The 230,932-nt window shown below is 44.8% G+C and overlaps 3 protein-coding genes, 1 long non-coding RNA gene and 1 pseudogene across 14 annotated transcripts in view; 3 read left to right on the forward strand and 2 right to left on the reverse strand.

The window, feature by feature from the left end:
• The window catches only part of ZNF596 (zinc finger protein 596), a 13,624-nt gene extending 2,291 nt beyond the window's left edge, over positions 1-11,333 (forward strand). Inside the window, exons 2-7 of one of the 2 annotated variants that reach the window (XM_069540287.1) lie at positions 3,880-4,112; positions 5,651-5,733; positions 7,288-7,414; positions 8,131-8,226; positions 9,103-9,194; positions 9,669-11,333. In XM_069540287.1, coding sequence (XP_069396388.1) covers positions 5,722-5,733; positions 7,288-7,414; positions 8,131-8,226; positions 9,103-9,194; positions 9,669-10,934 — 1,593 coding nt within the window. In that variant the 5' untranslated portion in view covers positions 3,880-4,112; positions 5,651-5,721 and the 3' untranslated portion in view covers positions 10,935-11,333. The remainder of the gene's footprint in view (positions 1-3,879; positions 4,113-5,650; positions 5,734-7,287; positions 7,415-8,130; positions 8,227-9,102; positions 9,195-9,668) is intronic. The other variant, XM_060001107.1, reaches the window with a different exon arrangement.
• Positions 11,334-42,722: 31,389 nt separating this feature from the next.
• On the forward strand, positions 42,723-116,325 carry LOC132417573 (uncharacterized). The gene is made up of 8 exons (XR_009517876.1): positions 42,723-42,758; positions 45,263-45,383; positions 60,728-60,934; positions 94,250-94,475; positions 95,304-95,742; positions 110,288-110,412; positions 114,535-115,192; positions 115,322-116,325. It is a non-coding gene; the product is annotated as an uncharacterized lncRNA (long non-coding RNA).
• LOC132417533 (ubiquitin carboxyl-terminal hydrolase 17-like protein 6) lies at positions 54,689-56,057 on the reverse strand (annotated as a pseudogene).
• A 939-nt stretch (positions 116,326-117,264) lies between the features above and the next one.
• FBXO25 (F-box protein 25) lies at positions 117,265-215,660 on the forward strand. 9 transcript variants are annotated; one of them, XM_060001537.1, is made up of 12 exons: positions 117,265-117,379; positions 123,667-123,807; positions 141,033-141,136; positions 142,064-142,113; positions 144,699-144,791; positions 157,985-158,078; positions 159,331-159,515; positions 160,575-160,757; positions 161,990-162,133; positions 165,521-165,547; positions 166,143-167,658; positions 215,368-215,483. In XM_060001537.1, exons 2-11 carry the CDS (start codon positions 123,674-123,676, stop codon positions 166,230-166,232), a joined length of 1,104 nt encoding a protein of 367 aa, XP_059857520.1. In that variant the 5' UTR covers positions 117,265-117,379; positions 123,667-123,673; the 3' UTR covers positions 166,233-167,658; positions 215,368-215,483. The 9 variants fall into 9 exon arrangements, with proteins under 9 accessions (XP_059857520.1, XP_059857519.1, XP_059857523.1 ...); XM_060001536.1 differs by lacking the exon at positions 215,368-215,483 and adding an exon at positions 172,119-172,512; XM_060001540.1 differs by lacking the exons at positions 165,521-165,547; positions 215,368-215,483 and adding an exon at positions 172,119-172,512.
• TDRP (testis development related protein) lies at positions 177,304-230,603 on the reverse strand. Of its 2 annotated transcripts, XM_060001544.1 has the most exons (4): positions 230,381-230,603; positions 182,039-182,142; positions 179,955-180,331; positions 177,304-179,784 (listed from the first exon to the last, which is right to left on the reverse strand). In XM_060001544.1, exons 1-3 carry the CDS (start codon positions 230,510-230,512, stop codon positions 179,986-179,988), a joined length of 582 nt encoding a protein of 193 aa, XP_059857527.1. In that variant the 5' UTR covers positions 230,513-230,603; the 3' UTR covers positions 177,304-179,784; positions 179,955-179,985. The 2 variants fall into 2 exon arrangements, with proteins under 2 accessions (XP_059857527.1, XP_059857526.1); XM_060001543.1 differs by having other exon boundaries at positions 177,304-180,331.
• Between the last annotated feature and the right edge of the window lie 329 nt (positions 230,604-230,932).

Genomic DNA, 230,932 nt, shown 5'->3' on the forward strand with positions numbered 1-230,932 from the left:
TTAGAAACGTAGCCATGACAAATTAAGGTGGCATTTCATCCACATAATGTAGTATATTTTATTCCGTAATTGTTTAAAAATAGAATCAACCCAAATGTTTAACAGTAAGAGAATTTTAACACTGTTCACATCACATCCGTCCCAGGGAGACTTTGGTGTTCATGGATTTGTAAAGAATTGACTTTTCTACAGATATTTGAGGGTTCCTCCTCTTTGGGTATTTGGGGTTTCATTGCTGGCCAAGAGATGGTACGTTTTATTTTGTAATAGATTCTGGCACGATTCCCTGTACACACATAATACACAACAAGAAATCCTCATCCATCATCAACTCCTGAGGTTAACCAGGAGTTAACCAGGATTCATTTTAAATGTATTTATTTATTAATTTTTTAATTATTTTTGGCTGCGTTGGGTCTTCATTGCTGTGTGCGGGCTTTCTCTAGTTGCGGCGAGCGGGGGCTACTCTTTGTTGCACTGCGCGGGCTTCTCATTGCGGTGGCTTCTCTCTTTGCGGAGCACAGGCTCTGGGAGCACGGGCTTCAGTAGTTGTGGCTTATGGGCTCTAGACGCAGGCTCAGTAGTTGTAGTGCACGGGATTAGTTGCTCCGCGGCATGTGGGATCTTCCCGGACCAGGGCTCAAACCCGTGTCCCCTGCATTGGCAGGCGGATTCTTAACCACTGTGCCACCAGGGAAGCTCCTCATTTTACATATATATATATATATATACATTTTTTTAATATACATATATATATGGTTATAGATTTGGATAAAATGACAACTCTTTTTAATTTCCATTTTACTAATTACTTAAGAGACTGAATGATTGTTGCTTTTTATAGACATGTATATGTAAAATGAATTTTTCTACATATTTTCTGCTTATATTTTATAGTTCAATTATACACACACACATGTGTGCACGCTCTGGTCTGATAACATTGATGAAGTGAAACCAAAATCCTTCCTTCATGTCCTTTGCTTTTTTTTCTTTCCTTTGCAAGGTGTCACCTATTTCATAGCATAAAATATTATGTTCATTTAGTCATAATATATTGTTTGTTTCAACTATTTAATTTAAATTATTTTAAAGTTTCACATAATATAGGTTCAGATGTAATTTGACCTGTCTCTATTTTTTTTTCCCTTTTCACAATTATTTTGGCTGTATCCTCATCCCTAATCAAAATTGAGACAAAATTGACTTTTAGGATAATTCTCATTTTTTATGTGAAATATCACATATGACTTTGGGGGTGGTGTATACTTGATTTACAATGTTGTGTTTCAGATGTATAGCAAAGTGGTTTAGTTATACATATACATATATACATTCTTTTTTAGATTCTGCATATGACTTTTCAATTTGAGTTGCACCAAATTTCTGCAGTTATTTAGACTTTTTTTGTCACCATGTCCTCTAGTCTAAGAATTTGGTTTGGCAGGCTTTATTCATGTCGTATTTATGTCCTCAAAAAGTTTTAAAATTTCTTTACATGGGTTTGCAAATTTATTTCAAGTGAGAGTCATAATATTTTGCTGTTGTACATAGAGACTGGTTTTTGTGTGTTTACTTAGTTTTTAAATTATTGTTACTAAACAGGAAATATTGATTTCAGTATATTAAGATTGGATTTGTTCTCTTTAAAAAATATTAGGTATGATAGTTAAAATGGATTCCCCAATTCCTTTTTTTGTTTAAAATCATATCTTCTGAGAATCAATACAGTTTCAGCTCTTTGATGCTATTTTTGAATTTCCTCTCCTTTCCTCTCTTTTCTTGGCTCTGATTCAAGCACCCAGTGCACTGATTTCTAGGATACTTCCTACTTCTATTTCCTTCTGATAATAAGTTTAGTTCTCTGGTAACCTGTCTTTAGGTTTATATAGAAACACCATATTGTAACTTAATATTTATGTTTATTAAATAGTAAATGCATTAAGTGGAGGCAATAATCATGTCATTGTTTTGCTTTACTGTATGCCCAGCCCGTAGCACTAAGTCTGACTTGTAATTGGTGCCCAACAGTATCTGAGAAACAACAAAAAATTGTTTTGTTTATGTTTCCTTTTCTTTTTCTCTCATATCCTTCCACCTCTCCCACCATAATTTCACTACCCACACCCTGTGCCAGACAAACATCATCCAGTTCTTAAAACTCATTAAACCTTTCTGAATTACTTAACTCCATTCCTCAACAAAAGGCTCATTTACAAACACAAGTCTTCCTGTCACTTTCGTGCTTTCAGTTCTCCAGTGAATTCCCATTAGCTTTAGAAGAAGGACCAATCCAATTACAGTGGCCTTTGGGCCCTGAAATCTACTTGCCTGACACCCTCTCCAGGTCTTCCTGTCACTCACCTGCCTTCCAATGTGTTCTCATTTCCTGGGGTACAGCACATTCTATGATGTGTCCATGATTTTATACTTGTTCCTAAATCAGAAAGAAAAAACAAACTTCTGAACCTATTTCCATTTCTGCAAAACTGCCTCAAACTTTTTGCCCAACTGAATTTTTAAGGTGTCATAAATAATGTGTGCATTTCTAGAGAGCTTCCCCACCTCCACAAATGAAACACTTTAGTATATGTTCACAGAGTATCCTTGTCATTATTTCTTTTTTTCCCCTTATTTCTTTAATCTGTTCTAAGCTAGTATGTTAACTCCATAAGGACAAGTGATCTCTCTGCTTTATTCATCAGTATGATTTCACTCCCTGCTATGGTCTTGGCTCTGAGTTGACATGAAACATTCATTTGTGGCAAAGGGAGATCATCACTTACCTCAAATATGTTGCAGTAAATGGGCTGAAAAGACATAGACCATTTCAGAAATACATGAAAATCAAATAGTTGATAAAAAGTAATACATACTAAATCTTTTTTTTACTGTCACAAGAGTATAATTTTAAAAAAGAAAATTACGAAGAATTTCTTATGGGATCAAGTATTTCTTATGCCTATATCTAAAATGAAAATATATTGCTTGATTTTCCTTCAGAAGTAATATCCTTCTATAAAGTAATGTCTTAAGATTTTTAAGTGTTTAATTTCCTTTTTAATATCAGTTTTTTAAAATATGCTACTTAGATGAGAATTCCCTGGTGGTCTAGTGGTTAGAATTCAGGCTCTCACGGGGAACTGAGATCCTGCAAGTCCCACAGCACAGCCCCACCCCCCAAAACAAATCCTATTTAGAGACAGAAAGTAGAATGGTGGTTTCCAGGCATTGGGAGGAGGGGGGAATAGGGAGTAGTTGTTTAATGGGTACAGAGTTTCCGTTTTACAAGATGAAGAGAGTGTTGGAGATGGATGGCAGTGATGGTTGCACAATATTATGAATGTATTTAACACCACTGAACTATACACTTAAAAATGACTAAGATGGTAAATGTTATGTGTATTTTACCACAATAAAAATAATTAAATTCTGTTTACAATAAAATCAGTCCTGAAACTGATCATTTATTCTGGAAATCCTTAATATTATGAGGATTGTAGGGTTTTGCAGTTTTTAGGACATGAGCTAGATCTGACTTGAAGAGACCTAACACTGGATGAGCTTTTTCTCACTTGGTAGTAAAAACGAAAGATATTTTCCTTCGGTAGATATTTATTCAGCACAAACACTTACACTTCTGTAGAGTCACACTTATGTCCACAGCCTGAGAAAATGATGGTAGATTACAAATCCTCCTACAAATAAAAATAAAGAGCAGGAAGGGGTCTCTTGGCTGCAGATTCTTAGTACTGCCCAGAACAACCAAAATCCATAAAACCCTGAAGTCTCTGAGAAAAGGCATGAAGTTTGCTTTTGAGACTTTTAGAAGAAGCAGAATTAAAGGATATAATTTGTTGTTCTTAATTTCATCTGCAGGGTTTATCTAAAGAGGCATTTCTTGATACATTTATCTTGATTGGGACCCAAGTTAATCAGATTTGTCCTTTGGATTACAACACTGATGAGGTTGCCAACTGCATTAAAAGAGAGTTCACCATCAAAATGATGCATTTTCTAGAAAGAGAAAGAAGCTCTGAACTCTGGAATGTTGTGTCAGCATCCTCGATAAATATTTGGTTTCACTGGATTTTCCATCTGTTTGGGTTCTGGTGAGTACTGGAGATCATTTTCACTAGGAGAGATAGTCCTCCTTTATTTTGTAAATGATTTTTTGTGAAGAGAAGTGTTCATTTTGGTAAGAATTCAGTGACAGGATCTCTGAGGAATTGACATTCAAACAGATTGAAGGAAATAAATATGGGGTAGGAAATTGTGTTTGTGGATCTGAGTAGAAATGAAGGATAATAGTGAACAGTGTAGAAGTAGTAGCAATGCTAAATTGTATTTGTGATGTTCTGAGAGAGCATATAAAATGTCAACCCAGGCTTCCCCAGTGGCGCAGGGCTTCCCTGGTGGCGCAGTGGTTGAGAGTCCGCCTGCCGATGCAGGGGACACAGGTTCGTGCCTCAGTCTGGGAAGATTCCACATGCCGCGGAGCGGCTGGGCCTGTGAGCCATGGCCGCTGAGCCTATGCGTCCGGAGCCTGTGCTCCACAACAGGAGAGGCCACAACAGTAAGAGGCCCACGTACCGCAAAAAAAAAAAAAAAAAAAAAGTCAACCCTTGGATGTCTGGTGGAGACATTGAAAAGTTTAGAGACTAGATAAAGAGTAATTTTTGGGGAAAGTGGGAGATAATGTCCTGAGATCTATTTCCTTTCTAGTGTATGTTAGTTTCAAAAAAAAAAAGCAAACTCAGAAATGGAATTCAGATATGAGTTTTGTCACTTTCAATTTAGAAAAAGTAATGGAAGAAATTGAAGCAATTGAATAAATATGTGGGCATACCTGGGCAGTGTACATAAGTAGAGAAGGATGAAGGAGTAGGATGGAGTCTTGAGGTCTTTCAACAATATTGTTTGAGAAGTTCTTGGCAAGTGATAAGGAGTTAGAATGACAAGATTCCTTTGAAGACTGTAGACTGAGATGTTAGAGAAGCCTAGGAAAAAGTATATTCCCAAAAAGAGGTCATGTTATACTTTTTATTAAGCTCTAGGTAAAAGCCTGAGGCACATACGTTGGATTTATTTATGCAGATATTATCGGTACGATAAGTCAAGTGGTGACTGGGATGTGAGGATTCGGCAACTGCATCTTCATCTTTTAGTTTGATTGTAAAGGCAAGAAGGGAAAAGTAGGGATGGATTGAGGCACCAGAGGGCTGGAACGGAGCTGGAGAAACTGCTAGTGCACAGAGTAAGAATGATTCAACCTAAGAAGTTCCACAGTGGTTACTAGAGGTGGGGACACATGTGACATGAATCAGGGATCCCTATGGTTCGGAATTCGGAGGGGATTGGACAGTTCTGAACACCAGGGTTTAATTAGCATACAAAACTCAATGGTTTTTCACATTCTGCCCTCTAAATTGAAGGTATTTATATCTTCTTTACTAGCAACAGTAGTCATAGCCTTCTTGCGTTTGATCCTGGTAGAGGAGAGCTCTAGCCCTATTTCTCTTAGAGCACATTGCATGTTTCTTGTGGTTGTCCAGGGGGCTACTTCCAGGTGAAGCACTGGGGCTTCATGATAAGTGAATATGGAGGTTGTGAACAGCTAGAGTCTAATGACTTTTTTCTTCTTCCTCAGCCTTGCCTCGTGTTGCTTGGACTGTGTGTAAGTGAAAACCCAGAAGTCAGCTGGCAGCTGAGCTAGTTACGATGGAATCACAGGTAAGTAGGAAATTACTCTTTCTACTGAAATTGCATCTCTATTTTCGGTATATGGACATATTTCTCCTACAGGCACACATGTTCTAAGCACACTCAAGAGATTTTTCAAGGATCTGAGCTTCAGTTAAGTTTCCCCAGAATTCTGGAATGGTCATGTTGGATCAAGGACTCATCAAGTGGTAACTCCTTCCCAACATCACACTAAGATATTCCAGTCTCTACTAATGCTATGTATTCATAGAAGAGATGAGAGAGGTTTTCTTTTTCTCATCAAGACCATGCCTTGGCAAAAAAACCCAAAAATTAGTCATTAACCACTTTATTAACTGTAATGAACTTAGGATTGAAGTGAATACTGGTGATGAAGATGAGTGAGGAGGAAAACATTACAAACCAATAGAGAGTCAGATGTTTCCACAGGTGAGGTCAGTCAATCCAGTGTTACAGGTGCTGGGGGTAGTCTCAGAGCCTGTGGCTTGAGCTGCTGAATCAGTTATCCTTTATAATGAACACCTAAGTTTTGTAGAGATAAAAGCCTACACCTGCTGATCCCAAGACCTGTATGAATTCTAGTCAGTTGTGCAGGATCCTGGATGTTGCTTCAGTATTCTCTGCCATTCCATGAATAATAAACCTAAAAGTTATATTTAAGAAATATTTGCTAGATAGTTAGTACTTTACACATTAGCTCATTAGATCTTTCAGAACTCATGAAGATTATTAAACCATTTCACTGATGAAGAAACTGAGACCATAAAGGGGAATAATCTAACCATAGCCATGCTTTTTTTTTTTTTAATATATTTTTGGCTGTGTTGGATCTTCATTGCTGCACATGGGCTTTCTCTAGTTGCAGCGAGCAGGGGCCACTCTTCATTGCGGTGCGCAGCCTTCTCATTGCAGTGGCTACTCTTGTTGTAGAGCATGGGTTCTAGGTGCACAGGCTTCAGTAGTTGTGGCATGCAGGCTCAGTAGTTGTGGCACACGGGCTCTAGAGCACAGGCTCAGTAGTTGTGGCGCACGGGCTGGGTTGCTCCACAGCATGTGGGATCTTCCCAGACCAGGAATCAAACCTGTGTCCCCTGCATTGGCAAGCAGATTCTTAACTACTGCGCCACCAGGGAAATCCCACCATAGTTGTGCTTTAAAAGTGGCATATCGTAGATACTTCATCCCTTGTGAGAAGCCTTTAAAAGATTTACTTGAAATTGGTTGAGAAGACTGTTTTTGATATAAGGTTTCAAGTGGAAATGTTATAATCATGATCTGGAAGCCGTAATCACAAATTTATTGGGAAATCTCCAGGGTATATTACACCACACATCATGTGTTATCTCTTTATAATGAAGTTTTATGTATCTAGAGTGTGTATGTATCTGTAGGTATATCCGAAAGTCAGATGTTCATGTCAACACTGAGAATGATGTGATTGGACCCCAAAATACCGTTTGAGATTTCTGTACACTCAACCCCCACCTCCTTAGTGCTTGACACCTGTACCATCCTCTCCTGGCAGAGATGGCCCTATCTGAAACAATGTCCACAATATTTTAGGAATCAGTGACCTTCAAGGATGTAGCTGTAGACTTCACCCAGGAAGAGTGGGCCCTACTGGACACATCCCAGAGGAAACTATTCAGAGATGTGATGCTAGAGAACATCAGTCATCTGGTCTCAATTGGTGAGTCTCTTACTCTTTATTATGTATGTATTCATTCATTCAACAAGTATGCAGGAAAACTTTCCCATTTCTTACGCTAAACTCTGTCTTGATCCTTTCATAACTCGCACAACTACCTTATCACAGTTTTCTTTACTTCTTACTTACATTTAGTTTGTCAGTCCCACTACAGTATAATCTTCCTAACATAATTTTGTGTCTTTCTTGCTACTCAATCTCTGATGCTCAAACAGTGGTGGGAATTATTTTTGTATGGGTGAGTAAATGTATTGATTTTTTAAAATGTATTTCACAGCAAGGACTGGTTTGATCAGATCACAGTGTTAAAAATAACATATATTGTTTTCCACACAGAACTTAGATTTTTGTGGTGTATTTATTGGAAGTTGTATTTATTGGATTGTTTTTGGAGGCTGTATTTTTTTAATTCTTTTTGGATATAATATTAAAACACCGTAGAATGAAAATATTGCAGATTCCACAATCTGTCCTTGAACTTGGGCATGGGCATTAGCTGTGATAGGTCCTTAATGTCCTTGGGAACAAGTTCAAGAGCTATCATTTTGCTGGTCAAAGAGTATACATGTTGTTTTCAACGTACTCTTCTCTGTGCTGACCCTCAGAGGTTATTGTATTCTTCCTCATTAGTCTGCCCTGTACTGATGCACTGTTAATGAGCACAGAACTCAAAATCCACATCTTTCTCCTACAAACAGGCAATCAGCTCTACAAATCAGATGTGATTTCCCATTTGGAGCAAGGAGAGCAACTTTCAAGAGAAGAGTTAGGTTTTCTGCAAGGCCAGAGTCCAGGTGAGATCCAAGAAGCTGTGCTTCAATAGGAGGAGGAGCCTGGTCAGTGAGTGAATAGGCCCTAAGAAGTATCACATGAAGATACCTAAGTTTAGTGATATTTTTAAAATTTAGACAATATCATAGAAAAATTTTTCAGATGATGTCATACCTTGCAGGTATCAATTTTCTATTCACGTGTTTTTCTGCCTTTGCCTTTGGCTTTAGGCAAGGTGAAATTTATATACTCACTGGAGCTAATAAACATTCACAGAAAGTCCCTTTTCATGGTCCTGTTTTATGAATAGGATCTTCTCTTTTCCTCCTCAGCTTGCCATCTTCTTTTTTTTCCTTCCTCTTAAGTGTTTGTTTGTTTATTTATTGGCTGCCCTGGGTCTTCGTTGTGGCACATGAGCTCTTCATTGTGGTGTGTGGGCTTCTCTAGCTGTGGCACGTGGGCTCAGTAGTTGTGGCTCCCAGGCTCTCTAGTTGTGGTGTGGGCTCTAGAGTGCGTGGGCTCAGTAGTTGCAGCACACAGGATTAGTTGCCCTGTGGCATGTGAGATCTTAGTTCCCCAACCAGGGATCAAACCTGCATCCCCTGCGTTGGAAGGCAGATTCTTAACCACTGGACCACGAGGGAAGTCCCCACCATCTTCATTTTATTTTTCTCATATTTCAGTCCTGAGAATGACAATTGTTATAGTCCTATAATGTGTTTCTTGTCTTTAGAATATTCCTTAATTTGATGTGCTTTCGTTTTTTTCTTTTCAGACTATTCCTTAATTTGACATTCTTTGCCATCTACGTGTCAGTATTTGAAACATACACAAATGGGCATTGGGTCTCTTCACCATTTTAATTCCTAATACCACTATAGAGATTTATTTTTTTCCAGTCATTTCAGGTAGAGAAGATGATCTGAGAAAACAGGAAATGATATCCATGCAACATATCTACAAGAAAGACACATCTGTAATCAGTGCAATGGTAAGCTTCACGGGTGTAAACATGTTCTTCCAAATGAAGACCTAGGAATTGAATAAGTTGGGAATTTGGCACACTTACCTGATTTAATTAAAGTTGGGATCATGGGCTCCCACAGGAGAAAATTTTAGTTAGTTTGGTTTTAGGGAAGAAACATTAACCTGTAGTCAAAACCATAACTTGAGGTCTTATATAAACAGACAATTATATAATCATGGCTTATATTCCTAATCACTGAAACATAATAATGTCTTTAACATCTGTATAAACAGATGTCTCTGCAGTTGGGTTACTACAAAAGATAAAATCTATGCTTGCAAGAGAGTAATATCCCATGTTTATGTAAATAACATAGGGACAATTTTAACTGGAGTCTGTCACTGAATGATTACTCTAGAATTTATATGTAGAGGAATGAATGAAGGAATGAATAAATGTGGGCAAACCTGTAACAGTCTCTCATTTCCTTTCAAAAAGCAGAGATCTCACAGTCAAGAGGATCTTTTGGAATGCAATGATTTCAGAGAAAAATTTACTGAAATCTTAACATTGACTCAATATGTGATACCTCAAGTGGGAAAGAAACCCTTTTTCAGCCAAGATTTTGGAAAAGCCATCAGTTACTTGTCATCCTTTAATATACATAAGCAAATTCATGCTAGAAGTAAATCATATGAATGTCATCAACGTACGAATGCCTTTATTCAAAGTTCTGCCCTTAGGCAGCACGATAATACTCAAACTGGAGAGAAAACATTTGAATGTCATGTATGTAGGAAAGCCTTCAGTAAAAGTTCTAACCTTAGACGACATGAGATGATTCATACTGGAGTGAAACCACATGGATGTCATCTGTGTGGGAAATCCTTTACTCATTGTTCTGACCTTAGAAAACATGAAAGAATTCACACTGGAGAGAAATTATATGGCTGTCATCTGTGTGGGAAAGCCTTCAGTAAAAGTTATAATCTTAGGCGACATGAGATGATTCACACTAGAGAGAAACCAAATGAATGTCATCTGTGTGGGAAAGCCTTCACTCATTGCTCTGACCTTAGAAAACATGAGAGAACTCACTTTGGAGAGAAACCATATGGATGCCATCTATGTGGGAAGACATTCAGTAAAACTTCTTACCTTAGACAACATGAGAGAACTCACAATGGAGAGAAACCATATGAATGTCATCTATGTGGGAAGGCCTTCACTCATTGTTCTCACCTCAGAAAACATGAGAGAACTCACACTGGAGAGAAACCATATGAATGTCATCTATGTGGAAAAGCCTTCACTGAGTCTTCTGTCCTTAGACGACATGAGAGAACTCACACTGGAGAGAAACCATATGAATGTCATCTGTGTTGGAAAGCCTTCACTGATTCCTCTGTCCTTAAGCGACATGAGAGAACTCACACTGGAGAAAAACCATATGAATGTCACCTATGTGGGAAAGCCTTCAATCACTCTTCTGTCCTTAGACGACATGAAAGAACTCACACTGGTGAGAAGCCGTATGAATGCAATATATGTGGTAAAGCCTTCAATAGAAGTTATAACTTTAGATTGCATAAGAGAATTCACACTGGAGAGAAACCGCATAAATGTTATCTATGTGGGAAAGCCTTCAGTAAATATTTTAACCTTAGACAACACGAGAGAACTCATGCTGTAAAGGTAGTAAATGTGGAAGATTCACCACCCATAGCTTCAAAGTATAAACACTATTGTGGACTCGCACAGTGAAGAGCCTTTATTCGTCCTTATTACTCCACTCAAAGTTAATACAAAGTGGAGAGAATCCATATGTATGTTACTTATGTAACAAAGCATTTAGCAGTGGACTCAGGTGGGAGAACTGAAACTGCAAATGGAATGAATTTGGGAGAATCTTCATCCTCAGCTGTAACTGTTAAACTAAATGGATAAATCACATGTCAGAGAAATTCTATGTCTGTAATCAGTGTGGAAATGCCTTGAGTTATAAATTATCCTCTAAATAAATAAGTAAACTGCACAAGAGAGAAATTCTAGACCTGTAATCACTGTGCACTCTCGTTTAACTTAGCACCACCCTTAGCATTCATGAGAAGATTCAGTGTCGGGTAACTGCTAAGAAAAGAAGTAAGTGGAAATAAATTAGTACATGAAGAAGATTGAAGACATTTGGAATATCCCACTTCTGGAATGCCAATATGTTTACACTTATTGATGTAATGACAAAGTACTGCTCCTCCTAGTGATTCATAAAACACCCAGAAAGCTGGGAGAGCAGAAAGAAGCCAAGATAATCTGATCTTGCCCATATTCCCCTGTCACAACAGCCATGAATCCACAAATCACCAACTGGGAATGATACCCATGAGTCCCAGCCCCTCCCATATACAAATACAGAAGGCTAAGAGAGAAAAAGTTGGAGCTTCTCTGCTGCCAGGGTAACAGAAGGGCTGGTTCTTGGTACTCATTTGAACATGACTAATATCCGTGTTTCACAGGTGGCAAAACTGAGAACACAGATGCTTATAATTCATTTATCCCATGTTTTTCTGGGGGATACATATGGACTCAAAGTGAAGGGATGGGAAAACATATTCCACATAAATGGAAATCATAAAAGCAGAGCTAGCTACACTTTTATCAGACAGAATGGACTAATTCAAAAACTGAGTTCATGAAGAGAATGTAACATTTGTAAATATGTTATACAATATAATACCAAGACTAAGTGCACAAAATATTTTATAACGATGGAATAGAGGAGGTCTTCCAAAATAAAAGGAGACAACATGAAGGAAAGATTTATATTTATCATATAAAAATTATAACTAAAATGGATCAAAGTGCAGGCATGTGTACATGTATAAGTCTGTGTGTGCACAATAAAACTACAGAATATAAAAAAGTATGTAAAATTACATGAAAAATTGGCCAAGTAAGAAATTTAACTTACATGTACATATCTATGAAATAAAATGCATTGATAAATTTTATTCAGTAACCAGTGATGTGGAAAGAGACAAACAATACTCATTTTTCCACATACATAAAAAAATAATGTAGTATCAAGTCCTATTTAAAGCTGAGTGAAAAGCCCACATTCTGGTTGTGGGTGAGGATATTGCAGCTTTAGGTAGGGGGTAGCTTGCCAAAATCTGTCAAAATATGCATGCACAATAACTTGAACCAGCAACCAAACTCCAACTTGCCCAAATCAGGGAACACTCTGACATCTGCAGATAAGTCATTATGCTCAGAAACAGCCACAAAAAATTCTTTACAAATCAAGGAACATCAAGGTCTCCTTAGGATAGATGTAGTGTGAGCTATTTTAGACATTTAGGTTGATTGAATTTTTAAAAAGCAGGGAATAAAACCCACCCCATCATGTGGATAAAATGCACTCTTAATTTTCACTGTTACCAGTTTCTGAATTCTCCATTTTATTCTAAACAATATTTTGTGGCCAAATTCACACTGATTCACGTTGTTAAGGGTGGGCTGTGTTATAAATTTATGTAGATCAAGTTTTCCATTATCAATCTTGTTTTCCAGCTATTCCTGCAGATTAATAAAAAGTTTGCAGTTCCTTTAATACCTTATCCATAGAGAATTGACAGTGCATCCAGATGTGACCCCTGCTGTGCTATCTCATTTAAACTATAGTGCTCATTCCCCATTCAGGTCACATCTGAGTGTGAAGTCCTTCCTATGATTATTCCCCAAATGGAGCCAGTTCACAAGTCATGGTAAGAATCTATCCTGAGATGGAAGAGGGCTCAGGGAAGGCCATGAGTGACTGTGAGCAAATGTGTTGGTAAGATACATGAGAGAGATTAGCAGGTCCTGGAGAAAAGAAAAAAAGTGTTTTAGGAAGAGAAGTTAACAACCAACAGAGAGGATGATTCCTAAGAAGCATTCCTGACTCCTCATTTCAAACGAGCTTTCTAAGGCAAGATCTAAGTCACTCCTGGGTGTTTGAAAATATGCCTTTCAGCATACCCCCTTCCTGTGACACAACCATACAGATAAGGAGGAATTCACTTGTGGATATGACACGTCGTCTGCTGTCCGCTAAAACACTGGGAATTCAGGGTCAGTAAACTCTGTGGAGCCTGCAGTTTGGTTTTCCCATCCTTCAGAAAGTCCTCCTATCCTGATGAAACCCACATATTTCTTGGCAGCAGTGGGTGTGTGGGAGGGACTGACCTACCCTTGAAGTTGGAGACATCAAAGACACTTCTAGTACCTGATGACCATAGGATTTTCAGGAAAGGATGGGCAAAGATTTTCATTTATCCTAATTCTAAGCTTCCCAGTGTCCCACTCATCCCTAGCTCCTTCATCCCCTATAGCATTCTTTTCATTCTCCAAGCTCAGTTCACATAGCCACGTGTCCCTTCCAAATGGGAGAGGTATTTATGTTCTATGCTTAGTTTTAAAAGTCTTGGTCCTCCCCTACCCAACTGACCAGGAACTCTGTGCATGTGTTGGACAGGCAAGCAAGTCAGTGGGAGAAGCCAGTAGAATGTAGAAACCACTAGTCTCAGAGGAATAATGTAGCCTGAACGGAATAGGGCAAGGTTTACTTTATCACTCCTACATCTAATGATTATAGACCATATTTCATACTCTCAAACAAGAGTAACTTCTTTTCTATGGTTTTAATCATAATTATCTCAAGTATTTAACATCTCTTTTCTAGAACATTACATTAAACTATCAGAAAATATACAATTAAGAACAAACTACCATCATTGGAAATCAAGAAGGAAAGCCAGCTATGTAAACACCTCTATGCAGTGTATTCATCCTGAACAGATGGGCGTTGTTGGAACAAAATTCAGGTACAATTCAGTCAGTCTTTGAACATTTACAAAGAAAGGATAAAGGGCGCTTACAGACTTAGTGGGAAACTTTAGTTTACAGACCACTAAGTTAAAAGATCGCATAAGGGAATTGATGAAAATTATTATTAGACAAATTGGTTAAACAAGATTTTGACTGTTAATACAAAAAAAGTTTTGTCGATATGCTTACCAAGTGCATATTGAAATAGAATAATATTTAGTAAGCTCAAAAGAATATTTTCAGCATACAATAAAGAGTGGAAAATGATTGACATAATCTGAAAGTGACACAATAAATTTAAGAGAAATAATTTTTAAAACACTGTAATGAATTTGAGATCTATCATTCTTTTACTCTCTTCCTATTCTGTCTTACTCCATCTCTCTGCTGATACCCTTTTTGTCTGTTTTCATTTAACACACTGCTTCTTGCCCAGGTCACCGTCTGACTCTTCTCATATCTAGAAAGTCCATCGGACCAACCTGTTCCTCCATCTTCTATGTTACCCTCTCATTTTCTCCCTCCCTGACTCACTGTCTCCCTGGTTCTCCATTTGTCTCTCTTCCCCCTTCCCCCTCCCCTGCCCTTCACCTCCACATTCACAAGGATGGAATAAAGATGCCACCTGTGCAGGAAGAGTTCACATCAGGAATGTAAACATACCCTGGCAGGCACCGCCAGTGAGATAGGATCTGGGACAGAGGACACGGGTGTCACAGGACAGGGCCAGTCACCTTTCCTAGCCAGGGCTCAGGAGTGCCAACTAAAAATCGGCACATGTCATCTGCCTCTATAAGGACTAAGTCACAGACCTCTACAGCTGCTGACCTTCAACACCCCCTGAAAGGAGATCAGGATGGAGATGAGGAAGAAGGCACTCTGTTCTGGGGAAAACTGGCAGAACAGGTCTTCAGATAGCTGTTCTGCTCCTCGTGATGAGCAGCGAGCCGCTGCCAGAAGGTGTGCTTGACTGCACATACCGCCTTCACTGCAATCCTTTATAACACTGACCTTCCCCTACTTCTCTGGAGCAGTTTCTCACAGCTATCTGAAGTGCTGTCTCCCGGGCTATTGTCCTAATTTTGCCCCAAATAACACAGCTCACAACTCTCACCTTGTGCATTTTTTTTCAGTCGACAGGGGCTACCCAGAGGCAGTGACCGCGAAAGGGAGACCTGTGGAGGTACAGGGCCCAGCTCCATGAAGACAAGGAGGATGAGGTTAGTCCTCTCCCAAGGACTGAGGTCTGCAGAATCCCAGGGCCAGGGAGGGCGTGGCATCCTGGGGCTGCGTTGAGGGCCAGGATGGGTGATGGGAGGTGAAGGGTGAGAGTCCACGTCCTGAGTGGGGACCTGGCACAGCACGAGGCAGGAGACGGTAAAGAGACCAAATGCGGAAAGGTTGGCAGGGACCTTTGAGTGCTTTTAAGCAGGAAAGGAAATGACCCAAACTCTGCTGCCTGGCCTCCGGGCGTTTCAGGATGAGGCATTCTCCCTGAGGGTAGGACAAGGGGGTGCAGTGCCTGTGACAACTGCAGGGACCCACAGACCCAGGGGTTAGACACTTCAGACACGCCTCTTGTCATAGGAGTCAAGCAGTATACTTCTGCCTCTACAAATTGTCCATTCCCCCAACCCGCCTGCCATGTCAAAGCTCCTGTGTTCATGTTTACATGCAGTGGGTGTCTGAGTGACGACAGTGTCTCCCCACCACATCTCTGAGACTCTTATTTCCTTATGTGGGAATTAAGTCCAATGAAAGCTGAAGGGTAAAAGGAAGTGACAGTGCTTTGAAGTATAATTTAATTGGTTTTCTTTACTGTTACTAGAATTAAATTTTTTTTCCAGGTATTCCTTTGCAAAGCCCCCTCATTAAAGAACTACTCCTTTGTAGGGAGAGATTCAGCCATACCTAACACATCTTGGTGAGAGTCAGTCGGATGGCCTGAAAAAGGTATGGCCTCCCTAAAACATAATTCAGTGCACACAAGGGAACCTATTTCCACATTCCTGGGGTGGCGGGGGAACTTTCCTCCTCAAGGTACCCCTGGTCCTAGTACATGTGACCATCAAGTGACCTAAGGGTACTCACATGTTAGGGACCCTCAGCTTGAGATGTTTGCTGTGAGTTAAAGTACAGAACCCTGGTGAAATGAAGCAGTTCATATGTTTGGTTTAGACAGATACAATAAGGGAGATTCCAATTCCCCTTCATGGGGACATGAGCATATTAGGGGAGTTAGTGAATAGGGTGTTTCCCAGTGTTGAAAATGTTTGCAAGGCTTTTGTCCTACTGAGATTCTGCTGAGATCATCAGGATGCTTATGCAGCAACTCTTGTCTCATTTTTTTCATGATGAATTGTATGTTTATTTTAATATTCTAACGATGCCATGTTGGAAGTGAAGAAAACACAGCCATCCAGGAGTGGAAAGTGGGGAATGAAGAACATAAACACAATGAGTGTTGGCTGATAACCTTCACACCCAGCCTCAGATACACACTTTAGAGGTCCCAGAGCTCCCATCATAGGGAATCCCAAGTCATTTCCAAAGACAGACCTTCATGAACAGGGCAACACAGAAATACCCACATACCCCATATTGCTGTGGTTCTCCACCACCACATCTGTCCAGGGGTCTCTGAGAAAGGATCAGAATGTCTAGTTCTTTGTGAGGGAAGTTCACAGTCAATATTTGAAGTTGGCTCCTTCATACTCAATCAGGAGCCCTTTCCTTCTACTATTCATAGAGGAAGAATGAGTTTTCCAGATGAAGGAAAGAATGGTGGATGGCTTTTGAGTCATCTTAAGTGTCATAATTCCAAAAAGCATGTACTGGGTTCTGAGTCTTTCCTGTTGTGGATGTTAGGCCACTGTTTCTCATAAGATGCCTTCCTGTCAGAATGAGTACTGAGGACTAAGGGCAGCTGGGGGTGTGGGGATCAGCAGGCCCTGAGAGCCGAGTCTTTAGTAACCTCACCTTTACTCAAGGTCCCTGCAGCGCCCACTCCTGTGCACAGGGTACCAACTTGCCTCCACAGAACCAGACACTACCCCAGAGACAGGCTCCCCACAGCACCTGTCTGACTGCGGTTCCTGCTCAACAGGCTGCACACGTGAGGAGGATCTCCAATTAGCACTCTCCCCTCACAGGTTCAGTATCTGCAGCAGCAACCTGGTTCTTTCCCTGACTCTAGACTCTAGACCCCTGGACCAGTGACAAGGTCTCAGAACACAGCAGAATTTGTAGCACAGTATCATTCTTCCACCAACTCTGAAATTTCCCCTAGATGTCCTTGCTTGCCTTCCACCCCCCATTTCCACTTCTTCCTTCCTTGCATGCAATGAATATTACTAACTGCCAGAATGTTGAGGATTAAATTACATAATGTATTGAGGTCCCCAGCACAGTGCCTTGTACACATTGGAGCCTAACAAACCTGAGAGCAGACAGGAGATGCTCAGTAAAGCTTGTTTTAGTGAATTGATGCATGTTGTTTCTCAAATACTGTCTTGCTCAGACACTGCTGATTTCTCTATTCTTCTCTCAATTTGATAAGGTCAACAAATAATATAATTTGGGGGAGGGGGAGGTAATGGGTGATATTGCTGGAACCAAATCTATTTGTGCTTAGAAATGATGTTGTGACCCAGCATTTCCATTTTTAAGTTAAAAATAAAATTTTGGGGGCTTCCCTGGTGGCGCAGTGGTTAAGAATCCGCCTGCCAATGCAGGGGACACGGGTTCGAGCCCAGGTCCGGGAAGATCCCACATGCCGCAGAGCAACCAAGCCCATGTGCCAGAACTACTGAGCCTGCGCTCTAGAGCCCACCAGCCACAACCGCTGAGCCTGCGTGCCACAACTACTTAAACCCGCGCACCTAGAGCCCGTGCTCCGCGACAAGAGAAGCCACTGCAATGAGAAGCCAGCACCGCAACAAAGAGTAGCCCCCGCGCGCCACAACTAGAGAAAGCCCTCATGCAGCAACGAAGACCCAACGCAGCCAAAAATAAATAAATAAATTTATAAAATAAAATAAAATTTCATCAGTCCCTCCCAAACTTCCTGAATCATAATTTCCTAATGTTGAACCCCTGATCGCCAAGAGATTTGCATGTATATTACAGCTTAAAAAGCAATATTTACTTAAATCATTCTCAACACTGCTTTCCCATTGGGAAACCTTAGGTAATTGTAAGAAATACCATCACTCCAGAAATTATTTCAGTTGTTCTGAGGATGAGCCTCGCATCAATACTATTTTAACAAAACCTTCATGACCCCTTTATTTGCAGATCAAAGAACATTTATTAACCCTCAGGTGATTCAAATATCAGGTTGCTATCTATATTAGATCTTAAAATTCTTTGACTCTTGTGGTCATCAGAGGATTCCAGAAAGGAGAAGTTTTTCTGTGCTTCTCTAGACTTTCAATTGCCAGAAATTAAGACCCACGACACTCTGTTTCTGTTGTTGTTGTTGTTTCAAAATTCATGACACAGTGACGAGGCAGGAGTACCACTATCGCCACTGCTGGAAATGAAGATGCAAAAAGGTTGTCTTAGGCTGCTCTGAGCCCCTGACTCTAAGCTAAATCCCCAAGGATGTCCTGGAAAAGGTGGTGCTAGAATGGAAAGCAGGAAGACAGCAACACACCAGCAGGAACAAACGTAAAATTTTCTCAACACACCAGCAGGAACAAACGTAAAATTTTCTAAGTCCTCCAGGAAGCCCTGCAAGGTTCGTGTAGGCATGTGTTACCCTCTGCTGGCTTGGGCACATTGAAAATGGGATCTACCAACAGCCCCTCTGAGATATGAAAACCAAGATGTCAGACCTCAAAGGAGCTGATCAGAGCAGAAGGTAGAAGGGCACCCAGATGGCAAGGGCTGAGACTGTGCTGGACATATAAGGTATGTTGTAGGTGAGGCTTCTCCTTGCTGGGTACGGATCTGGTTCCTGTATTTGTAGGGGTTGGTGTAACTCCAGTGTCCAGGGATGGGCAAACCCTGGACCAAGGCCTCTTTTCCTCTCTCTGGTAGTTCTCTTCTCCTAAGTGTCTCACAAATTCCCAAGTTCTCCCATGCTCTCCTCAGGTTGGTTTTCTTTTCCCTCCTGATGTTCATCTTTGCCTTGCAGAGCAAGTTTCCTAGCACAAACCTAGAACTAAGACTTCGAAATACCCAATGGGCCCAATGTCATTATCTTGTTATTCAGTTAGAGATGTCTGTATTCTTTTATCTCCTTAGGTGTATTATTATTATACTTCCTCATATTAATGTCATAAGGATAATAATCACTATAGTTATTATTATTAAGTTTCTTATTATGGATTTTCGTGTGTGGTTATAGCTACACAGCATTGACTAGTGATTCTCTACTTAAGAAAAATGTCTGATTTTCAGAAGATGATTGCCAAGGGTTCTCAAACAGACACACATTCACAGTCTCCCATGCTCCTTGCCATACCACTTAGTATCTTTTCAATAAGCAAAACCCTTATTTTTCAATTCCAGCTCCAGAAGCAGGGACAAACCTGTGAGTAGGTGAGTTCCAGATGAGGATTCCATTGATCTTAGTGAGGCCCTGCTCACTTTACAACAGCTCTTCAGGGACCAGGAATCTCTTTTTCCATCTGAAGAGACCCAGGGAAGTATTCCTTGACCTGCTAGAGAAACCACAAAGATTTGTAAGTCAACTCAGGGATGCAGAAACCATTCTTATCTTCCTGAAAATGTTGTAGAAGGTATCTCAACCTGACAGAGCATTGTCAGAATTTTCTGTCACTTCAGGAGGTCCAAAGTACCATTGCTGAAAACTGAAGAGCACAGAGGATGAGCCACACCTGCCAGAGCCTCTGCAAATATTCTAAGTCCTCTTGGGTGCCCAGAAAAGCCAGGGGCTGAAATGGAAGGCAGGGAGGGTGAAACACACCAGAATAATCAATTGAAGAACTTTATAAGTTCTGTGTGGCTACAAGGAACCTCTAGTGCCTGCTCGTGTCACACCTTGCCAGCTGGGAACTCCAATAGTAACATCCTCCAAGAGCCCCAGAATGATATATATGAACACAGATGTCTGGACCTCAAGGGGCCTGGGTTGATCAGATGGCAGAAAGAAAGCTAGACACTGAGAACTGAGATAGCACTGGGAGCTTAATGTATGTTACTGGTGGGGTTACTGTATCCTGGATGTAAATCTGGGGTCAAGTTTTGTCAGCCCATTGACCTGAATCCTGATATCTGGTGGGAATACTTTTCTTTAAAGTATTTATTTATTTATATATTTGGCTGTGCTAGGTCTTAGTTGCAGCACGTGGGATCCTTGTTGCGACATGCGGGATCTTTTAGTTGCAGCATGCAGGATCTTTCGTTGCAGCATGCAGACACTTAGTTGCAGCATGTGGGATCTAGTTCCCTGACCAGGGATCGAACCCGGGCCCCCTGCATTGGGAGTGTGGAGTTTTAGCCCATGGACCACCAGGGAAGTCCCTCTGGTGGGAATCCTATGACTGGTAGGCTCCAGACCTGCGTCCTCCACCTCTGCTGGGGAGATCCCTCTTCCCAGGGTTGGTACAGGAGATCCCTCATTGGCCCATATTCCCCTCCTTTGGTTGTTACTTCCCTCCTGTTCTCATCCATGACTTTCAAAACACATTTTATTGTGCAGACCTAGGGTTCAAACTCCAAAATATTCCATGATGTCCAATAACAGTATCTGGTCACTTAGGTAGGAGAGTCTGTATTCTAGTCTACAATCTCCCTCGGTTTCTAATTATTATCATTTTTATAGTTACTACTTTTATTATAATTAGGATGATCATCATTATCAATGTTGTTACTCATTATGATTTTTATTATTATGTTTTTTTATTATGCATTATTTTTGTGGTGGTAGTTATACAGCACTGAGCAGAGTTTCTCTTTTCACCTAGGTGTCAGGTTGACTGAAGGTAAGGGAAGGTCCCTCAACATACCTACATACCTACACATTCACAGTTCTCCCAGGTTCCTGCAGTAGCCTCTTTTTTTTTTAAGTGAAACACCTTCATCAGTTTTTTTTTAATAGTATTTTTAAATTAATTATTTCTGGTTGCATTGGGTCTTCATTGCTGTGCATGGGCTCTCTCTAGTTGCGCTGAGTGGGGGCTACTCTTCGTCACGGTACACGGGCCTCTCACTGCGGTGGCTTCTCTTGTTGCAGAGCAGGGGCTCCAGGTGCACGGGCTTCAGTAGTTGTGGCACACGGGCTCAGTAGTTGTGGCTCACGGGCTCCAAAGCACAGGCTCAGTGCACGGGCTTAGTTGTTCCACGGCATGTGGGATCTCCCTGGACCGGGATTGAACACATGTCCCCTGCATTGGCAGGTGGACTCCCAACCACTGTGCAGGCAGAGAAGTCCCCCTGCAGTAGCCCTTGAGGCCTGTCTGTCAGATGAGCCTTTTGAAATATTAGAAGTCTCCTTCCAGAGGCAAACCCCGCCTGGACATCTGGAAAAATTTTACAAGTCTTATTGAGGGCCCCCGAACTGTTTTGCTGGCCTTAAGGACCCAGAAGGCTGTCTTAGACTAGCCAGAGCCTTCACATAATTTTCTAAGACAATTCAAAGGCACAGGAGGTGCTGTTACCTTCCTGGAAAAGCTGCAGAGAGCATCCTTGCCCACATGAGCCTCCTCAGAATTCTAAAAGTCAGCACAGAGGCTGGAAATCTGGCTTTAAAAACAATTGAGGCTCAAGGAAGGCATCCTAGGCCCCCCTGAATCTCTGGGAATGTTCTGCATCCCCTTCAGTGTCCAAGAAAGGCTGGTGCTGGACTGGATGGCAAGGAGGGGACAACCTGTCATGTGACCTACCATCAAATTTTCTAAATTACTCAGTGAACTCAGTAACAGCTCAGGCTGCTACTGTCGCCCCTGCTGGTTGAGGAGCACTGGCTGAGACATGTGAACTGAAATTTCTGGACCTGAAAAAGCTAGGTAAAGAACAAGAAAGGCAACCAGGCCATCATGAGGACTTAAAGTACCTAGTAGAGGGGGCCTTTGAGCAGCAGGTGGATCTGGGCCCTGCCTTCTTTGCAGGGACCCAGGCCATCAGAAAATTGGCTCAACCCCTGAAATTCCATGAGGTTCCTGTGGCTGGTTGGTTCTAAAACAGGGTCTCTCTATGTCTGCCCTATAGGGATCTCTTCCTGGGGTTGGCATGGGAGTTCCCAAGATTACCCATGTCCTGAATATTATTACAATAATTCCTTATCATTATTGTTGTTGTTGTTATAAAACATTGAATAAAGTTTCTTGATCCGTGAAGAACTGTCTCATTTCCTGAAGATGACAGAGGGTTCCCAAAGCACACACCGCTGCTCTCTGGCTCCCAGGTTAGCTCCACAGTCACTTCCCCCAGGGAACTTCCAGAAACTTTCCAAATACACTGCCAGATGCCTGGACTGGCCTTTTTTTTTTTTTTTCCCCTCAGGAGAAACTCAGGGAGGGCATCTTGCCTGTCTGAGCCCCTGGAAAATATTCTAAGTCACCGTAGGTCCAGCTTTGAAGTGGTTGCCTATTTGAAGTGGATGCCTCAACAATCAAAGCTTAACTCAGGCACTTGTATTACAAAAAAGAAAAACCAACTGTCACAATATACATTACAGACATTTAAATGAACAAAAATAAGAGTTGTCTCGAATGACAGATTGTTTTCCAGATGAATATTTATGCCCTATCTTGCTTTTACTTATTTCAAAACCAGCATTTCAGAATAATGACTACATATAAACAACAGTGCATTTCATTTTTTAAATAAGAAAAATTAATATTGTTACTATGACTTAGTTGGATTACACAAGAAATCAACATGACTAGCTAGTCTAAAACATCATTCTTGAAATAAGCAATATTTACAATAAACAAAAAATACACCATTGGCAAACCATTAATTTAATTTAATTTAAACCTCAATTAACAAATATCTACATTAAATTTGATAGTTTCCTTACGTTATTTCTCCTTTTTGACAGAAACTATTAGCTCAATGAAAGTGGGTTCTGCTGCCCCCCAGTGATCTCTTTCTGTCATAGAACTTCCAGATGTAGCATGGGCCTACTTACACCTTGGTTTTGATGTAGCATAAGTGATTTAGGACTTCCGGGTACAGAGTTGTAAGAGACTAATTTTGTGTTACTTTAAGTCACTTAGCCTGTGGTAATTTTAGAGTAACAGTAGGACATTATCCATGGAAGAATATCAATACAATCAACATTTAGATGGAATACAGTATGACCATGAGCAAGGTGCCTTGCTTTAAAACGGGTTAGGGAGCTACAAGCAGAATTGGGAAGAGCATAAACAAATAAATCAAATCACATACATTGCTATCTTTATTTGTTTCTGATTGTTACAGATTATGGTTTTTGATAAGAATAAATAAAGTAGTCCTTTAATAACTTGGTTCTATTTTAAAAAGTGTATTGATGCAGACATCTTCTATCAGAATTACTGTATGTTATATTGTGTACAAGTTCACAGAAAATGAATTTGTCAAAACTCAGTTTACCAAATATAGCAAATTTCCCACTCACCAACCTCACTGATTTACCGAAACGTAATTTGTGTCAAACATAAATACATTTTAAGGAGATTTCTATTTGGAAGGGATGATTTTTTAACACAATTTAAGGTCAGCTAGGTATTTCATTTGACCAGTTACCACTGGATTTAATAGATCCAGTAAAATGAATTTGTTGAGTTTCAATGTGGTTTAGTCTTCTAATGAGTTAACATTCATTTAGAGATGTCTACATTAAGATGTTGTGTACATGTATACATACATTCACAATATTATTCAGCCTTTCAAAAGAAGGAAATATTGCCATTTCAACAATGTGGATGAACATAGCTGATGTTATGCTGAATGAAATAAGCCAGACACAGAAAAACAAATACTGCATAATATCACTTACATGTGGAATTTAAGAAAGTGGAACTTACAAAGACACAGAGTAAAATGATGGTTTTCGTGGGCTTGAGGTGGAGGAAATGTGGGGCTTTTTTAGTTGTAAGATGAATAACTTTTGGAGGTCTAATGTAGAGCATAGTGATTATAGTTTAAAATACTGTATACATGAAATTTGCTAAATGAGTAGATCTCAACACACACAAAACAGTAAATCTGTGAGGTGATGGATAGGTTAATTAGCTTGATTGAGGGAATCATTTCACAATGTGTATGTATATCAGAACATCACGTTGTACACTTTTAGTATATACAGTGTTTGTCAATCACACCTCAATAAAGGTGGAACAAATAGTTTGAAAAAAGGAAAAAAGGAAATAGAGAACAGTATGGATCCTCTTGCTGCAGATTCTGTGCTGTAGTAATAATAACAATGAAAAACCTCGAAAACAGTGAAACCTCTGGGAAAGAACAGGAAGTTTTCTTCTGAGACCTTTAGAAGACGTGCAGAAGTAAAGGACTTGGTCAGTTTTTAAAAGTTGTATCTACATGATTTACCTAAGCAGGGGGATATATTTTGTTACTGGGAATGCTTGATTGGATTTATCTTGACAGACACTCAAGTTATTTAGGGTGTGTCCTTTGGGTTACATGGTGAGAGAGGTTAGATGGTTGATGGGATTATAGTTTATGAGGTTATATGATTGATGAGGTTATCAACTGCATAAAAAGAGAACTCACATCAGAGCAGTGTTTTGTGTAGAGAAGTTCTGAGCTCTGGAGTGTGGTGACAGCAACCTCAGGAAAGACCTGGCTTCATTGGATTTTCCATCCATTTGATTTCTGGTAAATAATGAAGATAATTTTCACAAGAAGCGACAAATGTCATTTATTTTAAAAATGAATTTTAATTGAAAAATGATCACATAATCTGTCTACAAGAATTTGGGGTAGGCCCCTTGAGGGTTGGTTCGGTTGTTATGGACATGGAAGTTTTCTAGATTAATCATTTCTACGTCGTGGTCACAGGGAATTGTACCTAGCCTTAGAATTCAGGTAATATTTTTTTGCAGTTATACCAGTGGAGAGCACAGTAAATAAATAAACAAGTTGCCTAAATGAATAGTAGAATTATATTTAACACAAAGGGGAGGGAAAGAGGAAGGCTAACTGCGGCTGAGATTTAGAAAAGGGATCCTTGGGGAGTTAACATTTAAACCAAGACCGAAAGAAACTGTGTATGGTGTGAGGGTGTATGTGTGGATGAAGAATGCTAATAGGTCTCCGTGTAGGGATGAGAGCAATACCTAATTGTATTTGTGTGGTTCTCTGAGGGCATGTAAAAGATCAACCCCTTGGGCTTCCCTGGTGGTGCAGTGGTTGAGAGTCCGCCTGCCGATGCAGGGGACACGGGTTCGTGCCCTGGTCCGGGAAAATCCCACATGCCACGGAGCGGCTGGGCCCGTGAGCCATGGCCGCTGAGCCTGCGCGTCCGGAGCCTGTGCTCCGCAACGGGAGAGGCCACAACAGTGAGAGGCCCGCGTAAAAAAAAAAAAAGATAAACCCCTAAATGTCTGGTAGAACCATTAATTAACAATGCCAAATAGAGGAGTCTGATTTACATCTTCGTTTTGGTAGGGGAGGTAATGTCCTAAGACATATTTAATTTTAGTAGCACATGACTATGCAATTAGAGTTGGTAGGTCAGGATTCCATAATCCCTGGATCAGTGTCTTGATCAGCAGAGATAGTAAAAGTTCAGACAGACATGAGAATCCCTGGTCTTTCTACTGAATTGAGTAAATGTGGATTAAACAGGCAGGTATAGCGAGGAAGGTGGGGCTGAATACAAAGTGGATAGGTGAACGGCAGGTTCCCAGGTGGTAGGAGAACCTAGGTGGGGAGTGATTCTGTGAGATGAGCTGAAAGGGGAGAGGCTGGGATTCCAGGGTGGGGCCTCTGAGTCCTTCCCTGAGAGGTGATGATTCCTGGTGAAACCTAGGTATGGCATGTACCCCTCACGACAATCCTGCTGAGAAATTTGAGTTTGGAAACAGACCAAAATTGTAAGGCCAGATGACCCATTTCCAAGCCGTGCAATTTTGTCACGTTACTAAAGCTCTGTAAACCCCTGTTCACAACACTGGTTCCCTCAGGAAAGGATTCAAAATCAGCAGGGTTATCGTGAGGCTCAATGAAGCCTCTCTATGGAACTCTGCAAGCAGGGATCTCATTTAATAAAACTTTTCTTTTTCTTTTTCTCTAGACCTAGGAACAAGGAGGTGTGTTGAAACTCCTGCAGAGAGGACCATGAGAAGGGTGCACAGATCTCACACCCAGGCCTGAAAGATGGGGAACTGCCTCAAATCCAGCATCTTGGATGACAGCTCTGTTCCTGAGTCTCCATCCCGCTGGGTGGGCCCAGGCGGGAGGAGACGCTGGGATCAGGAACCACATCCGGAACAAGTTCCAAATCCCATCCATCTTCCAACACCCAGCTCGCTTCACCAAGCAGCACAGCTGATGGAAGAGGAACAAGTGAGGTTAGCTCAAAGAATCAGCCTTAAAGAGCACCTGCCTCAAGGAGTGTACAGAACAGATGGATTTGAAGAAAAGATCCAGGAGGAGTGTGTGATTTGTTGGTTGGAGTTTGTGCGTGGGGACTCCATCAGATTTCTGCCCTGCGCACACTTCTATCACCTGAACTGCATCAATGAGTGGTTGACCAGGTCCTTCACCTGCCCCTACTGTCGCAGGCCCATGGATGTCACACAGCCTTCATCCCAGGACTTTAATTGAGCCAGGATCCCTTGTTTGATTTCAAGTGTCCCATCATTTTTAGTGATTTTGATATTTTGTCATCGTGTCTAAGTAGCCAGGGATTAGGAATTAAAATCATGCACAAAGATTTCCTAAAAATTCCTGTCATGTTGCAGATGATGGCAAACAATTTATAATGTTTTAGAAACTTAGGGAGATAATAGCATGTAAAGCCTTGACCAAGTGTTCAGAAGTGTAATTATATCTTAGCATTTTTCCAGTACATGGGATGTGTACCATGTTGCAGCAGCTATACATGTTGTATTGTGTCTGTTGAAGATTAGGGAAAAGAAAGTGGTTACTTTTCCTAAGTGATATAACTTTCTTCTCCCCAATCCAAACTGGCATTTGGACCAAGGTTTTATGAAAAACTACAATTTATACAACTGAACTAAAATGAAATCCAATTATATACGAGTGAATAAATGAAGAATCTTATTTTCAAATAACCCTCCTAAATGGTCTTATCTTTTTTTTCTCCATCATTTTGAGACATTTAACTTTTTGTCTTGTAAGTCCAACCAAGGGGAACAGTGCCCCAGGGAAGAACAGTCGTGAGTAGGTTTATTAGCTGTGTAATTACGGTGCGTTCATGTAATTTAGCTGTGTTTGTGTAAAGGGATAATAAAGTAGTTTTCCATCTAAAAGTCAGAGTTGAGGGAGTGATATTGCTGGAGACCCCAGGTGGAGGAGGGCGTTAGAATGATTCAGGATGAGTGTATGCAGAGGTTTGACTTGGATTTGCAATCATGATTTGGAATCATGGAGTGAACTGAACTTCTGATCACTGTGGGCTAATAAGCATACACACCTCCGTGTTTTCCACATTTTTATCTCTCAAATGGAGGTGTTCATATATTATTAATTAGCAATAATAGTCATAGTTGTCTTCCTTGTGACCATAGGCAAGAGAAGCCCTCCCCTTCTTTCTCTTAGAGCATACTGCATGTTCCCAGTGATTAGGGCCACATCCTTATGAAGGACTGATGTTTATGAGATGTGGGTCTGGAAATTGGAAAACTGGGGTCCCATGGCTTCTTTGTCCTTCCTCAGCTTTGCCTTCTTGATGCTTGTACTGGCGACCCCTCCCCTTTCACCCTCTCTCCTAGTTCAGAAGAACTTGTGAGTCCCACCCAAACCACCCAGACCCAGGGTAAATGCCTGCCACAGCTCTCAGTGCTCCATCTTGTGCAAACTGGTCCCCTCAATTCTCTTCCTCCTCTCTCTTGGACCCCGACCCTGTGGAAGCAGAGGGAGGTTAGGTGACTAGACACCCACTGGGCACACAGAATCCTCTAGTCCACCCTGAGCCATATATGTGGGACATTCTCTCCACTGAGGCTGTCCAACCAGTGCTGAGAGTGAACAAGAGGAATCTGGCTCCAGGGGATAATTGCACGACTTTCTCAGACCTCCTAGGACTATAAGCCGTTTGTGATCTCCTGTTCCAAATACACCCAGACAAAGGCACTTTAGGTTTGATTTCCCATAGCAATCCTCCCAGGATCGGCACAAACATTACAACTCCCTATCCAATCTTTGGGGATAAATCTCTGATGACTGTGTACGGAGTGTCTTCTCTTTTCTCTTCTTTAAAATTTCTTTTTTCTTAATTTAACTATACTTGATTTACAATATTGTGTTAGTTTCAGACGTACAGCTTCACATTCTTTTCCATTATAGGTCATTACAAGATATTGAATATAGTTCCCTGTGCTATACAGTAAATCCTTGTTGTTTATCTATTTTACATATACTGTAGTGGTGTGGGTCCTCTACTCCTAATTTTATCCCATACTCCTAATTTATCACTCCCCCTCCCCTTTCCCCTTTGGTAACCATAAGTTTGTTTTCTATGTCTGAGGTTGTTTCTGTTTTGTAAATAAATTGATCTGTATTATTTTTTAGATTCCACATATAAGTGATATCATATAATATTTGTCTTTTTCTACCTGACTTAATTCACTTAGTATGATAATCTCTAGGTCCATCCATGTAGCTGCAAACTTCACTATTTCATTCTTTTTTATGGCTGAATTTTATTCCTTTGCATATATGTACCACATCTTATTTATCCATTCATCTGTTGATGGACACTGAGGTTGCTTCCATATCTTGGCTATTGTAAATAGTGCTGCTATGAATATTAGTGTGCATGTATCTTTTCAAATTAGTGGTTTGGGGTTTTTTGGACATATACACTAGAGTGGAATTGCCGGGTCATATGGTAGTCGTTAGTTTTTTGAGAAACTGCCATACTGTTTTCCACAGTGGCTGCACAAATTTACATTCCTACCAACAGTGTACTAGGGTTCCCTTTTCTCCACATCCTCGCCAACATTTGTTATTTGTGTTCCTTTAGATGAAAACCATTTTGATAGGTGTGAGGTGACATCTCATCGTGGGTTTGATTTGCATTTCCCTGATGATTAGCGATGTTGAGTAGCTTTTCTTGTGCCTGATGGCTATCTGTATGTCTTCTTTGGAAAAATGTCTATTCAGGTCTTCTGCCCACTTTTTAATCAAGTTGGGTATTTTTTTTGATGTTGAGTTCCATGAGCTGTTCATATATGTTGAATATTAACCCCTTATCAGACATATTATTTGCAAATGATTTTTCTCACTCAGTAGGTTGTCTTTCATTTTGTCGATGGTTTCCTTTCCTTGCAAAAGCTTTTAAGTTTACTTAGATCCCATTTGTTTACTTTTGCTTTTGTTTCCTTTGTTTTAGGAGGTATGATATGATATCAAAAACTGTAATTGTGAGGGGAGGAAAGTATATATGAAGGATTTTTTTTTAAAGTCATAATGCTCATTTATTAAAGGATTATGATGTCAGGTTCTGTACAAGAATAGAAAGATAGACATAAAGCCCCAAATCTTAGTGGTTTAATACGATAGAAATTCATTTCTCACTCATGTGAAGTTTCCAGCAGTTATTCCCAGTTGGTTGGTAATCCTCCCATGATTATCCACAGAACTGGGCTTCTTGTGTCTCATAGCTCTGTTCTCTGAGTCCTCAGACGTCTCTGTATTGAGCCAACAGATGGAGAAAGAGTATGGAGGATCTCCAATGGGGAATCTGAAAAGGCCAGGCCTGGAAAGAGTACACATCATTTCTACTTACAGTTCATTGGCTAGAACTCAGTCATGTGGCAACATTTAACTTCAGCTCTCTGCCCAGGGAGAAGAGAAAATGGGTTTTGGTGAACAGATAGCAGTCAAATATATAGAGCTACCTTTGGGAAGAGTGTGTGTGTGTGTGTGTATACCTGTCTGCCTTCCTATCTATCTACCTACCTATTTTTCTATCATCTATCGATCTATCTATCTAAGTGGATTTTATTATTCTCATTTTACAGGTAAGAAAACTGGAACCTGGGAAGATTAAGTCACTTGCTGGGGTAAGTGCAGGTGCTTGAATGTGACCCACGATTGTCTGGGTTTACAGCTACCACACTATATTTGCTTATTAACCTGATTTATTCTACTATTACATTGTTCTCTACTTCCCCTGTCACCATTCTTTTTTTTTTTTTTCATTTTAACATCTTTATTGGAGTATATTTGCTTTACAATGGTATGTTAGTTTCAGCTTCACAACAAAATGAATCATATATGAAGGATTTTAAAAATGCATTTGGAATTAAGAGATCAGCAACTTAAAATAATCACGAATATATATAGACTGATATCATATACCTATTATTTATTATCAGTATTATAATTATTTATATTTATACCATTCTGATTATTGTCAAGTAAAATCAAATCCAGAGTTCTATAGGGAGAGACTTTAAATAGAAAGAAAGGTTATTGCAGGAATTCCCTGGTGGTCCAGTGGTTAGGACCCTTCACTTTCACTGCCATGGCTCCTCAGGTTCAATCCCTGGTTGGGGAACTAAGATCTCACAAGCTGTGCTGCACGGCCCAAAAAAGGGAAGAAAGAAAGAAAAGCTATTGCAATAGGGAGAACTATCTGATTGCAGAGATCAGCAAGCATCTCAAAGTCAAACCAAAAAAAGATTTTCTTTCACACGGTAAAGGGGGTAAGTGGTAAGGGGAAGTTGGGCACTAGGCTGAGCTTAAGCCAACTGCGTGACCAGTGTGGTGTGGAGGGAAATATGTCTTGCCATAGCCCATCTATCCAGGCTTCCCATGTCTCCAACCCCCTCTGCTTGCTTTCCATGTCTGTCCTCAAGTATCTCTACCCACTGCGCCGTAGTTTGGTTATAAGTTTGCCTACTGAAGGGCATCTTGGCTCCTCATTGATTTTGGTCATTGTGCATAACGCTGCTGAATATATTGCACGCTGTTTATTCTGTGGACACAAATTTTCAAACCAGTTGGGCAAATATACAGGGACACAAATGATGCATCGTATGCTGAGACCATGCTTACGTTTCTAGGAACCTACCAAAATGTCTTTCAAAGTGGCTGTACATTATGCATTCCCACCAGCAATGAATCAAATTTCCTGGTGTTCCCCATCCTCCTTTGTGACTCACATTATCAGTTTTTTCAGTGTTAGCTATTGTAGTAAGTGTGCAGGGTATCTTGTTGCTCTTTTAATTGGCTGTTTCCTAACGACAAGTAATATTGAGCATGATTTTGTATGTTTGTTTCCTATCTGTATATCTTGCATGATGACCTTTCTGTTCAGATACTCAACCATTTTTTAATTGGGTAGTTTGTTTTCTCTATGTTGAGTTTTACAAGTTCCTTGTATATTTTCGGTACAAGTCCTAAACATTTATGTTTTGCAAATATTTTCTCCCAGTCTGGGACTTGTGTTTTCATTGCTTGAATTGTTTCTTTTGTAGAATGAAAAATTTTAACTTAATAAGGTCCATATTATCAATTTTTTTCTCATAGATTGTTTTGATTTTGTACATTAAGCTAATTAATGTATATTAAAATTCATGTATATTTTCTGTTTTCTTATGTCACTTTTTGTTTTAAATTTTACGTTTAAGTATATGAACTATTTTGAGTGAACATACATATAAGTTTTGTGTCTTTGTTCATTTCATTGCATATGGTCATCCACTTGTGCCATCATCTTTTGTTGAGAGACTGTATTTCCCATTGAGTTGCCTTTTCTTCTTTTACTATGATCATTTGACTGTATTTTCCTGGGTCTGTTTGTACACTCTCTGTTCTGTTCTTTTTATCTATCTGTCTATTATTTCTCCAATGTCAGGCACTCTTGTTTACTGAAGATTTATAATAAAGTTTGGATTAGGAAGTATGGTTCATCAACTTTGTTCTTCAATATTACCTAGTCTACTCCAAGTTTTAATAGAGTTAGCTGATAGCTTCAAAATAGCTTGATTTGTACTGGGATTGCACCGAATTTATAGGTCAAGTTGGGAATAATTAACATCATAACAATATTGTGTCTTTCAATCATGATCAAGGGATACCTCTCCCCTGATTTACAGTTTCTTTGTGTTTTTTTTTCAACAATTTTTTTTTCTACACACAGACTTGTACATATTTTGTTGGAGTTATACTTGAGGATTATTTGGGGGGATGCATTGAAAATTGCATTGTTTTTCTTTCCAATTCCAATCATTAAGTGTTAGTGTATGGGAATGCAGTTGACATACTTTTCTTCTTGTTATCTCCGTCCATTCCAATCAAAGCACGGTGTGGTAGACTCCATTTGGTGTTAACTTTCAAAATCGTGGCCTTGAATAATCCAACACTGGATTTCAGTTACTCAGACAGAGACTAGGAGAGGGCGCCAGGAAGCACCGAACAGCGAGCTCCGCGCGTCTTCTACTGCCCCACGGCCCCTCAGACTGCAGGCGGCGCGAACCCTCCTGCGGGGACCCTCCTGGCGCGCGTGCGCATTCCGCCTGCTGACGTCACGGCGTCTTCGGTGAGGAAAGCTTTTCCTTCTCCGATGACTCACCAGAGCGCGCCGCCAACTTTCGGACGACATGGGACCGCGTCGCCGTGAGGAGAACGCTCCCTGTCCACGCCAAGGGCTAAAGGGGCTGTGGGCGCGTCTCCCCGACGACCTCCTTAAACTGCAGCAGAGCCCCTTGATTTCCTGGACGGTCCTGCGTGGTTTATTCTCTACTTTCGCAGGTAGTATTTCAGCAGCACTGACTCTTCAAAAACAAAACCCAAGAACAACCGTCGTTGAGAGTTTGGATGGATAATCACAGAATGCTGTGGTGTTTGCTATGGATTCAGGCTTGTTTTGAGGCAGGAGCCCCTACACAGATTCGGAGAGAGGGAAACACGTGGACACTCGTGACGGGAATACGCGAACTGTCGGGCCCTTCTGGGGGGACGAGGGTGCGGGCAGTGCGGGTCTGGCCGTGAGAGAAAGGGAAGTGGGGCGTCCACCCCCGGGCTTCTGTTAATTTTCAGTGGTTAGTTCCCCCACAACTGTAACGTACTTGAACAATATCAGACGGTTGCAGAGTGTATGTCTTCTAACGCTCACGTTATTTTAAGTCCATACGTTATTTATACCAAAACCATAACTTATCACACTTTGAAATGAGACTACTGTCAGCTGTCTTTCTCCCAGGTCTTTATGAGATGACGTAATTTGATACAAAGAGTGGAAATTTCGGGAGAAATCTTTTAAAATGGATCAGAAAGGGGTAGTGCTTTGTGACAGCGGGAATTAGAATACGCATACCCCTCTCGTATGATTCGAGGCTTTCTGAAAGTTGGGCCCTCTTCACATCTGCGGTGATCTTTCACCTCATTCTCTGAGGGAGCTCTGCATTTTGTGGCAAAGGCCAGTGGGAGAAGATTTTTAATATGACCCTTTGCCTGACCCACGATTCTGGGGTTGTTTACTCTCCAGGTAACCAAAACCTTCAGGACTGACCACATCATTTTAATATTAAGATACAGTGAACTTTAATTTGATTTTAAGTTTTGAGAGCAATAATGGCAATTTTTTTTTCTTCCTTACTAGATCTTTTTTTTTTTTTAACATCTTTATTGGAGTATAATTGCTTTACAATGGTGTGTTAGTTTCTGCTTTACAACAAAATGAATCAGTTATATATATACATATGTTCCCATATCTCTTCCCTCTTGTGTCTCCCTCCCTCCCACCCTCCCTATCCCACCCCTCCAGGCGGTCACAAAGCACCGAGCTGATCTCCCTGTGCTGTGCGGCTGCTTCCCACTAGCTATCTGCCTTAGGTGACCGGGGGTGTCAGGTCCCCTGCGGGGCCCTTAGCATATGCAGGCCTCACATCTCCCTAGAGTTAAAACTAAGGAGCAGACTTCAGAGGATGCTGCCACAACTTTACTTTTTGTTTTTCGTTGAGGTATAACTAACATAGAACACGATATTAGTTTCAGGTGTACAACATAATGGTTCAGTGTTTGTATATTTTGTGAACTGATCACTATAAATCTAGTTAACATCCATCACCACACACAGTTACACAGATTTGTTTCTTGTGATGAGAACTTGTAAGACTTACTCTCTTAGCAACTTTCAAAGATGCAGCACAGTTTTAATAACTATAGTCACCATGCTGTGCATGACATCCCCGTGACTTATTTACTTTATAACAGACAGTTTGTAGCTTTTGAACCCCGTCACCCATTTTGTGCACCCCACACTCCCCACCTCTGGCAACTGCAGCTATTCTTGGTTATCTGTGAGCTAAATTTATTTATTTATTTATTTATTTTTGGCTGCGTTGGGTCTTCGTTGCTGCACACAGGCTTTCTCTAGTTGCGGCGAGCGGGGGCTACTCTTCCTTGCGGTGCACGGGCTTCTCATTGCGGTGGCTTCTCGTTGCAGAGTAAGGGCTCTAGGTGCACGAGCTTCAGTAGTTGTGGCACTCGGGCTCAGTAGTTGTGGCTCGAGGGCTGTAGAGCACAGGCTCATTAGTTGTGGCACACGGGCTTAGTTGCTCCGTGGCATGTGGGATCCTCCCGGACCAGGGCTTGAACCCACGTCCCCTGCATTGGCAGGCAGATTCCCAACCACTGCACCACGAGGGAAGTCCCTATGAGCTAAATTTTTAAAAGATTCCTCATGTAAGTGAGATCTTCCTCTGTCTGACTTATTTCACTTAGAATAATGCACTAAAGGACCATCCATGTGGTCACAAATGGTGAGGCTTCCTTCTTTCTTATGGCTGAATTAAAGCAAGGAAACAGTTGGTCAGGAAACGCAGAACATTTTTACCGTGTTGCTTACTTGAATTGGCTCCAAAAATGTTTGACTTTTTCCCTTAATGAAACAATCATAATAGGTAGGACTTAACTCTCTCTGTATTTTGATCCATAGTGTCCCCTAAAATAAATTGGAAACATAAAATCATATATGTTGCTGACGAGTTAGTATGTAAACACATGGCTCTAAATTTACCATGAGCTGAAAAGGACTGGGTGTCATTGGGTCCACCTGGGCCCATGTCCACGTGGACACCCACACCAGGGCAGCCTTTCTGGGCCTGAAATACTGCTGGGCAGAACCAGGAGACCAGGGAGAAACAGAAGAGGAAGATGGGAGGAGGCTGAGGGAAGAATCAGCTCCTCAACCCCTGTTCCAGGTGCCTGAGGAGTGAGTCCTGTGCAAGGTAGGATGTCCTTGGGCACTGCAGGGCATCGTGAGGGATGGAAGGGTGGAAGTCCTGTGGTCCTGGGCAGTTGTCAGCACTCCTCCAAGTCACCTGCAGACCGTCCGTTGTTATGAAGGCCTGTGAGACAGGCATGCACAGCCCCCTCCAGACACAGACTTCCTACTGGAAAGTGCTTGTGGCTCAACTAAGTCTGCATTTTATGGCCTTTTCCTCTTCGTGGCCTGCTACTAGTTGCACAATTTAACCTTCATATAGTGTTCTAAACGGAAAACGACAAACTCACAGAAGCAGAGATAGAATGGTGGTTGCCGGGGGATGGGGTGGGAAAATGGAGAAAAGGTACAAACTTCTAGTTCCAAGTTCCAAGCCTCCAGCTTAAGATTACTATGGCTATTCAGGATCTTCTGTGCTTCCATACAAATTTTAGGATTGTTTGTTCTGTTTCTGTTTTTATAAAGAAAGCCATTGGGGTTTTGATAGGAATCAATTGAATTTGCATATTACTTTGGGTTGTATGGACATTTTTGAACAATATTCTCTCAATCCCTGAGCACAGAATAATTTCCATTTATTTGTTTTCAATTTCTTTCATCAATGTCTTAGTTTTTCATTGTCTAGGTCCTTTACCACCTTGGTTAAATTTATTTCTAGACATTCTTTTTGATTCAGTTGTAAATGGGATTATTTTTTATTGTTTGTTAATGTGTAGAAATGGAACAGATATTTGTATATGGATTTTTGTATCCTGCAACTTTACTGAATATATTTATTCTAACAGTTTTTTTGAGTCCTCAGGGTTTTCTATATATAATATGTCATCTGCAAATAGTGACATTTGACTTCTTTTCCATGTTGGATGCCTTTTTTCTTGCTTAATTGTTCTGGCTAGGACTTCCAATACTACACTGAATAAAAGTGGTGAGAGTGGGCACTCTTGTCTGTTCCTGATCTTAAAAGCTTTCAGCTTTTCACCATTGAGTATGATATTAACTGTGGGCTTGTTATATATGGCCTTTATTATGTTGAGGTGTGTTCTTTCTGTACCCATATTGAGTTTTTATCATAAATTGGTGTTCAATCTTGTTAAATGCTTTTCTGCATCTACTAATCATATGGGTTTTGTTCTTCAGTTTGTTAATGTGGCCTATCACATTGATTTTGTGGATGTTGAAACATCCTTGCATCCCTGGAATAAATCCCACTTGATCATGGTGTATGTCTTTTTAATGTATTGATGAAATTGACTTGCTAATATTTTGTTGAAGATTTTTGCATCTATATTAATCAGTACTTGTCTGGTTTTTGCTAGCAGGGTAGCGCTAGATGGTAAAATGAGTTTAGAAGTGTTCCCTCCTATTCTATTTTTTTGTAGAGTTTGAGGATTGGTATTAATTCTCCTTTAAATGTGTTGTAGACTTCATTAGGACCTTCTGGTCCTGGACTTTTGTTTGTTGGGAGGTTTTTGATTACTGATTCAATCTCCTTACTAGTAATCAATCCGTTCAGATTTTGTTTCTTCGAGTCAGTGATGGTAGGTTGTATGTTGCTAGAAATTTGTCCATTTCTTCTAGGGTGTCCAATTTGATGGAGTATAATTGTTCAAAGCAATCTCATGGTCTTTTCTGTGGTATCAACTGAGACCTCGTTTTTTCTTGGTGAATCTAGCTACAGGTTTGTCAATACTATTTATATTATTATACTATTTATATTATTCAAAGAACCAGCTCTTGGTTTCATTGATCTTTTCTATTGTCTTTTTAGTCTCTATTTCATTTATTTTCCCTCTGATGTTTATCTCTTTTCTTCTACTAACCTTGGGTTTCATTTGTTCTTTTCCTAATTCCTTTCTAGTTTGTATTGCTATAAACTTCCCTCTTACTGTAGCTTTTGCTGCATTGCATAGATTTTAATATGTCATATTTTCATTTTTGTCTTCCAGTAATTTTTGATTTCTCCTTTGGTTTCTTCATTGACCCAGTAGCTGTTCAGTATCATATTGTTCAGTTTCCACACATTTGTGACTTTTCCAGCTTTCTTCTGGTAGTTTATTTCTAGTTTCATACCATTGTGATTGAAATTATAACAAGCATCTTTTCCAGTCTTCTTAAATTTATTGAAACTTGTGTACCAAAATATGGTTTATTCTTGAGAAAGTTCCACATGCCCTTTAGAAGAATGTGTATTCTGTTGCATTTGGATGAAATGTTCTGTACAAGTCTATCAAATCCACCTGGCCTAATGTTTCATTTAAGGCCACGATTTTCTTTTTGACTCTGTCTACACGTTTTATCCATTGATGAAAGTGGGGCATTAAAGTCGGCTACTGTTATTATATTGATGTGTATTTCACTCTTTAGGTCTCTTAATATTTGCTTTATTTTACTGAGGTGCTCCTGTGTTGGGTGCATAAATATGTACAGCCATTCTATCCTCTTTTTGAATTGACCCCTTTATCATAATGTTATGCCTTTCTTTGTCTCAATAACGGTATTTTTAAAAGAAATGTTATGCACCAGCAGACTTCATTCACAAATTATCTATTTATTGACCTTTAATTCATCATTGTGATGTATGTATATATTAACAGTATAGTAATAACACATCATCCTGTGTTCTACATTTTCCAGTTAATATTCAAAGTTACTTTCTGGTTGAATGTATTCATCATGATTATGATTATTGCTGCATGAAAAGTTGAAACTGACCAACATGGTAGTTTTTTCAGCAACAACTTTGATTCATTAAAAAAATTATTGCTTATTGTTACAAAATTCTGCATTCGGAATTCCCAGATGATGTCACAATCCTGGATATTTATCCTAAATTTTTGTAATAATAGGCCATTGGGCAATATTATAAATTAATGTCTAAATTGTATGGCAAAAATATTGATAGGTGTTTTTCCCAGTCAGGGATTTCTGATGCAAACTCCAATCTTTTGTTTGATTCTTAGCACTGGTATATACAGTGTTTGAAATTGAATGTCAACTAAGGAATTAAAAATCATTGAAGACATCCTTTAATTCATTACAGTGAAAGTGTTTTGTACATAGTGTGGAATCTTACATCTACAATAGTATCTCTTCAAGTAAAAGTTTCTTCCAGGCATATTACACTGAATATGTTCTCCAGCACTAATTTTCTGTTATTACCCTAGCATGCACTCCTCCGGGTAAAGAGTTTCCTGTCTAATTTCCCATTTTAGGGAAATTAGAATATTATTCATAGTGAGTTTTGTGCACCCCACAACTAGAAATCAGCTTAAGTCTCTTCCACCTTGATTATAAATATAGGGCTCCTCCAAGTGGATTTCACTCATGTTGTTTAAGGATAAATTATAAATGAAGGTATTTCCATAATGAATATAGTCTTAGAATTTCTTCCATGTAGCGTTCTGATTTGTTTCAGTTTAGAGCTGTGGCTGAAGACTCATCAACCTTCATAACATTTACAGAGTGAGTTTTCTCATGTCTTCTAAAGCAAGAGCTTGTAACAAAGGCTTTCTCATACAAATGACATCCAAATGATTTTTCTCCAGTATGAGTTCTCTCATATTCTCTAAGACAACAGCTTTGAATAAAGACTTTCCCACAGAGATGGCATCCAAATGGCTTCTCTCTAGAGTGAGTTCTCTCATGTCGCCTAAGGCAAGTGCTCTGAACAAAAGTTTTCCCACATAGATGATATTCATATGGCTTCTCTCCAGTATGAATTCTCCTATATCTATTTAAAGATGAAGAATGACTGAAGGCCCTTCCACACTGATTACAGACATATGGATTCTCTCCTGTGTGAGTTATTTTGTGGAAATGAAGATGAGAGTTTTGGCTAAAGTGTTTCCCACATTCATTCTTAATTCATTCTTCAGCATGAATTAAGACATCTTGGGTCAGTGTGCATCTGTGAGTGAAAACTTCATTGTTCCTTTTTTCTTACAATGACACCAATCCCTTCGTGGGAGACCCACTCTCATGACCTCATCTAAACCTAATTACCTCCTATAGGCCCCACCTCCAAATACCATTATATGGGGGATTAGGGCTTCAACATATGAATTTGCTTGGGGGAGGGTGGGGGGGGACACAGATGTTCAGTCGATAATAGTAAATAAACCAAAATCAGCAGGGTTTTTATGAGGATTAATTAAGCAAATATGTTTAAATCTCTTAAGCAGAAAGTAATGTTTAATACAATTTCTGTTTTCCTTATTTTCTGAACTTTAGGTACAAGGAGGTGTGTTAAATCTACTTTTTTGTGATATATCATTTTTCCATGAAACACATTTAATTTTGGTGAAAATTTCAAGTTCACCAATACTTTCAAATATTGGGTTGGCCAAAAAGTTTGTTTGGGATTTTCCGTAATGGACCGCAGCTCTTTCTTTCTACCATATCAAGACACAGTGAGAAGGCAGCCTTCTGCAAACCAAGAACAGGTCCATCACCAGGAACCAAATCTGCTGACACCTTGACCTTGTACTTTTCAGCCTCCAGAACTATGAGAAATAAATGTGTGTTGTTTAAGCTACCAAGTCTGTGGTATTTTGTTATAGCAGCCCGGGATGACCAAGACATTTACCTATCTAACAAATGACATAAACATGGTTTCAGAAAGCTCGAGACACATCTGTTAGATGGGAATAACATGAATGGTGCCAGCAAGATAAATTTATTGGGTTATCGTTGGTGATTTTAGTAAGTCAAAGCATGAGGAAATGTAAGGAAATGGTAACAACACTTTCAGCTTTCAGTTTGATTGGGAAGGAACAGCAGAGCAGAAACTAGAGAGAAGATAGGTTCAGATGAAGATTTTATTCCAAAGTGGAAGACTCTTAATAGGTTAATATTGAGTAGAGAGATCAAGGAGAATAGGACATATGTCTGGTAAAGTAGATTTAGTATAGAAGCAATAGCATAAAGTTCCTAAGATAGCAAGAAAGACAAGGACTTAATTGGAGAAATTGGAATGTCCCAGGGTAGAGAGGACACTTCAATTTACAGGAGAGCAGTAGTAATGGATGGGTATGAATGCAGGGATAACTGTAGACTTCCAGGCAGTCATCTGAGGTATGACTTACAGTTTCTCAAACGATCTAATTTATCAGTGTAGTAGAGGGCAATCCCTTCTGTGGAGACTAGTAAAAGTGTGTGCATGTACGTCTGAGTGTGTGTGTGTGATGAATAAGGTTTGAAGTGCTTATGGAGCTGGAAGGATACTTTTGTTGGCAGGATTTCCAGATATATATGAAAGTTTCTGGGAGTTGGCTGTATTTAAACCAGTATCAATATCCTAGTCATGTGTTTGTCAGATGCAGCCACTGAGTAGTGAGGAATTTGGAGTCACCAGGATTGGTGTGTTGATTAACAAATGTAGTAGAAGTTCCAATAGACATAACTGTTTTGGAAAATTATATTTAAAGCCTAAATAAATTACTATTAAATTATCAACTGCGTTAGTATATGAAATATACCTTAAAGTATAAGTTACTAGATGATACTTTATATTTTGGTGAGGATGGCATAGAAAAGCCTGTCTGAGGAAGAATTACCTAAAAATTACCAGATTGATGAAGAGTAGGAATTAGCCTGGAAACCGGTGCTGGGTAATAGAGGAGGGAGACAGAGAACGTTCTCCATAGAAGGAACAACCCTTATTGGTAAGTTGGTTAGACTGATGATTATCAGGGGGAGAGGAAGAAGTCTGTGCCATGCATGCTCCAAGGCTGCTTTTCTGATGCCTGAGTCCTACCCCCATAGATACATATTTTGGTGAGGTTGGCATAAGGCTTAACACTCTCCAGATAATGTGCAGAAAAGTTTGAGGACCATTGGAGGTGGTGGGCAAAAATAATGTATCACTCATACAATCTTTTAGGTGATGTTCAAAGATTCACCCACAAAAACAGCCCATGTACAAATAAAAATTCACATGATTATGTTGAAATAGTGTATAAACTCGAGGAGAGTAGTTTAGGAATAATCTCCATTAAAATAAACACTGCTTACATAGGACTATATTTCCTCCTGAAAAAAGGGACTAGTTCTTTAGTGAGGTGGTTTTTCTAAGGAATCCCTGGAAACTCTTCTTTAAATAGTAATAATGACAATGAAAACATAAACTGAAGAAATTATTCTTCAGTGCAATGTCACTTCTTTTAACTTCTCAGCTTTCATTAGATCTAATCCCCAGCCAAGGAAACAGAGACTCAGATATGTGGTGTAAAGACTGGTTTACGCATAAGGTACCCATCTCATGGACTCAGCTTCTCCTAGGGAGATATGTATCCCATATGGACCCAAGAGGAATCACTACAGTCGATATGGAGACTCCCAAGCACATATTATGTCTAAACCTAAATGCAGAAGACTTGGTGGAGAAGGTGATTGGGAGGCTGAATGAGTTACACATGCAGATATATATCACTTGACTCTTTTGTAAGCCTCATCCTAACTTGACATAAAACATTGAGAAATAGAAAACAAAGAAATTAAAATATCTCACATTTTTTAAATTAAAAACTTTCAGATAGCTCTGTGATATAGAAAAAGAAAAATGTGAAATTACAATATATTTAGAAATGAATAAGCATCCACGCTTGTCCCAAAGGTCTTGCATTCATAAATCACCTCAAGATGAGTGAAACTGAACAAGTGAAATGTAAGGAGAAAAGAATTTACATCTACACACGCAGTACATTTTATTCTTGTAAAGCAATGCCTCAGCCCCTCAGCCTCGCAGCCCAGGTCCTAGCCCCATGAAGTCCCCGATACTGAGCCCAGGGCTGCGTCTCTGGTGAACCGGCAGCAGAAATGGAAATCATGGTCGCTCTGGTTTCCATCGCCAGCACAGACAATTCCAGCCCTTGCTAAACTGAATAACCCATTCCAAGCGCAGGAACCACAGACGTTGTTCGGGATCCCACCACGGCCCACTTGGACCCAGCGAGGTCCCCGCCCGAGGCCGAGTCGCGCCCCGAGCACTCGCAGGACACGAGTCTCCAGGCGCGAAAGGGGATTTCGACCTAAACCGTTTGCAACATGTTAACAGGGAAACATCCCAGCATTTACCACGAAAGGGCTCACAGCTCTAAGCTCGTACCTAGAGTTGTCCGAAACACTTAACTTGAAGCCCCGAGGAAGCAGCCCGGCTCCCCGGACACCAGCCGAATCAAACGCACCCAAACGCTGAGGCTGGAGGTGTGTCCGGCCGGGGTAGGGGCTGACCCGGAAACGGCCGGGAGCTGGGCGGGAAGGCTCAGGCCTCGCCCACGCCCACGCTGCTCCGCCCCGCCTCTCCCCGACTAAGGCCCCGCCCTGATTGCGTAATTTCCTGCCGACGCGGAAGCGGATTTCGGGAGCGAAGGTCCCCTCGGGTGAGTGAGCCCCTCGGCTCTGAGAGTCAGAGCCGCGCTCCACAGCCCCCTCCCGACCGCATCCTTCACACGCAGGTTCTGGGGGTCCCCGTTCTCGCCCCTCCGGCCCGCGTCACCCTGAGACTCGGGATGCCGGGCGCTCGGCTGCCGGGTCCGAGTCCGCGTCCGTTTCCGGTAAAAATCGCTCCGAGGCCGTCCCCGTCAGGCCTTTCTGCCTTCGGTCTCTTCACCTTCTCCCGGCCCGACCCGCGCCGTGTCAGGTCCCCACTCGCGACGTGGACTCTCGCCCTTCGCGCCCCGCATCGCCCCTCTCGGCCCCTCGGGGCAGCCCGGGACGCCGCGCCCTCCCGCGGCCCTGGGACTCCACCGACCCCAGTGTTCTCCTGAGACCACCTGCCCATCCTGGGCCTCCTGCGGCCTGGCCGTGCCGCTCTTTGCCCTTTGCGGTCACCGCCTCAGAAAGGCCCTAGAGCCCCGGGCTGGGGGCAGGGGATCAGTCCTGTGAAGTGACACCCCGTGTCTTTCTGTCCCAAATCCTATCCGCTGGCGATACCGACCAACGTGTGTCCACATTCCCGATGTCTCACGGGAAAGTGTGCTCTTCTGGGCAGAGCATCTTTGTTCCACCCCTGTGGGTGTCGAGTGGGCGGGGGATTGAGGAAAAAGGGACAAAGAGGGAGAGCCAGGGAGACAGCTCGCAAGGGAGAGTGAGGAAAAAGACTGCAAAGTAGAGGATGGAGAGTGGGTGGATCCTGTGGACTTGGCAAAACAGTAAGAGTGGGAGAGAGTGAGCTAAGCAAGAAGCAGTGCGATCAATGAAAATAGACAACAGTGGAATCAGAGAGATGGAGGAGGGCAGAGTAGGAGGAGAGGGCCCTGATCAATAGCAATAGTAGGGGCAACAGGAGGGTGGATCCCATCCCATTCATTAGATGGCTTTCTAGTTTCCACATTATTTTCCTTTTGAAATGTATGGTCTCAGGTTTGGTTAGCGGCCTCAATGCTTTTCCAGTCTTTATTACATATTGAAAATATTATTTGGTACTTTACACTATTTTAACCTGTCCTTGGTAAGGATGTTGGTAATGTTTTTATTAACAGTCAAACCTAGTTAATCATTGTAGTATATAACAGCTTCCTTTCTTGCTTATATGATCTTTTGACTTAGTTGGTCTTGAGCTAAGGTTTCCAACTAAGTGAATGTTCTCTTCAAGTTCCTTTTGTCTTTCCTCTACAAATGTTCAAGGATCCAGTCATCCTTGCCGCTCCTAGCCACCAAGGGGGACAGGTACAAGTCTTTCCCTGGGTCCCCTGAGAACTTAAAGAATTTGTCATTTCTCAGTGTGTGCCCCCCTTAGTGCCTTCCAGTTCAGCACCAGCCTTTCCTGGGTATCTGAGGGGACTTAGAACATTTCCAAGCAGGCCTAGAATGCTTTCCATGGGACTGCATTTGGGTAGTAGCATTTCCCAGGCTCCTGAACTGACCTAGAAAATTCTGCAGCAAGGTTAACTGGCATAGGCACCCTCTCCATTCTTTCCAGGCAGACACTAGTGGCTCTTGGGTCCTCAGGGCCACTTAGAAAATCTTAAGAGTGCCAGGCAGGAGATAGATGAAGTTCACTGATGTTCCGTGTTAACAAAAGCAGTTCCTGGCTTGACAAACTTTTTTTTTTCCGGTGGCTCTTGTGGGCCAAAATGCCCTGCCTGTTGTTTTTACTTTTCCCATGTCCCACTGGAAAAAGAGGTTTAAATAGAGGAGGGAGGTGGTCTGATGCACTTGGAAAGACAGAGTGAAAGAGAGTGAGTAAATACCGTAGTTTGGTGTTTAATTTTTGCTAGAGATATGCAGTGTCCATTTTTCCTCTTCAAATGTTTTTCATATGGTACAGTTTCACTGAGCTTGTTTCGATATTTTTAGAATGAAAATTAAAATGTGAAATTTATAAGGCTTCTCTTCAAGAAATGGTATCTATGAATTGCATAATATTTTGTTTGAAATTACAAAAGAGCAACAGTTGGCCTAAAGAATCTAAGTTCATGCTGTGTAAGGAGTCCTGCACACCTTGTTAGACAGTAGTCATACCTTATTTGGCAGCAGCCTTAGAAAGAGATGCATTTAGGGGCAGCAGGAACTCACTTTCATAGAGCTCATGGTTTTTGTCAACTAGGCCAAGTGATACATGGAAACTATCAAATTAAATGTAGAAAACTACTTGTATGGATTTTATTTAATTGCGATATGGTTTCCAAATGGTACGTTATATATTTATTATAAGTTTTGCTTATATGAAGGATGTTCTAGAATAGATGGTCATATTGATTTTTTTGTGTAATCCAACTCATAGGAGCAATACTCATTTTTCTTCTTTCTTTTAAAAAAATACTGAAATAGAAATTAGCAAAAATTATAGGGCATGAAAATTCTTTTGGAAAACAATTTGTCATTCAGAAACAACTCTTATTTTTGGTTCATTTAAATATGTTTGTGTGTATGTTTCCTCCAGGGAAGCTGGACTCAGGATCCATCTTTACTTCCCTCCAAAGCTCCACCTACACCAGATATTAAGGCCGCAGCACTCTCTCATTGCTGACCGCCTTGCTGCACTTTCTGCTGGCCACCTTCAGGTCAGACATTTGGACTTGTACTTTTTGTTTAGAGCTGTTCATGGGCCATCGGATTGTTCCCTCGGCATCCTCAGAGTTTCCTGGCTGTGAGGCTGTGACCTGGTGTGGCATTAATGGTTCCCTGGTTCTAGGGTGTACTTAGAAATTTCTGCACAGGTGAGGACTTCTCTCAAGACTTCTGAACTTGCCTTGGTGGTTTGTTGGCCCTGAGAGGTCTCAGGAAATTTGAAGTGACTCTTGTGACCCAAAGATGGCCTCCAAGTAACTTCGGGCAGCCGTGGGCCCTTGCTGGACCCCAGATAACTTAGAATATTTTCCAGGGGCTCAGGCAGGACAGGATGCCCTTTTCAAGCTTCCCCTGTAGAAATGGCAGGTCTGAGCACCTGGAAGGGGACTTGAAAATTTCCAGGCACTCGTTGGGGAAAATGCCATCAGGAGGTACTGTGGTAGAGCAGGAAACCTGTGTGTGTGTGTGTGTATATGTTGGAAATAGTCATCCTAGCCGGTAAATCAGACCGTGACTGGATAGAGAAATGTTATTTAATGTCTTATAACAACAACAGCGACAATGATAAATAATACTGTCAGGAAATGGGAGAATAGAGTATAGACTACCCTGAATGAGTGACAGAGCGCCCAAATCAGTACTTATGGGGTGGTTTGAGTCGCAGTCGTACGTAGTTCTGTACCTTGAAACGTGTTCCTTGCAGGTGGAAGACCACGCCAGAAGGGAAAAGCAAACCATCAGAAGTCAGGCAGAGGTGTAATTGGGGGATTCCTGGGGGACACTAGGGGGGGTGATAGACACTCACCCACTGCCCTAAACCCACCTGCTTTCTGGAGAGCAGCCAGCTAGCTGATGGGGCGCAGCTCCCTGCCAGGAAGGCAGGACTCCTGAGCCACTCCCACATTCCTGCAGTGTAGCAGCCCTGCCTATGTGAACATTAAGCCCCCAGCAGCATGTGATCCTCACCACCACACTGCCCTCTGCCCTCTGCTCTTGCTAGGCCCAGGAGGTCCAGACATCTCTGTGTGCAAATCCCCAAGCCCTGGGCCATTGGAGGGCTTTGATCTCAGTGATCCAAAGCCAGCAGGTGAGACATGGGCTGGTCTTTGTCTGTTGGCAAACTCTGGACTTCATGTCTTCCTACGCCATCACTTAACCACCCTCATATATCTGTACCCCATTCACCTTTCATCAGCTCTTCCTAGAGAAATCGTTACTTTCTGTCTCTGAGACCTTTCTAGTAAGTGATTGAGCTCTACTGGATAAAATAACACCACATATTGTATTATGATACCATAAGCTTGAAACTAGTAACGTAACTACTACTAATGGTCATCCCCCAAACTGCATAGAAATCATTCACTAATTCCACATAAACATGCTAAGTGTCTTCTTTGTTTTTTGTTTGTTTGTTTAATTTATTTATTTTATTTGGCTGCGTTGGGTCTTCGTTGCTGTGCGTAGGCTTTCTCTAGTTGCAGTGAGCGGGGGCTACTGTTCAGTGCGGTGCGCAGGCTTCTCTTTGTTGTGGAGCACGGGCTCTAGGCACGTGGGCTTCAGTAGTTGTGGCATGTGGGCTCAGTAGTTGTGGCTTGTGGGCTCTAGAGCACAGGCTCAGTAGTTGTGGCATGCGGGCTTAGTTGCTCCGCGGCACGTGGGATCTTCCTGGACCAGGGCTCAAACCCATGTCCCCTGCATTGGCAGGCGGATTCTTAACAACCGTGCCACCAGGGAAGCCCTAAGTGTCTTCTTTGTACTGTTAGAATACATCAGTGTGAAAAATAGAGTTCCTTGCTTTTTGGAGCTAACACCCAGATCTTTTCTGTAGTCAAACTTTTTCTATAAGTGGTCAGATATTAAATATTTTATGCTTTGCAGGTGTCTTTGTGACAAGGTCTCGGTTTTTCCATAGCTGTACAAAAGCAGCCATCAACCAGACATAAACAAATGAGTATGGTTGTATTCCAGTGGACAAGGACATGGGAAAAGGATTAGAATTTCATATATAATTTTTACACATGAATGTTCTTCTTTTGGTATTTTTCAAAATCGAAGAACCTGAAGACACCTCTTAACCTAGAACTGTTACGGTGCAGCAAGTAAGATTCGCACATGGTCTGTAGTTCTAGGACCCCTGACTTGCATCATTGTTTGCATATCCAACTCTTTCATCCCGAACAACGTTATTTCAAATATTCTCCACTTCACCCACCTTCTGACCTAACTCACTCAATAGATGTGCTGGACCCCACTTCATAAAGAAATTAAAGTCCATCTCTTTGGAAGTTTTCGTCACCAAATCTTAAAAAAAAAAAAATCCCTTGTGGTACATCTATTCAATGGAATATTTACTCAGCCATAAAAAGAATGAAATAATGTCATTTGCAGCAACATGGATGGACCTAGAGATTGTCATTACTGAGTGAAGTCAGACAGAGAAAGACAAATACCATATGATATTGCCTATGTGTGGAATCTAAAAATGGTACAAATGAATTTATCTACAAAACAGAAATAGAGTCACAGATATAGAAAACAAACTTCTGGTTACCAGCGGGTAAGGGGAGGGAGGGATAAATTGGGAGACTGGGATTGACATATACACACTACTATATATTAAAATAGGTAACTAATAAGGCCCTACTGTATAGCACAGGGAACTCAATACTCTAATGGCTTATATGGAAAAAGAGTCTAAAAAAGAGTGGATGTATGTATCTGTATAACTGATTCACTTTGCTGTACACCTGAAACTAACACAACATTGTAAATCAACTATGCTCCAGTAAAATTTTTTTTAAATAAATATTATAAATAAGTACAGGTTTTTGGTTTTATGCTAGTAGCACGTTATTGAGGTATAATTTAAATACAGTAAAATACACTAATTGTTGCAAAAAGAACAAAACAAAAAAACCTTTGTGTTCCTAACTTCCTTTACTCCTTCCATCATGTTATAATAAAAAATATACCCTTACAAGAGTCTTCCTTGACCATTCCAAGCTGAGAAAGTTGCTTTTACTTGCCCAGACTTTTCACCTGGGTATGTCTTGGTTTAACATTCCATCTAAGGACATGTCCATCTCTCACTTGGAATCTCCCTTTCTTCCCCTTCTACTTCCATCCAGAGAAAGCTTCTTTTTTTTTTTAAATTAATTAATTTTATTTATGGCTGTGTTGGGTCTTTGTTGCTGCACGTGGGCTTTCTCTAGTTGCAGTGCACGGGCTTCTCATTGCGGTGGCTTCTCTTGTTGTGGAGCACGGGCTCTAGGTGCACAGGCTTCAGTAGTTGTGGCTCGCAGGCTCTAGAGCACAAGCTCAGTAGTTGTGGCGCACAGGCTTGGTTGGTCCGCGGCATGTGGGTTCTTCCCGGACCAGGGCTCGAACCCGTGTCCCCTGCATTGGCAGGTGGATTCTTAACCACTGCACCACCAGGGAAGCCCAGAGAAAGCTGCTTTTAAGGGTTCTTGTAATTAGATTAGATCTAACTGCATAATCTTTCAAGTTCAACCGATAGTGACCTTAATCACATCTGCCAGATCTCTTTTGCCTTGTAACATACCATAATCATGAGAGTAACATGAGGGGTGGTATCCTGGGGGCAGTTTTGGCCTAAAGCAACTTCTTGAAAATATTCAGACTGCTGGTATCCACCCCAGACCAGAGGGGAGTGACTGCTGGGTGATATTTCTCATTTCCACATTTCCCAAGGATTCCTAACCTGTGGGGATTACGGTTGGTGTGAGTCAAGAGCCCCGAAGTCTGGGGCTAGTGTTGGGATCTTCTTGTCTCCCTTCCGATTGTGTTCTGGCTACTTTAATTGTGCCCAAGAGATTGTAGCATGGAATTCTCAGCACATTTTTTGTAAAATGTAAGGCAATTTTTTATTTGCTTTGCTTTCTTTATCTTAACAGTTTGGTGTTATTTTCTGACACAGCTTCTCTAGGTGATACATCTAGTCAGGCAACTTAAGACAGGTTCAAATGGAGAGACCCACCCCCACAGAAGGCAACAGGGGTAACAAAATGGTCTTAGGGATCTGTGGAGATGGGTTCACCTTGAACTCTTGCCCTTCTGCTCACTTATCACCTGCAAACTGCCCTTGTCACCCCATATGTAAATAAGAACAGCCATGACTCATAATCTTCCAGGTTTCAGCACTTTACACTCACGAAACCATTTCCACCCCTTAACCCTGTGAGGACAAGGGCCATCTCCATTTGTGCATCGCCCAGCATGTGGGGATCCTGGCTGGAATCCAGGCAGGCTGAGTCCAGACTCTGGGCCCTTGACTCCTGAGCCATCTGGGTTCAGTATTCTTCTGGCCTTGGGGCCCCCTGCCCTCCAGGATGATGGTGGTCACATGAATGATGAAGATGCCCATGGAGGTTGTGTGGATGCAGTAGGAAGAACAACTGCCGACACTGGTTGAGCACTTGTTATGAGACAGCTCAGGCAGGCATGTTTCAGATGAAATCATTTCCAAGCCTGGGGAAGTGGTGCCTGGTCATGTGAGCTCTTCTGGACGTCCCAGACCCAGCACAATCTGGAGCGACGGAGAGAGAGGGCCTGCGCCTCAGATGTCATTCCTGAAGGATAACTGTTCCTTGACCCTCTGGTCCCTATACCCCAGAAGAGGTTCAGAATTGCTCACAATTGAGAGATGAACAGGAATAGGGACGAGGAATGGAGAAGGGGCTGCGCTGTGGCATGTAGTCGGCGGGGTGCAGGAGGGTGCGTTGACTCTGTGCAGAGCAGGCACGCTGTGCTTTCTTAGTGTGCTGTGCATTGGGCGTAAAGATGGCCATGAAGCCCTCTCCAAGCCACCCCTTGGTTTCCTCTGTTTAGCAGTCGGAGAATCCCGTAACCAGCGTCCTGGCTGAAGAGAAGTGTGTTTCGCCTCAGTGAATTCTGGGGTACACTGTATGGTGGGAATAGGGGCTGCTTGACTGTCATCAGCTCCAGATCCCCATAAAAGCCTGGAGAGATTAAGGTTTGGAAATGCAAGCTACAAGGTACAGGCTTGGAATTTCCCTGTCTAGGCTTCTAGGAGGACCGGAAGGTGGATGGTATGTTGGGTGAGTGGAGTACATGTCCAGGCTCAGAGGAGAGGAGGCTGTGAGGCCCACAGAAGGAGGTAGGTCTCCTTCCCTCCACCCCAGAGTCCTCCAGTCCCAGTCAGCACGCGGGAGCCCCATGTGTATCCAGGACCTTTTCCTGGTAGTTTTCTTTTCCATCCTCCTACTTGTTCTTGTCCTCAGGGAACATGCCTCACCGTACAGACCTTGGTGTGGCTCCACTCCACCCCATGAGTGCTGATAATGGTCACGTGGTCAGCGACTCTTAGAAGTCTTTATCTTTTCTACCATCTCCTTGGGCTTATTATCATCCTCAACCTCATTGTCATTGTTCTTGTTAATCATCAGTATTGAAGTTATTACCACTGTTATTATTTATCATTCTTGTTATAAAACATTGCATGAAATTCTCTGCCCCCAGAGAGCTTCTGATTTACTAAAGAGGCTGACAGAGGGTCCCCACAGTACCTCCCAGTAACTTCTAGGGAAGAGCATGTGGGAATTGTCAGAGGCTGGAAACAGTCCACGTGAGCAGGGATGGCGGTGGGAGGACATGCTCGTTCTGCCTGAGACCCTGAACATGTCCTAAGTGAGGAACAGCAACTGCTCGTGCCTGGCAAGAAAGGCTGGAGGGGTAGCCCCTGAACCCCAGAGCCTCTGTAATTTTCTGAATCCATGTGGAGGTGTTAATTAGATGTGTGTACATCTACCAAAATGTGGGTTCATACACTGTAACAGTTTAAACTGCACAATTTACATTGTAAACCATGTAAATGTGGGAGGTCTCACATTTCTTTGTAAAACTTTTTTTTTCTTAAGATCCCACCCAGGTAAGAGATGACTAAATTATGCCACAATATAGACGAACATTCAGTTTCTCTTGCTTCAGGGAGTGTTTTCTTCACAAGCATGGTATTTATGCACAGCACTAGCCTGGATTGTGGAAATCCACATTTAACCTGAAATCCTGTTCATGGCTTAAGGGGCCAGTATTCAGAGACCAAGTTTCAAAACAGGCAGGCTCTGAAGTAACATTTTTGAAGGAAGCTGGAAATTATTTTATACTTGATGTTATTTTTATTCCATATTAGAGAAAGAGGCATGTTGGTAGCACTGCAATTTGTAGTGAATGAGGTTCCTGGAAGCACATAAAGTTTAGGAAGGAAAGACTTAAAATCTCTGTCCGTCGTGCTGAACACACAGAGGCCAAAAAATACATTCACATTCTCCATGCCTTAGTCACTGACTGTGCTTCTGAGGCGTTTCACCATTCACCTGCAACGGAGGCTGAAATGACGTCTGTCATGGGTTGAATCTGTGACCCCAAAAAGATAAGCCCAAGTCATAACCCCAGGGATCTGTGCATGTGAACTTATTTGGAAATAGAGTGTCTGCAGATACAGTTAAAGATCTCAAGTTGAACAATGCGGTATCACCTCACACCAGTCAGAATGGCCATCATCAAAAAATCTACAAACAATAGATGCTGGAGAGAGAGTGGAGAAAAGGGAACCCTTTTGCACCGTTAGTGGGAGTGTAAATTGATACAGCCACTATGGAGAACAGTATGGACGTTCCTTAAAAACTAAAAATAGAATTACCATATGACCCAGCAATCCCACTACTGGGCATATACTCAGAGAAAACCATAATTCAAAGAGTCATGTACCAAAATGTTCATTGCAGCTCTGTTTACAATAGCCAGGACATGGAAGCAACCTAAGTGTCCATCGACAGATGAATGGATAAAGAAGATGTGGCACATATATACAATGGAATATTACTCAGCCATAAAAAGAAATGAAATTGAGTTATTTGTAGTGAGGTGGATGGACCTAGAGTCTGTCCTACGGAGTGAAGTAAGTCAGAAAGAGAAAAAAAAAATACTGTATGCTAACACATATATATGGAATCTAAAAAAAAAAAAAAAAAGGTTATGAAGAACCTAGGGGCAGGACAGGAATAAAGACGCAGATGCAGAGAATGGACTTGAGGACACGGGGAGGGGGAAGGGTAAGCTGGGACGAAGTGAGAGAGTGGCATGGACATATATACACTACCAAATGTAAAATAGATGGCTAGTGGGAAGCAGCCGCATAGCACAGGGAGATCAGCCTGGTGCTTTGTGACCACCTAGAGGGGTAGGATAGGGAGGGTGGGAGGGAGACACAAGAGGGAGGGGATATGGAGATATATGTATACGTATAGCTGATTCACTTTGTTATACAGCAGAAACTAACACAACCTTGTAAAGCAATTATACTCCAATAAAGATTTTAAAAAAAGATCTCAAGTTGTTTCCTTAATTTATTGTGGACCCTAAGTCCAGTGAGTGGTATCTTTGTCAGAGATGAGAGGGAGTGTGAGCCGCAGGGAGAGAGGCCATGTGGTGACGGAGACTGAGATGAGCCAGCAGAGGCCAGGAGCTGCCAGAAGCTGGAGGGCGGGGGGCTGGGGGGGCTCCCCAGAGTCTGTGGAGGGGATGTGGCCCTGCCAGCACATTTTTGGGGGCTTTGAGAGAATAAATTACTCTTGTTTTAAGCTCCCAAGTTTGTGGTAATTTGTTATGGGAACCCTAGGAAACTAATATAGTGTCCTTTGTGACATCTTCCATTTTTTCAAAATGCTTTCTCAAAATGACATCACTTTTATTGTTTATTTGATACTCTCAGATAAGATGCAAGTAATGCGTACAAGTATGAACCATAAGAAAAAAGCCACTGTACATCCAACAAATACGGTCCCCATGTGGAAGTTTACTATCTGACCCTTGGCTCCCATCCCACATGCACACTAACGCACACGTCCAGGCCTGTGTGTTTAGGAGGGTTTTTTTGGGAAGATGCTGCCTTTCAGTGACAGCGGGCTTATCTTTATAAAGTCAGTTTCCACAAACACTGGGGAACAGGCTCAGAATTTGTGTTTTTTAGTGTCATTGTCTTGGAATTATTCATATAATTGAAAGTAATTCCCATATCTGCTTTGTCCATAATTATTTGCCCCTTTTTTCATCTGTGTTTTGTTTGTTTCTAGTATTACTCTTTTACATGATGTGCCCCATGTGAATTCAGGTTATAAATCTTTTCAAGAACAGCTTCTGTGACATCCTCTTTTTTGTTCTATATATACCGCTTGTATGCTTGTAATTTTTACTGTTCCTTTTTGCTCTTTTGGATGTTTGTTGCTGTTTTTCCAATACCCCATTGTTTTAAATACTCAGTTTTCCCAAGCCAACATGTTCTAACATGTAAGTGTATCTGTTAGGAAATGTTGAAAACTGGTGACATTGTCATTTTGTGCTGTAAATGTTTCTGAATTCCTCTGTACCCCACTATATATAAAAAAATTAATTGAGTTTTCAGGAAGTTCTTATATAACTTCTATTTTAATGAACTGAAGCAAGTAAACATAGCATATAGCATTTAGTTAGTTTTCCCTGTATTTATATCTTTATGGATTTGGACATTTGCTGTTTATAATTTAGTTTCAGTTTCATACGAGCTTTCTATTTATTGCGTGGAAAGATCATTGTTTTAGGGAAAGAGGATACATAACTTTTTTTTTTTTTTTTTTTTTTTTGCGGTACGCGAACCTCTCACTGTTGCGGCCTCTCCCATTGCAGAGCACAGGCTCCGGACGCGCAGGCCCAGTGGCCATGGCTCACGGGCCCAGCCGCTCTGTGGCATGTGGGATCTTCCCGGACCAGGGCATGAACCCATGTCCCCTGCATCGGCAGGCGGACTCTCAACCACTGCGCCACCAGGGAAGCCCGAGGATACATAACTTTTAAAGATAGAGGTGGCAACCAGGAGAACTCTGTAAGATATTAATACTATGCAGGAAAATACAGGGAAAAAAACTATTCCTAGAGCATTTACATGTCTCCATAAAAAGCTCCACCATTAAGGCAAAGTGCCTTCTACCCCCATTTTCAAATAAAACTTTCCCTGCTGTCTCTATAACCCCAAAAGTTTATGAATCTTCACATATAGAACGCCAACACACATTCCCCACATCTCTGAATTTTACAAAACATAAGCTCAAATACAAAATCCCATATCTGACCAAGGCAAGGTGATATGCAAAAAATACCTCTGTTCTCATACTTAGCTCTCATACACTAGCAGGTAGTTTTCCTCCTCTGGAGATTCTTCTCATCCCACCTCTTTATTTTGACTGCTGAATCACAACTGCACTGCAGCGCCCCGGGGTGAATTCTGTTTTCCTGAGGTTGAATTCAGGCTTTGGTCAGTTTTGTTCTTGGAGAAATTTCCCCTGGTCTAAGGTGACTCCTTTGGTGTTTCTTCCAAATTCTCCTGTGACTCAGGAACTTGGATGTAGGCATCTCCTTCAGGGCTTCCTAAATCTGCTCCCATGGCTGTGTCATCAGCCCAAGGGCTGTTGATTCCCTACCTATTGCCAGACTCCCACTCTTTCTTTCCAGTTCGCTCTTCTGAGTGTTAAAGAGGACATAGGCAGTTTGGCTCAGGAAAGAAGTCATGTCACAGGTGGCTACCTTAGATCATCCATCATCCCACTCTTTTTTTCTCCCAGTTTTTACATATCAGAAGTAATGTCCATTGAGACAACTCAAAGCGGCATAGACCAGCACAGCCTAGAGTAAATAGACAAGTTGTCCTGCGTTCTGCTGAGACAGGAAGATTTGCACGTCAAGACACTCAGGATATGGTTACTCAGCAATTTTGTCACCTGTGAACTGTTTCAGTACAAGGATGAGGACCTTAGAGGGAGTGTGCAAAGTAAACATTGGCAGTAGGCACCTTCTTTAGACAAACACTACAATGACAGGAGTTTTCGTGGTCCAGCTCTTTGGGCTTCATCGACTATCCTGAAGCTTGGCTCTCACTCTCAGCTACCTTGATATCCAGCTTAATGTCCAGGTAAGGGTCAAAGGTGTTTAAAATGCCCTTGCAATGGAGACACTTGATTTAAGGTCTCCAGCACCCTCCAAATATTGGTCATGTTAGGGTGGTGCCCTTGAAGTGACACTGTAACTACTTGTCACCTTGCAAACGTGCCTTCTGCATGGCTTTGACAGTGAACATCAGAAATTCATGGACATCTTCCTGCTTGTGTGTATGGAAGCCAGCAACTCACGGGTGTGATGGCTTGATAACATCACAATGATGATGGCTTGCCTAGTACATAGGATGCAGAATCCTTAATGCCGACAAATCTGAGAGTACCCCTGAGTCGGTGTAGAGTTGCCAAGGGATGGCGTATATGTCAGATTTTGCAGTGCTGCATTCATGTAGCAGGCGGTCCCCATATTCCAGAGTCCCATAAAGTCTCTTTTAAGTCAGACAAGTTTCTCTGAAGGAGTGAGCACTGTTGCCACAGAAGCAAAACCATCATGCAGGTTATGGTGTCTGTGGTAATTGTGATGGTTTTTCTGCTAGAGTGAGACCCCAGTGGACTTCAGCACCAGCTGTGGGTGCCTGAGCAGGTTTGCGTTTTGGAAAGATAATGAACTGAGCCTCACCTCCCCAGTGGAGAAAAGTAGCTTCAGTGTCTCAAACTGGCTGTATCATTTTACATTCCCGGCAGGAGTGAGCGAGAGCACCTGTTGTCCCATATCCTTGTTTACATTTGGTGTTGTCAGTGTTCTGTGTTTTAGCCATGCTAACAGGTCTTTTAATTTGCAGTTCCCTTATGACATGTTGGATCTTTGCCATCTGTATGTCTTTAGTCAGGTGTCTGCTCAGATAGTTTGTGCATTTTTAATTGGGTTGAACTTTTAAAATTTCTTTTAAGATTTATTATTATTTATTTTTGGCTACGTCAGGTCTTAGTTGCGGCATGCGGGATCTTTGTTGAGGTGTGCAGGATCTTTTGTTGCGGCATGCGGGCTCTTCGTTGTGGTGCATGGGCTTCTCTCTAGTTGTGGCGTGCGGGTTTTCTCTTCTCTAGTTGTGGCGTGCAAGCTCCAGGGCGTGTGGGCTGTGTAGTTGACAGCACACAGGCCCGCTAGTTGAGGCACGCAAGCTCAGTAGTTGTGGCCCGAGGGGCTTAGTTGTGGCATGTGGGATCTTAGTTCCCTGACCAGGGATCGAACCTGGGTCCCCTGAATTGTAAGGTGGATTCTTTACCACTGGACTACCAGGGAGGTACCTTAAATTTTAATGAAGTCCAATTTATCAATTTTTTTCTGACATGAATCATGGCTTTGGCACTGCACCTAAAATGTCATCTCCAAACCCAGAGTCATCTAGACTTTCTCTTATGTTTTCTTCTAGGAGTTTTATATTTTACATTTAAGTCTATGATGCAGTTTCAGTTGATTTTTATGAAAGGTGTAATATCTGCATCTAAATTCATTATTTTGCTTGTGGCTGTCCAGTTGTTCCAACACCATTTGTTCAAAAGACTGTTGTTTCCTCATTGAATTGCCTGTGTGCCTTTGTCAGAGATCAGTCCAGTATATTTGTATGACTCTCTTTCTGTGCTTTCTATTCTGTTCTATTAAACTGTTTGTCTATTCTTTTGTTAATACCACAGTGTCTTGATCACTGTAGCTTTATGGTAACTTTAAGTATTAAAGTTGGGTGGTGTCAGTGTTCCAACTTTGTTTTTCTCCTTCAATGTTAGGTTAGTTTTTGGTCTTCTGTCTTTTCATATAAACTTTAAAATCAATTTTTTGATACCCCCAAAATAATTTGCTGGGATTTTGACTGCCATTCTATTGAATGTGCAGGTCAAAATCAGGAAGATCTGATAACGTGACAGAATTGTGTCTTCCTCACCATGTACATGGACTAGCTTTACTTTTATTTACATATTTATTGATTTCACTGAGTTTTGTACTTTTCTTCATATAAGTCTTATATATCTTTTATTAGATTTATGCCTAAGGATTTCATTTTTTGGGTGCTAATATAAATAATTTATTTCAAATTCCAGTTGTTCATTGCTAACATATAAGAAAGTGGATAGCAGGGAAGCCTGTAGTCTGTTGTAAGGTACTTGCAAGTGGCATGGTGTCACTTTAAAGTAGACTTAGATTAGTTGTAAATGCATATTGCAAACTCAAGGACAGTGACAAACATTTTCTAGAAGTATGATTGATTAATTGATACAGTAAGAACAAAGAATGGCATTATATAAATTATATAAAATGCTCAGTTAAAACCAGATAAGGGAGAAAAAATTGGAAGACAAAAAAAAATAATAAAGAACAAGGGCAATGAATAGAAAACATTTACAAATAGGATAGATACCAATCCAATAGTAACAGTAACCACTTTAAACATCAGACGTTTAAATACATCAATTAAAAGAAAGACTGGGAATTCCCTGGCAGTCCAGTGGTTAGGACTGTGCGCTCTCACTGCCGAGGGCCTGGTGCAATCCCTGGTCAGGGAGCTAAGATCCCACAAGCCTGTGGGGCACAGCCAAAAAAAAAGACTGTCAGAGGGGATTTTTAAAAAAAGAAAAAAAGACTCAACTATACGTTATGTAAAAGAAACCCACATTAAATATAAAGATACAGATATATTAGAAGTAAAAGGATGGAGAAGGTACATTTGTTAAAAATAAGCAAAGAAAGCTGGACTATAGCTATGCAGAGTATAGTTAACACTCATATTCTACATATTTCCGTTAACACAGAAATTTATTTTCTAATTGACCCCAGTCATCTTAATTATATTTAGAGCTATGTAAAAAAACTGGAAAGTGACCAACATAATAACTTTTCAGCTGCAACTTTTTTTTTTTTTTTTTTTACTTTATTTATTTTTTTTTTTTTTAACATCTTTATTGGGGTATAATTACTTTACAATGGTGTGTTAGTTTCTGCTTTATAACAAAGTGAATCAGTTATACATATACATATGTTCCCATATCTCTTCCCTCTTGCGTCTCCCTCCCTCCCACCCTCCCTATCCCACCCCTCCAGGCTGTCACAGAGCACCGCAGCTGCAACTTTTAATCTATATATTTATATATTACATTTTAAAATGTAATGTAATAATTTTCACAAAATTCTGCACTCAACATTCCCAAATTGTTCCATGTTCCTACATTTTATTTTATTTTATATTCAATAATAAGTCATTAGGCAGAAGTTTGAATTTATGGATGAATTGTGTTGTAAAACATTTATGATGGAGTTTTTTCCAATTCTGAGACTTCTAACATGAATTTCCGCTGAAGGCTTTTTCACTTTGATTTTAGGATTGGTATCTCCTCAGTATGGGAACTTTAATATTACCTAAGGGGTTGGAAATCACTGAAGGCTTTCCTTAATTCATTACACTGAGTGTTTTATACAGTGTGCAGTCTCACATATTCTATAAGTAAAGGGCTTTTTACATTTCTTTCATTTAATAACTTCTCCAGCATGAGTTATGTGTTATTTCATTTCCAACTTGCTTCTCCTGGTAAAGACTTGTCTACTTTTCTAAAGATTTTCCTGTTTTTATAGTTTTTCCTACCCTGAATTTTCTTGTGCACACTAACGCTGAAGCTTAGATGAAGTCCCTGCTGCAGTGGGAACAGAGAGAGGCTTCCTCCCAAATGGAGGTCACTCGTGTTGTTTAAGGATAAGTTACGGGGGCTTCCCTGGTGGCGCAGTGGTTACGAATCCGCCTGCCAATACATGGATTCGAGCCCTGGTCCAGTAAGATCCCACATGCAGTGGAGCAACTAAGCCCGTGCACTACAACTACTGAGCCCATGTGCCACAACTACTGCAGCCCACGTGCCTAGAGCCCGTGCTCCGCAACAAGAGAAGCCACCGCAGTGAGAAGCCCACGCACCACAACAAAAGAGTAGTCCCCGCTCGCCGCAACTAGAGAAAGCCCGCGCAGAGCAACGAAGACCCAACACAGCCAAAAATAAATACATAAAATTTTTAAAAAAGAAAACTTAGGGGTTACAGAGACGTTGATTTTCACCCTGTGTGCGCTCTCTGGTATGTTAGGTTACAGCTGTGGTGAAGACTCTTCCACACTCATCGTATTTATAATTCGGGCACTCATATATCATCCAGAGTGAGAGCTTTGACAGAGGCGACCCTGGATGCACAGATGGCATCCATATGGTCTTCCTCCAGGGTGAATTCTCTCATGTCATCCAAGGACAGAAAGTTGGAGATGGTGACCTTCATAGACCTCCCAGGAGAAATCCCTTCCCACTGACTTCATACCAGGAAGAGCAACAAATTCCCTGGATAATGGTTAGTTTTACCTCCTGCACGTTGACTAAACCATGGCTGAGGATGCCTCCCTTTTGGCAGATCATTCTAGGAAGGTGGGAACCAAATCTGCAGCAAACTCATTCATCTGTGTCATCGTCTCCATTGAAGCATCATTCCTTTCCTTGGTTAATTAGTGCCCACCTTTTTTTCTTCCTTCATCTTAATTACAATTCAGTCTGCTTTATTCTGTTTTTTGGGTGACTACCCAAGTTCCTTATGGTAGGTAGGTCAAGAAGCAGAGAGAGAGAGTTCTCCCCCCACCCCCAGGCAGACTAAAGACCGAGGATCTGGTGCAGGATGTCCCTTCTTCAATGCCTTGACTGGGGTCAACACATATCAAGGTTAGGGCAGTGGACTTGGCCCTCCTGCCCAGGCTCACAGGTCTGCTCCCTCCCCCAGCCCCTGAGGCCTGTGACTACAGCATCCTCGAAGCTTTAAACAGCTTCTCGGTGCTCATGGGAACTCAGGGAAAACAGGATCTGCAGACCAGGAAGCGGGTCCTCACCCAACCCCAGGTCCCCAGCACCTTGACCTTGGACTCCAGCCTCCAACCTTGAGGAACAGATGTCTGGTTTCACGCTCATCTGCAGTACTTCAGCAGCCAAAGGGACTCAGAAGTTGAGCATCTACTCTGCCAGGTGGCTGAGGAGCTTCACAGATACAAATGAAGTGCAAAACCCTGTCTTAGAAAACCTTTGACCCTGGTGGGAACAATACCAGCCAGTAAGTACTGGAGGCTCAATTTACAGGGTAGTTGAGACTCTTCCACTTTTCAGAAAGGAGACACCAGACTCTGGCAGGCCACCACTGGTCCAAGATGACAGAGGCTCCTGGACCTGGAAATCGGCCGGTCTGCACCAAGAGGTGCGGTCGGTGTGAAATTCACACTGGAACCCAGATGTGCTGGGGAGGAAGAAAAGTGTAAAATAACCTCACTAGTAATGTTTAGATTGAGTACATGGTTAAAGAATCATATTTTGGATCCGTTGGGTTAAATAAAATGTTATGAAAATTAATTTCTTTTTACTTTTTCCTGTAGCTACCAGCACACTTAACATTTCACGTGATTCTGTTGGACAGCGTGAGTCCAGAGCCGAGTCAGTTCCTGCTTTGGGAGCAGAGGGTCCTGACCTTGGGCAGCATCTCCAGCGTCGTCCACCAGATGGCAGTAGCTCCCCTCTCTCCAACACGACTTTGCCAGAGTCCCCAAGGGCTTGGAGTAACCCCATCTGTCCATATGCTGCAGGTAAGCTTGCTGCCGCCTCTTCCTGCCCCGAAGGGCGTGGGCCATCCTTGCTCCTGAGGACAGGCTGGCCTGCGTGTCTTGTTTGCGGGCAGGATGTGGGGTGGAGCCCCGTGTGGTGAGAAGGGAGCTTGGGGGGGTGGGTGCCCTCGCTCCTGCTGTGAGTCCGTATGTGACTGGGCACCACAGTCCTTCCTGCAGATGGTGGGGGCAGGCCGTGAGGCAGGGTCCCAGCACCCCACCTCTCTCACGAGTGCCGTGCCTGATGCCCTCCCAGGAGGGAGGAGGGCCTTTCCTCCACAGCACAGATCAGTGTATAATGCACAAATAAGGCAGAGGGTGGAAGTGCCAATGTGAGCAGCTGCTGCCCGGCCAGGCTGGGTGTACCCTCACCTCCTTGTCCGAGGGAGGAAGCCAGCATCGTCCTGCACCTCTGTGTGGGAACTGAGTATGTCTTCCCAAAGGCCCTGAGTGACAGAGGCAGGATCAAACCCAGACCCTCTTTCACCCAAACCTATGTTCCTTCCACAACCCTGACATCCCTTTACTCTGCCCCACGGAGCCCAGGGACTGGATCCTGAAGATGCGGTGGGGGTCCCTTGATCAGACACGTCACCTTGGGCTGTGCCTGGCGTTCCCCAGAGCATGTGTCCAGGGGTTCGTCCTTACACTCCCTCCCCATGGTTGGGCCTGTGTCCAGGGGCTGAGGGCAGGACTCTGCTGGGCAGAGAAGAGGGGGCATGGGGCGGCCGTGGCAGCCCCCAGCTCCTCAGGTCCAGTTAGGTGCATGACCCCGAAGCCCCCCTTGAACTGGTGTAATCCAAACAAGCGAGACAGGTTCTCAGAAAGGATTAGAGGGTTTAGATGTACTCAGTCCCTGGAGGACGTGGACGTTTGTGTTCAGTTCCCTTGCAGAGCCTGGTGCTTCCTATCTGTTAGCCGGGGTCCCAGAGACAAGGCCACCTGGTTACTAAGGACTGAATTCACTTTTCACGCCGGCTCGAGGTTCCCCAATATGCAAGTAGTTCACAGCCTGCAGACACGACCAGAGGACGGGTTTGAAGAGACACTGTCAGCCCAGACAGGGACGTCAGGCCAGCAAAGGAGGCCAGTGTGCTGCTTGTTTGCACGGAAGATTACATTTTCAAATAACATATCATAACGGATTAAAGCTGAAAAAATCATTTTTTCCAGGCCACTGAGCACTTTATAGGATTATTCAGTCCAAAGGGGCTCCTGGCTGTCATCCTCTCAAGGTCAGGAGAACAAAGTTTCTGCCAGTGGCCTCGGTCCCAATCTGAGCTGAGATGCAGCTGGCCGTGCCAGGGAGCTGGTCCATAGCTGCCTCTTCCCAGAGAGACAGCCAGTCCTTGTCAAAACAAATAGCAGACACCTGAACCAGTGAGCACTTTGTTTTTAATTAACTTGGAGCGACTGGAAGGGGTAACTGAAGGCCCCTTTGGGGGTCTGGTGTTTCTGTAGGAGGAGAGCTTGATTCCTGCAGCTGCTGAGCCTGGTCAACAAACGGAAACCCATCAACGACAAACACGTTCCCGAGTGAGGCTCCCTTGGGGTCCAGCATCCAGGGATCTAGGAGAGACAGGAGTCGGGACCGCTCATGATTCCTGAGGGGACAGCAGGGTCGGGGGCGGAGATGGGAATGAAATGACCCCTGGGAACCTGGGCATCTGCTCCTCAGAGCCATGGGGCCTCATCTCTGGTCTGACTTCATCCCCCACGGCCCACCCTGCCCCTTCCAGACAGAGGACCCAGCGCTCAGGGAAGGTGCCTGGCCCCAGGTGCAGCTCCAACGGCAGCATCTGCAGGAAGTCCCTGCAAGGGAGCTGACCTTGGTTTAGGGAGGATCTGCACCCTTTTCCTTCCAAGAAAATGGAAAAACGCATTGGGAGGGGAACTAACAAAACTTGCTCTGGGGAGACAGCAGGAGTGGAGTGGAGACCAAGGGGCAGAAATTCCTTCACTGAGCACTCAGTCTGGGCCCAGCACTGCGGCAGGACCCAGAGGTGGAGGGTGAGCAGGGCCAGCAAGACGGGGCTGTTCCCAGGTAACGTGCACCCGCCGGGGAGCAAGAGGCTTGGCTAAAACACAGTCAAGAAAACACAGAGGCTTAGGTCCGTGATCAAATCAGCGGGATAAAGATCACCTGGAAGCCATGTCAGTTCACCAGATCCGAATCACAGCTGCACAGACAGATGTGAAGATTAGCACACGGGACAGTGAGAGTGAGGGTCCTACGAGGGGAATGGAACTCTCCCCTTGCAGCTCAGAGAGAAGCCCACGGGGGCTGGAGCCACGAGATCGAGGGGCCGGCTCGGGACCTGAGTTTGGAGAGAAAAGGCAGGGCTGGATTTGCAGAGCCTCACAGGCTGAGGACAAGTTTGGAGTTTTTTGAGCATGTACGTAACCACATGATTCACCCCCAGAGGACCAGCCTGTCTTCACACGGAGGGTGTCGAGTGGCGGGCAGCTGGGGAGCCCCATCAGGAGGCCCTGGCAGACAGCACAGGTGCCCACTAACCACGGGACATGCTCTGGGACTGGAGATTCGGGAAAGAGAAAAAGGAAGTTGCAGAGGCGAGTGGAGCCAGCTTTGTGGGAGGAGCACGGCGCCTGCCAGCCCTCCCCTCTGTGCGGGGCTCCAGGGGCCGATGTGGGCAGAGGCCTGCAGTGCACGTACCGGGAGCAGGTGGGGCTGTGAGGAGGGTGCGAGGCTCCCTTGGGGTAAACGTGAAGCTCAGAGGGAAGAGGAAGCCCTGGGCAAGAACGTTAGGGCAGCTCTCTGGGGCACCTGCTCGCAGGGCCGTGTGACCCGTGCACCTCAACTCCAGTTTGGTTACGGTACCACCTACTTCTAGGACTGCAGAGGAGAACGAGGAACAGCCGCGGCCTTCGAGGGTGCCACTCATACCAGAAGCAACGGGAAGGCGGCATTTAGCAGAAGTGCACTTTCACAGCTCTTCAGCATTTAAATTTTTAAAATTTAAATAAGAATTAAAAATTTTTAGGGTGCCCAGCATGCTGGTTTGAAACACACACAGTGAAACAGTTACTACAGTCAAGCTAATTAGCACGTCTGGCTCACGTAGTGACCACTGTGTGTGGTCAGAGCACCTGAGGTCTACTCCCTGAGCGAATTTCCAGGACCTGACCCAGCGTTATCACCTGCAGTCACCGTGCTGGACAGTAGTTTCGGGACTGCTCACCCTGCGTCCCTGCAGCTTTGTCTCTGTGACCAGCTCCTGCCCACCTCCCCTACCTCCCGGCCCCTGGTCACCCCCATCTACCCTTTGCTTAAAATTTAAATCAACAAAGCTGACATCACAGCTCCTTGCATAAGAATGGATCAGGGAGATCTCTTTTTGGTGAGAGTTTGGGTACAACTTAAAATGCTCTTAATGCTGCAAAACTGCTCAGGAGGTGCCGTAGAACAAAAACGTCTCCCGGTTCTAATTTCCACCCTCAGTGGCTCCACAAGCCCTGTAGGACCAAATCCATTCAGGTTCTCATCTAAATGAGTATGTGTGGCTTTGTGCATGTTTGTCTTGTTTTTTTTCTTATTGTGAAAATTTGTCAGTAGAGAGAATAAGTTATACAGCTGAGCGATCTGGTTCCATCTTTGCCCTGCCTACCACTCTCCCCCAGGGGCGTTGGGGCAATTCCAGATATGGTACTGTTGCATCCACCCTAAGGATCTCTGAAAGATGGGAGGTAATTGCATTTCTATCATTAAGCAAAAAGTTGACAATAATTGCTTAGCAAAACAAAACACCCAGCATGGTATCTGTTAATCTGTGGCCTCATTTAGCTGGGAGAATGCAGAGCTGTGGAAGGGTGAGTGTTTTGGGGCCGGCTGGAGGCCTCCGGGCACCAAAGCAGATCCCATCACGGGAAACCCGGTGCCTGGCTGTCTCTCTTGGTGATGTTACCAGCCTTTGAAAATGGTTGCCTAGATTTACTCAGGTATGCTGAGTTGTGAAACAGTGACATTTTAATTCCAAGCTTCTATTTTAAAAAAACAAAAAACACTTTCCCTCATCAACTACTTGTACCTTGAGGTTCAATTTAGATTTTGCGCTTTTTGTTTTAGTTTGTTTTAATGTCTGTTAACTCGTGGATTTAAACATTAGATGTGTTTCACTGCGGTAATTCTCACATCTTCAGTCGGTGGGGGCCTCTTCAGTGAATCCTTTTGACGTGGACCTGGAGACCTTTGGTGGCTTTCTTGTTTTCCGGTGGACACGATGTTTTAGATGTTGCATTTCCCGACTCAGACATGAAATCTTCCATTTCTCCCAGAAGCCACGGATGGTTTTAGTGAGAAATCTACTCACTGGGGGTGACTACTGATCGGGTTTGGTCACTGTTTTCAGTCCTTTTCTGTACAAAGCTAGTCATTTCATATCCGTAATTCCCATTCGAATTTAGGAATACAGTGTTTTTACTTAACCTCATCCATTGCATGACCGTCTCCTTTCACTCACACTATTTTGATTCTCAGTGATATCAAAGTAATGACTCAATCTGACCTCAATGTAAAAACGTTAATCTCAGAATAACAATGCCCATGCCCGCTCCCGCTTTTAACTTAGTGGTTTCCTTCTGTTATTGTTATAGTTATTGCTATTATGGGTGTGTTTCAGTAGCAGGAAGCCCTGTATTTTCCTGGCTCGCCTTTATTGTTGGCAGGGAATTGACAATGCTCGGGGAGATTTTCCTGTGATTGTTCATGCTGCTTATTTTTAAAAATAAAACAAAACAAAGACTTTTCCTGAATCGCCAGGAGATAGCAATGGGCTGGCATAGCTTTTTAACTTTGAAGCCCTGGTGCTTCCTCTTTTGTTGTTTTCACAAAGCGATGAGCAATTTAGCCTGGGCGGTTCAGAAATCAACCCGCTTGTCTCCCCTCCCCGACCACCTGCGAGGTGTCTTCTCCTCTGCCCCTACTGTGCGTCCTGATCAATTTGGCCAGATTCAGTCCTCAGGAGTTTCTCCTGAGGGAGGGAATCTGGGTGCTGGGGGAGCTCTGTTAGTTTTGAGTTGATAGGGTTCAGACTGTTCCAGAACTGTGGGATCCGTGGGTATTGGGTTCTTAGTTTTGCTTTCAGATCTAGTATGTCTGTTTCTGGGAGAATTTTGGGAAAATACAAAAACACTAAATTGCCACCATCTTCCCAGACTCCTTAAATGGGCTTTCAACTTTCTAATGAGACTTAGAACAGGGTCAGTTGTAGAAAAGAATACAGTACATCACTGTTATTGTGGACAATATAATCATTCACTAAAATTCAAAGTCAGTGTGCTTCCTGGTACCCAGGATTCTCTAGAAGGCTGTCTCCAAAGGTTCTGGTCTGTACTCTTCTCTTGAGGTTACGAAATAATTTTCCTGGCCACCAAGCAAATCTGACCGATATTCCCCTGCCCTCTCACAGAGTAGTATATGCAGTTCTGATCACCACACACCATGAAGTCAGTAAGAAAACTGGAGAGTGAAAACAAGGAAATGGTGATGAATTAGGGTTCCCATTGCTGCTGTAGAACATTTCCAAAAATTCACTGGCTTAGAACAGCACATATTTATGATCTTACAGTTGTAGAGACAGAAGCCTGAAGTGAATGCACAGGCAGTTCCTTCTGGAGGCTTCTGGGGGAACCTCTTCCCTGTCTTCTTGCAGCTCCTCGAGGCTCCTGCCCCCTCCTCCACCTTCAAGGCCTCCGGGCAACTTCTTCTCACATCTTCTTCCTCTGACTCTGACCCTCCTGCCTTCTCCTCAGCCACCAGCAGGGAGTTTATGGGTGAAATTCAGACCTGAAGAAAGGGCCTGGGCAGAGGAAGGAGGTGTGGAGCTTCTGGCCACGGTGGGGGCTCTGGTGCAGGAGGAGGGTGGGGAAAAGGAGCCCCGGGGTCAGCACATGCCAGCTGCTCCCGAGCCCGCACCCCTGCGTCGGCCACTCGCACTCCTCCAGTGAGTTCTGAGTCTAGGGCCCAGGACCTGAGTGTGACATTATTTGAAAGATCCATCACTGAGAGACAGAGAATGAAACCACTGTTTCCATCGAAGCGCTGGCAGCTGAGGTGTGTTCACACTCAGGTGGGGGCAGACTTAGCCTGGGGGGACGAGGGGCGCCCGGTCCTGGTGGGGCCGTGGCGTGCTGGGGCCGCTCTGCGAGGGGTGAGCGTCCCTCTGAGCCCCTCCCATGGGCTGAGTGTTCAGGAGAGGGCTCTGGGTGGCAAGCTCCTGCTCGGGACATGGGGCCAGCAGCTCCCAGCACCTGGTCCCTGGGGTCCTCCTGCTGAGGGGTGGTCTGAGTGCCGTGGCCCTCAGAATGGAAGTTGCCCCTGGGGTCATTTCTGGGTAATCCTGCTTGTTACGTTTCAACCACACTGTCTTCCACTTGTCGAAAAGTTTTACAGAAAATGTTGGTCTGGGGCTTCCCTGGTGGCACAGTGGTTAAGAATCAGCCTGCCAGTGCAGGGGACACGGGTTCGAGCCCTGGTCCGGGAAGATCCCACATGCCGCAGAGCAACTAAGCTCGTGCGCCACAACTACTGAGCCTGCGCTCTAGAGCCCACTAGCCACAACTACTGAGCCTGCGTGCCGCAACTACTGAAGCCTGCGTGCCTAGAGCCCATGCTCCGCAACAAGAGAAGCCACCGCAATGAGAAGCCCACGCACCACAACAAAGAGTGGGCCCCGCTCGCCGCAACTAGAGAAAGCCCACGTGCAGCAACGAAGACCCAATGCAGCCAAAATAAATTAATTTTTTTAAAAAAGAAAATGTTGGTCTATCGGGTAAATTCACCCCCACGACCCCAGTCCATACGTGCAATGATGCATTAACTTTAACTTTCCAGAATCTCCCGCTTGTAGAGATTCACAGGTAGCCCTTGGCTGGTTTGTTGTTCTACAAGAGACATGACCCAGCTCCCTGGCGGTGGCCAGGGGAACAGAAGAACCAGCCTGTGGGCTGCCCTTAGCAGGAAGCCGCCAGCTTCTGGGCTGGGCTGATTAGAAATTGGGTCTTATGTTGGGTTTGACCCCAAGAATTGAACCCACGGAGGCAACTCTGCAGACTGTTTTCCACTGTGAATTCTGGAGATGAGCTGGAGATTAGAAAATTGGAAAATTCCTGATACTCTGCCCCATTCAGAAGGGCAGAGTTTAGATGCCCCTAGAAACAGAGCGGCTTGGAAAGATTGTCCCTTGAACAAAGAGCTTCCTTCCAGGACTGCAGGATTTTCTCCTCAGCTGCCCTTTTGCATCGCCTCAGAGATTGTTGGGACTTGACATTCTAATATCCCACTGTCTGGACAGGCCAAGTTTATTTATCCACTCACCTGCTGAAGGACATCTCGTTTGCTTCCAGGTTTTGGCAGTTACGGATAAAGCTGCTATAGACATTTGTGTGGGCATAAGTTTTCAGTCCCTTTGAGTAAATACCAAGGAGCATGATCGCCGGATCACATTGTAAGGGTATGTTTAGTTTTATAAGTAATCACCAGACTGTCTTCCAAAGTGTCTGTACCCTTTTGCGTTCCCACTGGCAGTGACGAGAGTTCCTGTTGCTCCACGTCCTTGTCGGCATTTGGTGTCAGTGCTCTGGAGTTTGGCCGTTCTAATATGTGTGTGGTGGGATCTCATTGTTTTAATTTTTATTTCCCTAATGACATACGACGTGGAGCATCTTTTCATATGCTCATCTGCCATCTTGATGAATTTTAATATAATTTCTAAAATTCATAGAGGGAAAAAAAGGTGATTTTGGTTAAAGTTTTCTGGCAAATGGACGAAGTAACATATGGCAAGTGGTTTTACCTCTGAAACATTGATACAAAAACTCCACAAACGTCTGCAGAAGGAGTTTCCATAAGGAGATGCAGCACATTAAGCTTCAAGTATTCTGACTTTGGCTAACAGTGAGAGGCTCCTTTAGTGTAAAGAAATAGAGTGCAGTTGTTTTAACCTCATGCAAAAGGAGACTTTCTCTAAGATCTGTCCACAACGGACCTGGAGTATTGAATAAAATGTTCTCTGTCTTTAACCGATCATCTCTTGACAAGTAGAAATATATATAGATATAGATATTTAAATTATAAATATATCTATATATAAAATATCTATATCTGTATATATATACATATATATATATGTGTGTGTGTGTGTATATATATATATATATATATATATATATATATATATATAAGCACAGACACCACTGCTCCAGATTTGTTCAAACTGGTTCAATGCTGCATTTCAATTCTTGTGTCAAATGCTGGTTTAGAAGGATTTTTGGTGACATGTGTAATCTATGGTCTAATGATCCAGGCTGATTGAATGTTGAGTCAGTAAGAATTTCTCATTTCTTCTTAATATGATCACTTTTTTGAAAGCAGATTTTTTTTAATAGAGAAAGAAGGTAAATGTCACACATTTCAATTTAAAATGTGAAATGAAGTATATTTTCTTGCTAATGGACACAAAAACGTGGGTTTTTTTCTTTTCCCAGTCAACAGATTTTATAGAGCAGACCCATTGTTTCTGTTGAATCCCCACTAAGCCTACGGACTGGACACACGGTGAGTCCTAGGACCTCAGCACCCGTATGCCTTCACAGCCTCTGCCGCGCCCCCTGCAGCCCAGGCTCTGTGGCCCATTGCTGGGTGCCCTCCATTTATTAGTCTCAACTTACTTCGCACGATTTCTCTTCCAACTTCTCTGATGCTATAAAACTCCTCTCTTTTAAATTCCATCAACACATTTTGTCTATTTCTGCCTCTGCGCATCTGTTTTTGCTGCTCCAACATGAATGCCAACCTCTTTCTCTCCCAACAATTAAAATGGGGCCTGTGCCTCAAGGTCGCTACAAGGTTACCTGCCCGATGTGCGCACAGCTTCTACACTGCTTTGTCATCAGACCACTTACTAAAACTGCTTACATTACTTAACCCATCCCAGCTTCAATTTACCATAATTCACGCACAGAATGTCCTTAGCACCCACTGCTGCCTCAGATGCCTGGATGAAGGGCAAGAAGTCGGCACCAGCCGAGGCCCCGAGCTCACGGCACCTGCAGCTCCTTTGGTCAGAAGACGGAGTTGGATCAGACACGCGGCCCCTCAGGCCGTGAGGACTCCCAGGAGGGCAAGGGGATGAAGTAACAGGGTGGGCTCAGGGTCACCAGAGCTCCAGTATCCACGGCCTTCGAGTGGACGACTGAAGTGAGCCTGGAGAAGAGCATACGCCAGCTTGGAATATTCGTCCCGGGGGGAAAGGCTGACGACTGGGCAAACAGCGCCAGGAGAAGGCAGGAAGGACGGAGTTGGGCCTGTTGGGCACAGTGGGGCCTCTGAGCTCGGCCACACGGGTTACTGGAGGGTGAACGCTGGCTGCTGTGCGGGGCCGGGTGCAGGGAACGGGACTCCAGGCTCCCAGAGGCACGTGGAGGCTCGGACCCTGGGAATTGGCCAGACTCGGGACTTGCTAATGGACTGGGCTTGCGACGTAAGGAGACTGGGTTTATAGAAAGTTCCTGAGCCTGGGGCCCGAGCCGCTGCTGGTCTCTGCCATGCTGAGCAGAGCAGGGCAGGGCAGGCAGGGGTCCTGCGCTGAACCTTTCCGTGTGAGCTGCCAGCCAGAGATCCAGGTGAGACGTCCAGGCAGAGGCTGGGTATGTGAGCCCGGAGAGCAGGGCTGAGCATCTAAATGTGGGAACCTGTCAGCATTGTGGTCGTGCTTAAACTCTTGGGATAGGGTGCGACACCCTGAGTACGGAGACAGACAAAAGGATTTCCATTATTTCTAGGAAGAGAAGAGGATCCAGCCTTGTGGCCAAGGGCACAGCAGAAAAACTGCAAGTTCCCAGAAAAATCACTTCAAAACCTGGTTTCTCAAAGGTCAGCAAAAGTGACCAAATACTGTTGCAAGGACCAGGCAGATGAGGCTGACATCTGCCAACAGGAAGTTGACAGGAACTTTGTCAAGAGCATTTCAGAGGCGCCGCCGCCACCCCTGGGCTGGAAGCCTGGTCAGCAGAGTGGGGGCAGGGGAAGCCATGCAGTAACGGAAGACAGAGAAGTGAAGTGGAATCCGGAGACTGACGTGTGCTCGTCAGCGGGGGTTCTGCTTGATTTTTGTTTTGCTTTTAGATGAAGACCAGCATGTTTGCATATTGATGAGTTAACTCAAGGAGGGAAAGAAAAAAACAAGCCCCAGGTACGAAGGGCCGCCTGGATGTGCGTGGAGATTCTCATGGGAATGGGCAGGCCCCACCTTCACTCGGGGCTTCCTGTCTGGTTCACTCCTCGTTTGATCTGTTGTGGGAACCATCGTCTATGGTTTGTTTTTCTCAGATGGGTCCCTGTGCCTCTCTGCTTGGTCCAAATGCGGGACACAGGAGCTGTGCTATAGGGGCAGCCACCCCACGTGCTGGGCACTTTGCTAGCACAGGGCTGCATGGTTGTGAACCCAGACCGAAGGGTCCTTCAGAGGAAAATGTACGATCCCAAAATTGGCCGTGTCAGGTGGCATTCAGAATGAATGCCAGAAATAGCCTGTATTTTTGGTGCAATCAGCCACCTCATCCCTTTTTTCTTAAAGCTTAAAGGAAACAGAAAGGCACACACAGCCTCAACATTTCTTTGGTCCAAGGTGTTTGTGTCTGAGACCCAGACCACGCAGGAGGGAAGTGTTCTAGAAAAGTGAGGTGTTCTTATGTTTTCAGCTGTATCACTGGGCTCCCTGTATTGTGCAGTCAACGAGGAAACTGATCTTGAGATCCCAGAATGAGCATCTAGGAGACGGGCATCTCACCTGGGTACAATGCACCAACCCTTCAGCTTGCAGAACTATCCTCCCACTTCAACAACCTTGGCCGAGGGAGGCCCGTCCTTGGTTTCTGGCCACTGTGAGCCACATGTGCCCTGGGCATGAGTAGAAGAGGGGGGTCCTGCTCGCCCCCATGTGACACATTGGCCAACCCACTTTACAGGACCGTGGACATGACCTGGGGTCCCCGTCCCCACCGCAGGGAGAGCCTGCTGCTCCTGGACTTTCAATCTGCGTAAAGTGTCTGAAAAGGGACTGTGTTCAGAGGAATTGGCTTCTGTCCATCTTCCCAGACAGACCAGCTACGTCTAAGTCAGTGTGGCTTTTAATGCCATAAGCTTTGGGCGCTGTGCCAAAGTCCAGCCGCATACCCACCGAAAATGCAGCACACGCTGCAAAGAGAGGGAGTGACTTTGCCTTAATAGTGCTTCACGGGAACCTGTGTTTGTGGGCTGATTCCCATGTATGGTTCCTCACTTTCTGTGGGATGAGGCCGAGACTCTTTCACATCATCCATCATCTGGTCCTGTTTTTCCACCTTCAGCTCTCTCCTCTCCCTACATCCCTGCCAAACACTTCCTATGTTCTAAGTTAGTATTTTTTAACTTATTCACAAAGATTGCTCTGCACTAACAGCAAAGCCTATGCTTACAGTATTCTTGTTTGCAGAAGGTTTTGTTTCTGTGACAGAGTCACTTACAACTCTGCACCCTCTCATATTTTGTTTCCCTCTGCATACAACGTCTGAATACCTCATTACTGTCTGGTGAGCTCCTATTCATACTTCAAAGCCCAGTTCAAATGTTGTCAGCTCTGAAACCTTCAACCATTCCACCCCGAACCAGGATTGTTGCTCCACAGCCTTTTGCTGTAGAACTGATTACATTTGTGTATAACTTTAGGCGTTTTTGTTAACATCTTTGCCTTCAACATTATGTAGTGAGCACCTCAGTAGAGGGATTAGCTATGATATGCCTCGGTGTTGCATATCACAGTGCTAGCACAAAGTGGGGTTACTAAATATGCTCTTCTTTGTCCAAGGCAAGAAGGATGAGGGAGGCACAGCGCTAATGAGTGCCATGTTCTTAGTAGGTCATGTTTTAGTAAAAGCCAGCACAACTGTTCTGGTGAACTGGCTGATGGTCCCCTGCCCTGCTTCCTAATTAGAATTGACAACTGTAGGGGCACCTGCTCTGCTTGTCTGTCCAGCACCCTCTTTCTCTTCATAAGGGCACCCTGTTTTCCTTTGGGGACTCACTCCTTTCCAAGGCATGTAACTTGGGTGACACTCTTGAGAGTGTGACTGGGTGGGGCTGCCCCACCTTGTGTCTCTAGGGGAGGCCCCCAAGCTAGGCCTCTCCTGGGAGGGTCTTCCATCCCTGACTGCTGAGATGGGTTCAAGGTGGGCACCTGACTCTAGCAAGACCAATACATATTATACCCATGTCTGCTGGGATTATTGAAGGAAAGCCCCCCTTTTTCTGATGACTAGACGCAAAGCACATGAAAGCCCCAAGCTTTGGGAGTCATTGTTGCTGCCACATGGAGAAACCAAGCCAGCAATGAAGCCTACTCAGAAGGAGCGACCAAAGATGGGGACAAATTTCCAATATGACCACCTGGATCCAGCCATGCCTGATGATCACACCTGGGCCTTGGGCTACATACCCTAAGCCATTTTGAATTGGACTTCAGTCCATTGCAATATACGATGTCCTGGCCATTCCCTGATGACTCTCCCTGTCAGAGAAGAACCGACTCAGTGGCAATGTAGTGATGGCAGATGCTATGCAGGGAGGAGAAGGGGAATTCCTGCCGAGGGTCACTGTAAGCTTCCCGAAGGCTGTGGCCCTATAACCCAGGCAGGGGCATGTTCGCACGCAGCAGTGGTCAGAGCGTTCCAGGCCAGCCACGGCTGGGAGAACAACACCCAGTATCAGACACAGGAGAACACTTGCCGAGCCCCTGCCTGCACCCATGCCGGGCAGAGGACCCCGGGCCCCAGGGTGCTGCTCCTTTTCTGCTTTTGCCTCACAGACTGACTGGCTCTTCAACTTGAACTTGCTGGAAGGTGCAGTTTCCAGAACAGCGACCACTCCCAGGCCAGCGTGTTTGTCTTCTGCTGCCAGGTTACAATATTGCTGAGAGCTGGATCACACACATGCGTATGTGTACATGTATACATGTTTGTGTAATACATAGCCTGCGTCTCTGACTCTGCCTCTCAAAAGGCAATTTCCTGTCTCACGATCTCCTCCTGGCTAGGGGCTCGGCTGCCCACGTGGCTGCTTGGCGACCTCAACACAGGTCTGCTGGCCCCTCTGCCTGATTCTTGCCACGTTTTAATGGGATGTGACAGAGAGAAAACCGCTATTTGCTCTAATGAATTTTCCTTGGCAAATGAGAGATTACTTTAAAATCAAAGCAGCCAGGGCTGATACCCCAAGTGGAAATAATTAAATTTCATGCTAGAGAAAGATTAGAAGCCCTTATAGAGGGATGAGAAAAAAGACTAAAAATCCAAGTTCAAGAGTGTTCTAAAGAATATGGAAGTGAGCTTATGCTGCAGAGATGGTTTCTGGTTGCGTGTTTAGGGTTTGGTACATCCCACACGGGCAAGGGCACCAGTTCCTTCCAACTAGACTGTATAGTCAGCACTGCTGAGGGGAGGGAACTGACCACAAACACAACAAAGTGGGGACGGATGTCGGTGGAAATCTGGGCTCAGGGAGTGAGAAGTAGGCACTACATCTGAAGTGCATATGTCACCATGAAGTGTCAGCAGGAAGGGCCTCTGGCTGGGTGAGTGGAGAGATGGTGGGAGGGGAATTAGGGAGTTGGGGGAGAGTTAGATAGGCGGCCCGGGCTGGGACAGGGCAGGTGGGCACGTCCTCAGGGCCCACTGCCCTTTTCCTGACTCAGCATCCAGTGAAAAGGAGATGATGAGGGCTCTGAGCACGCTTCCCCAGCTCCTTCAGATTCCTGGTTCTAGCCTCATGGGGGATGCTGTAGGCAGGAATGCATCTTCCCAGACTCTGAATCCTCTGTAGTAAACAATGCCCAGGAAATCAGCCTGAGCTGGAGGGAGTCAGAGCCCAAGTCATTATAATGACAAAAGATTTCAGAAGGCTCAGAGGAGCACAGCTCTTCTCCACGTGAAGGAGCCTTTCTGATTGTCATGGACGACTAACTAGCTCCGTGTTTCTCTCCAAAGCCCTGTAATCCTAGAAATCAGAACTGATTAGAAAACTAAGGCAATTGCTAGGTAGTTTCAAAGACTTGAGGAGGCATGTCCAATAAACCAAGGATGCAGTTTCACGGGAGAACACAGACATATGTGGAAGCTGTGGACCACAGGGTATTGCAGATACCATGCAGTGGGAGGTGACTGATAGCCACTTTGTGGAGATCAACTTGTCAGTCAAGATGTGTGTTGACTTTTTGACCTAGAAATTTTAGTTTTTAGGAAACTAGGCTAAGAAAATAATTGGAAATACAAATATTCACATCTGAAGATGTTCATAACTGTTACTTCATAGAAAAATTATTGAAGGTATCTGAGTTCAAAATGAAGAACTGGTTAAATATAAATGCAATGAAATGTTATTAGTCATTAAAATTGTTCTGAATTTTTTTTATCTATGGTGAAATGTTTGTAAAGAACTTTAAAAATGCATATTTATTTATTTATTTTTGGCTGCATCGGGTCTTAGTTGCGGTGCGCGGGCTTTCTAGTTGAGGCGCATGGGCTAAGTTGCCCCGAGGCATGTAGGATCTTAGTCTCCCCACCAGGGATTGAACCCACGTCCCCTGCTTTGGCAGGTGGATTCTTAACCACTGGACCACCAGGAAAGTCCTGTAAAGAACTTTTTTTTTTTTTAATTTTACTTATTTGTGGCTTCGTTGGGTCTTCGTTGCTGTGCGCAGGCTTTCTCTAGTTGGAGCGAGCAGGGGCTACTCTTCGTTGTGGTGTGTGGGCTTCTCGTTGCAGTGGCTTCTCTTGTTGTGGAGCACGGACTCTAGGTGCATGGGCTTCAGTAGTTGTGGTTCGCGGGCTCTAGAGCACAGGCTCAGTAGTTGTGGCCCACGGGCCCAGTTGCTCCATGGCATGTGGGATCTTCCCAGACCAGGGCTCGAACCCGTGTTCCCTGCATCAGCAGGCAGATCCTTAACCACTGCGCCACCAGGGAAGCCCCCTGTAAAGGACTTTTAAGTGAAAGGGGAATATGGGACTCCCCATAAAATATTTTAGCTATTGCAAATGAGAGTAGTTGCTTTCTCTAGATGTACATGAATATTGCAGAGAGGAAAAAAATCAGAAAAGAATCCATCAAAACACCAACTATATATATATCTAAGTTACATATATCTTACCATATATCTTATCCTTGATACACAAGTTTCGAAAAACAGCTGGGGTTTTAAAATTAAACTTGCCTTCGTTTTTATGCATAGTTTGGCACAAGTCTGGCACTCACAGTCACAACTAAAATCGGGTGGCATGAGGCGGAGGGAGATAGGGCTTCAAAAGCGCCAGCCGTCCCACCCTGTCTGCGCGCCGGTCCCAGCAGGACTGTGTACTAGAGTGCCGTCCTCCTGTGGTTAAACTCCTCGAAACTTGCAAACCGCTGACGTGCCGATTAATCTTTGCTTCATGGCTCTTATCCTGGTAGTTATTCTCATCAGCCCACAAATGATTCTATTTATTACCTCCCTGTTCTTTAAGGTTTTTTCCCCTTTTGCTCCGTCTTCCTCGTAATGAGAGACCACAGCTGCGGCCCCTGGGCTCCTAGGATTTCCTTTGCGTCTGAGGAAAGTATGCAGAGTTCTAAGCCCTTGTTCCTGATTTTCATTGAATAGGTCGTATTTTCTGAGCCTCATAACTTCGGCACCTCCTGTAATCAGCTTTTACGTTACAAGTGCCTACTTGGGATATTGTGACTGTTGGGTAGAGCTGATCAGGAAAGAAGTTTATTGTTGCAGAAGTGAGAAGAAATTATTAGGCTAACTCATATGTGAGGGAGATGTACCTGGAAGAAAGTCTGTAATAGGGCATGTATGTTCGGGGGTATTTTTAAGTTGTATTGACAGACATGAAATCTATTGAACCTGAATCAAGCAAATATGACTTTGGTCAGTTCAAAGAAACCTCTCGCTCAGCAGGAATGAGGCCCTGAGGAAGGAACCGCCCCTGGGCTGTAACGCTTTTGGAGCGCAGGGCTCCAGATCAGACTCCAGGGCAGTGGCTGGAGGAGGAGGAAGGGCCTGCGGGAAGAACAGGAGTGGAGTCTCTGCGCTCAGGACGCGTGCACGCAGCCCGCTTGTTCCTCCTGAACACGGGGGTCAGGAGCCCCCACCACCCGCCTCGGCGACGGGTTGCACCCTTGACCTTTGACCAGTCCCGCCAGTAAAAGCTTGAGTCCACCCAAGAGGATTGGGAAACGCTGTCAGCTGTTGTGTCCCTGCGTAGACGCCCCTCAAAGGGGCAGGACCGGAACAGACTGGAACAGGATGGGAGAAGCCCACGGCAGGAATCCAGCGAGTGGCTCCACCAGGTGCTGGGAGGAGCCTGGCAGATCTGCCCCGAGGCTGGAGCCTACCCTGCGCTCACTGTTCCGTCTGGATCCTGGTTCTCTCGCGATATCTGTCCCTGTGGCAGCTTAGCGGCCTCCACCTGCCCTCATAATACCATCGCTTGCACACAACACACGTACACATGCATAACGTGCGCACAATCACACACACATGTGCAAAATACATACGCATGTATACACGTGTACGTCCATGCCGAGGACACGTGTGCACACAAAGCAACACCCACAGAGGAAGCACACAGTACACACGTGCATACGTATATACACAACATACACCCACACATACTTAAATACACACTACACATGTGCACACACATGCACCCACACTATGCACATACACATACGGAAACATACACACAAACGCACGCACACAGGTGCTGGAGTTGGCCTCTAGTCTGACGCGTCCTCACCCACCAAATTCCCCTGAGGGTTGGCACAGCTAAGGGGATGGAGAGTGCTGCCCGAGACAATGAGTCCACAGCCAACTTACCTCAACAAGGCTTGCTGAGCTCCACGGCAGCCACCACGCCCACGGCCCATGCTGACCCGCGGTGCCGGCTGGCACTGCCCCGTCTTGGTTCTGACAGCACAGCCCAGGAGGCTGGGGGCCTGCGTGTGCAGGAAGCTTCGAGGTCGAAGCATGGAGCCGCAGGGCCAAATCACACACCCCCGGGCTTTGCACATGTGCAGATTGTGAATGGGTTTTGTAGATGAAGGTGAAATCCTGTCTTTCTATGCAGTCTGCCCGCTTAATGTTGAATATGGGCCTTACACAATATTTTTGGTTCATTAAATTGTAACTTTTCAATAAGCTGGCTGGTCCCACACATTAAACATTTTCAAGAATGCTGGGGAGGGGAACATGCACCAAACCACTGAATTACGTGAAAGTCGGGCTTCAAGGATCAGTGAGCTCTGGACGAGCAAACGGGGAATTGACCACCACCCATGTTTTATTTTCCAGGTTACAGCCCGTTTCCTCTGCCACCTCATTTCCCAGTTCCTGTGCTTTTCTCTGTGCTGTTGATTCTCAATATATTCCTGGTTCCAGTCAGGTCATCCTGTGCACACATCTTGATTTCCAGACTAGGTTAAAATCACCTTCTGTCTCTTTTAACACCTATAGTACCTAGCAGAGGGTTTAAATATTTATTGCTTGTTAATGCATGATTGATTAGCAGGGAACAGAACTATTTTTTAAATTGGTTGCCAGTTGAAAAAATTAAACAAGATATCCCAGTGCTTAACCATAGACATGTGACGACCTGACTCCTGTGATCACCTGGTTAAAGCTTACAGTTAACTGCCCTTGGTTATCCACATCTCCTGATTACACCTTCTGTTTCTAAGAAATCTCTCCGTAGACAATCTTGTTGGATACTTTACAAGACCCCACAGCCCTTCTCCAGTGTGTGTCCCCCAGAGTGGGCACCCCAAGACCCACACCAGCCCTTCTCAACATTCTTCTCTTTCAGTGCATTTTAATGAACAGTTTTGAAGTCTGTGGAAATGTGGGTGTGTTTCTTGTGGCTAATCTTTTCAAATAGAGAGCAGACCTTTCGTATTTGAGGATGTTTCATCTTTTGGAGCTGATAAAGAGTCTTTAAAAACAAGGGAAATAGAAACCAGAGGGAAAGTACGATGAGTGAACACCGTACTTTTTCTCACGCCCCAAGTGGGAAAATGTGCGTCTTAAATAAAGGAATACATAGTTCTAGATGGCTTTAAACTAGCGTGTCATGGAATCAACGCGTCCCTCTTAAGACGACCTATTAAATAGAGAAAACCTGTACTACACATTTACCAGCTGACCCGTCTGTTCAGAGGCTCCCTGTGCAGTGCTAGGGTTGCAAGCATGATCTCCCCTCTCATCCCATTTGTGTTGAGCCACCACTGACCTGCAGAGCTGGGTGAGATTCACCAAAACCACTGGACACCTTTGCTTCGGAATGAGACCACGCTCACCGTGCAGTATAGTGCATCCCAGGACTTATAACTGGAAATTTGTAGCTTTGGACCCGCACCCATTTCACCCACCCCTAATCCTTCCTCTGGTAACCACCAATCTGTTTTCTGTAACCGTGAGGTCAGTTTTTGTTATGTGTTGTTTTTTTTTAAATTCCGCATATGAGATCATACGGTGTTTGTCTTTCTCTGACTTATTTTACTTGGCATAATACCCTCTAGGTCCATCCATGTTGTCACAGATGGCAAGATTTCCTTTTCTATGGCTGACTAGTATTTGTGTGTGTGTGTGCGTGTGCGTGTGTGTTACATTTTTCTTTATTGATTCATCCATCAATGGACACTCAGTTTGCTTCCATATCTTGGCTATTTAAATGCTGCTGTAAACATGGGGGTGCATATATCTTTCCATGTTAGTGTTTTCATTTTCCTCAGAAGTGGAATTGCTGGATCATATCATAGTTTAATTTTTTAAATATTTATTTATTTATTTGGCTGCGCCAGGTCTTAGTTGCGGCACGTGGGATCTTTAGTTGCGGCATGCAGAATATAGTTCCCTGACCAGGAATGGAACCCAGGCCCCCTGCATTGGGAGCACAGAGTCTTAACCACTGACCTCCCAGGAAGTCCCTAATTTTTAACTTTTTTTTCATTTATTTATTTATTTATTTATTTATTTATTTTTGGCTGTGTTGGGTCTTCGTTTCTGTGCGAGGGCTTTCTCTAGTTGTGGCGAGCAGGGTCCACTCTTCATCGCAGTGCGCGGGCCTCTCACTATCGCGGCCTCTTTTGTTGCGGAGCACAGGCTCCAGACGCGCAGGCTCAGTGGCCATGGCTCACAGGCCCAGTTGCTCTGCGGCATGTGGGATCTTCCCAGACCAGGGCTCGAACCCGTGTCCCCTGCATTGGCAGGCAGATTCTCAACCACTGCACCACCAGGGAAGCCCCCTAATTTTTAACTTTTTGAGGAACCTCCAGACTGTTCTCCATAGTGGCTGTACCAATTTACATTCCTACCAACAATGCACAAGGGTTCCCTTTTCTTCACATCTTTGCCAACATTTGTTATTTCTTGTCTTTTTAATGATGGCCATTCTGACAGTGTCAGGTGACATCTCATTGTGGCTTTGATTTGTATTTTCCTGGTGATGAGTGATGTTGAGCATCTTTTCATGTACCTGTTGGCATTTGTATGTCTTCTTTAGAGAAACATCTCTTCAGATCTTCTGCTCATTTTTTAAATAAGATTGGGTTTTTTTTTCCTATTGAGTTGTTTGAGTTTATTATATTTTGGATATTAACCCCTTGTTAGACGTTTTCTCCCATTTGATAGGTTGCCTTCTCATTTTGTTGATGGATTCCTTTGCTGTGCAGAAGCATCTTAGTTTGATGTAGTCCCTCTTGTTTGTTGTTTATGCTTTTGTTGCCTTTGTTTTTGGTGTCACATCCAAAAAAATCATCAGCAGGACCCATTCGCAGAACTTACTGCCTATGTTTTCTTCTAGAAATTTTATGGTTTTAGGTTTTATGTTCAAGTCTTCAATCCATTTTGAGTTAACTTTTGTGTACTGGGTGCCATTTTGAAATATCCACAAGACAAGGAGAACAAGGATGAAATCACTGTCCTCCTTCTGATTTTCAAGACAGTGGATAGGTATTTTTCTAAAGCTCCTGAGACTCCACTAGGACCCGGTGGCCACAGGCAGCTTCCACGCTGGGTCAGCTGTCAGAGGTGCCTGTGCTGCGACTGTCCAGATCCTGAGCTTCTGGGAGGGAAGCAGAGCCTTTGGAGAGAGACTTGGGAAGGGGGTGGGCTGTGAGGGGCGGGTGAGAAAGAAAAAGGCAGATCTCCGGGCTGTTCAGATGAACCTCAGAAGAGCAGCGCAGGCAGGACCAGCACTGGTCACCAAGCCACAGCAGCCCTCCTTCCACAGGCTCTCCAAGTGGGGAGAAACCTGCCGTTTTCCGTCTGGGACTGTCTCTGTGGTTTTTCAACCAGATTTAATCTTTTAAAAATGTGATAACCATGGGCTTCCCTGGTGGCGCAGCGGTTGGTAGTCCACCTGCCGATGCAGGGGACGCGCGTTCATGCCCCGGTCCGGGAAGATCCCACATGCCGCGGAGCGGCTGGGCCCGTGAGCCATGGCCGCTGAGCCTGCGCACCCGGAGCCTGCGCGTCTGGAGCCTGTGCTCCGCAACAGGAGAGGCTGCAACAGTGAGAGGCCCGCGTACCGCAAAAAAAAAAAATGTGATAACCAAAATAAAGGGATTAATTTTTCCCTTCCTTGGCCAGATCCTGGTTTTAATGGGAGTTTCCAGAGTGTTGAACCCAATGCTCCTCAAAAAGAATTTTTGCTCTTGTTGACTCCTTGATTTGGGGTTTGCTTGAAGGTCTGTTTTAACAAGTTTCTGAATCAAAGTCCGGTCTGTTCCAGTCTGTTTCAGGCAGAGAGGCTGGGAAATGAAAATAGCAGTCTGGGTAGTGGAGCCAGAACACCCAACCTGCCATAGCACGGTCCCGGCAGGAGGCGCCTGGCCTGCTGCGGGGGTGAGGGGGGGTATTGCCCAGGCGAAGGAGGGAAGGCAGCCGTGTGAGAACTGCCTTTGGGGGAATCCTCCCATTGAGGTTGTTGATGCCAACAACGCCCCGGCTCTGTGGGGGGTTCTTCTACCTCGGAGACAAACGGTGTTCAGCTGAGTCCAGGCCTTCCATTCTTGGCTTCAGTCTTCAGTCATTTGCTTCCGTTAAATGTACCAAATTCCAAAATCATCTCCAATGATGACCAGTACTTTTAGACAGAGCAGGACTCTTTTTTTTTTTTTTTAGTGTTTGTTTATTTTTACTTGTTGACAGTTTGCTTTATTTATTAATTTATTTATGGCTGTGTTGGGTCTTCATTTCTGTGCGAGGGCTTTCTCTAGTTGTGGCGAGCGGGGGCCACTCTTCATCGCGGTGCGTGGGCCTCTCTCTATCGCGGCGTCTCTTGTTGCAGAGCACAGGCTCCAGACGCGCAGGCTCAGTAGCTGTGGCTCACGGGCCTAGTTGCTCCGCAGCATGTGGGATCTTCCCAGACCAGGGCTCAAACCCATGTCCCCTGCATTGGCAGGCAGATTCTCAACCACCTCACATCTTGTTTTCTGAAGAGCACTTAGAGGAACTTCAAATAAGGTCCTGCACTTACCCCTGAGAAACAGAGTTGCCCGTTTCCTTCCAGAAAGGTACCAGTAAGTCAGATTTTGCTCTCCTTTTTAAAATCTTATGTAGATTACAACAACAGTATCTTTTATCCATGCGCACCTTTTGGAAATCCTGGATTGGTCAGGCTGCCCTTCCTCAGACAGAACCGACGCTGCCTTTCACCAGGGGTTTGCTTTTCTGAAACCTTCAGTAATTCTACCCTTTAGAAGCAACCACTTAATAAGTTTCTTGAATATGTAACTCCCTACAATCTCTTAGGAAAGTTTCAATACCCTATGGTTTATTCCAGGCTTTCCCAGGGATGTAACAGTGTCTGTCCTTGGTAATCCTGTGCAGCACTTTGCTCCACCGCTGTTTCCCTGTGATGCCCTAATTTCCTTGAAGGCAGGAATCATGTTTTACTCATCTTGTCCGCACAGGTGTCTCAGAGCAGTTGGCAAATGTGTGAACGATGAATCAGTGGGTACCCTGTATCCTCACCTGGACAGCTCTGCCTCAAGTCCCTCTTGACCATATTAATCAGGACTGACCAAGCCCTGCCATGGTAACAGACAACCTCAGAAAACCTCTGTGGGTTAAAAAAGCAAAGCTTCACTACTTGCCCAGGTTCATCCCTCACAAGCTAACAGAGGCGCTGCTTCGTCAATTCACCAGCTCAATCAGTTTCACCCTCAGTCCCATGGAGAAAGAATCTCCCACATCTGCAGCGTTGCCAGCCTCATGGCAGAGGGAAAGATGCTGGGACATTGCACCAGCTCTTAGAAGTGTAGTCGATTTACAATATTATGTTAGCTTCAGGTGTACAGCATGGTGATTCAGTATTTTTGCAGATTATACTCCATTATAGGTTATTACAAGATAATATTTATAAGTCCCTGTGCTCTACAATAAATCCTTGTTGCTTATCTATTTTATGTATAGTAGTTTGTATCTGTTGATCCCATACCCCTAATTTGTCCCTCCCCCTTTCCCTCTCCCCTTTGGTAACCACAGGTTTGTTTTCTATGTGGAAGTCTATTGCTGTTTTGTAAATAGATTCATTCGTATTATTTTTTAGATTCCACATGTAAATGATATCATACAATATTTATCTTTCTCTGACTTACTTCACTAAATATAATATTCTCCATCCACGTCGCTGCAAATGACATTATTTCATTCTTCTTTATGGCTGAGTAATATTCCATTGTGTGTGTGTGTGTGTGTGTGTGTGTGTGTGTGTGTGTGTGTGTATCTTAATCCAGTCATCTGTTGATGGGCACTTGGGTTGCTTCAATGTCTTAGCTATTATAAATAGTGGTGCTATGAACATTGGGGTGCATGTATCTTTTTGAATTAGTGTTTTCATTTTTTTCCAGATACATACCCAGGAGTAGAATTGCTGGATCATATGGTAGCTCTATTTTTAGTTTTTTGAGGAACCTCCATTGTTTTCCATAGTGGCTGCACCAATTTACATTCCCACCAACAGTGTAGGAAGGTTCCCTTTTCTCCACATCCTCACCAGTATTGGTTATTTGTAGACTTTTTGATGATCGCCATTCTGACTGGTGTGAGGTGATATCTCATTGCAGTTTTGATTTGCTTTTCTCTAATAATTAACAATGTTGAGCATCTTTTCATGTGCCAGTTGGTCACCTGTATGTCTTCTTTGTAGAAATGTCTAGTCAGGTCTTCTGCCCATTTTTTGAATGAGTTGTTTGTCTTTTCAACATTGAGTTGTATAAGCTGTTTGTATATTTTGGAGATTAACCCTTGTCGGTCACATCATTAGCAAATATGTTCTCCCACTCTGTAGGTTGTTTTCTCGTTTTGTCAATGGTTTCCTTTGCTATGCAAAAGCTTTTCAGTTTAATTTGGTTCCATTTGTTCATTTTTGCTTTTATTCCTTTTGCCTTAGGAGACTGATCCAAGAAAATATTTTGTTTTAAATAGTTCCAGTTAAGAAATTGAATTGGAGGGACTTCCCTGGCAGTCTAGTGGTTAAGACTCTGCACTCTCAATGCAGTGGGCACGGGTCCGATCCCTGGTCAGGGAACCAAAATCCTGCATGCCACACAGAGTGACCTAAAAAACAAAAAAAAAAAAGAAAGAAAGAAAGAAAGAAAGAAATTGAATTAGAACTATCGTCTCCTGATAAACTCCGAATTGTCTTTCTCATTTTTCCCTCATTATTACTTAGCCCAGGGCCTGTTCTGTTGAATGGAATTAAGTAAATATTTAAAATCTCTAGGTCAAGAATTAGCAAATTATAATTTATAATTAGCAAATTATAAATTTCCACAGGCCAAATTCAGTGATCATCTGCTTTTGTAAATAAAGTTTTAATGAAACGCAGCCACAGATGCTCATCTAAGAATTATCCGCTCTCCTGCTGTAACAATTGAGCTGAGTCATGGGCACAGCTGTGTGGCCCACAAAGGGAAACATCCACAAACCCCTGCCCACTCCATCCATGTAAGATCAGTCGCGCCAGGAACTAAAGCTTGAAGAACACACTAAATTCTCTTGTTACTTTTCCTCACACAAATTTCATGAAACTGGATTTTTACAACAAAAACAGGCCATGCTAAGCCATTCTTCAATGTCTTAATTATAGAAATTGTAATTTACTATATGCCAGTGAATGGGAATCAGCAGCCCAAAATGTACATACTGACTTACACACTTTATGTACCTTCTCAGAGCTGAGAAATATCTATTGGAAAAATGTACTGTCGGAGCTCCCCATTCTGAGAGGGGAAAAAAAAAGAGTGCTTTTCAAGGTTAGCAGCTTACTGCTGCAAGGTCAATTTTGCGGGTTAATTTTGCTTGAAACTAAGCATATTACAAACATTTAACATGTCTTCCTGACCTGGAACCAATCAGGGGCCAAGCTTTGAAAACTCTAAGGAATGGCATCCAGTTTCAAAGTGTAATTACGGGCTTTGTAATTAATTGCCCATTACCACTGAGTCACAAGAAGTACAGTCCAGACCAGACAGGTCCTTATATTAATACACAGAAAATACTCAGCCTCAGTTTGAGCCCTCACAAAGCATATCTTCTGGCTGAACAAGGTCACCAGCTGCACCCCCAGGAAGTGGGAAACACCAGAGAACGGCACCTGCTCTTTGCATCACGGGATTCGAGCTGGATGGTCCAGGAGGAAGGAAGCTTCAAATCTCAGCCTCGACTGGAGAGCTGGCGAAAAGGGGATGATTCGAAAGGGAGCAGAGGATCGAAGAGGACGAACAGAAACATCTGGATGGTCCAAGTGCCAGGAGAGGAAGGAGGCCCCGGCGCCAGCAAGCCCTGCCCAGCTGCAGACAGTTTACCGATGCCGAGGTTCGGGTTGCCGGCAGGCTCACCCCGCTGGGCTCCCCCACCGCCTCCTGGGACCTCTGCTTTCCTGAGACAAGTGCAGGTTCTCGTCTCCAGGGTCGCTTCCTGGTCGTGGGTCTTCCAGGCCTGGGGAGCTTGCACCCTCGATGCATCGCTTCCGGGAGGGAGAGGAGCACGGCTCGGCTCAGGATGAGCGAGAAAGGAAAGAGCGTGAGTGCAAGCGGAGCAGGCCTGACCCTAGATCTTAGCAACGCAGAACCCAGGTTTTAGTTTCTTCTGGAAACGGACTCTAACCCTCAGATGCTCTGAGATCCTGGGGCGCTGCCAGCTTCCCAGCTGTCTGAACCTCACCACCTGGAGTATCATTACCAAGACTAAGGCGCCCTCACCCCACTTTCTAACTGTGCAAACTCCCAAAACACGCCTGACTAGGAGGGGTGAGTAACGGTCAGCCTGGGCCTTGGCGCCGGAGGCTTGGGAAGCAGCCGCCTGGAGTGCAAGTGACCGCAGCCCAAGATGCTCACGGGTTCTCACGAGCTGCTGAAACGCATACAAAGGACAAACAGGCAAATTTCACAAGAAATCGGTGTTAATTCTTGGAATGAGAGATGGGGGCATGAGTCACAACAGGCTAGACTAAGCTGGCTGGAAAGAGGAATCACTGTTTCCTAGTCTCCCCACAGCCTCGTCTTGTTTGAACTGCAGGGCTCCACTGAGGGCCAGTGAGGGGCTGGGACTCCGGACTACCAGGGGTCTCAGTCGTTTGCAGAGCTGGACACACACCAAGGCAGGAGTCCAGATCCACCAGCTGCCCACGGGACAGCGGGATGTCAGGTCTCCAAGGGAGCCGTAGCGAAACCTGGGGTCTGTCCCAGAGGACACAGTGTGTTTTGGTTTATAAAGAGCAACCGTGTGTGAGATTCTCTGTCATTTTATTTGCCAATTTGCTGAGCCTTTCGAGATTACATGTTCCCCAGCGACCTTTCACACCTGCTAATGAATTCAGTAAAGCACTTACTGGTGACTTCATATGGCCTAATTGTGATAATAACTTTACATGATTAAATGTAATCAAATGCCATATCATTGATGAAGCCATGTGTTTTCTTTTCTTTTTTAGTTTTATTTTTTAGTCTTTTTTTTAACATCTTTATTACAGTATAATTGCTTTACAATGGTGTGTCAGTTTCTGCTTTATAACAAAGTAAATCAGTCATACATATACATATGTCCCCATATCTCTTCCCTCTTGCGTCTCCCTCCCACCCTCCCTATCCCCCCCTCTAGGTGGTCACAAAGCACCGAGCTGATCTCCCTGTGCTATGCGGCTGCTTCCCACTAGCTATCCATTTTACGTTTGGTAGTGTATATATGTCCATGCCACTCTCTCACTTCGTCCCAGCTTACTCTTCCCCCTCCCCGTATCCTCAAGTCCATTCTCTAGTAGGTCTGCATGTTTATTCCCATCTTGCCCATAGATTCTTCTGATGATTTTCTTTCTTTTTTTTTTTATATTCCATATATATGTGTTAGCATATGGTATTTGTTTTTCTCTTTCTGACTTACTTCACTCTGTATGACAGCCTCTAGGTCCATCCACCTCACTACATATAACTCAGTTTCATTCCTTGTTATGGCTGAGTAATATTCCATTGTATATATGTGCCATATCTTCTTTATCCATTCATCTGTTAATGGACACTTAGGTTGCTTCCATGTCCTGGCTATTGTAAATTGAGCGGCAATGAACATTTTGGTACATGACTCTTTTTGAATTACGGTTTTCTCAGGGTATATGCCCAGGAGTGGGGTTGCTGGGTCATATGGTAGTTCTATTTTCAGTTTTTTAAGGAACCTTCATACTGTTCTTCATAGTGGCTGTATCAATTTACGTTCCCACCAACAGTGCAAGAAGGTTCCGTTTTCTCCACACCCTCTCCAGCATTTATTGTTTGTAGAGTTTTTGATGATGGCCATACTGCCCAGTGTGAGATGATATCTCATTGTAGTTTTGATTTGCATTTCTCTAATGATTAATGATGTTGAGCATTCTTTCATGTGTTTGTGGCAATCTCTATATCTTCTTTGGAGAAATCTCTATTTAGGTCTTCTGCACATTTTTGGATTGGGTTGTTTGTTTTTCTTGATATTGAGCTGCATGAGTTGCTTGTATGTTTTGGAGATTAATCCTTTGTCAGTTGCTTCATTTGCAAATATTTTCTCCCATTCTGAGGATCGTCTTTTCGTCTTGTTTATGGTTTCCTTTGCTGTGCAAAAGCTTTTAAGTTTCATTAGGTCCCATTTGTTTATTTTTGTTTTTATTTCCGTTTCTCTAGGAGGTGGGTCAAAAAGGATCTTTCTGTGATTTATGTCATAGAGTGTTCTGCCTATGTTTTCCTCTAAGAGTTTGATGGTGTCTGGCCTTACATTTAGGTTTTAATCCATTTTGAGTTTATTTTTGTGTATGGTGTTAGGGAGTGTTCTAATTTCATTCTTTTATATGTAGCTGTCCAGTTTTCCCAGCACCACTTATTGAAGAGGCTGTCTTTTCTCCACTGTATATTCTTGCCTCCTTTATCAAAGATAAGGTGACCATATGTGCGTGGGTTTATCTCTGGGCTTTCTATCCTGTTCCATTGATCTATATTTCTATTTTTGTGCCAGTACCATACTGTCTTGATTACTGTAGCTTTGTAATATAGTCTGAAGTCAGGGAGCCTGATTCCTCCAGCTCCGTTTTTCTTTCTCAAGATTGCTTTGGCTATTCGGGGTCTTTTTTGTCTCCATACAAATTGTGAAATTTTTTGTTCTAGTTCTGTGAAAAATGCCAGTGGTAGTTTGATAGGGATTGCATTGAATCTGTAGATTGCTTTGGGTAGTAGAGTCATTTTCACAATGTTGATGTTTCCAATCCAAGAACATGGTATATCTCTCCATCTATTTGTATCATCTTTAATTTCCTTCATCAGTGTCTTATAATTTTCTGCATACAGGTCTTTTGTCTCCTTAGGTAGGTTTATTCCTAGGTATTTTATTCTTTTTGTTGCAATGGTAAATGGGAGTGTTTTCTTAATTTCACTTTCAGATTTTTCATCATTAGTGTATAGGAATGCAAGAGATTTCTCTGCATTAATTTTGTATCCTGCTACTTTACCAAATTCATTGATTAGTTCTAGTAGTTTTCTGGTAGCATCCTTAGGATTCTCTATGTATAGTATCACGTCATCTGCAAACAGTGACAGCTTTACTTCTTCTTTTCCGATTTGGATTCCTTTTACTTCTTTTTCTTCTCTGATTACTGTGGCTAAAACTTCCAAAACTATTTTGAATAATAGTGGTGAGAGTAGGCAACCTTGTCTTGGTTCCTGATCTTAGTGGAAATGGTTTCAGTTTTTCACCATTGAGGACAATGTTGGCTGTGGGTTTGTCATATATGGCCTTTATTATGTTGAGGAAAGTTCCCTCTATGCCTACTTTCTGGAGGGTTTTTTATTATAAATGGGTGTTGAATTTTGTTGAAAGCTTTTTCTGCATCGATTGAGATGATCATATGGTTTTTCTCCTTCAGTTTGTTAATATGCTGTATCACGTTGATTGATTTGCATATATTGAAGAATCCTTGCATTCCTGGGATAAACCCCACTTGATCATAGTGTATGATCCTTTTAATGTGCTGTTGGATTTTGTTTGCTAGTATTTTGTTGAGGATTTTTGCATCTATGTTCATCAGTGATATTGGCCTGTAGTTTTCTTTCTTTGTGACATCTTTGTCTGGTTTTGGTATCAGAGTGATGGTGGCCTCGTAGAATGAATCTGGGAGTGTTCCTCCTTCTGCTATAGTTTGAGAAGGATAGGTGTTAGCTCTTCTCTAAATGTTTCATAGAATTTGCCTGTGAAACCATCTGGTCCTGGGCTTTTCTTTGTTGGAAGATTTTTAATCACAGTTTCAATTTCAGTGCTTGTGATTGGTCTGTTCATATTTTCTATTTCTTCCTGGTTCAGTCTTGGAAGGTTGTGCGTTTCCAAGAATTTGTCCATTTCTTCCAGGTTGTTGATTTTATTGGCATAGAGTCTCTTGTAGTAATCTCTCATGATCCTTTGTATTTCTGCAGTGTCAGTTGTTACTTCTCCTTTTTCATTTCTAATTCTATTGATTTGAGTCTTCTCCCTTTTTTTCTTGATAAGTCTGGCTAATGGTTTATCAATTTTGTTTATCTTCTCAGAGAACCAGCTTTTAGTTTTATTGATCTTTGCTATCGTTTCCTTCATTTCTTTTTCATTTATTTCTGATCTGATCTTTATGATTTCTTTCCTTCTGCTAACTTTGGGGTTTTTTGTTCTTCTTTCTCTAATTGCTTCAGGTATAAGGTTAGGTTGTTTATTTGAGATGTTTCTTGTTTCTTAAGGTAGGCTTGTATAGCTATAAACTTCCCTCTTAGAACTGCTTTTGCTGCATCCCATAGGTTTTGGGTAGTTGTGTTTTCATGGTCATCTGTTTCTAGGTATTTTTTGATTTCCTCTTTGATTTCTTCAGTGATCTCTTGGTTATTAAGTAGGGTGTTGTTTAGCCTCCATGTGTTTGTAGTTCTTACAGATTTTTTCCTGTAATTGATACCTAGTCTCATAGCATTGTGGTCGGAAAAGATACTGATACAATTTCAATTTCCTTAAATTTACCAAAGCTTGATTTGTGACCCAAGATATGATCTATCCTGGAGAATATTCCATGAGCACTTGAGAAAAATGTGTATTCTGTTGTTTTTGGATGGAATGTCCTATAAATATCAATTAAGTCCATCTTGTTTAATGAATCATTTAAAGCTTGTGTTTCCTTATTTATTTTCATTTTGGATGATCTATCCATTGGTGAAAGTGGGGTGTTAAAGTCCCCTACTATGATTGTGTTACTGTCGATTTCCCCTTTTATGGCTGTTAGTATTTGCCTTATGTATTGAGGTGTTCCTATGTTGGGCGCATAAATATTTACAATTGTTATATCTTCTTCTTGGATTGATCCCTTGATCATTATGTAGTGTCCTTCATAGTCTCTTGTAATAGTCTTTGTTTTAAAGTCTACTCTGTCTGATATGAGAATTGCTACTCCAGCTTTCTTTTGATTTCCATTTGCATGGAATATCTTTTTCCATCCCCTCACTTTCAGTCTGTATGTGTCCCTAGGTCTGAAGTGGGTCTCTTGTAGATAGCATATATACGGTCTTGTTTTTGTATCCATTCAGCCAGCCTATGTCTTTTGGTTGAGGCATTTAATCCATTTACATTTAAGGTAATTATTGATATGTATGTTCCTATTACCATTTTCTTAATTGTTTTGGGTTTATTATTGGAGGTCTTTTCCTTCTCTTGTGTTTCCTGCCTAGAGAAGTTCCTTTAGCATTTGTTGTAAAGGTGGTTTGGTGGTGCTGAATTCTCTTAGCTTTTGCTTGTCTGTAAAGCTTTTAATTTCTCCATCAAATCTGAATGAGATCCTTGCTGGGTAGCGTAATCTTGGTTGTAGGTTTTTCTCTTTCATCACTTTAAATATGTCCTGCCACTCCCTTCTGGCTTGCAGAGTTTCTGCTGAAAGATCAGCTGTTAACCTTATGGGGATTCCCTTATGTGTTACTTGTTGTTTTTCCCTTGCTGCTTTTAATATTTGTTCTTTGTATTTAATTTTTGATAGTTTGATTAATATGTGTCTTGGCGTGTTTCTCCTTGGATTTATCCTGTATGGGACTCTCTGTGCTTCCTGGACTTGATTAACTATTTCCTTTCCCATATTAGGGAAGTTTTCAACTATAATCTCTTCAAATATTTTCTCAGTCCCTTTCTTTTTCTCTTCTTCTTCTGGGACCCCTATAATTCAAGTGTTGGTGTGTTTAATACTGTCCCAGAGGTCTCTGAGACTGTCCTCAATTCTTTCCATTCTTTTTTCTTTATTATGCTCTGCAGTAGTTATTTCCACTATTTTATCTTCCAGGTCACTTATCCGTTCTTCTGCCTCAGTTATTCTGCTACTGATCCCTTCTAGAGAATTTTAAATTTCATTTATTGTGTTGTTCATCTCTGTTTGTTTGCCCTTTAGTTCTTCTAGGTCCTTGTTAAACGTTTCTTGTATTTTCTCCATTCTATTTCCAAGATTTTGTATCATCTTTACTATCATTATTCTGAATTCTTTTTCAGATAGACTGCCTATTTCCTCCTCATTTGTTAGGTCTGGTGGGTTTTTACCTTGCTCCTTCATCTGCTGTGTGTTTCTCTGTCTTCTCATTCTGTTTAACTTACTGTGTTTGGGGTCTCCTTTTCATAGGCTGCAGGTTCATATTTTCCGTTGTTTTTGGTGTCTGTCCCCAGTGGCTAAGGTTGGTTCAGTGGGTTGTGTAGGCTTCCTGGTGGAGGGGACTAGTGCCTGTGTTCTGGTGGATGAGGCTGGATCTTGTCTTTCTGGTGGGCAGGTCCACATCTGGTGGTGTGTTTTGGAGTTTCTGTGGTCTTATTATGATTTTAGGCAGCCTCTGTGCTAATGGATGGGGTTGTGTTCCTGACTTGCTAGTTGTTTGGCATAGGGTGTCCAGCATTGTAGCTTGCTGGTCGTTGAGTGGAGCTGGGTCTTGGCGTTGAGATGGAGATCTCTGGGAGATTTTCACCGTTTGGTATTACGTGGTGCTGGGAGGTCTCTTGTGGACCAGTGTCCTGAACTTGGTTCTCCCACCTCAGTGGCCCAGCCCTGACACATGGCTGGAGCACCAAGAGCCTGTCCTCCACATGGCTCAGAATAAAAGGGAGAAAAAAAAGAAAGAAAGAAAGAAAGAAAGAAGAAGATAAAATAAAATAAAGTAGAATAAAATAAAGTTATTAAAATAAAAAAAATTATTATGAAAAAAAATTTTTTTATGTAATAGAAAAAAAAAGGACAGACAGAACCCTGGAACAAATGGTAAAAGCAAAGCTATACAGACAAAATCACGCACAGAAGCATACACATACACACTCACAGAAAGAGAAAAAGGGAAATATATATATATATATCATTGCTTCCAATGTACACCTCCTCAATTTGGGGTGATTCGTTGTCTTTTCAGGTATTCCACAGATGCAGGTACATCAAGTTGATGGTGGAGATTTAATCCACTGCTCCCGAGGCTGCTGGGAGAGATTTCCCTTTCTCTTCTTTGTTCGCACAGCTCCTGGGGTTCAGCTTTGGATATGGCCCCGCCTCTGCGTGTAGGTCGCCCGAGGGCGTCTGTACTTCGCTCAGACAGGATGGGGTTAAAGGAGCAGCTGCTTCGGGGGCTCTGGCTCACTCAGGCCGCGGCGGGGGGGGGGGGGGGGGGGGGAGGGAGGGGCACGGAGTACAGGGCGAGCCTGCGGCGGCAGAGGCCAGCATGACGTTGCACCAGCCTGAGGCGCGCCGTGCGTTCTCCCGGGGAAGTCGTCCCTGGATCGCGGGACCCTGCCAGTGGCGGGCTGCACAGGCTCCCTGGAGGGGCGGCGTGGAGAGTGACCTGTGCTTGCACACAGGCTTCTTGGTGGCGGCAGCAGCAGCCTTAGCGTCTCATGCCCATCTCTGGGATCCGCGCTGATAGGCGCAGCTCGCGCCCGTGTCTGGAGCTCCTTTAAGCGGTGCTCTGAATCCCGTCTCCTCGCGCACCAGGAAACAAAGAGGGAAGAAAAAGTCTCTTGCCTCTTCGGCAGGTCCAGGCTTTTCCCTGGACTCCCTGCCGGCCAGCCGTGGCGCACTAACCCCCTGTAGGCTGTTTTCACGCTGCCAACCCCAGTTCTCTCCCTGGGATCCGACCGAAGCCCGAGCCTCAACTCCCAGACCCGCCTGCCCCGGCGGGTGAGCAGACAAGCCTCTCGGACTGGTGAGTGCCGGTTGGCACTTATCCTCTGTGCAGGAATCCCCCCGCTTTCCCCTCCGCCCCCCTGTTGCTGTGCTCTCCTCCGCGGCTGCGAAGCTCCCCGCCTCCGCCACCCACAGTCTCCGCCCGCGAAGGGGCTTCCTAGTGTGTGGAAACCTCTCCTCCTTCACAGCTCCCTCCCACTGGTGCAGGTGCCGTCCCTATCCTTTTGTCTCTGTTTATTCTTTTTTCTTTTGCCCTACCCAGGTACGTGGGGAGTTTCTTGCCTTTTGGGAGGTCTGAGGTCTTCTGCCAGCGTTCAGTAGGTGTTCTGTAGGAGTTGTTCCACGCGTAGATGTATTTCTGATGTATTTGTGGGGAGGAAGATGATCTCCGCGTCTTACTCTTCAGCCATCTTGAAGCTCCCAAGCCATGTGTTTTCTGCTGATGAAATTCATAGATGAGATGTCACAGCCCATATGTTCACTTCAACTGACTTTCCAGGGTCTTCTGCGTTTCCACAAAGTTACATAATCGGAAAATTAATCTTCCAGCAGCTTCCAGCCGGTCGTCACACTGGGGTCTGAAAGGCGGAGCAGCCACCAGACTGTCAGCCCAGGAGCTCCACTGGGTGAAGGTGAGGAGGGCTGAGGCTGCCTCCTCACGTCTCCTTGCCTATGATGAGCTGACTCTCCCTGCATCTTATCCTCCTGGACCCAGCACCTCCTTTGGAGTCCCACGCCCACTGCTCCAACTCAAGTCCACGTTCTAGAACACCATGTAGGTAACAGAGCCAAAGACATATCCGATCGATATGACCAAACAAGAACTGACACTGGTGATAAGGGGCGGGGGGGAGGTTACAGCACACGCCGAGGCTGCTGGAAAAGAAGGGAATTCTTAATATGCAGTGGAATGGATGAACCTGGAGGACATACGCCCAGGGAAATGAGCCATCACAGGACAAGCACACATGATCCCACTCACATGGGGCATCTGAAAGGGTCACATTCGTGGGATCAGGGACTGGAACGGTGGGCATCAGGGCTGGGGAGGTGGAAGTGGGGAGGGACGTTAGTCAGAGAGGCAGGAGCCGAACCGTACATGGTGCCCGGAGTCGACAACACTGGAGTGGGGAGCCCGGCACCCGGCTGAGGCTGGCTGCTCCCACCTCAGACCAGATGCTCTCAGGTGCCTGGCAGGGCAACTGTGTTGACTCTGTTAGGAAATCCATGGGCTTCCTTACAGGAGGTTACCTGTGAAGGTCTGTTTTTAGCTTCCCCCGTACCGTTTGCATAATTCTGGCACTTCCTGGCATTCTCTCCCCTTGGGGTGCTGGCTTCTCCCTGTTCTGCCCACGGAGATGTTAGGCCTGCAACTGGCTTCCCCTTCAAAGGTCTCATTAAATACACCTGTCCCCCTTCACCGCGCAGCCCCAAGGGATTGTGTTTGTCTTGTTTCCCTAATTGGCAGGTTGCGTTCCTGCTGGGGAGATGCAGCGTTTAGAAGGATTAAGCAGGATTGGTTTTCAGTCCCTTTGGTACATTGTCCCAAGGCATCTTTGCGTTTACTTTCGATTTCACAAGCTGCTTCTTGCTGTTTAAACAGATGATTGTCCAGTAGGAAGTTTCAGCTGCAGCTGCTTCCTGCTTTGAATCCCAGCCTCACAGAGTTTATTTAAGTAAGATTTTTCTCAACCTGTGAAGCACAATTCCGAAGGCACAGAGGAGAAGCAATGTCTGCACCTCATCTGCACAATGTGGTCGAGTGCCAAGTGCCACAGAATGTCCCACAGAGGCCACGGGGGAGTGACCCCTGGGGAAACGGTGCTCCAAGCTTGATGTACTGTAACGTCGTAGGAAAGAGAAAGAAGTGCCACAAATGAGGTCTTGTCATGGATGGAGCTAGTGTAACCCTGGGAGACAGGAGGCTGCGGAAGAGCCTCCTGGGGAGGGGTCGAAGATACTGAGACGGCTGAAGAATAGAAGGAAGAAGATACAGACGCAGAAATGCTCTCTGGCCGAGTCAGCAAGGAGGGCACCGCCAGGTGAGCCGCTGACATTGTTCTCAGTTATGCATGCGTATGACATGCGTTATATATTTTAGGTTATCATATGTATAGTTATGTATGTATATGTATATATATGTATAGTTATGTATGTATGTATACTTCTGTAGCAGATTATGTAACAATTTGTATTATCTAGTATTTAGTATGTAATTATATATTACATATGGTATATGACATATAGAATGTATTAAATATTCCATATATTCTATATAATATGTAGAATACTATATATACAATATAATGTATACTATATTGTATATAAAGTATATTGAATATAAAATATTTAGTATATATAGCATAATAGTATATAGTATTATAGTTACATATGTTATAACCATAATATATAGCTATACTATATATAGTATATAGTATTCTATATAGTTCTATATTATATATTTTCTATGATATATAATCTATGTGTAAATATATGGATATAAAATATTTTTTAAATACATTATTTTAAAAAATAAATGGAGAAAACTACAAATATTATACATTTGATCTTTCCAACAAAGAGCAGCAGATTAAGAATCCAATAAAAGCTAGAAGGAGTTCTGGCTCTCTTTAATCAGCTGTGGAGTATTGGAAAAATCAGTTAAGCTCCCTGGTCCAGTCTTGTCAGTAATTGAAAGATTAGCTGGTGCCCCTTAGGGGCCCTTCCTGAGCTTTCCTACGGAGTTTGGTCCAATGCAGGGCATTCAGACCCATGATTAAGCATTCGAGAAGCTGCCTTCGGCTGGTTCCTTGGGTGTGGATCACCTCTGTCCCTGCCCAAGGCCCACAAGGACCCCGCCCTCTTGTGTGAGCCAGCCAGCGGCTATGACAGACCCCCTCCCTCTGCCTGGCACCCGCAGGCCCCTCCCCTGGCTCTGGTTTCTGGACCTCTTCCTGCCTTTGATACTTTTCCTTCTAGAAACCAGGGGTCTTTCTCTCTCCTTGAAGTTGAGCTATTTAATCAAGGTATTTTATATCCATCTTCTTGTATCACTTTTGTTTCGTGGAACATAAGGCCAAAAGATAAAAATTTTTCATTTTTTAAAGTTACCTTTATGCGCTCATATCTTTAATTTTTTTCTCTTCTGGTTTCTTTCTTTAGGAGCACGAGTTATACACACGTTATTTTCCCATCATCTCCACATCATTCCCTGGCCCCCGAGTCACTTAACCGCTTTGCACTGTGCGTGCTCAGCACCCTGAGTGACTTCAGGTTTGCTCCCTGTGTCCAGGACAGCGTTTCCCACCTGCTTCTCCTACTTCTGATGGCGTCTGTAGGAGCTTTTCACCTCCTGGCTTCTTCCTCCTCCGTCTGCTCCTGATCCTCTGTCCTTGTCCTGCAGTCTCTCCTTGGAGCCCTTACAGCTCTTCCTTCTGCTTTTTTCCTGGGAGAGCTTGTCTTGACTCTAAGTTTGTTTAGTGATGTTATTTCTTTGAGTGATTTCTTATTTCTTTGTCTTTTTGCATTTTTGAAAAAAAATTAAAGATACAGGAAAAGTATAAAGAATTTTTACAAAACACATTGTTTCCATAACGCAAATTTAACTATATATTTTGTCATACTTGTTTCTAATCCTTTTAAAAGAAAAAATACATAATAGATATAGCTTAGGAATCCTTTACGAACAACACAGAGGCCTGTCCTCACTCACCCAGTGGTAAACAGTTTGGTGGTTTGTATTTTTATATTCCTTTTTTAAAAATTTACATATGTACATGTGTCCATTATACAAACTTATTTTTGAAAGTGTTACTTTACATTAAGTGGCACCATGCTGTATTAATTATTCTGCCCCTTTCTCTTTTCACACTATGTTCGTGATCACAAAATCCTATATTACCTATATTTCATCCTACTAGTTTTTGGTTGGTCACATTTAGGCTTTAATTTGTCGTATTCATAAAGCAGGATTCTTGTTTAACAGGTTTTCCTGATAAAGAGACCCAGTCTCCCCACATTATATATTGAATGTCCGTGTTTCCTACTGACCTGTGACGTCACCACCATCAGATTACCAAATTCCCAAATACACACAAGACTGCTTCTGAGCGCTTCTTTTCCCTTGGTCTATTTTTCTACTGCTGTACTGTTGTCACAATCTTTATGACTGTACCTTTGATATATTCACTTTCTTGTAAATTCTCCCAATTTGGCTTTTTCTCAAAAAAAGAGTTTTTGGTATTTTTGCTTCTCAAATTTTTTTAACTTTATATTATAGAAAATTTTAAACATACAAAAATAGACCCAATAGGATAGCCCAATTCCAGCTGCAGTGATAATCAATTCATGCCCGATCTGTTTTCATCTACGCCTCCCCCTTGGTCCCCCCCACCCCTGCCCCATATTCTTTTGAAGCCAATTACAGGTAGTGTATCATTCCAAGCATTTCTTTTTTTTTTTTAATTTTATTTATTTATTTATTTTTGGATGCATTGGGCCTTTGTTGTGGTGTGCGGGCTTCTCATTGTGGTGCCTTCTCTTGTTGCAGAGCATGGACTCTAGGCGTGCAGGCTTCAGTAGTTGTGGCATGCAGGCTCAGTAGCTGTGGCTCTCGGGCTCAGTAGTTGTGGCTCGTGGGCTTAGTTGCTCCACGGCATGTGGGATCTTCCCGGACCAGGGCTCGAACCCATGTCCCCTGCATTGGCAGGCAGATCCTTAACCACTGCACCACCAGGGAAGCCCCCAGGGAAGCCCCCAAGCATTTCTTAAGCTATTTCTTTACACATATTCTCTAAAATCAGTTTTTTAAGTTCCCCATATATTTTGATGGAGTTTTGATTGAATTTTCATTGAATTTAAAGATTTTGGAGAATTCACTTACAAAATTGAATCTTTCTATCCACGAAATTGGGTAAAATTTCTAACCGTGAAATTTTTCCCCATTTATTAAATTCTTCCTTTATATTTTTTAATAACACGCTTGTTGTTTTCTCTGTGAAGATCTTGCACGTTTGTTAGATTTTGCCGCAACTATGAATGCCATAGATTTTGCTGTGGCTATGAATGATGCAGTTTAAATTATAATTCCCACTTGGTTATTGCTACTGTAAAGAAATGATATGAATTTTGTGCATTGCTCTTGTCCTCTGCAAATCTTGCTAAACTTTTATTTTTTTACTTTATTTTTTAATAAATTTATTTATTTTTGGCTGCGTTGGGTCTTCGTTGCTGCACACGAGCTTTCTCTAGTTGCGGCGAGCGGGGGCTACTCTTTGTTGCGGTGCGTGGGCTTCTCATTGCGGTGGCTTCTCTTGTTGCGGAGCACAGGCTCTAGGCATGCGGGCTTCAGTAGTTGTGGCACACGGGCTCAGTAGTTGTGGCTCACGGGCTCTAGAGTGCAGGCTCAGTAGCTGTGGCGCACAGGCTTAGTTGCTCCGTGGCTCGTGGGATCTTCCTGGACCAGGGCTCGAAGCCGTGTCCCCTGCATTGGCAGGCAGATTCTTAACCACTACACCACTAGGGAAGCCCTAAACTTTTATTAATCTGAGTAGTTTATTCATAGATTCTCTTGGATTTTATAGATAGACAATCGTATCATCTGCAAGAAAATGATAGCTTTGCTTTCTCTCATCCCTTATAACTCATGGTTTTAATTTTTTATTTTACTGCAAAGGCTTGTTCTCCAGTGCACTGTTGAGAAGAGTAGTGATAACTGGCTGTCGTGCTTGTCCCTCACGTTCATGACTCTTGTACGTTCCCCATCTGCCTAACATCTTCTCCCTACCCAGCTGGGCAGCATGTCTCCACCTGGCCCCGAGCTGACTCTGGGCAGTCAGCATTCATCTTTGAGGGAAGTGGGTCTGCTGAGCCAGGCTGGTCCTGAAGGCCCGTGGGGGCAGGGACAGGGCTGAGCTGCAGAGAGACCACGACACCACCTGGGTTTGCTGTCGTCCCCTGCAGGATCCCCTAATTCACACAGGGTGACGGTGGCCACACCCTCCCCGCCCACCTCCCCTTGGCCGACTCTTAGCTAAAAGGCTGGGTCATAGGCCAAAGAACTAGCACGCAGACTGGCCTTCAGTTTTACCTCCCGCCATGTGAGAGGGGTCTCAGCTCCCCCTTCTCAGGCCCATCAGCCCAGGGAAGCCCTACCTACCTCTGGGACAGAGCCAGGGTCCATGACCAGTTCAAACAGGGGTAGGCATCGCCAGCCGAGCGGTGCATGGATTTGCCCAGGCCCTCATCCCTGATGCGTGACGGGTCCCCGAGACGCCACCGCTTTCTCTCCCCTGCCCTGCTCCTTGCCTTCGGTGTGTGGCAGGGACAGGACGCTCAGATGGGGTGAGGGGCAGGCGACCCTGGGGTGCGGGAGACCCTGGGCGTTCATGCTTCCTTAGCTCCTTCCCCTCCTGCCCCTGATTCCCAGAGTTGTAAAACTCTGGGTTGTAAAACGTGGGTTCCATTTCCCAGCTTCCTGTACAGTGATGTTGAGAGGGCCCAGGAGTCTGCTTTTTCATATTCTCACCTCAAGACATTTGAACAGTTAATACTTTAGCAGCAGAAGATAAGCCACCACATAAGCAGTAAGTTTCTTGGTTAGAAAACAAGCCATCAGAGAAAAAATATTTTTTGCGGAGAAGGAGAAATAGTGGGTGGGCTGAGTTTTTATCTTTTGTATGGTAGATAAGATATGTCTGCACAGCGGCAGCTAACATTTTCAAATAGGAAGGCATATGATTAAATCTCTTTTGATGTTATCTGCAAATTGTTTCTCTGAGCTCCGCTTCCAAAGGGTAGCTCTCCAGTTAGAGTCAGAGATGATTATTGTGAAGTTAGCCCTCACTGTCTACTGCTTAGACAGGTGACTTCCTCTTTAAAGCGCTAATTAGCCCTACATGCAGTATCTTGTATCGTATGGGACCTTCAGCATTTTGTTCTTTTCTAATTAGAATCATCTCTCCTCATGCTTCTCCAATAAAATGGAGAAACTGTTGGGAGTTCTTTGCTGCTCCCTCCCAAGGCCCCTGTGATCTGCCACGAGGCGTGGACAGTCCTGCCGCTGCGGCTCCCCTGCCCCCGGGCAGTTCATTCCATCCCCAGGGCTGATGATTTAGTAAGTTCATTTCCACTCAGCAAATTTACTAACACCTCTCTTGAAGTAATAGATTGTTCACTCTTGACGACTTGTTATTATTATTGAAATGGACCTTAAATTAGGGTCAGGGATCCCTAAACCTCTAATGGTCACTAGTGAGCAAAACGAAGGTTAAGGAGTGAGGACATGTTAGGTACGATGTCCTCACACCTTCGTTTTGCTCACTAGTGACCCTTAGAGATCAGTTTAGAGACTCTTGATGTTAGGTCCTTTTTTTGAAGGGTTAATTAAATGACATTATATAAACCACCTTGACGTGCTTTAAAAAACATTTCCATCCCTCTTTTCCGAGTGAACTCCAGTTCCTGGCCGATCCACGGGTGACGGCTGTGCTGTGGCTTTGGCGTGGGGACTTCTGACAGCTGTGCTGACGAGGACAGTGTGTGGCTCTCGGGGACGCTCACAGTGCACCGGGCTCTGCCCAAGTCCGAAGAAGACTGATCACCGTGCACTCAGCCATCACTACACTGCTGGGGGGGAGGGGAGGGTGGGGCAGGTACCACTACCGTGTTTTGCAAAGGAGAAAACGAGGAGGCACAGGGATTTAAGGGTCTGCCGTGGGCGGGTGAGCTGGGGCTGAGCCTGTCGGTCTGGCCCCTTCACCACCGTCTTATGAACAGTTTCCACTGATGAAAACAGAGGCACTGTTGGGTAGATCCTGCATCCTGATAACCCGTCAGCTTCAGTCATCTAACCCGTGTCACCAGCTGTTCACCGTCGTCTGTAAACCTCCTCCCATCTCATTTTCATTCAGTGGGAGGCTCGTTCCTTCAGCAAACATCCCCAGAGCACCATCTAAGTGCAGGTTCTTAGAACTGTGTCACAGCTCCAATGGGGAACAGAACAGAACTGCAGTCCCCCACGGAGATTACAGTCCGACTGGGAGAGGCGCACCTGAAGTCACTTGGTAATAAATTAAAGGTTGTAACTGCGACAGTGGCTCAGAGGGACAGAGGGGCTGGACTGAGAGTTCCGAGGGTCGAGGGGCACAAGCAGGAAATGCCTGCGCGAGCTGAGTAGATGGTGGACAGACAGTGGGGATGCAGGGGTCCTCTTGGTGGGAGCCTTGAGCACCACTGGGGTGGAATTCACAGATGGCGCAAGTCGGGACAGTCCTGCTTCCAGTGGGAGGCATTGGTGGCTCAGTGGCAACGCTTGTGCCTTTGTCCCCATACTGGACAAAGACACAGGATCATCTGCCTGTTCAGGACCATTGTTCTGTGAAGACCAGTAACCCATCTGTGGGCAGCAGGGTAAGGCCCCAAAGATGTCCAAGTCTTAATCCCCAGAAACAATGACTACCTTAGGCTAAGCGGTAAACGTTGCTTATCAGCTGACCGTGAGGTGGGTGGTCAGCCGGGATCACCCAGGTGGGCCCAGTGTCATCAGGGTCCTTATGAGTGAGTGGAGGATCCAGGGAGAGGGGGGCGGGAAAGTCTTGGTGGTCAGGGCTGGCTTTGAAGGGGGAGGGTCCCGGGAGCCGAGGAAGGTGGGCAACCTCCAGAAGCAAGAAAAGGCAAGAAATGGGTTTTCTGTGGGACACGGCTCTGCCAACACCTTGATTTTAGCTCAGAGAGACCCCTTTCCGTTTCTGAGCTCCAGAACCACAAAGTGATAAATTTGCGTGTTTTAAACCATTAAGTTTGTGGTAATTTGTTCTAGCAGCAGTAGGAAACTAATACTAATACTATGATGTTTCTTCCTGAATATCTTGTTTACCACACTGACTTGAGTGTGAAACAATAGGTTTGACTGTGAAAATGCAGCTAAGATTGACCTAACCTTCGGCCAGTCCGGCCCAAGCACGTTTATGAATAATGCCCAACTTGGTGTTTACACCCTCCAGTTTAAAAAAGTGATTATAATAGAAATATTTAAAAATGTATTTTTGCTTTTCTCTTGGGTTTTGGATAAAGATATGTAGGTTTTAGCATCTCTTATTTCATGTTTCTCCTTTTTATTCAAGATGAAATATTCCCAGAAATGTCAAAATGACACAGACATGTTCAGCGTTTGCTGTTTCCAGGTCATGGGGTGGGCAGAACTCCTGGCACCTGTGTTAGTATAAAAACTGGAGACCCAGGACCAGCACTGGGGTCTGTACTGGTTTGGATGTTGTCAGATTATATGATCTAAGAATGACAGTTTATAATCACTTCTTTACTATGGCTTATTGTTTTTTTCCCCTCCAATTTTTTTTTAATGAAGTTGTGCTTATATAAATTACTAGTTTTATAAAAGTACAAAAGGGCTTTCACCTAGTTTCTGAAGAATAATAAGATCAGTGTTGTAGGGGAATAAACTGTGGCTACTTAAGAAAGGCCGAGGACCACCCTTGTACTCAGAATTTTTGTGTATTGGGAAAGGGCATAATGACGAAAAGGTACTATTCAGTAACATTTCAGAAATGTGTGTTTTATTATCACAAATACATCTAGGTACATGCGTAGACAAGGGGCACACGTGAAAGACATTTGATTTTGGGACCACGCTGAGTAGAGTGTCCTTACGACACATGCCTCCAAAATGTGGTTCACGGCTGAGCCTGGTGTGCAAGCTCTCAGCTTCGAGCGCCCTTCAGAACGAGAACTCTATTTATTTATGTATTTTTTATTTAAGTATAGTTGATTTATAATACCGTGTTAGTTTCAGTTGTACAGCACAGTGATTCAGTTACATGTATATAACTGAATATATATTCCTTTTAGATTCTTTTCTGTCGCGGTCCAAACGCAGGTTGGAAAACAATTTCCAGACACAAGGCACAATGCAGAGGATGGAATTTATTAGCGGGAATGGTTGCTGCCAGAACAGCGGGCCGACTTCCTAGTAGTCTGGGATAGCCAACCCTGAACATGCGCTATTAGTCGGTTTTTATAGCCAGAGAACAAAAGAATGGTCCGAGGTGAAAATTTCTTTTCTCAATTGGTCGAGGCACATATATATACCTTCCTTCTATAGGGTGGGAGTGGGACAAGGCAGATGCCTTTCCTTATTTGGGACGAAAGAGGAACAGTCCCGTTGACCAGGTGGGCTCAGGAATTTCGTTCCCATCGCAACATGGCGCGGAGGGCGAGAGAGTCTGGTGGGGTCCGTAACACAGCTTTTTCAGGCTGGGCTGTCCTTTGTCCTTGAAGCACCATTGTCCTTGGAGCACACATTTTCCCTTATAGGTTATTACAGAATATTGAGTAGTTCCCTGTGCTACACAGTAGGTCCTTGTTGGTTATCTATTTTATATGTAGTAGTGTGTATCTGTTAATCCCAACCACAAGAGCTGTATTTAAAGCCATGCTGCGCCCTCCCGAGCATTCCAGCCTGAACTCCACCCCAGCCCCTACCCACGCCCTCGGCCATTGTGCTGCTAAATACAATCGCTTACTGTGTTTTAAATAGAGCGGATGCCTCACTGTCATTTATTGTAGTCATGTACGTGGGCCTTTGCTTTCAGTAATATTTAAAGCTGTGCCTAATTAGATTTAACACCATTTGCTTGAAGACTTCTTAAGAATCCTTTGCAGGGTGGGTTTAGTGCTCCAAACTCATGTGAAGTCTGGATTTTTATGTATCCGCATATTTTAAAGGATGGAATGCCTACCTCACACTTTTAGGTTTTATCCCCCTCTTCCCACTGGAGATTGGAAGGAAGACTAGCAGGAGTCTACGGTAAAAGAACTGTTGCCCCAGCCTTGTGCTCTCTGCGGGGGTGTCTTAACCTCATCTCAGGGCCGAGGGGGATTGTTCAAAGCCCAAAAGCTGCCTCTGGAGGCCGGTGAACCAACCTATGAAGCTGCTGCTGACAGCCCTCAGGGTGGTCTTTTTTCTTTTTAAAAAATCTGCTTTTGCTTTGTTTCCATTGGATTTGTTTTTCTTCCCTAGGAGACGTTGCAGCGATGGCCCATAGGGGAGGGTGAATAACTACCTGGGTGAACAGAGAGGCACACAGCATGCTGGCGGGCGTGCGGGCAGGTGGCCCAGGAGGGGCTCTGTCCCTGACGGAAGGTCTGGCTGATGCCAAGGGCTTGAGCGGCCAAGGGCCTCTGCTGAGAAGTCTGCTGCCTCAGAAGGGGGCCGATGGCCCAACCCAGAGCCCAGGAAGCCACGAGCCCCAGGGGCCACGGGTGGGCTGGCTGCAGGTGGGAGCTGCCCGCAGGGAGAGCATTTGCCCAGCTTCCTCCTCTCCCACCCGGTCCCCCCCACACCCCATCATCAACTTCCTTTATCTTACAGCTCCGGAGGTCAGGGTCCTACTAGGTGTTGGCAGGGGAGGGTTCCTTCTGGCGCCCAGAGGAGAATCCACGTCTTTGTTTTTTCCTAGCTCTAGAGGCTGTCTGCGCGCCCAACAGGCAGGACCCACAGCAGGCAGCCAGTAGGGGGAGCAGGGTGGGGCCCCAGGACTGTGCAGGGCCGGACCTGCGGCCGGAAGGAGGACGCAAATCTACAGCCTTCCAGAGTCGCCAGGCCCGGAGGTGAGTCACGCCTGAGCTCAGGGCGTGGCCTGCCAGTCTCCAGGGTCCAGGCTAGCAGGTAAGCAGCCTGGATGGTGCCACCCCTGTGGTTTTACAAGTAAAAAGTGAACAAATTGAAAATCAACAGTGCTTCTCTGAGGGGTATCCTCAGAGAACTGAGATCACAGGGCAAACCCAAGGTCTCACCTGAGGTGGGGAGAAAACAGAACTGAGAGGCTCTTGTGAAGGTCACGGTCCCAGTCGCTGGCACCCTCAAACCTGAGATGTAATCACACTCCCCCCGATGCCCACATCCCCGCCCCCTGTCCTCCACACCTGCATCGCTGCTCCCCAGGCCTCTGCCCACCAAACCCACGTGCCTGCCCCCATGCACCCTCGTCCCTTGGACTGGGCTCCTAGGCACAGGGGATTCCAGTGGAAAACACTGCACGTCTTGATCTCAGGTGGCCTCGGCCTGAAGCAGCCTGAGGCAGGATTTCGGCTCCCGGCCAGAGATTGAAGTCGGGCCATGGCAGTGAGGGCGCTGAATCCTGGCCACTAGACCAGCAGCCAGTGACAAGGCCCTGGCCCTGCGGCTTTGTAGAAATGAATTTCCACAGAGACGGAAAGCAGTGAAACAAGTAAAGTATTTATTAGGAGGAAAAAGAGTACATGTGGATAGACACATGGATGGACTCAGAGAGTGGCGCCCTCGTGGTAGTTTGAATCACTTATATTCGGCAGTTCTTCCGGGTTTCCTCTGGCCAATCATCTTGCTCTGTCTGGCTCTGAGTCTGTATTTGGTTTATCTCAAGGTCCTGCCCTGTGTGTGCGTGCATCTCTTAGCCAAGATGGATTAGCACAGAGGCCTATGGGTAGGTTGACATCACCTACTATGGGGTGGCGCCCCCTCCTGTTGACCCCCAGGAGCCTTTCTGCACGTGTGTAATCGGGAAGGAATATGAGGTCTCGTTATCTCTTATCTGGGCTGGGCTCAGGTCCTGCTCCCCCCTGCTGCTGTCTTCGTCTTGGAGTATCTGTTCAGGGGGACAGACTCCAGCTGCTCAGCCTGGGGCCATCTAACTCCTGCCTCACCAGCTCGCCCCACATCCACGTCCTATCGACAGGGCTCCGACGAACAGGGGATTCCAGCGGAAAACACTGCACGTCTGAGACCTTGTTTAAGGGGAACTGCCTCTCCTATGCCTCACTTCTAAACGGTAAATTGTTTAAGTTATACATTTAACAAACCACCTTGTGAGAGCCGTAAAAAGAATGGAAGTTCACATGCAAATCCACTATAAACAGCATTGTGGCATCTACTCATCAGCAATAACGAAACGTTACTATGTTTCCATAACCATAAACCGCTTTTCCTGGGTTATCAGGAGGTCTTCCCTGTCACCAGGAATGGATGTGTAGCTCAGGCGGTCCCACCTCTGCGGCCTTATTCCCTGGCATTGACTCTGCTCATCCAGGGTGAACACAGGACTGGCGCTCGCATTCCCCAGCCCCAGGGACTACGCCGTCCCTCCTGGGTTTCCTAAACCCTGTCCACACCGGTGTACATAGTCCCTTTATTAAATCCTCCTTCAACTACCCCAGTTTGAACATTCCATCCTTCCCTAAGGGGATCCCGCCACATCTGAGGAGGTAGAGAGGGATCTAGTGTGTAATACAGACCTCTTTCCACTGGCTTTGCCAAGATAAATGCCTGTAGTTGCTAGAAAAAGCATGTGGTTTTCTGTATCTTAACCCGGATGGTATGAATGCGTGAAAGTTCATTGAGCCATCTCACCTCTTCTGGGGAGACTGGCGGGCAGAAGGAATGCCAAAGCACAGGTTAAATTAAACCCCAGGAAGCCGGAAGAGCCGGAGAATTCTGATTTGCTGCACTTTTGGCAAGGCCCTGCTGTAGAACGCTATTTTCTTTTTCTTTTTGCTCTTCTCTTAACCAAAATACCGTCTGAAATACTTTTACCATTTTCCTGTTGCCACTGTGAAAAGCACTGTTGGGGAACTGACACCGGGTCAAGCGGGCAAGGGTAATTTAACATTTAGTTTTCTTTTAGAAATTGCGGTCCTGTTCTCTTGACGCCATTCCCTGGAAGAGCCCTTGTTTGCGCTCAGAGACCAGCATTGTACAGGACGTCGAGCAAATGTTTTCCACGTGCACACAGTGTTTACAGAGCCGGAGCAATTGCGTTTTGATTCTGTCCTCTTGTGTCACATTTGGCGCTGACACTGGACTGAGTTCCAGACACAGTGGACGTCTGTGTGAACTGGGCCTTGCCCCTCTTAGACCTCGCCCCTCTTAGACCTCAGCTGTTCTGTGAAAGTTCGTGGGTTGGTTATGAGATGCCAGCCTCTCTGCTGTGTCCCCTGTGGAGCGTCAAACACATGACAACTGCAGACCACAGAGGTCGGGCCCTGTGCGCCGTCACCCGCGGGGTCTCCCCCACCCAGCAGCGGTGTTTAGGCTGCAGGATGGGGAGACCTCTGGGCACCGCGGGGGGCACAAGTTTTGCCCAGATTTCTCTGATTCAAACAGTAATTGCTTTCGCTTGTTTTACACATTAATTGAAAGCCCGGTCATTGGAACAAAGAGTTTGAGGGCTTAACAAAAATAGGAAACAACTGATCTAAAGCAGGGGCTTCCAAATCTGGCTGCAGAGAATCAACCGGAAGGTCTTTGGGTAACAGAAGTATGCGGGTTTTACCATGATCAAAGCGAAGAGAATCTCATGGGGGTGGGACGGCAGCTTTCACAAGCTCGTTGGGTGATCCTCGCGCACACATCGTGGCGAGCTTGGGAAACGTTCGTTTGGACCAGCAGTTGAAACCGTACTGTGCCTTAGAATCTCCTGAGTAGCTTGTAGATTAGCCGCTGCCCAGACCTCAGCCCCAGAAATTCTGACTGAGAAGCCACAGGTGTGCCTGGGATGCTGCAGCTAAGTAAACGCACCAGATGATTCTAATGTAAGTAGTTTGAGGGCCCGTGCAGAGAAACACGTGAACACAGTTAACCGCACGTGTGCCCCACGGTGGACCTTCCCTCTTCCAAAGGTGAACGTTTCCTGCATAGCTATCTGAGGCTTCAAAACAGGGCTTCTTTTAAAAACAACAGTGGTTGTTTCCGAGTGGTGGAATTATGGATGGTTTGTAGATATTTATTCTTTACGCTTGTCTGTATTTTCTAGTTTTCATTAAGCGTATAGTATATTCCATCTACTGTATTGTTTCAGTAATAAAATACTAGTGATCAATAATTTTAAAATATGATAAAGAGGAATACAACTGAAAAATCTGTCTCCTTTCTAAGCAACAAGTTTAGAAAGACATTCTTGCCCATTTTTTAGAGCTTCGTTCTTGGTCTCCTTTTCCATAGTACTCCTGTCATGTGTGTGACATAAATTTCCCAAGGTAGCTCATTACAGCCTATTTAACCAACAGTGGCTGACACGGGTGTTTGATCTTTTCACGTGTGCTGTGTCTGCTTTATAAACCGCAAGCTGTGTTGTCCTGCTCCACCTTTTTGTCTTCTATTGTCTTTTGATTTTCTTCTGCCTCTTATTGTTTGTGTTCATATTTCCCTCATTCCTCATCCTCTCCCGCCATCCCCACCTTGAATCTCTAGTTAATACAGGAAAAGCTTCAGGCAAAGCACAGACAATGCTAGCTTTACAAGGCACTAATCCCATTCATGAGAGCTCGACCTTTGGGGTTCAAGAACCTCCCAAAGGCCCCACCTTCTAATGCCATCTCATCAGGCATTAGGATTTCAACTTGTGGATTTTGAGGGGACAAACTTTCAGGCCATAGTAACATCAAACTTTATCAAGTAAATAAGCAACATAATCTGGAAATATCTCCATTTACCAACCCTCCTGGTATATTCCTTCAATTCTGTTGTGAGATCAATAGAATCTTCTGGTCTAGAACATGAACATGCATATTTAACATTTTTTATATGAAGGATGTGTTTCATTGATTTGTTCATTCATTTATTTATTCAGCAAGTATCTAAGTGTCTAGTATGTACCAGGCACTGTCCTGGGAGCCAGGATGCATTGGTGAACAAAAGAGAAAAAAGAAAATTCTGCCCTGGTGAAGCTTACATCCTGGGGTAATTAATAAATTAATAAATTTATTAATACATTAATAAGGGTGAAAAATAGACCAGTGTGAGGGGGTTTCTGAGTGTCTGGGGAACGTTGCAATTTTAACTGAAATACTAAAGGTAGGTCTAATGAGAAGGCAACCTGTGAGCGGAGGCTTGATAAGTTAGGAAGCCATCATATGTAAACGTATGATACTTGCAAGTCACCTGAAGACCCAGCTTTCACAAGATCTTGTGCAGACACTGTCTACAGGGCAATTTTCCTTCCATGCCAGGAGAAGACAAGGCAGAGCAAGCGGGCATTTCACTTGTAACAGCAGGAATCACAGCAAGTCTGTGTTTCCTTCTTATAAATGCCCTTTTAACGTTTTATAGCTCTAACAACTATTGTAGACAGCACAATTGTCCTTCAGTCAAAGGAGAAACATCTATATAAAGTAGCTTATTTATTTTCCTCTCAAGATTTTTCTTTAAAATACATGCAATTTCCATGGACCTATGAGGCTCTCTGGCTTAGAACGCTGGCTGAATATTTTCCAACAGTACACTTTTCCTCCCGGTAGGGAAGGATAATATCTTGAAACATGAATCTCCCTGACTTCCATTTATCTACTCCCTTGTATGTGACTTTGCACTAGTTAGAACATCCATGTTACCTTGAAAAGAAGTAGGAGTTTTAGAGCTGGAATGAGAAGCAGAAGAAAGGGTAAATGTTTGATGTATTTTGCTGCAACAAGTCAACATGAGGCAGTGGAACCAAGAAACAGAAACTAAGCTCCTGTCTCTAGACTTTGCTGCATCACCGGGGCAACTGGACAGGGTCACTTAAGCAGCACACTAATCCTTGGGATTTCCGTCGGCAGCTGCCTACCATCAGACCCATGGGTCACAGAGACGAGAGAGCCCAGCTGTGCACGAAACCTCACCAAGTCCCAGCCAAGTAGCTACACTGGGGACCCTCCACTGCCCTCCACAGCTCTGGACACGTGTAAGTTCCCTCCTCGGTTTGGTTGTGCCTCAAGGTTTCCCCACTGTATCTCTAAAATATGCACCTGGGATTGGGCTCCCTGCCTAAGCATGGTCCTAGCTTTGGCATTTGCTTTTCTTTACTTCTGCCCACTCAGACATAGTAGAGAAGTTCTTCTCGGAAGAATGACTTCAGCAGAGAAGTTGCGGGCGGTTATGTGCCATTCCTTAGGTACTCCTCAAACGTTAGGCTTTCAGTGACGCTACACCCACCCGTGGCTCAGGTCACTTACGTTGCTCTGGGTTTCATGTTGCAGTAAAAGCAAAGAGCATTTGTAGAAAGACTGAGCAAAATTGTTGGTATTTTTGCTGTTCTTTGCTTCCCCTGTTCGTGGAGGTGGATTGAGACACCTGGAATGAGGCTCTGTGGGCCAGCAGATAGAAAAAAGGTGAGCCGTCACAGGGCCAGGAAGTGGCTCCTCTGTTTAGACATCTCTATGAGTGTGGGTCCTGGTGTGCACAGAAACAAATTCTGGCCCTCGTACACACCTACTCTCCTGGCTGTGGCTGCCTTTATCAACTCGGTCCCGCAGATGCAGACTCCCTAACGGTGCGAATTCATCCTCTTTCTCTCCTGCCATCCTCAGCATTTCAGATGAAGCTGAGGTTTTCATGCGAACAGAGAAGCTAAATTTCTGTGTTCTGGTTATATAGTTCCACGTGTGCATTAGACACTATTTTCCAACAGATGAGAATCATTTCTGTTGACATTTTCAACCATTCAATTCCACTTGCTTTTCTAAATTAGATTTGCTTTAACTTCATTTTCTCCCAGACATTATTGGAAGAATGATTATGGAGCCCATTAACCATTTCATCATTTTATTGCTGATAGCCAAACCAGAATTAATTTTCCAAAATTATGTAGCACATTACCATAATGATTTACTAAAATCCAGGTGTATTTAAAATACTGCCTTTCTATTGTTTCTGTTTCTTTTCTTTTTCTTTTTAAAAATTTTTTATTTTATTTTATTTATTTATTTTGGCTGCGTTGGGTCTTTGTTCCTGCATGTGGGCTTTCTCCAGTTGCGGCCAGCAGGGGCTACTTTTCGTTGCTGTGCGTGGGCCTCTCATCGTGGCGGCCTCTCTTGCTGCGGCTCTAGGTACGTGGGCTTCAGTAGTTATGGCACGCGGGCTCAGTAGTTGTGGCGCATGGGCCCAGCTGCTCCGTGGCATGTGGCATCTTCCTGGACCAGGGCTGGAACCCGTGTCCCCTGTACTGGCAGGCGGACTCTTAACCACTGCGCCACCAGGGAAGCCCCTGTTTATTTTCAATTCTATCAAAAAGCAGTAAACTTCTGCTGACAAAATTGCTTGGAAAAACCCAGTTGTTCATCAGGCAATGTTGCTGTTTTCCATTTATTAGGTTTTTACTGTAGCCCTGGTGATGGGGCATCTGTGGCACATTGCCTTCATTTGTACGACTAGTGACCCTAAGCAGAAACTCGGAAAATTCTCATGGCTGGACGTGAGAGGATCTTCTCATGCCTCTCCTTTCGAAGAAGGGTCCCCTTAATAGACTTTGCTCATCTCACCCAGAGGCTGCACCTCTGTGCTTCCTCCCAGGAGGGTATGGTCCGTCGTCCCCCATTCAGCAGAGGGACAGAGTCATGATGGGCAGGAGACCAGGGTGACCTAAGGTGACTGGAAGTCTGGGCCAGTCAGAGAGCAGCCCAGCAATGCTGTTGATAAAAGGCTACAGACACCTTAGCGACCACGCCCAGCCCATGGTGGTCTCGCATTTGGTGGACGTGGGGAGAGGGATCTGGGACTCCCAGGCTCAGAGGACAGCAGACACAGAGACCATCTGCTGTGTTAGGGGAAGAAAACCATGTTTGGCATGGGAGGCTCGGCCCCAGCTCTGCCGTTCCTCCCCCAGCTGAGTCTTGAAGGTGTGGCCTTATCTACAAGGACAGATTAGGCTCCACGCAGAGTTCTCTCTTGGTTCTAACAATCTATCGAAGTTTATGCCATTGCTTGGATCTCACAGAAAGCGATATAGAACCAAGAGAAGCACATGCCAGCTTGGAAATAACCATGCAGAGGACGAGCCAACTTCAATACCACATCTGAGGTGACTCTGAAGGGGATTTGTTCCCAATGTTCCAGCCGTGGTCGTGTTGTGTAGATCAAACGATGTTGGCTGGATGGGCAGCCAGCCTCTCCTTCCCCTCTCCACCGAGAACTCTACTTTCAGGGCTCTGTAAAGTGTCAGACCCTAGTCCCTGCCTTCAGAGAGCTCATGGTCTTCACGCAAAGCTGAGATGTTTCTGTAAGTCGAGGGCAGGGCGAGCTGGGATATAATTAACTGAAAGAAGTTACAGGAAACTGTGGTTGGCTAATGACTGGTAAAGATTCAAGCACTGGAGGGCTGGGGGAAAGAGGATCACCTGAAACAGGCATCTCAGGGGGGCGCCCTCCAGGGAGGTGGACATGCAGTGATGGTGTCAGACAAGCCAAGTCACATCCTGGATCCACGTCTGCCTACTTGTGGGGTCCCAGCAAGGTTACTGAGCTTTCTCGAAGCCTCGGGGCCTCATCTTCAAGACACAGTAATAACAGGATTGACCTTTTAGGGTTATTTGGAGCATAAGGCAAGCAGAGTGCTTGAGCACAGCCTGGTGTGCAGTGAACAGTAAGTAAAATTTAGCCATTTACACCATCACTGTCATTATCAAAGCTGTCATTGTTATCAGCATATAAAGAGAGGGTTAGTCTGAGCCTTGAGGAGTGGGGTCATGTGGGCAGGCTGAGAATAACTCGGGACTTCATGGAGATGCTCCCTTGAATTCGTGGGTGGAATTTCAAGACACCAGAAGTGGGAGAGACTTACAGATTTACCGTTTTTGTTTCTAGATTGAAGTGCCTGCTTTCTGAGATTTACGTTAGAGGAAAGGGAGCATGGCTCTAAGATGTTACCGAAAACATCTGCCCTGTTAGAGTCCATATTAAGTTATGAAACTATGTTTTTCCCCCTCACCTGCCAAAGTGAATTTTAGTATCTTCTTATGACTGCTCAGGCTAAGGTGATCTCCCTGCACCTGTGACCCCCATCAAAGTTCACGTGTGCGAATGACCTGGCCCTTCCTTGGGGTCTTTTGAATTTTCGTTTAAATGTTTGATTGCTAACACTTCTTACATGTATTTCCTGCCTCAATCACAGAGCCCAAGCTCCTAGCGGACAGGGAAGGTTTCTACATTTCTGCAGTTCCCACAACTCTTAATATGATTCTGGGTGTGGGGTAAGCCCTCAACATATTTGCTGGTTGTTTGATTTTTTTAATTCAATATGTTGCATAAAATTTGGCCAGGAATATGTCAGATAGAAATGTTCCTCCCAAAGAAAAAATATGTATTGGCTTAGCGAGGTTTAACATACTTGCAGTGAAATGCTCAATGATATTGAACACAGGCATAGTCTCATCCCAAACTACACCAGACACTCTCATCACCCCAGAAGGCTGCCCTGTCCCTACCCTGGCCCCTCAAAGCCACCACGGGCGTGGTTCTATCGCATTTCACACGAATGGAGTCACACGGCATATACTTCCGTGTCTGCGTTCCTTCACTAAGATACTATTCTTGACAAGCGTCCACGTTGTCGCACGTATCAGCGGCTCATTCTCTTTCCACGGCTTGAATATTCCAGTCTGTTAGTCCACTTCCTTGCAAACAGATATCTAGGTTGTTCCAAGGAATAAACTGCTACGAACATTATTGTACACGCTCCTCGTGGCCCTGTTTTCATTTATCTTTGATAAATACCTAGGGTGGAATGTGCTGGGGCATCTGTATTAATGTAAACATGTCCATGAGTGGAGTTTGAGACAGCCTTGATACAGAGCAGGGCCCAGTGGGGTTCCTGGGCACAAAATCCTTCCTGTGTCCCCATTTCTTTGATTATAGGAAACAGGCTTCAGTCAGCCTCCATGACCTTCCATGAGTTCCATGGGGCAGATTCAAGCAGTTTTTAATTAGGGAAGGGAGGGAGACTCAAGAGAAACAATAGAGCAGCCTTGGGGCAGGGTCCTGGTTCCCCATCAAGGAATACACAGAACAACGTCTTTGAGCTGTTTTGCAGGTACTGAGACCCCCACCAGGTGGGAGAAGTTAACGGTTAATGGCATGCTGCCCACAGAGGCCGGATTCGGCTTCAGCTCTGCGCCAGGTGAACAGAGAGGGTTTGGAGCTGGGTGAGGAGTTGTGGGCTTGCAAACTGGCTGCTCTCAGGATGAAGCCTGATGACGACATGTCTTGTCAGGCAAGTACAGAGTTTCAAAAGTGGAGGGATGAGGTGCCTGCAGGTGGCTGTGCAGTCAGCCTTCCCATCCCTCTGTCCCACGCTTACCACGTGCTCCTGGCCACCTCTTAGTTCAGGATCCTAAGATTCTATTCCGATTCCTATTTGAAAGATAAGGAGGCCCAAGACCGAGAGGAGATCTGAAACAAGCCAGCAAACACAAGCTATCTCCTCTTCTGCCCTGGCCATAGATGCCTGCTGGCCTGGAGGCATCTGTCAGAGAGGTGCTTTTGCCCCAGGCCTCTCCATATTTTGTACGTCTTTATAGCCATCACCCCATTTTCTCACTGTGTATTTGCCATCCTATATCTGCCTCGAACAGTGAGCTCCTGAAAATCAGGGATTTCAACTTCACATCCTCACCGCCTGCCATGGTACCCAGCATGTGGTCTGTGTGGTCACCCTAATGTACCTACTGCCCTACCAAGTCTGCACCAAGGTGACAGGGTTTTGTTTGGGTGGTTTGGTTTGGTTTTTATTTTGCACCCCAGTATTATCATTGCATAGAAAATAGAATTAGTCTTCATGTGTTGTATAAAGATGCCATTAAACATCTTATGTGTTCCAGACAGGGTGGAGCATGGAAAAAGAGACAATTCTCTGAGCCTGGATGGAGCAAAGCTGAGCTTGTCTCCAGAGGATCAGGGACACACTCCCCAGCGGTGTAGCAGCCTTCAGGACGCATGGGGGCCTCGTGCTGGCTGCACCCCAAGCCCCCGGTGAGGCATGGAGGCACCAGCACGCCTGTGACCAGTGACTGCCCCAGCTCACTGCTACAGCGGACCCCAGCTTTGGGGAGGGGCTGCAACAATGTGTTTAAGTGTCCCCAAATCCTTGGATCGAATCACAATTGGATTATTTTTAGGAAAATAAAGAACTCGAAATTCTCCATCATCCCAGTTGATAGACTTGTTAGGTGAAGGGACGCTGGCACAGTCTGGTATGTAGGCCCCTCCTTCTGGGTCACTGCTCCTGAGGCTGCGCCCGCCCCATGGCAACTCCCCCCTCACCTCCAAGCTCCCTCCCAGGGGCTCTCCCCTCACTCCCGGGGCTCCACAGCGCCCAGCCACACCCTGTCTTTGCGGAGCATCTTCCTGCCCCTCTGCTGCTTTCTCCTCCTCCACTGGTGAAGTTTCTAGAGGCCCGTGAACATGCTCCTCTTTACAAGCAGAAAGCTAAGTGCGCTCTCAGAGATATTTGCTGGACGGAATTGACCTGAACCACTTGGGGGGCCCCTGCGTTTCTCTGCGGATGGCTGTCACTTTGCTTCCTCTCAATCCAGCCAGTGGGACTCCTTCACAAGGAGCTATGTGGACGTTGGCCAATTAGTCTAGACTTCATACTCCTCTAAGCCCCGTGGGGTGCCGGCGGGGCTCTCGCCCTGGCAATGTCGACCACAACTCCACTTGCACTTGTCTTTGGCCCAACAATTCCAATGATGGTAATTTACTCGCAAACACACCACCCCAGAAATTTAAAAAATAAACCAAAACCACCCACGCATACAGCTACTCATTTATTACTCATTTATTTTTAACGGCAAAATATTGGAAAGAACCGAACGCTCATCCATGGACGATACCTAAAACTAGGAAAAGAAGGGGGCGGTTCTTACATTGAGGATATGCAAGCAACACTGCTGACCTCTGTCCATCATCACTTTCCCATAATTTTAAAAGCATGTAGTCAAAGAACACTATTATAATAAGCACATGAGGAATAATTTACAAAATTATTTTTCTAAAACATGAATACCTACTATATTTTACACATTTTACAAAAAGAAAAATACTAAGATCAAATACTTATGTCCTGCTCACCATACCCCAGGTACTGTTTTGAATGTTTGACCATGTTAATTCAATTTTCATAAAGATCCTGTGAGGTAAGCCCCGCTGCCGGCTCCATTTTACTTGCGGGGAAAGTGAGACACAGAGAGGTTCAGGCCTTAGTTAACGCCCACGCCTCTCGGTCCTGCTCCGACCCAGCCGAGAGCTCGCACTGGCCAGAACCGGGGTCCCTGCTCCTACCCTGCCCTCCGGAACCCCACATTCTTGTCTCCTAACTGGGAAAACCCCGCTAAATCGTTTATAAATACAAAGTACTTGGGCCTTAAAACTCAGTATACAAGGTAATGAGGTGCACAGGGGGATTGGGGGCAAATCGAAGCTGCATTCCCGAAATTCAGGTTGAGTTGGAAAGCTGAGCAGCCTGGGTTGAGCGGATTCGAGTGTCTGTCTGCAGTCGGCCCCGCAGTCACGACCTAGGTGACCTACGCCTTCTCTGCTCCCTCAGCACCTGGGGCTTCTCAGCGCCCGGACGACGCCCCCGCCTCCCCCACGAGCCCCACGGGCCACACCCACTGCGCACGCGCGGGCAGCGGCACGGGGGGGGCCAGGAGCGACGCCCACTGCGCACGCGCGCGCCGCCGACTCGGGGATCAGGGTAGCAACACGGCCGCGCGGAGCCGCGCTGGCCAATCAGCGCGGCTGGGGGCGGGGCTTCCCCGCGGCGCTCCCGGGTAGGCGGTGGGCGATTTCCGGCAATAAATCCCGACGGGCCGCCGTCAGGTGCCGGCTGGGGGTTGTCAGTGCGCCAGGTGGGGCCCGGACTGTCGGCGCGCCAGGTAAGGACTGGGACGCCGCGCACGCTAGGTGGGGACTATGGGCGTCCGCGCATCAGGTGGGCACGGAGGCAGTCTGCCTGCCACACGGCGCGGCCCACCCGTCCTCAACCCCACGCCCACCCTCCGCGTCCCGCAGCCCAGCTCCCCTGCCGCCCCCGCCTAAACCCGCTCCCACCGGGTCGGCCCCCTCCTCCCCCGGCCCGGGGCCTCCCGGACCACCCTTCCCAGGCCCGGCGTCTCCGGCGTCTGCCCTCCGGCCTCGTCCTCCCCAGCCCCTCCCGCGCGGGCACCTGCCCGGGCCTGCCCTAGTCCTCCCGGCGTCCGTCCTCTGCCCCCGTTCTGCTCCGGCTCCGGCCCCTCTTCGGTTGCCTTTCTTATTTTTCTTGAGCGGACGCGTTTCAATTTTGCGTCCTTCTCTTCGCGGTAAGCTCCGTTTGGACCCTTCTCCCAGCCCTGGCCCTGCTCGGACTCATCTTGAAGGAGTGTGGGGAAATGTGCCTTTTCCTGCGGAGCCCTCCTTTCTTACGTCTTCCAAATCCTTACCTCCAGCCCTAATCACAGAAGACACGTTTTACCTTATTCTTTCGTGTTCCACTTTCCCCTCTTACGGGAAGGTTTTGCATTTCCGTGAGGCATCTGTGATTATCTCTCAGGCCTTCTTGCAGTAAACCCCATTTCTGATTCTCAACCCTCGGTTTACCATTTCTTGATGGTCTTTCTGGATCAGATTCTTCCACATTTATAAGCCTTATTCATGTTTGACCCTCAATTATTTGGAAATCTTGTAAGGAAGAGAAAGCAATAGAAAAAGCCAAATGCTTATCAAATTGAGAATCAGTCATTCTTATCTCAGAACAATGCAAATTATTTTCTCAAAATTTATGATGAAATTTCCAGTATAAGAAATACTGGAAGAGAAACTCCTTTGCCAGCTTTTTTCTCTGAATATGAAAGTGCCTTTTATTTTCACTGTAACTTGTTTGTTTCTTATCTGTTTGTAATGTGTATAGCCATAGCTCTTGCTCTACAGGTATAGGCTTTATTGTTCTGAAAATCAGTTTAGTAATTGAGGAGAGTAAGTACTGTTATACATGTAACCTTTTCAGATTTTTAGAGCTGTTTCCTGTCATGTTTTCCTTGTCTTAGTGTTTTTATATTTAGATCAATCATTACTTTAGATCATATCTGGTGATGTATGACATATAAGCTAAAAAATGTAAGAAAAAAACCCCTGCAGTTTTATGACATCTGTTTCTAATAGGGTGTTCAGGAATTGCTGTTTTAAAAATATAGTGGTAGAGCATGGATTGTGAATTGAGATTCCATGACTGTAAATCCCAGCTCCACCAAACTTTTTGCCTCAGTTTCTTCATCTATAAAATAGAGATTTAAAACTTTTAAATGCGGATTGCAACATTTCCTACCTTATACGGTAGTGTGAGGACTCAATGAGGTAATAGAGGTAAACTGCCTAGGGTGATGCCTAACCCATACTGAGATCTAGAAAATATTTGCTGCTGTTATCATTAGTTAACGGAAAGTGTACTTGTTGAAGGAAAGACATTTCTTGTCTTGTGCAGGAGTTTCCACTGGCAAATGAACTTCATGAAGCCCTGTTCTCCTGCAGTGCTTCACCCCCATGTCCTGCCATATAAAATAGAGATTGAGGGAAGATCTACAGCAGATGGCCCCATATGCTCTCTGACATTAGTTGGCATGAAATGTGCACAAAATTGCAGATTGTACCAGCTATTTTACGAGAGTAGCCACTTTTGAGTAGTTGCTCTTACACATTTAATAATTTTCAGGAGTAATTTCTAGTTCTTATTTTTGTATTTGGAAATTATCAAAACAAAGGTGATTTTAATTAAATTTATAACATGATAGCAATTCAGATCTTTTAGCAGAACAGATAAATAAATACATTTCCATAAAAAATGATGGGTTGTCATCATTCCAAAAGTTTAACAGTATTTTTCAATTTGCAGACTTGTTAGAGGCTTCAGACTGGGACTATTTTTGAAAATTTGAGACCCAAGCCTTTCACATTGCAACTCGTGTGTTTTTTCTTTCTGTTTTTTTTCTTTTCCCTGATGGCTTTTTTGTTATTGTTTGTAATATCTGTGCTTCCAGAATCTCTGCTTTAGTTCATGAACTAAAGCATAAAGTATAAAGATTACATATAAGTACTATATAAGATTATATATTATAATAACCTATGATGGGAAAGAATATGAAAAAAAATGTACATAATTGAATCACTTTGCTGTATACCTGAAGCTCACACAACATTGTAAATCAACTATACTTCAATTTAAAAAAAAGTTATATGCAAGTGTAAAGCATAAGTATAAAGATTATACACCTATATGGAATGGAATACACACATTTATTTTGAAACAAATCTTTTCCTCTGTGTTGAAAATAAAACTCTTGGAAATGTACTATTTTTATTTCCGTGGTCCATTTAGCTGCATTTCACTCCTTCCAAGCCATGGAAATATAAACACTTAGCAGCTGAAAAATTCAGGCTAACTATGTTTGTTTCTCACAGAGTTGTTAAAGTCAATATGAATGATCTGTAGGGTTTTGGTAGTTGTAAAGGAATCAATTATCTTACAGGAAACCCCTAGCTGACTCTTAACTTTACTGCAGAAACTTAGTGTAAATGTTACAGGGATTGCTTGTGAGGCCTGAATATAAGTGCATTAAGTGGTGAGTGGGCATGGTGTCTAAATAGGCAAGTACAGTGTGTGTCATCAAGTCTTAAAATATCTTGTTATCTGAGGTGTTGGTAAGAAGTTTCTGTTAAGTAGTTGTTCTTTCTGCCTCTGTTCTCCCCTTCAGTCTGTCCTTCACACCCTGGCAAATTATTGTGAAAATAGCACTGCTCACATTGCTGGATTGCTCAAAAACTAAATTATTTAGAGAATAAAGTCCAAACAATTTTGATATTCTGCGTTCTCCTAGTCCCCTTTCCAATCTGTTCTCTATTTCAGCCAGCCTATTCCGCTTATTCTCAAACATGTCACATGTATTCCTGTCTTCATTTTTTTCACCCACCATTTCTGTGATTGGTATTTTTTTCCTTTCTTCATTCACTTAAGATCTAACCGTGCTTTAAGGCCAAGCTCATGTCCTAGTTTCTCTTCAGAGGTTTCCCAGGTGGTTTGCTTTTTACTCTGAGTTTCTTTTAGTTATTCTCTCTTTACCACTCATTTAGTACTCATATTACAAGATTGCATGTATGCACATTTATATACATATGTATATATTTAATGAGAAACCAATTTTATTAATTTAAATATATGAAGACTTCTAAATTCTACAAGAAAGGAAAAAACTAAAATAATAAATTTGTAAAATCTGTGAGCATACAGATCACAAAAGAAAAAAGGAAACATACTGGGGACAATTCTTCAACTGCATCAGGAATCAAATAATATAGGTTAACAATGTCACCATTTCTGCCTTTCAGATCAGCAAGTCGTGTTCTGTAAAAATTGTCACGTGGGTAATACATTTTCATCTAATAAAAGAAATATTAAAAATAAAAATGCCTCAAAAAGTAATGTAAAATCACTTGAAATTCAAACATGCAGAGATATTCACTGTTTACATTTTGCTATATCTGCTTTCAGATTTTTTTCTGTACACACATGTATAAATTTGTGCCTGCATGTAGAAATACACAGAAGTATCACATATATTTTCCTAAAACTTGCTTTGCTTTCACTTAATATACTGTGAATATCTTTTCATGTTAACATATATTTGCACAATTATTGTTAATAGCCATTTACAATCCCAGTGTAATAAAAAATATATATAACAAAACCTCTTTTAGATATTTTATAGTTGTTACAGTTTGTTCCTGTTACAGAGAATTCTTCAAGGGACAGTTTTCTACGTAACATCCCCCCTGCCCCAGTTTTATTGAGATATAACTGACATATAGCACTATGTAAGTTTAAGGTGTACAACTTGATGATTTGACTTGCATACATCATGAAATGATTACCACAATAGGTTTAGTGAACATCTATCATCTCCTATAGATACAACATTAAAGAAAAAGAAAAAATATTTTTCCTCATGATGCGAACTCTTAAGATTTACTGTTTTAATAACTTTCAAATATAATGTGCAGCAGTGTTAATTATCGTGTTGTACATTACATCCTTAGTGCTTATTTATTTTATGACTGTTGGTTTGTACATTTTGACTGCACATATGCATATATTTTAATATATTTTAAATATACTTACATATATTGTGTGTGGAGGGGGTTTTCATTTGTTCTTTTAGTTCCTCAAGGGTTTACTGGTATACCCTTCGGGAAGGGACACATAAGATAATGACACATTTAGTCTGTGTTTATATGTTTGTCATTGAAGTAATACTGTATTTGACCTATTAGCAATATTCTGCACAGTTGCCACTTGATTTTTTTTAAACGCAGTTTAAATATGATATTGAGAGATACTTTGGCAATTGTCAGAGGTGGTCCTCAAAGACATTCTTCTCTTGTTCGTGTTTTATGAGACTAAATTTGTCGTTTAAGCATCATCTACTACATCATGGTACTTGCCTTCTTTCGTAAAAGTATTCTCTGGCTTCTGTCTGAAGCTTCATGAAAAAGTATCAGACACCTGCTATTGGAGACAACCTTAAATAATCTGGATGGACTAGACATGGGTGGTGGCTTTTGCATTTTAGGGTGATCAGTAGTTGTGAAACAAGAGTGGGAGATGAGGCTTATCAAAATAGTTTTGAAATTTAAGGAATTATTTTTAATTATCTTCTAAAGAAAGAATTTCAGTTAAACAATATATGACTGAAAAAGATGTGTTCTGATTATTACTTAGTTTAGCAAGGTTTTGAGATCCTCTTGGTACAAAGGAAAATTACTTCATACGTTTCATGTTGAGCACTTGTAGTTGACACAGGAATATTGTTGAAGAGTTATAATTTTCCTCTGAAATTTTTTTGTCTCTTCTAAGCCAGTATAAATGCCTATTTAATGGCCTATTTTTTGTTAGTTACATTAAATATATTTGGGAGATGGTATTTGAACACTTTCATCTCTTGTGTACTCTGTGATATGATGTGATATGATACTTCCACATTAGTGAAATATCCCAAATCTACGTCGTCGGACATGAGATTAATATAACACATTACTCTATGGAAACTTTTTGTTGAGTCATCAACTACCTTTTTGTAGCTAAACACGATGTATACTTTTAAATTCTTACCGAAATGGCTTCTTTATAACACTGTCCTCTCTGTTGATCATTTCTTTCTTAAACCCATTCTTCTCTTGCCTTCCCACTTCCCCTACGTCCGTGGCTCTTCCTGTTCGGTGTCCTTTCTCGCGGCTCGTCTTCACCTGCTTGTCCCTTCAATGTCAGCGACCCTTGAAGCTGGCCCCTTGGCTTTCTTCTGTCCCCACGCCGTCTGGTCTCTGTCTGTACAGTCTGGATGCTGGCGGTTTTCCTGCCTTGCTCTCCAGCCTTACCCTCCCCTCTGAGCCATTCATTCAGTGATTGTTGAGCTACCCTTGTGCGCCGGGCATCGTTCCAAGTGTTGGGATACAGAGTTGAACAAGACATCGCGTTTTCTTGAGGAAGGCAGACTGTAGCCATGTAAGTAATTTCAGACAGCATTTATTACTAGGAAGGCACTAGGCGCTGGCAGAGACCGAGTAGCCCTGAGGTCTTTGTGAAGCTCAGGTCTGGTTGAACTGTCTCCCTGCGGAGTGGAGCTTCCTTTCTCGGCCGCTTGGTGTCCTCAGAATGCAGTCCCGCTCCTTTGACTTTGTTTGCCCCCAGTGGCCTCTCCATTCTCACTTCCAGCCACTCCCCACTCCCCCTTACATGGTCAACCTCAGGCAGACTGGACTGTGTACAGGGCTGAGCATCAGTGTTTCATGTTCTGTTGCTTCTAATTTCTGGCATGAGTTTTCTGTTCGGTGTCATATTCCTTTTCTTCCTCACTCCCTGACTGCTTGTTCTTCAGGCATGAGCTGAGATGCCACCTCTGGGAAACCTTTCATGACACGTGCAGGGCTGGGCTAATAAATCCACCAGTCCCCATCCATCTTATTTTAGTACAACTGAAGTCCTGTGTTACCTTCAGTGTTTCACCTCAGTGTCTAGCTGGCATGTAAGGCACGTGCGGACATTTAAATATTAAGAATTGTATTCATTAAAGTTAACGAATAAATGTTCTAAATGAAAAGAAACTTACATCAATTACACATACATTTTTAACCTAAATTATAGGAGAGCTATGCCATTTTTGGGCCAGGACTGGAGATCTCCTGGATGGAGCTGGATTAAAACAGAAGACGGCTGGAAAAGATGTGAACCCTGGAGTGAGGGACTTGAAGGAGAGAATGACCGGTGTGGCGCCAGCCACGGCACGTGAGTCGCAGCTCAGCAGAGCCACACCGTCCCCGCCTGACTCTTACGGCTTCACCTGTTGGAGCCCATGACTTACTGCTTGGCTGGGAGTCCCCCCCGCACCTGCACAAGGCTGGTGTAAGGAAACAAGTTACTAGCCAAAGTCTGAGCCTGGTAGATCGCCTAGTGCCTACGCACAGATGCTGCCGTCTTCTTTTTCATTTGAGACGTTTAACCCTTACAGTAGTCTGAGAGATAGGTATTATTCTTATTAACCTCCCATTACAGCTGAGGAACCTGAAGGAATTAAAAGATGTAGTTTTGGCGGCCTGCGTCAGAGGCCCATGGTGACAGTGGCTTGCGCGAGACAGGAGTATAGTCTTCTCTGTCAGAGGCCTGAGTTGGTGAGGTGGCCTTTAGCTCTGCCATCCCCAGAGGGTAGCCTCGTCGGCGGGGTTCAGGGTGGAGTTCTGCCCCCACCTCCGCATTGTGCTTGGCAAGGTAGAGGAAGAGGGTACCTGTGCCAAACCTCACCGGCTGGAGTGGGAGCTGCAGGGCAGGCTGGGGGTTGTGGTCTTTCTCCAGATGAAAGTGAGAGATTGCATGGATGCAGGAGCCGGCCCGCGTGGCCGTGGTGTGCTCACCCGCGATCCCCGTCATAAGTGTATTTGAGCATTTGGAGGACTGGGGAGGTCTGCAGACCTCTTCCTCCAAAGTGTGACGGGTCTAGTCATCCATTTTACTGCATGTGTTTATCTCACATTTGCATAACTATCAATTGTGTATTTCGAACTGACAGGTCATCTGTTTTTCTGTTAGGAATTTGGTACCTTTAGACTGGAGATTGGGGTTTGCGGTATTTAAAGCAGAAATTAATTTTATATTTAAGATTATAGGAAGGATAACACACAGTGTTCGTTGAATTTATATTGTGGCATTTCTCTGCCATTCTGAATTCTAAAATGTCAGTTTAAAAAAAGCTGTAATGCATGAAATAGAATGTTACTGCTACTTCTACACTAAGGAATTTGCATGTGTTTTTTTCCTCATATATTCTTTATTTCCCCTCATTCCAAACATGTTGTGAATATCGAAGAATACTTTTTTCTCGTATATTCATAGAATTAGAGAAATACAATCAAGACCTGTTTTCTTTGCATGATAAACTCCATGTTCTCCTGTCTCCCTTCCCCCCTTCCCCACAGACACTCCCACTCACCCACTCCTATTCACACTTATTTGAAAATCCTTTGAAATGTAAGTGGTGCTGGCAGAGGCCTCTCTGTGTGGGTGTCCTCACAGGGACAGAGGCTGTGTCACAGCAGCCGTGGACTCTCCACAGGTGGAGTGAAGACACCTTGCTCCCATCCAGGTGCCTCGCAAGTCTGGGTGCCTTCTCTTTATACAAATGGTATATGTAATTACCAACCTTACATAAACTTTACAAACAGGATGGGACCATGGGCAACTCACTCACTCCCTGCCAGGAAACGTGATGGGACCGTTGTAAATGAATTGTTCTCAGACCCTTGCAGTTGGACTTTTAGTTTTCATCTTTATTAAGTTCATCCTGAATCTTTATCAGCTTCATCCAGAACACACAAAGATGTGTGGATCAGAGATGTTTTTGTTAATTACCTTCTGTGAACGGAGAGAGTGTTGGTCTTCCCAGCCCAGTGCTTACTCCAGACCCTTCACAGTGAGGGACCAGGAGAAGGTGACTTTGCTTTGCTTGTCCACAGAAAGGATGTGGCTGTCCCCTCCTCTCCAGAGGGGGCTCCTTGGAAACAGAAGGAGCCTGAGTCCTGCCTGTGCTCCTTTGGTGTGTAGATAAATCCCTCCATGAGCCAGACCTGAGATGCCTCTGGTTTTGTGATTACACATGCTGTTGTGTGTGCTCAGTCTATACCGTATGTCAGGCATTTACTGTGTATTCCCAGTGCTGGGATCCAGCAGTAAACAGAAAGAGGCAAAACCCATGCCTGGAGGAGCTTGCATTCTAGTGGGACAGTCAGACAAAGGACAAAAGGAGCTCCGTGTGGTCTGTTCCATGTCTTAAGTGCTGTGAAGGAAAAAACCTGGGGTGGGAGGGAAGACCGTTGGGGTGGGGGTGGTACATGGAAGTGTCGCGGGGGGGGCCTCTCTGAGAAGGGTCAGCTGAATGACACCTTGGGCACCGAGAGGGCGGCCCAGGTGGGGAAGGGAGAGCAGAGACCCTGAGGCAGGTGTCATGAACTCGGGAGCAGCGGGGACAGCAAGGTGGGTGGGATGAGGGGCAGCAGGGGACCAGATGCCAGCGTGGCCATGGCTGGTCATGAAGGGCCAGATGGGTTTTCTCAGAGCTAGACGGGTCAGTGGTTTGGAGCAGAGAGAGGGAGCTTTTGTTCAGGTTTGTGTTTTAACAGGCTCCTTCTGGCTTTTTTGGAAATGGGCTGCAGAGACATGAGGCAGAGCAGATAGACTCATTCCTAAGAGCCTGTGTAATGACCCAAGTGAGAAATGACTATGGCTCAGAGAGGATGGAGGTGGCGGGTGATGAGAAGTACTCAGATTCAGATGTTTTGCAAGTGGAGCTGGTAGGTTGCTGAGAGGTGGAGTGGGTGGGCAGTGAGGGGGGCATCAGCAAAGGCAGGCAGGTGTTCAGCCTGTGCGGCTGGGAGGGTGGCCGTTCGTCTGATGACAGTGGAGTCTGACCGTGTACCTTCCTATGCATGCGCGAGATCCTCAGGGCTCGTGCCTGGGAGTGGAGCTGCTGGGTCACGGGCAGGCCCACCTTCCATTTTCCGATGAGGTGGCATCTATTTCTGCTCCTGCTGTCAGTGCATGTTCATCTGACCACACTGCTCATCCTTTTTTCCCATTTTTTATTTCTTGGAAGTAAATCTGGGCAGAGAAGAATAAGCTCAACGTCATTAGTCAGCAGGGAAGTGCAGGCAATCTGGGAAGACACACGTCGCGGTGTGCCTGAGATCACAGTGCAATGAGGGGTCAGCAGCAGACCAGCTAGAAACGTACCGGAAGTTCCAGGGGATTGAGACAGCCGACGTGGCCTAGACAGAAGTGTGGAGAAAGTGTTCACCTTCCAGATAAGGTGCCATGACACACCTGCCACAGCGGCTACAGTTAAAAAACAACAGAACGTTACAGGTGCTGGTGAGGGCAGTGCCGAGTGCTGGCAAGAATGTCCTCTCGTAAGCTTGATGGGAGTGTAGAATGGCACAGCCACTTTGCTGACTAGTTTGGTACTTTCTTATTAAGTTAAACATGTAGCTGCCGTATGACCCAGCATCTCAGTCCTAGGTATTTACCCAAGGAAAATGGAAGTTTATGTTTACACAGTATCTGTATGTGAACGTTAATAGCAGCTTTTTTCCAGTAATTGCCAAAGCTTGGACATCACCCATGCTCTTCAGCTCTCCAGGGGAGGGCCACTCAGGAGCGAAAGGAACGAACCATTGATTGACACAACGTGATGAATCTTAGTTTCATCTTGCTTAGTGAGAAAAACTAAACCCAAGAGGCTTCATATTGTGTGAGTCCATTTATATGGCCTTCTGGAAAGAGAGGTGAAAAACGGACCAGTGGATGCGAGGGGTCTAGAGGTAGGGGAAGGAGTTGATTACACAGATGGCAGGAGGCTTTTTGGGGAGTGGTAGAGCTGCCCTGTAGGGAAGGCGCCAGTCCCTTTACGACTCTGCATTCGTCAAAACCCATAGAGTTGTGCAGCATGAAAAGCAAATTTTGCTCTCTGTAAATCTTAAAAAAAAAAAAACCAACCAGGATGTGTGTGACGGGGAGCTGCTCACCCAAATGATGTAAACTGTGACAGATGGATGTGATTGTGTTACAGACGAAGCCCGTAACCACACTGAGGTGGGTGTGGAAGAAAGGAGCTGACCTGGGAACTTGGGAAAACCATGTTGACAGGATATTGTCAGGCTATAGACAGACACTCTAGGTGGGAAATGTGCTTCTCATGCCCCAGGGTGTGGGTTAGCAATTCTGAAACTACTTTATCATGTATACTAGGGTTAAGCAGAGTGAGTAAATAAATGCAGATAATGACAGCCAGATCTCTCACTTTGGAGAAGGAAGTCACAAAATCATGCTAGACTGTACCTTGTGGTGCTGGATTGGTGGTGGTGGTGTCAGTGTTACTCAAGCGGTTGTTGCTCTTGTGGGTGGGTGGGTGGGTAGATAGGGATCAGTGTGTGGGTGAATTAATATAACATGTTCCCCAGTTCTGTCTTCTGGGAGGCCAAGAGCGGTGGTGCCCCAGTAGCAATGAGCAGACTGAACACCAGGATCTTTGTTTTGAAGGGTTCCTGGGGAAGTGGTTGATTCCAGAGCTGGGGTACGGAAATATAAGCTGAGCCTAGAGCATCTTGTGGTGTCCAAAAGTAAGGAAATACTTAAAAAAAAAAAGGGGGGGTGCGGATGGGAATATGTCAGATGTCAAAAGGGCAGAGGCCAACCTGAAAGCAGTCCAGTGGCCAAAGCTGGAGCCATTTGAGCAAAAAGCAAATAATGGTGGTATTGGATTATAACTCAAAGGAGAAGATAAATACCCCTGAGTTTATGGGGATATAACACATGAATAAGTGGGGAAGAAGGGACAGCTCTTCCTGACAGAATAATTCCAGTTAGTGAATGTGGAAGGAATAGGGAAGTAGAGTGTCACCATTAGGACACCACAGTAATGATGGCTGCAGGCAGAGTCCACTGATAGATGCTGAGATTAGTGGGTGAGATGTTAAGGAAGAACAATATTTGCAAAGCATCCTCCAAAATATCTATGAATTCACAAAGGGAAAACAGTAGCTTTACAGTTGAGAACCTGGCAGATCCCACCTTAACCGGGTGATCCAGGTGACGTGACCAGGAGCAAGACACAGGGGCAGCGTGTACCCTGATCGCATAGGTCCGGATGGGGTCCTGGAACAGCGAAGGGCACCAGTGGGAGGCTGGCGAGACACAGGTCTGTGGGCGAGTCAGCGGTACTGTGCCAGCATCCACTCCTGGCTTTGGTTGCCGTCCTGCATTCATGTGAGATGGTGGGGAAGCTGGGGGAGGGGACTTTGTACTATTGCTGCAACTCTTCTTGAAGTCTAAACCGATCTTTGAAAGTTGCTTTGAAAAGTCACCATTGAGAACATCAACAGTCAAGCCAGTGACCGGGAGAAAGTATCGTGTTTTGTCAGCTGTCACTAAGCTGTTTTCTGGGCCCCGTTCTACCTGCTCACACCTCCCTGTGACGCTGCAGCCGGTGGGCCCTGCTAGGCCCTGCCTGGGGAGGGTGCCACGGGGCCTGTGGGGTGGGACTGGGGCAGCTGCTGCCGGGGCCTTTCTGTACCTGTCCCCCCAGGTCTGCAGCACTGGACTGTCCCTCCCAGCTTTTCTGACATTTGCAGACCTGGCTTATCGTGTCCCTTCAACACCAGATGCTGGTGCCCCCACCCCACCCCGCAGGTGGATCCCAGGCCCTCGAGGCTTCTCATCTGAGCTCAGACTCCAGCACCAGCCAACAGTGCTTCCTCCTGCTGCTTCCAGCCTGTGCCCTTCGCTCTCCCAGTGCAGTGTGGTGACAGCTGTTTGCAGTCACTACCTCTGGAATGCTTCAGTGTTCTTTTCGGCTTTTAGGTTACCTAGTTAACAATGCTTTGTATATATTTGTACATTTTCATTTTAAGTTTCTCAGTTAAAATAATTGATGTGGCTTCTGTGTCCTGATTGAACTCAGCTGTTACACTGACAGCTTTTCTTCCAGGATTTTGGCAACTTAGTAAAGAGACAAGCAACTCAATTAGCAGCTGGGAGAATGAGTTGGACAAACATGCAAATGGCCAGTAAGATAAAAGTTCAAATCTTTAGTTATCAAGGAAACTAAATTAAAACCCCAGTGATGTGCACCTTCTTCTTGGTTTTGTTGTAAACCTAAAACCGCTCTAAAAAATAAAGGCTTTTAAAAAAGCCACAGTGAGGTAGAACTATCCACCCACCAGAATAGCTGAAATTAAAAAGGCTGACAATAAATGGTGATGCAGATGTGGAGCAAACGGAACTCCCCTTTTCAGCTTTTCACCACTGAGCATGATGATAGCTGTGGGCTTATCATATATGGCCTTTATTATGGTAAGGTACGTTCCCTCTATACCCTCTTTATTGAGAGTTTTATTGTAAATGGATGTTGAATTTTGACAAATGCTTTTTTTGCTTCTATTGAGCGATCATATGATTTTTTTTTACTTCATTTTGTTAATGTGGTGTCTTACATTGTTTAATTTGCAGATGTTGAACTGTCCTTGCATCCCTAGAATAAATCTCACTTGGTTATGGTATATGACCCTTTTAATGTATTGTTGAATTCAGTTTGCTAGTCTTTTGTTGAGGATTTTTGCATCTGTGTTCATCATTGATATTGGCCTGTAATTTTCTTGTGGTTTGCTTGTGTGGTTTCGGTATCAGGGTAATGCTGGCCTCACAAAATGACTTTGGGAAGTGTTCCCTCCTCTTTGATTTTTTTGGAAGACTTTGAAAAGGATTGGTATTAATTATTCTTTAAATGTTTGTTAGAATTCACTAGAGAAGCTCTCTGGTCCTGGACTTTTTGTTTGTTGGGAGGTTTTTGGTTACTGATTCAATCTCCTTACTCTTAATCAGTCTGTTCAGATTTTCTCTTTCCTCATTATTTAGTCTTGGTAGGTTGTGAGTTTCTGGGAACTTAACCATTTCTTCAGGGTTGTCCAATGTGTTGGCATATAATTGTTCATAGTTGTTGCTTAAGATCCTTTATTTCAGTGGTGTGAGCTGTGATGTCTCCTCTTTCATTTCTGACTCTGAGTCCTCTCTCTTTTCTCCTTGGTGAGTCTTGCTAAATGTTTGTCAATTTTGTTTATCTTTTCAGAGAACCAGCTCTTAGTTTCATTGATCTTTTCCATTGTCTTCCTACTATTTTTTCCATTGTGGTGTTTTTTTTTTTGTTTTTTTTGCGGTACCTGGGCCTCTCACTGTTGTGGCCTCTCCTGTTGCAGAGCACAGGCTCCAGACGCGCAGGCTCAGCAGCCATGGCTCACGGGCCCAGCTGCTCCGTGGCATGTGGGATCTTCCTGGACTGGGGCATGAACCCGTATCCCCTGCATCGGCAGGCGGACTCTCAACCACTGTGCCACTAGGGAAGCCCTTTTCCATTGTTTTTAGGCTTTGTTCTTCTTTTCTAGTTCCTTGAAATATAAAGTTAACATTATTTAAGATTTCTCTTGTTTCTTGGTGTAGGCACTTATCACTATGAACTTTCCTCTGAGAATTGCTTTTGCTGTATACCCTAAGTTTTGGTATGTTGTATTTCCATTTTCATTTGTCTCAAGGTATTTTTTTGATTTCTCCTTTGAATTCTTCTTTGGCCCATTGGTTGTTCATTAACATGTGTTTAATCTACACATATTTGTGCATTTTCCAGTCTTTGTCTTGTAATTGCTTTCTTGTTTCATATCATCAGGGTCAGAAATGTGCTTGATATGATTTCAGTCTTTTTTAAATTTATTGAGACTTGTTTTGTGGCCTTATAATATGATCCATCCTGGAGAATGTTTCCTGTGCTCTTGAGAAGAATGTGTATTCTCTTGTTTTTGGATGGAATGTTCTATATATGTCTGTTAAGTCCATGTGGTCTAATATGTCATTTAAGTCACCTCCTATTGTTGTATTGCTGTCTATTTCTCCTTTTAGGTCTGTTAATATTTGCTTTATTTATTTAGGTGCTCCTCTGTTTACAAATGTTATATCCTCTTGTTGGGTTGATCTGCTTATCATTATATAATGACCTCCTTTGTCTCTTATTAGAGTCTTTGTCTTAAAGTCTATTTTGTCTATTTCTGATGTAAGTTTAGCTACCCCAGTTTTCTTTTGGTTTTCATTTGCCTGGACTATCTTTTTCCACTCCTTCACTTTCAGTCTTAGTGTGTCCTTGCATCTGAAGTGAGTGTCTTGTAGGCAGCATATATATTGGTCTTGTTTTTTTAATCCATGCAGCCACTCTGTGTCTTTCAATTGGAGAATTTAGTCCATTTACATTTAATGTAAATATTGATTGGTATGTACTTATTGCCATTTTGTTAATTTCTGGCTGTTTTGTAATTCCTTTGTTCCTTTCTTCTTCTCTTGTTTACTTTGTGGTTTGATGACTTTCTTTAGTGGTATGCTTAGTTCCCTGTGTCTTTATCTTTTGTGTATCTACTATGGATTTTTGCTTCGTGGTTACCACAAGCCTTACATAAAACAACTTGTATTTGTAATAGTCTGTTTTAAGTTGATAACATCTTATGTTTTGAATGCATTCTAAAGCTACATTTTTACTCTCCCTCCACGTTTTATATTTTTGGTGTCGATTTACATCTTTCTATGTTGTGTATCCATTAACAAATTATTGTAGTCATAGTTATTTTTACTACTAATATTTTTGTTTTTTAACCTGCATACTTCCTTTATGAGTGATTAACCCACTGTCTTTACATTAGATTATTCTTAATTTTACTATATTTTTACCTTTACAAGTGAGATTTGTACTTTCATGTTTCCCTCTTTGTATTTAGCACCCTTTCATTTCGGCTTAAAGGCATCCCTTTAATATTTCTTGTAGGGCTGTTCTAGTCATGATGAACTCCTTTAACTTTTGCTTCTCTGGAAAATTCTTTATTTCTTCTCAATTCTGAAGGACAGTTTACTGAGTAGAGTATTCTTGGTTGGTAGTTTTTTGTTTTTGTTTTTTTTTTTCAGCACTTTGACTATATTGTTCCACTCCCTTCTGGCCTACAGAGTTGCTACTGAAAAATCTGCTGATATTCTTATGGAGATTCCCTTGTATGTAAGGAATTGTTTTTCTCTTGCTGCTTTTAAGACTCTTCTCTTGTTTTTAACTTTTGACACTTTAATTATAATGTATCTTGGTGTGGCTTTCTTTGAGTTCATCTTATATGGAACTCTCTGAGCTTCCTGAATCTGAATGTGTGTTTCTTTCTTCAGGTTAGGGAAGTTTTCAGCCATTATTTCTTCAAGTAAGTTTTCTGCCTCTTTCTCTCTTCTCCTCTGGGACCCCTGTAATGTGAATGTTGGTCTGCTTGATGTTGTCCCAGAATGCCTTAAGGTATCTTCATTCTTTTTTCTTTTGGCTGCTCTGATTGGGTGAGTTCCACTCCCTGTCTTTGAGTCACTGATATTTTCTTCTGCTTCATTTAGTCTGCTTTGAAACCCCTCTGTTGTATTTTTCAGTTCAGTTATTGTATTCTTCTGCTTTGTGACATCTATTAGGTACTCATATTTTCTCTTTGTTGAAATTCTTATTTTGTTCATCATTTATCCTTCTCCAGAGCTCAGTGAGCATCTTCATGACCATTATTTTGAACCCTTTGTCAGGTAAATTACTTATTTCCATTTTATTAAGGTTTTTTTCCCTGAGGTTTTATCTCGTTCTTTCATTTGGAACATAGTCCTCTGTTTCTTCATTTTCCTTGACTCTCTGTGTTGGTTTCTGTGCATTAGATAAAACAGCCACCTCCTCCAGTCTTGAAGGAGTGGCCTGGTGTAGGAGATGAACCTTACTGTTCAACCCTGCCCCAGCTCTTGGTTGTCTCTCAAACCTCTGTGATTGTCCAATTAGCCTACTTTATTTTTAATCTCTCTCAGTAGTTGAGGGTGTGCCAAGACCTGTCAGTGTCGCAAAGGGGAGTATATCAGTTGCTACCTAGATTCAAGCTGGATTGGAAGCCAGACCCTGAGGCAGCAGCTCTTGAAGTATGCACATATACCTCTCAGGGGAAGACTGGGAGGTGGGCTTTTCTGTCAGTTTCCTCTGAGTTGAGCCCTGGGGTAGCCCGTTAAGAATGGTTTCCTTCTCTGCTATTGCCCTGTTGAACCCATGAACACAGCGCCACTGGCAACCAGAGCCAGGCTATCAAGGGTTGGGTTCTCTGGGCAGCAGCCATGACAGTCCGCGTACCAGATGTGTGCATTGTTCCTCACTCAGAGATGCTGATGACCCACAGTGGGGCAGGGAGAGAATATGAATGCGGCACTTGCCAGGCTCCTGTCTCTAGAGAGGGTTGCAGTCAGCCCCCAGGTGAGTATTTCATTAGCACCCTGCCCCTCCGGCCATAGCTGAAGGTAAACTGACAGGCCTCTTTCACAGGGAGGCTGGTGCATTTGGGGCTGAGGTCTCTGTACTGTGTTCTGGAGGCAGCTGGTGGAGAGCTCTCACTGGATGTCTGGGGGCTTGTCTCTCAGGTGCAGGTCTTAAAAGTTGGGGTGCTGATGTGGGTTCACGTCCTTCACTCCTCAGAGAGAAGCTCCAGGCTGGGAGTTCCCTCCCGACTCTGGGCAGCCCCTCGGGGCTGAGGTTTGTGGTGAGATGTGTCAGGGCCTCTCCTACCCACTTAAATGTGTTGTTTTCTTGTTCAGCTGATGTGTAGGGGTGCTCTGCTGGTTTGGGGGTTTTCCCCAGGGAAAATTGTTCCATATGTAGCTGTCAATTCCGTGTGTCTGCGAGGAGGTGAGTTTGGGGTCCTTCTTTGTCACCATCTTGAACTGGACCAGAGGCAGTTTTCATGAGGCTTTATAATTTGTTTTAATATCAGGTAGGACTAGACTTCTCCCACTGCTGTTCTTGTTCTGAATTGTCTCCTAATTCTTCCTCGCTTTCTTCTTAAATGAACTTTGTATTTAACTAGCTCTAAGGGAAAAATCTGATTTTTTTTATTGGTTAAATTTATATTTTTAAAAAACTTGTTTCATTTCTTCCCATTTATTTACAAAGAGTTTTACAAAATAGCCTTTTACAATTTTTAAAATTTCCTGTCTGTGTTTGTAATTTTCTTCTTGTCATTAATTTTATATAGTGTACTTTCTCTGTTTTGTCTGATAAGATATCTAGTGGTTTATCTTGCTGGTTTGTTTTGTCCAGTGAACCAGCTTTGGGGCTTATTTTTCAGTTCTATTCTTTTACTATTTATTAATACCTGTTTTATCTTTTTTTTTTAAATTTATTTGGCTGCGCTGGGTCTTAGTTGCAGCATACAGGATCTTTTAGTGACGGCACACAGGATCTTTTAGTTACGGCACACAGGATCTTTCAGTTACGGCATGTGGGATCTAGTTCCCTGAGCAGAGATTGAACCCGGGCCCCCTGCACTGGGAGCATGGAGCCTTAGACACTGGACCACCAGGGAAGGCCCCACCTGTTTTTATCTTTAACAATTCTGTCTTTTTGTTCACTTACTCTTTTTCTAGCTTTCAAGTTGTATGTTTATATTATTTACCTTTTTATTGATATATGTATTTAATGCTGTAAAGTTTCCTGTCACACTTGTCTTTCCTGGGTCCTGTACATGCTGATGTGTACTTCCCCATCCTTTTATATGTATGCGTATTCGGTAGGGTGTTTGTTTTGCTTTGTGAGCCAACCCCAAACACTTTTCCTTTAAAAGTGAGCCAACCCCCTTCACGCTTACTGCTCCGTTTGGCCTCAGTTCCCTGAAATTAATGTTTTAGATGTACAGTACACGTTTGCATCTGTATCTGTCTGTCTTTATTTATGTTCACTTCTCTCATACACACAACAGAGAGTCTGGCCCCTTGTGTTTTATTTGCTTTTACTCTTTTGATATTTAGGAAGTTTTTTACCTCTTATTTTCACCTTTATGCTAATACCTGTGTGTAGTATCCTTGGTTTCTTCTTTTTGAACACTGACTGTTGGCTCCGTACAGTGTGTAATATTGCAGTTAGCTGCTGACCTGTCTCCCCTGCCCTCCCCTACCTTGTTAGTCATTGTTCTCTGCTATGTGTCTTATAGCCATCACTTGCTGTGTCTTTTCTGTCATCATGGACCCTTCGTGTACGTGTAGAAACATGTAATTCTACAAGTACATACATGTTACTTGTTTAACACCAGCCTTCTTGCCTTTGCCTCTCTAGTCCTGGTGGCCTCCTGAGCTCATTCTGTAGTGGATTCTCCACTAATTTCCTGGTTGCCGTACTTCTCTGTTCATGCACATTCATAACATTTGTTGCGACCTTTACCTTTAAGACTGGGTTTATCTAAATGATAAATCCTTGACTCACTTGAGTATGTTAACTATGTCACCTGAACCCATTCCATTCCTGGCCTGTGATTCCTCCTACAGAACTGCTGTCAGGTCTTTGTGTCTTTCTCACGTTATGGACGTGCACTCTTAGAGTAAGCGGGAGCGTGACCGTCATGAGTGCTCGGTGGGTGTGTCATTCAGGCAAGGCAGCAGGTTGGAGGCAAGCCGTCAGAGCACGCCTGCGGGGCGTCGGTGGAATGCAGAGGGTGGCCGCTATGCCCTTGTGCCTTCCCGGCTCTCTCTCATGGAGTCTGCAGCTGCTTGGTTGGACTTCTTACGTGGCCCTTCTCCAAGAGAGCTCCCTCTGGAACCTCTGGAAGACGGTGTTCCCCTCATCAAGTTGCATGGGGGTGTCCACTGCTTCTCCCGCTGGCAGAGCTGTGGGGCTGCCGGGGCCGCTGTCCACCTTGGTCTTCAGTATCCCATCCTGCCATCTGCCTGCTGCTCCCTTCATGCATCATGTCTGCATCAGATTCCTTAAGCATGTCACATGAGATGTTAGGACAGAAGTGCTAATGCTAAAACCAGACGGGTTTTGCATTTTTTTTTAACTTAAAAAAATTGGACCTTTTTTTTAATATCTTTTTTGCGAGAGAGGCTAATAATACACTGATGCAAAAGTGACTTTATATCAGGAAAACAAACGTGAACATTTGGCCAGCAGGAGAAAGTAATATAACCCTGACCCTTTGTGGGTAATGTGAGGATAAAAAGCTAAGTTTAATAGGTGACCGACATACAACTGAAAACAGTAACCTGGGACTGTTAGAGCAGAGACTGTGGCCCTGCTGGGAGAGAAGTTTCTTTCACTGAGAGAAACGCCCGTGGAAGTCAGCTTGGCAGTCAGTTACTGGTGACTGTGTCTGAGGGGTTCCTCTGTTTTGTTTTTTGGTAAAATGATCACATTTTGTTTGTAATGTTTACTTTGGCATGTTAAATATTTCATTTCGCTGAGTTTTTCTTCCCAGAGTCTCCTCTATTTGTATGGTAGAATTGATAGCCCATATGTGCTTTCAAGAGCGATACCAACTGAAGTAATTTAAGAAGATAGAGAATTGTATTAGTTTTCTAGGGTTGCCATACTGAAAACCCAGTGGTATAAGACAACAGAAATTTTGTCCTTGCAGTGTGGAGGCCAGAAGTCCGAAATGCAGGTGTCAGCAGGTGTGGTCCCTTCTGGAGGCTCTTTGGGAGAATTTCTAGCTTCTGGGGTTGCCAGCAATGCTCGCTGTCCTTCAGCTCCAGTCTCTGCCTCTGCTGTCACTCGGCTGTTGTCCCTTGGCTGCTGTCACCCGCCATCCCCCCGTGTCTCTCCTGTGTGGCCTCTCCCCATATAAGGTTTAGGGCCCATCTGGTTAATCCAGGATGATTTTGTCTTGAGATCCTTCGTGTAATTATATCTGCAAAGACTTTCATATTCACAAGTTCCAGGGGTTAGGACTTAGACATATTTGAGGGGCCACTATTTAACCCAAGGCAGTAATAAATATTTCTGGTTTAGTACAGTTTTTAAGATTCTGATTTCAAGCAACTGGGTGGGGGTGGCTGCTGCAGTTTCCCCTTCTATGCAAAATCCTAGAAATGATTAAAAAAAGGTATATATTATCTTAAATACTGTAAATATACATTGTACTTGAGAGAAAATGGGGGGCGCAACTCTCAGTGTCTTGGTGCACCCGAAAGGGTAAGGAGTCTGTGAGACATGCTTGCATGGTCTGTAGCCGGAGGGCTTCCCGGTGGGAGAGTGTGGGGTGGGGATAGTGTGGGATGGTATTGCCAAGGAGGTGGCTGCAGCAGGGGGCTCCTCCCAGGGACAGCCACGGGGTATTTACTTGAGAAATGCAGTAGGAGCGACCGACAGAACACGTGCTGGGTATCCCTCCCTCCCACAGGCCGTGGAGTTATCTGACGCCAGCACCGAGCAGTGATGTGGTCAGGGCAGCACCATAGGTGGCCGGGGTGCCCGCAGTTCCAGACCTGGGATACACACGGGCCAACAGCACAGCCCACCTATTCCCCATCTCTCCCTGAGGGCCAGGCAGGGGCACCCAGGCAGCAGTGCCTGCCCATCCCCCAGCTGGGGGTTAGTCCAGCAGGAGTCCCTGCCCTCTGGGCACCTTTAAGAGACATTGGATGCTGATGGGAACGCCCCGGAGAACTCATCCATGAAGAAACACTAATTACACAGATCACAGCAGGACTAAGTATCATCCTGAGACATTTACACCTGAAATGATAGCCGGTCTGGGATTTATGTCAAAATAATTGAAGTGAGTCCCCGGCCAAAAAATGGGTGGAGAGAGAGATGAGTTTAGATGGGTCATGAGTTGATGATCGTTGAATGATGAATTGCCACCCAGAATGGAGGGGAGGGTAGTAATGAGGTTAATTCCTTGTCTCTTACAGGCAGCTCAAAACAGAGCTATGTGCCTGGGTTTTTTGTTTTGGTTTGGTTTGAATTATAAAATTAGCAACCAGAACAAGTGAAGATAGAAATAATGAAAATTTACCCAGTTCTCAGGCGTGAGATTGGCAAGGGAGACTTTTCATTTTATACTTGGTTTTGTTTTTTTTTATTAGCACAAATTACCTTTATAAATATTAGAATGTAAATCATTCACAAATGTTGGTAATTTTTCTTACTAATTACAAAACTTCTGTGACTTGTCTTACAACATTACAGTTACGAACTGCCGATTAACCATTTTCAAACCCGGAGGTTTACCCTCCCTTGTCTTATTTCCTAGAATTGGGTGGAAATGATTGGAAGGTGATAGCCCATCACAGAGTATTGTGCTGACCCGAGAAAGGTCTGGGGATGAAGCTTAAGACCATGTTATGTGACTCTTGAGAAAAATGTCACCAGTTGTCTAATGGGTCATCCCTAGGGTGAGGATCCTCAGGTGGGAAAAAGTGAGGTCACCCTTGGACAGTGTTAAAAGCCGCAGGCTGACTTCAAGGCGTGAGTTAGGAGAAGAGAGTAACTTCTTTTCTTGGCCCTTGGTTATTTCTGTCAGGAGGTTTTTTTTTTAATTGAAGTATAGTTGATTTACAATATTGTGTTAGCTTCAGGTGTACAGCAGACTGATTCAGTTACACATATATCCGTACGTATCCTTTTTCTAACTATTTTCCACTATATGTTATTACAAGATAGTGAATACAGTTCCCTATGCTATACAGTAGGTCCTTGCTGTTTACCTGTATGTCAGGAGATGTTTTTGATGGTTCTTCTCCATACGTATCCTTGTCTTGGTTGGAAATGGATGTGGGGTGTGGGGAAGCCATGCACCTTTGGTGGGTTTATCAGAAAAACATTCCTGAGAGAGAGGGTGACGGGGTGCTGGTGGAGTGCCAAGTGGTGGGCGTGGAGGGCTGAGAGTGTCGCCTTCGTAAGTCAACACGGTTGAAATGTATAGATGTCTGTGCTTCCTTCCTGTACGTCTGTCCCTGGGCCTGTTGCCTCCCTTCAGACGGCCCAGCCCTCCCAGGGCAGAGTCAGGGCAGAGCACACGTGGGCGCTTGCCCAGTGCCCCTCGCTTGCCTGGGCCTAGCCGGACACAGCTCCCTCTCCCAGGAGATACCAGGCAGCTCCCTCCTCTCCTGGTGCCTGGTTTCCTTTCTGTGATGCTGTTTCTGGAGAGCAGTGTACTTCTGCTTTCCCTTGATGCCTTTGTGATTGTAGTTGGAAAAGCTGTTTACATTTGAAATCTTCTACCTTCAGTGTTTGAATCAATGACAACAAACCAATGTGAGATACAGCCAGGATCAACCCATTTCTATGAATTGGTATTATTTAACGCCTGCCACTGAATGTTAAGTTGTTTGTTTTTTCTAAATGCACTTTTGCTTGTCTTAATGATTTACGACTATTGCCAGTGTTCTTTAAGTCTATTCTGATGGTGATAAATGGATTCATTTGGGAAAATCAGCTGTTTTGATTAAAAGTGAATACAGGTTAGTGGAAGGAGCTTGTGTACAATTTTCTTGTCAAAGAGTGGCGACGAGGCAGCCAGCAGGGTTACTCCCTCGGCTTTGAGTATCAGTCCCTGGCCCTCCGCTAGCCAGCTCGTCTCTACAGAGCCCCTGCTTGCTGTCAGACTGAAAACAATCCAGCTGTGAGTGTGCTGAAAATAAAAATTGTGTGCATCTTCAGTTTTGAGGGGGTGGACTGCTTTTTGCATAGTCTTATTTATTTTTTACTACAAGGAAGAAATTTTTTAAAAAAAATGTGTTCAAGTTGTTGAGTTATCACCTTATGATTTTATTTTATCCAAAAGAAAAAAATGGGAAAGCTTTGAATTAGATGTTTTTAAGTGGAAAAAAGAAATGTTTTACTTCATCTGGCTTCAGTTAAGCACCTTAACAGGTAGCATTAGTTGGTTGATGCTTTAGTAAGGAAATACAGTAGTAGTTCCAGTTAAGTCTTTGGAAGTATGGGGACAAAGAGAGGTGTTGAGTTTACTCAGCACTGGGTCAGGGATATAGCAAATCATTAGTATTAGGTATCATATTGTCACATTAACTTTTTTCCAGAGTATAAACTATAAAACTATAAGTTTTAAAGTTTGAAACTACCTTGGTTGAGCATTTCAAAATCCTTATGCGATTCTAAAACTTGTGCATCACTTCCTGATACAGGATTCTGATAAGAACCGGGATAAATCTCAGGTTTCTCAAAACAAGCAAAAAACGTAGACATGGGGCTTCCCTGGTGGCGCAGTGGTTGAGAGTCCGCCTGCCGATGCAGGGGACATGGGTTCGTGCCCCGGTCTGGGAAGATCCCACATGCCGCAGAGCGGCTGGGCCCGTGAGCCATGGCCGCTGAGCCAGCGCGTCCGGATCCTGTGCTCCGCAACGGGAGAGGCCACAACAGTGAGAAGCCCGCGTACCGCAAAATACAAACAAACAAAAAAACGTAGACATTAGCCTTGTAATTTCAAACCTGTGATTTGTTGCTTTGAAAATTAAGGATTGCTTTCAGAATTTAACATGATTTTTATTCTGGGCTCCTGAATTGCAAACGAAATATTTCTTTTTTCTTTTTAACAAAAGAAAATCCAGATGAAGAAACCCCTGTAAAAATATTTTAATAAAATGTATCTTTATTTCAGTATCTTAAATAGTGAAGATGAAGAAATATTCAATAATGAAGAGCATGAATATGCATCCAAAAAAAGGAAAAAGGACCATTTTAGAAATGACAAAAATACTCAGTGTAAGAACATTTTCATTAATAATTTCATATTTACTTGTTGAATATGTTGATAAATTGAATTGCATTGACAGTGCTGTCTTATGACGTAAATGCTGATACAGTTATATACGTAGCAGCACTGTATCCACAGTTGCCCACTGACTTAGTGGTCAGATATTTGCAGCTCAGCCATTTAGTTGAGTAAGTCATTAGTAAGATTTGCTACAATGAAACGAAAGACAGGAAAACCTACAAAACAGCCTCTGTGTCTGAATGTTGAATAGCAGTCCTGAATTCAGTTCCATTCACTCCCAAGCAGTGAGGCTGAACCTTAGGGACCTTGACATTGGGCTTTGGTGCAGGAGACGCTGCTGGTTCGGAGCAGAAGGTAGACATGGTCAAAACTGGAGCCATGCAGGCGGGACGGGGATGGGGAGGCTCTGAAAGGGCCCCTGTGCAGATGCCCAGACTTGAGTCCCTGAGACCCTGTTAGTGAATTCAGTCGTGCGCCCTCTGGAGGCCGCCGTGGACAATGTACTCGTGATCCTCAAAGCTCTGGGATGTGAGTTACTTGGAAAGTGTATTTAAATGGAACACCATACGGGGCAATGAAAGAGGAAGAGAACTTTTATTAGGGTGTATACCAAATGTACCTTTATAACCATTTGTGTTTGGATATGACTGCAGTCACTTGGTGACACTATTTTCTTCCAAGTTACCTAGACGTGGTACTGTCATAAATCATCTTTCACGTAAAGATGTTTCAGTACCTCTTAAACTGATATTGGGAAACGAAGCAATTCTGGTTGCATTTAGCCAAGTCAAAGCATCTCTTATCTATATGATGTCAGGTAATTTTGTTAGCATGTGCCACTGTTGAAGTTCCTTAAAATCTTCATTTTGTAATGATTCACCAGCTTTTAAAAACAAAGTTAATTTTTATTCTAGGTTTTTATCGTGAAAAATGGATCTATGTCCATAAAGAAAGCACAAGAGAAGTAAGTATTCTATTATAAATAAGAGTATGTTTTGTATTGTTACTGTTGAATATGTGATGTTACATTAAATTGTTTCTTTTGCAATATCACACCTGTGTCCACATTCTAAGAGGTGAAAGCATAAGAGGGTCTTGAGACAGTGTTTCGTGTGTGTGGTGTATGTCAGTGCCCCGTACGAATCTGAATCAGTGGAGGGCTGTTTCAGAAGAAGTATGGACCCCCAGGTACTTTGATATTTCCTCCCCTGCCCTCCCCCAAAGCTGTTCATAGTGAGCCTCTGGTACTAGTAGGGCTGTGTCTTGGCTCTCCTGTGTTTTGGGTTGGTGAGAACAGTTTGTAAACCCCTCATTTATTTTGTAGAGTGGTAGCTAAGGTGATGGTGGTTAAGCTGGAATCTGCGAAGAGCAGTTGAGCCCTGCCCGCCTTTCTTTTGCAAAAGGTCTGTTCGCCTCAGCTCTGCATGTTTCCTTTTTCTCTTGGTATCTGGAGAAGCTTGCTTCCATCTGTTGTCTAAGAAACTCTGCATTGGCCTTATTTTGCAACAATGGGGGAAAATATTCAGGGAGCGGTTGTTTAGCATGTATTATGTTAGCGTAAGTTAAGGGTTCCAGAAGTGTTAATAGTGGGTGTTCTGAAACCAGCCCAGCTTCCTAGAAGCTTAAGGATTAGATTCTGAGATAGAAAATTTATCTGACCTATTTGGCGATGGTTAACATTGTTAATGGGTATGAAACCACTCTAACCCGTAACATACACTCCAGTACACCATTGGAAGGTGTTTGGCAAATCTGACCTAGTTTGAGCTTATGAAAGACTGTTAGACATTTGGACTTCCCTGGTGGTGCAGTGGTTAAGAATCCACCTGCCAATGCAGGGGACACAGGTTCTAGCCCTGGTCCGGGAAAATCCCACATGCCACGGAGCAACTAAGCCCGTGCACTACAACTACTGAGCCTGTACTCTAGACCGTGAGCCACAACTGCTGAGCCTGCGTGCCACAACTACTGAAGCCTGTGCTCCTAGAGCCTGTGCTCTGCATTAAGAGAAGCCACCGCAATGAGAAGCCCTTGCACTGCAACAAAGAGTAGCCCCTGCTCGCTGCAACTAGAGAGAGCCCGCACGCAGCAATGAAGACCCAATGCAGCCAAAAATAAATAAATAAATAAATTTATTTTTAAAAAAAAGAAAGAAAGACTGTTAGACATTTCATTTGCTGGGTGTCACCACACTGATTACAGAACAGAGGTCCAGCTTCGGCTGCACACGCAGCAGAGGGGGAACTTGCGGTGAGTCTGCGGAGTGTTGCATGGGTCCTGGGAACCGGCACAGGCAGGCACAGGAAAGGGCCAGGACTCGGAGCTGGTCCCATCTCTCTCCGCATCACATCACGCCTTTGGTCTTCTCACCTGGGGCCCGCCAGGTGTTTGCTGCTTGGGTGCTTCAAACGTGTGATTTTATTTCCCCCCAAAGAAGAGGCTGTTGTGAGATGGGTGACTGCCTGGAAGGAACACCAGTGTTTGGAATTCTGTTCACTGAGAAAGAGAATAGTTACTGGCTGTGATTGATTTCAGGTTGTGATTGATATCCAGTTAATCTTGGCTTCCTCCACAGCTCCCAGGAAAATATTTTGTACTTAGTGGATATTCAGTAAAAATACATAATGAATGTTTTAAATAAGTGTATCTTGTTGGCTTGTGCACACATTGAGAGTGTTGTTGGGATTTGGGTGTAAAACCAAATCAGCCCTCACGGTGCGTCTTCTGTCAGAGACTAAGGATTTCCCCTCCAGCTCCCCCTCTGGCCCCTCTCCTGTCCTCTGTTTGAAATGTGAGGCGTGTTTGTCACCTCATGTTTTCTGTGATTATTCCCCACTTTATCTATACCCACAACTCTGCATTGAAGATCTCTTTATGTTCTAAGTATTCCAATACAGAAGATTGAGTTTAAAATGTCTTCTGAAACCTGGGGTAGAGATCTGTACAAACCAGTATGGAATATAGGGCATATCACTGCCCACGGTCACGTCCCATCACCTCTAGCCCTTTGCACCCACACGCTGGTATTCAGAACCCCACCCCACTCAGGTGCCTCTCGGCCTTGATCCTGAGCGGCTGGGCGTACGTCCAGGCCTGCAGGCACACAGGACTCCCCGCAGAGGAATCGAATTCCAACGTGTAGTTTATAGCAGATGCTTCTTCATAGTGGCCAAGCATGATTTATGTATTTGTAGTTGCACAGCCTAGAATAAATACATCCAGTTATTTTATGATTTTAGGCTTAATTTTGTCCTCCCCCAAATGCATGCCAACAAAGGAAATTGACAAATATTTAATCAATATTTATCCTTGTCATTAAGTGGTGTAGAAATGTCAGTGCGTAGTGTCTTGATTATACATAAAGGACTTAAATTTAGCACTGTTTTAATTTTACTCTGTTTTCAGCTAAATATGGAATAGATCATAATAAAAACGAATATCCTTTGCCAAAATTAAAAAAGAAATTGCGCAGACTAATTCACGTTAACTGTTAGCTCATTTTGACTCATGACTCATTTGACAGATTTTCACTTGTGTCTGTTTTTCCAGAGACACGGCTACTGCACTTTGGGAGAAGCTTTTAACCGCTTAGACTTCTTCAGTGCGGTCCAGGATGCCCGGAGGTTCACTTACGTGGCCAGAGTGAGTATTTTATTTCAGAGTCACTTGATGACACTTTGGAGCGACTGCGTTTTGAGGATTATCATGTGAAATATTTAAGATGCTTTTGACAGCTGCGTACAGTTGTGCTTGTTCGCTGGTAGAGAACCCCCGGGGGCGGGCAGTCGGGCGAGGCTCCGGGCTGGCCCTAGGGCTTCTGCAGGCTCCCACAGGGGCAGGGGCACACTCCCCGCCCGTCGCGCTGTCGGAGATGCAAAGAGGAGGCAGAAGGTATCCTGGGAATCCTTACCTGGTAGTTTCACATGCATTTTCTACTTTGTGTTTTTCACGGAGTATGATCCCTGCTTAATAGAGGGACAGTGGGCTAACAGAAAGAAGGAAATTTATACCGAATGGAACTCCACAGAAGCCTTATTGTGTTAATAACATGTTTTTAGAGGAAATTTTTGTCTTGGCCTACATTCAGAAAAGAAAGGATCTTGCCATATATTCCATTTACTGTCTGCTTTTATTTGCCTAACAAACTTATTCACCTTCTTACTATTATAGGCAAAGAGTAAGTGATGGGTCATGAAGCTGTTGATTTTGGATTTTTAATGGTGCTGTGAGACTCTGGAAAGATATTCCTTGTAATGCCTGCTAGGCATTTGGAAGTGCTACCGGAAGGACAGAAAACTGGGTGGTTAAATGATTTTAAGCCCGAGTGTTTGGTTTGGTTCCCGTCAGAGTTTGCCGGGCATCCATGTGACCAGCACCTGGGGTTCCTAGCCACGTGCTCCCTGCAGCGTCACCAGGTGGGGGCTGTGTGGAGGCCGTAGTCCCTCCGAGGGTTTGAGTTCTCCCAGGTGCCTGCACACCAGACAGGGGCCTCCACCAGCTACCTCTCCCCTCCAGGCGACCGAACTGGAATTTGACTCCACTTTGTAGAAATGCCAAGATTTGAGTATCTAGGAAAACGTGTGTCAGCAGAGAGGTCTGTTACACAGTAAGCGTTTACCCACGTGCTTTTTGATAGTTCACATCATGCTTAGTTGTCTAATACCAGCCACTCTGGACCGCGACCCACACAAGGGATTTTACTCGTGGGGGCGTGAGAGAGACTCTGGGGCAGGACGGAGACGCGAGAGGGAGGACGGAGATGCGGGAGGGAGGAGGGAGACGTGGGAGGGAGGACCGAGCCTCCTGGTTTCAGTGCCGGGCTTTCTGCTCATCTTGCTGGTCCAGGCCCTTGGTTTGCTGACCAGAGAAGGTCTGAGCATTCTGTGCTCTGTGTCCTACTGAACCTGGTCAGCTGAACAGCCTTGGGATCTTTGTTTTGTCCACATGCTGATCTCTTTTTCACTGAGGAGCCTTTCTTCAGACGTTGTCCTCATCCTAGACAGTAGTACCTGGCAGATCGTAGACTTTCTCTGCTGGTTCTTTTGTAGTATGTGTAAAAAAATACGTAACTAAAAAGTAAAATGTGTGGTGTGTCCACATGCTAACGCGTGAGGTGGCGTTTCCCTGCATCGCCTCTAGAAGCGGCCGCCGGGGCTGGTGGCTTTGGCAGCCGCTGAGGCTGCTATGCGAGGCCCGCCAGCACCACTGGGCCCTCCCACACGGCTGGCCTCTCTCTGTGGCACTTCCGTGATGGCCGAGCGCTCCCGCCAGGTGGGGCCTCCCCATCAGGGGTCCTTGCCTCCTCAGCCTCCTCCTGCCCCTGCTTCCTGCTCCTTCAAACCCTTCCCGAGGCCGGTTACCTTCCCAAACTGATCTGCTTATGTCTGCCTTCTCCGAAAGACAAAGACAAATGAAGCCAGCTGTCAGTGACTCTGTGATCGGATCCATGTGCCGTGGCCATGGTGTGCTGTCCCCTGCCCTAGTGACTCTGTGTGATCGGGTCCACGTGCCGTGGCCATGGCGCGCTGTCCCCTGCCCTAGTGACTCTCTGTGATCGGGTCCACATGCTGTACTGTCTCTTCTCCCTTCCCTTTCCTCCTGTTGCCTCCCCAGCAGGCCTGATGCCCCCACTTGCTTTCTTTTGATCGTGCTCTGTGCCTCACCTCTGGGTGACATGTCCCCCTGCACTTGCTGCCACCTTGTCTGTGGGAGTGGGTGGGATCCCCTCTCGCTCAGCACCCTGCCACTGGGGTGGAAACACTGCTTTGCGGGTCTGTTAGTGCATCATTGTGCAGTCAGTACCCCTGAATCGCACTGAATTGTAGTTGGCCTCAGTGGCTGGAGTGGTGTCCTTGGCACCTCTCTGCTACTTTCATGTTTACACCACACTTACCAGGACAGTGAGGATCTCTTGCAGTTCTTCTCAACAAGACAATTTCCCATAACTTGTGCTGTGTTGTCCAGATGGCCACTCCTTAATATTAGAAGAGCTGTAGATGTACACGCAGTGGTTTTGAAATGACTGATGGAAGAGTTTCCTTACATTTCGGATGGCATGCAGTAATATTTCCTCTAAGAATTTATATGAAAAAAAATAGTATTAATATTTTATATGAAGTCCCTTTGTTTATCTAAAATTAGCATTTTAAACTGAGGCTAATCTATAATTACTACATAGTTTCGGAATAAAATTTAGTATTAGAGTTTAGTGTTCAGTATAAATTGTTTTAGTTGTCAAAATAAAAATAAGTAGTTTGGAATGGAAGTTTAGTCTTTATTCTCCTATACTTTGGCAGGCATGGAAATTTGACGTCTTCTAATTACACAAATCCAAATTAAATTGTCTCTTGCACATCCTGTATATGAAATAAGCCACTTTTGGTGTTGTCTGTTTAAAAATATTTGAAACATCTTCATACCTAGGTTACTTTTGCAATTTTTCAAAATTTTAGTCTGATTTTGAGAAATAAACATTGTTTTTCCAAGCTGCATTCACTCAACTTTTTTTTTTTTTTTTTTTTTTGTGGTACGCGGGCCTCTCACTGCTGTGGCCTCTCCCGTCGCGGAGCACAGGCTCCGGACGCGTAGGCTCAGCGGCCACAGCCCACGGGCCCAGCCGCTCCGCGGCACGTGGGATCCTCCTGGACCGGGGCACGAACCCGCGTCCCCTGCGTCGGCAGGCGGACTCTCAACCACTGCGCCACCAGGGAAGCCCCTCACTCAACTTTTTAAAGGAGAATAGAGAACTAATTCCATGTGCCATGTTCCTCAGAACATGGCACCTAATTTAGGGTCACTGTTGAATCACATAGGCAGTGCCTGCCGGCGCTGGTGGGAATCATAAGGAAACCTGTAAACATGGGGTTGTGAGCTGCCCCCTCCGCACTGTGGTGGGATGGATGAGTGCGTGGTCTCTCACACGCTCCTCGTGCATTCGGCCTGTTCTTAAACCTCATTCACGTTACATTTTGTCCATCTGGCCACGGATAAGTCCAAACACCACTTCTTCCTCTGGGCTAACACGTGTGTAAACACACACACCGCCTGCGCCGCTGAGCTTCGTCCGCACGCTTGTAAACAGTCGTGTTCTTCACCACCATTCAGCAGAATTTGTGTTACAAATGTAATGCTGTATATTTAGTTTCAGACTAGTTGGTAGTCAGCGATATGGCTATTATGTTAAACTGCTGTTAAAACTATCTTGTAATTCACCAAAAAATGCTTATTTATAGATTGAGAATGTTGTCTTGGCCGGCTACTGAAAAGCCCTTAGCATAATTTATTGAACTATTAAACTTATTTCCAGAAAATCAATAAAAACTGGTCTTTACTCACTAGTAATTTTTCTCTCCTTAACTGATTATTTGCAGTTATTATTTTATAATATGTGCTGAGAAACTTCCTTATTGGGGGAAAAAAAATGACAGTCAAGATGCAGTTTAGATTTGGCCCTGGTGAGTGGACAGTTCTTAATATCTGGTCCGTAATTGAGCTTACTTCTCATTCATACCCTTTATATGTAATGTGTAAGTAAATTAAAAGCATTTTTGGTCAGTTTTAGGACCTTACTTTCATTAAGATAAATCAAAGACTTAAATTTGGTGGAATTTTGAAAATTTTAAGTAGAAAAATTAACCAAAAACTTGGAATTATTAGCACATATGTAGTTATTTCGGCGCAAAGGGAGATTTATAGCAGAGTTGGTATTTTAAAAGGCCTTTGAAGTGGGCTTCTAGCTCCGTGTCATGATTGGAGGCTGAGTGTCAGCATCTTTACCTCCTGTCTAGTAGTTGGTGTCCCCTGGTCTGAGGTGGGAGGGATGAGAATGTTGGTGCCCACATTGCTGAGCACCCTTAGGAGAGATGCACGGTCCCATCCTGTGAGGTTGACTTGTCTTTCCAAACTAACAGTGTCAGGGAATCTTCTAATTCACATTCCAGCCATAGACCTCGTCACATCTGTCAGCGATACACATTGAAGTTTCAGCAGTGCAGAGAGGTGGCGTCTGTCCGTAGTGTCAGTGCACACCCGGAAACTGGGCAGCCCCTCAGTGCCAGCCCTTCCTGGGGGAGAGTTGTATTGTGTCTCTCTGTGGGGCGTGTAGGTCATGCATGGTGGCTCCCTGGAGTCCGAGGCCCCCCAGCACTGCGGGGACAGCAGCTGCGGGTCCCCTGGGAGAGACGGGGCGGGCTCAAGGAGAGCATGCACTGGAAGGGTCGGCACTGGGGGCGATGGCCAAAGAGGCTGTCAGGAAACTCCCTGAGAGCAGCACAGGGTAGCAGTTGAAATGTATAAACATGCCGGGTGTGCTGTGCTTCCTAAAGTAGGTTCCTCTTAGGGGAAAAACTCTCAGAATCGTTACGTTTATGTACCTTTATTTGGGTTATTTGGAAAATGAGTTTATACTTCATTCCCTGCCTGTGGTCAATGAGCTTTGCTGCCATCTGTGACACATTATTCACTTTATTTGGCTTGTAAATAGTGACTTTTTTTTACCTTGATTACCTTAACTTCCTCACATTAACTTCCCTATAATTGGAATGTGTTACTCACTGACAGTTGGGTTTCTCTGAGCTTTATTTGAAGCCTGGTCACAGGAGCATCAGGTTTTATCTGTGACAGTAACTCAGCCTCTTGACGGCCCTTCCAGCTCACCCAAGGCTCCTCCCTGAGCTCGGGGAAGCCGCGCCCAGCGGCGGGCCATCCTGCGCGTCGCCCAGGGAGCAGCGCGAGGTGTCGGGTGCTGGCTGTGTGTGCTGCACCGTCGTATTCGTAGTGTTAGGAGAGTTGAACTCTGTAGCTTAATTATTAAAATATTTGTTGAGAAACATTTTAACAGACTTAATACTCACTGCTAGCATTCACGGCCTGTTTAGAGAATAGCTGCTGGCTGGCAGGGCAGGATCTGTGAAGTTTAATAATTGATCAGGCCTTTCCAGCGGTGCTGGTGAACCTGTCGTCTGTGACGTATTTAAGTCCCTTCTTGTACTCGGGGTCATACAGAAAGAATCTACTAACCCTGTAGTCACAGTAGGGGATCAGGAAATATTAATAAATACAGGGTGTGCTTAGAGTGTAACAGATGCACTTATTAGGGTGCTTACGAGAAGTTGGTCATGGAAGATTCATGTTTATACAAGGTGGGATCACACAGAATAGTATTTCTCCATTCAGAGCATTTCACTAAAGGGGTAGGACTTTCCAGAAGCACGTATGATATTCTGAAAGGATATTTCAACAACTTTATGACTTAGAAGGAAGTTTGGCAGTGGAAACCGGATTTCTAAGAGGGATTGTTGGGTAGGGGTAGGGGATTAAGAGGAACAAACCACTGTGTATAAAATAAACAAGCTACAAGAATATATTGTGCAGCACAGGGAATGCAGCCAATAGTTTATAATAACTGTAAATGGAGTATAAGCTTTAAAATTGCCAGGCACTGTGTTGTGCACCTGAAACTTATACAAATGAATAAAGTAAAAGGATTGTTGAGTGACTTGGCCAGGAGGATGCAGCAGGGCCGATTTTGTGGTTTTGCACTGTGGCTCTTGAAGTGAAGGGCGCCAGGGACCAACGGTCAGGCTTGGAGGCCCCATGGACGCCAGGGGAGCTCTGAAAGGCCACAGCGAGTGCAGCCCCTCTGCAGCTCAGCCCGGCCCCCAGGGACTGCCTGCGTTTTGTCACAGACGTGTACGTGCAGGATCCCACCCGGAAGAGCCAGAGACGAGGGTGTCGGTGTGAGCGGGAAGAGGGGCAGCGAAAAGTTCTGGTGACAGGAGGCAAAGGGGCCGAGTGCGGATGCGCCCCTTGATCTCAGTGGACAGACCCTGAGTTCTCGCTGTCCTTCGAGATGGCACACCTCTCATCACTTTCTTTCCAGTTTTGTCCTGTGTCAGGATTAACTGCGGGAGGTGGCGGTCAGAACAGGGCCCGGCCTCGGGCCGGGGAGTCGGGCGGCTGAGTGGTGGGCCCGGCCCTGCTCCAGGCGTACACAGGCCATACCGGGAGACTCGACGGCTCACAGAGCACCCTCCCTGCTTCTTCACTTCTGATCCTCTGCCAGCTCGATGGGATGCCGACCTGAGCCACAGAGGGGTTCACATCTTGCTCATGGGTTGCCTGCGTGAAAAGTTTACTGGTAGAGTTTTGCTTAAGTCTTTTCACTGTTCCACATTCCTATATTAGAGGAATTATCATGTTTTTGAGGAATTACTTCTAAATAGCGAGTCTGCGGGCCTGAACAGTGTCCCCCAAGCTTTACGTCCACCTGGAGCCTCAGAACATGACCTTATTTGGAAGCGGGGTCTTTGCACATGTAATCAGTTAGGATGATGTCCTGCTGGAGTGGGAAGGGCCCTAAACCGATGACTGTGTCCTTAAGAGAAGAGGGAACAGAGACAGTCACAGGGAGAAGCCATGTGAAGAGATTGGCCCAGGGGCTCCACAACACTAGGAGCTGAGTGAGGCAAGGAGGTCCCCTCCCTGGGCCACAACATAACAGGGCCCTGCCGACACTGGGGTCTGGACCTGCGACCTCAGAACCCTGAGAGTGGTGGCCGCTGACGTACCCCACGCGGCGTGGGGCTGCCTCACGGCAGCCGCGGAAACCATGCAGAAGGGCCGTTACTTCTCCCCTGGGGTGCCGTGTGCTTTTCTCCTTGAGAGGAGAGGTCATGCTTGTTCATGTTTTGTCTTCTGCGAAGGACCAAGCATACTTCTTTACATGATAGTCAGATATTCTCACACCATCTCACTTTGAACATGTGGAAAATGAGCCTGTGTTAACGGTGGGTTAGACGACATGATTGCAAACTAGTCAGTGAAAAAATTACAAAGAGCAGAACCTGGGAGGCCTTCCGTTTTCTGGCACAGGTTGGAAGGAGACCCTGCTGCCACCTGAGTGCGTATGAGAACACATTTTGCTGATGAATCGTTGAAACCGACTGATGGTGAAAAGAGCAGGGGGCCTCAGAGCAGATGGTTGTCGCGCACGTGGGTCTCCTGCAGACTTGCCGCTGGCCCGCACACCCGGAACCCAGGCCGCGTCGGAAGGCTCCATGGGGAGGGCTGTCCCTCTGCCACTGAGGTCCCCCAGGAGGTGCCCATCATAGCGACTCTGGGTGAAAATGTACCTGATGCACCTCCTCCGTGTTAGTGACACCCTTTCCTTCTGTTCGAGGTAAGGGATTGGTGGTGGTGGGGTGTCATTTGGGCCCCTTGCCTGTCCGTCAGGTAGGACAGGTTGGGCCTCCTCACCGCAGGGCACCAGGTGCAGTGTGTGCAGGGCCGGGGCCACTCGGGTATTCACGTGACCTCTGCCCTTGAGCTGGGGAGCTGGTCTGCCCATCTTTACACGCCTCCTTAGGTCCTGGGACTCTGGCCCCAGGAGTTTGTTTCCCAACACTCCTCAATCTTTGGACGTGAACTCCTGTTTCCCAAGTGCTTCCTGGGTCCTTTAAATAGTGGAATCATGAAAACAAGGGAAAGGACGTCTCCAGCTGGACCGTCTGGTTATGTGAAGATGTTTAGCTTCTTCCTGATCTCTGCCAAGGACCACGTGGCATGAACAGTTCACGAGGAGACAGGAGGGGAGAGACCATGGTCGTGGACGAGCTTCCAGGGACCCGCGAAGCAGCAGCAGGGCCAAGGGGTGGAGGGGCCGGACCTCTGTGTTGGGTTGTGTCTTGTTTTCTCAGTTTACTGACCAGGGATCTCTTCTTCCACGACACCTAACGGGGTTTGTATCTGCCCCGAGGCTGCCATGACGAGTTCGTGGTGGGATCATAACAAGCTCTTGAACGTGCTCAGCTCAGGAGCGCTTGCTACGCTTGACTGACCTTTTGAGGGTGGCTTAGATGGAAGGACAGCAGCCATGCAGGTCCAGCTCTGTCCCCAGATTCAGGGAGGAGAAGCGGGCAAGATGTGCCTCAGGTCACAGGCGCTCCTGACAGCAGAGATGTGTGTATTAAAGGTCTTCTTTGTCTTGATACTATAGCGTTCTCCTCTCGTGGAAAGCAGTGACTTCCTGACACGCGTGGAGACATTTTAAAACAGTGGCCTTTTGAGTTCAGGGCGACTGTTGAGAGGGACCATCCGTAGAATCTCTGACCTGAGCCTTTGTGTGCCACGTTGCAGTGTCTTGGGTCACAGCCCAGCTTGGTCCCTGTCACGTGCCCACTCCCTGGGCACCCCCCCACACACATACCCCCAGCACCTGGAATAGACCTGGAGCTGCTCCACTCGCAATGAGGGGACGGATGAGCAGGTTGTCCTGTGAGTTGTTCTGGTGATTTTTTCCATGGTAAACATTCTGCACAAATTCTACCTGAATATGAACTGGCTCGTAAGAGACTAAAATAATTAATTTGCCAGTCGTTTTACTGAACCTACAGGCACCTCCTCTTTTCAAGAAAACTGGTATTTAGAAATGGAGGAAGTTCCTTATTAGAAAACAAATTCTTCACAAAAGGAATGCCCTCTGAGTTCCTTAGCACAAAAAGATATGTTTACATTTTATTTTTTTAAAAACGTCCTTCTTGTTGATTCAAGAATTGGTATAGGCTACTTACTCCAGGAGTTTCTCTAATTTTTTCCTTTAAAAAGCGTTGGATTAAAGTAAGCTAGCAAAATATGTAACTGCTCCTAAGAACAAGATTCATGAAGGAGAAGAGACCACGTGGGACCTCCCAGGGATGCCTGCTTCCAGTCAAAGGAAACACTACTGGACACTAACTGGACAGTTTGGCCTCAAGAGAATTAAATTAGATGCTGTAGCTCTGACGTTTTATGGGATGTGTGTGTGCAGCCAGCAGGAGTGTGCTGATTAGATGGCATGTCCTCTGGAAATTTGAAATGTCACTAGCACAGAGTCTGCAAGTGTCCAGTACCATCTTCATTTTTCTTTAACTTCCCGCATATTTATGCTGCCAACAATGTAACTTGTAGAATGTGACCAAACGCAAGAACTAAGAATTCTTTTAATAAAACTGAAATTATAGATTGTGTAACAATTCAATTCATAGAAGATAACAGTTTTTCCTTCTGCCAGTATTAGAAGTCAGTGACTAGGATGAGAGTCAAATGAGGTGTTAATTCCCACGGAGGGTAGACAAGAGGGACAGTCCGAAAAGAGGTCACTTCTCACAGGCCGTCTGCCCGAGCTGGTCCCCCAGATGGGACCCTTGTTCTCGACGCAGCCTGCGTTCGCCCTGCATGAGATACCCTCATCCCTGGGGGAGGAACGGGGCCACGGACCTTGGGAGAACCTGATGAAAGCTCCTGACACTTCCCGGAGAGTTACAACAACGTGGACGCAGAGTCTGCGAACAAGCCTGCGTGCTGGCACTGCTCCGGCTTTGTGAACATCTAGGTGAGAATCTGCTATTGCAGAGTTTAGGTCTCATTCCTTTTTCATTAAATACAGTAAAACTGAGAAGACTTTTAAAATCAGGTAATCAACTTGCACATCGCTGAAGCCTGTGGAAGCTGTTCGCTGCGTCCTGACACGCGTGAGGTGCACGGGACGCAGGTGGCAAGAGTTTGCAGTGTTTCAGTCCTGAATCCGGTCCCTGTTACTGTGTGACTTTGGGGTCATTTTCCTCATCTCTGGGCCTCAGTTCTCGCTGTGCAGCGTGATAATACAGTACGTCTTCTAGGGGTGTTGTAAGAATTAGGCAGTCATGTCCAGCCCTTCCGGTAGGCGCCTCGGTAATAACGGGTCAGTGTGGAAATCTGTGTGAAGCCAGGAGTGAAGACGGCATGGCCCCCGGCTTCTGCCCATTGAGGGTGCCCTGTGCTGCACGAAAGAGCGACCTGAACATGAAACCGTCACCCTCTGTCCTTCCCTCACACCCACGCTGTCATCCTGACCACGTAACACGTGCACTTGGGCATTCCAGACGTGCCTGGGAGCTCAGATAGCTGAGGTTTTCCGTACTTTTATTTAATTCTAGCTTTAGTATATTATCATCAGAGAGTTCGGCCTGTACGATCTCTGTTTTTTTGAAATGCGTTAAATTTTCCTTTGTGGCCATTTTCATAGTTAATTTTTGTAAATATTCTATTGACACATAAGAAAAATGCAGATTCTCTATTTGAAGGATATAAGTTTTTCTGCTTATTTATTAAACAAGGTTTGGCGGTTATATTATTTAATTCCTCCACATCCTTACTTGTTTAGAATTGTTAAATTTGAAAAGACGTATAAAAATCTCCCACAATATTTGTATTTTTGACAAATTCTCTTTAGGTTTCCAACAGATTTTGTCTTATATATCTAGCTGAATAGGGGCTAATGTGTGGTTATATCTTCTTTGTAAATTGTCTTCTGGGGGCTTCCCTGGTGGCGCAGTGGTTAAGAACCCACCTGCCAATTCAGGGGACACGGGTTCAAGCCCTGGTCTGGGAAGATCCCACGTGCCGTGGAGCAACTAAGCCTGTGCGCCACAACTACTGAGCCTGCGCTCTAGAGCCCGTGAGCTACAACTACTGAGCCCATGTGCCACAACTACTGAAACCCATGCACCTAGAACCCATGCTCCGCAACAAAGAGAAGCCACCGCAATGAGAAGCCCCACTCGCCACAACTAGAGAAAGCCCGCACGCAGCAACCAAGACCCAAAGCAGCCAAAAAATAAAAAAAAAAAATTGTCTTCTGCACTTTTATGTTAATTACCATTTTAACCTAAGATTTCACTGTCATCTATTAACATGGTCACTCTTGTGTTTGCACATCCCACTGTGGTGGTTTTTCTGGTGGGTGCCCTGTGGATAACTAGCTAACCCACCATGCCAACCCCACGCCTTCTGCTAGTGAGTTCAGCCTTTTTCTAAAGGATTTTTTTACGTGATATTAGAAAACTGTAGTTTTTGTTGATCATAGGAGGGGGTGGTTGGAATACTTACTTCCTTTTGTGACAGAATATCCATTCTCAGACTAAGACCTGGTGTCAGGGGTCCTCCTCACTTCGAAACTACTGAGGACCCCAAAGAAATTTGCTTATGTGGGTTTTGTCTATTAATATTTACCATATGGAGGTTAAAATAAGTTTTAAAAAAATTTCTCTATTTAAAAATAAAGAGTGCCTGTGTCCTCCTGTGCCCATCTTCGCAGCGTCTGCGATGGTGGAAGATGGTGCGTTCTCAGGGCTGGATTCAGCGTGTGCAGCATCCTCGTGGGGCACCGGGACCCTGCACTGCACACGAGTGAGGCGGCAGTGGTACCAGGGAAGTAGCTTAGATCTGGGGTCCCGGGGGTCCCTGGACGGCTCTCTGAGGGCCGCGGCCCATGGGCTCCGCACTCTCATTTTTCTTTGCGGAGCAGGAGAGGCATGTATTTGCATATTCTGGTCTGTTTCTCTCAGATCCTGAGGGTCTTGAGAGCAGGGAGCCTGTCAGGGAAGGTTGGTTGTTACTCACTGCCCAGGGCCGGTGGCTCAGTCTGTCGGGTCAGCGCTGGGAGCCCCACCCCTTCCGGCTGTAGTTAGCAGTGAAGCTGGCCCCAGGTCTCTAAGTTGGTTGTAAACGCAGGCGGGGAAAGGGTCTGAGTCAGTTAAAGTGGTGCTGATTGTGATGCTGGTCGAACAAGGAAGACGGAAGGTGCTAACATTTTGCTTTGTGACCACCTAGAGGGGTGGGACAGGGAGGGTGGGAGGGAGACGCAAGAGGGAGGAGATATGGGGACATATGTACATGTATAGCTGATTCACTTTGTTATACAGCAGAAACTGGCGCACCATTGTAAAGCAATTATACTCCAATAAAGATGTTAAAAAAAAAAAAAAGATTGAGGAGCCGGACTGACCTTGTAGCCTTGGGCTTCTCAGGTGTTCTCTGGCCAGGACCCTGGAGTGTTGTTTCTGTGTTCACTGCAGCATAGGACACTTTTATGTAAATATACTGGAAGTTGCAGAATGATTTTTTTCCCAACAATCATCATGTGATTGTCATATTTGTAATTTTTTTTAACTTCCACGGTCAACATGGCAATGTAAGTATGTGAGTTAGCATTTTCTTTTCTCCCTCTGGAAACTCGCAGAGGCAGCTAGGAGGATTGGAAAGGAGGGATGAAAAATTCCTTTTTCAGAGAAATAGGCAGATGTAATTCACAGATTCTAAAATCTGTTTAAGGCTTACCCACAGTGGCTCAGATGCCTAAGAACTAAGAAACAGTATGGGCAGAAACAGTATGGGAAGAAGTGAATGGATGTGTCCAGGTGGGGAGGACTTGGCAGAGGTAGCCCTGGACCACACCAGAGACACGCGTGGCCCAGGGCGAGGCCCCGCGTGGGAGGCGGAAATTACAGGACGTGAGGGGACGCGGGGAAGCGGCTGACACAGGACTCCTGAGACCCAGTTTGTACAGAGGTGGGCCGTGGGTTCACCGAAGACTGATACGGATGAGCCGTGTGTGTGACAACCAGCTCTCCCCGGAGCAGCTGAGGGGAGGGGACAGCACTGGGGCAGAGAAGCGGGAAGGCTGTCCCGTCCTTCCCAGGCCTTCCCTGCCAGCTGCCATGCTGGCATCGCGTGCAGGAGCCTGGGAGGCACGCCAGGCAGCAGCTGCGGGAGGGAGGGGCAGTGCCATGCGTGTCAGGCGGGAGGCCGGAGGGACAGACGTGATGTGAGGCCGTTGGGGAAGGTCCGGCTCAGCTCGTGTGAGGCTGGGACATTCAGAGGAAAGGGCACAGCAGGATGCTGGGTGGACCCCCAAAGATGTGCCGTCGTGGGGAGGGTGTCACGGCCTGCGGCCTGCGCTCTCCTTCCCTGTCACTTGGGGGCGTTTCCCTTCAGAGGTGATGCTCACCTGTAACTCCCCCCACCCTCCCCCCCCACAGCTGTTGCAGCTGATCGCAAAGTCCCAGCTGACCTCGCTGAGCGGTGTGGCCCAGAAGAACTACTTCAACGTTCTGGATAAAATCGTTCAAAAAGGTAAGGTGATGACTGATATTTTTAATAATCTAAATCTTAATTAGAAATTCGGTGCAAGGAGATTGGATTTTTCTTTTATTTCCCCCCAGTATTAATGGTGTCAAATAATGTGATGGTGTCAGGGCAAGGGCAAGGGCTCGGGCTCGGGTTGCCTGCTCAGTTCTTGATGTTGTTATTGTTGTTCTTTAAAAGGTGCTTTTGCATACAGAAGAACATATTGTAATGAGAAAGACAATTTTTTTTGTTTTGGGGCCACACTGCGTGGCATGTGGAATCTTAGTTCCCCGATTAGGGATCAGACCCGTGCCCCCTGCAGTGGAAGCGCGGCGTCTTAACCGCTGGACCACCAGGGAAGTCCCAGAGAAAGGTAATTAATCCCTGAGTTTTAAAAAGACACTTACTGTTTCATGGGTAACTAGTCACAGCTCACCTTAGCTGTATAGTGTTTCTATAATTAGCAAGGTTGTGACTTAGTTCTTAGGCATCGGCTAAGCCTGTCATTTTAATTTAATGTTTGTCCTGATTAGTGGCCAGTAATAAACGGAACTTTGAGTTTATGCATATATATGCCATTTTAAATATCCATTCTCATGATTAAGTATAAAAGAAAACAGAGACTGACAGGTTTAAAGGCAAAACTGTAGACTCAACCAAAAATACACTATCAGACAATATTTTGAAGTTTTAAAATCTCATCCTACTTGTGATATCTCAGAAATGATGCCACTTTGGAGTTGCAGTGAAATTAGATCATAATTTTTTATTGTGGTTAAATATACATAAAATTTACCATCGTAACCACTCTTAAGTGCACAGCTCAGTGGCGTTAAGTACATTCACATCATCGTGCAGCGACGGCCACCATCATCTGCAGAGCTCACCTTGCAGAGCTGACGCTCTGTCCCCATAAACACCAACCAGCACGACCCTCCCCCCACTGCCCAGCCCCTGGCGCCCACCATCTACTTTCTGTCTCTATGAATTTGACTATTCTAAGGGCCTCATATAAGGAGAATCACACAATACTTGTTCATTTGTGGCTGGTTCTTATCATAAGGGCTTCAAGTTTCATCTACGTCGTAGCACGTGTCAGAATTTCCTTCCTGTTTAAGGCTGAGTAATATTCCATTGTGTGTATGTATCACACTCTGTATATCTGTGTTATCTGTTAATGGGCCCTTGGGCTGTGAAAGCAGGTCATTCTTAACAGCGGGGGTTGACTGTATCAGTGCATTGTTTTTGTTTGTTCCAGTTCTCGATGACCACCAAAACCCTCGCCTAATCAAAGATCTTCTCCAAGACCTAAGCTCTACCCTTTGCATTCTAATTAGAGGAGTGGGGAAGTCCGTTCTGGTGGGAAATATCAACATTTGGGTTTGCCGGTTAGAAACTATTCTCAACTGGCAACAGCAGCTACAGAATCTTCAGATGACTGAGGTATGCATTTCTTGGCCTACAAGTGAGTACGCTCTGTTTTTCTGTTACAAACACTGTTGTTACTTCTAAGCGTATGTGAAAGACTATTACAGCTTTTCCAAAGGTTTTTTTCCTTTACATTTCATAAATATTAAACTGTTTTAAGATGGATTAAGACCAGAAGACCCTTTAATGGGTTATAGGTGTCATTGGAAAGACGGTGGGGATGGTAATTATTAAAAAGAGCTGATCCTGTGGGTGATGAGGTGGTGAATTGATTTACCTTTATAGGAGATTAGGTATTTCAGGCTAAAATAACGTTCAATGGATTAAGGCTAAATCGTATAGCAGTGACTCTGTTCATCTGCTGTTGCTTCTCTAGGGTTGATGTGTTGTACGCTGCATGGTGTGTGTACATGTGTTTGTAGTTCAGAAGGAGCATGCAGATCACTCCAGTTGTTCTGATGCTTTTTGTTTATTCTGGTAACTAGTTTCATCAAGAAAAATGTTGACCCTATTGACTAAAGTAAGTGTTTTAGGTTGTGTTTTATTTATCTCTGGTTGCTTTCAAAGGTGGCATTGGAACACTGTAACTTTGGGCCATTTATTTGCTACCTAGGTGTGGGATTTACAAAGAGCAGTGATTCCCTAATTAAGGCCCTGCAGGTACAAGGGACGATCTAACATCCAGTGTCCAGGCGGCCTTGGTGTGAGTGCCGCACAGACCCCACCTCGTTCCTACGGGCAGAGGCTTGTGCTGTGAGGGCCACACGCATCTGGGGCGTGTCTGCTATCCAGGCCTTGATAGACGTGGCCAGGTGCCACTGTCCCCTAGTAGCTGATCGTGGTGACGCCTCGTCAGCTGGCGAACTCGGGGAGTGTGGGTGTCAGCAGTCGGGATCCCCAGGGAAGGGAATGCTTGTCGCGCAGGTCCAGGCAGGGCCGCTGCTGGGCGCTATCTGGAGAGAAGTGGGGAGGAAGGAGGGGCGGGCGGCCTTCCCGTCGCCTGGGCCTCAGACGTCAGTGTGAGTGCCGCGCTCCTGCGCCTTCTCGCTGGAGTAAGCGCGCGCGTCCTCCCAGCAGGTGGACAGCGGCCTGACGCTCAGCGACCTTCCCGTGCACATGCTCAGCAACATCCTGTACAGGTTCTCGGATGGGTGGGACATCGTCACTCTGGGTCAGGTGACCCCGACGCTGTCCGCGCTTAGCGAGGACCGGCGGCTGTGGAAGAAGCTCTGCCAGTACCACTTCGGCGAGAAGCAGGTGAGCATGGGCTCCGGCCCCAGCGGCCAGGCCTGGCCACTTCGGGGAATGGGCTAGAATCACTTACGGGAAAGCTTGTTCTTCATGTTGAGAAAGAGCTGTGATTCTAAGCACAGCCCAGAACAGAGAAGCAGAACAAGAGCAGGTTCTTCCTGTCGAGGACGTGCCCCTCGTCTTTCCCGCAACTCGAGGCCCCTCTCCGGGTGGTGTGTCACCTCTGGGATCATGGGTGGCCACCCGCTCCCCGCACCCCTGCCCTCCCAGGACCGGGACTAGCCACGGGGACCGGCGGACTCCTGTGTGTCCCCCTCATCGTTGCCCCCCTCCTCGCCCCCCACCCCGTGTTGTTTCTGGAGTGAAGCACCGACAGCTGGGCATCCACGACACGCACAGCAGCGTGAAGGGCAGGGGACAGTCTCGGATGGGGCAGGATGTGATCCTGCCCCAGGGGGTCCTTGACGAGGGGACAGATGTCACGTGTCTCTTCAGACACGGGCTTGGGGGATGTGTGGGGTCACGTGTCCGTCCCCTAGGTGGACACGGCCACTCTGAGGGGCATGGCGGGCAGGGGCGTCCTGGAGGTGAGCAGGTTCGGGCCCTGAAACTGAGCAGTGCGTGCTGGAGGGGGTGAGGCTGGGTGCGGCCAGGCCACGGGGCCGCCATGGTCCCCCTTCTCGGGGCGGGGGGTGGGGGCGCCCCGGAGTGGAGTCTAATATTCCGAGGAACCGAGAAGCTGTTGCTCAAAGTCACCGCCCCATCGGGCAGCCCCCGACTGCTCCACGCCCCCATCCCCACCTGTTACTGAGTGTTTGGTCACAGCCTCACGGGGGGCGTGAGGGGCTGCCTCCTCCCATCCCTGATCTGATGCCTGAGGCGCTGAGCATCTTTTCATGTGCTTGTTGCCCATTTGTATGTCTTTTCAAGTCCTTTGCCCATTTTGTATTTGGATTGTCTTTCTGTTACTGAGTTGTGTTCTTTTTGTGTTCTAGTTACAAGTCCCTGGCAGATACATGATGTAGTAACTTACTTTTAGCTTAATAGTATGTCGTGGACATCATTCCAGATCGGAACCTTTAAGTCTCTTTAACAGCTGCATGCTATTCCAGTGTATAGACTGAATTATATTTGAAATTTAATTTCTAATAATTTAATGTTTCATGCAGTATACTGCTTTTAAAAAATTGTTATGCTATGAAAACCATCTGATTCTGAACAGAATTTTGTCTGTCTAGTTTTGTAGACACTTGATCCTTTCAGAAAAAGGTCATATCGAATGGAAGTTGATGTATTTTGCACTTCAGAAACATTACCCCACTAAGGAACAGTACGGAGACACACTGCACTTTTGTCGGCACTGCAGCATCCTCTTTTGGAAGGTAAAAATTTCAGATGTAGTCTTGGAGTTTGAGGATTAAAATTTGGAAAAACAAACTATTCACCTAACGGTAATGGTAAAAAAAAAAAAAAAAGGCAAGTTGTATTTGTGATAAGATAATGATGTATCACCAAGGACTGGGGCAGGGGAACAGGTTCACAAAAGTAGAACAACTTGCGGTTGGACCTGAACGTCGGGCCACCCACCCCGTCCCCTTGCACTGTGGTAGCAGGTGGGGGGGCCTGTCCCCGAGGGCGGTGAGCATGCTGGCTGGCGCCTCGGCCCGAGTCCTGGCGGGCGGGGCTGCTTTCTGCTGTTGAGGCTCAGGATCCCCCACCCTCTTCTGGAAGCCGAGGGGGCCCCTCAGCTGCCCTCCACACTCGGCCTCAGCCTCCACTGTCGGGACCCCCAGGGGGCAGGCCTGGAGATGGCACCTCCAGGGGGCTTCTCCTCACAGCCCCGTGCCTGGAGCAGAGGCGAGGCCCACGAAGGTGCCCAGGCTTCTCATGTGTTTGAGCCACACTTAGCAAGTCTGGTCCATGGTGGAGACTGAGCCATGTCCGCAGTTGTCTGGGCCCATCCCCTCCCTCTCTGGCTCCCTTCCTCTCCTGTCCAGACTCTGATAAAAACAAGTTTCCAGGGCGGGGGAGTGGGGTGCTTCCATGCACCTCCTCTCAGTAAAATCATTTCCATAGTTTGCCTTGAGTTTGAATTTGCTTGTTAACGTGGTGAAATTTCACTAGGGAGAAAAGTGGCGAAACTGGCAGGCGGTCTGCGCCTGCCCCTCTGTGTCCTCGGGCGTGGCTGTAAGGCCGCAGGCCTTCCGCCTGGTCAGCGCCTTGGCTGTTGGTGTATTTCTTTTGCTCTTCATTTATCTGTAATTTGTTGCATGGATTACATGGCAGACTCTAAACTGTTGGAAGAGAAATGACTACTTTAAATTGTTTTCATTTCAGATTATATCCGTGGTAATGTGGCTCTTTTTTAACTATAATTCGTGGTTGTGGGGTGAGAGTCCCTGTGTCAACAGAGCTTTACCTCCTGGGCTGTAGGCGAGCAGGTCCTGCTGTCCCCACTCATGACCAACAGGAGGTCACGTCATTGGTAATTGGTTGTTTTGTATTCTAGTGTGGCTTTTCCCACACAATTAAAAAGAAGAAATGTGTTACATGGCTGCAGTGGCTGTTCTGTGGAACCTTGTTCCTCTGGGGCAGGGGCACCTCACGCTCATTCTCTCCGGTGTGCCGGCTGCGTTGCGCGGGGACGCAGGCGAATCAGTCAGTGGGATTACAGTACATGGAGCGGAGCCCTTATTGTGCGCCCTTGGTCCCAATCACAGGGATAGAAACGCATACCCGGTCAGGTGCCCGTGGAAAACACGTGAGGAGGCGTCTTCACGGCTGAGTCAGAGCAGACGAGACCGTCTGGTTGCTGCTCTGAACTGACGCTCCTCCCCAGGGTTTTCTGTTCTGAGCAGATCACTTTATTCCAGAGAGAGACTGGGAGCAGTGGTGTTTCTTCCTGGGGCGGATGTGATGGGCGTTTCTCTAAGAATGCCGTTGCAGAGTGTGGAGAGTGTGGGAGCCCTGTCTCTGAAGTAGTGAACAGAGAAGCACCCTCCTTAGTCTCCCTGCTGTTGGTGTAAGAATGTGCTGCTGAGGCATCGAGAAGCACGGAAGTTCTGGATTTTTTAAAACTGAGATGTGATTTTTTAGGTTTCCAGAAGAATTGGCCTGTGGATTCTTTTGTTTATGAAAATTCAGAACAAGTGTCTCCTGCTGGTCTTTTGGCTCTGAAATGTTCAGTCTTGCCTTGAAAGCTGAGCACTTCGATGTCCATGCAGCCTCAGGCCTGAGGGCCTGGTTTGGTCCACCCGTGGGGTCACACTGTAGCTTTTTCTCCTAGAGGCCATTCCAACTTTATTCTGAATCTGTGGGTGGAAATTAAAAAAAAAAAAAAGACGAGTCTCTGGAATTTCTGGTGGAAACTGCTTGCAGTGTCAGCTCCCGAGGAAGGTCCCCTGCGTTGCCCCAGCTGACCGGACTCTCTCCCCCACCCCCTCATCCCACACCATCCCGTGGCCTCACCCTAGTTCCCAGCCTCATGGAGCCTCCTGTTGGGGCAGACCTGCTGCGTGGAGTCGTGAAGGTTAAGCAGTGCCCTGCCCTGCGCGGGGCTGGTGCTCAGAAGTGGCCCCTGCGCTTTGACTCACCTTCGCCAGCACTTTCTGCTGATGGAGAGACAGCAGCGTGAAACCATCAGGTGCCGCCGGGTGCTGGTGGGGACCCGCCATGGTGCGGCTCCCGCACACTGCCAGACTCGTCCTCTTCCACCCACGTGGGCCTGGGCTCTGACCTCTCAGCTGCCCCAGCCGTCCTGTCTGTTCTGGCTTCACTCTCTGGAGTCTGGGGGTTAGTTTTCTACCTGCCTTTGTGGGAACTCCTCCAAAGTGAAAGAAGGGGAAATACTGGGCTTAAGAACTGTGCACCACGGTCTTGGAGTCACTGAGCCGAGTCACTCAGGCGAGCGCAGGTGCCGGCTTGGGGTCTGTCTGGCTTCTGTGGGCCGGCCCTCCCGGGTTGCTGAGTAGTGACGCGAGACCACTGTGTTCCTTCCGCCTGACCGTCCTCCAGCTGAGTTTCTCGACTTCATTGAACTTCGGTCAACACTGGGGGTTGGGTGAGTTGGAAGCCAGACAGAATGAGTCCAGTTAAAGGCTGGGAATCAGGACCCCGTGTCCTTTTTTGTCTCGGTGTGTCCACTGCCAGGTCCACACCGTGCGTCTGTGGCCAGAGCAGGGAGGCTGCTGACCCCAGCCCGCGCTGATGGCCAGCCCCCATCTCCAGCGAGGGTGGGGAAGCGGGCCAGGTGGCCGGGCCGGCAAGAGGCGAGAGCGGCAGGTTGGTGCTGACCTTGAGCTGAAAACCGTGGATGCGCAGGGGTCCACGCGGGATCCGGGCTCTGGGGTGCCTGGGCTTGCGTGGAGTCTGGTTCGTGCTCTGAATTCCACGGAGTTGACTCTCAGACAGCAAAGAGGGAATGAGGGAGCTTCCGAGAAACCTGCCATAAATATTTGCAGTGTAAACCGTATGTGCCAGTGTCGCTCTGTGCACTTTCAGTGAACAGTTCCGACGGTTATTTAGCTCTGCAGCCTCATCAGTTGTCAGTCCGAGACTCGAGGAAGTGGAAACTGTGGCAGTGTCCCAGGTGGCCCTTCAGGTGCTGGACGGTGCCTGATTCAGCTGCCTGATGATTTTAGCCATTTGCGTAAATAATACACATCCAGCCTAAATGCTAAGTACAGTCTGGCTCTTCCTAATAACCCTGTTTTCCCTTTTTTCCTCCCTTCTCTGCACTCCTTCCTGACCCTTTCTCCGCCGTCTCCAAGGACTGCCGCCTTGCTTTATTACTCGAGGTACCTCCTGCTCTGCCCGCGTCTGCGCGCGTCCCCAGGAGGCTGGTGCCCCTCAGGCCGCACCCTCTGCTGATGTGCGACTGGCCTGCTTGCTTCGCCACGACCAGGGGTCCCATGAGCTGCCCTGTAGACCAGAGGGAGGGTGTAGACTTGGCCACCGGGTCCCCAGCCTTACTGGCCCCCAGTCCTGAGGCTGCTCTGTCTCCTGACCTGAGCCCCGTTTCTGCTGCGGGACGCAGTGCTGGGCCCTCTGGTGAGTGGGGTGGGCGGTGCCGAGAGCAGGTCCCGGGGTGGACCCTGACCCACGGCGGGAGGGGAGGAGCGCAGCCAGGACGGGGGCGCAGAGCCCAGGGCTCCCTCTGGGGCCCTAACTCAGGAGAGCCCGTCTCCCCATCCACTGGAGCAGGAATTCCTTCGGGAAGTCTCTACCCCGGGGAGCCATGTGGCTGCCTTCATTTTCGTAGTTCTCATTGCTTGCTGTCCACGCACCTTTGTGGTGGGGTCCGGGGCGCGTTTAAACAAGCAGCTGGCAACTTCTGAGCTGCGTTCCCTCCAGAAACACGCCCCGTGTGGTAACGACCCACTCCTCCCGCAGGACTCGGGCCACCCCTGCACGGCTGCTGACCCTGACAGCTGCTTCACGCCCGTGTCCCCGCAGCACTTCATCGACCTCTTCAAGTTCTAAGGGCCCCACCGCGCCGTGGCCTGGGCAGCGTGGTAGGACGCGTCCTCCGTGACCGAGCCGTGACCTGGTGCCCAGGCTGGAGGGCGTGGAGGGACGTGGAAAAGTGCCCTGGCACCTGCGGGCGGGAGCATCTGTTGTTTCCACCCGTGAAGTGGGGCCAGGGAGCCCAAGGAAAATCATTTCTACTTCCTTCTTTAAAAAATGCTTTTCTTCTAAGCGCATTAAAATGTGCAACTTTGCATGTTTGTGAATGTGGTTCAGAAAGAGTCTGTATTTTCAGCACCGCATCCTGTGCTGAACTGACACTAACAGCCAAGCATATGCTTCTTAATTGTCAAATGATAGTTTCCTGATTTTGTAGTGATCGGGGGCGGGGATAGATCATTGATCCTTGTAAGGACATTGTGCAGAATATTTATTTTTCTTGAGATGTATTTTAACTGTATTGGTCGTGTCCATATGAATCCTCTTGGATACAGAAGGAACCCAGGGAAGTATGTGCATGTCTTCTGGGTGCTCAGCGTTGGGTTGTGAATTGTGCAGACATCCGAGACCCACAAAGGCGTGAGTCTGGGGCTGTGATCCTGGGCTCATGGCCCGATGCTGGCAGGCAGGGGCCCTGACCTGGGGGCCAGCCCAGTGTGACCTGCACTGTACTGCTCTGAATCCCCTTTTGCAGGCAAAGTATTAAATCATGTTTATCTGCCGATTTTAACTTCATCAGTTTTGCATCTTACTGAAGGAAGTAGTATCAATGATTTTGATATCATTTATTGAAACCTTTCAAAGATTGTTTTATTTTCAAAGTATTGCATGTACGTTTTAGAAATTTTTGAAAATAAAGGTTTATAAAAGAATAAAACTTGCATATAACCCTGCCACCCAGAGATAGCTGTGCTTGCCAGAAGGAATGCAGGAATGGCCCCGGCAGGTGTAGGGGAGACTGAACAGGGTCAAGGACCCAAGCAAAGTCATTTCTACTTCCTTCTTAGCACATGGAAATTTGCTGTTTTGCATATTTGTAAATAAAGAGTGTATTTTCACTACATTCTGTGCTGAACTGACACAGCCAAGACTATGCTTAATTGTCAAATGATAGTTTCCCTCTGTGTGTATTGGGTGAAAGCTTTTCATAAAACCGTAAACATCATATATACTGTTTTCATTTTATAACCAGCCTTTTTTTCAAAAGTGTTTGTGAAAATATGGTTTTTACTGGCGACCTGGTACCACACAGCTGGAACAGATCACTTTGTGATCAGCATCACCACGTGTGCACCTGTGTGCATCTCATGATCTCCTTACCATAAACGAGAAGCAGAACCAGGGAAACGAGTCAGTTGTTTGTAAGGATGTTTCCGGAGCACTGGCGAGGATGGAAGGCGGCATCTTTCTCCCCCGAAGATGGATGTGAAGAGGCTGTGAGGTAGGACATGTCTTCTGAAAGCTTATTGGCGAGTTTCTGTATTTTTTTAACATATAAATTTATTTATTTTTGTCTGAGCTGGGTCTTCGTTGCTGTGCGCGGGCTTTCTCTAGTTGAGGCGAGCGGGGGCTACTCTTCGTTGTGGTGCACGTGCTTCTCATTGTGGTGGCTTCTCGTTGCAGAGCACGGGCTCTAGGCACGCAGGCTTCAGTGTTTGCAGCACGCAGGCTCTGTAGTTGTGGCTCATGGGCTTAGCTGCTCTGCGGAATGTGGGATCTTCCCAGACCAGAGCTCGAACCCGTGCCCCCTGCGTTGGCAGGCGGATTCTTAACCACTGCGCCACTAGGGAAGCCCTGTATTTTGTTTTGCTTTGGCAAATTACCTAATTGTGTTCTTTGCCTGTTTTACTTTTGGGGTGTTAGTCTTTTTTGTATAAGTTTCTTCTTAGGAGGACGTTAACCTCTTGAAGTGAGTTTTTTCCCCAGATAACATTAAAAGTCTTGGGAGAAGAGTCCAGCTGTTCCCCCTATTAATTAGCCCGTTTCCAGAGGCAGCAGATGTGCTTGAACCCAAAACCGCACACAGGCATTGGCAAAACCTATAGCAGGTGTGCCTGAGCCCGCAGCACTGGGAGGGGGCGTGAGCAGGATACATTTGGGGGCAGGCAGAGAGTTCCAGGCACACAGTTCCTGGGTCCTGATCACTCATTTACGGAAGATCAGATGAGGTGAACAGGAAGGGAGGGATCGTCCTGAGCTGCAGGTTCATGTGTCATTTCTGAGTGTGGCTCCATCAGAGGGCTCACCAGACTCGGGCTGCACGGTGTCGCTCCCCACGATGTGTCATCTGCACGCCCTCTACCCTCTCAGCACGGCCAGGAGTGGGCCCAAAGCCGCCCCTGCGGGAACTGCCACCCTCAGGAAGTGGCATCTGGAAGTCTGTGGCGTCTTCCTTTGCCTTGAGGTACATTTTCTCACCCGGGTTGTGACTCATGGGCCAGGAGGAGCCACATTAGGTTCTGCAGCAGGTCCAGGTGCTAGTCTGGGAGTTTCATGGCATCTGTTGTGCGTTTGCTCAGGGCTGTCCATGGAGAACCATGTCTCCTTTAGGGACAGTATTGAAGGATTTGATGTTATTTCTGCTGTAAATGCTGCTTTTAGAATCGTACAGATTCTAACAAACATACAGAATCAAACAAAATGCTCATGTAAGGTGTTTGTATACTGATTTTGTATCCTGTAACTTTGCTGAAATCGCTAATTAAACCTAGCGGTATTTTTTGTAGATTCCTTAGGACGTGGATATACATCGTGTCCTCTGCAAATAGAGGTGGCTTTTCACCTTTCCTTCTTTCTTCCCTCCCTCCTTCCCTCTCTCCTCTCCTTCCCAGCTTTCCGGCCAGACCCCCATGCACGTGGATGGCAGTGCACACACATCCTAGCATGTTCCTGGGAGGCTCCCTGCCCTTCGCCTGTGGGTGTGGTGCATGCTGGGCCTCTCTGTGGACGCCTGGATCAGGGTGAGGTGCTCCCATCCAGCCTCGCTTTGTTGACGTGTTTGGTTTTTTTTTTAATCATGAAAGGATGTTAGATTTTTTCGAGTGCTCTTTCTACATCTACAGCGGTGGTCGTGTGTTGACTTTTGTGTGTTGAACCAACCTTGCATTTTCAGGCCCACGTCCCATGTGGTTTCCATACACATTTGGTGGGTTTAGTTTGCTGGTTTTACTGAGCATTTTCACAAGAGAGATTAGCTGTGCTTTTCTGGTGAGTCTTTGTCTGGTTTTGGTATCAGGGTGAAAACAGCCTCCTAGAAGGGGCTTGCCTTGGGAGCGTTCCCTCCCATTTTCTGGGAAGGGTTTGTGAAGAATTGGTGTGTGTCCTCCTTTAAGCATTAGGATAATTCCTTGGAAACTGAAGTTACTGAGGAGAAGCGTCTGTTTTCAGTTTAGTGACATCCTCCCTTTTGGAAAATCCTTTGCCTTTAACGGAATAGCTGAGACGTATCTTGGTTAGAGCTCATTTTCTTCATCATGGGCCCTAACCTAGCAATAAACGGGCTGTAAACTTCATCTGCTGCTTTCCTCCATAGTTACAGAAGGAAGTGTGCTGAAAACCATAGATGAAAAGGCAGAAGCTGTCTTGGCTTATGACATTTCTTTCTTTCATTAACGGTGTGAGAAAATGCATATGCTTCACTCCTCTCCCTTTCCTGTATTCCCTACCAAATGCAGCATCACCCCCACCCGGTGAGATACCCAAGGATCTGCAAACCTGGGAGGGAAAACCCTGAGGGACCCAGTGATTTCCTGCTGCCGACACCTGCTCGGCTGAAAGGCCTGACATCCACTTGCTTCTCAGCTCGCACCCCCCTGCTCCTATCTGGGTGTGGTCGCGTCTTCTGACCTCACTCCAGATGAGCTCTGCTTTCTGTCCCTTTTTGCAGAGGAAGCAGACCCTCACTTTTGGAGAACAGTGTCCCCTGGGCGCCCCCCAGAATCCCAGCAGGGACGTGCCACGTGCACCTTCCCGACCCCTGCCATGGCTGGTGTGGCCTGCTCCTTCCCACCGCAAAGGTGTGACTGCAGTGCCCCCTCGCCAGCACCTTCTGGGTGTCATTGGCACATGCATCTCTCAGGCGTATTCCTGGGGGTTCTGCTGCCCTCCCCGCCCTCAGCACCGACTCAGGCCCACATGGAGAACAGAGGTGCTCAGAGCACAGCCACCTGAGGATGCGAGAGGGCTTTTCACGTGTCTCTCGCTCAGGATGGCGAGATTCTCCACACACCGTGTTTGTTCTTCTGTGTCAGACAGGAGAGACACCTCAACTATGTTGTTTCTATTATTTGGATAAAATTTTCACTTTTCTTTGACAGTCATTTGAGAAATTTGCACAGACGAATGCAAGTAGCTTTTTACTATTTAATCTACATAGAAAATTCAAATGTCATTAAAAAATTTTACTTGCAGTGAAATACACATAAAATTTGCCATCTTAACCGTGTTTCAGTGTACAGGCCCGTGGCCCTAGGTGCATTCACATTGTTGTGCAAACACCACCACCACCGTCTGCAGAACACTTTTTATCTCTGCAAACAGAAACTGTCCCCATTAAACACTAATTCCCCTTCCCCACCCACCAGCCTCTGGCCCCCACCATCCACTTTGTCTCTATGGGTCTGACTGCTGTAGACACACCATGTAACTGGAATCATAAAGTGGTTGTCTTTTCATCCGTGTTGTAGCATCGCTCAGGATTTCCTTCACTTGTGAGCTGAGTAGTGTTCCATTGTGTGGTTGGACCACATTCTGTTTCTCTGTCTGTTGATGGGCACTTGGGTTGCTTCCACCTTTGGGCTGCTGTGAACATGGTGTACAAATCTCTCTTCTAGATAAAGGTTTCGTTTCCTTTTGAATGTATACCCAGAAGTGGAATTGCTGGATCATGTGCTAATTATATAGTTAATATTTTGAGGAACCACCATACTATTTTCCACGGTGGGAGTGTACAATGGTGCAGCCTCTAACAGTGCCCAGGGGCTCCAGTTTCTCTGCATCCTCACCAACACTTGTTATCTTGTGAGGTTGGGCTTGTTTTGTTTGTTTTTTATAGTAGTTGTCCACATGGTTGGGAGGTGATATCTCATTATGGCTTTGATTTTCATTTCCCTGATGAGAAGTGATGTTGAGCATCTTCTCCTGTGCTTGTTGGCTGTTTATACGTCTTTCTTGGGGAAATGTCTATTCAGGTCCTTTGCCCTCTTTTTAATTGAGTTCTATGTGGCTTTGTTGTTGAATATAGAAAGAACTACTACAACTCTGGACACTAAGTCCTTATCAGCTAGACAACTTGAAAATGTTCTCTCCGATTCCCTAGGTTGCCTTTTCACTCTGTTGACTGTGTCCTTGGACGCACAGAGGTTTTAAATTTTGATGTCCGATTTCGCTATTCTTTTTTTTGGTGCCTGCACATTTTGTCATATCCAGGATTTCATTGCCAAATCCAATGTCATGAAGCTTTCTCCCTATGTTTTCTTCTAAGAGTTTTATAGTTTTAATTTTTGCACATAGCATAATAAGGTAAGGATCCAACTTCATTCGTTTGCATGTGGATATGTGGTTTTCCCAGCAACGTGTGTTGACTGTCCTTTCCCTACTGAATGGTTTTGGCACCCTTGTTGAAAATCATTTGACCAAATATGCCATTATGACTTGGGTGGGGATTGTATTGACTCTATAGATTGCTTTGGGTGGAAGTTTTCCAATCCATGAACATGGGATGGGTTCCATTTATTTGTGTCTTTTTCTTTCAGCCTTTTTCACTCAGTTCATTCCTAAGTGTTTTATTCTTTTTGTTGCCATTAAAAAATGAAATTTTCTTAATTTCCTCTTTGGATTTTTCATTGTTATTGTATAGAAATGCAACTGATGTTTGTATGTTGATTTTTTTGTTGTCTTTAGGATTTTCTACATGTAAGATCATGCCACCTGCAAACAGAAAATTTTAATACTTCCTTTCCAATTTGGATGCTTTATTTCTTTTTCTTGCCCAGATGGCTCTGTCTGGTGCAGACTTCCAATCTGTGTGGAACAGAAGTAGTGAGAGTGGGCATTTTGTCTTGTTCCTGATCTTAGAGGAAAAGCTTTCAGTCTTTCAGCATTGAGAGGGTGTCAGCTGGGACTTTTTATATGGCTGTATAATGTTGGGGCAGTTGCCTTCTATTCAGAATTAGTTGAGTATTTCCATCGTGAAAGGGTGTTGAATTTTGTCAACTGCTTTTTCTGCATCAATTGAAATGATCATGTTTTTCCTTTGTTCTGTGTGTAATAACGTGTATTAAATTGATTGATCTAATGGTGGATATTGTCTCTTCTTGAAGTGGGGTATTGGGGTCTCCTACTATAATATAGCGCTGGCTCTTCTTTCCTCAGTGTTTGCTTCATATGTTTAGAAGCTCTAATGTTTGTTCATGTATGTTTATGATTATTACATCTTCTTGGTAAATTCTCAACTTTTTAATTTAAACAACATGAAGATGATGAAATTACAGGATTATGGGATTTACTTTAACATAGTTAATTCTCTTGGTTGAGGCTAGGGGGTGACTAAAGATAAAACAAGACTGGCCAGGAGCTGAAAACTGTAGAGGGGAAGGATGTGTACGTGAAGGAGTTTTCACCAGGGTTCAGCAGATTTTCTGTGAGGAGGCAGGTGTTAAATATTTTTGGCTTTTCAGGGCCCACATTCTCTCTTGCAGCCATAGACAATCTATACGTAACTCAGACTTCAACTGCGTGGGGGACATTGATAGCGAGTGTTCCAATTAAACTCTGTGGGATTTCATGTGTCACAGTATATTATTCTTTTAAGTTGTTCTACCATTTGAAAATGTAAACATTCTTAACTTGTATGCCATATAAGTAAGTACAGGGGGACGGCCACAGTTGTCCACCAGGCTGTAGTGTGCCAGCCCATGATTTATATAATTTTGTTTCTTCTTTTGGATATGTTTGCTATTTTCCATTTAAAAACTGAGGTGTTACTTTTTCAACAACATTTGTCGCCCTGTTTTTTTATCACAAAAGTAATGTATATTCACTGTAAAAAGTTTTGTTAAAAAGCCAATATACAAAAAAAAAAAAGAAAATGCTACCCATAATTCTACTTCAAGGTAATTACTTACATTTTGATATCTTTCCAGTATTTTATCTCACATTGCCTTTTGAAGATCTGTAAGCACCCAAAATTATAAAGTGAGAGAAACAGCGAAGTACTAGAATAGAGCTGCGTATCTCCTGGGGGAGAGCAATGCCCTCATCTGGGTCCTGCTCACTGGTTCCCAAGGGAAACTGGTCTTCCAGGTGCTTCTGCATGTTGAGCTTTGGAGATTTCTTACAGAACAAAAATTCTTGGCATCCTCCTGCTAGCTTACTGAGCCAGTTCTAAGTTTCTAGGGAGAAGAGAATTTTGAAACCCTAGCCTCTAAAGAAAAAAATACTTCTCAGAAAGAAAACTCAAAGCAAATGATATTTTTCCCATCACCACCCCCTTCCAGATTTATTCAACTCTCTTGAAAGCTAAAATTCTACCCTGCCTTTATCACTAAATTCTGCAATTCTGAAAAGTCATGCTGAGACATTAACTTCTAATTATATAAACTTATCCACCACTTCACTGAGGCCAAAGACCCTGGAGGGAGACTGGCGACCAGAAGACAGACGACAGAGGCCTGGGACAGAATCAGAAACTTGGCCGATACCCAGAGAAAGGACTCTTGAGTATCAGAACCCAGCACAAAGTGGTGGATTTGTACAGAAGCAAGTCCCCAGACACACATTCCTGCAGGCGGAGAGAGGCAATTGCAGGCAGGCGAGGCGGGAGGGAACCTGTCATCCCCATGCCCACATTTCACACCTACCTGAGTATCGGCTGAGCCCCTGCAGCAGGCCAGGCACAATGCACACACCATGCCGTGGTCTTGAGGACGAAATCAAAAGCAGCTAAAAAGACATTTTCCAGACAATCGGGAAAACCTGACTGTATCTATGGGTATCAGATGATGTTAGGGAATGGTTAATTTTGTGAGGTGTGCCATTGACGTAGTAGTTAGTTATGCTGGGGGAATAGCTTCGTTTTTAGAAATGCATGCTGTACGCATTCAGGAGCGAAACGTCACGATGTCTGTAATTTACTTTTAAGTGGTGAATATATATCTCAGCCTTGAAATCGTTTATCAGGTAAAACACACACGTGAAGCAAATATGACACGTTCAGCAACTGTGGAATCTCAGTGGCTGAGTTGCCCACTGCACTGTTCTTACCTTTGCATAGATATTTTCCATAATACAGTTTTTAAAAACTGAAATGCCTGTCACTTCCAAATTGAAATGTGACGGGTTAATTATGAAAAATAACCACCACTTAGAGGTTTAGGTGTAATCTGGCCTCCCTTGCACATGCCTGCTGCTACCAGGCTCAGGAGTGGCACACGCTGTACAGAAAAAGCACAACTCTTAACACTCCCACACACACTGAGACCCGGGGGCCCCCAATTCCTCAGGACCCACAGAGTGACCGAGGTGTGGGGACTCTTGTTCACAGCCGAGCGTGGCCTTTCCTGTTGTTAAAAGGAGAATGACTGTTTCACTGGGGATGGTTCTCCTGGATGAGCTGTGAATGCACGGAAGCTGGGCGCTGGCTTCCTCACCATCGGGACCCTGGGTGGCTGACAGGTGCGAAAAGCTTAGTCCAGGAGGAGCCCCTTTCCTTGAACCAGCCTCGCAGAGCCTGCAGATCTGGAGTAACCTCCCGCTCCGAGGCCCTGGCACCCCTGCTGCCCCAGGAACGTCTCCCAAACTCTGCCAGCCTCTCAGCTTCCCGTCCACCAGCTACACGGCCTCCTCACCCCACTGAATCCCATGCTCCGTCCGCTTCATGAAAACGTTTGCCCGGTGCATACGGGCAGGGGGCTCCACCCGTCCAGGAGGGACCGCCAGGTGGGGACACCTGCCCAGACGCCCCACAGCCTCGCCTGGCTCTCACCACCGCATTCCATGCCAGCCACACCCTGTCCAGCCACGCCTTCTGCGACGAGGGACAAACTGTGTGGCCTCCCGAGGTCTAAGCCAGCATTTAGACCCCGTCCCTGTGAGTCTGAAGCCAGGCCCTGCACCCCCAACCAGTCCTGGGGACACGTCAGACCCCTCAGAACAGCAGGTGCCTCCGGCTTCCCCACCTGGATCTCAGCTCCTGGTCCAATGAGTGCCTGGGCACAAACACCCTCGGAGCCTCACTCTGATCATCTGGGAAACGGGCGCAGCGGCACCGCCTCCGGGAGCCCCGATGGACCAGGTGCCCCGCAGGAGGCCGGGCGGCACCAGAGAGTGGAGTGGATGGCACCTGAGACCCTCGCCCGACGCCAGAGTCTGAGGTCTCCTCACCGCCCTCCCCCCACGAGGCAGATGCACACGCCACAGCCACGTGTCATCTCTCCCTTGCTGTTCTGTTTAAAGCCACCATTTCTAAATTCAGAATTTCTGCATGAAGGCTAGAGTCGCCACTTGGGAACTGGAACACAGACACTCGGTCAGAAAAGACGGCCTCTTCCTCACAGGGAAGAAGCCAATTTTCGGTTTATTACCCCCATGGCTTCACTACCGAGCGGGTCAGGGCCCCCTGCAGGGCTGGCCCGGCCACACCTCACCTTCCCACGACCTCAGGCCCAGCCGCAGCACCCTGACCTGTCCTTGTGCGAACACAGCGGGGAGACGACATGGTTAGAAAAACCCAGAGCGGAGCTGGTTTGCTTGTTAATACGGTCTGTACGCTTGTCTAACTGATTTTTCAAAATACCCCAGAAGGCGTGAAAAACATAGAGGTGAAAGTCACCTGCAATCCCTCATCCGAATGCAACCGTTAAAAGGTCTCGTCTGCCACGTCATTCTCCCCGTGAGTTTGAGGAAAGTCGGGTGCTGGGCCACTGTTTCCAGGGTAACACGATGACCTCATCAGGGGCACCAAATCCGGGGTGCTACCCAGCTATGCGGGGCTTTCCTTCTAGACCCATGTGACACCTCACACCCTGGGGGTCACCTTTGCGTTCATCACCCTGTTACTAAAGGACACAGCTCAAATATTTTCCAAATCCTGAGACTGCTTCTTTCAGTAGAAATTTTACATTTTTCAACAGTGGGCAAAATCTATCAATAGTTCATCACTTTGTTCTGCTATTAGTGAAGATTAGTAATTTTTCATTGCAATGTGACTCTGCACAACATGAATCGAAAGCCATTTAGGTTACAAAGTAGCGCTTTTTCTGAAAACAGGTGCATTCAGCTGGCTGAACGTTAACAGCTGGCCAGCACCGAGTGGACCAGGCTGGGACAGGATGTGGCCATCCACCACCCTACCCCACCCCCCTGCCCCAGGAGCCCCAAGGGACCCTGCGACCCAGGAGGTGCCCTGCAGACAGTTCTGGACCAGGCTAGGTCCTGTATCCACGATTACAAACTACAGAACACAGCCGTGAGGACACGCACTCACCACGACAGCATCACGTGTGGGTCACAGCCCCATCAGACCCTTGTGGTGAAGCGGCAACTACTAGGAAGTGACGGTGCCTGTCCTCAGGGCACAGGCGCTGGGAAACCCCCTCGGAGGGCGTTCCTGCCCCGCATCCATCACCCAGAACCGCTCTTCTGCCAAAAGAAAGCAGTGGCAGCAGCAGGTCCCTTGGTTAGTCATTCAGCACCGTCTGTACCCCCCTTTGGACTATTTTATCACAAAGTTAAGTTTTTAGCCAATTCATTTCTTTAAAGCTTATTAAATAGTGTTCTGCCCTTCTTTTGTTCAAATATCAACTGAGAACCATAAAAACTAGAAAGTATATAAATGGCTAGAAGTAAATGGGGAGAAAGAAGAGAAAGTCCCCGGCCTGTGACAACAGTCAGAAAATATCTGGTGACGTATGTCTGTGAGTGAGCACCTGAGGTTCAGGGTCTGAAACCACCAGCGGAACCACACGCCCCCAGAGCAGGTGTAGAGCAGGACGGGAGCAGGAGTGGGTGAGGTGGGGGGGAGGGGAGGAAGAGGGGACGAGGGCAGGGACAGGCCAGGAGACCAGCGAGGGAAAGGCAGAAACACGCACACCACGGGAAAGGAAGGTGGTGGGACTCGGACGTGTCACCTGGCTTGAGATGGCATCGTGGTCATCCAGTCCCTAAGGGAGGTCAGGGTTTCTCTCCAGAAGAGGCCACTGTTTGAGAAAAACAGATGGAAACCTTTTTACAAGATGAAGATGATTAAGTAAAGAACGTCCTCCTGTCAGCTGGGTGCTGAGGAGGGGCTTGCTTCAGGCTCTAACTCGTGGAGTCACTGCAGTAAAATCGGAAGCGGGGCCCAGGGCAGGGCAGGCGCAGCGCCTGCTGTTCCCAAACAGCGTCCATTCAGATACACAAACGATAATCCTGACAGCTGAGGCTGAAGCTGGTCGTTTATTTATGAGTCTACACATTTCGTTGGCATCTTAAATGAGGTTGAAGGTGTCGAGACGGGTACCATCAGCTCTGAGTGACTGAGTCACCGGAAGCAGATTCCAGTAACCGTGCAAACTAACAGTCAGAGTATAGAAAGCATGTTTTATTTTAAAAAACCTCAGCATTAAGCATTCAACCTTCTTTGAAGCCAATCACTTTTCTGTTAAAAACGACAGTCGAAAGAGCAGACACTTCACTCTTCACACAGAGAAGCTATGTTTTTACAGAATTCAAACAAACCTCTTTTCTCATCAGCCAGTGAACAAAACAAAGATGCTTCGGTAAATTCTATCAAGAAAAAATATCTTTCCCCCAAAGCATACCAATAAATATTTATATTAAAACCCACAAATATTTTTGTTTAATCAGATACAACAGAAGAAAAATTCATTTTTACGTTTATCTTTGTAGATAAGTGTGATTTATGTGCATATTCCAACCCCGGTCTGGTTTTGAGGAACAATGGTATGAAGAGTTGTTCTGCCAGCTGTGCACCACGGCAGGTGTGTCACGGGCACTGAGCGTCGCAGCACACGGGCACAGGCTCCCCACAGTGAGGACACTGTCCCCACCACCGCGCTGAGCTCCCTGCCTAGAGCCTCGGACACGAGGTCTGCCTCCCTGCACCTCAACACAGGATTAGCCCAAGACAAGCCCGCGGCTCCTGCTTTAAAATCCTCGCGTAAATGACGGCCTGGAGCTCGTCTGCAGCCACAGCAAGCGTCTCTTTAGGGAGAAGGACTACAGTCTATGGACTGAACCGTTTCCCCCAGGAAACACGGTTTTCAGTTCCAGTATGAACATTTCAAGGTTCTAACGCAAACTGGATTTTACCACCACTTACATGTCCCCCTTTCAAGGCTCAGTGAAGTAAACTTCTTGTCTCTTAGAAAAAGATGGACATAGATGACTGATGGACGCTACGTAGACAGAGCGAGAGAGATGGTTAGAGGACAGGTATACATTGTACATAGATGGCTGGAGATGACAGAGTGTAGACAGATGACTGATTGAGAAATGACAGATGACAGGCAGACACTGTCACCCCCCGGAGTCCACAGAAATGCTAAATGGCACCCCTTTACGTCGAACAGCACAGAACTGAACACTGAGGACAGTGGCTTTTAAAGAGAGGAATGCACAGTGTAACTGGAGGTTTTTGTTTTTAACCAAAAAACCCCAATACCTTCTCTGTGAAGCCACCGTGACCTGAGATAGACACATACTCCTGTGGATCGGAGCTGTCCTGCTGAGGACACACGTGCACGGGTACCTGACCACGGGGCCAGTCTATCAGGGAGGCAGAGAGCAAGTCTGGAGACACACGAGATGCCTCAGTGACGTGCCCAAACCAGCCAGTCTCTCATTTGGAAAAACAAAACCCTGGGTGTTAGAGAAGAGAGGCACTTTCATCGTTTTACATACAGTTTTAACTCTTAACAAGCGAGTTATTATTTTCCAAACAAAATTAACTGTCAAGTTACTAAAACTGATCCATGCTTTATATATAGCATTCTTTGATCTGCAATCAAAAACAGAGAACAAAGTTTTAGAAGAAAATAAGATCAATATTTAAAAGTTCAGGAGAAATAAAAATAAAACCTCAAGGTAAGAACCACCGTCATCATCTAATGCGCGTACAGGAGGCTGGAGATGAAGACGCGTTTGCAGACAGTGCATTCACGCTGATCAGATACAGCCTTTGCTTCTCCAGGGTTTATTCTGCTTGCATATTTTAAAATTTAGTACAAAAGAAGAGTTAACACAATGTAACATGACCTTTGGAAGATTCATTTTACACCTGGATTGCAGGTTTCTGGCAACAGAAGAGAACTGCGCAGCTGCTACATTCTTGTGTCATAGACTACACGTATGTGCTACATGCAGAGAAAGGGATCAAGACACGGAACAAAGAACTGCAACCGAGGACACAGGAAGATGGTTTTGTGGCAAAATGCAAATTACCACTGCGCTCCTCCCGGACAGCAGCAAACCTCACGTCTCCAGTCTCAGCAACACGTGGACGACAGGAGGACGTTTCCACATAAGGCAGTTGATGTGCGGTCCCTGTTCGTGTCCACTGAGGAATTTCCTAAGTAAGCATTTGAAGAGGAGAGTCCAAATAAAACAGCACAGGGCAGATTCTCTGCAGTTTTCATCAGGGAAAGACCAAACTTGATACTCTACTAAAAACACACTGTGATACAGCAAACTCTAGGAATCTGAATGAAATGAGATACAAAGGTGCAAAATCAGGCAGACCTTGGTTTGTGACCTCGCAGGAGTGGGGCCGTCACTCCAGCTCCTCCCAGTCGTCCGTCAGGTGGCCTCTGCTCTGCCGACGGATGCTGACCAGCTTCCCCGCTGACCTGAGGCTCCAGCGCGAGCTGTTCCCGGCACCGGCCAGGCTGGTGTACTTGGTGGAGCCCCTGGCGTCCTCTTCCCAGCCCGGCCCGGACAGACGGTCACTCATGGGGTCACCCGAGTTGGCTGCCACGTCTTCAAGAATAAGTTTTGGTGGCTCCCAACCTTCGATCTCATCTGGTTTCTTAGACTGTGTACTCTGTTTCAAAACCAAATTGTCCCAAAATCCAGACTTCTTCTCCGTCTTCAAGTCTTCTTTTAATCGTAAGTTAGTTCTACAGGAGACGAAAGAGTTAAGTGTTGGTGATCAATCATCTCAGAGCCTCAAGTTGTGTTTATTTTATAAAATAAGGTTCTTTTTTAAAGAAGTCTTGTTTGGAAAGCTCACACAGATTTATACGTAAAACTTGAAATATTAATAAGGAAAAAGCAGTCACTACACATGATTAGGGAAACTTGTGAACGCTGTATTTAAGGTACCACACTTGGCAAAATGCAAAGTCACTCTCAAACAGAAGAGGAAAAAGCAGACTGTCTCAAGGCCACACGGAAGGCCGAGCTCGTCTCTGAACCAACCTGAGAAAAGAAGCCCCAGGTCCAGATTCAGAAACGGGGCGTTACTCCATTTACCACAGGTTCAGTTTTCCACAGGTTTATTCAGAGCTGCAGCCTCAGATGTTCAGAGCGCTGTGCGCTCTGAGGAAAATACGGCCGACTGTGGAGGCGAATGCTCACACACGACTCAGGGCTCTGGCCGCAGTCCCCCAGCCTGGCGGCCGGGAGCATCCCCAGGACACGGGTAAAAACGCCGGCGTCCAGGCCCGACCCCTTCAGAGTCTCATTTAATTGGACCGAGGGGCCAGGACACAGGCGTGTTTTCAGGCCCCCTGTCAGCTGCCACCCTGACATCCAAGAGGACCGACTTACACAGTCCCTGCAGAGAGGGCGCATGAGGTCATGACCACGGGGTCAGAGGCAGGGGAGGGCCAGACAGTGCTGGGGGGTCATGAGTGCTGCCGAGGCACCCGGTCCTCGGGAGAGAAGCCTCTCTACGGTCAGACTCACCAGGAGTCACCTGCCACTGGCAATTCCACTAGGTCGTCACTGAACTTATATTTTCATCTTTAAAAACATTTTTTTGTTGTTGGCCATGCCGCATGGCTTGTGGGATCTTAGTTCCCCAACCAGGGATCAAATCCAGGCCCACGGCAGTGAAAGCGCAGAGTCCTAACCAGTGGACTGCCAGGGAACTCCCTAAATACATTTTTTAAACTTTCAAAATATTTATAATAAATTAGCAGCACTGTCAGCTTAAATATATTCAGTTTTCTAAAATCTGTTTTTTTTAATTTATTTATTTTTGGCTGTGTTGGGTTTTTGTTGCTGTCCACAGGCTTTCTCTTGTGGCATGCAGGCTTCTCATTACGGTGGCTTCTCTTGTTGCAGAGCACGGGCTCTAGGTGCGTGGGCTTCAGTAGTTGTGGCACATGGGCCCAGTAGTTGTGGCTTGCGGGCTCTAGAGCACAGGCTCAGTAGTTGTGGTGCACAGGCTTAGTTGCTCTGCAGCATGTGGGATCTTCCCGGACCAGGGCTCGAACTCATGTCCCCTACCCTTGGCAGGCGGATTCTTAACCACTGCACCACCAGGGAAGCCCCAATTTTCTAAAATCTTTTACAGCTTACAGTCAATCTTTGCATTTTTAACTGGGTTTTTTTCTTGATTTTCTGAAACGACTACACACCTTAAGCATGGCTACAAGCTGCTTTAAGGCTCATAAGTTCTATTTACTGTTAAAGTTTGAGAGCTGGTCAGAGAAGCTTTTTTTCCACTTTTCCATAATCTTTCTAAGTGCTTACTGTCAAAATCAGTACGACTCATTTCTGTCTCCTCACACGGGGAAGGAAGCCCTCAGCGTCCCTGCACACTGCCCTGCTTCCCCACCGCCGCTGGAACGGCTGCTGTCCAGATAGCAGCTACTCACCCTCTGGACTTGGGGGATTTACATCTTTCCAGCAGGTGCTGCTCGTCATCCTTGTTAAACAGTGAAGTCACTTCTTTCCAGCCCCGGAAACTCGCTCCCTGAACCTAATAAAAGGTTAAAAAAAGATCACATCTGACATAGTGAATAAACAGGTCACAGCTGTTATGCAGTAACTGCGGGGCTGGCATTTAGCACAGAAGCTGGAACCAATTTCCTTACCTGCCGTATCCGCACAGCGACTTTTCCCATCAGTTGCAGGTAATCTCCGTTACCCAGTGAGGACAGTGGGTAAACCCACCCACGTTTAATAACAGACGATCAGTGACCACACTGCCGCCAAGCCAGTTGGGACGGTGGGGCTCCTGACACGAGGTGCGGGGCTGCACCAACCTCCAGGTGGACTTTGAGAAGAAACCACGCATTTCTGTTTATTCTAAGACAAATGATTTTCTACTTTTTCATTTCTGAAATCAGGATGTAATTAACGCCTGGCATCTCAGATTCAAAGAGATACAGTAATAAGGGAGGAATGGAGAAAAGGAAGGACATCTCCAGAAGTCTCGTGTTAACTGCCTTTACCGTGAGCCACTCTCATGTCCCTGGAGCCCAAAATCACACCAACTGCAGCTGGTTTTCTTTGAAGGGGATGGAGGAGGGCATCTCCCGTAGGGCAGACCTGGCTTTAAATGCTTTGAAATGTTAAAAATGCAGCAGCACTGAAACCTGAACCAGGAGGCTGCAAGCGAGCAGTGGTGTGAGACCATCCGCAGAACAGGAAACAAACAGCTTGCGACCCTGCCGCGCTCGCCCCTCCAGGGCTGATTGTCTCACTGAGGGCTCAGATGATGGTTGGCATGCTTTTTAGCAATTAAGCATTTTTTAATTAAGGTGTCTACGTTTTTAAAGACATAATACTACTGCACATTTAACAGACTACAATCTAGCATAAACACAACTTTTATACATGCTGGGAAATCAAAAACTTGGCATGACTTGCTCTATTGCAGTGATCTGGACGGAACCCACTCTCTGCCTGTGCAGCAAGGTTGTTAACAGAGTACATCCTATGTTGTCATCCAAGGAGAAAAACCTATTTCCTTCTTTTTCCTGTATCTACACGAGATGATGGGTGGTAACTAACCCTAGCGTGGTCATCACTTCCTGACGTATGTCAGTCACAGCATCATACTACACATGTGGAATTTATACAGTGACGCGTGTCAGTTTCTCAATAAAACTGGGGGCGGGGGGAAAGAGTTCTAGGGCAACCACTCTGTAGCCTACAGGAGAAACTTACTACAAATCGCTGAGATGATCTAAATGAGATGGTAAGTCTTAGATGTGGGCCCCAGAGCTTGGGGGAAACTAGAGATAAAACCACCACCGAAAGGAGCGTCTAAAAACGTTTAAAATAGTAAAAACCTCAACACAAACCACCTGTGCCGTTCAGTCCGGGAGGCCCACACTGCAGGAACGTGTCACTGGCTTAGGGCATTCTCCCCCTTCTCCCTACTCCTCTGCCTCTAAACCCTCCCTTCCCAGCTTCTTCTCACGTGTAATTGGGAAACACAGATGCGCTCGCCCTCTGGGCAGGTGCAGGGATGCATGTGAGCCAAAGAGCTCTCTGGTTGTCACCCACCACCTTTCCGTGGAGAGCATAAGGGCCTGTGTCAGACCCTGAGCTCTAACCTCACCCACACCTCCCACTGGACACTGCCCACCAGGCTTGCCTCCACCTTGCTGCCCCTCAAGAAGGGCAGCCTTCTTCCCGCCTCTCCCTCCATGGGCTGGCCTTGGTGCCCCTAGTCTGGCCGGGCTCAGAACCTGTAGGTGACCCCACCCCCTTGGATGCCACATCTGTCCCCGGCATGTGAATCCAGGCCTCTGGTTGTGGGGACTCAGGACACCTCTCCCACTGCCACTCAAGGGCTGGCAGTACCTGCCAGGTGACGTAAGAGCGAGGCTCCACGTCCCCAACAAGCAGATGTCCCAGGTCACAGCTGACACAGCACCTGGAAGAAATCAGACCAGGTGCGAAAACCTCTCTCTGCTGGCAGATAACTACTAAGTGACAAGTGATGTCACATCTACAGACAGAGCAGTAGGAGTTCTGAGTGGTGAGCGCTCACGTACAGTGTGGGGCAAACGGCCCGCCGGCAGCCTGAGGGAGGCCCACCCTGGGCCAGGCACATCCTACAGGAGCGCGGCCGTCACGCTGGGCTTAACGATCCCAAAAGAATGTGTCAAAGCCAGACCGCTCCTTCACTGACAGACCTGCTCTACCTGCAGTACCCACGTTTACACCTGAACTGCACCCCGAGAGGGACACGGGGATGTCACCCACAGACATGACTGCAGCCACCCAGCAGGTCCCAGCCCAAGGGCTCTGCCCCTGATCTCAGGGAGGCTGCCCTCCACAAGCGCCACATGAAGGGTGCCCGTGGACGTGGAAGCGCTCCTGAGCTCACCTGGAAAGGTGGGCTGTGTGGAGGGCAGGTGCCGTTCGCGGTGTGGGGTGAGGAAGTTTCCATCCTCAGAGGGCAGGTGACAAACTCAAATGCGTCCTGCAGTCAGAAGGGCCAGGGGTAAAAAAATTCTTTATAAGTGAGACGAGAGCCAGGAGAAAGGGACGGCCCCAAAATGAAGACACACATGATACGCTATGAAACTGAGCAGTACCCAAGAAGCTGTCCAAAAGAGATGAGAAAATGAATTTCAGCTCCGAACAACTAAGAATTACTTTTCCCTGTGCCCATAACTCCGTTAAAAAAAAATACTTCACATCCCATGGGAGGAAAATCTATGGAATCCTAGAAAGAAAGTTGTCATCCATAACTTACCAAAACTCGTTCTGTTGGAGCAGTTTAGCAGGAGGGTCTTGTCACACCTCGTCTACTGCCCCGCGTGAGCACAAAGCCCGACTGGGTTCTCCGGGCCTCCCGCTCTGCCTGGGCAGAAAGTGAATTCACAGCACTGCCCACGGCTGAGTAAAGCTCCCAGCCTTGCCAACCAGAGTCCAACAGGCAGAGCTGATCACCCACAAAGCAAAACCAGCGGCACCATCCAACAAGGGAACTTGGGGCGTGGGTCAGCTTGAGTCGAGACCACAAAGAGCCTGACCATCTGCTGCCCCTGGGAGGGGAAACTAACCCACGGCCCGCCCACGGCTGAGTACAGCCTTCAGCCCGCCTGCCCAGGGGCCCTGAGCAGAGCACACAGGAGGCTGTGCTGTCTATCCAGCAGCCCTGCTTACAGTGGCAACTGAGTGGAGGGCACAGCCCGAGGTTCTTCCCTTCTGCAGAGCAGAACCGGTGGCCCCGTGTAGCCAGGGAATTCAGGCACAGTCCAGTAAGATCTGGGATCCCAGACATTGAGCTGGGCAGACCCTGAGGCCCACGCTGCTGCCCCACCAGGGCACAGAAGCTAATGCACAGCCCCCTCTACTGCTGAGGATAGCGTCCCATCCTGGCTGTTTGTGGAGCCTAACCAGAGAACCCAGGCCCCTGCGGTCCCTCTTACAGGCTCAACGTGGGCAGAGAACCAAGCCAGCCAACCTGTCTGAACACTGTCAGCCAGCAGCAACCCCCCGACCCAACAGGACCTCAGGGCCCAGGGCTCAGATAGTGGCCTTGCCCCAGAGTGAACATGCATAGCAAGCCCATCTGCCTGAGCACGGTAGCAGCTGACAGGTCCAGAAACCCAAACTAAGCTGCTCAAGAACTGTCTCTAGCAAAGAACCTATAAGGCCTGGAAGAGGAACCCACTCACTCAAAAGCGCAGAAGACAACGTAAAGAGTCAGGCGTCACGACAGCAGGTAGATGTCACACCACCAAACGGAACTCAGAAAGCTCCAGTAACTGACCCAAAAGCAATGTGGTATCTATGAACTATCAAAGGATTCAGAATAACCCTATTAACAAAGTTTAGTGAACCACAATAACAGACAACTAAATGAAATTAGGAAACAACACATGAACAAAACAGGAGTTCAAACAAGAAGCAGACAGCATCAAAAACAAAAAGAAAACCACACACCAGAAATCCTGGAACTGAAAAACAGTCACTGAGCTGAAAAATTTCAACTGAGAGCTTCAAAAGTAGCCTTCACAATACAGAGAAACAATTGAAATGATTAGTGACCTGGAAGACAGGACAGCTGAAATTATCCAGTCAGAGGAGCAAAAAAAAAGAAAGAATGAGGAAAGCCAGAGGGACTTGTGCAACATAGTCAGAAACAACAATATCCACATTACAGCAATTCCAGGAGAAGATAAAGGGACAGAAAGTATATTTAAAGCAATAATGGCTGAAAATGTCTCAAGCCTGGGGAGAGAAATGGATATCCAGATCTATGAAACCCAAAGGACCCCAAATAGGTTGAACCCAAATACATCTACATTGAGACACACAATTAAATTGTTAAAAGTCAAAGACAAACAATTTTGAAAGCAGCAAGAGAAAAGAGACAAGTTACATACAAGGGAACCGGCTACCCTTCCCCAATAAAACTGGAGAGATTTCTAAGAGAAACTTTTCAGGCCAGGAGAGGATGGGATGATATATTCAAAATATTTTTTTAATTATTAAAATTTTTACTTTATTTATTGAATTATAATTAACCTACAATATTATAAAATGTTATAAAATATTAAAAGAAAAAACTGTCAACTAAGATTTCTATACCAGCAAAACTGTCCTTCAGAAATAAGAAGAGATAAAGACTCTGCCAAACAAACAAAAGCTGAGGGAGCTCATCAGCAAAATAAAAGGACTCTAATTAACATCATAAAGACAGGAAGGTAGTGTAAAACTCACTAGTACAGGTAAATTCATAGTCAGAGTCTGTAATATGGCAGTAATGGTGGTGCATAAATCACAACTCTAGTTTAAAAGTAGAAAAAAAGTACTAAAAATAGTCATAACTACAATAATCTGTCCTTGGAGATACAACATAAAACATATGTAAACTATAATATCAGTAACCTAAAATGTGAGGGGGAGAAGAAATAGAAGTTAAATACCGCTTGCCAGTGCAGGGGACACAGGTTCGATCCCTGGTCTGGGAAGATCCCACATGGCACGGAGCAACTAAGCCCGTGTGCCGCAACTACTGCGCTCTAGAGCCCACGAGCCACAACTGCTGAAGCCCGTGTGCTGCAACTACTGAATGCTGCATGCTTTAGGGCCTACGTGCCACAACTACTGAAGCCCATGTGCCTAGAGCCCATGCTCCGCAACAAGAGAAGCCACTGCAATGAGAAGCCCGAGCACCACAACGAAGAGCAGTCCCCACTCGCCGCAACTAGAGAAAGCCCGCACGCAGCAACCAAGACCCAAGGCAGCCAAAAAACAAACAAAAACCACAATAAAAGAGAGCAGGATAAAAAGCAAGGAACGATGGATCTATGACATAGCCAGAAAGAAATTAACAAAGTGTCTTGCCTATCAATAATTAAATTTAAATGCACTAAAGTTTCCAATCAAAAGACACAAAATGACTGAATGGATCAAAAAAAAAACAAGACCCAACAATATGCTTCCTATGAAGAGACTCACTTTAGCCTTAAAGACACACATAGGCTGAGAGTGAATGGATAATGGGAAAAGATACTTCAAGACAAAATAGACTTTACAAATGGTAAAGAGGGACAAAGAAGGCCATTATATAATGATAAAGGAGTCAATCCATCAAGAAGATACAATTAATATTTATGTACCCAACCCTGGAGCGCATAAATGTATAAAGTAAAAACTAACAGACCTAAGGGAATTCCCTGGCAGTCCAGTGGTTAGGACTCAGCTCTTTCACTGCTAAGGGCCTGGGTCTGATCCCTGGTTGGGGAACTAAGACCCCACAAGTCACGCAGTGTGGCCAAAAAAGCAAAACAAAACTAACAGAGCTAAAAAGAGAAATAAACTGCAATACAGTAATAGCTGGGGAATTTAATACCCCACTGTCAACAATGGGTGTACATCATCCAGAGACTCAATATGGAAACAGTGAGTCTGAACAACACTATCGATGAAATGAACCTAACAGACACATGCAGAACATTCTATATAGCATGACAGCAAAATACACGTTCTTTCCAGCACACATGGAATGTTTTCTATGACAGACCATATGTTAGGCCGCAAAACAAGTCTGAGCAAATTCAAGAAGGCTGAAAGCATGGTAAGTATCTTCTCTGACCACAACATATACCATCAGTAAGAGGAGGAAAACTGGAAACTGCATGAATACATGGAAACTAAACAAGGCTCTCTTGAACAACCCACAGGTCAAAGAAGATATTAAAGGGAAAATAAAACTATTATCTTGAGACAAACAAAAATGGAAACACAGCATACTAAAACTTACAGATGCAATGAAAGCAGTTCTAAGAGACAAGTTCACACAGAAACAAGAAAGATCCCAAGTAACATAACTCTGTGCTTCAGGGAAGTAGGAAAAAAAGAACGAACTGAGCCCAAAGTCAGTAGAATAAAGAAAATGATAAAGAGAAGAAATAAATGAAATAGAGAACAAGAAAATGATAGAAAGATTTACAAAACTAAGAGTTGGTTCTTTGAAAACATAAAATTGACAAACCTTTATCTAGACTCCCCAGGGAAAACAGAACCAAAATCAACAAAATTCTAAATGAAAGAAACATTACAATTGATACCATGTAAATATAAGGATCATAAGAAGCTACTATGAAATTACAACTCATATCACAGAGAAACAACCAACCATAAGAGAATACTATGAACAGTTACATGCCAACAAACTGGACTACCAAGATGAAATGGAAAGATTCTCAGAAACATAAGCTACTGAGACTGAATAAGAAGAAATATAAAATCCGAACAGACCATTTACTAGTAAGGAAATTGAATCAGTAATTTAAAAAATCTCCCAATGAAGAGAAGTCCAGGACCAGAGAGCTTCACTGGTGAATTTTATCAAACATTTAAAGAAGAATTAACATTAATTTTTCTCAAACTCTTCCAGAAAATCGGAGAGGAACACTTGTAAACTCATTTTTCAAGGCCAGAATTATCCTGATACCAAAGTCAGAAAAGAACAGTGCAAGAAAAGAAAAATTATAGGCAGGCCAATTTTCCTGATGAACACAGATGCAAAAATTCTCAATACTAGCAAACCAAATTCAGCAGCACATTAAAAGGATCATTCACCATGATCGAGTGGGATTTCCCTGGGATGCAAAGATGGTTGAAACACACAAATCAAATAAGTGTGATACATCACATTAATAGAACGAAAGGAAAGAAATACCATCTCAGTAGATGCAGAAAAGGCATTTGACAAAATTTTCAACATTCAGGATAAAAACTCTTAAGTATGGAAGGAACATACCTCAGCATAATAAAGACTACAGATGAAAAGCCCACAGCTAACATCATACTCGATGAAAGGTCGAAAACTTTTCCCCTAAGATCAGGAACAAGACAAGGCTGTCCACTCTCACCACTCCTATTCAATACAGTACTTACTGGAAGTCCTAGCTAGAGCAGTCAGGCCAGAGAAATAGAGAGTATCAGAATTGGAAAGGAAGAAGGAAAACTGTTTCTATTTGCAGAATCCATGATTTTATATACAGAAAATCCTAATGACTCCACCAAAAAAAACCTGTTAGAACTAATCAATAAAGTCAGTAAAGCTGCAGGTTACAAAATTAACATTCAGGACTTCCCTGGTGGTGCAGTGGTTAATAATCCGCCTGCCAGTGCAGGGGACACGGGTTTGAGCCCTGTTCCGGGAAGATTCCACATGCCACAGAGCAACTAAGCCCATGCGCCACAACTACTGAGCCTGCACTCTAGAGCCCGCGAGCTATAACTACTGAGCCCTTGTGCCACAACTACCGAAGCCCACATGCCTAGAGCCCGTGCTCCGCAACAAGAGAAGCCACTGCAATAAGAAGCCCACACACCGCAGCAAAGAGTAGCCCCCACTCACCTCAACTAGAGAACACCTGCGCACAGCAACGAAGACCCAACACAGCCCAAAATAGAAATAAATAAATAAATTTAAAACATTAACATTCAAAAATTGGTACCATTTCTACAAGCTAACAATAAATTATGTGAAAAAGAAAGATACCATTTACAATGGCATCTAAAACATAAAATACTTAGGAATAAATTTAAGCAAGGAAGTCAAAGATCTCTACACTGAAAACTACAAGACATTGATGAAAAAGATACAGATAAATGGAAACGTATCCCATGTTCATGGGTTGGAAGAATTAATATTGTTAAAATGTCCATACTACCCAAAGCCATCTCTAGATTCAATGCAATCCCTATTGAGATTCTAATGGCATTTTTTACAGAAGTGGAAAAAACAAACAATCCTAAAATGTGTATGGAACCATAACAGACCTTGAATAGCTAAAGTAATCCTGAGAAAGAAGAACAAAGCAAAAGGCATCACACTTCTTGATTTCAAGCTATACTATAAAGCTATAGTCATCAAAACAGTATGGTACTGGCATAAAAACTGACACATAGATCAATGGAACAGAGAGCCCAGAAATATACCCATGCATATACAGTCAACTAATACTTGACAAGGGAGCCAAGAATATTCAATGGAGAAAAGACAGTCTCTTCAATAAATGGTCATGGGAAAGCCAGACAGCCACATACATGCAGAAGAGTGAAATTGGACCCCTATCTTACACCATTCACAGAAATTAACTTAAAACAGATTAAAGACGTAAATGTAAGACTGGAAACCATAAAACTCCTAAAAGAAATAAGAAAATAAAGCTCTTTGACATAGGTCTTGGCAATGATTTTTTTGGGGAAATCACCACTAAAGCACAAGCAACAAAATAAAAAATAAACAAGTGGGATGACATCAGACAAATAAGCTTCTGCACAGCGAAAGAAACCATCAACAAAGTGAAAAGACAACCTACAGAATGAGAAAAAATATTTGCAAACTATGTACCAGATAATATCCAAAATATTTGAAGAACTCATACGACTCAATAACAACAACAAAAAGCAAACAATATGGTGTAGAAATAGGCAGAGGATCTGACTAGAAAATTTTCAAAAGAAGACATACAGGTCGCCAACAGGTACACGAAAAGGTCCTCAACGTCTCTAATCATGAGGGAAATGAAAATCAGAACCATAAGGAGATATCACCTCACACCTGTCAGAATGGCCATCATCAGACAGACAAGAAGTAACAAGTGTTGGTGAGGGTGTGGAGAAAAGGGAGCCCTCATGCACTGTTGGTGGGAATGTAGATTGGTGCAGCCACTGTGGAGAACAGCGTGGAGGTTCCTCAAAAATATTAAAAATAAAAACTACCATATGACCCAGCAGTTCCACTTTTGGGTATTAATCTAAAGGAAACAAAAATACTAACTCAAAAAGACATATGTACCCCTATGTTCACAGCAGCACTATTTACAACAGCCAAGATATGGAAACAACCTAAGTGTCCGTCGGCAGATGAACAGATAAAATGTGGCATATAGGGCTTCCCTGGTGGCGCAGTGGTTGAGAGTCCGCCTGCTAATGCAGGGGACAGGAGTTCGTGCCCCGGTCCGGGAAGATCCCACATGCCGTGGAGCGGCTGGGCCCATGAGCCATGGCCGCTGAGCCTGCACGTCCAGAGCCTGTGCTCCTCAACGAGGCCACAGCAGTGAGAGGCCCGCGTACCGCAAAAAAAAAAAAAAAAAGCAGCATATATATAATGGAACATTACTCAGCCATAAAAAAAATAAAATAAAATCCTGCCTTTTGTGACAGCATGGATGGACCTGAGGACATTATGCTATGGAAAATAAGTGAGAAAGAGAAAGACAAATGCCATATGATCTCAGTTATCAATGGAATCTTGAAAAAAAATTAATTTGTGGTTACCAGAGGAGAGTGGGTGGAATTGGGGGAAGGTGGTCAAATGGCACAAACTTACAGTTATAAGGTAAACAAGTATCGGCCGTGTGCGTGATGACACGGACGGCAATGTTGTAATGTGCATTCGAAAGCTGTTAAGAGAAGGCTGTTAAGAGCTCATCACAAGGAAAATAATGTTTCCTTTTTTTGTATCTATGAGACCATGGATGTTAGCTAAATTTATTGTTGTCCTCCTTTCGAAATATATATAAGTCGTCACTATGCTGTACATCTGAAAGTTATTCAGCGCTGTGTGTCAGTTATATCTCCTAAAACTGGAAAAAAGCAAACTAACTAGACCTGTGAACTTCGTCTCTTTGGATCTGGAAAATAGAACCTTATCTGACCAAGTTAAACACTCTAAGCTGCCATCCCTCCAACTCGGTCTCACAGTTTGTAATCTTAAAATATTGAACAAGGGGCTTCCCTGGTGGCGCAGTGGTTGGGAGACCACCTGCCGATGCAGGGGACACGGGTTCGTGCCCCGGTCCAGGAGGATCCCACATGCCGCGGAACGGCTGGGCCCGTGGGCCATGGCCGCTGAGCCTGCGCGTCCGGAGCCTGTGCTCCACAACGGGAGAGGCCGCAGCAGTGAGAGGCCCGCGTACCGCAAAAAAAAAAAAAAAAAAAAAAAAAAAAGACTTCCCCAAAACACAAGCCGAGAAAAAACCAAGCACAAAACTTCATTACCTAAAAAAAAAAAAAAGAACAAAATGTCTCTAAGTTAAAGACCAAAATATAGTACCATTTGCATTTACTCTTGTTTTTCCTCAAATATAAAGCTTTAAGTGCTTTAATTATCCAAATGTGACAGATGCAAGTTTCTCATCTCAGATTTTTCTGGCAAAGCGTGTAACCGAGTTATTAGAAGTGTCTGATTATACGTGCACTGTGAGAAAGCATTAGCTACCTGCCCCCAGGCTGCCAGGGCAACTCTTGGTCCAAAAGAGGATCAAAACACAAATTTTACCCGAGCAAGAAAAATTACATGCAAACTGCATGGTGATAAATGAGATGCGCCATTTCAGTGATGGGGGCGAAGGAAATGTTATGCCAAGATATCTCTGAAAATCAGAAACGAATGCAAGGGATGAGGAGGAAGAACACAACCTAGTGCCCTGCTGGGTTCTGTGGAGGCCACATAACCTGAGGGTACTGGTCCAGTCCAGATCCCACGGCATATGAATGCTTTAATAAAAGCAATTATTTTTTAAAGGTATTTAAGGTCAAACATCAGGAGAAAAATGTTACTCTTCCTTAGGTCAGGCATCCCATTCTTTCAGCAGGAAAACACTGCTGTCACCCCGCATGGGTGGAGTTCAGCTTCAGTGTCATGGTCGTCTGCACCAGGTGACGTTACTGCAGTGCTGTCACCCCACAGTCATCCGCCCGGGAGTGCGCTTCCTTGCGTGGATCAAAGAGGTCAACGCATAGCGCCGGCCGCCTGAAGCCAGAGGCCACGCGCTGTGTCAGGGCAGAGCCCAACTCGAGTCATCCTGTCGGCGGGCTAAGGGCCATCACTGCCCCAGGAAGGGCTCGGATCCGTGTCGGGAAGCTGCTTTGGAGTGAAAAGTACTCAGGTTGGGCAGTGTGGGGTGGCTTGGGGCCGGGCGGGAGCCTCCCCAGAGCCCCCCCCTCAGCACCCCAACTCTGCCTGGGGACTCTGGAGGCAGTGGGTGCTGTGGGCATGACTTCCAAGCCACAAACCAGGGCCGAGGCCCTGCCCTCAGTACCCCGCACGGGAAGGGGCTCAGTCTGGTGTGTCCCAAAGGACAGCGACGGCCAAGGTTCTGAATAAAATGTAATTTAAAAAGCCTAATTTCCTAACCCTTCTAAATTTTAGAACTCACAACCACTTTATGTTTAAACACTGAATTCATTGAGAAACTGGTAATCCTGGAGGAAACTGATTTCACAACCCAATCCAGGCCTCTAGGTCAAGCTGTGAAACCAAAGGCCCCGTCGCCAGACTAGAGCTCTCGGCTCCGGGAGAATTGCTACGGGGCCTTCACAGGCTCACAGACGCATGAGGTGAAGAGGTCTGAGGAGAAGGCGGTCCCGCCACTGATGGCAGAGACAGAAATGGGAGGGAGGGCGTGGGAGCAGCCACGGGTGTGAAGGGGGACCAGGGGGCCGGGGGCCGGCGTGAGGCCGAGGGGACACCCGGCCCTCAGCCCTGCCCATCAGACACTGTGCAGCACAGGGAATGTAGCCAGTATTTTATGATGACTATACATGGAGTATAACCTTTAAAAACTGGATCACTGTGTTGCCCACCTGTAACTCATATAATATCGTACATCACCTGTATCTCAAAAAACCCTTCAGATGACACACACACTTCAGGCACACTCTTCAGACCTGAGGCAGGACGACACCTGCTGAGGACCTGTGGGTAACAGAGGCACCTGCGCCCTCCCCGTCCCCGTCCCGGGTAGAGTGAGGCAGGCCTGCTGGCTGGACCGTGTCCCTGTGCTTTCCCTCTGCCCAACGCAGGGACACAGCGGTTCCTCCACTAGTGCACTGAGCTTTAGGGACGGCTGGGGTGAGCCGAGGGCCTTCCGTTCCCTGGACTGAACCCGACCAGAGGCAGCCTCTCCGCAGCCGGAGGCTCTGCATCCATCCGGCTGACAGTTTATCTGTCGGGATGGCACTCACCAAAGAGCTGTACACAAACTCCTGGGACTAAGGAGAGAAACAGCTAAGGCTTCACGCGGCTTGCTCTGGAAACTACATTCTCTGTACAACGGTCTGCCGTGGAAATGCTCCTTGGTGGGGACGTGCACTTGTTCTGGAGTGTGCAACGTTACAGCTGCGTTCGCCAATAGTAACAAACACATGTAGTAGTTTCTAAAATATGAAAAATGTTCCTGATCAACCACCAATTAAACTTTGGTCACTTGGTTGGTTTGGTCACTTTGGTTACTTGGTTGGTTTGGTCACTTGTTCAACAATGTTTAAATCTTTCAAATACCCTAATCATTTGACAGTCAACTAAATTATTCATGCTAATGGAAGAAAAGAGAGGTTCGTGATTCAGAGCAAAGTGCATCTTTGTGCTGAAAGCATGAGCAGGAAAATACACTGCCGAGTCCCGAGGGGGGCGACCCGAACGCCTGTCTGCTGAGGCCTCATTAGGCAGACGCGGTGCATCCACACCTGGGGGCAGAAGGGGCCGCAGGGACTAACACCGACCAACCAGCAAGATGCCAGCGGTGCTACCAGCTGCCCGTACAGATCTGGGGACACACACACTCTTTGTACTTAGGACATCTGGGCATGCATGTGTGTACTGACGTCCTTCTGTGTTTAGATGTGTTACATGCAGACAGGATCTCTAGAGGGAAGAGCAAAAACTGTGAACTGGAGGACTGGGTGGCAGGCAGACACTTGACTCAACGTGTCCCCTTTAGTACAGCTACAGTTGCAGACCATGTGTCCTAGTCGGAGAGAGCAGGGAACAGGGCATCCCTGAAGGGCTGGCTGGCGGGGGCCGAGGCGGGAAGAGGCCCCAGGAAACTAAAAGGCAGACGGTGGACAGAAAGAGTACGAGGTGTTACCAAGCAGATACTGAGTCTTCTGGGAGGAGGAGACCTCAGTGCGACAGGGCAAGTTGCCAGATAGAAACTGACGCAGGGCAGAGCTCAGCCAGAGTCAGGGTGCGACCCAGCTAAGATGGGTTTCATGAGGAAAAGCAAGAGCACGGCTGAGGGGTTTCCAGCATCAAAGACAGACATGCAGTGGCCACAGCAGCAGCCCCCAGTTCAGAATAGAGCTCCCCGCTGGGGGGACCACGCCTCCCAGATGCTGTGGAAAGGAACACGTGCAGCAGTGCATTCTCAGGTGTCGGAAAACGTCTGATCCACAGCAGAGGCCACTGAGGGCACGTGGGATTCTGCCCCGTAGGTAACAGATCAAATAAAACACATCTCAACCCCGTGCCCGTGGGAAACGTCTCCCTAATGCTGCAGAAAAGACTGCTCTGAAAAGTGCTTCCCTCTGAAACCCAGAAGCAAAGAGTAAACAGTTTATACACACAGGGGCCAGTCTCTACAGAGGCCGCATTCTACAGAATCTCTCTCTGCCACATAGGATAAGCACTGAGCTTGGAAACCTGCAGGCAGGTATCTTGAGAGAGAGCTTCAACATTAAAAAGGGTAACTTCTGAGACCAGAACTCATGGTGGGGAGGGGAGAAATGGGTACTGCTTCTTTTATTTAATTATAAACTGTACAGTTCTTTCTGAATTTGAAAAACAAAAAAACAAGCTATTTTCCTAGGAAAGATTGCAAAAGTTTTTGGATTTTTAATGATAAAAATCCAAAGTCCTCAATATAAAGAGTTTTATAAAACAATTTAAAAAAAATCAAAACAACCCAGTAGGAAAATGGGCAAAACGAAAGAAAACAGGATCTTCTCTGACTAGGGAAGGCCGAGTATATGGGAGAAGCTTGGTCATGTGACCAGGTCTTCAGCTCAGGAGACACAGGACCCGGTCAGGCGAGCCTTCTGTTCTACAGCCAGAGAGAAGGGGAGGACTCGTGGCCTGAAATGACTCGGATCTTCTGTCATTAAACAGCTCCCAGCAGCTCTGTGCCCCCACCCCGCCCTGCCGGCAGCCCTCGGCCTTCCCTGGTGCCCGAGACGCTGTCTTCTGCATAACATGCCCTTCTTTTCCTTCAGTTTTCTTTCGCTCGTTTAGCCTTGGGGTGCAGCCATGAAGTGTTATTAAAAGTCCTGAAGCTAGAAATAAGTCCCCAGATGAGGTGCGAAATGAGATCTCTTCAGGAGGCACAGGACCGTGGGCGCTGTCCCCACAGAGGCGGCCCGGGTCTCTGCACCTGCCCTGGATCTGCACACCCTTGGCCACCACCTTCTTATCACCCAAGCGTCTCAGGAGGAGAAGCTCAGTACTCGGCCCTCCCGCAAACACTCCCCGTTCACACTCCTGGTTCACTGACTTCTTTGTGCTCTACTATCTCAAGAAGTGAACACAGAGATCTTGGAATGTTTAAATTCTAACACACCAAAAACTATTCAAACACAGACAGTGGTTAAGACAAAAGAACTCTGCTCCTGGCTTCTGCACATTTCGGAACCAAACGTAATAAGTTCATTCAGAGCTTTTAAGCTGCATTTTTAATCATTTCCCATTCTGAAAAACTTCCACCTTATGTCCTTTTTAAAAGAGCTATTTGAAAACTAACTGGCTAATTGTATATTAATAGTGGTAATTACTTATTTAGAGCAGGATTTAGAGAGTGGGGAAAAGGGAATTTTTCCTTCCCACACCAAATTTTTTAACAGAGTATTTACCCAAAATAAAACTTAACCTTAAATGATTACTTAAATACTCAATTTATGTAACCAATATAAATTACAACCTTCATATAATCTTGTAGGCCTGATGAAAACAAACATTAATTAATACATGTGGAGTACTTATGTAACTGGAAAATCCAAGCCCATACACACCGCCCACTACAACCTTCCTTGGTACAAACTGTGCAGCAGGTTTGCCAAGTGCTGAGAGGGACTAATCCAGTCGGAGCGTTAACCGTTCCACACAAATCCACGCACCCCAGGCGCTAAGTGCTAATCGGCTTTAATAACAGGCTCATTATGCAGGCCCTCTGCTAAGACTCCAGGGCCGAAGGGCCTTCAGGAGGGAGAAATGCTATTCGTCAGCACATGGAAGGCCATGGTCTAAATGTATGTTTCCCCACAAAATTCACATGTTGGAATCCTAAACCCTGATGTGATGGTGTTAGGAGGGGGGTCTTTGGGAAGGTGACCAGGTCCTGAGGGTGGAGCCCTCGTGCTGGGATTAGTGCCCTTAGAAAAGAGACCCCGAGAGCTTCCTCAGCCCTTCCTCTACAGCCAGAAGCCTACAGCCAGGAAGGGGTCCTCACCAGAGCTGCGAGAAACGAATTTCTGTTGTTTAAGCCACCCAGTCTGTGGTGTTTAGTTATAGCAGCCTGATCACACTAAGACAAAGACGCTTAAAAGAAACTGGAAAAAGCAATCCCAGTGAAGAAACATAATCCACCACTTTGCCAACCAAGATCCAAAATATGGGGATTTTTTTTGCTAGAAATATTTCAGACGGATGAACTTAACCTGTTGCCAGAGGCCAAAGGAAAATTCCATCTACTCCCACCCACTTCCAACCTCTGAATATCCTCTTCATTCACAGCAATGGGAATAAAAAAGCTGCCCACATCCAGTATCATCAGATAACCAGGACACCAACGAGGCTTAGGTTGAGAAGAAATAAAAATGGTTACTCACAAAGCCCAGCCTTCTGCATAGCAGCACAGAAATCACGCAAGGAAGTGTGCACACCCTCCAGTGAAGAGGCCTGGAAGGAGGAGGCCTCGCCAGGGAGCAGCGGGGCCAGGAGAGCTAGAAACCCGATCCCAGGCCCCAAGTGGGGATGCTGCCCTCCCGCTCCCTCTGCAGCTGGCCTTCCTGCCAGCCCCCCTCCCCCTGCCTACGGTCCCAGGAGGAGGGGCAGGCTCCAGTGCACGTGGTCTCAGCTCCAGGTCTCCTTGGCCCGGAGGGTAGCCGTTCCCACGCTTCACCCGCGCTGCCCCACCTTCACACGCGGGCACCAGGCTATTTGCACTTCCCTCCGGCCCCTGATAGCACTACCCAGCCCTTCCTGCTCTGCCACCGCGGGCCTCTGTCCTAAGAAAGGCCAGCTTGGCCACCTCCTCGAGGCCATTCAGCTCTCACCGCCAGAGAGGGGTGCCAGTGAGCCACCAGCTGTGGGCACGGCAGGAAGGGAAGGCTGATGGAGGGCCCGGTTCCCGTCTTCCTCCCAGGCTCCCGTGTGGGTTACATGCGTGGTTTCCAGGGGAGAAGTGACAGAATAGCCCATAATCCTACCAGAAATTTAGATTCAGTTCTCCACTCCCACAGCGGGATGAGAAGCTAATCATTGTTAACCATATAACAATCACATAATCATCAGGTATTCTAAAATTTTAGGTATTTGCAGTCATACTACTAAAAATAGTAGTAAGAACCTAACTTGTTCTAAGTGTCAAAACAGAGCAATTACAAATTGCATAAAGATGCCAATAAACACATGTAAAAATCAGACCAAAGGTAGCTAGTGTTTATAAGTCACGGCAGCATTCTAAGTTACTACCGCAAAAATAAACTTAAAGGTAGACGAGTATATGTAAGAGCCAGAGATAAGAATCAATAGATAAAAGAAAAAAACTCTCATCTTAACTCAATCCCTCATTCCTTTTGAAAATTATTTGAGACATATAACTCACTAAATGGCACTGATCCTAAACACTGATTTTAAACAGTGGCTCCTGAACTGACGGTAAACGACGGGTCCAGCCTCGGAGCAGAGCTGCGCGCGCAATCACCACGTTGCTGAAGCGTGGCGGCTGCTGTGTCCTCTCTGCACAGGCCTGGCGAACGCCAGAAACAGCAAAAGTAACACAGGACTTTCACCCCGTGCACTCCCAGTCTCCATTCACTTCTGTACCAAACACTTCCCATGAGAAGGAAGAAGAGTGGAGGATTTGACTTCCGCCAAGAGATGAGCAAAACGAGAAACGGAGCCAGCACGCGCGGGGGGGAGGGGGGGGCACGCTGCCCCGGCCCCCGCACGACACAAGGGGGGCGTCACGCTGCCCCTGCCCCCGCACGAGCAACACTCACTTAGGCGGGCTTTACAAATTAAAGCAAGTATCAGCCTCCACCACGACGGCCTGAAGAGACCAGGACCCACTCCCCAGTGAAACTACTGAAATGTGTAAACAAACAAAACCACAACCATTAAAAGCCTCTGGAAATGCTCCTTAGGGTGAAGAGTAAATGAAGAAATATCTACTCAAGAAAATCGACGAATATTTGAAAATCCAGAAATTAAGAAAATGTACAAAAGGCAAGCAAGCATCGGTGGCATTTGAACCTGACCATGGCCCCTGGGCCCCCAGTTGCAGCCGGCAGCACTGAGCCTGCTCTCCCCCAGGCCCCAGGCAGGGTTCAGGGCTTCTGCATTTCTCATCCCGAGGCTCCCGAGGTGAGGGCTCCCTCCTTCCATCCAGCCCCCACTCAGCAGACAGAGGCTCACCCTAGGTATGGAACACTGGAAACCCGGGACCCTGGTCTCCGGGTCCAGCTCACGCAGTGGCAGCTACTACGCACCAGGAGACCCCAGGCTGCTCCCCACCCCCACTAGCGCTCAGCTCCTAGAGTGGGGTGCCACTCAGAGAAGCTTGTCGTGGTCTCCATGCCAGCTCCAGAGCCCTGGCTCAGAGACCCTGCCAGGGGAAAGCAGGACACGAGATGCTGTGAGCCAGCAAGAGCTTTGGAGCCATGGAAGGGCTCCTCCCAAAGGCACCAACTTCATTTGTGACACAGCGCAGGGGAGGGTGCTCTCAAGAGCAGGGGGAGGTGGAGAAAGGTAATCAAGAAAAGACTTGAGGGCTTCCCTAGTGGCGCAGTGGTTGAGAGTCCGCCTGCCGATGCTGGGGACACGGGTTCGTGCCCCAGTCCGGGAGGATCCCACATGCCGCGGAGCGGCTGGGCCCGTGAGCCATGGCCGCTGAGCCTGTGCGTCCGGAGCCTGTGCTCCGCAACGGGAGAGGCCACAACAGTGAGGGGCCCGCGTACCGCAAAAAAAAAAAAAAGAGCAGACTTGAGGTGCAGCTAAGCTGAGCAGCAAGCTTGCAGGAGAGAAGCAGGGAGAAGCCAGAAGGGGCCCTTGAGGTCAGAGCAATGATCAACAGGGGCCTCAGAAATGCTTCCTTCAAAGGAGCCAGTCAGAATGCACGCATCTGCAGAGCAATTTATGCCCCCGAGTATTGCTGGAAATAAAAGAGTAACCAGCTGGCAGTCAGTGGAGTTTAACAGCCAGATGCTGTCAGGGCAAGAGGAAGGCCGGCCTGCCAAACCCACCGCAGCCCAGGCGATGTGGGTGCACCCAGAGGAGGGCTTCCCTGAGGGGCAAAGCCCAACACTCAACATTGGGGGGCACAGGGCAGACCTCACAAAGATAACCCAGCAGGACACGAAACAAGGAGGAGATAAGTTAGTTACGAAGTTGGCAACAGGAATGGGGGAGGGGTAGTGCCCAGATTTACTTACATATAGAACAAACAATCCTAAAATTTGTATGGAACCACAGAAGACCCCAAATAGCCAAAACAATCTTGAGAAGAATAAAGCTGAAGGCAACATGCTCCCTGATTTCAGACTATGTTATAAAGCTACAGTAATTAAAACAGCCTGTTACTGACATAAAAACAGACACATGGGTCAATGGAACAGAATAGAAAAGGCAGAAATAAATCCATGCATGCATGATCAGTTAATTTACAACAAAGGAGCCAAGAATATACAATGGGGATAGGACAGTCTCTTCCATAAATGGTGTTAGGAAAACTGGACAGCATATACATGCAAAAGAATGAAACTGGACTACTACCTTACACCATACACAAAAATTAACTAAAAATGGATTAAAGACTTGAGTGTGAGACTGGAAACCATAGAAGAAAACACAGCTGGGTAAGCACCTTGACATCAGTCTTAGTGATGACTTATTGGATTTTCTACCAAAAGCACAGACAACAAAAGCAAAAATAAACAAGCCAGACTAAATCAAACAGAAAAGCTTCTGCACAGCAAAGGAAACCATCAACAAAACGAAAAGGTAATCTACTGAATGGGTGAAAATATTCGCAAATCATATATCTGATAAAGGGCTAATATCCAAAATATATAAAAAACTCATACAACTCAATAGAAAAAAACAAACGATCCAATTAAAAAATGGGCAGAGGATCTCAACACTTTTTCAAAGAAGACATACAGATGGCCAACAGGTATGTGAAAAGATACTCAACACCACTAATCATCAGGGAAATGCAAATTAAAACCGCAGTAAGATATCACCTCACACCTATGAGAATGGCTATTACCAAAAGACAAAAAATATCGATCACAAGTGTTGCACGGTTGGTGGGAATGTAAATTGGTGCAGCCACTATGGAAAACAGTATAGAGATTCCACAAAAAAATTAAATAGAACTACCATATGATCCAGCAATTCTACTTCTGTGAAAACACTAACTCAAAAAGATATATGTGCCCCATGTTCAGTGCAGCACTATTCACAATGGCTAAGACATAGAAACAACCTACACACACACACACACACACACACACACACACACACACACCCCAGACTTATTCAACCATAAAAAAGAATGAAATCTTGCCGTTTGCAACAACATGGATGGACCTTGGGGACATTATGCTCAGTGAAATAAGTCAGACAAAGAAAGACAAATACTGTATGATCTCACTTATATGTAGAGTCAAAAACAAAACAAGGGCTTCCCTGGTGGCGCAGTGGTTGGGAGTCCACCTGCCGATGCAGGGGACACGGGTTCGTGCCCCAGTCCGGGAAGATCCCACATGCCGTGAAGCGGCTGGGCCCATGAGCCATGGCCACTGAGCCTGCGCGTCCGGAGCCTGTGCTCCGCAACGGGAGAGGCCACAACAGTGAGAGGCCCGCGTACCGCAAAAAAAAAAAAAAAAAAAAAAAGCAAAACAAAAAAGAACCCAGTTCAGAGAGACAGAGACAGATTAGTGTCTGCCCAAGGCAGAGGAGGGATGGAGGGAGTGGGTGAACAGTGTCAGAGGTACAAACTCACAGTTATAATACGTTGTGTGGGTGTGATGTCCATCAGGGTGACCACAGCTAATAACACTGTGCTGGGGCTTCCCTGGTGGCGCAGTGGTTGAGAGTCCGCCTGCCGATGCAGGGGACACGGGTTCGTGCCCCGGTCTGGGAAGATCCCACATGCCGCAGAGCGGCTGGGCCCGTGAGCCATGGCCGCTGAGCCTGCGCGTCCGGAGACAGTGCTCCACAACGGGAGAGGCCACAGCAGTGAGAGGTCCCCGTACGGCAAAAAAAAAAAAAAAAAAAAAAAAAAAAAATCAAAGAAATAACAGAACGTTTCCCAAATTCATTGAAAAACAAAAATCCATACATTCAGGAAGCTCTAGAAACTCCAAGTAGGATGAACACAGAGACCCACAAACACATACATCATAGTTAAACAAAGTCAGAGTCAACATCAGCTGTTTTACTGTAACACAGTTCTGAGGCTAACTACCTGGAGCTACTCTCAGACTCAACAAGTTCAAGGCTCAGTCCTCCTCGAGACTGTCTTCACTGAAGACACCAGCCTCATTTCAGTGGCCCCAGGCAATCAACAGGTATAAATTCAGAGGCTGGGGGGAACGCAGAGCTTCCCTGCCCTCTGCCTGTGGATTCAGAGCCAGCTTCTCTCTCTCTCTCTCTCTCTCTCTAACACACACACACACACACACACACACACACACACACACACACACAGTGTGTTTACCAACCATGAAGCTCCACTGTCTTTACTGGAATTTCATTCTGTTGGCATGATTCATTGATTAAATCATTGACCATGTGATAGAACTCAGTCTCTAGCCCTCTCCATTCCCTGGGGGATCCCAAACCTCTCTTCCTATGCCTGGTCTTTCTGGAAACCAAGCCCCATCCTGATGCTGTGGAGGGGCACACTGTGAGTTCATGTCTTAGCGTAACAATGACTCCTGACCCTCAGGAATCCCAAGGGTTTGGAACCCCTGTGCTAGGAATGGGGGGGTGGCGGTGGGAAAGACCAGACATTTTCTTTATTACACCACACAAAGACAAGGAGGAAGTCTTGAAAACTAGAAGGGAAAAACAACCTGTCACTTACCAAGGGACACCCCCCCCCCCAAGTAAGATTAGGAGCTGGCTCTCAGAAGAAACAATGAAGGCCAGAGGCAGTGGAATAACATACTCAAAGTACTCCATGAAAAAACTGACAAACACAAATCCTGTATCCAACAAAGCTATCTCTCATAAATAAAGATGAAATAAAGACTTCCCCAGATAAGCAAATCTGAAAGAATTTGTTGCTAGCAGATCTGTCTTACAAGAAACACTAAAGGAAGGTCTTCGGACTAAAAGTAACTCCAAATGGTAATTCAAATCCACATGAAAAAACAAAGAGCACTGGTAGAAGTAATTATGTAATTATAAAACACAGTATAAATGCTTATTTTTTACTTCTTATAACTAACTTAAAAAGTGTATACAATAACATGTATCTAATGTAATGTTGGGCTTATGTAACACAAGTGTAATACATTTGCCAATAACAGCATAAAAGAGGCAGGTGCGGGTAAAACTGTACTGGACTGTGCAGATGACTACAGACAGTAAAATAATAAGATATTAAGATGTTACATTACAAAGTATACACTTAACACAAAAGAAAGTAGTAAAGGAGGAATAGCAGAACAAAAAAGACATGAAGAAAACAAAAAATGGCAGATGTAAATTCAACTAAGCAATAATACTATTAAATGTAAACTGATTAAACAATCTAATCAAAGGCAGAGATTGTCATACTGGATTTTAAAAAGTGATCCAACTAAATGCTGCCTACAGGAGACATACTTTAGATTCAAAGATAAAAACAGACTGAAAGTAAAAGGAAGGGAAAAGATAAATCATGCAAACAGCAACCACAAAAATAGCTGGAGTGGCTATATTAATGAATAAAATAAACATTAAAAATTTTAAAGTTAATAAAGATAAAGATGATTTCATAATGATAAATGGCTCACCATCAGGAAGATGTAACAATTAAAAACATATAGGCACATAATAACAGAAAAAATACAAGAAGAAGAAGCAAAAATGTAGAGAAATAAAGAGAGAACTAGACAATCCAACAATAAAAGAGACTTCAGTATGCCACTATCAATAATGGATAGAACTAGACAGAAAATAAACAACACGTGAAAAAGATAAAATTATCACAGTAGAGCCTCTGACAACAGAGGAATGAAATTAAAAATCCATACCAGGAAAAACTCACAACAAGGTGGAAATTAAACAAAGCATGCCTAAATAACCAATGAATCAAACAAGCACTCAAAAGGGAAATCAGAAATAGTTTGAAATGAATTAAAGTCAAGACACAACATTCAGGTTTCAAGTATAATTTACATATATTGTATAGTTATAATAGAACTGTCACTGTATGTTCTAAGCATGGTAGCAATAAGTTTTAAATGTTTGTTTTGCTTGTTATACTGTTTTTAAAAATCAATGATTTCTTTTTTTTAAAAAAGAGAACTTCCTCAATCTGATAATGAGCATCTATGAAAAACTCACAGCTAACATCAGACTAAATGGTAAAATACTGAAAGCTTTCCCCCTAAGATCAGGAATGAGTCAAAGATGCCTATCGCTATTCAACACCGTGTTGAGGTGCCAGCAAGGCAACTAGACAAGAAAAAGAAATAAAAAGCATCCAGATTGGAGAGGAAAAAGTACAATACTTCTATTTGCAGATGACATCATATTTTACATAGAAAATCCTAAGGAATCCCCTAAAAACCTATCAGAATAAACCAGTTCAATGTGGTGACACAATACATGATCAATATACAAAAATCAGTTGTGTTCCTATACACCAGCAATGAGCAATCAAAAAAATAAAGAAAACAATGCCACATACAAACACATCAAAAAGAATACTTAGGGATACATTTTACAAAAGCTCAAAATTTCTTCTCTGAAAACCACAAAGTATTGTTGAAATAAACTTTTAAAATATCTGGATAAATGGAAAAATCATACAATGTTCATGGATCAGAATACATAACATGGTTACAGATTCAATGCAATGTAATCCTATCTGACTTCTTTGTAGACATTGATAAGTTGATGTCTTATCAAACCATGAAGCAACTGAAATTCATCAAAATTTAAAACTTTTGTGCTTCAAAGTACACTATCAAGAAAGTGATACAAATAGCCAATAAGTACACGAAAAGATGCTCAATACATCAGTCATCAGAGAAATATTGATACAAATCAAAACCACAATGAAATACTACTTCACTCCCACAAGGATGGCTAGAATCAAAAAGTCAGGTAATAATACGTGTATGTGCGGAATTGTAGAGATCAAACCCTCAAACACTACTGGTGGGAATGAAAAACGATGTCACTTGTAGGAAACAGTCAGCAGGTTTGTAAAACGATTTCACATAGAGAAACCATGTGATCCAGTGTCTTCTCCATTTGAGCTGCTATAACAGAACACCACGGACTGGGTGGCTTATAAACAATGGAAATTTATTCCTCACAGTCTGGAGGGTGGGAAGTTCAAGACCAAGGTGCCAGCAGAGTGGGTGTCTGATGAGGGCCCACTTCTTGGCTCACTGATGGCTAAGCTCAGCGCACTCCCACGTGATGGAAGAGGCAGTGAACTCTCGGGGGTCTCTTTTATAAGAGCACTAATCCCATTCATTAGGCTTCTGGCACCTGACCTAATTCACACTGGGGGTTAGGATTTAACATATGAATTTGGGGAGCATAAACATTCAGTCTGCGGCACCTAGAAATTCCACTCCTAGATATATACCCGTCGGAAGTGAAAAACAGGTCCACACAAAATCTTTGCCACAACTGTTTATAGCAGCATTCATAATAGCCAAAAAGTGGAAACAACCCAAACGTTTGTGGTAAATGGATAAAATGGAATATTATTCAGCCATAAAAAGTAACAAAATACTGACACATGCTATAACACAGGTGAACCTTTTAAAATATTATGCTCAGTGAAAGCGGCCAGTCACAAAAGTCCACACATTACATGATCTGTGAAAGTCCAAAACAGTGAAATCTGTAGTAATACAAAGTAGATGAGCAGCTGCTTGCGGAGGGAAAATACAGGGGGTGGAGAGCTACAGGGCACAGGGTTTCTTTCTGAGGTCCTGAAAATGTCCTAAAATCGGCAGTTGCACATATCTGTGAATACACTAAAAACCATTTAATTGTACCATTTAAGTGAATGAATTCACTGTTATATGAATGACGTCTCAATAAAGCTGTTTAAAGAGAAAAAGGCAGGTGGTTGTATTTGAAAATACCGTGGAAGGGGCGCAGATCACACTCAGAAGCCCAGAGAGAGCTTATTCCTACCACCTCTTACCAGCCTTGGCCCAACAATGGAAGAAAATGCCTGAAGTATCTGGTCACATCACAAAAGTAGACTCTTAATAGTAGTTTTACAGCTGAAACAGTTCATAGCAAAGGCATGGTATGCACTACCCTTTTCACTCCTGTGTAAAGATGCCTGAGCGCAGATACCAACTGCCATGACTGATCTTCACATGTTCCAATCCTGGGAGCAGCACACCCGGGGCCTACAGAGCTTGGTACAGACAATTAACAGCAGCCACTATTTAACTCACATACAGAGATTTAATACAGAAAAACACAGGTGCACGTCCAGCTGCTGAAAGACTGAAGGATGGGGCTCCACACTGAGCCTGCAGGAATGACCCCCAGAAAACGGGACCAGAGCTGACCTGCCAGGGAACAGCCACGGATTCACAACCACAACACAGGAGTAGGGAGGCCGCCGTCCTCCACGCTTCTCTGGATCAACATTCTCTGCAACAATCCAGGGTCCAGGATGCCTCGGCCCGACCTGCTGCTCCTTAGCTCACACGTGTAAATACAAGGAACCCTTTGGTTACAAAGCCCCTTGGTGACCAGAAGGTCCACATCGGCACAGTGGACTGTTTTCTGTAAGTGGCTACAGGGAAAGGTAGTCCCCACTGACACTGGGAAACGGCAAAATCAGCTTTCCAGCTCCGGGGAAGGAGTCCCACCCAAAGACCATGGGGACACATGCTGAATGAGCCGATTTGCAGCTCTCACATGCCATGCCTCGCCCCCAGAGGCTGGCACCAACAGGTTGAGAGTACTTGCTTCTGGCCTTGAAGGGCCACCTAAAACAAAGATTCTCATTTTGTATGTCGAAGGAACTGGATATTGATGGAATTTATCCTGAAAAAAAAATCTAGAAAAGGAAGTTTTCCAATTCAGACTTTATTCCACTTCAGCTAATATCTCTGAATAAAGATACCACATATACTGGGAATGCAGGTCAAGTCAGGTCCCCACTTACCATCTGCAACCTAGTGGAAATGACCTAGTGCCTACTCAGCCTGAACTTCATTAAATTTGGACAACACTGGCCTCCGCGTACTGAGACAGCCATGGGACTGAATCTGACAGGTTCCTCCTCCACCCTCACTTCAAATATATTTTCTGCTCTACATTTTCTATGATTTTTAAATGCTCACTAATCTCTTGGCCAGCCAAAAAAGCTGTATCTATGAAACTATGAAATCTCCCTCTCTGATTACAACTACAGATACAGGCATTCAAAATATTGTGTACATGAGCATGCTTAAAGTACTATCAAAGTAAATGATATTCTAGCCTGCATAACCCAAAATAAAGTCAGAAAAAAGATACGGCAGCCCTCCCACATTATTACTCAGTATTATTCTTTAAGTTCTAATCAGTACAAGGCATAAAACAGAAATGAGTTAAAACAACTGGAAAGGAAAATACAATTATTATAATTTAGGCAAAGACCATATAACTAGAAAATGGAAAAGCATCAAGTGAAGAACCATTAGACCTAATGAAATGGCTAAATATAAAATAAATGTATAAAACTAAATAGGTTTATTGCAGTTAAAGACAACAGAAAAAATGCTATTCTCAAGACAAGAATATTTAAGATGTTCAGAAAAAAGTTACACGTTACCTTGACAAATTACATTTAAAAAATAACTTGAATAAATGAAGATAAAAAAATCATTACCTGAATGACAAGAATAAATATTAGGAAGTATAATTTCTTCTCAAATTACTGGTCTGGTAGTTATGATTTCTACCTGGGATGGGGGTAGAATATGTGGCAACTCTAAGTCCTATGGGCCTCAGAAGATGCAGGTCTAAGCCCCTTGCTTCTCCCAAGTCCCTCCAGACAGTGAGCTGCTGCCCCCATCGGCTCAAATCATGGTCCTCAGAAATGTGGACTACAACAAGAAAAGGTGGAAATTCAAGAGGGTGAGAAGAAAATCCATGGACCTGAAGAAAATATTTGCAAAAGACATACCTATCAGGTATTTGACTATTGTCCAAAACATACAAAGAACTCTTAAATCTCAACAACAAGAAAATGAAAACCCAATATAAAAATGGGCAAAAGACCTGAACATACCCCTCACCAAAGAAGATATACAGGGTGAAACCAAAAAGGTGAATTCCTATTTTCTCATACAAAAACAAACCTGTTTTCCACTTTCACATGCAAAAGTGAATAATCAAAGATGTCAGCTGTAACTGGTGTCCCAGCCAGAGTGAACCCATTAAATATCAGGGGGTCCACAGCACATTTATTTCACGGAAAACAATTAAGCATTAACTAAAACATGTATAGACAGACAGTGACTAAGCATATGAAAAGGTGACAAACAACATATGTCATCAGGAAATTGCAAATTAAAACAACAGTTAGATACCACTATGCAACTATGAAAATGGCCAAAATGCAAAACACTGACAACACCAAGTGCCGGTGAGGATGTGGAGCAACAGGAACTCTCATCATTACCGGCAGGAATGCAAAATGGAAAAGTCACTTTGGAGGACAGGTTGGCGGTTTCTTATACAAATAAACATACTCTAACCATAAGGTCCAGCAATCACATGCCTTAGTATTTACCCAAAGGAGTCAAAAAGCTATGATCACACATCAACCTGCATGTGGATGTTTATACAGAAGCTTCATTCATAATATCCAAATCTTGGAAGCAACCAAGATGTCCTTCAGCAGTTGAATGGGTAAATAAACTTGGTCCATCCAGACAATGGGGATATTATTCAGCTAAAAAGAAATGAGCTATCAAGTCATGAAAAGACATGACAAAACGTTAAATGCATTTAACTGAGTGAAAGAAGCCCATCTGAGAAGGCTACAGACTGTGTGATTCAACTCTATGACATTCTGGAAAAGGCAAAACTGGGGACAGTAAAAAGATCAGGGTTTGGGGGAGGGAGGAACAGGTGGAGCACAGAGGATTTTTAGGGCAGTGAAACTACTCTCTATGACACTCTCATGGTGGATACCTGTCATTATACATTTGTCAAACCACAGAATGTTCAACGCCAAGAGTGAGCCCTGATGTAAGCCAGGGACTCTGGATGGTGATGATGTATCAGTGCAGGTTCATGGATTGTAACGAATCTCCCATCTGGTGGGGATGGTGACAGTGGGCTGGGGGAGGGTCGGGGGGAGGGGTACATGGGAAATCTCTGTGCCCCACCCTCAATTTTGCTGTGAACCTAAAACTGCTCTAAAACATAAAGTCGTATTAAAAACAAAAAAAGAAGATAATAACCTAGCTCAATAAGACACATACATACAAAAAGTAAACAGGAAAGTGTCGACTGGAAAAAAAAAAAGCACAACCTAAAAGTTGACAATTGTTTTATTTCTGCAGACTTCAAGCCTGGGATGCAGCCTCTTAGATGGCTCTGAGGGACTGCTCTGAAGAGGTAAGGGAGGAGCTAGGATACACAGAAGTTTTTCCAACAAAGACCAGGTAGTGGGAACATCCAAAGAGTACTGTTAATTAAAGAAAACCAAGTTAAGGAATTCAGTGCTTTTCTGTGCATGGCAAGATGCAAGAGTCTGGACTCTGAAATCATTCCTTTGCTATGCACCTCAGCTCTCTGGGGCCAGCATCCTGTGCTTTCCCACCCTAAGTTCCCTCAGGGTGCACAGTTTGGGGGGGGGTAGGGAGGAGGGCTGCAGTGGCTGAGCCAGCCCACCTGTCTCCAGCCTGAGTCCCCTCAGGGCGCACCATCAGGAGGGGCTGTAGTGGTTTGATGGCAGCAACACTTTTTTCCAGATGTGGCAGGCAACATTTTTCATTCACAAAAAGGAAGACATTTTAAAAAGTCTAATAAAAGGCAATTTGTGCCACCAGTTATTAAACATATTATAAAACTTCAGCAAGTAAACTGTGGAAATGTAACAAGAATAGGCAGAATTCAAGAGAACAGAATGGAAAAACCCAACAAACCATAACACACAGCAATTTTAATAAGAGTGATGTGTCCAAGAGGGTAAAAGAACAATGATTTAAACAAAAAAAAAAGATGTAGAACAACTGCTTATCTACTTTTAGAGAAAAAAACTTAAGTTCTTATTTTCACAACAGACAGCAAAATAAATTCCACACAGATGAAAGAGTTTTTCCTTTTAAATGAAGCCATAAAGGAACTAAGGAGAATCTGATCTCAAGGAAGGAAATGCCTTTCTCAGCATAAAAGCAAGAGGAAAAACACAGAGAAAAACTGAGAGATTTTATCGTTTTTTAAGAAAACATTTACGTATTTTAATAAAAAGTCTAGTTTGACATCCACATACATTTACAACAAATCAAATATTGGGGATTTGGTAAAGATAAATATTTGGTCTTTGTCTCTGCTTCCTGGCACAAAGCCCCTAAAGACTTGGAATTTATAGTCTTTTGTATGCTAATAAGATGACGCAGGGGGGTCTTGGTGGGGGGGGCCAGAGAACTCCAGGATGGGGGCTGGCCACCAGAAAAGCAAACTCCTATAGTCAGAACTTTCCGTCTGTCCGTCCGTCCATCCCACCACCACCCCTCCCTTGACCTTTGGGAAAGGCTAAAATTGACTCAGTGACCAATGCCAGTGATTTAATCTATCCTGCCTGATAGGAGGAAACAGAACTTTCAGATAACAGGTTCAGGAGCCTCCAGGCTGGGAAGACAGCAGGTCCACAGAGGTCGAGGAGGCCCCTCCCCACACACCTGGCTCCATGCATCTCTTCCATCTGGTTGTTCCTGCGTTTTATCCTTTACAATATACCTCTAATTTTAAGTAAAGTGCTTTCTTGAATTTCTGTAAGCTTTCCTAGTTAATTACTGAAACCAGTGGGAGATCATGGAACCCCTGACTTGTAGTCAGCTAGAGAGAAGTGTGGGTAGCCTGGGCACCCACTTTTTTATTATGGTAAAAAACACATAACACAAAATGTACCATTTTAACCATTTCTAAGTATATAGTACTGTCTTAGTCAGTTTGGGATTACCATACACAATACAACAGACTAGGTGTCTTATAAACAACAGAAATTTATGTCTTATAGTTCTGGAGGCTGGAAATACAAGATGAAGGGGCCTGCAGATTCAGTGTATGGTGAGGCCCATTTCCTGGTTCACAATGGCACTTTTTCCCCTATGTCCTCAGATGGCGGAAGAGAGAAGGGAGCTCTCTGGTGCTTCCTTTCTAAGGGCACTAATCCCATTCATGAGGGTTCCATCCTCATGACCTATGACCTCCCAAAGGCCCCACCTCCTAACACCATCACCTTGGGGGTTAGGTTTCAACATATGAATTTGCAGGGAGACACAAACATTCGGTCTATAGCAAGTACAGTACTAACTATATGCACACTGTTGTGCAAGAGAGCTCTAGGACTTTTTTTCATCCTGCAAAACTAAAACTCCTAACCACCAAACAGTAGCTCCCTGTTTTCTGCCTTCCCTAGCCCTGGGCACTCCAATTCTATGTCCTGTGTCTGAGACTTTGATTATTTCAAGACCTCATATAAGTGGAATCATACACATTTATCTTTTCGTGGTGAGCTTGTTTCACTTAGCATAATATCCCCAAGGTTCATCAATGTTGGAGCATGACAGGATTTCCCTCTTTTTAAAGGCTAAGCATTATTCCATTCTGCGCACGGACCACATTTTCTTTATGGAAGGAAGGAGTGGGACTACTGAATCATATGGTACTTCTCTATATTTAAAACATTTTCGGAAACTCCAGGTTGTTTTCCATAGTGGCTGCACCATTTTACATTCCCACCAACAGTGCGCAGGGTTGCAATTTCTTCAATTTCATCTTTACCAACACTTGTTATTTTCTGGGGGGTTTTTGATAGTGGCCATCCTAACATGTGTGAGCTGACATTGTGGTTTTGATTTGCATTTCCATGCAAACAGAATATAGTAAATTTGCATAGTTCTTTGGAAAAATGTATACTCAAGTTCTTTGCCCATTTTAAAAATCAGGTTTGTTTCCTTGTTTGTTTTTGGTGTTGAGCTGTAGTTCATTTCTATATTCTGCATATTAACCCCAAACCTCAGGTATGAGGTTTGCAAATATTTTCTCACATTCCATAGGCTGCCCTTTTTACTGTTGTTTCCTTCGCTGCACAGAAGTTTTTAAGTTTCATGTAGCCTCACTTGTCAATTTTTGGTTTTACTGGCTGTGTTCTGGTGGCATATCCAAGAAATCACTGCCAAGACCAATACGAAGAAGATTTTTGCCTGTTTTCTTCTAGGAGTCTTATGGTTTCAGATCTTACGTTCAGGTCTTTAATTCATTCTAAGTTATCTTTTGTACATGGTATAATGTCAGGGTTCAACTTCAGTTTTTTGCATGTGGATAACCAGTTTTCTACATTTAATTGGCTGAACAGACTGTTCTTTCCCCATCATGTGTTCTTGTCACCCTTGTCATAGACCATTTGACCATATAAGTGAGAGTTTATTTCTGGGCTCTCTAGTGCCATACTGTTTATGTTACTGTAGTCTGTAATATGTTTTGAGGTCAGAAAGTGTGAGGTCTCCAGCTTTTTCTTTCTCAAGAAAAAAACTGCGGGCTAGTCAAAAAGAATTTTGGCTATTCATAGTTCTTTAGGATTCCATATGAATTTAAGATGGATTTTTCTATTTCTGCAAAAACTGCCACTGGATCTGGTAGGGATTGCAGTGAATCCATAGATCACTTTGGGTAGTGTGGATATTTTAAGAATATCAAGTCTTCCACTCCATGAACATAGGATGTCTTTCTACTTATTTGTGTCTTCTTTAATTTCTTTCAGCAATGTTTTCTAGTTTCAGTGCATTGCATTTTTGTCCCCATGGTTAAATTTATTCCAAGTTTTTTATTCTTTTGATGCTACTGTAAATGGGATTTTTTTCTTAATCTCCGTTTTGGAATTTTCACTGTAGTGTATAGAAACAAACCTGATTATGTATCCAGCAACTTTTCTAAATTTGCTCATTAGTTATAACAAGCTTTTTTGTGGAATCTCTAAGTTTTCTATGTATAAGATCGTGTCATCTGCAAAAAGAGATAATTTTACTTCTCTCTTTCCAATTTGGATGCCTTTTATTTCTTTTTCTTGCCTAATGTGCTCTGGCTAGGACTTCCAGTACTACATGGAACAGAAGTGGCAAGAATGGGCATCCTTGCATTATTACTGATCTTCGAGTAAAAGCCTTCAATTTTTCACCACTGAGTAGGATGTTAGCTGTGGGCTTTTCATATATGGTCTTAATTATGTTGTGGTATTTTCCCTCTGTTTATAATCAGTTAAATGCTTTGTCATGATAAGGTGCTGAATTTTATGAAATGCTTTTTCTGTATCAATTGAGATAATTATGTGGTTTTTCTCCTTCAATATGTTAATGTGGCATGTTACACATAGATTTTCAAATCTTGAACCATCCTTGGGTTCCAAGAATAAATCCCACTTGGTCATAGTGTATCATCCTTTTAATGTGTTGCTGAATTTGGTTTGCTAGTATTTTGTTGAGGATTTTTGTATCAATATTCATCAAAGATACTGTTCTATACTTTTCTTGTAGCATCTTTTTCTTTTTTTTTGGCCACGCCACGCAGCATGTGGGATCTTAGTTGCCTGACCAGGGATCAAACCCACACCCCCTGCAGTGGGAGCATGAAGTCTTAACCACGGGACCGCCAGGGAAGTCTGCTTGTAGTATCTTTTTCTGGTTTTGCTATTAGAGTAATGCTGGCCTCAAAAAATGAGTTTGGAAATGTTTCTTCCTCTTCAATTTTTGGGAAGAGTTTAAGAAGGACTGGTGTTAATTTTCTTTAAGTGTTCAAAAGAATTTTCCAGTGAAGCCATCTGGTCCGCGGTTTTTCTTTGTTGGGAGGTTTTTGATTACTGATTCAAACTCCTTACTAGTTATATATCTGTTCAGATTTTTATTTCTTCATGTTCAGTCTTGATCGGTTGTATGCTTCTAAAAATCTATTCATATCTTCCAGTTTATCAAATTTGTTAGTGTATAATTGTTCATAGCAATCTCTTGTAATCCTTTTTATTTCTGTGACATCAGTTTTAATACCACCTGTCATTTCTGATTTTTCTTTTTTTTTCCTCTGAGAGTTTGTCAACTTTGTTAATCTTTTCAAAAAACCAACTTTTAGTTTCACTGACTTCTTTTCTATTGTTCTTCTACTATCTAATCATTTCTCTCTGCTCTATTCTTTATGATTTCCTTCTTTCTGCTAACTTTCAGTTTAGTTTGTTCTTTTTCTAGTTCCTTAAAGTGTAAATATACTGACTTGAGGTCTATTTTTTTTTTTTTTTTGCAGCACACAGGCCTCTCACTGTTGTGGCCTCTCCCACTGTGGAGCACAGGCTCTGGATGCGCAGGCTCAACAGTCATGCCATGGCTCACAGAACCCGTGTCCCCTGCATCGGCAGGCGGACTCTCAACCACTGCGCCACCAGGGAAGCCCAAGAGGTCTAATTTTTAATGTAAGCATCTGCCACTATAAACTCCTTCTTGGTACTGCTTTGCTACATCCCATAAATTTGGGTGTCTTGCGTTTTTGTTTTCATTTGCCTCAAGATATTTTCTAATTTCTCTGGTGATTTTAGCCCACTGGTTGTTCAAGAGTGTCTTACTTTCTACATACCTATGAATTTCCAGTTTTCCTTTAGCTATTGATTTCTAGTTTCATTCCATTGTGGTTCAAAAGATCCTCAGTATGATTTCAATCTTACTAAATTTATTAAGACTTGTTTTGTGGCCTAACATGATTTCCCTTGGAGAATGTTCTTTGTTAATCTGAGAAGAACATGTATTCCGCTGTTGTTCGGAATGTTCTATATAGTCTGTTTAGGTCCATTTGGTCTATAGTATTGTTCAAATCTGCTGTTTGCTTACTGATTTTCTGTATGTTGTTTTACTCATTACTGGAAGTGGGGTATTCAAGTTTCCTACTATTATTATGTTGTTGTCTATTTCTGTCCTTAATTCTGTCAATGTTTGCTTCATATATTTGGGAGCTGTGATATATGTATTACATATATAATATATATGTAATACATATATAATATATATGTAACATATATAATTATATGATGACCCTCCTTGTCTCCTGTGACAAATTTTTGACTTATTTTTTTGTCTGATGTACTTGCATACTTTTTTTTTTTTTTTTTTGTGGTACGCGGGCCTCTCACTGTTGCAGCCTCTCCCATTGTGGAGCACAGGCTCTGGACGCGCAGGCTCAGCAGCCATGGCTCACGGGCCCAGCCGCTCCACGGCATGTGGGATCTTCCTGGACCGGGGCATGAACCCATGACCCCTGCATCGGCAGGCGGACTCTCAACCACTGCGCCACCAGGGAAGCCCTTGCATACTTATTTTTAAAAATCTATTCAGCTACTCTGTATCTTTTGATTGGGGAGTTTAATACATTTACACTGAAAGTAATTACTGATAGGGAAGCACTTACTATTTCCATTTTGTTGATTGTTTTTTGTATGTCTTACAGTTTATTTGTTCCTCTTTTCTGTTCTTGCTTCCTTCCTTTGTTTCATTGGTTTTCTGTAGGGACATGCTTCGATCCCTTTCTCATTTTCTTTTGTGTATATTCTACGGGTATTTTTTTGTGGGGGCTACATAATATATTTTATAGTTACAACAATCTTTTAAACTAATAACTTCAATCACATACAGAAACTCTACTCCTTTATATCTCCCCTCCACTTGTTATCAATATCACAAATTACATCTTTTTACATTTATTTATAGTTACTATATTTATGTTTTTATCTTTTAAGTTCTATACCCAAATTAAAAGTGATCTACGTAACACCATCACAGTATTACAGATTTTATACCTGTCTATATATTCACCTTTAACAAAAAGCATTATGTTTTCATGTGCTTTTATGTTACATTTCAATGTGAAGGAACTCCCTTTAGTTCCTCTGCTAAAGCAAGTCTAGTGACAAGGTAATTACTCCCTCAGCTTTTATTTCTCTGGGAAGGTCTTATTTCTCCTTCATTTTTGAAGGACGGTTTTGCCAGATAGTTTTCCTGGTTGGCATTTTTATTTTCTTTCAGCACTTTGACTATATCATCCCACTTCCTCCTGGCCTGTAACATTACTGCTAAGATATTCACTGAGAATCTTATGGGCGCTCCCTTGTATGTGACAACTCGCTTTTTTCTTGCTGTTTTTAAGATTCTCTCTTTGGCTTTGCCTTGTGACAGTTTTATTATAATGTGTCTTGGTTTGGGCCTCTTTTGAGCAACCTGAATTTGGATATTTATCTCCTTCCTCAGGTTTGGGAAGCTTCCTGCCCTTTTCTCCTAGTTCTCTGACACTGCATGTATTGGTCCACTTATTCGTGTCCCATAAGTCTCTTAGGCCTTCTACACTCTTTGTCATTCTTTTTTCTTTTTGTTCCTGACTCGGTAATTTCAAGTGACTTGTCTTCAAACTCACTGATTCTTTCTTCTACTTGGTCGATTCTGTTGTTGAACCCCCTAGAGAAATTTTCAATTTAGCTATTGTATTCTTCAGCTCCACAATTTGGTCCTTTTTTATACTTCCTCTTTGTTGATATTTACATTTCGTTCATGCATCATTTTCACAACTGCAGCTAGTTCTCTATGCTCTCTCGTAGCATACTGTGTTTAAGACAATTAATTTGAATTTGTAGGTAATTCACAGATCTCAGCTTCTTTAGGGTCAGTTTCTGGATATTTATTTTGTTTCTATGACTAGGCCATATTTCCCTGTTTCTTCAGATGCCTCATTATTTTTTGCTGAGATTTGGGCATCTGAAAAAACTGCCACCTCTCCCAGTCTTTATGGACTGGCTTCATACAGGGAAAGACCTTCACCAAGCATGCTGGCTAGAGATTCTGGGAGCCTCTAAATCTTTTCTGGGGATGTGTCTCCTCTGAGGTTGTGCATGTAATTTCCCAATTAGAGAGTTTTCTCAGTTTCTCTTTCCAGAGCTTGTAACCTCTTTTTCCCTCTGGCATCTGTCTGTAGGTTCTCTGGCACTGCAACAAGCAGCTGAACTCTCATTTGTTCTCAGTGGCCCCAGGTGTGCCAAGTATGCCAGTCAGGTGAGACAAGCTAGTCCCCTGGGCAGCTTCTCAAAAAGCCAGAACGTGGGGCACGTGCTCCACTCTTCTATTACCTTCCTGACGGAGAAGTCTTGAGTTTGGCGTTTACTACCAATTGTGCTAAGGGACACTTGTGGGAACGGCTATTGTGAGTGAAGTGAAGCAGCCTCCTTACCCATTTCAATGCAGCTGTTCTCAGCTTTGTGCCTGCCTGGTTTACTGCAACTTCGTAACTGGTTTCTGGAGTCATAAAGGCTTTTTTGGCCCATATATTGTAAGGCAGTGTCTCTGAGGGGAAACAGGCTTGGGGCTTCCCTTCCACCATCTTGCTGGCGTCACTCCTCTTATGCTTGCCTGGGCACCCCATCTGTGGCTGACTTCTGACATGGCGGCAGTCCTGTGGGACGGAGCCCTTCACTTGCGGGGTCTGTGCTAACTTCAGGTAGTGTCAGAACGGAAATGAATTGCAGAACACCCACTTGGTGTCAGAAAATTGGAGAACTGCTTGGTATCAGGAAAAAACAACATGGAGATATATATATTCCTTATGATAAAAATGGAAAGGTGTGGAGATGATCAGTCTTAATTATAGTTACAGACTGTCTTTTCTCTGTAAAATTTCTTAGCACACTTTCTTGTCACATCGATCAATGTCTATAATTACATCTTGGGGCAAAACGTCTCCATTTATTGTTTAAAACACCATCACTATAAAACTTTGTTTTTAAAAAGTATTATTGGTCTTCAGTCAACAAGCTTAGTATTTAGCTATAGCCAAACACCTGGCAAAGAAGATCTAAAAAGAGATATAAATAGTTACAAGGAAGCACTAAATCACATCAGGTATTATTTTAAAGTTTAACTGATACAGAAGAGGGAGAATGAAGTAACTGGTACGTGACATACAGTAGGTCACTGGGGGGAATTTGTAATAAAGCCTCTTGGTTGTAATAAAATTTGCTGCTGTAACACAGCACACCACCACACAACACCACCTCTGGGGTGGAAGACAGCCCTCCACCACTGACCTATGTGACGAGGGAAAGAGAGGAAGCGAGGCAGGTGCACACACGGCTTCCTCTCACATGACAGGCCAGAACCTGGACACAGAGCCCCTGCTGGTGCAAACGATGCTCTCTGGTTAGGGAGCTGTACACCCAGTGAACACTTGCTACTGGGGGAAAGTCAGCAGTCTCCCCAGAAGGGCACCTGCTGGCCCCCAGGCTCCGCAGAACTAAGATGAACACCATTACACACACAGCTCTTACTGTCTCAAAACACCTCCCGGTTCCTTTAGCCTCCATGCTCCATCTGGGTTAAGATGATGCGGATGATCACATGCTATTCTTAGTGTCGTCTCCTTGACCATAAAAGCATGACTCATTTCATCATGGAATGAGATAAAGGACCAAACTAGACAATTAATTTATATGAAAGCGTGGAAAGCTATACGAATGCACACTTGTTAATTAACAAAATGTAAGCCCAGGAAGAATATAAATGAGCTCTAGCACCCTGCCATTTATTTCCAGGTTTAGCAATTAAGACTCCCTACTTGTACCTGAAATCACAACAAATTCCACACTGCAAACCTCTAATGAATCAAGTTGCCTTAGAGTTAGAAGAGACTTCAAAGATCCTTTAGTCTAAACCAGGGGTCAGCAGTTCTATTGGAACGCAGCCACACCTGTCACTTACACACGTCATAGCTGTTTGCACAGGACAGCTGCAAAGTGGAGCAGCTGTGATGGAGACTGTACAGCGCGCACAGCCCGATTCCTGCTCTAAACCTCTCACTGAGAACAGGGATTCTGGAGAGGGAATAACTGACTCATCTGCCCCTAGTCACACAATTAGCGACAGGTGGGCCCAGGTCTGCCTGCTGACACCGGGCTACCTACTCCCTTTCCCCTGGTCCCAGTTCATTCATCAGCTGCAGTGTAAGTTCTGAAATGGAGAGCCAGGTCCTTGCAGTTCTTCACAAATGATGAGCCCTTCAGCTCCTCCCCCCAGCACCACACCTGCGCAGCTCGTCCGTCAGGATGTGCGACGCCGTCCCCAAGTCACACGTCCACAGTCAACTCGTTAAGCTGCTCCCAAAGCCACAGCACCCTGGGCTTCCCTGCTGCTCAGAGGTGACATCTTCGTCCTGATCACTGCGACTGCCCTTCAGCCTTTGACCTTCACCTCAAAAGGCAACAGCTCTCTTCCACCGGCTTTGGCAAGCTCACTTCTTCCCTCTTGTCCTGATACTGTTCCATCTAGAATTCAGGCCTTATTTCACGTCCCAACTCCTACACCAGAATCCTGTTTCAATGCACCTTGCCTCTAATCCCTCCTCCGCAGACAAGTATTTCCTGTCAAATACCATGAAGCCCTGACTCAAAGGCCCTCAATATTCGTCTAAAAGGTGAAGTCTGAAACCCTTAATGGGGCTTCCCAACCTCCCGTGCCAGTTAAATTGGTTTGTTCTCTATCCCCCAAACCTCTTTTGGATCCAAAGCTACGCCATTTCCCCCCTTTCTCACTGTCTTTCCTCAAGAACCGGCTTAAAGTCTACCTGCTCTTCCTCCAATAATTAAGTTGAAAAGGAGGTGAATAAAGAAAAGGGCGCGTGTATGTGTGACAGCTCTGCTTTTCTCACAATGTTCTAGTACTTTTCACTTACTAATTCACCAGAGAACCATCTATCTCCCATAGTAAGACTTCGATAAATACACTCATTATTACAATATTTAAGCATAGCAAAAAGTAGAAGTATCCTAGGGTGTTTGTTGAAATTTGAGCCAAGACACAATTTTATCAATGCTTTTTAAAGCACTAATTGTTGAAGCCCTAGAATTTTTTGAATATAAAATATGAATGTTTGGAAAGTGAAGAAAAATATCACGAATTTATGATAACCTGTAAGGTAAGAGAAAGAGTGTAGCAAAAAAAAAAACCTCAAGAGAAACCCGGATTCAAATTCCTATTAGTGGCTACATAACTCTGCACAAGTTTTTTAGCTTCCTTAAGTTCCTCAAATGTAAAATAGAGTTGATTCTCCTTATTCAAGGCAGCTGCGCTGTAAAAGTTGCCACGGACAATGAATCAGCAAATACTGAATCACTGCTCTTACAGGAAATACAGGGTCAGGTTCCTGTGAGCCTCTGTCACATTTTCATCAATCATTCAATACATAACCTTGTTTTGTGTGTGTTTCTGTATAAAGACACTTTATTTAATATGTATTGTACAGCCATTAACGTTGACCTCACGCCTGAACAAAGCTCATCTAACATGCATCTTCTCCTTAAGGTATATCACAATCTTCTGTGATGCAATTTTTAATGAGTAGCAATTTTTAAAGAATATTCTAAGTCATACGACCTTAAGTTCTAGTAAAATCAGTAAAAGTGAACCTTATGAACTAGGATTTTAAACTCATAGGAATAACAATTTCAATCTAAATGCTTAATATTAGCATTGACAGGTGAACATTACACAGAGTAGTGTGCTGGGGCCTGGGGCCTGAGACAGACACCAAGCCTTAACCCTTTCCATCCTCAAGTGGCCACTGTGCTAACAGGACAGGGCGGGGGACCTTGGAATTCAACCAGCTCATGCCTAGAGAGGTTCACAGGCCCAGGCACGTACAAGCATCCACAAACCTGAGATGAACTGATCTGAATCTGGGGGAAAAGTCCGGAACTATGCCATCCAGTTCCCTAACCAGCAGCTAAACACAGTTGCCAGGGAGCTGGAACAGGGCTAACACGACTGAGGAAACGCATTTTCAATTATTTATGTACCAATTCAAAAAAAGACACTCAATTCAGTTATTAGAAAACTTTTATGTATGTTCAGAACAACTTGGATAAAACAATCTACTTTTTCAACTGCAAATTTTATAAAATCTAAATACTGACCTCGTATTTCTGAGGAAAAGTGAGTATACAAATTGAGATGTGCTAGTAAATGTAAAATACACACTAGATTTCAAAGACTTAGTATGAAAAAAAGTGAAAGTAAAGTAACTCCTTAACGAATTTTTATATTGGCTACATATTGATATAATTAATATTTTGGATATATTTAATTTAGAATATTGCATTGAAATTAATTTCACCTTTTTAAAAAACACTTTTAATGTGGCTACCAGAAAATTTTTGCACTGTATTTCTATTGGACTGTGCTACTCTGTCTCATAAACAGGAGAAACTTCAGGCCTCCTTTGAGATGCCTTAAGTGAATCTAGAAGGAAGGAGTATTTTACCTCTGATCTTTTATCTTCTCCTCCTCTTCCTCCCCTTCCCTCAACTAACTGTCTGCTTTTATTTGATGAAAGGAGTTTTGCGGACTAAACATCAGATTTATCACGGGAATGTCCAATAAGACTAACCTCACAGAGAAGTATCTGCCTAGTCCCAAATGAACCTGTATCCAGGAAGAAATCAGATCTTCTAGGCTAGATGACTCCCACTCATCCTTCCAGGCCGATGAAAAGAAAACCGACGCTGCGGCTGCTTCCCTGATGACCCATTTAACCCCCTCAGCACTCTACACACAAGCCCAGTTCCCACATCTGGTGGTGTCGACAATCCTGCACCCAGTCCCTTCACTCCACGAGCACGGACAGGTGCACCCCCAGCCCCTTCTTGGCATTAGGGTCACAGCAGTGGGCATAGAATCCTCCTCTGTGGAGCCTTTGGACTAGAATGTAGATGACTCTTAAGAAGACAGTTAAGTGCTCTCTGAATGCTATCAAACCAGTGAGATGCAGGAGGTCGCTGTCACTGGTAGGAGTGCAGCTGGGCTGACACTGGGATCACTGTCACCGCCACCCTCAAAGCTCCTGTCCATCTGTAGCCTCCCCACCCCTACCCTGGCTGGGCCACATGGGCAGCAAGAAGATTCCAGAGCTGCTGACAAAGATTCTCAGGGTCAAGACTCATTGACATTGATCCGAGACAGGGCACAAGGGAGCCTGACTCCATTCTGGTCAAGTAGAGAGTCTCTGTCACCACCTGGTAGTAGCTGTCACCCTCCTGCTTTGTGACTGGTTTACACATCTGGCAAATGGTGGCACTAACCCAGTCAAGGGCTTTTAGCAGTGTCTAAGGACAACAGATAATACACGGTAGAGTAGCTTCACCTTATGCCAATTTCACAGATGAAAAACAAACCGGAAGCTTGTCTGGATGGGGGCCTGCACAAGGGCATCTGGTAACAAGCAGCAGGGGTGGGACTCAACCAAGGCATATGGATACGGACACCAGTGACAACGTCCACATCTGAACCACCAGGCTGTATCTGCACATAAATGCAGTTATTTTGACTCCAGTTTAATCCATCTAGTGACATGGTAACAGGACTGATGGGGAAGACTTTAGAAGTCTTCGTTTAGGCTTATAAACATAGGAAAAGCTATTTAATATCGTCCACGAGGGAAACACAAATTAAAACCACATTAAGGTAGTACTTTTCACCCATCAGATCTAAAACTCTGCAGACATACTGCATTGTATCATACTGGCCAGCCCATCCTGAAAGCCAGTTGCATACATGGCTGGTTGACGCATACATTCATGCAACCTCTTTGGGAGGGCACTTTCGAGACATCTGTCAAAATTACAAAGGGAGATTTTCTGATGATGCCTATTCTAACCAGTGTGAGGTGATACCTCATTGTAGTTTTGATTTGCATTTCCCTAGTAATTAGTGATGTTGAGTAGCTTTTCACGTGCCTCTTGGCCAACTGTAGGTCTTCTTTGGAGAAATGTCTATTTAGGTCTTCCACCCATTTTTTGATTGGGTTGTTTGTGTTTTTGATATTGAGCTGTATGAGCTGTTTATATATTTTGGAGATTAATCCTTTGTCCGTTGATTTGTTTGCAAATATTTTCTCCCATTCTGAGGGTTGTCTTTTTGTCTTGTTTATAGTTTCCTTTGCTGTACAAAAGCTCTTAAGTTTCATTAGGTCCCATTTGTTTATTTTTGTTTTTATTTCCATTACTCTAGGAGGTAGGTCAAAAGAGATCTTGTGATTTATGTCAAAGAGTGTTTTTCCTATGTTTCCCTCCAAGAGTTTTATAACTGGTCTTACATTTAGGTCTTTCACCCATTTTGAGTTTATTTTTGTGTATGGTGTTAGGGAGTGTTCTAATTTCATTCTTTTACATGTAGCTGTCCAGTTTTCCCAGCACCACTTAGTGAAGAGACTGTCTTTTCTCCATTGTATATCCTTGCCTCCTTTGTCATAGATTAGGTGACCATAGGTGTGTGGGTTTATCTCTGGGCTTTCTATCCTGTTCCATTGATCTATATTTCTGTTTTCGTGCCAGTACCATATTGTCTTGATTACTGTAGCTTTGTAGTATAGTCTGAAGTCAGGGAGTCTGATTCTTCCAGCTCCTTTTTTTTTTTTCTCAAAACTGCTTTGGCTATTCGGGGTCTTTTGTGTCTCCATACAAATGCTGGAGAGGGTGTGGAGAAAAGGGAACCCTCTTGCATTGTTGATGGGAATGTAAATTGATACAGCCACTATGGAGAACAGTATGGAGGTTCCTTAAGAAACTAAAAATAGAATTACTGTATGACCCAGCAATCCCACTACTGGGAATATACCCAGAGAAAACCATAATTCAAAAAGACACATGGGGCTTCCCTGGTGGCACAGTGGTTAAGAATCTGCCTGCCAATGCAGGGACATGGGTTCAAGCCCTGGTCCGGGAAGATCCCACATGCCACGGAGCAACTAAGCCTGTGCGCCCCAACTATGGAGCCTGCGCTCTAGAGCCCACAAGCCACAACTACTGAAGCCTGTACGCCGCAATGAAGAGTAGCCTCCACTCACTGCAACTAGAAAAAGCCCCCGCACAGCAACAAAGACCCAACACAGCCAAAAATAAATAAAATAACATTAATTAATTAACAAAAAAAAGCTTTAAAAGAAAAAAAAAGACACATGTACCCCAATGTTCACTGCAGCACTATTTACAACAGCCAGGTCATGGAAGCAACAGAAATGCCCATCGACAGATGAATGGATAAAGAAGATATGGTACATATATACAATGGAATATTACTCAGCCATAAAAGGGAACGAAATTGGATCATTTCTAGAGACATGGATGGACCTAGAGGCTGTCATAAAGAGTGAAATAAGTCAGAAAGAGAAAAACAAATATCGTATATTAACACATATATGTGGAATCTAGAAAAATGGTACAGATGAACCAGTTTGCAAGGCAGAAATAGAGACATACATGTAGAGAACAAATGCATGGACAGCAAGGGGGGAAAGCAGGGGGGGTATGAATTGGGAGATTGGGATTGACATGTACACACTAATATGTATAAAATATATAACTAATAAGAAAAAAAGAAAAATAAACTAATAAATGTTTGATTAAAAAAAATTACAAAGGGAGGTCCCCTTGGACTCAGCTCCACTTCTAGACATCTATCGTCAGATATGTGAAATGATTTATACTCATGTTTGTAATAGAAAGAGACTAGAAATAACCTCCTAAAGGTCACCAATAGAGGTCTGGCATTTAAAGTCTATATATCCATACCAGGAAATACCATACAACACTGATACACACACAAACACTGGAAAGAATAAAGAAGCCTTCACATAACAATCAGATCCAAAACGTATTGCTAAGTGGAAAAAGCAAGGGGTAAGTGTCTTTAAGTTGTTAATTAAAGCCCAGTCTATCCTCAAAGCCCATGCTCCTCCCAGTATATCAGCCCCAAGAAAGAGTTTGAGGCCTTAGAGCATTTACTTTCTCAACTAAAGCGCTCCCATAAACCTCCACGCATCTACTTCACTCCGTTCTTCCCATCACCATAAAGCAAACTTAAACAGAGCTCTCACAGTACCCCGCAAGAAAGATTCGGTGTCATCTCAACTAAGACTTACTACCCCTTGGTTCTTCCTATCTTCAGAGCAGAGTAAAAAGCACCTGAAATGTACCCTGATTTTTTTTTTTTGGAATGCCTACAGAATATGTCTAAGTCTTTTGAAATTTTAACATGAAAATATGCCAAAAACACCATGAGTTTTGTTTCTAAGGACATTAAAGTACAGCTAACTAAGTCCCAGTGCAGTGCAGCTCAAAGCAAGTGAAGGCCGGCCCAAACCTCAGCACGCGGATCTCATCGCAGACCCCCATTTCCTTCTCACCGCTCACAGACCCCGGAGCAGGGCCTAAAGAAGACTCAGCAACTCCATATCCACCAGAAGGAGCCCAATTAGATTTAATAATACACAGGCTTAAAGATGATTTTTTTCAGCTGCAGTGCTAAGACAGGAAGTGTTCCATGCTACACATATTATTTATCGAGGGAACAATTCAAAGTGCAGAAAAATGTTTGTAGTGGGAAAACAAATGTACGATTTTAAACACACATTTATGTATATGCATAAATGTTGCATGGATAGCTATATAAAAAAAGGTAACAATACTTCCCACTGGAAAGAGGAAGAAGTTAAGACCCGGCATTTAATATCCAGAAATCTTCTACCATATGCATAGCAGATTTGTTTTTTTTTTAATTAGACTCATTAAAACTTGTAAGTCTCTCTTTTTTAAATGATTACAATAAATGATTCACCTTAAAAACCCCACTGTTACAAAATAGATGTGTATTCATGACAAAAAAGGCCAATTGCCTAAAGAAATGCTCAGAGAAATTTATTTTCTATAATGTTAAAGCTATTTTAGTACAGTCAAGTGTTCCTTAAATCCAAGTAATAACTGAATGCCTCACATTTCAAACTTATTAGAACCTAACATTAAGCTATTTTTTTCTTTTTAAAAAAACAACACAGATTACAGCCATGTGACCTGATTTTCAAGTAGGTCGAACAGACCAGATTTGAATACAAACTAAATGCCTTTCTAGAATAAGACAAAGTGTACTCTGAGCCTACATGTTTAATATGAGCGGGCTGACAGGGGTGGAGGGGTGGTGGCGGGCCACTGGAGACTGAAAATGAAACAGATAAGACCGTCTTTCTAATGAGACACAATTTAACAGATCCATTAAATTCTTCTCATATGAATTCCTACCTCTTTCAACTTTAAAATAAAATTTTGCCAGCAGAAGTTTTATGGTAGACTTGTCATGAATTTTCAAGTTTAATGCTAAGAGAAGCTGGCTTTGGGATAAAGATCAATCTACCTGATGAAATGAACTCAATTTAGAGTATGACTGACTTGCCACAAAAAGTCTGCTTTTCTATAGCAAAGTTTTCAACACATCAAACTATAGATACCCTTAATAAAGTAACACAGAAGCTGCAGTCAGCTCTCACTCCTAGAAGATAATACAGGATAAAATCCAGATGACTTTGGGTGTGCTGATGGCTTTGGGGAAACACCATCAAAGACATGATCTATGAAAGAAATAACTGATAACCTGGACTTCATTAAAATTAAAAACTTCTGCTCTGTGAAACATAAATGTTAAGAAAATGAAAAGACAAGCCACAGACTGGGAGAAAATATTTGGAAAAGACATCTGATAAAGGACTGTTATCCAAAATACACAAAGAACTCTTAAAACTCAACAATAAGGAGAAAAAGCAACTCAAAAAATGGGTCAAAAAAATCTGACCAGACGTCTCACCGAAGAAGACATACAGATGGCAAATGAGCAATATAAAGAGGTGGTCCACATCACGTGTCATCAGGGAAATGCAAATTAAACGAGATGCCACTACACACCTATTAGAATGACCAAAATCCAGAACACTGATAACGAACGCTGGAATGCAAGGACAGGACGCAAGAGGAACTCTCATTTATTGCTGGTGGGCATGCAGATTGGTACAGTCACTTTGGAGACAGTCTGGTTTCTTACAAAACAAAACATACTCTTAGCCTATGATCTAGGAATCACACTCCTTGGTATTTATCCAAGTGAGTTAAAAACTAATGTCCACACAAAACCCTGCACATGATGTTTAACAGCAGCTTTATATACAACTGCCAAAACGTGGAAGCAACCAAGATGCCCTTCTGTAGGTGAACAGGTAAACTGGTACATGCAGACGATGGAATATTATTCAGCGTTAAAGAGAAATGAATTACCAAGCCGTGAAAAGACAGGGAGGACGCTTAAATATACTGCTCAGTGAGTAAGAGAAACCAATCTATAAAAGCTGCATATTTTATGATTCAACTCTGACATTCTGGAGAAGACAAAACTACGGAGACTAAAAAGATCAGTGGCTGTGGGGCTGTAGGAAGGGGTGAACAGGCAGAGCACAGAGGGTTTTTCGGGCAGTGAACCTCCTCTGTATGGCACTATAATGGTGAGTTCATGTCATTACACATTTGTTCAGACCCACAGAACGAACAACACCAAGAGGGAACCCTAATGTAAATTGTGGACTCTGGGCGATAATGATGTGTCCACAGAGGTTCACTGGTTGTAACAAATGGGATTTTGCTAGTATCAGGGGGAGGCTGTGTCTGTATGGGGACAGGGGGTATATGGGAACTCTGCATTTTCCACTCAATTGCTGGGTACCTAAAAATAAAGACTATTAAAACACACACACAAATACACAGTGAGAAAAAAAGGTATAGATTGTAATTCTGTAAACTTGAAGATCGGGAAAAAAGTTTTAATAAATGTATCACTAATGGTTGAGTCTAGGAAGTATATATGTGGGTGTTCAATCTCCTATCCTTCCAACTTTTCCCTGTAAGTAATTTAATTTAAGAGGAAAAAACGTGTTTTAGGATTCACTAGGAGAAATACAAGCAGAACATAGGAAGAATCAATTTAAAAATTTTAATAGTTCGTTCAGAAACAACAAATATTTCTTATCTTTGACCAATAATAGTTATTTACAAAATTAAATAACTCTATAACCACACTTAAACTGCATATAAATTCTCAACATTATATTTAAGAGAGCTGCTGTTTAAAGTAACCATAAAGGGCTTCCCTGATGGCACAGTGGTTAAGAATCCACCTGCCAATGCAGGGGACACGGGTTGCAGCCCTGGTCCAGGAAGATCCCACATGCTACGGAGCAGCTAAGCCCGTGCGCCACAACTACTGAGCCTGCGCCCTAGAGCCCGTGAGCCACAACTACTGAGCTCGCGTGCCTGGAGCCCGTGCTCCGCAACAAGAGAAGCCACCGCGATGAGAAGCCCACGCACCGCAACGAAGAATAGCCCCCGCTCGCCACAACTAGAGAAAGCCCGCGTGCAGCAATGAAGACCCAACGCAGCTAAAAATAAATAATTTATAAATAAATTTATAAAAATGAAGTAACCATAACATTTTGAGATTTAAAAAATAAAGAGTAAGGCGAGCACTAATACCACCAAAACTTGATTTCTGAAAGACACTTCAGATAGGGACCGTATTTAAATGCTTAATCAAGGGCATTTAACTCCTATAAAAAAAATGTCTTATCAAGACGAGACAACTTCAGTTCCAAGGGAAGTTATTTAGAACCAACTGGGAAAGAAACAATCTGGTGAACTATTTACAAGTCCTGAGAAGAAAGATACCGATCCCCATTAACTTCCGTTACAGGCCACCAGCAACAGGAGAGTTTCCAAACATTTAACAAACAAGAAACTGTATGACCACCGTCATTTTAAAAATAAAATAAAGAGCTGAATTTCACTGCACGTGGAAAGGAACGCTGCGTTGGGGATGAGGTGGAGGCAAGCATTTGTAGCGCAGACAGGATCCACCTGGGATCCTTTTTAATTAAAAAATTCTAAACATTCCAGGCACATCTCTTAACTTGTAAGGCCAGTGTCTTTCTGTATAAAGGACATCTGCCTTCTTCCTCCAACCAAAGGTTTAAACATAGGTGAAGGTCTGTTGCTTAAACAAACAAGTATTTAGCACACTTAGCGCGCTGCTTTGGCCCCCACCGGTCCAGGCCTTGCCCGTGAGTCCGCCCCGGCGTGGCGCGGTCCCCGTCCGCAGCAAGGCCACGGCCCGAGGTTCCTGGGTGCGCGCCCTCTGCCCTACCACCTCCGGGGACTGCGCCCGCGGTCCCGAACACGCGCGAAGAGGGTGGCGGGGCATGGGGTTCAGTCACTCCTAACGTGGGGGGTCACCACGAGCCACGCGGGATCCTAACGGGCCGCGCGGCGCGGGCCTCACCTGCGCACCCCACCTGTGCGCCTCTCCAACGCCGCAGCGCAGGCCTCACCTGCGCCCTCCCCGACCCGCGCCCTCCCCGACCCGCGCCCCCTCACCTGCGCGGCGGCAGCGGCGGCGGCGGCAGCGGCGGCGGCGGGGGCGACGGAGGGCGGCGGCCCCGCCCGCAGGCCATCCTCCTCCTCGGGGGGCTCGTCCAGGAGCACCCGGCTCCGGCCCAGCTTCCACATGCTCCCGGGCGGGCGCCGGCGTCCGTGCGTCCGTGCGTCCGTGCGCGCCCCTCCTCGGCCGGCCCGCAGCGCGGACGCACCGGCTGCGGCTCCTGCAGGACCGGACGCGGCCAGTGGGGCCGGGCGGGGCCGGGCTGTGGGGCGGGCCCACCTCCAGGACCGGGCCCTCCCCACCCCCACCCCGCCCCGGCCCCTCCCGGACCGGACCCGGTCCCCGCACCCAGCGAGACCCACCGTACGCCCGGGACCGGGCCCACCTCCAGGCGGGCCACACCCCCCAGGCCCCCATTTCCCCTGCTCGCGGTCCCCCCACCCCAAGTCACCGCCCCTCCGGCCAGGCCCTGACCCCGACCGACCCTCCCACACCTCCAACGAGGCTCCCCCTCCTCCTCTCAGCGAGGTCCCCGCCCCCCACATCAC

The sequence above is a fragment of the Delphinus delphis genome, chromosome 21 (assembly GCF_949987515.2).
Source record: "Delphinus delphis chromosome 21, mDelDel1.2, whole genome shotgun sequence".
NCBI lineage: Eukaryota > Metazoa > Chordata > Mammalia > Artiodactyla > Delphinidae > Delphinus > Delphinus delphis.

Bases quoted from the DNA above. Each gene is read 5' to 3' on its own strand.
- FBXO25 (XM_060001542.1), top strand. From the start codon at position 123,674: ATGCCATTTTTGGGCCAGGACTGGAGATCTCCTGGATGGAGCTGGATT. The intron at 142,114-144,698 runs GTAAGTATTCTA...CTGTTTTTCCAG, and splicing joins ATAAAGAAAGCACAAGAGAA to AGACACGGCTACTGCACTTT. The intron at 144,792-157,984 runs GTGAGTATTTTA...CCCCCCCCACAG, and splicing joins GGTTCACTTACGTGGCCAGA to CTGTTGCAGCTGATCGCAAA.
- TDRP (XM_060001544.1), bottom strand. From the start codon at position 230,512: ATGTGGAAGCTGGGCCGGAGCCGGGTGCTCCTGGACGAGCCCCCCGAG. The intron at 182,143-230,380 runs GTGAGGGGGCGC...ACCTTTTATTAG, and splicing joins CCGCCGCTGCCGCCGCGCAG to GTTCAGGGAGCGAGTTTCCG. The intron at 180,332-182,038 runs GTGAGTAGCTGC...CGTCTCCTGTAG, and splicing joins AAATCCCCCAAGTCCAGAGG to AACTAACTTACGATTAAAAG.